At 52.1% G+C, this 264,247-nt stretch overlaps 3 protein-coding genes and 5 long non-coding RNA genes across 21 annotated transcripts; 3 read left to right on the top strand and 5 right to left on the bottom strand.

The window, feature by feature from the left end:
• Positions 1-20,802: 20,802 nt before the first annotated feature.
• On the bottom strand, positions 20,803-96,397 carry PKD1L1 (polycystin 1 like 1, transient receptor potential channel interacting). The gene is given in 55 exon segments (XM_049095261.1): positions 20,803-23,657; positions 27,233-27,403; positions 28,271-28,432; positions 32,184-32,402; positions 32,881-33,117; positions 33,985-34,400; positions 34,565-34,685; positions 34,863-35,132; positions 35,370-35,474; positions 36,034-36,268; positions 36,791-36,939; positions 37,188-37,271; positions 38,515-38,638; positions 39,577-39,687; positions 42,910-43,028; positions 43,910-44,062; positions 44,449-44,533; positions 45,455-45,814; positions 46,071-46,113; positions 47,137-48,015; positions 48,252-48,934; positions 49,164-49,426; positions 50,157-50,379; positions 51,024-51,130; positions 52,049-52,256; positions 54,002-54,085; positions 55,242-55,293; positions 55,296-55,433; positions 56,250-56,350; positions 57,426-57,580; positions 57,691-57,801; positions 59,507-59,746; positions 60,916-61,128; positions 65,600-65,656; positions 66,377-66,572; positions 68,776-68,887; positions 70,682-70,802; positions 71,373-71,515; positions 72,666-72,743; positions 73,628-74,279; positions 74,439-74,557; positions 74,664-74,799; positions 75,436-75,765; positions 76,180-76,388; positions 77,243-77,403; positions 79,813-80,034; positions 81,909-81,970; positions 81,972-82,091; positions 84,950-85,156; positions 89,063-89,195; positions 90,387-90,626; positions 91,088-91,256; positions 91,738-91,857; positions 93,101-93,274; positions 96,118-96,397. Coding segments are annotated over 54 exon segments (10,584 nt in total). The 5' UTR covers positions 96,332-96,397; the 3' UTR covers positions 20,803-23,657; positions 27,233-27,244.
• Positions 96,398-97,962: 1,565 nt separating this feature from the next.
• LOC125752707 (uncharacterized) lies at positions 97,963-102,075 on the bottom strand. Its single transcript, XR_007402831.1, has 6 exons — positions 102,039-102,075; positions 101,885-101,949; positions 101,227-101,285; positions 99,114-101,088; positions 98,174-98,262; positions 97,963-98,003 (listed from the first exon to the last, which is right to left on the bottom strand). It is a non-coding gene; the product is annotated as an uncharacterized LOC125752707 (long non-coding RNA).
• Positions 102,076-102,142: 67 nt separating this feature from the next.
• On the top strand, positions 102,143-116,236 carry LOC112651062 (uncharacterized). 3 transcript variants are annotated; one of them, XR_003130580.3, is made up of 6 exons: positions 102,143-102,474; positions 102,802-102,881; positions 106,493-108,327; positions 108,600-108,738; positions 109,485-112,376; positions 112,899-116,236. It is a non-coding gene; the product is annotated as an uncharacterized LOC112651062 (long non-coding RNA). The 3 variants fall into 3 exon arrangements; XR_003130579.3 differs by having other exon boundaries at positions 112,893-116,236; XR_007402830.1 differs by having other exon boundaries at positions 106,493-108,333.
• HUS1 (HUS1 checkpoint clamp component) lies at positions 114,190-128,050 on the bottom strand. Of its 10 annotated transcripts, none has more exons than XM_025420024.3 (9): positions 127,882-128,048; positions 127,285-127,385; positions 126,999-127,175; positions 125,751-125,858; positions 124,593-124,667; positions 120,020-120,119; positions 118,586-118,705; positions 117,933-118,046; positions 116,708-116,940 (listed from the first exon to the last, which is right to left on the bottom strand). In XM_025420024.3, the coding sequence occupies exons 1-9, from the start codon at positions 127,931-127,933 to the stop codon at positions 116,858-116,860; spliced, it is 930 nt and encodes a 309-aa protein (XP_025275809.2). In that variant the 5' UTR covers positions 127,934-128,048; the 3' UTR covers positions 116,708-116,857. The 10 variants fall into 10 exon arrangements, with proteins under 10 accessions (XP_048951234.1, XP_048951235.1, XP_025275809.2 ...); XM_035705365.2 differs by having other exon boundaries at positions 117,861-118,046; positions 127,258-127,385; positions 127,882-128,047; XM_025420014.3 differs by having other exon boundaries at positions 127,258-127,385; positions 127,882-128,047.
• On the top strand, positions 127,294-129,526 carry LOC112642455 (uncharacterized). Its single transcript, XR_003125265.3, has 2 exons — positions 127,294-127,427; positions 128,791-129,526. It is a non-coding gene; the product is annotated as an uncharacterized LOC112642455 (long non-coding RNA).
• Positions 129,527-141,572: 12,046 nt separating this feature from the next.
• Positions 141,573-145,403, top strand: LOC112651046 (uncharacterized). Its single transcript, XR_003130568.3, has 4 exons — positions 141,573-141,871; positions 142,727-142,863; positions 144,183-144,361; positions 144,830-145,403. It is a non-coding gene; the product is annotated as an uncharacterized LOC112651046 (long non-coding RNA).
• A 5,062-nt stretch (positions 145,404-150,465) lies between these two features.
• Positions 150,466-152,800, bottom strand: LOC125752697 (translation initiation factor IF-2-like). Its single transcript, XM_049095260.1, has 2 exons — positions 152,084-152,800; positions 150,466-151,920 (listed from the first exon to the last, which is right to left on the bottom strand). Exons 1-2 carry the CDS (start codon positions 152,798-152,800, stop codon positions 151,795-151,797), a joined length of 843 nt encoding a protein of 280 aa, XP_048951217.1. The 3' UTR covers positions 150,466-151,794.
• Positions 152,801-174,323: 21,523 nt separating this feature from the next.
• LOC118351392 (uncharacterized) lies at positions 174,324-239,145 on the bottom strand. Of its 3 annotated transcripts, none has more exons than XR_007402691.1 (3): positions 238,823-239,144; positions 238,487-238,626; positions 174,324-174,950 (listed from the first exon to the last, which is right to left on the bottom strand). It is a non-coding gene; the product is annotated as an uncharacterized LOC118351392 (long non-coding RNA). The 3 variants fall into 3 exon arrangements; XR_007402690.1 differs by lacking the exon at positions 174,324-174,950 and adding an exon at positions 182,362-182,989; XR_007402692.1 differs by lacking the exon at positions 174,324-174,950 and adding an exon at positions 184,818-187,249 and having other exon boundaries at positions 238,823-239,145.
• Between the last annotated feature and the right edge of the window lie 25,102 nt (positions 239,146-264,247).

Below are 264,247 nucleotides of genomic sequence, written 5' to 3'. Positions count from 1 at the left end.
GCCACTCGAGTTCTCTCACTAATTAGTGGGGCAGACTTTATGGTGAAATAGTGCTGAATTTTATGGATTATTTTTTCTCCTTTAATCGATGATGTGGCCAATAACATTAATACATTTTCTGATGTTAAGCCATCTTTTCATTGTCACGCTAAGTCCTACTTGTCATAATGCATTGTTTTCACACTGTTGAATTTGATTTTTAAATACTTAATATTTCTGAAATTATGTGTGTTCATAAGACTGATCTGTAATTTTCATCTCCTACATTGATTTTAGTCAGTTTTTCTTTAAAAAAATCCACGCCTGGGGATCCCTGGGTGGCTGAGTGGTTTGCTGCCTGCCTTTGGCCCAGGGCGTGATCCTGGAGTCCCATGTCAGGCTCCTGGTGTGGAGCCTGCTTCTCCTTCTGCCTGTGTCTCTGCCTCTCTCTCTCGCTCTCTCTATGTCTATAATAAATAAATAAATAAATAAATAAATAAATAAATAAATATCTTAAAAAAATCATACTAGTTTCACAGAACAACTTGATTAGGTTTTCCTTTTCAGAAATTCTCTGGTACAATGGGTATGAGACAGAAATATCTATTTTTTGAATGTTTCATAGCACTTGTTTGTGAAAAACCCTCTATAGGTTTTCGGTACTCCTAGATTTTTAATTCTACTTATTTAATATTCATGATTTAGATTTCCCATTTTTCTTTAGTCAATTTGATCATATCTTTCTAGAAAATGTCTAGTTCATTTAAGTTTTCAAATGTGTTGGAATGAAGTTATTCATAGTATTGTCTTACTAAATTTTCAATTTGCATGGTGTCTGAATTCATGTCTTTTTATAATCTTATTATTTATTTGCATTCTTTCCCCATTATTTCTGTATCATTTCTGATGAGATGTATTTACTTGCAACATTCTTTTCAAAAAAAATCTTTTGATTTTGTTGAGTTTACTGTTTTATGTTTTAATAGCATTAACTTCCGTGCTTGCCATTTTTATTTTTGTTTTCTACATGTTTATTTATCTTTCTCTAGGTTCTTGAGTTGAACATTAAGATTATTTTTAAACCTTCCTGCTCTATAATAAATATATTTAAGATATGTTTTCTTCTAATACTGCTTGAGATGAATCATTCAAGGTAATTTGCATTGTGATTTTATATTTAAGTCATGAGTTATTTCAGAGTTATTTTAAGTTTCCAGTCATATGGCTGTTTCCAAATAATCTTTTTATTTTTTGCTCTAAGCAAATGGTTGCATTGTGGTCAAAGAAGGGGTTCTAAGTAACATTAAGTTCTTGAAAATTTGTAGAGACTTCTTTTGTGGCATATTGCACAACAAACTTTTGTAAATAACTCACGTGACTTCAAAAATAATGTATAGTTCCTTTTTGTTGAGTTCATAAAGAGCCATCAGATCAAAATTAATAAGTTTATAAAAAATTGTCTGTTTTTACTACTATTTTGTGTATACTTGATCCTTTTCCAGATGGAGGTCAAGTTGTCATTTTATTGTAACTCTGTCCACCTTTGCTTCAAGACTACGTTGTTAGGTACAAACTATCTTGTGATGATTACATCTTCATCATTGATCATTCCTTTTATATTTACCCCTTTTAAACCTCTTTGCCTCAAATTCTATCTTTTGATATTATTATTGCTGTCCTTTGATTTAATTTGTATGGTTTTAATTCTAAGTGTTTTCAATATTTCTACATTGTTTTGTTTTAGGTATGCCTTTTATAGGGGCGCCTGGCTGGCTCAGTCAGTGGAGCATGTGACTCTTGATGCTGGGTTTAGCTCCTCACTGGGGGTAGAGATTACTTAAAAAATAAATCCCTTTTTAAAAAAAGATAATGCCTTTTTTTAAAAAAGAGACTCATTTATTTATTTTAGAGACAGAGTGTGTGTACATACCCACCATTTGCTTCAACGTGGATGGAACTGGAGGGTATGATGCTGAGTGAAGGAAGTCAATTGGAGAAGGACAAACATTATATGGTCTCATTCATTTGGGGAATATAAATAATAGTGAAAGGGAGTAGAAGGGAAGGGAGAAGAAATGGGTAGGAAATATCAGAAAGGGAGACAGAACATGAAGACTCCTAACTCTGGGAAACGAACTAGGGGTGGTGGAAGGGGAGGAGGGCGGGGGGGGGGGTGACTGGGTGACGGGCACTGAGGGGGGCACTTGACGGGATGAGCACTGGGTGTTATTCTGTATGTTGGCAAATTGAACACCAATAAAAATAAATTTATTATTAAATAAATAAATAAAAATAAAAAAGATAATGCCTTTTTTTAAAAAAGAGACTTATTTATTTATTTTAGAGACAGAGTGTGTGTACATGGGGGAAGGGGCACAGGGGAGAGATAATCTCAAGCAGACTCCCCACTGAGCACGGAGCTTGTCACGCGACTCGTCCTCATGGCCCTGAAATCATGACCTGAGCCGAAATCACAATTTAGACGCTCAACTGACAATGCCACCCAGGCACCCCAAGATATGCTTTATACAACACATAGCTGAATTTTATTTTAAAACCCAGCCTCATCATTTTTGTTAATAACAAGTTTAACTCATCGTATTTCTTGTTATAGGTGACCATGTTTGGGCGTATCTACCTTTCTTCTCTTTTGTTTTTATCATTTTTTTCTCCGCTTTTCCTTTTAAAACTTCCTTTGTAAAAATAAATAAAAAAATTAAATAAAATAAAATAAAATAAAATAATGAAATAAAATAAAACTTCCTTTGTGCCTCCGTTCTATTGTAAATGTTTTGTATACTGTTTATATTCGGTGCCTCATTTTCCTGGTTCTGAAGAACACACAGGGTCTGCTGGGGGTTATCCTCACCTCGGATGCAACATGGTATATATGTGGCATGTAGATCAACACGCATGTATGTATTAACGTATTATATAGCCAGTACGTTACGTTAATACACAGATTCACACGCACACGGAGCTGAACTGTCGTTCATTACCCTCAGTGTTATATCACAACATTGCATTCCCGCCTCTTCGCCTAAGAGAGCAGCACATCTTCTAACTACCTGCTGAACATCATTCACCCCATACAGTTTCTGTCGTTCAGATTTGTAATTTATCATCTTAACGAAAGAATTAATAATCATTTTTTTATTTTATTATAACGTATCAAGTCCTGTCCTGGCCCTTGACCTTGTACACACGACTTCACTCTGGGTGTGCTTGTCTTCTCTCCTCGTGTGCAACTGTCTGCAGGCAGGACATAGCTCTCAAGCCTCTCGACCTCATGCTGGAAGGCGAGTTTACAAGGCATAGGATTCCACGTGATGAACGCTCACCCTCCGTGCTCTGAAAACACCATTCTGGTGCCTCTTGCCTCTGCTTTCCCTGCAGAGGACTCTTCTGTGGTCTAGCTGACCCCTGTTTTGCACCATCTTCCCTGGTAGCGTCAGCGTTGTGACGCCCAGAGTCCCTGTACAGGTGTCTCGCTGTGGACTGGCCGTTGAGCAGGACGCCTTTTGCAGGGGGCACTTCTGGTTTGAGGACTTCTGCATTTCTTCAGAGCCTAAAATGTCTTAGGTACTTTATCTTCAAAATGGGTTTTCTTCCATTCTCTGCATTCCTTTTTTTCTGGAAGTCCGTTGTCTGCTGTGGGGCCCCTCATTGAGGTGTGGTCTCCTCTGCTCTCTGTGGATCCCGGGGAACGGGGCCCTTGATCCACCTTTACCTTCAACTGTCTCTAAAGTCCATCTTTCCTACTGCTTTTCTTTTTTTTTTTTCTACTGCTTTTCTGATTGTAATGTCAGCACTACAGTTCAATTTCTTAGATTAAAACTTTTCATCATTCTCTCTGTTTTACCTTACGACAGTTCTATTTCACACTCTTTGTTTTTTTTTTTTTTTTTTTTAACTTCATCTGGGGGCCCTTGGATGGTTCAGTCAGTGGGGCATCCAACTCTTGGTTTTGGCTGGGGTCGTGATCTTGGGGTCCTAGATCAAGCCCTGCGTTGGGCTTTGTGCTCAGCACAGAGTCTGCTTGTCCCTCTCCCTCTGCCTCTGCCCCTCCACGCTTGTGTGCACGTGTGCACTTTCTCTCTCTAAAATGAATAAATGAATAAAATCTTTAAAAACATGTTCTATCTGCTTTTAAGTTCTTGTATTGATCACTGCTTTTATTGACTTTCCTCCTGAGTTTCGAAAAACTTCAGGGGTTTTGAATTTTTAGTATCATCTCATTTTGAGTGGAAATCATCTCATTTTGCTTGGATATTGTTTCATCTTATTCTTCGTCTCACCTACAGCTCTCTTGCTGCTGACTCTGTGGGTGCCCCACCCAGACCAGGGCAAAACCACCAGTTCCTCTGGTGCTGTTTTGAGGTGCTGACCATGGAGTCAGTGTAGGGAACTCAGACCCAGCCTCACGGCCACGGATCCTGGTGGTGCTGTCCAAGCCCACTTTCTGTCTCCGTGCACGGAGGCGCCGGAGCTTTGAGGAGCCGGGCTACTGGGCAGATGTGGTGTCCCCAGGCCAGCGTCCAGCCCCAGGGCAGGTTGCACTTTGTCCGAGTATCTCCTGGGAGTCACTGCGGGACGCAGAGCCTGGGGGCTCTCATTCCTCCTCTGCTCCCTGGAGCCTGGCTGCTCCTGGCCCATGGGGGTGGTGCATCTGGCCTTCCACTCGTCAGTGCTTTGTGTCGGAGCAGGTGGGTGCATCCGGGAGCCCATGCCTAATGGCACATTGAGTAGAAGAGCAAGAAGGCTTCCTGAGTGTTTCGGGACAAGCCTTGAAGTGAACTGACGGGACAATTCCTGAAAAGTGCCTCCGCGTCCTTCACGAGGAACTGCTCAAAACCAGGGCTGGAGGAGCATCGCTCAATGCCTTTCAACAATGCCTTGCCTTTCAAGGCTGTGGACCGGCCGAGTTTCCTCTTTATCCTGGTCGCCTGTGGCTGGTTTCGGGCCCAAATTTTCATCCTTGCTGTCATTTGCTTTCTTCTTCATGGTTTTTATTCCCCATCTAGTTTATTGACTACCTTGCAGGATTGACATCCTTGTTTATACCTTGTCTCAAGATTTTATTTATGCATTTATTTATTTAGAAAGAGGCAGGTGTGAAAAACAGAAATATGTACAATTCATTGTTTGCAATAAAAATACTTACTAAAAAGAATTTTTTCGTAAAATACGCTTTAATGTTTTTATTGACATAATCTCCGTGTAACATTTTGTTCGTGGCAGGTGGACAGTGTGATGAGTTGATACCTGTGTGCGTTGCAAATGGTCACCATGACATCTTTATGGAAAGGGCTTTTAAGGTCTACACTCTTGGCAGACTTCGAACACACAGCACTGTTTTGTGCACTGCTGTCGCCGTGCCCCCCGTTAGATGCCAGGACTTGCTCATTCACTTTGCACCTGCAAGTTTGTACCTTTGAGCCTGTCACTCACTGGCCCCTTTCTTACCTGCTGCCTCTGGCATCCACCAAACTACTCTGTGCATCTAAGAGTTTGTGGCTTTAGATTCCACACCTAAGGAAGACATACGGTATTTGTCTTTCTCTATTTCACTTAGGAAAGCAATTTTATAAAAACAGAAATTAGCCCTGCATGCGTGTTTCTGGCTTTCTCACCTGCACACAGATTCATAGAAAATGCCCTGTGTTCTTCCCTCCCTTCCAGCCAGCTGCCTGCCCCGCTGTGAGGTCCCCACCCTGTGTGTGACGGGGGCTCTCAGGGCGAGGGCGAGAACCACGGGGGCGGGAACCCGGCCTGGGCAGGCTGCACCGGGAGGGGCCCCAGCACCCGGAGTGCAGCAGGAGGCCAACGCGATGGGCTGCCCCCCCATAGTGGGATGCACGGGCCCCTTGAAGCAGCTCTGTTCTCCATGGAAGTGAGGAGATGCCCCCTCAGAGCCACCTCCAGAGGGTCCCTGGCATCTGGCCACGGGGCCGGGCCACTCGCCTCCGAGCCGCTCTGTCCGACAGCAAGGACAGTCGGGACCTCCGTGGCTCTGGGGAAAACGAAATGGTCCTGTGTGTGCAGCTTTCGGGTAGCGAATCGGCTCTGTGCACACGACAGCATCACGTCCTCCCCCGACAGCCTGGGAGAGCGTTTCCAGTCGTATTTGATGGAGCTGTGCATGACCCCATAGCTTTCTGGGGCCAAGTATGAGCCTGAAGCTCAATAAAAATCATAAGCCAGCTCCCTCTGCTACCATGGGAGGCAGGAGACGCAGCCACATTTTGCAAATGAAGAAGCCGTGTCTCTCGGAAACCGGGAAATGCTCAAAGCGGATAAAGGAGGAGGAGGGCTGTGGCCTTGGCCAGTGACCCCATAGCCTCTGCACGCTCCAGCCCGACTGGAGCAACGCTACCTGCCGACTGTGCAGCGTTCCTGGGGTTCCGGGGCTGCTGCCTGACTGGGGAGTCCCAGCCGCCGGCTGTGGGGCCCACACGGCGCCTCGGCGCTGCACCACCGTCCGTGCTCAAGGTTGGGGGTGAAGGTCCCTTAGCACCTTCCCTAGTGGTTATTTCCCCATTGGTTTTCCCAAACAGAACCTTCTCCCGAGTCCATTTGCCCAGTGGCTGTCAGAGCCCACAGAGGAGTGATGGGGACTGTGGTTTGGAGAGCTGGCCCTGCCACTCACTAGCCCAGGTACTTGACCACCCGAGGGCCCTCGTTTACTCAGCTGTACAGTGGGCGATGGTGATAGCGTCTGCTGCGGAGTCGTGAGACCCCAGGAAGTCAAGCTGTAGCCCCTGGACGATGTGTGACTCCCCTCCCTGCGGGAACCCCGCACCCTCTCCACCCCTGTTTCCTGCAGGGCCTGGTCAGGTGTGTGTGCAGGTGGATGGAGACACCACGGTGGGTACAGAATGGCCCTCCCGGAGGCGTCCCCAGGCCAAACCTGGAGCCTGTGCATGGTAAGGGGCTTCTGGCTGTGGATCGAATTATGGTTGCCAGTCACTGTACCCTAAAATGGGGAGATAATTCAGGATTGGCTGGTGGCCCAGTGGAATCTCAGGCTCCTTAGCGGCAGAGGCAGTGGGGGAGTCAGAGCCGTGGCCCCAAGAAAGACGCCCCGGGCTGCCTGCTGTGAAGATGGAGGAAGGAGCAGCAGCCACCCATCAGGGCCCCTGGAAGCCGGAAGGGCCAGAGACGTAGATTTGGTCCCAGGCCAGGCCTCAGGCCAACTCTAAGACTTTTGCCCAGTGAGACCCATGTCAGTGTTCTGGCCTCCAGAACTGTGAGATAATGAATTTTGTGGTTGTAAGCCACCTAGCTTGCGGACCAAGGTACTCCTGGCAGGTGTCTGGCAGGGGCTGCGCCCAGAGACACTGCCTTGCTTGGTGCCATCACCTGCGTCCTCGTCACGTGGCCTCGGGCCCCCAGAAGCTAAAGCGGCTCATCCTCTAACCCACCCTCACGTAAGACCACCGGGTCCCCACGGAAGTGTCACTCTTGCAAGCTGCAGAGCAACAGAGACGAGCCAGCAGCCCACTCCCGTGCCTACCTGTGCTCACCTGCATCACGCACACCACGGCCCAGGTGGCGGCTGGCCCTGCCACGTCCTGAAGCAGACATTGCGCCCGCCACGCCAGCAGCACGGGGCCACACGGGTCTCCCCGCACCGGCGCCCCTGCAGAGTCCAGAGACACACTGTCCTCTCGGAGGAGCCCTCCCTGTCCCCAAATATATAAACGCACAGAAATTACCACCAATTCTCTTAACACTCTTCGAGGCAGGTTCCAGTTTACTCCCATTTTGCCCACAAGGTGACGACGCTTCGAGATGAGCCTTGCCCGGGGTTCTCCACACCACGAGGCAGCGCTGAAAACCTCCCCTGTCCGCCGGGCGCCAGCCCGCTGCTGGGAGGCCGCGGCGCACATCCGTGCCACCCACCTGCCCCATCTTCTCTTTTTTAATGCACTCTAAACTAGGTACTTGGAAACTATTAGAATCCAAAAATATGAGCATGCCCTCCAAATTCAATAATCTCCTTAAATCTGATCTGAGCAGGTAAGGTTTTTTTGTTTTTTGGTACTCCAAGAAGCGGCAAAAGAGCACGTAGGTTTTTATTTTTATTTTTTTTATTTTTTATTTTTTTTTGCACGTAGGTTTTTAAATGGATCAAAAATAGCAGCCCAGTCAACCGCAAGGCTTCAGTTTGACCATTTAGTACTGAATTAGTAAGGGAAAAAAATGAAAGCCAACTTTACAATCAATTGCTAACTTTATAGAATGAGGACTTTATTTCAAAAACTCTATTTAAAAATCAAAACCCCGGGCAGCCCAGGTGGCTCAGTGGTTTAGCGCCACCTGCAGCCCAGAGCTTGATCCTGGAGTCCCGGGATTGAGTCCCACATTGGCTCACTGCACGGAGCCTGCTTCTCCCTCTGCCTGTGTCTCTGCCTCTCTCTCTCTCTCTCTCTCTCTCTGTCTCATGAATAAATAAATTAAATCTTTAAAAAAAAATCAAAACCCCATCTTGGTCCATTTCTTTTCTTTTGAGAAGGAGCAGGCGGGGAGGGGTAGCGGGAGATGGAGAGACAGAATCCCAAGCAAAGCCCCACTGAGCAGGGGGCTCGATGCTGGGCTCAATCTCATGACCCTGAGGTCATGACCTGAGCTGAAATCAAGAGTCAGATGCTCAACGACTGAGCCACCAAGCAGCCCTGTCCTGGGACAGTTCACTGCATTTATTAGATTTATGTGCTAACTTATAGGAACAGAGACTCAGCAGCTAAACTAGAAATTTCACAACATAAGATTATACTCTTGTTGCTAGGACAGATTCGGTAAAACAAATAAACAAATACAATACAATTCGCAGTCCTGTTCCTAGACTCTTGTTAGTCATTCTGGACACAAAGAAAGTTCATGCAGGAGACTCGCCAGGAGTCACTAGGCAAGTGAGGGACGCAGAAATGTCAGATGGGATGGTGGGTGCAGGGCCATGTCCTTTGGGGGGGGTGAGCAGGGCCATGTCAGACGGGATGGCGGGAGCGGGGCATGGAAGATGGGGTGGTGGAAGAGGGGCAATATCTTTTTTTAAAAATATACATATATTTTTTATTGAAGTTCGTTTTGCCCACACATAGTATAACACCCAGTGTTCATCCCGTCAAGTGCCCCCCTCAGTGCCCGTCACCCAGTCACCCCCACCCCCACCCCCCCTCCCCTTCCACTACCCCTTGTTTGTTTCCTAGAGTTAGGAGTCTCTCATGTTCTGTCTCCCTTTCTGATATTTCCCACTCAGTTCTCCTCCTCTCCCCTATAATCCCTTTCACTATTTCTTCTATTCCCCGTTTGAGTGAGACCATATAATGTTTGTCCTTCTCCAACCAGCTTACTTCCCTCAGCATCATACCCTCCAGGTCCCTCCACGGCGAAGCAAATGGTGGGTATTTGTCATTTCTATTGGCTGAGGAATATCCCATTGTACACATAGACCACATCTTTATCCATCACCTGTCGATGGACACCGAGGCCCCTTCCACAGTGTGGCTATTGTGGACATTGCTGCTAGAAACATCGGGGTGCAGGTGTCCCGGCGTTTCCCTGCATCTGAATCTTTGGGGTAAATCCCCAGCAGTGGAATTGCTGGGTCGTAGGGCAGATCTATTTTTAACTCTTTGAGGAACCTCCACACAGTTTTCCAGAGTGGCTGCACCAGGTCACATTCCCACCAACAGTGTAAGAGGGTTCCCCTTTCTCCACATCCTCTCCAACATTTGTGGTTTCCTGCCTTGTTAATTTTCCCCATTCTCACTGGTGTGAGGTGGGATCTCATTGTGGTTTTCATTTGTATTTCCCTGACGGCAAGTGATGCAGAGCATTTTCTCATGTGCATGTTGGCCATGTCTATGTCTTCCTCTGTGAGATTTCTCTTCATGTCTTTTGCCCATTTCTGGATTGGATGGTTGGTTTCTCTGCTGTGGAGTTGAATAGGTTCTTTAGAGATCTTGGATGCTGACCCTTTATCCGACAGGGTCATTTGCACGTAGCTGCTCCCATTCTGGAGATTGTCCGTCAGTTTTGTTGAGTGTCTCTTTGGCTGTGCGGAAGCTTCTCATCCTGGTGAAGTCCCAATAGTTCATCTCTGCTTTTGTTTCTCTGGCCTTCATGGGTGTATCTTGCAAGAAGTTGCTGTGGCCAAGTTCGGGAAGGGTGTTGCCTGTGTTCTCCCCCAGGGTTTTGACGGAATCTCGTCTCACATTTACATCTTTCATCCATTTTGAGTTTATCTTTGTGTCTGGTGTGAGACAGTAGTCCAGGTTCACTCCTCTGCATGTGGCTGTCTGGAGTTCCCTGAGGCATTTATGGAAGAGACTTGTCTTTGTTCCAGTGGATGGTCTCTCCTGCTTGATCGAATATATGGTCTTGACCGTCGAGTTGAGGGTCTACTTCTGGATTCCTCTTCTGTTCCATTGATGGATGTGTCTGTTTTTGTGCCTGTACCACACTGTCTTGCTGAGCACAGCTTTGCAGCGCAACCTGAAATCTGGCATTGTGCTGCCCCCCGCTGTGGTCTTCTTGGCTACTATTCCCGTGGCCATTTGGGGTCCTTTCTGATTCCACCCAAATTATAAGATGATTTGTTCCAACTCCATGAAGAAAGTCCATGGTATTTTGAGAATGATTGCATTAAACGTGTCAATTGCCCTGGGTCACGTTGACATTTTCCCAATATTAATTCTTCCAACCCATGAGCATGGAATACTTTTTCATCTCTTTATGTCTTCCTCAGTCTCTTTCAGACATGTTCTGTCATCTTTAGGGCAGAGATCCTTTACCTCTTTGGTTAGGTTTATTCCTAGGTAGCGCATGCTTTTGGGTGCAATTGTATGTGGGATTAAGGGGAGGGGCAATATCCTATGGACATGGGGGCATCATCAAAGAAGTACTGTTTTCAGTTGGGCAAAATGAACAAAGTATTCCTCGTACAAATAATGAAGCCACTTCTGCTCTTTGACGTGTCGCAGCCTTTGACCTAAGACTCACCAGTTTCCAGGGTATTTATATTTTATTTTATTTTAATTTATTTGAAGTTTTTCATTTTTTTTAATTTATTTTTTATTGGTGTTCAATTTACTAACATACAGAATAACCCCCAGTGCCCGTCACCCATTCACTCCCACACCCCGCCCTTCTCCCCTTCCACCACCCCTAGTTCGATTCCCAGAGTTAGCAGTCTTTACGTTCTGTCTCCCTTTCTGATATTTCCCACACATTTCTTCTCCCTTCCCTTATATTCCCTTTCACTATTATTTATATTCCCCAAATGAATGAGAACATATAATGTTTGTCCTTCTCCGACTGACTTACTTCACTCAGCATAATACCCTCCAGTTCCATCCACGTTGAAGCAAATGGTGGGTATTTGTCATTTCTAATAGCTGAGGAATATTCCATTGTATACATAAACCACATCTTCTTTATCCATTCATCTTTCGTCGGACACCGAGGCTCCTTCCACAGTTTGGCTATCGTGGCCATTGCTGCTATAAACATCGGGGTGCAGGTGTCCCGGCGTTGCATTGCATTTGTATCTTTGGGGTAAATCCCCAACAGTGCAATTGCTGGGTCGTAGGGCAGGTATATTTTTAACTCTTTGAGGAACCTCCACACAGTTTTCCAGAGCGGCTGCACCAGTTCACATTCCCACCAACAGTGTAAGAGGGTTCCCTTTTCTCCGCATCCTCTCCAACATTTGTTGTTTCCTGCCTTGTTAATTTTCCCCATTCTCACTGGTGTGAGGTGGGATCTCATTGTGGTTTTCATTTGTATTTCCCTGATAGCAAGTGATGCAGAGCATTTTCTCATATGCATGTTGGCCATGTCTATGTCTTCCTCTGTGAGATTTCTCTTCATGTCTTTTGCCCATTTCATGATTGGATTGTTTGTTTCTTTGGTGTTGAGTTTAAGAAGTTCTTTATAGATCTTGGAAACTAGCCCTTTATCTGATAGGTCATTTGCAAATATCTTCCCCCATTCTGTAGGTTGTCTTTTAGTTTTGTTGACTGTATCCTTTGCTGTGCAAAAGCTTCTTATCTTGATGAAGTCCCAATAGTTCATTTTTGCTTTTGTTTCTTTTGCCTTCGTGGATGTATCTTGCAAGAAGTTACTGTGGCCGAGTTCAAAAAGGGTGTTGCCTGTGTCCTCCTCTAGGATTTTGATGGAATCTTGTCTCACATTTAGATCTTTCATCCATTTTGAGTTTATCTCTGTGTATGGTGAAAGAGAGTGGTCTAGTTTCATTCTTCTGCATGTGGATGTCCAATTTTCCCAGCACCATTTATTGAAGAGACTTTCTTCCACTGGATAGTCTTTCCTCCTTTATCGAATATTAGTTGACCATAAAGTTCAGGGTCCACTTCTGGGTTCTCTATTCTGTTCCACTGATCTATGTGTCTGTTTTTGTGCCAGTACCACACTGTCTTGATGACCACAGCTTTGTAGTACAACCTGAAATCTGGCATTGTGATGCCCCCAGATATGGTTTTCTTTTTTAAAATTCCCCTGGCTATTCGGGGTCTTTTCTGATTCCACACAAATCTTAAGATGATTTGTTCCAACTCTCTGAAGAAAGTCCATGGTATTTTGATGCGGATTGTGTTAAACGTGTATATTGCCCTGGGTAACATTGACATTTTCACAATATTAATTCTGCCAATCCATGAGCATGGAATATTTTTCCATCTCTTTGTGTCTTCCTCAATTTCTTTCAGAAGTGTTCTATAGTTTTGAGGGTATAGATCCTTTACCTCTTTGGTTAGGTTTATTCCTAGGTATCTTATGCTTTTGGGTGCAATTGTAAATGGGATTGACTCCTTAATTTCTCTTTCTTCAGTCTCATTGTTAGTGTATAGAAATGCCATTGATTTCTGGGCATTGATTTTGTATCCTGCCACGCTACCGAATTGCTGTATGAGTTCTAGCAATCTTGGGGTGGAGACTTTTGGGTTTTCTATGTAGAGTATCATGTCATCGGCGAAGAGGGAGAGTTTGACTTCTTCTTTGCCAATTTGAATGCCTTTAATGTATATTCGTTGTCTGATTGCTGAGGCTAGGACTTCCAGTACTATGTTGAACAGCAGTGGTGAGAGTGGACATCCCTGTCTTGTTCCTGATCTTAGGGGAAAGGCTCCCAGTGCTTCCCCATTGAGAATGATATTTGCTGTGGGCTTTTCATAGATGGCTTTTAAGATGTCAAGGAATGTTCCCTCTATCCCTACACTCTGAAGAGTTTTGATCAGGAATGGATGCTGTATTTTGTCAAATGCTTTCTCTGCATCCAATGAGAGGATCATATGGTTCTTGGTTTTTCTCTTGCTGATATGATGAATCACATTGATTGCTTTACGGGTGTTGAACCAGCCTTGTGTCCCAGGGATAAATCCTACTTGGTCATGGTGAATAATTTTCTTAATGTACTGTTGGATCCTATTGGCCAGTATCTTGTTGAGAATTTTTGCATCCATGTTCATCAGGGATATTGGTCTGTAATTCTCCTTTTTGGTGGGGTCTTTGTCTGGTTTTGGAATTAAGGTGATGCTGGCCTCATAGAACGAATTTGGAAGTACTCCATCTCTTTCTATCTTTCCAAACAGCTTTAGGAGAATAGGTATGGTTTCTTCTTTAAATGTTTGACAAAATTCCCCAGGGAAGCCATCTGGCCCTGGACTCTTGTGTCTTGGGAGGTTTTTGATGACTGCTTCAATTTCCTCCCTGGTTATTGGCCTGTTCAGGTTTTCTATTTCTTCCTGTTCCAGTTTTGGTAGTTTGTGGCTTTCCAGGAATGCGTCCATTTCTCCTAGATTGACTAATTTATTGGCATATAGCTGTTCATAATATGTTTTTAAAATCGTTTGTATTTCCTTGGTGTTGGTAGTGATCTCTCCTTTCTCATTCATGATTTTATTAATTTGAGTCTCCTCTGTCTTCTTTTTAATAAGGCTGGATAATGGTTTATCTATCTTATTAATTCTTTCAAAGAACTAACTCCTGGTTCTGTTGATCTGTTCCACAGTTCTTCTGGTCTCAATTTCGTTGAGTTCTGCTTGAATCTTTATTAACTCCCTTCTTCTCTTGGGTGTAGGATCTATTTGCTGTTTTTTCTCTAGCTCCTTTATGTGTAAGGTTAGCTTTTGTATTTGAGTTCTTTCCAGTTTTTGAATGGACGCTTGTATTGAGATGTATTTCCCCCTTAGGACTGCTTTTGCTGCATCCCAAAGATTTTGGATGGTTGTATCTTCATTCTCATTAGTTTCCATGAATGTTTTTATTCTTCCTTAATTTCCTGGTTGACCCTTTCATCTTTTAGCAGGATGGTCCTTAACCTCCACGTGTTTGAGGTCCTTCCAAACTTCTTGTTGTGATTTAGTTCTAATTTCAAGGCATTATGGTCTGAGAATATGCAGGGGACGATCCCAATCTTTTGGTATCGGTTCAGACCTGATTTTTGACCCAGTATGTGGTCTATTCTGGAGAAAGTTCCATGTGCACTTGAGAAGAATGTGTATTCAGTTGAGTTTGGATGTAAAGTTCTGTAGATATCTGTGAAATCCATCTGGTCCAGTGTATCATTTAAAGCTCTCGTTTCTTTGGAGATGTTGTGCTTAGAAGACCTATCGAGTATAGAAAGAGCTAGATTGAAGTCACCAAGTATAAGTGTATTATTATCTAAGTATTTCTTCACTTTGGTTAACAATTGATTTATATATTTGGCAGCTCCCACATTCGGGGCATATATATTGAGGATTGTTAAGTCCTCTTGTTGAATAGATCCTTTAAGTATGATATAGTGTCCCTCTTCATCTCTCACTACAGTCTTCGGGGTAAATTTTAGTTTATCTGATATAAGGATGGCTACCCCTGCTTTCTTTTGAGGACCACTCGAATGATAAATGGTTCTCCAACCTTTTATTTTCAGGCTGTAGGTGTCCTTCTGTCTAAAATGAGTCTCTTGTAGACAGCAAATAGATGGGTCCTGCTTTTTTATACAGTCTGAACCCCTGCGCCTTTTGATGGGGTCATTAAGCCCGTTCACGTTCAGAGTTACTATTGAGAGATATGAGTTTAGTGTCATCATGATAACTATTCAGTCCTTGTTTTTGTCGATTGTTCCACTGAACTTCTTCTTAAAGGGGAATTTTAAGAGTCCCCCTTAAAATTTCTTGCAGAGCTGGTTTGGAGGTCACATATTCTTTTAGTTGCTGCCTGTCTTGGAAGCTCTTTATCTCTTCTTCCATTTTGAATGAGAGCCTTGCTGGATAAAGTATTCTTGGTTGCATGTTCTTCTCATTTAGGACCCTGAATATATCCTGCCAGCCCTTTCTGGCCTGCCAGGTCTCTGTGGAGAGGTCTGCTGTTACCCTAATACTCCTCCCCATAAAAGTCAGGGATTTCTTGTCTCTTGCTGCTTTAAGGATCTTCTCTTTATCTTTGGAATTTGCAAGCTTCACTATTAAATGTTGAGGTGTTGAACGGTTTTTATTGATTTTAGGGGGGGATCTCTCTATTTCCTGGATCTGAATGCCTGTTTCCCTTCCCAGATTAGGAATGTTTTCAGCTAGAATTTGTTCAAATACATATTCTGGCCCTCTGTCCCTTTTGGCGCCCTCGGGAACACCAATTAAACTGTAGGTTTTTCTTCTCAGGCTGTTGTTTATTTCCCTTATCTATCCTCATGGTCTTTTAATTGTTTGTCTCTTTTTTCCTCAGTTTCCCTCTTTGCTATCAACTTGTCTTCTATGTCACTCACTCGTTCTTCCACCTCGTTAACCCTCGTCGTTAGGACTTCTAGTTTGGATTGCATCTCATTCAATTGATTTTTAATTTCTGCCTGATTAGCTCTAAATTCTGCAGTCATGAAGTCTCTTGAGTCCTTTATGCTTTTCTCTAGAGCCACTAGTAGCTGTATAATAGTGCTTCTGAATTGGCTTTCTGACATTGAATTGTAATCCAGATTTTGTAACTCTGTGGGAGAGAGGACTGTTTCTGATTCTTTCTTTTGAGGTGAGGTTTTCCTTCTAGTCATTTTGCTCAGTGCAGAGTGGCCAAAAGCAAGTTGTACTTGATAGAAGCGCGAACTCTTCTCACTGTAGCATTCCAGGTGTTCTCTCTTTAATTCTCAGGCCGAATTCATAGATTTTCAGGATAATTTGAAGGTTTTCTAGGTAATTTGGTGGAGACAGGTGATTTGGAGACCCTACTCTTCCGCCATCTTGCCCCTCCCCCCCAGTTTCCAGGGTATTTAAATCCTGAGTAGCAACAACGGCGCTGGAAATGCAACTGTATCACTTGTACCCAGATCAGTGACCTGAAAGTTCCTCTTTCATGGCCTCGAGGCGACTGACGTCTCAAGCCCATGTGTACTGGCCTCTGTCCCATGACTGCCGTCCCCCACACAGGGGCTGTGGGGGCTGCGACCCAGACCTCCTGCTACCTCAGAGGCACCTGGGATCCTGAACCAGACCTATGCGGAATGCAAGGCAAGACCATTTATCTCTGAAGGAGTTTTGCCCATAGAACAAACGGGTGACCATATCTTTTTAGACATGAGCTGAGCTAACAAGCTGTTGTATTAGTGATTCAATCAGGACATTTGTCCAGTAGAGAATCTCAACAGTCTTTGAAAATATACCCTCATACCCTTAACTCAGTGGAACAACGGATCTAGTCTGAGGCCCGCCTGAAGCACACCATCGGCCCTGCCCAGCACCACAAAGATTTCCATTTATTTCTTAGGCGAGGGCAGCAAACATGGGCCCAGAAGTAGAAGAAATTGGACCCTGCTGAAAGGTGTCCCACCAGCCGGTCAGCGACCGCATGGCCAGGGAGGTGGGCCCCCCACCCTAGGGCAGAGGCCAAGCTCTTGAGCAGGACTGTATTGACTACGAACCCTCATGGTCCTGGGCTGGCTCACTTTCCTTGGTCCATTTGGGTCTGGGCTGTGATGCTGTTCAGATGCTGGTGAGCCTTTTGTGGCTGAAACATGCTGAAATGTACTGCTTCTTCCGGAGCAAGCTGTCAGCTCGCTGAGCTGTAATGTCAGGCAGGGTGGTTGCTGTTGTGGGCAGAGCTTCTGTATCTCTCAGGCTTGGCCGATTTTCTGATCTTTCTTCCACCCACATTTCCTGCCAGTGTTCTCTCTGGAGGGGCCTGGTCACTGACACAAACATATTACTCTGATCCCAAATAATCCCAACCTTTTGAGCTTCCAGGAATGACTCTATAGGATCCACCAGGGCACAGGATCTCCCCCATCTGAGTCTCAGTAGGTCAGGAAGTGGAAACACATGGCAGTGGGGCCCAAGGCGGGGCTGGACCTCATTAGGCAGAAATCAGAGCACTCAGGACGGCCACCCCCTGGAGGATCTCAGATGCCTCCGTGCTCTGGAACTTTCACCCTGGAAAGATAATTGAGGGAAAAGATAAACCACAGGCTGGGCTGGAGGAAGTTGGTCTGGGAAGCAGCTCAGGTTGTGATACACATTTCTGAGCCGAGCCACTCTCCTGTCCTGCTAGAAAAAGACACTGCATTTCTTATTAAAGTGTCATTTCCATCATGTTGGCCTTGAATGTTATAATAAGATTATTAATTTTTTTTTTTTTACTTTAAGAGAATTGTAGGGTTAGATGCAGTTGTAAAAACCTGTACAGAGATCCCACGAGCCCTTTATCTGGCTTTCCTCAATGGTAACATCTTGCACAACCAGAGGACAATCCCAACTTGGATGTCACATCTGATAAAGATACAGAACATTCCATCGCCAGGGTCCCTCCTGCTGCCTTATTCTAGCACAGTCTTCTCCCTCCTCCTCCAGACTCAGCTGTCCAGCCCTATAACGTTGCCACTTCAAGAGTGATCCTACAGGACGTACCCTGAGCTTGGCCCTTGCAGGCAGCAGAATTCCTGAGACCCACCCTGGTGCTGCACACACAGAGAGCCTGTTCCTCCTCAGTGCTGCGTAGTATTCCACAGACAAAGGCCCTACGGTTTAGCTGTTCCATCGGTGACGGCTATGGGGAGGTTTCCCTGCTTCGGGGTATCACAATAAAGCTAGGGGCATTCATGCACAGGGCTTTGTGTGAACACTGGTCTCCATTTCTCTGGGATAAATGTATCGTTTCTGGTGCCATTCCCAGATCCTAAGTTTTCATGTTTCATTTTATAAGAAATTGCCTAAGTACTTTGCAGAGGGGCTGTGCCACTTTACATTCCCACCAGCAGTGAATGAGAGACCTGGTCTCTGCATCCGCACCCTGTGTAGAGTCACTGCTCTTCCCTGAGCCACTGTTATGGGTGTGGGGTGATGCCTCACCATGGTCTCACTCTGCATCTCCCTGGCGGCTGCTGAGGCTTCTCCCAAGTTTCTGGGCGTTCTCTTCAGTGAACTGTCCAATCATGTTTTGGTCTTTCTTTCTTTCTTCTTCTTCTTTTTTTTTTTAAAGATTTTATTTGTTCATGAAAGACACAGAGAGAGAGGCAGAGACCTAGGCAGAGGGAGAAGCAGGTTCCATGCAGGGAGCCCAATGTGGGACTCGATCCTGAGACCAAGGATCACACCCTGAGCCAGGGGCAGGTGCTCAACTGCTGAGCCACCCAGGTGTCCCTTGGTCTGTTTTCTAATTGGATTTCTTGTAATTTATTATGGAGTTCTGAGAGTTCTTTATATATGCTAGATACTAGTCCTCTGTTGACTGCGGTTTGCAATCTATGGTCGTTTGCCCTTTAAACAGGGTAGCGTAGAAAGCAAAGCTTCTGGTTTTGATCTTGTGAATTGTGCTGATGTGTTTCTTTGGCTCTTTTTTCAAGAACTGTTATGGCTTTATGTTTTTCATTTAAGACCCTGATCCACTTTGAGTTAATTTTTGTAGAAGATGTGAATTGCAGGTTGAAGCACTATTTTTCTCTTTTTTTTCCTTGCTTCTGACTGTCCAATTGCACCAGCACCGCTGTTGAGAAAGCTGTTCTTCCTCCGCTGAATTATCTTGCACTCCCGTCAAAAACTGGTTGGGCCTGTTTGCGTGGCTCTATTTCTGGATTCTCTGTTCTGTCCCTGTGATCTCTGTGTCTGTCGCTCTGGCCCACCTGCACCGTCCTGACCATTGCCGCTACCTGGCACAGCCATCCCTCTCCGCTGACTCAGCATCCAAGAAACCAGCAACCCGTGAGGATTATGCACTTTGGCACCCACAGCCTTAGGAGCAAAACCTGGGCCTGCTGAGGTCATTCGAAGGTCAGCCCACATTCCTGAAATTCGACAACCAAGTTTCCTTGCTCCTTGCCCGACCTCGGGGCCAGGAAGATGGTGCAAACGACAAGCAGTAAGGTGAAGCTGCCAGAGTCAGCACAGATGTCCAGAAAATGGCCGAGCTCTGCTTGCTGCACAGAAAGCCTCCCTAGGGCCTCTACCTTTCTGAGGCCGAAGGCCAGTATTTTAGTGCCATTCAGCCAGTTTGGCACGTAGACGATCCACAACAGCGGGAGACATCGGGGAGAAGGTGGTCAGCCGGGGACAGGGGTCCCCAGTCTACAAATCTGGTCCAGTAAATCCCCACACTGGGCGGTGAGTGGTGACACGGCTTGGGCCTGGCACAGCCACCACGCCTGCTGTAATTAGGGCCCTTTCTGTTCCACTCAAGAAAGATGTAGGAGATGCCAGGAGGGGAGAGTGGGGTCTGGCAGGGAAGTTCTAGCCTCTGCTCTTCCTCTCCCCTTGGCTCCCCCTTCAAAGTTCCTGCCTCACCCCTTGACTTCATGATGTGAGATGAGCTCCTCAGCACCCATCCCTGAGGCAGCACCCCGAGGGCACCCCGAGGGCAGCCAGTTCACTAGAATCTACCAGGGTAGACACTTACTTCCCAGCCACTGGGGGATGGGGCCAGTCCTTTGCTAAAGGTGTGGCGCACAGACACCCGTGTGGTTTCACGGGGAGGCCCAGTCATGCTCCTGTATTGTTTTAAGATGTATTTATTTTAGAGAGAGAGAGAGTGCGTGGGCCAGGGAAAGGGATGCAGGGGGAGGGAGAAGCAGGCTCCCCCCTGAGCTCAGAGCCCAACTGTTTGGGGCTGGATCCTACAGCCCTGGGATTATGATCTGAGATGAGACCAAGAGTCAGGTGCTTAACCGCCTGAGCCACCTAGGTGCCCCTTAAACTGCCATTTCAAGGGGCAAAAAAGAATTCACTTTTGGTTATTACCTGATCTTTTTCAGAGTGAAAGAACTCAGATGATTCATTTCTTCTGTAGTTTTTGTGATAATCAACGGGTCCTAACATGCAAACGTTCGTTCTATGAAAGCCTCTCTACAGGAGGATCTGTGCAGAGTGAAAAAATAGAAAGTCTGTGAAGTTTTTGTGTTACTTTTGTCACCCAAGTGCAATTCCTCAAAAAGCTGAAATTAATTAAAACGACAGGGCCCTTGTCTGCAAATGGCTGCAGCTATTCAAAGGTATGTGTGATGGGTTCCATACCTGGGGGTGACATCCAGATGCCTGACCCCAGGGCCTACGGATGGGACCTCACTCTGCAGATTATCACATCAAGATGAGATCCCGTGGGTGGGCTCCAACCCCGGGAAACCGCGTCCTTTTAAGACACATAGAGGTATGTGCTCGGGGTCACGCCAGGGAAACCAGAGCTGCGGGGTCCCTGGTTGAGGCGCTTGGGGCGGGGGGGCGGGGGGCGGCCTGGAGCAGACCCGGCCTCCCCCACCCTTACCCCCACCCCTGCGCCCTCAGAGGCCACGAGGCCAAGCGGCACCGCGTCTCGGATCCGGGCCCCCCCCCCACCGTGACACAGTACATTCATGTTCCGGAGGTTTTGTTGCCGCCGCCCCAGCAGACAAATGCAGCATTTTGCTTATTATTTTGGGAAATAACTGTGGTTTGAAAGACTCTTTAGCTAAAGCAGAAACTTCTCCGGAAGGAAGCCAGCTGACAGCGTAGTTCAGTCTTGAGGAATTCAACTTCCTTGGCTCCCCCTACGAGATAATTTGGTTCGAGTAAATAAATTATGTCTTCATAGTAACGCAGAAGTCCTGGTTTATATCCATCGTGTCTCAAATGCTACTCTAGCGCACATCTAAATAAAAAGGGATTAACAATAATATTTCAACCTTGCCGGAGCTCAGTCTGCCCGGAAGGAATGAATCAAGCCCAACAACAACGCTCCGTCTTGTGAAGTTATCACGGGCAGACTTAAATATAATCCCGAGAGCAGAGGACATTTATCTCTGAAGACTGTCTGCTTGAACATTTCCGTCTGGTTCTTTCCACCTCTAATGTAGTATGTGTTTGCAAATCACATCTGAATAGTTCTCTTGAATTTAATTAGCTTTTCTTGTGGTGTCCATGGAAGGGAAAAATTCCAAAATATACTTGGGCATGGAGAAAAGTTTAGGAAAAAAACAAGAACCATCACAACTAATCACACCCGTAGCTGTGACTCTAGAGTGTTGTCATCTTGCCGTTGAATGAGTCAACAGAGACTTTTTGTTTATTTTCTTATTTTTTTAAGTCAGCTCTGCACTCAGTGTGAGGCTCGAACCCACAACCGTGAGATCAAGAGTCACTCCGTCAATCAAGCCAGGCCGGTGCCCCCGAAGCTTTTCATTTGGAAATCATCTCAGACGTATAAGAAAAATTACAAAAAAAAAAAAAAATTACAAGAATAGTTCACTGGAGCGCTCCTGTACATCTACTTGGAATCATGTATTAACATCCTGCCCTGGTTATTTTGCCTCTTTCTACCCGTATCCACATTCCGGTAGCTTCTTTTTTGCCAGTAATTGATGGCTACATATTTACTGGGCAGTCGGTTCTGTAGAAAACACTGTGAGAAGAGGGGGAGACACAGCTCACGGGCTGCCCAGCAGGAATGCTGAGTCACTTCAGTCAAATCCAGGACAAATCTCCTGCTTCCAGACCGAGTGGATCTTGGGAGTTACAGGGGAGCACGTTCTTCCCAGGACACCTCATTTTATTCATTTATTTATTTAAAAAGATTTTATTTATTTATCTGGGACAGAGAGGGTGGGAGTGGGGACAGAGAGAGAAGCAGACGCCCTGCTGAGCACAGAGCCCACATGGGGCTCAATCCCAGGACCCCGAGATCAGGACCTGAGCTGAAGGCACATGCTTCACCAACTGGGCCTCCCAGGCGCCCCCTAATTTTATTCTTTACTCTCCCTTAAAAAGATTTTATTCTTAAGTGATCTCTACACCTAATGTGGGGCTTGAACTCACAGCCGTGAGATCCAAAGTCACGTGCTCCACCAACCCCGCCAGCCGGGCACCCCAAGACCTCACTGTAATCCAGCATCTGCATCCTGAGTGGCCCCTCACAGCCTCGTCCTGCAGATCCGTTGCTCAGAACTTTGCCCCCAGTTCTGAGATGTGCATTTTCCAAGTTCAGGAACACTGTGTCTTCTTGGTGGACACAGACATCAGTGGACCCCCACCCGCAGCCCCTGGAGCTGTGCCCGCTGCATCTCTTGGTGAACAAATGAAAACCCAGGTTGAGTGATTATATGTGAAGCCCGTGAGGAGCACCACACATTTAGGCACCGGGAGAGCCTCCTTTACCGGGGAGGACACTGAGGCTCAGGAGTGAAGTCACTACCCAAGCCCCCCACCCCCCGCCACTGGCCTCTGACCCTCACTCAGCAGGTGCTCCCCCACCAGTCCTGTCTGCCTCTCTGGGGGGCCCAAACTTTCCGTGTGCTCAGGCTGAGTGGATATTTCCTTAAGCAAACCAAACCCTTCATAACCCGTTTTCTTCTCAAGGATTCAAGTATTGAGTGTTCATGAGCCCAGAAAGCTGGGTTTACAGAACCCAGTTATGACCACAAAAAGTCCTGGGTGGGAGAAGGGAGCTGAGCAAACTTCCCGGACAGGTTTCTGTGACATTTGTAGGCGGTCCGTATTAAGGAAAATCAGGTCTTCTAAGTATCTCCTAAGCTCGCCCGCAAACTGGCAAAGTTAAGGGAAGAAGTAGGAAGAAAATCCACCCTTTTGATGGCTCCCTGTGTCCTAACTGTCACTGACTCGCAGGACGCACACACAAACCTCCCTGAAAGCAGGGGCCACTGGGCGCCGGCGTGCCAGCCTCCTCGGCAGACCCACGTCCACAGTCACGAGGACCTCGATGTGGAAAGTGAGTGTGGATCCTCCGCGGTCACACCAAACGCCCAGTGTCCCTCCTGGCAGGCGAGTGCTAAGGAATTAACACTTCTTTGTAAAAAAGGACCAAACCCGCTGGGGCAGACTATAGCTTGAGGCCAGGGTGTTTCTGACCTTCTGGATGTTCCTGCCTTACGTAACCAAATTCATAAAGGTGAATCCACAGGAAAATATGCAGGAAAAGCTGCTCTGGCATCTCTCACTTGCATCGAAATTTCAGTGGCCTGGCCATCCCTGCAAAGCAGCGTGTCCCCGGGGTGGGGTGGGGTGGGGTGGCAACGGGGCTCGCACATCAGGAAGAATTAAGAATTAAGAATTTGGGGGCAAAGTCCTTCTGCTCAGCGAGAAGCACCGCTGGGGTGCGGCTCTCCCCGTGGGTGGATCAATGCAGCCGAGGCACCCTGCGGTCACCACGCGGGGGGAGGGGGGGCGAGAGGAGTGCAGAGGGGGGCAGCCCCACCGCATGTCGCTGCACTGACTCACCTGGAAAAGACAAAGAACAATGTGATTTGTAGGTGGTTCTGATAGCTCCAGGCATCCAACTCTTCCAGTTTATGATACAAATCTTAATCATTAATGGCTAAGATGAAAAACAGCTGCCCCGAAGTTAGGAAATTCAAATGGGTTGTTTCCTGAGATCACATCATACAAAAGGGGTCTGTCCTGCGAGGTCCGGCCCAGCCTGCTCCAATGCCGACCACCGTCCTGGTTCTCTCCTGTTCTGGGCCAGCTGGTCAGGGTGCAGGAAGCTCCCACACCCAATGTGGGGTTTGAACTTGTGGGGTTCGAACTTGTGACCCTGAGACCAAGAGTCGCTCAGTTGCTGACTGAGTGAGCCAGCATCTTAGCAAGATTACATTCTTAATAAAGAGGATGACCTCCAATCATGATGATATTCTTCTGAGAAAATGCTAAATTCCTAAAGTCCTGTTTTATGATTTCTAGAAACCTGCTTCTAGGGAATCAGGATCAGTATGCACTTGGCACCACATTGGAAGGCAGCCTCACTGCCCTGTTCACTGGACGCCACCAGCTCCAGGAGGAGGGGCAGGAACGTCCTCTCTCCACCGTCTCCACTCACCGTGCAGGATGCTCAGCCTATTGAGCATAAATGTTGGTCGAATACTTGCTTGTTCATCTTATGAAAATGATCTCTTGAGTCAACCCTTAACTTGCTCCATGTATTTTAGAAATAAACTCGATTTATATGCTTTTCAAGATTCTCATGATAAAGAAGTTGGATGTGACTCAGCAACTTTGTGATAGAAAGCCACCTGTTCTATCCAATTCTCTGGCAATCCAGGGTGTGAAATGAGATGTGAAATGTGGTTAAAACCACAGAGCTGCACGCTGCCCACCTTCCTCCGATCGAGAGAAGAGGTTCCGTATTTTGTGCCTGGTTCCCTGGAATCCTTGGTTTCATGAATAGGGCTCGTTCATTTTATGGATTTAGGTATTCTGGTATCAAAATCAATAAGGCCTGGCATGTGGTTGTTTTGTCTTTCTGAATTAGAGATGTTGCTGCCCGGTTTTGACGTCAACACATCACTTAGTCCTGCAGAAGCACACCTGGAAGCTCTCTCTGTCTCTGCAGTCTGGGACCGTTCAAAGGACATTTTGAACTCAAGTGTCTCGGAACAGTTTGATCCTATGTCCCCTGTGGGACCATCTGAGCCAAGATGCCTTGGAAAGGACAGTCTTCACACAGGGCTTGCAGCTTTGGTCCGACGAGTCAGCTCGTCGGAGCATTGAGGGCTGTTTTCATGTTCCAAATATTTTATAGTTCATTTAATTCCCCTAACTTTTGCTTTCTCATTTTTATTCTGTGCATTTCTTGTACTTTCTTCTATCATATTTAGCTATATATTAGCTGAGAATTTATCCACTGTTATAAGGTTCCTCTCAGGTTATTTTTAGCTGATTTAATTAAATTGCATTTCATCCTACAAATTCCTTCCTTCTAGCTTTACTTAGTGTACGCGTGCATGCATGCACGTGTATACATATGTGTGCATGCGTGTGCATGAGTATGTACGAATGTGCGTGTACACGCATGTGTGCATGTGTGTATGTGTGTGCATGTGCATTTGTACACGTCCACATTTTTCTGATGATTTCAGTTGAAGACACATTTACTTCACTTTCATTGGCTGCTACTCCATAACATGCCCTATTTTCCTCTGAGCGCTAAGTTAGTGGTATACATTGTCCTTTGTTTTAACTCTATAATCTAGAAATAATATCATTGACCTCACGGTGTGAATGAATACAAATGCACAGAATCATCTTTCTTCTGAAATTTTGTATTGAGCCTGTTCCATTATTTCATGTTACAAAGATAGTAAGGGGCACCTGTGCTTTTTTTTTTTAATAGATTCTTTCTCTTCAAAGTTCAAATATGGATGCCATATTTCCTATTCTGTAACAATTCTGTTTTTCCTATCATTTGCCCAGTTTTCTACTGGCATATACATTTAAGTAGTTTCTCATAACTTAAATAGTAATTAGTAAATAACCGTTAAAAAATTTTAACTACTTGGAAGTGACTTGATTTTCGGGAGGAGGGAAGGCATTTGGATGTCAGTAAGATATTTCTTTAGTTACTTTATTAGGATTGGTTCTTGTTTTAATAGATTGGAATCCACGGAATCCATTTCTTCCCTGGGATACAATCACTCTTTAAATATATAGATCTATATCTTTAGTTCAGGAAAGTTTTCGTAAATTATATCTTTAAATATTTTTCTTTTCTGCTCAAACTTCCTTCTCTGTGAGGGAGAGGCAGACACTAGTTACACACGCCCTTTCTTTGACTTCTTTTTTGTCTGACTTCTATGTGTATGATTTCCCCTAAAGTCAATTTTAACTTTTTGTTTCTTAGATCCTATTTTGTGGAGTATTCTCAAACTTGCCATCCATATCCTCCACTCTCCGTTTTGTGACTCGGTTATGTTTTCCTTTTGCTCAGCCTGTGTTTCTGGCATCTGTTCCCGTTCTTTCCTCGACTCTGTCAATTCCCCTTTGTGCTCCCAAACACTCTTTAGCTCTGACATCTTGGCTCTGTACTCTTATTTCAGAGAAGTGACTTCTCTGTGCATTTAGTCTTGTGTGTGGAGAACATCATGCCTATGATCTGACCTGTGTGTGGCAATCCTTTTTAGGCCTGGTCCTCCTCACGGTCATCTTTAACGACTACTTCTTGGGTAGCATGACACATCATCCCATGATGATTTGAGTTTGTTATGAGTGCCCACTTCTGCACGAAGGGGTCCATCCCACAGTGGCCAGGGAGCACGCCCATGACACTGGGTTTTGTGACTGTGGCTGGTCTGGGCTCCACAGAGTCTCTCTGGATCTCAGGGAACCCCCTGAGAACACACTGGAGCCCCATGCTCACCTGTCTTTTCACTGTGTGGCTACCCCAGCATGTGTGTCTGTGTGGCTCCAGGTCTGTGGGCCACCAACAGCCTTTCTCTGGCTACCACATCAACAGATGGTTTCTTCAACAGATGGCTTCCCATCAGCCCTGTGTCCTCAACACTTGTGTTCCAAGGGGTTCTTTTAGCTGTTCTGTGTTGTATTCTCTTTTCTTCCAAACCAGGGGCCTTTGTGTGCTGTTGAGATTGGAGAACTCTGTGTGTTCTTGGAAATGGCAGGGTCCTCTCTCCTTTTGGTCTAATTTTCTCTGCAGTGGCCACCACTTGGGGGCTTCTTGGTCATGTTCTGGGGCATGGATATTTCCTGGTGTCTGGGAAGATGGAATTCCCACTTCTGTTTCTCAGTATTTTTGTGGATCCCAGCTGTAATCAGAGGTAAGGGCACAGAGATATTTCTGCCACCATTATAAGCTGGAAGTCATGTGACACCTTTTCCATTATTAAGTAGTTCTTTAGTTCTGGCCAGAGCACACCTGCCTACCAGCTTACCTCCCCAGAGGAAATATTTATGCAAATCAACCTCATGATTTAGAACAGCAACCAGTTCATACCTTCCTTAGAACTTAAAAAAACATTCTTGCTACAAAGAAGAGTGATAAAAATAATTTCTCATTTGTTTACCCCAGTGGCTTGTTAGGCAGAAATACCCGCTGAGGAATGACCTTTTGCCCTGGCCTCTCGCATATCACAGAATTGCTGCTCTGGAAGAGGAAGCTGTAGGCTGTCAGACAAAGCATGAATCTTTGACAGAAGTTCATCCAGCAGATCAGAAACGTCATCCAGGTAGTAATTCTGAAGCAAAGAAAATCAGATTAGTGAATGCCTTCAAGAAACTGTTTTTTTTTTTTTTTCTTTTCCCCTCATTTTCTGAAGTATTTTATGATACTGACTTTAGATGGCATTGTGCTTTGTTAGAAAGCTAACTGGATCCTGGAGTCAGAGGCCTGGGTGCTGGGCCGGAATTCTAAGCTCTCTGTTCCCTGATGCCCCAGGCACATACAGGTGTGCACACTAGTCCCTGACTCCCCAGGTCACACGCAGATGAATGTTGGGGTTCAGAATGCCCATATGAGGACTGTACCGTGGATTTAAAGGCAATGAGGGATGGTAAAATATATGATAAAGAGTGAAGCCCTATAAAAATGCCCAAGATCACAATCGCACATGATTGGCTTTGGACCTGTACTGAGTGATGCCCAAGTATCAGTCACGGAGGAGTAGCCTGGCCTTCAGTGTGCCGCGGTCTGCTTTGATTTGCTTACATTCATGTTGGGGTGACTAGGCTCAGACCCTGTGCTAAGTCCTCATGTTTGGGGAGAAGTTTGGCCCTGGTGGCAGAAACCGAAAGCAAATGGTTGCTCTGCAGGGACAGAGTGTGGGGCGGGGGGGGGTGGGGGTGGGGGTCTGTGTTAGCAGAGGCCAGAGTCCTAAACCCCATTTCTAACCTTACAGGGTCATCCAAGGGTATCATGAGCTAATGGAAGAGACTGTGCTTCTAATCTGCTAAGTGCTTTAGAATTCAACTGGAAAAGCCACGGCTTTGCAACAACACTTAGCAAAGAAGCACAATCACACTTAAATAACCAGAAGCAACGCTGTGCAAGGAAAGCATCATCTGGATGAGCCATCGTGCTTGCCGGCCCAAGACCCACAGCTTACATGACTCTCAACCATCTCGGCCTCTTCCTGCTGTGGCCTTTCCAGTCCCAGCCAGGCCAGGGCCTCTGTCCGCACATAGGCAGTCACGTCTGCCAGTCTCACAACAGACTGGCTTTGAAAAGATTTCCTTCTTTGAGCAAGAGTCGTGAAGGAACCTCTCAGCTGGGGAGAATAAAAAAAAAAAAAAAGAAAAGAAAAAAAAAAACAGACAAATTTCATGTTATCAACCAAAACATGGCTTTCCTAATGTGATAGACTATAAAATGGAGATTATAAGCTGATGATGCTATTCTATCACCTTTTAATAAGACTGGTAACTGCTTAGCAAAAAAGTCAGGAAATATCTCTCATGCGTTGAACTAAATTGCAACAAGATGAATTCAGTAATGAAAATGGATCTTATGGGCACCCGGGGGGCTCAGTCGGTTAGGCTTCTGCCTTCAGCTCAGATCATGATCCGAGGCTTCTGGGATCGAACTGCACGCCAGGCTCCCTGCTCCGTGGGGAGCCTGCTTCTTCCTCTCCCTTTTCCTTGTGATCTCTCTCACTCTCAATCTCTCTCAAATAAATAAATAAAATCTTTAAAAAAAAAGAAAGCAAAAGCATTTTTCTATAAAGGGTGTTTTCAGTGTCTAACAGTTGAGGACAAAGATGGTCAACAGGGTGGACATCTCCACATGCAAACTTGGCTTCAAGGTGCTCTGCAGCCCCTCCAGGCTGGGGGCAGCTACCTCCGCCCCCTACCCCGCAAGGCAGGGAAACGACCTCACGGGGCCTCTGCAAAGCAGCCCAGCTTGTTCCTTTCTCGACTGCAGGCTGAGACCTGTTAGGTCAAAAAGCCTGTGGGCACAAAACTCAAAGTTGTATGCATTCAACTGTTGTAAAAATAGTCCAAACAAGCAAAGTTTGAGCCATTTTGAGCCTGCTTTGCATACTCTGCAGAACCTCAGGGACAGCTGTTTCCCAGGACTCCAAGACGCTGCTGCCCCTGGGCGCTCCGACTCAGCCTTCCCACTTGCTGCCGGGCGCCATCTACCCACGAAAGACGCGCACACGTCCCCTCCACATCCCCCTGGCCTTCTCCCCCTTCTTCTTTTTTTTTTTTTTAATTTATTTATGATAGTCACAGAGAGAGAGAGAGAGAGGCAGAGACATAGGCAGAGGGAGAAGCAGGCTCCATGCACCGGGAGCCCGATGTGGGATTCGATCCCGGGTCCCCAGGATCGTGCCCTGGGCCAAAGGCAGGCGCCAAACCGCTGCCCCACCCAGGGATCCCCCTCCTCCCCCTTCTTGATGGTGGCCCTGAGACACAGCCTCTGGATGGTCTCCTGCCACGACGCCTGTCAAGATGTGGCCACATAGAGCTCGTGTGGGTTACTGTCTCTCGTGGTCATATCTTTTTCCTGCATCAGCCCTAAATCCCTGAGCCCTAGCAACGGGCCAGAACCCCGCAGGGACACCTAGGTGCTGAGCACAGGACACTGTCCGTTCAGATAGCATATGTGGGCAGCAGGCTTCCTGCCCTCCCAGCCACAGGAGCCTGTGGTAATGCGTCCCTGCTCCTGCACTCAGAGACGCCGGGCACCACCGCCCTCCTGCTCCTAATGACAAAGTCCAAGCACCTCATGATATTAGCATGACATTCAGTGCCCGCCACACCTGGCTCCAAGCATCATTACCCAAACCACATCTGCTTGACCCTGAGCTCCATCATGGGCTTCACCACCACCTTTGTTCTTATGCTGCACCCCCAGCCCTCCACCCCAGACTACAGATGCCGCTCCCAGGCGTCTCCATGGGCTGGTCCCTCTCATCCGCTAAAGGCCACCTCAACTATCCCTTCTTCTGTGTGAGGATGTCCTGGTCTCCTCAGGAGGACGAAGTGGTCGCTATTTCCCTTACTCTTTGAGGAAGCTTTAGTTAGGTTCTAAAACCACAGATAATTTGTGGAGCTCCTGAGTGGTTCAGTTGGTTAAGCAGCCAACTCTTGGTTTCAGCTCAGGTCATGATCTTGGGGTCCTGGGATTGAGCCCCATGTGGGGTTCTGTGCTCAGCAGGGAGCCTGCTTGAGATTCTCTCCCCCTCTTTATCCCCTGCATGTACACTCTCTCTCTCAAATAAATATAAATAAATCTTAAATAAAGTAAAATTGCATACAATTTGCTAAAAACTACTGAACACTGAAGAAAAACAACAAAGACCTAAACAAATGGAGATACAGGGATGCCTGGATGGCTCAGTGGTTGAGTGTCTGCCTTTGGCTGGGTCATGATCCCGGGGTCCTGGGATCGAGTCCCACATTGGGCTCCCCACAGGGAGCCTGCTTTTCCCTCTGCCTGTGTCTCTGCCTCTCTCTGTGTCTCTCATGAATAAATAAATAAAATCTTAAAAAAGTAAAGAATGAAACTAAACAACTTCCAAGAGAAACGTAGGAGAAAACGCATGTGACCATGAGGTTGCCATTCATTTTCAGATAGGACACTAGTAGAATTTATAAAGGAAGAAATTGATAAATTGGCCTTTATAAATATTAACAACTTCTACAAAAAAACCTGTTAGGAGAATGACAATGACAAGCCACAGAATGGGAAAAATATTTCCAAATCACATATCCAATAAAGGAAATGTATCAAAAATCTAAAAATTGCTATAATTCTTTGTTTATACACGTGTCTTCCTCTATGGACCGTGTCTTCCTATGTTTGTTTCACCATTGCTGAATAGAATAGGTGTTCTTTAAGTAATTGTTGAATGGGCACATGATTGAACAAATGAGTGGATGGATGGATGGATGGTAGATGGATCATGGATGGATGGATGGATGGATGGATAGGTGGATGGATGGAGGATAGGTGGGTGGGTGGGTGGGTGGATGGGTGGCTGGATGGATGGAAGGAAGGAAGGATGGATGGATGGATGATAGGTGGATGGGTGGATGGATGAATAAGTCTATGGATAGATGGATGGATGGATAGATGATGGATGGATGGATGGATAGATGGATAGGTGGACGGATGGAGGATAGGTGGGTGGGTGGGTGGGTGGGTGGATGACTGGATGGATGGACGGAAGAATGGATGGATGGATGGATGGATGGATGGATGGTAGATGATGGATGGATGGATGGATGGTGGATGGATGGATGGTAGATGGATGGATGGATGGATGGATGGATGGATGGTAGGTGGATGGGTGGATGAATGAATAGGTCTAAGGATGGATGGATGGATGGTAGATGATGGATGGATGGTAGATGGATGGGTGGATGGATCAATAGGTCTATGGATGGATGGATGGATGTATAGATGGATGGATGGATGAATGGTAGGTGGACAGGTGGGTGGATGGATGGATGGAAGACTAGGTAGATGGATGAGCAGTGAGTAGGAAGCTAGGAACACTGAAAGAAACAAAGGGCTCAGGTCTGAGCATTGTCAAAGTCTGAGTTTATGGTGTGTGTGTGTGTGTGTGTGTGTGTGTACATGACTAGATTTGCAAGTGACGGATCAATAGGAGGCTGGGAAACAGGGAGCCCCATTCCTAACGCAGCCCTGAGGCCAGAGAACCTGTCCAGTGAAGGCTAGCCGATAGACTGCAACCCTTATAAGGTGGGAAGATTGAAATAATAAGGCAAGTTAGCAGCAAGTGTGAGAGGAGGTTGGGAAAGAGACAGGGTGTGGCTCGGTGCCTAGAGGGCCGGGGGCTCCCTGGAGGAGGCAGCTCCCTGGAATGCTTGGTCTTGCTGGACCTGTTCAGGTTGCAGCCATGTCCAGCCCCTGCCCAGCATAGGGCAGTGGCCTCAGGGAGCCATGGCCACGTGGGAATGTGCACACGGACCAAGGAGAAGGTCAGCCCGACGGCAGGTGGATCCCAGGCACACCCTGACTTCAGAGTCTGGGCAACAGGCACGTACCATTCCCAACCATGCGGTGCTCATCACCATGAAGAGGGCCCCGCAGCACCAGGCTGGGGCCTGCAGGTCGGACCTGGAAAGACGGGACCGCGGGCCTCGGGAGAAGTCTGTGAGGGTGCCCGGTGGCACCGCACGCAAGTGGCTGTGCGCGGCCAGCGCCAGGACGCCTGCCAGCTGCAGGGAGAGAGACCGTGACCCCGGGCCCTGGGCCCACAGAGCCTAAGACAGGCTTGCAGGCTTCCAGAGCTTTACAGTAACAAGAAGGTTGGAGAAGCAGTTATTGGAGTGTTGGTCATGTCATCCCTCGTGGCCTGGCTCCTCCTGGCGCGTGCCCTCTGAGGCCCTGCTCACGGCCCCTTCCTCCCCGCCCCCTTCCCCCTCCCCTGACCCTCCCCCAGAGCCCCCCACCCTGCTCCTCCTCCATCTTCAGTGGGGAAGGGTGCCTATCCCTCCTGCCTCTCCCTGCCCTGTGCCCTTGCTGCTGGCAGCCGCGCTGTCCCAGGGGCTGGCCCTGTCACCCGCCCCGTGGCCCGGCGCCCAGCAAGGCCCCGGTAAAATAAACCACTTACGGAGCAAAGAGAGTTCAGTTTAGCTCAGGTGACATTTTATGGTCGGTTGTTGGCCTGGGAGCCTGGGGTTGAACCCGGGGCCCAGTGTGTGTGCGCACGTGTGTGTATCTAATGCACCAGCACGAGACGGCCCCGGTGGGCGGACTGGCCATCGCAGCACCCTCCTCGGCTGCACCCCCCAAGCCCCTGCTGCTCCCATTTCCCGGCTCCCTGTCCCAGCCCTGCATCCGGGGCCTCCCTACGAACACGTGGGCACTCCCTTCACTTGCCGTTACTCCCCCAGTGGAATCGCGCACCGCCAGCGTCTGGACCAAGCAGGTGCTCTCCCTGCATGCCCGTAATTTCTGGACGGTTTGGATTCTCTGCTTAATTTGGACATAATTTATTCATGATGTTCTGAGCTTTTTTTCTTAATTTTTTTTGCACTGCTTGTATTGCTAAGGGCTATAATACAGATGAATTTAATAGATAAGCTCCTCACACGTAACCTCTGGGCCTGGGCAGCCGCCAGGCACACACCTTCCATGCGCTTCTGGAGAGAGAGCTTGGGGAACCGGCCCGCAGGTGTGACAGTGGGTTTAGGAGAGGTGCAGCCGGGCTTGAAGCCAGGTCTCCAACTCCTGTGTCGGCTTCTCCTGCCCCGGCCACCGAGCATAAGGCCAGCAGGGTCTGGGGACCTGTGCTTGGTGCCCTGGGAGGCTGACAGCCAGACCACCACATCTGGCCAGCTTGCCTGCACCCTCGTCCACCTGACAACTTGGCTGTGGGGCAGGATCGCCAGGGACCAGGTCGGAACCACCTGCACCCCAGAACGTGGCCAGCATCCCACGCGGGGCCCTGGCCCTCCTGATTCTGGGTATCAGCAGCCTGCCAGTGCGGGGCTGAGCCCTGGACCCCCCGGGCATGGGAGCCAGGCTGTCCAAGCACCCACACCTACAGGTGTGTTTTCTTCAGAGGCCCACTGAGGCACGATTCCGTGGGGAAGGGGGAGTAAGCAGCTTGCAAGTGGGCTTCGGGCAATCGCAGGGGCGTCTCCAGGTGCAGGGCCAGAGTCGGGAGTGTCACTGGCGTTAGTGCCCCACTCCTGCCTCTGAGGAAGGACCTGGCCTGCCATGTGGGGTTGTGATGATTCGGCGGGGGGAATCACGAGAGAGCCCTGCGTAGGCTGCGTCCCCCTCGAGAAGGTGCCGAGAGGGCACGGCCTGTGCCCGCCTCCTGGGGAGACCTCTTACCGCTGCCGCGAAGGCGCTGGCGAGCGAGCGCCGCATCAGGAAGGAGCAGGACGCCGTGGTGCCCCGGATGCTGACAAGGTGGATGCACTTCAGGGTCAGGAGGAAGCAGAGGGTCCCCTGCAGCCACATCACCCTCTGAGACAGAAGGACAGAGCCGGTCAGCGGGTCACCCCGGCCAGCGAGGGTGCATGACGCCCGAGCACCTGCCAGCCCTGCTCCAGGGGCACGTCCCACGGGTGGGTGTCCACTGGGTGTGACGTCTGCGGGACGGGAGGCGACCATCTGCACAGCAGGAGCAGGACGCGGAGTAAGGACAAGTCGCGACGCAGCTGCCAGCCCGGGACCCTGACTGGGCCAGCTTGATGCAGGTCTGCACGGCTCAGACCTGGCCGGCTGCCCTGTCTGGGCCTCAGTTTACCGGGCTGGGAAAAAGCAGCCACAAGAAGGGCCTCACGTCCCCAGGCCACAGTCAGGGAGCACTGTGCACCATGTGGGGGGCCGGCAGGTGGGACCACACTCCTGTCGGTCGGCCCCACGCTGTTCACGCCCCTGCCCACGTTGGGGGGGTTCGCTCACGGACCAGCGCTCCGGTCTTTGTATGGCTCCTTCCTGGGGGCCAGGCCCCCTCTCTGCATGGGGGCGTGAGTGTTGGCCACCAGCCCGTGGTCCCCGGAACTCAGCCTGGCCTCGCAGCTGCGGCTCTGGGGTGGAGCCCAAGAAGGCGGAGGAGCCACAGAGCCCAGACCCGTGGCGGGGGGCGGGGGGGGCGGAGCAGGAGCCTGAGGGAGCCCTCCTGGCAGGTGAGCAGCCGAGGATCCGCCTCCCTGCCCCCTGGAGCCTCCAGCCCTGAGGAGAGAGCCCCCCAAGGCCGGGCTGACGTTCGCGGGACTCGGGAAGGCCGGGAGGGGCCGCACTGCCCCCTGAACTTTCAGGGATGTGCATGAGCTGTCCCCTCGGGCGGCGTCACGGGCACGGCCCACCGAGTGGCCCCGGACGCCCCGCTGTACCTGGCTCCATGACGCCGCGAGGCTGAGGTCCATGGACCCTCGGAAGTGTCCTCTGTGGAGGCGGTCGGTCACTGCGCCCGCCACGGTGGCCAGGTGGCAGGAGGCGGCATAGCGGGCGAGACCGGCCCCGGCGATGGCGAGCTGCGAGGGCGGGAGAAGGTGCCTCAGGGGGTGCCCGGGGGGGCCCACCACGGCCCCCGAGGCTCAGCGGGCAAAGGGAGCCGGGGGCAGCGAGGGGACGGACAGCGATGCCGTGCGGAGGGTCAGCACGCAACCGGGGGACTGCCTGACGGCCGGAAGGAGCCGGCACAGCAGGTGGCATGTCCGGGTGGGGCTTTACTGTCCGGCTTCTCCTGGGGAAGGGGACAGGACCGCTACCTCCAGCCAGCTCCCAGGTTCGCCCCAGTAGCTGTGGACGCCCTCCTGGGCCGCGCGGTGCAGCTGCAGGCACGACTGGGTCAGGCTGAGCACCAGGAAGGCCAGCTGCTGGAGGAGCGGCGACGCGGGGGGAGAAGGAGAGGGCGGCGGGACTCGCGGGGCGCCCACGCTCGGCACTCCCCGCGGCCTCCCCAACCGTCACCCCTGGGCGACCTGCCAGGTGTGAGCGCGTCTGGGCCGGGCGCACACACAAATCCTGAGAGTGTGAGCCGGAGAGGTCCCCAGGGCCTGTCCCCAGCAGCTCCGGAGATCGAGCCGTGGCTTCTCAGCCCTGGGCCAAGTAGGGCCCTCGAGGCTCCCGAAGCCCGGCTATGCTCCCCTCCGCGCCGTTGGGCTATGCCCTCCCTCTCCCGTGTCCGTTCACTGAGCCGGGGGTGGGGCACGGGGTACCCGGGAGCCCGTCCTGTGGGGGCGGGGAGCTCCCCGGGACCCCCAGCTGGGGCTCTGAGGTAAAAACCCCTTCAGGACATCCGTCTGCCTCCTGGGGAGCAGCGGGGCACGGGCTGAGGTCTATGTAAACCAACCCGCTATCTGGGCGCCCACTGTGCCCAGCGCTACAGGGGAGACCTGTGAGCCCCGGTCGGCAAGGGGCGAGAGGACCCACCTCGGGAAGCGCGAGGCGGTGCCACAGGCCCGAGTCACTGTGGAAGGCCGCCACCGACTCCACCAGCGGGGCGAGGGCCAGGCCGCCCCCGGGGAGCAGCTCAGCGTGCAGGGCCACGCTGGACAGCAGCCGTGTAGGACAGTTGTAGAGGACGAAGTGCACGGACACGGCGCTGGTGCCGCCGTCGATCCACCCACTGGTCCTGAGGCCGCTCAGTGCTGCGTGGGCTGCCGGCCTGCAAGGTGGCGCATCAGGGGCCCCGGCTGCGGCTGCGCACGTGCCCCTGCGGGTGCCCGCCTCCCGCCGCGGCCCGAGGCCGGGGCCTCCCCTACACACGCACGTCTGGGGAGGCCTGGCCCTCTGCCTCCCGTCCTGGTTGCACCCACCGTGGCGCCGGACTGAAGCCCCCTGACCTGTCAGCACCCGGCCGCGGACCACGGCTGCAAGGCGGGTGGCTCATCAGAGCCACGTGGGAGAGGCCTGCCCTGCTCACGAGGCCCCTGAGGACCAGGAGGCCCGTGAGCATCCGCGAGGCACGAAGCCAACAGGACGACTCCCATTAGGCTCCCTGAGCGCCGGCCTTGGGCGGATTCGGGAGGAACGTGGCTCGCTGCTTCCGTGCTCAGGGCCGAGGCCCCGTTAGCAGGCAGCACCGTCTCCGCCACCGCCTCCCCACCCTGCCTTGCCCTGCGATGGGCCTGCCACTGCTGCCGCGACGGACGGACGGACGGGGCGGAGCCGACCCGAGCCCACTGACCTTGTGCTGCCCAGGCTGAGCTCCCATGGCTCCCTGGACCCACAGCCTCTGGAATCCCCAGGGGTCGCAGGCTCCGTCACGGGGGCGCCGTCGGGGCCGCCAACTTCGGGGGGAGGGTCTTCGGGGAGCGCCGGGGCCCGGCTGGGCAGCTGCGGGAGAAACCACTGGTTGGAGGGAGAACCAGACGCTCAGCCCTGTGGCCTGGGGTGCCCGAGCCCCGGCGCCAGCTCCCACACAGCCCACCCTCCTGTCCTGGGCTTCTGCTGAGCCCAGTGGGTCAGGGCTCAGACGTCGGGAGGGCCGCGCAGTGCAACACGACACATTGAGTGCACTTCGAGGAAGCCGACGCCTGAGCAAGAAGCGAGCCCGGGAGAAGGGCCCGAGTGGAGCAGCTTACCTGGCCCGCGCTTCCCGAAGGCCACCGCAGCTGTCTGATTACCAGGGAGCCCAGCAGGTAGCACGTGCCACCAAGGGCCCGGGGCTGGAGGGAGAACAGAGGCGGGCCGGTGGGATGTCGCACGGCCCCCACGGCGCTCCCCGCCAGCCGCCGGGTCAGCAGCCACCCCCACCAACAGGACGCCCTGTGGGATCTCAGCTCCCCTACGGCCTTTGCATCACAGCTGAAGGGCCACCTGGCCTGTTCCCCTAGACCGTGCCCAGCGCCGTCCCACGCGACGACATGGGGGCCCGGAAGCCCGCGGGCCCTTGGGCAGCACTGGTCCACTTGCACGTGCATTTTTTTCCGATAAATACAGGACAGGACTGTAGTCGTGTTTCCTCTCCCTTAGAATTCTCTTAATCACACGTCTCGTCTCCAGCTTCCTTCATCGGGACAACACAGCAAATGGCACGTCTAACACAGACGGCCGTCTGGACGCGGCGTGTCCAGTGACGTGTCCTCGCTGAGGCTTTGGGTCCCCCCCGCCCGCCGGCTGCGAAGAGCCCGGTTCTGGGGGGACCGGAAAGTGCCACGGAGGGCGGCACCCGCACCCTGCGCTCCCCAGAGGTTGCTGCATGGTGTTTGGGGGATGCAGGAGAGAATCATTTTATTATTTCTTAAAACAAGGTAGAAAGTGGAAGATAAGCAGGGAATAGGGCTCTATTCTCTGAAATGCGTAACTGGTCACTTTTTCTCAGAATTTAGGGCAAGCCTGGCCTCTTGGTGGAAGCTTCCTGGATGCTCCCCCTCGGTCCTGGGCTGCCCTGCACCCCCGTGCCACAGCACTCTGTGTGCGGATACAGCCCTCTGTCCCCGCGGCCCCAGAGCTCCTGGGGACCCGCTGAGCCCTGCGCCCGGCCCGGCCTGGCCCCCGCAGGTGTGCACCTGACAAGGGTGTGCTAGGACGCAGCAGGGCCGCGCTGGGCCAAGAAGCAGCCAGGTGACCCACGGCAGGCAGCCACTGGCCTACAACCTCGTGGTCACTCGGGAATACACACGGTGGGGGCACCGGGGGTGACGTCGCTCGAGCGTCTACCTTGGTTTCAGCTCGGGTCGCGACTCAGCATCTGCTGGGGAGCCTCTCTCTCTTCCCTTCGCCCCGCCCTGTGCTCTCTCTCTAAAGCAAATAGATAGATCTTTCCAAAAAAACAAGAAAAACAAAAACAAAAAAACAAAACAACCACCCCAAACCAGAGGGCACCCGGTACTGCACGCTAAGCGTCTGGCAGCCTCGGCTGTCTGTGCCGCGCCCTCCTCTACGGCCCCGGCTGCAGGCGGAGCCCACCTGAGTGCCCGGCGGGCGGGCCGGGGGGGCGCCGCCTCCGTGCAGGCCATCCAGCAGCGTGGTCAGAGTCCAGCCCCACCAGTCCGCCACACTTCCCAGGCCGCCCGAGGCGCTGCTGGCACCCCTGAGCACGAGCAGAAACAAAAAGCGATTATTTTTTCTCACATATGGATTTGAAGTCCCTGCAGGAGTGAAAGTGAAGCCACGCGCAGCGTGAGGTCCGGCGTGACTCGGGGAGCCCTTCGCCCCCGGGCCGCGGGCGGGAGCGCCGCCCCATGTGATGCCTCTGTCGCTTGCCCTGCTCGCTCGACCGCCTCCGCCGCGCAGGCACGGGGGTGGCCAGTGCAGGGCGGGCACGGGGACAGGAGCAGAGGGCGGGGGCCGGGACCCTCAGCAGGGACACGGCTCGTCCACCACCGCCTACGGGCACAGCATCGCCCTGCCTCTCCCCGGCCAAGCACCCGGAACAGCCGCCGACCCCGCGGCCAAGACAGCACGAGCGTCGGGCGAGGGGGCGCAGGCCAAGCGGGGGCCGCGTGCGCTGGGAGTCCGTGGGTGCCGGCCGCTTTCTCTCCAGCTCATTTCCGTTGCTCCCGTCAGATACCCGTTTCACCTCCCAACCGGGGGCTGCTTTCGGGAGCACTGAAGCCATTTCAGACTCGTAAAACGGATCATTTTTGCTCGCTGGGATGATAGGCTGGGGCCGCGTGCCCCGGGCTGCGCTGCACGCACACGTCAGGAGTGCCAAGCCGCAGCCAAAGGGAGGACGAGAAGGCAAATCTTTAGAGAGCAGGACCCGTGTCACCTCCTGGCACGCTCCCTCCCACGCGGCCTCTTGGGAAGGACCCGTGGTAGAGCCAAGGATGCTGCGCCCCTAACGTCCCCACAGCAAACAGCAGTGGGTCCCCGTGGCTCTACGCCCGAGTCTCCCTGAGGACGGAGGCGGGGGGGTGTTTGTTCCAGGCCAAGCGGCCCCCGCCCTGGACCTGTCTGCGCCGCCGGCCACGCACAGGCCTCTCCCAGTGCAGTAGCCCTGGCCTGAGCAGCTGCCAAGCGTCCTACCTTGTAAACTCGGTCCGGATGGCGTGATGCAGGGAATGCGCATCCCGGGAGCCCGTCCGGCAGAGGATAAGCAAATGCAGAAGCAGCAGGAGGGTGAACATGCACATGTCTCTGAGAGAAACGAATTTTAAAATCAGCTGTGCGGCCAGACAAAACAGCAGGACCTGTTTCAGACCCGGCCTTTCAACGCCTTCGAAATCCCCGCACGAGTTTTTGTAAAAGGATCATTTTTTTTTTTTCTGCGCATCAATGCCCAGGTTCCCTAGCACCATTTTTATTTATTTATTTTTTAAGATTTTTTAAATTTGGGATCCCTGGGTGGTGCAGCGGTTTGGCGCCTGCCTTTGGCCCAGGGCGCGATCCTGAAGACCCGGGATCGAATCCCACGTGGGGCTCCCGGTGCCTGGAGCCTGCTTCTCCCTCTGCCTGTGTCTCTGCCTCTCTCTCTCTCTCTCTGTGACTATCATAAATAAATAAAAATTTAAAAAATAAAATCTTAAAAAAAAAAGATTTTTTAAATTTATTCATGAGAGATGCAGGCAGAGGGAGAAGCAGGCTCCGTGCGGGGAGCCCGACGCGGGACTCGATCCCGGGACCCCAAAGGCAGATGCTCCACCGCTGAGCCCCCCGGGCGTCCCTCATGCAGGCAAGACCACGCCGCTTGGGGTCGGGTGTGCCCGAGGCATAATATCCGCTTCTTCCTCTCTCTCTCTTTACGTTGGCCTTTGTCTAGGATCAAGGCTTGCACTCGTTAGTTCATCAAAGGCTGCAAAAATGGCCCGGGCCTAATTCCATCAGTTGTCTTCCTCCAGTAACTAAACACGTCCGTAAGGAGAAACGTTCCCTCTCAGTACGTGATTTCACGGGGCTCGGTTCTTCGCCGCCAGCTTTGTAAGAGTCGGTTCCCACGTGTCTGCTGACACCCGCTGACCACATTGCCGGTGTCGCTGCAAACTCAGGGCTTTGGGGACGTCAGATGAGCTCCAACTCGCGGTCACCACGGTCCCCTGATTTCAGGTCGCATCGTCAGTGTTTGGACCGCGAGCCTCTCCAAAGGGGCCTCCGTGTAGCTGGTCATTATTCCCTCGCTCACGATGTGTCCTAGGCTCCCTTTGTCCGTTTCCTGCCACAGACCTGAAGTTGAGAGGCCCAACGGCGCCCGTTTCTTTTTGGTGGAAAATGATATTTGTGGACCAGAATCTAGGTGCCACAGGTAGCCAACTGGCCCCGGGTTTCTTTCTAGGCCTCTTCTTGGGGGATAGATGGAGGAAAATAATGGGTTTCCCTTAAAAACAAAACAACAGGGGCACCTGGGGGGCTCAGATGGTTCAGTGTCTGCCTCTGGCTCAGGTCAGGATCTCAGGGTCCTGGGATCAAGTTCTGCGTCAGGCTCCCTGCTCGGGGGGCGGGGGGGCCTGCTTCTCCCTCTCCCTTCACCCTTCCCCATCCCCCGCTTACACTCTCTCTCTCTCTTAAAATAAAATACTTTTAAAAACCCAACATGATTTCATACCGATCCTTCTGATTCCCACTCAGGACTACAGGTTCTGACTTTCTCGGACTTGAGTCTGCGCCTCCGCCGTCCCGTACCGAGGGCACGAGGATGGCAGGCAAAGACCCTCACTGGCTTCCTCCCATGTCAATGACCAACGCTTCCAACAGGAAACACCAGTTAGTGGAAACAGCTTTATGACTTTTTCTCTGTCCTTAGGGACCGGGCTTGTAAGGTCAAAGCTTTTAATCTTAAAACAATTTTTTTCAGATTAAAAAAAAAATTTTATTTATTCATTTGCAGGGGGCGGGGGCAGAGGCAGAGGGAAGGGGTGTGAAGCTGGCTCCGTGCTGCTGAGCTTGGAGCCCGACGCGGGGCTCGGTCCCATGACCCTGAGGTCATGACCTGAGCCAGGACAGGTCGGACCTCACCCGCCCCAGTAACCGGGGGCCCAGTAGGCTCAGCTGCACCCGCGTGGGGCCGAGCATGGGGCTGGACTCACCACCCTGAGACGGAGACCTGCGCTGATGGCACAGAGCCCCAGGCGCCCCAGTGTTAGGCTGTCTCTATCACAGGAGGCCCGGCGCCCGGGGCCTGTTGCAGGTTTGCGGCTGGCTCCCTGGGACAGGTGCACCTGTGACCGTGCTGGGCCTCCCCAGGTCCCCACAGGAACAGCGGCGCTCACACCCGCTCCACGTATGACACCTCTTCTCCGTGAGCTCCCGCCCCGGCACGGGGCCAAACATCCAGATTCCAGGGCTTTCAATTAGCGATTCCTCATCACGTCCGCATGGACTTTTTCTATGAGCCGTCCACTGGCTTCCTGAGTCCAGTTTCATTCTAAAGACATTGTTGGTCTTTTTCTTTCCAATTTTTTTTTTTGAGCCTCTTTGTACCCGAAGACGAAGCACCGTCGGCTACAATATGTTCCCCGTCCTGCAGCCGTTTCCTTACACTACGTGCAGCCTCCTTTGTGACGCAAGGCGTTTGTTCCCTCCCAGGACTTGTATGGTTTGGTTTTCACGTCTAAACGGCTCTCATTCACAATTAACCTGAGTATTTTGTAACAAAAGCCTGCACTTGTTGGGTTTTCCCCACTCCCCTCATGACCGTCTGCTGATTCCTCGTGGAAAACTCCATGCTTTCCCCAGAAGCCGAGACGGCGCCTCCCTCGCTCATGGCGCTGTGACGTTCGGGTGTGGGTTTGGGTCGGCCTCGGGGCTCGTCTTCTGCTGAGTCCCCCGTGCGTGCAGAGCCGCCCTCCCGGGGACGCCCACAGCCTAGGTCACGCGGGGCCCCTCGCTCCACCTCCCGGCTCTTCCTGGCCGGCCCTCGCACTCGTCCCCTGCCGAGGGGCCTCAGCACCAACCAGACCCCGCCAAGGGCGAGCAGGGGGCGGAAAGGCGAGGGGTCGAGTGTGAGCTTGCACATGGAGTTCAGAGCTTGAGAGGACACGGCATCCTGCCATCCCGCACAGGTGACCCTGGGCCTCCCGGGGCCGCTCATGCTCCCCGCGCAAGCTCTGGGTGACAGCCCCTGGGGAGCCCGCGTGTTCGTGCTGCCGTTCCTCCCCCGCTTGCAAGGGAACCTCTGCTGCCTTCTCCGCGCACTCGAAGCCGCCAAGTCTCGCATTTTAGGGTCGCAACCTGTCACCTTACTAGGTTCCGCGTCGGTCTGCTCTTCTCGTTTCACTTCGGTGGGATGTTCCGAGCGCCAGGGAGTGGCTTCGCCTCCTGCCGGATCTGCTGTCACTGCCAACCCAGCCCTGCTGGTCTGTTGGTGTCCCCTCCCTGTGCCTGGGTCCCCACGTGCGTGCCCAGCTCCCAGGGGCTGCCACCCACCTCAGCGCCCGCCGCGTCTGGGTCTGTCGCCGTAGCTTCTGTCTGACGGCGCTGAGCTGGGCAGCGGACGGTGGCCGTGCCCGGCGCAGGTGGCGCACTCGCTGCCGGGCCGCCAACACCTGCGGACAACAGTGCGGTGAGCGGCGTGGATGTGGGCAGGGCTGCTCCCCTGAACCAGGTCGTGGGGGCATGTACAAACCCCTGCCCTGGGACAGCCCTGCGGCCCGTGTCCCTGCACAGGACAGCCTGTACCAGGCTGGGTCAGGGGCCCACACGCCTAAGGAGTCAGAGGCCCGTGTCCCGGGAATCACGGGTGCGGAGCCTGGGCCAGGACGCTCCTCCCTTGCAGCCCATGCAGCACCCTGAGTCCAATAGGGACAGGACCCTGCTGGGTGACGCTGGGTGTCGCAAGGTGCAAGGTGCCGCAGGGCCACAGGCGTCCCAGGCTTGCTGACCTGAGGATGCGACCTCTGTGAGAGACCTGTCCCCTGAGGCGAGGTCACGGAGGGCAAGGAGCAGACCCCGCCCCCACCCCCTGCACCAGCCACGGGGCAGGAAGGGGAGGAAAGACCCAGAAGGTGTGAGGAAGTCAGAGCAGGGGTGTGACCCAGAAAAGGCCTACACACACAATAGGAAATGCTGATGCCCCACAGCGGGGGGTTGGGGTGGGTGGGGGGGTGGGGGGGGTGAGTTTCTTGTGGGTCCACTGAAATGTAAATGACTTAGAAGTTCTCTAAGATCATGGCCCAGAATTCTATTTCTCATTTATTTGCTTCCATATTTTAAAATAAGCTCATGTTCTTGATACTCTGGTGTCTTGGTGGGGGGGATGGAGGTGAGGAGGTGGGTCTCATGCGGCCCCATCGCGAGGCACATGTGAAGGAGCATCAGAAACTAAATGCACTCAAAGAAGCAATCAAATCTGAGCCCGAAGAGTCAATTCCAAGGGGCTGGGTGAAGCTGGAAAGCGACGCGGACACGACGCGGACGGTGGCCTCACCTCCTCCTTCTGGCTCGCACAGTGGGGCGGGTGGGGCCTCGCACGCGCTTCCAGTTCAGGGCCCAGGTCCTTGGTGGCCGCATGCAGAGCCTCAGTGAAGAAGTGCGGGTCGTGTCTCCTCCTCCAGGCAAAGCCCAAGGCCAGGAGGCTCACCTGGAGGGAGAGACCCCGACAGTGCATCCCATCTCCCTCGACCAGTCGGCCCCCCCGGGATCTTACACGACCCAGTGTCGTCTGCCTGGGAGTCCCCAGCTGGCCACTCCCCAGGCCAGGCTGGGCCAGAGCCTCCGCTCCCTGTGGCCCTGTGTCCCTGGGTGAAAAATGGGTTGGAGAGGCCCCCGCTCCCCGCCCCCCCGCCCAGTCCGCGGATGTGTGCAAGGACCAACGAGCAGGCCCCAGGCAGCAGGGTGCAGGCCCTGCCCCCCAAGCTCCTCCTTATGCTCAGTCACATGTGAAGGGATGTAAGGATGCATCACGTGCAGCCCCCACCCCGGCTGATGCAGCCACTCCGTGGGAGCCCCCCCGGCCCCCCTGCTCACCAGCAGCGGCTGCGTGACCAGCACACAGCACAGCACAGAGGCGGCCAGCAGGTACAGCCAGCGCACACACTGCGTCGGGTTGAACCTGTCCGCGGGAGAGAGCAGCTGTCAGCGCTGCCTGGCTGTGCGTGGGTGGCGTGGGGGGGGGGCGCTGCGGGGGGGGGGGGGCAGCGCGGAGCTGGGCGCCCTGTCCGCTGTCCGTCCCTCTGTGCAACGGACGGAGTTCTATGGGGAGGGGCAGGAGGGCACGTCACCCCGGGAGGCTCTATGGGGAGGGGCGGGAGGGCACATCACCCCGGGGGGGCTGCTGAGCCACACAGGGACCGGGAGAGCAGAGGGGCGGGCACTGGGGGCAGGGGCGGGGGGGGGGGGGGAGGTGTGGGGGAGGCTCCAGGGTAATGAGGCCGATAGGTCTTGCATCTGCGGAGCACTGAGCAGGTGCCAGGCGCCGAGCCCGGGATTTCATCTGCTTCTCCTAAACCCTGTGACCTGTGAATGTCCCCATTTCACAGCTGAGCAAACCGAGTTGCAGAGAAGTAGGATTTCTGTTTGTTTTTTAAGTCCCCTGTCATCACGTGAATGACTTCGTGCATTTGAAGAAAAGAGTCGGGGAGAGCAGGATGTGTCCCGGTTTTACAGCTGCCCTCCCCTCCCGGGGCCCGAGGGCACGCCGAGCTGCCTGGGGACCAGATGGAGAGGCCACCGTGCAGAGGGACCGAAGCAGAACCGTGGTGCCGGCACGCCTGGCCCAAGCCCGGCTCCTTGGGTGTGAGGGTCCTGCGGTCTCTTGTGACAGGGGCTGCATCCGCGAGCCCATGGCCCAGCTGCCCCGTGGGGCCTGTCGACACATTCCCCACCCAGGGCCGCGGGAGGGAAACATGGGAACCGAACTGGCAGCAGCCATCGGGGCCCTCACGTTGCGCCCCAGACATGCTGGGGTTTTTTTACTAAGCGCCAGACTCTCCATCCAAGGACCTGAGGCTACCTGAAGGCCGTGCACGCTCACCTGTATCCTAGGAACGCCGTCCCTAGGCCACAGGCCACGGACACCGTCCCGCAGAGGACCCATGCCGCGGAGCCCGACCAAGGCAGCAGGGCCCACGGCCAGCGGAGCGCAGCGACTCCTCCAAACCTGCTGCTGGCTGCTGCAGGAGAGCAGGGAAGAGGCATCACCTCCAGCCACGCGTGCGGCTGGTGCCCTGTCCACGGGAGAGCCATGGGCGTGGACATGTAACGGTTCCTGAGTGGCTCGGAAAGGTTTCCAGAGATACGGACCCTTAACTGGCCAGACAGAGTGAAGCGGGGTGCCTGCCCGGCGTGGGTGGGCCGTGGCCAGCAGCAGGCAGCCTGCGTGAGCGCGGCCCCACTGCCTCACGTTCTCAGGGCACGGTGCTTCTTACACCCGGATTTCCGCCTCGGATGCCGCCACGGTCTGCGCCCCTTTACAGGTTTCATTGTGCCCTTGAGGGAGGAGGGGAAGAAGGGGGAGGGAAGGGATGGAGGGGAGGATGGGGGGGAGCAAGAGATGGGGAGGAGGAGGTGGACCAGGAGAGGAGCGGAGGATGGGAAGCGAGGAGCAGGGGAGGGGAGGGGAGAGCAGGGCCACGCAGAGCAGGCAGGACCGTGTGGAGGCAGCCGCCTCTTGCAGGGCCCGGGGGGCACGTTCTGGGGAGCGGAGCACGTGGTCACAGGCCCCCCAACATCTCGTGTCTGCAAGAGGAGGCGGCGGGAGCCCCGCCACTCAGGGGAGCAGCCCGGGGCACGTGAGGGGCAGGAGGAGGCCTGCCGGCCTGGAGCGAGGAGCACCCGCGGGGAGGCTCCAGGCAGGAGGCTGCTGTGTGCGCGGTGGGGCCGAGCTCAGCGGTTGTCCTTTCCCCCGACCTCCACGGCCTGCTGGCCTTTGCGCCCACATGCGCCCAGTGCGCCTGCTGGGCTGTCGGTGCCAGTCGCCCTCCCCGCTCCCCGGGACGGGCCGCAGACCCCGGCGCCTCCGCCGCCTGCGCCCCCCGGCTGACCCGTGTTCACACCCGCGCCCGAAGCCGGCGCCGAGGACCTCGGGCACCTGGAGCTGGGGGCTCGCTGCTCCCCCCGCAGGCACCTGCACCCGCCCCCGCCCCAGGCACCCCGTGCCAGCGCTGACCGGCTGCCCCCTCCCCACCCCCGGCTCCCTGCCGCAGCTGTAGCGGGTCACCCTGCGGCACAGCCAAGGTGGCCGAAGAGCCAAGGGCAGCGGAGAGTCCCTCCTGACCCAAAGACGCGACCAACCCACGTAAGTGAGCGCCCGCCGGCCGGGAACGCCCGGGACGCGGGAACCAAAGCTTCGCGTGTGGTCAGAGCGTCCGGCCTCCTGGGCTCCAGCTCCCACTGCGGGGCCCCGCGTCTCCCAGGAGCCCCGGGTGCAGGAGGGCCCGGCCCTGCACCCCAGCCCGACGTCACTGGACCCCCGCCCCGACGTCACCGCGCCCCCGGCCCGACGTCACCACACCCCGGCCCAGACGTCAGGCGCCCCGGGCCCGATGTAACCCCACCCCCGGCCCCGACGTCACCGCACCTGGCCCTGACATCACGCGCCTGCGGCCCCATGTAACCCCACCCCCGGCCCCGACGACACTGGACCCCCGGCCCTGACGTCACTGCATGCCCGGCCCGATGTAACCCCACCCCCGGCCCCGACGTCACCGTCTGCACCTTGAGCCCCGGGGCTCCCCTTCTCCCTCCGAGCGCGCTGGGCGGCGTCAGCTCCCAGGTCCTCCCGCTCAGGGGGCGGACACCCTGCACCGTCACCCCGGGCCGCCCTCCTGCAGGCCCCGCTGCTCCCGGAGACAAGGCTGCCCTGCAAGGGACGGAAGAGGACGAGGCCGGGCTTGCGGGCTCTCTCCGGAGCTGGGCCGGCGTCTCCAGGGGACTCAGCCCGCGGGGCCAAGGTGGGGGTGGGCGAGGCACGGGCAGCCCGGGACCAGCTCCTCCGCGTCTGCCGGGGTGGTCGGCGCCCCAGGCAGTACGGGGTGGCGGCAGCCAACAGGGAGAGACGGAGCGGCCAGAGCGGGTCCGGATGCGGCTGACAGCCCCAGGCGGGGGAGCAGGGCCCAGGGGCCCGACCCGGAGGGAGGGGGCGCTCGGCAGGCAGGCGGGGGCTGCAGAGCACAGGGAGCCACGCGCCCCGCCCGGCCCAGGCAGGCCCCGAAGGACAGCAACGCGACGCTCGCCCGGCCTCAGAGGCGCCCCGGGCCCAGCCGGACCTGCTCGTGGGCACGTGTACCGGGCTGAGCCCCCGCGGCCCTGGCCCTGCCGACCCACGACCCCCAGCCCGACCCCCAAAGTGCCTCTGCCGGTGGGTGCGTGGCCCTCCCGACTCTGGCCCACGGCCCCTCTGGTGCGGCCTCCACGGGGCTCCCCTGCGGTCCGGCCTGCTGGGCCCTGACCCCGGTTCGCGAGCTCCATCCCCGCCCGGGCCTGGCCCGCCATGTCCAGAGAGACCCGTCAGGACGGCGACAGGACCAGGCCGGCCGCCTGTGCTTACCTCGCGCCTCTTCCCTGCCTCTGCCGTTCCTCCACGGGGGTTGGGGCCTGATGATAAAGGGGTCCAATGGCGGTGTTCACCCAGGGACTCCAGGTTCTCTGGGAGAGCCTCCTTCAGGACACAGCCTCCCCACGGCCCCGCCGGGCCGAGCTGGGCCTCCCCGAGACACAGGACACGCGGCCCGTGAGCCCTTCCCCGTGGCTTCCCGGCTGGGGCTTGGCGGGGTCGCAGCCTCTCCCCTTGCCGTTGCCTGATTTCCCGGCTGCTCTCCACATCCACTCACCCGGAGCTGCCCCCACGAGCGGGGAGCGGGACTGGCAGGCATTCACGCGGGAAGGTCCGCCAGCGTCCTGCACAAGGGAGGCGGCCGTCAGGGCGGGCGCCCCACGACACAGGAGGACCGGGGAGCAGGGCACGTGCACAGGCTGCCGTACCTGGCTGAGCCTGAAGAGCAGCGACAAGAGCTGTGCCCCGGGAGAAGCCAGCAGGGTGCCCAGGAGGCCCGTCCACAGGGACCCGGCGGACACAGCATCGGGGGCGCTGAGGGCCCACGCCAGCTGTAGCGAGGTGCTCAGGTCACCAGAGTGCGTTGGTGTCATCGCACGGGCTTTAAGGTGAGCGCACCGAGCTCTCTGCTGGATGCGCTGCCGGACGCCTATCTGAGGATCCCTCACCAGGGTCCCAGCAAAGGGGAGGCCCGCGAATGGCCATGAGGTCAGCATAAGAGGCGAGTGTGAGTATTTCCACCTCCCAAGAGTCGTGCTGCGCTTCTGCAGGAGAGCAGAGCCCCTAGCCCCTCCTCCCCCCGCCTGCCACCAGCCGCCCATGCAGATTCTGAGCAGCGTCTGCGTCACATGCGGCGCAGTCAGGCCACATTGCCAACCGCAGGCGGGCATCCCCTGGGCAAGTGTGGCCTTCGGAACTCCTCCTTGCTGCTTCTGGCCGGAGGATTTGTAAAATCTGAATTAACTGGCAGCCTTATAAACAGCCTAGCAGCACGCTCTGGGAAGCCCAGGCTGCTGCGCCCCTCGGGGGCTCAGGAGGGCGTGCTGTGCGCTGCGGTGGTCGGGGAGGAGGCCCACCGCCCAGAGAGCACCCCGCCTGCACCCAGGCCAGCGGCCGTGCATCCCCTCTGGGCGCTCAAATCACAGCCTCCCCCCGCCCCCCCACCCCGCTTAGGCCCTCCTCCTAGGACTGTGAGCCCGCGGATCCCTGGGCTGAGCAGGAGTCACACCGTGAGTCTGGGAGTCGGAAGCCACTTCCAGAAAACGTGGCGCCCCCCACCTGCTCCTGTCCTGCCGCCGTGACCAGGGCAGTGAGACACGCGTAGGCACACAGCAGGGCAAAGGCCACGGTGAGGCGTGCCGTGGGCAGGAAGCCGCTGGGGGAGGGCCGGCTGTACACGGAGGTCCACACGTGGAAATCCTCCAGATACTCTGTGAACTTGCAGTACAAGAGCTGCAAGAGACCGCGAGAGGGACGTCCGCTGATGCGGGGGGTCGCCCCGACGGCGGGAACTCCGGGGGGCAGCCATCCCGGGGTGATGCTGCTAGCCCACCGGCGGGACGCTGGGCCGTGCTGGGTGCTCGGGCCCCCAGGCCCCCCCGCCCTGCGCCCGGGCCCTGCTGTGGGCTGGCGCCTCCGAGCCCCGGGATGAGCCGTCGCTGGCTCTTGTGCCACCCCTGAGGGTCCACAGTCCATGTGCCCACAGGCCCCCCCGTTCCCAGCATGCTCCCCACGGCCGGGAGCGCGCCGGCCACCCGGGCTTCAGAGGCCTCAGCGAATGTGCAAAATGCGCACGTGCAGTTACACCCGTGTAAAGCACACTGGCGTACAGGGCGGATGGGGCCATGGGCAGAGCAAGTTCCATACGTGGCGTTGCTGTGGCCCCTCGTGCTTCTGCCCCCGGTCCCACCCTTGCTGCTTGCTGGTCATCCGGGGCCCGGGACACACAGGGCACCCATCCTAACAGGCGGCCCCCTGGGCGCCGCAGGCCATGCACTGGCTGTGAGTTCGGTGAAATGTCCTCACGGGCAAGGTCGGCACCGTGCTCAGTGACGGCGGCAAGGACCGTCCCTCGGCGGTGGGCTGCTCGCTGGGCGCGTCACGCTAACCGCAGTGCGGGTCAGAGCGTCGCCGCAGGGGGATGCGGCCCAGCCTCGTGTCGTGCCAGCAGCCCCCCACCTACCTTCCAGAAGCCGAGGCCCCGGCGCAGGCTGCCCAGCTCCCACGCTGTGTGGCCGTCCCGCCCGCTCGCCGCCAGCCAGCACTCAGCGGGGAAGAGCCAGCTGTGCCCGGGCCCGGCTGCCAGCTCCTTCACCATGATGTGGCTCACGTACCAGGCCGGGGCGGGCCCACGGCTGTCGTGCCAGAGGCAGATCCTCCGCAGCGGGCCCAGCAGAGCGGGGACGCTGAGGACACAGTGGCACCAGGTCAGGCCGGGGTGTGGGCGGTGGGGCCTGGAGCATGGTGATTCCCACCCTCGGGGGGCCTCGGGCATGTCAGCCCACGTGCGCCTCGCAAGGGACCTCTGGGGCCCCTCCGGAGCCTGGGGCATGGGCAGGGAACCCCGCAGGCCCCCGGGCCCCTCAAAGCAGGTGCCTGGCTGCGCCGGGCGGGAGCACATGCAGCTCCTGTACCTGCCGGCCCCCCTGAGCCCCGTCGCTTCAGGGCCTTCGTGCACCTGCCCCCGGCGTGGATGAGCCTGCAGGAGACCCCTCTGGGGGACAGGACCCTGGCGCCCGATGCACCTGGGACACAAGCTCTCCAGGAGCAAGGGCGCCGAGGGTGGCTCCTCCACACCTCGGGGCCCAGCGGGGCCGATCTTGGGTCAGTGGCCCCACCTGTCCAGCTGCTCGGGCTCCGCACAGACACGTGTCCACTCTCCCCAAGGCAGGAGAGCGGGGTCAGGGCTGTGAGGAGCTGGGCACCCCCCCTTGCCGTGCGCAGGGGGCTCCCCTCCGCGTCAGCACACAGGAACGACCAACCCACGTGCACACTGGTGCTCCCCCCGGACTCCTGCCTTGGCCACCCCATCCTCACGGGCCTCGCTCACCTCAGGACAAAGGTGTGCCTGGAATTCCTTTCAAACAGGGGCTGCTCCGGACAGTAGAGCTCCCGGGGTCCTGAAAGCCCATGCTCCCCACATAAGACGATGTAAACCTCAGAGCAGAGACACAAGGGTAGGACTTTGAGGTCCTGGACACCCCACACTATGCTGTTCCGGAACCTTCCTGGAAGGCCGAGGACCACAGCACAGCCCTGCCCCTGGCCACTGCCCTGCACTCTCCCGGGACAGACCCCGGAAGCAGCGCCTGCCCGCATCAGCCGGATTCCAACATGTTTGATCTAGAAAAGCCAGAGACGGCCGCTCAGGTTCACGGGGGCACGTGCAGGTCTCAGAGGGAGAGGGCGGGTGCAGGCGCGTCACCCTCCCGGGCTCACGGGGGCCGTGGCTGGGACCAGGGTGGCCGCGGGCCCTGCAGCCTCGCATCCCAGCCCCGGGGCTGCCCATTGCACACCGGGGCAGCTTCTGTGGCCCAGAGACACGATTCTGAGGCCTGCAGCTCATTAATCTTGTCTCCAGGAAAGCTGCTTACTTATTTCCAGTTTTTAAAATCCTCCCCCATCGCAAAGTACAGCTTCCCTTGAGAAGTTTCTAGATCTTGTTTCAATCAACAGTCTCTAGTCTCGTGGAGCTGCTTTGGGGCACGTGAGGTGGAGGTTTAATAGGGCTTTTTGCAAATGGTCCCTGCCCCTCCCATGGGACCTCCCCCGTCATGCTCAGCTCGGGATGCGCCCTGTGCACCGTCCACCTGCCTCACACGGGGCAGGGCGTGCGGGCTGGATGTCCGGGCTGTTCTCCACGGAGAAGATGGAGAGGGACAGGTGTTTGGGGTGGCCCCGCGGGTGCAGAGGGCTCACACAGGCATGAGCGAGGGAGAGTGGGACAGTGGGAGAGGAGGGGGACAATGGAGCAGCCGGTCGGGCCAGTCCACGCTGGGCACGTCTGGGGCCATCCCTCGCGCCATCCGCAGCCTTGTACCCCGTACCGTGCGGCTCCCGGGGCGACCGGCTCACCTTGGCGCTACAGCGGGTGGGAGAGCGGAAGCCTGTGTCCACGACAACCGCGTACAGCTGGTGGCCGGGTGGAGCATCTTCTTGCAGAAAAATGTAACCGGCTTTCTTTCTCTCATGACAATCTACCCGTCTGCTTTTAGTAACCAGAAGCGCATAAAGAATTGTAAAAACTACGATCAAAACACCGGGGAGCAGGTTCTCCGGGTGTCTGTGAACGAAAGGAGAGGAATAAGTAGTGAATCATGAAAATAAACATTCAGGCAAAGACTAAGCAACTCCCCCTACACCGGCTCGCACTCGCACACCCACACACGCGTGCTCAGAGGCCCTGAGTCTTCACCAAAGTGTTTGTAGATTGTTGTCCGTTTTGTAACCGGAGAAGACAGTGGATTCTGGCCTGGGGAGGAGGCCAAGAAGGGGAGGGCGCAGGGCATGGTGTGGCCTCTGCATCCCTGTGTGCTTGGGCGCTTTCTTGATGACACACAGTCAGAGCATGGGTCCCGCTGCCCACACGAAGACTCAGGGGTATGACGTCCATAAAGCGCTTGGACATCGGGTGTGATGAACACCCCCTCCCTCCCGCCAGACCCTGCCCACCCGCCCCGTCCCTCCCACCTTCCACGGTCGGGCTGATTGCCCCCCACACACAGGCCCTCGCCTCCTGCTCCCAGGGCCACAGCTGGCCAGGGGGTCACCGACCCCTCCAGACCCACGGAGCAGGGTCCGCTTCGCGTCCCTGGTGCAGGACCCTAACGTGGAGTCTCACGGGCCTCTGACTGGGCTTCGCAGGGCGGGAGAGGGCTGGTGCTGGGCCGATGCTGTGCTGCCCCTGCCTGACTTGGGATGTTGCCCTTTACGTGGGGGTCCCCGGGGCTGCCCCTCTCCTTGCCCCCCCCCCCCTCGTCATATCCCAAAACACCGTTGAACAGCTGTCCCGAGTCCCATCACCGGATGCCTGGTGACCTCGCAGCCCCCACACCTGTGGTATCAGGGATCCACTCACTGGTCTACAGAGTTATCTACTCTTTGGTGACTGGTTAAATAATATGGTCCAGCGGGATCCCCATTACGTCAGCATAAGGGGGAGGAGCCTGACCCAACGCTCATCAGGAAACGCAGCCTCTGCCATCTGTATTCACTCAGCAAACAGCGCTCAGTGCTGCCCTGAGCCAAGCCCATCCGTGGTCCATGTGGGGGGCGAGCAAGGGCTCCTGCCCCCACAAGCTCACCCTCTACTTACTCATGCTTCAGAATCCAAATATGCTTGTTCTGTATAAAACCATAGCCCAAGAAATGAGCTTGAGTTGCAATCTATTATCTAAAACGGGACACATTTGGGGCACCCAGCTCCTAAGTTGGAAGAGCGTGTGTCTGCTGATCTTGGGGTTGTGAGTTCGAGTCCTGCATGGGGTGTAGCGATTACTCCAGTAAATAAACAGGCGCCTGGGGGGCTCAGTTGGTGAAGCATCTGCCGTCAGCTCAGGTCACGATCCCAGGGTCCTGGGACCGAGCCCCATGTCGGGCTCCCCGCTCAGCTCGTGCTCACTCGCTCTCTCTCTCAAATAAATAAAGTCTTTTAAAATTTTTAAAAATAAATTAACTTTAAAATAATAAAGACAGCTCCCTTCTGTTTGGAAGAGAAAGAGGGAGCTACGGACATGCGTAAACCAGGCTGGGCGCACCACCGTGTCCCCGGCGACAAGAACAGCCCTGTCAGTGTGGACCCACAGGCTAAAAAGGATGCGGACATTCTCATGTTTCTGCGTCTCCTGCCCGTGGATGGAAGGACAGACGCCATATGATATTCATGGAAGATTATCTACTCATGTGGGCCGGCCAGGATGCAAACCAGCGACAGCGACATGGGCTTCGGGCATCTCAGGAGGACACGTGGGCTCCCGCGGGGGCAGCGGCGCAAGTAAAACTTACTGTTCTCCAGAAAACGGAGCTCACCTCTGCAGCTCGGAAATGTCACTCGCTGAGAAAGTGGCATTCGGGCTTCTTCTCGAGATGGACACGGGCGCCAGGCGGTCATGGCTAGGAGGGAGACGTGGGCTGGGGCACCAAGCACGGGCCGAGAGTGGCGTCTACAGCATCATGTACGTGGGTGGAAGGAGGGCCAGAAGGGGTGCCGGGGGCTGGTAATCGCGACTTCATGCAGATGCCTCAGTCTCCACACCCCGCAGGCTCCAGCCCGGCCCCGCTGGGGGCAGATGCATGGCCACCAACCAGACTCCCACCAGCACCCGAACGCCAGTCCCGGGCTACAGGCCCCCGTCCCGCCACTCCTTCCGTGACAACTGCTGGGAGGCCGATTCTTAAGGTTTTAGTAAAACCTACTTGTCTCTCATTATCCTGGGAGCAGGGCCCATACGCTGGTCACTCCTGGGCCTCCGGCCCACAGACCGGTGCCCGCGGACGGCAAGACATAATAGGGAATAAATATGTCAGCGCACTCATGATTACTTTGATATCAAACTGAACTTCTGAGCCACGACCAATAGGGTCGATGTGTCACTAGCCAGGACACCGGATAAATTAAAAAACACAACAGAAGAGCAGCAGCGAGACGTGCCGATGTGGGGTAGGACCTGGACCTATCGGGTGCCGCAGCCCCCGATTCTTTGTAAGAAGGAAGTGACTATTTCCATTCCTAAACGTGCCCAGTCACTGTACCCGCATCTGGGGGAGGGGTCACGGCAGCGCCCCTGACGGAACGGTCAGCTTGGCCGCTGGATGATGAACAGCGTCTGCTCCAGCCGTGCGACCCATGCACCCAACTCGCCGGAGGCTGACATGGTCCACGGGGACCGTGCGCACATGGAGTTTGCCCCGGCAATCACACGTGAGCTGGGCTCTCCGCAGACAAGCGGTGGAGATGGCAGAGGCCGCATGGCTGGAGGGCAGCCACGGCGGGCGCCACCGTCCACCCAGCAGCGCGCTTCGACAGACTCGGGGACGCGGGCCGCAGCCGTCCCCTTGCAGGGGGCACCCAAGAGCACTGGACAGCCAGACCTGGCTCTCCTGGAGGCTCCTGTACCGAGGGCACTAGGCTTGCGGACTGGGCAGGGGCGCACGAACCAGGTTCCCAGGAACCCACGGCCAGGGAGGCTCCAGGGACCCGGCCCCACGCCGAGGAAAACGCGGTCGGCTTCTAAAAACCTCGGGTTTGTCCGCAGCAGCACGTCTGTACCTGCAGTTCACTTTTCCTGGAGACACTCCTGGCTGTGGGGAGAGCTCGCTGGCCTCCACTCTCCGGCTTCCCAGACGACGCACTGCAGCCAGTGGAAGCGCACAGTGTAGTTCACGGCCTTGGCTGAGTATCTGTTCCGAGGGCTTCTGTCATAGTCAGCATCCAATAAGGATAAATAGCCCAAGCTGAGGTCTAAAGGGAGAAAATAAAATGTAATAAATACAACCTGAAGGTTGCAAGGTGTAATGTGTTCCAAAAGCCACTGGAGGAGTGGCCAGCGCCGCGGAGGGCAGTGGAGCAGGGCATGGGAGGCAGGGGGCAGGGGCAGAGGGGCCGTGGGGCAGGGAGCAGGGCATGGGGGTGCTGGGGGCGGGGGCAGCGGGGCGGGGTAAGAGTCATGTGGCCACTTCCTCTCCCAGATTATTTAAACTGTGCAGCAAACTGGTGCAGACAAGCTCCCCCGCCTGCCCTCCCACGGCCAGCAGGGTGTCGGATCCGTGTGCCTCTCTTCCGGGTGCACCCAGGTCCCTCCCCACCCTGATGGGGGAGGGTGAGGCAGGGAGGCCCCACAGGAGAGGCAGCAGCAGCACCTGGAAGGTGGCGGGGGGGGGGGGGGGAGGAGGTGAATGGGCTCGGGCCACACCCAGGTGTGCACCTGCCGCTCGATGCCTCCGCCACGACTGAAGCAAGGCGCTGCCATCCACACGAACCTTAGAACAGCCCTTGTCACCACGAGAGCAACTCAGACTGACAGGACTGGGTCCCTGGACGGCTCAGTGTGCTGGGCGCCCAGCTCCTGGTTGCAGCTCAGGTCCTGATCCCCTGGTCATGGGATCGAGCCCCTTGTCGGGCTCTGTGCTCAGCAGGCAGTCTGCTTAGACTCTCTCCACCCCCTTCCCTCCTAGCTTATGCGCATGCTCACTCGCTCTCTCGAATAAATAAAAAAATCTCTTTAAAGATTTTTAAAGTAAAAATTAAAATTAAAATGAGGAGACCTCGCCCACTGACCTCTCAGAGGCCCAGCAGGTATATGCAGGTGCACGGGCTGCTCATCCCAGACGTAGACCTTTTTCACAAGAAAAGCAGAAGGAGTGGGTTTCTCGGAGAACCTGGAAGGGAAGACAAAGCCCCAGTGTCCAGTCGTGTTTTGCTTTCTCCCCTCAAAGACCTCCACCAGACGCTTTTGTGCAAAGATCCCTTTGACGACGAGGACACAGGTGGGGACGCAGCTGCGCTCACTTCACAGCACCACTGGGCACCACCCCTCGTGGCGCCGCAGAATAAAAACCTCTGAATGAAACACAGACTTGGGAGGAACACGGTAGCTCCGCGGGCTCAGGAAGGTGGCGGCCAGGCAGCCTCCCCTGCTGGGGACAGTGGCCGCGGCCTCCGGGACGGCAGACGGCAGACGGCGGACGGTGAGCCCCACAGGGCCGCTGGGAACCTGGCTGCAGTCCGTCTACCTGTGTCTGTGTGACTTAAAGAATTAAGTGAAAATGCAAACGGAGAGAAGCGGCCTGCCCCAGGTAGCGGCCCCGCTCACGTGGCAGGATGAGGGTGGAGCCACAACACACACCGAGCCCAGGCGGCAGGCGGTGTGGACGGCGCCCCGTGGGAGGCGCAGCTGGCGGAGGGGCCCGCTCGGGCAGGGGGGCGCTGGAGGGAAGCTTTGTCGGAGGCCCGGGGACCCGGCCCTGTGACTGCGGGATCCCAGGACACCCTCCCCACTGGCCAGCTGCTCAGCATCCCCTCTCGATCCACTCACGAACTGGGCCTACCTGAGCCTCGCAAGCTCAGTATCGTGGGGAAGGGGATTCATTAGCAAACCTCCTTCTCAGATACATCGGTTTGAACACATTTTTTTTCCATTAAAAAAAATAAATAAAAAGTAGAATTCTGACCCAGGTCTACACTGGAGAGAGAACCGGATTCCGCATGGGGCCGCCTGTGCGGTAACAGACGCTCAGGTATTTCTTCTTCTAAGCTTAGCAGGCAGGAGCCACATCTCAGAGGAGACAGCGTGCGGCTCCTTCCGTGAGCCAGTGACCACGTCACGTAGGGCCATTGGACGACAGCGTCTTGACTGCGTGCAGAGTGGGTTTCCCTCCCTGCTCTCGGAGACGCTCTTGCTGCGGCCTGGCTCCGGGGTGGCGGGGTCCCCCCACCCCAGCCCGGGCAACGCACCTCACCAGCACCATGACCGGGAAAGCTCCTGACGGGGGCCTAAAAAACTCAATCCTTATGTGCAGGGACTCCCGGGGGGTCGCAGCGCCCGTGAACTCATGAACGTTCACTCTGTCCCGAAGCAGCACAAACGCCGTCCTGGTTCTTCCGTTGTCCTGTCACCAAATGGAAAGCTCGGTCAGCAAAATCGGCCTCTGCAAAAGTAGAGGCAGGGGAAGCGGGTCAGCGCGGCCGGCGCGACCCCGGGGGCTTGCAGGGCCCTCACCAGGCCGCCTTCCTCCCCAAACTCCACGGCCACGGGCGCCCTCAGCCGCCAGCCGCCGACGGGCCTCCTGCTGGAGCAGCCGAACAGGGATGCGGAGACCACCTGGCCAATCTGCGGAGACAAGAGCCCCGAGGTCCGGGGTCGTGCTGTGCACCCGCCGGGAACCGGCCAAGACGGCAGGGCTGCGGCGCCGCTGCTTCGCTCGGGCGAGGACCCTCACAACACTGATCATTTCCAAAGCCCTTAAAGCAGTTTTTTGCCCCGACAGGAGAGAGAGGCAGAGGGGGAGAGACTCCCAGGCGGACTCCCCGCCGCGTGCGGAGCGCCCTGCGAAGCTCAGTCCCACGATCCCGAAATCAGGACTTGAGCCAAAATCAAGGGTCGGACGCTTCCCGAGCTGAGCCACCCACGCACCGCGGCGCTTCTGCTCCTTCCCTGAGGAGCAGCAGGAAGGCAGATTGCGGGCGGCCAGGAAGGTACAGAAGGATGCACAGACGGAGTGGAGCGGCTGGCCCGGAACGGCGGCGCTCGGAGGCCCCGCCGGCCCCACCGGGGGAGCCACGTCGGAGGCCGTGTCTGTGCGCCAGCCATGTACACCCAGGCTCCTGGGGTCTTGTGCAACATCTTCCAAAATCGCCAAAGTTCCCCAGCTGACGTCACTTTATTTGGCTACACAGGGATCATCGGAATTCACTTAAATCGTCGGTGAGCTGTAGCTCCCCGTTGAACGTTTAGGAACGACTCTACCGGGGTTATCACTAATAATGTTTTGAATAAAAAAAAAATCGTGCTTTGAATGACTCTTCCCTCGCTTCCTCTGGATTCCTGCAAGCACAGCAGCAGGTCCGGCATCTGAAGCTCCGCGTGAGCTCTGCTCGGGGACCATGCACCACGGACACCTGCTTGCCGCAGCTCCTTGGAGGGGAGTCCCTTTGGAGCGTTACACTGCTGCACCTTAAAAAAAATTATTTTGGGATCCCTGGGGAGGCTCGGGGGTTTAGCGCCGCCTTGGGCCTAGGGCGTGACCCTGGGGTCCTGGGATCGAGTCCCGCGTCGGGCTCCCTGCGTGGAGCCTGCTTCTCTTTCTGCCTGGGTCTCTGCCTCTCTCTGTGTCTCTCATGAATAAATAAATAAAAAATCATTTTAATGTCTATTTCCTTACTGCTTGTTAATGTGAATGGCTTTCATATGCTGATTAAGCATTTCTATTTCCCTAAAGCAATAATAAAACGTCAATGTTTTGTAAGATGAGCATTTTTCACCCAAAGAAGGAATCGCCAGTAAGTGGTGGATTCATTCATCAGGCATTATCGGGCACTTGAGCCAGGCTGGGGTCCTTCACGTGGGTCCTGGGTGTGGAGGCACCACGTCCCCAACATCCCCGGTCTGACACCCGCTCTGACCCTGCTGCCCTCCTCTGACAGCCTCCTGGGGACCCAGCGGCCACCCTCGCTGGTCCAGCCCGGGCGTGCTCGTGAGTGAGCATGGAAGAAGAGAGGTACGCTCTGGGCGGTCCGAGGTAGCCCCTTCTTAAGTTTCACGGGGCTAAAGTCTTTATTTGGTCACAGAAACGAGTAAACCAGGTTAAAATGGCCTCACGGGCACTACTGAGGGGACCCAGACATCTGGATCCTGGGAGACCTAGTTCTGCTAAAAGTTTCTTCCAAAAACAATAGAGCCAAGGGCACATTCCACATGGGCCCTCTCTTGGCCCTGAGCAACACATGCCACCTGCACCCTCTCCTCGTCACCAAAGCTTCCTTACCGCGGGTTGGAGGTGGTCGTGGGAAGGGACCGGTCACCTGCCATTTCGTACCTGCCCAGGACCTCGTCCCCACGGATACAGGTTCTTCTTGAAGAGCATGAGCTGGCTAATGTAGCACGGGCCCTGCACAGCCCCCACAGGACTCTGCGCGGCCAGGTCTGCAGGCAGGTGCACCTGGACAGAGCCCAGGCTCTGCACGGAGCTCTGCAGGTCGTGGTGAAGACGCGTGCGGAACTCCATCTGCCCAGCGCTGACGTGGAGCTGGTGCTCCGTGCTTGCAGAGAGGCCGTCCTGAAACAAAGCCCAGGGTCAGCGCCTGCCGTGCCTGTGGGTCAGGTATCTCGGGCCAGAAGCAGGTGAGGGGCGGCGAACAAGGGGAAAGGTGGCCCATCTCAGGGTGCTTGAGATTCGGTGGCCCAAGCAAGCGCTGTGACATGAAGACCTAAGCACCGAAGGACAATACTAACACACAAACTGTTTTCTTTGCTTCTGACGCGTCCTCCCGTGATTTTATGCATTTTGCAACAAGTGTTATACTTTCATTATTCCTCTGGGGGTCTTGTAGCTCACCCAGAAGCAGCCTGAACATTGCGTGGACCTGGCAGTTGACCTCAGCACGGTGCCACAGGGCTCAGCGAGGGGAGAGTTAGGTGTACAGCAGCACAAATGCGTGACCGCTAATCGCGGTTCCTCTTACGAGATTCAAGCGGGAGCGTGTTTATTTTCGGATTTCCCAAATGTATGCTAAACCAGTAAGTCTGGGCAGGAAAGAGGATAAATGGGTAGGAGAGGAGAAAAAGAAGCCTGTCTATGAACTCCTTACAACCTGGGGCCATTTCCTACGGGGGAAAAATCCGGTCAACCCTGCAGTTACTACAGCAGAAACAAACGTCAGTGGATTTTTTTGTAGTTGAATAACAGAATAACATGCTTTTTGCATGAATGCACATTAGGAATCCTTTGCATTACTTCAGTTTGCTCCTCAAGAAGAACGTGTGCTCAGAAATGCTGTCTCTGAGGCTGGTAGCACCGCAGACATCCCAGAAGGAAAGCTACCAAAACGTGGACGGATGGAGCAGAAGCAGCTTTTCATGGGAATATTACAATATTCCCATGAAATACTGATTTTTTAAAAGATTTTATTTATTTATTTATTCATGAGAGACACACAGAGAGAGGCAGAGACACAGGCACAGGGAGAAGCAGGCTCCATGCAGGGAGCCCGACGCCGGACTCAATCTTGGGACCCCGGGGTCACTCCCTGGGCCGAAGGCAGACGCTCAACCTCTGAGCCCCCCAGGCGTCCCAGCACTTGGAATTCAAACCAAAAATTTCCAAGGGCCCCACGACCACCCAGAACAATCAACACAGTACTTGAAGAGCCAATTCTACTTTTTGGTTTCTAGAAGCAGCTACACGAGGGGATGGCTGTTACCCGTGGAGAGAAAAGTCTGATGTACCAACAAGAGATCCGAGATGATCTTGGTCCCCTCTTCTTGCAGGAAGCCCGAATTCCTGGGTTTCTCCCAGTCCGAGGCCTCCAAGACTTCGGATACGAGTAGGATGAGCTCAAGCATCAGCCCCTTGTCCACCGCCAGCCTCCCCGACAGCGGGCTCTGAGCGAGGGGTGCCCGGGCAGACTTCAGGATGAGAGCCGCGCTCCTGAAGCTCAGCTGCGGGAAAAGAGAAGGTGTAAAGGGAGGTCTCCCCATCTCCCCATCCCCGCTTCTTCCATCACTATGGGAAATAAAGCCACTCCAGGGCTCCAGGAACTGGGGATCGAGCCTGGGTTTGGTGCCCAGCGCATTATTGGCCAACTTCATTGGCGCCAACGTCCTCTCTCATCTTCAGTCTCCTGACCCATGAAACAACCACAGAAAATAAAGGTCCCATGGCCGTTTATGCTAAGACACTACTTGGTTTGAACCCAACAGCTGCTTTACAAACCCTTCTGAAATGGCCCCCACCACCTGCTGCAGGCATCTCGAGCCCACGGAACTCTTAGGGCTCCCAAAGGACCGAGGCCTCTTCCTGCAACTGCCCTTGCCCTGTGTCTACCGACAAAATCCTACTCCTGTCCTTCCCAAGCACTTAAGAGGGACCATTTTCTTTTCTTTTCTTTTTTTTTTTTATTGGTGTTCAATTTACTAACATACAGAATAACCCCCAGTGCCCGTCACCCATTCACTCCCACCCCCCGCCCTCCTCCCCTTCCACCACCCCTAGTTCGTTTCCCAGAGTTAGCAGTCTTTACGTTCTGTCTCCCTTTCTGATATTTCCCACACATTTCTTCTCCCTTCCCTTATATTCCCTTTCGCTATTATTTATATTCCCCAAATGAATGAGAACATATAATGTTTGTCCTTCTCCGACCGACTTACTTCACTCAGCATAATACAAGAGGGACCATTTTCGAACACGTGTGAAAGTAGAGAGAATAATACAGTGTTCCAACACGCCCCCCTCCCAGCTGTGGCCCTTACTCATTGGCAACAGATTTTCTATCCCTCCTTGGATTTCTTTTTTTTTTTTTTAAATGATTTATCCATTTATATGAGAGAGAGGTGGAGGAGGGGCAGAGGGAGAGGGAAAACCTTCGGCAGACTCCTTGCTGAACACAGAGCCAACGCAGGGCTGGATCTCACAACCCTGAGATCATGACTTGAGCCGAATCCAAGAGTCACGGGCTCAACCATGAGCCACCCAGGCGCCCTTCCCCCCTCGGATTTCTAGGACAATGTTTTAAAGGAAATCTCAAGCATCATTTCTATCCACCACACATCAGTGTGCATTGCTGACAGATGAGAAGTCTTTCTAAAGACCTGTCCATGACGCTCTGGTCGCACCGAACAAGATGAATCATGGTTCTTTCCCACGTAGCTTTTAGAGCCAATTTCAAATGCCCACCGGGCAGAGTGCTCTCCACACTGCCTTTCTGGGACACTTGGGCACCCTCCTCCTTAAAGGACCCCACATGTTTACTGAAGCAAGTCTGGTCCCACATTTAGCTTCGGTCATCCGGCCTAAAAGACAAAACCAAATGTCCTCCTGCCTTGTGCCTTAGCAGCTCCCGGGAATTGCTAATAAATGCATATTGATGGAATGGAATTAAGATTCTCCTTTCTGACAGCATGCTTGGTTAACCAAAATGTTAATGTTTCAGAAATACTTCCTGAAATCAAACTCTTTCACCAGCAGTAAAATTAGCTAGTCTGGAAATACCCAGAAACCACTATGAACAGCACCATACAGGAAGGAACTCATCATCCATGTTTTCAGTGTTTTAAAGAACACACTACGACCATTTGTCATACTGGATGTTTTTCAACCAAAACTATCGGAAGCAGTTTCTGGAAATGAGAGCCACGGTCAGGTTTGTCGGGGCACAGTCAGGGGCAGGGAGCACAGTCGGGGAAAAGGAGGACAGTCGGGAGGCAGGGAGCACAGTCGGGAGGCAGGGAGCACAGTCGGGGGCAGAGAGCACAGTTGGGGGCAGAGAGCACATTTGGGGGATAGGGAGCACAATTGGGGCAGAGAGGACAGTTGGGGGCAGAGAGGACAGTCAGGAGGCAGGGAGCACAGTCAGGGGTCAGGCAGACAGTCGGGAGGCAGGGAGACAGAGGGCAGGGAGACAGTCAGGGGACAGGGAGCATAGTCAGGGAGAAGGGAGCACAATCGGGGGCAGAGAGGACAGTTGAGGGCAGAGAGGACAGTTGGGGGGCAGGGAGCTCAGTTGGGGTCAGAGAGGACAGTAGGGGTCAAGGAGCACAGTAGAGGGCAGGGAGGACAGTCGCGGGTAAAGGAGGACAGTCAGGGGCAGGGAGTACAGTCAGGGGCAGGGAGCACAGTCAGGGGCAGGGAGCATAGTCGCAGGGCAGGGACGACAGGCAGGAAGTGGATGCGAGGGCGGGGGAGGAGGTGCGGGTGTGGGAACCAGTGGGCGGCTGCAGTGACGCGCCTGAGCCCTGAGGAGGCCCGAGTGGAGGCCCCAGGTCAGTGTCACCGTCATGCAGACATAACGGAGAAGGTGGTGGTGAGACCCCCGTCCCCCTCCCGGGGAGGAGGTGCAGAGAGCATAGGGCCAGGGACGCTGCCCTGGGGCATGGGGCACCGAGCAAAGAAGGGAGGAGCCCACAGCGGTCACAGCCAGGAGACTGTCCCGGCGGGGGGGAGGGGGGGGGGTTCCCGACAGGACGGGAGTTGGCTGGCGCTGGGACAGGACAGGCTCCCTGCTAAGGCGGGACAGCAGCCAGATCCCCTCAGCTAAAGTGTGCAGGTGCCACAGGCAAGAGCCAGCTTCCTGCAGGCCCGGCTCTGAAGAGGAGCCAGAAATGGGGTGACGTCCAGAGGGATTGTAAATAAGTGACATTCTGAGCAAGCAGGGGATCATCCCGCAGAGAGGGAGAAATGGGAAAGGCAGCCAAGAGCTCCGACCTGGAGCTGGGAGGGTTGACAAGAAAGAAGGGTGGGGGCAGGGGGTCAGTGTGGGCTCAGATCGACATCTCGGGGTTGTGGAATCAAGCCCCATGTTGGGGTCTGAGCTTGGCAGGGAGTCTGCTGGAGATGCTCTCCCCCCTTCCCACTGTGGGCTCTGTCTTTCAAATAAATAAATAAAATCTTGGAAGGAAGGAAGGAAGGAAGGAAGGAAGGAAGGAAGGAAGGAAGGAAGGAAGGAAGGAAGGAAGGAAGGAAGAAGGAGGGAAGGAGGAAGGAGGAAGGAGGGAAGGTGGGAGGGAGGAAGAGAGGAAGGAGAAATCTATAAACAACTTATAAAACTGAACACCCATAAAACAAATAATCAAGTTAAAAATGGGCAGAAGAGGGGCGCCTGGGTGGCCTCAGCTCAGTCGATTGAGCCTCAAACTCTTGATTTCAGCTCAGGTCATGATCTCGAGGTTGTGAGATCGAGCCCATTGTGCTCAGTGGGGAGTCTGCCTGACATTCTCTCTCTCCCTCCAGCGCTCCCCTATGTCCGCTCTCTCTCTCTCTCTCTCTCACTCACCTCACACACAAAGACATTTCTCAAAAAAAAAAAAAAAAACCCACTCAAACAGCAGAGACATGGAGAGATACTCGACATCACTGGTCATCAGGGAAATGCAGAGCAGACCCCGATGAGGTCCCACCTGACACCTGTCAAAATGGCTAAAATTAACACGGGAACAACAGGTGTTGGCGAGGATGAGAAAGGGGCGCCCCACTGCTGGCAGGGACGCAAGCTGGCGCAGCCGCTCTGGAGAACAGCGTGGACGGCCCTCGGAAAGTTCCATTGGAGCTACCCTAGGACCCAGCAGTAGCACTGCCAGGTGCTTACCCAGGGTATACAGGACACTGATTCCAAGGCCTGTGCACGGCAGTGCTCACAGCAGCAAGGTCCTCCACAGCCCCACCGTGGAAGGAGCCCAGGTGTCCACCGGCCAAGGAATGGGTCGGGGAGCGGTGCTGTGCACGCGGTGGAAGGTTACTCAGCCATAAAAAGGAATGAAATCCTGCCACGGGCAGCGGTGCGGATGCTCCTAGAGCTTATTACGTGAAGCGAAGTAAGTCAGTGAGAGGAAGACTAGCACCGTGTGGTTGTGCCCCCGTGTGGAATTTAAGGACCAGAGCAAGCAAGCGAAGGGGAAGGAACCAAGGAACAGGACTCTGCACTCTAGAGAACAGGCTGCTGGTGAGCAGGGGGCAGGGCGCAGGTGACAGGGACGAAGGGCGCCTGTCGTGAGGATCACCTGGCCGTATGGAAGGCGGAGCCGCTGCACCGAGCACCTGAGGCTAACAGTACCCTGCAGGCTGGTTACACTGGAATTCAAATAAAAACTTGAAAGAAAGAAGAGGAGGCTGGAAACCCTGTACCCAGGTTCGTAACAGAGAGCCACCCCCTTACCCGGAGCATGTGTCTCACGGGTGATACCGCCGGAACCTCTCTACTTGGGGTTTCCTGGCCTCTGTATTGGGGAACGAGCTCATCCCCGGTGATCTGGGATGGGTGGCCCTATTCACGCGAATTCTCAGGGCAAGTCCCGCATCTAGTTTAAGTGTCAAACCATAGCCTGCACTGTGGGTCCTTTAACAACTGACCGAGGGCCTCCCAATTATGCAAAAACAAACAACAACATAGGAAAGCACACTTGGGAGGAGACGACTCACCTTACGAGGGAAGCGTAGGAGGCCCCTCAGCATGAGGACGGAGTGGGTCATGTCTTCCTGACCGGGACAAACAAGCAAACACACGGGGACGGAGAGAGAAGGAAAGTTCGTCACGGTCCCAAGTGGCGTCGCTCCCAGCATCCTCCCGCACGCAGAGCACATCCTGGTCTCTGAGCCGAGACGGTGGAGGCACCGTCCCCTGGACCCACCTGGCCGGCTAGGGCCCTGTGTCCTCCGGGCGTCCCCTGGCCTCTGGCCTCCCCCAGCCCAGCGGGGTGTGACCAGAAGGGCCAGAGAGAAGGCCGGAGCTTGGGGAAGTTCGGGAAAAGGGTGAGAGGCGCCAAGGGGGGAGAAACAGAACTGTGCAGGTTCTTGGGTTGGGGCTTCAGCGTCACAGGGCCCTGGGCATGTTCTGAGACGCAAGCACCCTCGGGTGGCTGCCGGCGGCGGGAGACGCAGACGTGTGCTCATCGGGCCCAGAGGCATTTGCACATGCGCCCATTTCCTTCCAAGCCCAGATCATCATACACTTGACTCGGTCATTTCGTGGTTGACAAGTCAAGTCAGGCGGGATTCACCCCCCTTGGCTTAGAGAAACACGAGCAGAGAGATCTGCAGTGATACTGGGGCGCACACCCGGGCCAGGCGGGCTGGCCTCCCGACCTCCCTCCTTGACCATGTTTCACAAGCTAGACGGTGTGCTGGTGAGCCCGCCGGCCACGGGCCTGCCACAGGGATGCCACTGGGGACACGGAGCCCACCCTGCTCCCACCGCACCTGATCTGCCACAGGCAGTCCACACGCAGAAGAAATCAGCGCATCCTGTATCCGCGACCACTGGCCACACGAGGGACTTCGGTCCTCCGCGGCCCAGCGACTCAGGACCCTGGTGATCGTGGTGATATAGTTCCTGATCTCGGTGTAACTGCCCATCAGCTGAAGGGTGGACAGGTGCTTCAGGCTGGAGTTATATCTGAAGGAAACGGAAGACTTGTCGGGATTGCTCCAGCCTGCTGCAAGCCTGCCCCGCCTGCGGCCCGGAGGACTTCTACCTGGTATAGAAAACTCCTTGGGGGGTCAGGGCAGACGGGGAATGGCTCGGAGGACAGGCAGTCGGTGCAAGAGAAACTCAGAAAAGGCTGTGAGGCCTAACATCAGAACTCCGAAAGACCCCTGAGCAGAGCTGAAACGGGCCCAGTGCCAAGCACAATGGCAGAGCTGCATTGCGGCGCACAACGCAGGACGGCCTGAACTAGACGGAGACAGCAACGTGGCCACAGCTGGCTGGAGGTCCCCAAGCATCTGAACCCCGCACCCTGGTTATGTGGGGTTTGTGCCAGGAACGCAAGAGCAGCCCAAGTATGATAATCAGTCAGGATGATAGCCCATGGTAACGGACCGAGGGACACAACCCACATCATCCTCTCCATGGAGCCAGCGAACCGCTGACAAAATCCAACACCCTTTCATGATAAAAAAATACCATAAATCTAGGAATGCAAGGGAACTTCTTCAACCTCAAAACAAACACACCTATGGAGAACCTACAGCGAACACGACACTAAGTGGTGAACGATGAAAGGCTTCCCGGCTTAGACTGGAAGAGAGCGCCCACATCTCCATACTGGCCACTTCTATTCACCTTTGACTGGAAGAGTCCAGCCCAGGTGAGTCAGCTAGGGGGAAAAGAAAAAGTTATCCAGGTTGGAAAGGAAGGAGTAAAGCTCTGTTTGCAGAATGGAAAAGCGACGTGAAAAATCCCCAAGAACGCACTAAGAAGCTATGAGAACAAATAAATGAGTGTGCAAGGCCGCAGGAAACAGGATCGATAACATAAACACCGATTGTATAGCTACACAGTAGCAATAAGAATCCAAAAGCAGAATTTAGGAAAAACAACTCCATTTACAATAGCATTAAAAATAATAGGATGCTTATAATTACACTCCACCAAAAAAATTCGATACCTGTACCCTGGAAACTATGAAACATTGCTGAAAGAAATTAAAATCTAATAAAGGGAAAACCGCAGATGGGTGGACTTCATGTTCTCAAGATGACGATCTTCGCAGAGCGATCTACAGACTCCAGGCAGTGCCTGTCGAGATCCCCGGGGGGCTTTGTGCTGACGTTGCCAAAATAACCCCCAGGAGACCCAGAATAACCAGAACGGGCTTGAACAAGAAGAACAAGGCTGGTGGGTTCGTGTTTCCCAATTCCAAAATACGCTAGGAAGTTGCAGGAGGGAAGACGGCGTGGCTCGGGGTGAGGGGGACGCGGCAGACGGAGCTGCACTGAGGCTCCGCGGCATTCCTGGCCAATTGATTTTGACCAAGGGCCTGGGACAGGTTAATGGGGAGAGATTGGCCTTTCTGACTGCACGATGCTGAAAGAACTAAATATACCTGCAGAAAAATGAACTTGGAGCCTTACCTCACGCCACACGCACACTGGCCCAGAGGGGATCACCGGGCGGCCCTGCGGCCCAGCAGCTCCCCCTCAGGCATCCGCCACACCCCGCATCTCTGTTCCTAACAGCATTATTCCTAACAGTCAGAAGCAGAAACACATCACACGTCCACCAACTGATGAACAGATGAACAGGTGGCGGGCCCACAGCCGAGTGCCACCTGGCCTCACAGAGGCGGGGTCGCGACAGCCCCGCAACGTGGATGGACCTCAAAGACGCCGCTCAAGCAAAGGGCCAGACACAAAGGAGCACACGGGGCGTGAGCCTGCTTGCAGCCACGTCCAGGACCGGGCAAATCTGTGGGAGGACGTACGTAGGGGAGCTGTCGGGGCTGCAGGAGGGAGCCGCGTGGTCGGGAAAGGAGGGGGACGGCGAGCAAGCCCGAGGGTGTAGGGGACAATGGCAAAGCCCCAAAGCTAGGGGTTGTGATGCTGGCGCTCGGCTGTGTTGTGCACCGAACCCAAGGGGCCAAGCGCACGCAGGTGGGATCCCGGCACGGCGGGCGCCCTGCAGGCCGCGGCCACCTGGGCGCATCGCACACACCTGAGTCAGGGCCGCAGAGGCAGAGCCCTGGCTGTTTCTGTTCTCATCCCCAGAGGACGGGTCCCCGGGAGCCACCACAGACCCTGCCTGTGGCTATCGGGGGACACCCTGCTCCCGAGGAGGTGCGGGCCGGCCCGAGGGTGTCCCCGCACAGCACACTCACGTGTCCTCGTCCAGGCAGAGGCTCCCGTGGAAGTGGGGCAGCACGGTCACTGCCACCACGCATGGGAGCGTCCGGGAGCCCACGCCGTCCGTGATCTCCGTGGACACCATGACTGGAAGGGAACGTGGGAGGAGGGTCACTGTGGAGACCAAATGCCCAGCATCCAGAGTCTCTGGGCAGATCCATGCGCCCAGGAGGTGACATCACAACACAGCAGGCCTGGGCCTAAGCGGGGGGCCACCCCGCAGGGGTTCCAACAGTGCCACGCGGCAGTATGGGGCCCTGGGCACTGGAGAGCATCCGGCAGGATTGGCCGTGGGCCCGGAGCCACAGACGTGGCCGCCACGGGCCTCAGGAGCCCGGCAGCGTCACTCACGCACCCAGGCACTCCCTCGTCCGGCCTGCAAGCCCGGCACGCCAGCAGCAGCACGACACAGCGGTGACGGGCCCGGCCCCCCGGGAGACAGGGGCCACCCGACCTCGAGGATCAAGGGCACAGTGATCGTTCGAAGCAGCTCCTGAGCAATGCACGGAGAGGGCAGGTCTGGGGGCAAAGCCGGGACTTCCTTACGCAGCCCTGGGAGCGGCCCGGCCAACGGCTGAGCAGGCCCGGCTACAGGCCCGTGACCAGGGCTTTGCGGGCGGACCCGAGCGGGCGCTGCTGCCATGGAGGCCACAGGGCCAGCCCGGAGCTTCACCGAGGCACAGACCAGACGCAGGTGGCCGCGTAAAAGGCTTCGCAACCGGAAACACAAAGCCAAGGGTCTGGCACTTGATTTTGACCATCGGCGTTTCTCCAGACGTGGCCCCTGGACCCTGGGCCACCCAAACAGTCCAGGCACATGCCCAGCAGGACACTGAGCCCGCAGGCAAGGGGGCCAGTCCCGCGGCGAGAGGGCTGGTGCCACAGGGACGTGGGGCTTCCAGGGCAGAGCACGGGGCCCCCCGGGAGGTGGAGAAGGTGAGAGCACCAGCGGGCAGGATGGGCAGGCTGTACCCAACCCGCAGCCTGGGGAAGCCACCCGCAAGAGACTGCGCTGCACCTGTTCCGCTCATGTGCCCCTGCCCCCATGACCCTGGAAGTCAGCTCTTCACAGGCATCCATCACCCTGGTGTGCACAAGCCTCCTGTGCTCCTCAGGGTGGGGGGGAGGGCTGAGTGACATCACCACCCCCCCCCCGACCCGCTCAGTGGCTGTGGCCTGAAGTCTAGGTCTGCAGATTCACATCAAGAAGCCCTTTCGTCCGACACGGAGCCGAGGCCCTGCCCCGACATCCTGCGGGCGTCTCCCCGGCCCTGGGGTCTGTCGGCCTTCAGATGGGGTCCCATGTGGCCACAGGGGGGCGTGGGTGAGGGGCCTGTGGGCTGCGGACCAGCGAGGGCTGCAGGGCCAACTCCAGCGGGTGGGGGAGGCGGGGGAGCATCCGCATGCAGGACTGTTTCAAGGAGACACGGGGCGTGCACAGCTTCACTGTGGAGGAATTCATGACCCAGGCCACGCACAGAGGCCCCTGCGGTCGGAACGCCCTTGCCCAGCGTCACTGACCTGGGTCCCACGCAGGGCCACCTCATGCCCTGTGCTACGTGAGTACAGGCGGCTGGTCTCAAAGGCTGAATTCATGAATGCAAGTGTTCTTGGGCATTGTGGCCCTTGCATATAGTTCAGTTACAACCTCCAGGTACAAGAAATGAATCGACTTACAGTTAATATTGCTAATGCTCTGTTTCGAGCTAAAAAAAAATAGGGGATCCTGATAATCTAAGAAGCACAAGATGTTTAAGATGAATACATAACAATGGTAATTTCTAGACACATAGTTTGAAGACTTCCTAGGTTAGGGAGGCAGGGGAAGGTCTAGGGCCGTCAACGAGCACCGCCAGCCGTCCAGGCCCACGCCCGACTCACCTTTGTAATTGTCCGAGGGCTCGCCCGCCGGCAGCACGAAGTAATACTGGGTGTCTCTCCCGTGGTACAAAGTGTGTTCGGAGGCATTTCCTATCCGGTAACTAAATTTGTAACGAAAGTCCTAGGATCCGTTCCATACGGGGGCAAAACACAATGTTGAACAAACCGAATTAGATCCCCAGTAAACATACAGCCCTGCGTCCCTCACTCCACCCAGGACCCTTGTTGGTAGACGGTCTGGGGCCGGGCAGGGGCTGCTTGCACGGGGGTGACCACCAACCTCCGGGGCCCCTTGCCTGGCGCCAAGAGGGCCCCATGCTGTGCTGTCACTCAGGGTGGCGCGCTCCCCGAGCCTGGGAACCCCAAAAGCCACAGAGACACAGATATCTGGGCCTCCTGGGGGTAAGTTCTGTCTCTTTCAAATGAATAAATAAAATCTTAAAAATAAATAGGACTTAATAAGGAAAAAAAAGAAGAGCAGGGCACTTGGGACCTGCAGGAGGCCAGGATCTGAGCCCTGGGGCCGCGCGTGGTGGGTTTGTGGGAGGAGCAGGCCTGGCACCCGAGAGGCTGGAGGGCATCCCCACAGCACCCCTGCGCCAACCCCGGCGCCGAGCTTCACACCCACAGCACTTCCCCGAGCGCCTCCTCTACCCCGGCCTCTGGGACGGACCCGCGTGGCCACGCGTACCGGTCTCATCGCCATGCAGAAGATGCTGAAGACGGTGTGAGCCTCGAGGCCGCGGTGTGGCTGCACCTGGCAGGCCACGTCCCGCGGGGCTGGATGCAGGGTCAGGTACAGCTGCGCCCTCCCCAGCAGGCCGCGCGTGGAGGCTACAGCAGGAGGATGAGGCAGTGAGGGCCACACCCCCCATGGTGCCGTGTGTGAGGGGCAGAGACACAGCCTCGCAGCCCATCCCAAGGCCGAGGCCGGCCGGGCGAGCGTGGGAGCGGGGGGGGGGGCTGGGGGAGGGCTGCTGGGGTGCACAGGGACACGAGCGGGACAGCAGGGACGACCCAGGCCTCAGCGCTCAGGCTCTGAGTCTCCCCACCCCGAGGCAGTGACCAGCCAAAGCCAGCAGCCCCCGTGTCCGCACTTGGACAAATGGCAGTGGCAGTGGGAGTGAGGTGTGGCCACAGGTTTGCTTGGCGCCTTCGTGGCCGCAAAAGCAAAGGTCTCCCACGTGCTTGACGCAGGCACCCGGGGGTGCATTTCTGGACGCACCGAGTGAGGGGCTGCAGGACAGTTTGCAAAGTCGTCAGGCAGAGACGGGGCATGGGAGTGATGGCTGGGGACCCCTCGGGCCTTCGGGAAGGGAGGCCCATCGGGCTACGGGGCTGGGGACTCGGCCCAAGCGGCGGACTGTGACTCTAACCCGTGCACACGCATAAGCATCAGGTCATATGGAACCAAAAGCCTCGGGAAATGTGGCAGAAAATGTAAAACTGCCCCCGAAGGGAGATGTGAGAGCGGGTTATGGAGCAGCCAGAAGGGTGCGGAGCAGGCGCCGTGCGAACAGGCGGCTCACAACCCAGGCTGCGCAGAACCACCGTCACCTCCTCGGGGCTCAACAGGCGTACAAGTCATCAGTCAATTTGCGGGGAGAGAACCAATTTACACAGTTGTCTTGGGGGAAAAAAACCTAATGCACACGTCATTTTCTGTCTTCCTAGAGGCAAACATCTCCACCTTTACCGTGACCTAAACACGCTGCTGACCCCATACGGCCCAGAAGCACGGGGGAGAGGTTCAAGGGGCGGAGGGAGCTCAGCGCGCTCCGGAGCGAGGGGATGGACGGGGCTGCAGCTTCCAGAAGCGCCATGAATCATGACAACCCGCTTCCCCGGGCGCCTGGGGGCTCAGGTCTCCCTGACCTGCCTCTCCCCGCTCCTGCTCGCTTTCTCTCGCTCTAATAAGAAAATCTTTAAGAAAAAGCAAACCCTGATGGTCCCCGCAGCAGGGCCGGCGGGCAGCGGGACGTACCCACGGAGGCTTGCACGACGTATGTCTCCCCGGGGCTCAGCGAGAACGGCTTTATTGTCACTGCGTGTCCCGTGATGCCTGCGGACAAGGGGGCGTCAGCAGGCTGCGGACACACAGACCCCGGCCCCGGAGCCTCCTGCGGAGCGTGATCGCTGCCTCCGCCACCGCCCTCAGGGTGCGACCCGCCTGGCTGTGGGCCTGGGAGCCCCCTGCAGCCCCCCCTGCCCGAGCACCCTGAGCGGGGGCCTGGGGTCACGTCTGGATCGCACTCGGCTCTGGCAGCGAGCGGACCCTGGCGGGAGCCCACATCACACTTGTGCCAGCTGGGGCATCCACGGGGTCCCACGGGACACATGGGGTCTGCCCACGGCGCATGATTAAGGCGTTTCAAAGCGATGTTCTCGTCTCCAAGGGCACCGACTGGGAAGCATTTCTTAAATCTGGGTATGACTACTGCCCACTGGTGACGGGTCCCCTCCTTAGCGGCCAGAGGCTGACCCCAAGCACGGGCTGGTGGTCTCAGCAGGGAAACCCTGGTTTCCCGAAATGTGGCAGGGGATGGGGAGGAGACAGCCATGTGATGTCAGGGGAACCCCGGGGCTCCAGGGCGGGAGTGCAGTCCCACGCGCTAGCACCGCCAGCAGAGCCCCCGTGCCCACGTCACGTGTTGGCCGCCCCCAGGGAGGACATCCGGGTCCCCGGCTTTGGGGGGCTGCCTGGCACAGGCTTGGTGGCCCCTGCACCCCACAGGCCTGCAGACAGGGCTCCCGGTGGGCCACAGAGGAGCCCCCCACCTTGGAGTGGAGCCTCTGCACCCTGTCCACAGAGGGACACGCGAGGAGAAAAGGCACAATGAGCCCTCGGGCTGCTCTCTTGAAAGGAAAACTTGCAGAGGAAACTGAGGTCTGGTCCCCAACCCCTGACCAGCTGCGAATCCCCAGACGTGAAGCGAGTGCTCCTACCAGAGGCCGTGTAGCTGCGGAAGAGGGCGCGGCCCACCGGGGCCTTGGGCCAGTCCACCATGAGGGCCGGCCCGGCCGCGGGGCGCAGGGGGCCCAGCAGGTTGTCCCCATCCCCCTGGCCCCCACCAGGACTCGAACTCGGGTCTGCTCCCGGGAGGCTGGCGCCGGACCCTAGGAAGACAAGCCAAGGCAACGGATGGTCAAGGGACAAGTCCCAGTGACGTCCCAGAAGGCCAGTGCCCCAGCTGAGCCCAGCAGAGCAGACAACGCTGGCCACTGCCGTCCTACAGGCCAAGCCAGGGCGAGTGAGGACAGACACGGCGGGGTGTGGAGGGGACCCAGCAGGTGGGCCATGGCCAGGCCATCGCCTGGGGCAGGTGCAGACACAGGCCGGAGCCAGCTCTGCAGTGAGCACCCGGAGGAGGGGGGGAAATGCGACTTGAGGGGGTGAGGAAGCAGGAAACGAGGTGGGAGAAAGTGCCAGAAAGCCACTGAGGATGGCCTGCGGGGGGCCCGGCTGCACCCTGAAAGCACCCGGGCGCGGGCTGTCCAGGCGGCGGGAAGGGAGGTGGAGACGGAGGAAGAGCTCACGGGTGCCCGGGCACGCGGCGGTGCCAGGATGCCACGGAGGACGGACAGACTGACTGCAGACTCACAGTCGCCGGGAGGAGATGCCAGTGAGAACACGACCCGCGTGGGGCTCGGAACCGACTCACAGGCACGAAGGCGATTCCATCAATACTGTGCTTTCCCTTCATTCAGCCTTATTTACGGGGCACCTGCTGTGAAGCCCGGGTGAGCCCTCACACACCTGCGTGGACACGGGGTGGAGCCGGGACAGGCCTAATGACACCGTGGAGGCAGGGGAGGAGGGCGCCGACGACGCCAGGCTGGACAGATGGACAAATCCGCCATGACCATCTGGCTGTCCTGACACAGAGGGACATGTCACCCCCTGAGCTTCCAGCCATCCTGTCCAGTGATGGATACGTCCTCCACCAAGCACTATCTGTCCCTCGAGCCAGAGTCCAGGCACCGTGATCATCTGGATCGAGGGTCCACGCTGGCCGTGGAAGCGCGCCCGAGGGCAGGAGCAGGGCCACGGGGGGAGAGCTGGCAAGCACCGAGAGCTTCAGCAGCGGCAAGGACACGGGGCTCTCACAGGAGCAGAGCTGGCGGAGACGGAGGCGGGACGGCCCAGCAGGAGGAAAGCACCGGCGGGAAGGAGGCCGGGCTCCTCGGGGACACCTCGGGGCTCCGGCCGCCAACACCCGTGGACCAAGGTGGGGGCCATGGACGGCGCCTCTGGGGGCCTGGGGCTACCTGGGGCTCTGGAGCAAGGGACCCCGAGTACAGAGGAGGCTGAGCCAGAAGATCGGGGTGGACAGTGCCCTGCAAAGGAGTCTCAGCTTTTCCCTGTGCCTCTGGGAGCTCTCAGTGCTCGTGATGCCGGGGCAGAAGGGGAGCTCTCGACTTCAGAGACTTCAGAGCCTGGGCTGGAGTGGGGACACGGGGAGCCCCAGAGAGAGAAGACACCTTGGTGCCTGGGCTGGCGTGGGGACAGCGACACGGGGAACCCCAGAGAGAGGGGACACCTTGCAGCCTGGGCTGGAGTGGGGACACGGGGAGCCCCAGAGAGAGAAGACACCTTGGTGCCTGGGCTGGCGTGGGGACAGCGACACGGGGAACCCCAGAGAGAGGGGACACCTTGCAGCCTGGGCTGGCGTGGGGACAGGGGGACACGGAGAGCCCCAGCACGGTGACGGTGACGACTCACAGTGGGCCGGCTGTCTCCCTGTGGGTGGCACCGCCTCCTGGATGTCCCCGTAGTCGGCTTCGAAGTCTATGGGGAGGAGCACAGCACTGCCCGTGACGTGCACAGGCCTCCCGAGGCGCCCACGGCCGCCCAGGACCTCGTGCAGGGTCCACCCACGGCTCGGCAGCGTCACCCCATTGCTGGGGCCGTGGAGGGGCAGGCGGCTGGGTGCCTGGCTCCCCGGGATGAGCCGCCGTGGGTACAGGGCCGAAGCCAAGCTCTCGCTCCCCCCAGGCTCCCCTGTCCCTTCAGAGAGCCTCGTGCCCCTTCCCCTCAGCAGGACAGAGGTAGATACATCCCCGCGGCTGTCCTGTCCCGGGGGCTGGGGGTGCAGAGGCCCCCCACCCGCTGGCCTGAGGCCCGGGGCCCCTGGGGCGGGGACATCTGCCAGGCTGCTGCCCAAGGAAGGTGCACGTCGGTGACATCACGAGGGGACGGTGCTCCCCGACAAAGGGTCCCCTCTCCACTTGGGAGGCACAGAAATGGTTCGGGTGCAGCCTGGAAACTGGGGGGAAAGGGAAGGGCCGGGGCACCGGGACGGAGTGGGGGACAGGACGGCCCTGAGCCCGACACGGCCTCGCTGGGGAGAAGGGACCTGAGCACGAGCGTCCTGCAAGCTCAGCACTTACCAGAGGGGGACGGCGACGGGCTCCAGGGCGACCAAGTCCCAGGGGACCCCGCGAACCGGCGAGCCAGTCCAGGGAACGCGGCGTCGCCCGCATCAGGAAGCGGGTGCGTGTCGACGGGCCCCAAGGATGGTGTCCCCGGGAGTGACGGTCCTGGCTGCACCCGGGGCTGTGGTGACTGCTTCTGTGAGGACGCCGCACCCGTCCCACGGGGCTCCGGGCAGCTCGCCGCCGTGGACTGGTGCGCTGGACGGCAGCTGCATGGAATCGGCCCCCAGGCCGGCAGCGCCCAGCAGCCCCACCGCCCTGCAAAAGGGACCTGGACCAGACGGGCACCAGGGTCAGACGTTGGGGTAGGAGCAGTACACGTGTCACCCTGCGGGCACTGGGCCCTGGCCCAGGGGCCTGAGCATCTGACTCTTCATTCTGTCTCGGGTCGCGATCCCAGGTCCTGGGATCGAGTCCCGTGTGGGGCCCCGTGCTCAGCGGGCGTTTGCTTCTCCCTCCCCCTCCCCCTGCTCACGTTTGCTCTCTCTCAAATGATTACATAGAAAATCTTTTTAAACAAACAAATAAAAAGAAACAAAACCGCGTACGGACGTCATCAGCATGCCACCTTCACACACGTGACCCCTACCTGGGAAGGACTCGTGCAGGAAGTGGCGGGGAGCTTGGTTCCCCGGGGGGAAGCAGGGAGGTAGGTGGAGGAGCAGAGCTAGTGTTCGCGTTGGTCCGCCTGCACCTGCCCTCCCCCACACACCTGGCGCAGGTTAGTCCTGCCTCCTCTAGACACGCTCACCTGTGCCCCCCCCCGCCCCCGTGTGGTCAATCTAAGCAGCGCTGCCTTGAGTTACGAGAAAGGATTTCTACGGGGTCGCTCCGGGACTCCTCGCTGCCGTCACAGCGAGACTGTCGGGCGATAGAGGGAGATACTCGCTGCTGTGCTGCAACCCGTGCGCCGGCTGTTTGCTTGTCAGCCCCTCCGCGTCCCCCCGACTTTGGTTCTGAAAAGCCCACAGGGCGTGGGAAGGGCCCTGCAGGAGGGGCGCCCGCGTGGTCACGCCCGCCGGAGGGCACGGCCGGAACATGGGTCTGGGCAAGTCCGCGTCTGCCCCGGGACCTGAGGCCTCTGCCTCCCCGGGTGGGCGAGGCCAAAGCGGCTGGGGCCTGTACCGTCTGTTCGGGTCCCTTCCGTGGCATTGACCAGGAACAGGTCCCAGGAGTAAGACAGGCGGGGCCCCGCGGCACACACGTCGCACTCAGCACGCAGGGAAAGCTCTTCGTTCCAGTTGACAAGCGCGTCCTTGAAGCTGCCCCGGGAGATGTGGACAAACCTGCACCGCGCAGACCCCGGGTGGGGCGTTAGGGGCAGCCGGGGGGCTTCGGCCTCGCTCTCTCGGGGGCGTGTGGCACCGGCAAGGCCGGCACGATGGAGCCTACGGGCTGACCGAGCCTGCACACACTCCCCCAGCACCGACCGCCTCGCGCCTCAGGCCGCGCACCCTGCCCGGGTGGCCGTGCGACCCCCCATGCTGCACAGAGCTCAGGCAGGGCCGGGCCGGCACCCTGACCCCCACCCTGGGCCGTGCACCCTGCCCGGGAGGCCGCGCGACCCCCCCCCACGCTGCACAGAGCTCAGGCAGGGCCGGGCCGGCACCCTGACCCCCACCCTGGGCCGTGCACCCTGCCCGGGAGGCCGCGCGACCCCCCCCCACGCTACACAGAGCTCAGGCAGGGCCGGGCCGGCACCCTGACCCCCACCCAGGGCCATGCACACTGCCAGGGAGGCCGCGCGTCCCCCTCCCCACGCTGCACAGAGCTCAGGCAGGGCCAGGATGACACCCTGACCCCCCTCAGGCCACGCACCCCGCCCTCCCCACCCAGGGAGGCTGCCTTCCCCCACCCCTGCTCCCCTCACCTCGGACCCCCCCTGCCACCCGGAGCCTGACCTGGGTGCCCCCATTGCCAGGTGCATCCTTCATGCCCACGGCCCCGTCCACTCTCGGCCGCCTGCTGCCCCTACCCTACACGTGGTACCCCAGCTCCCTCAGGCCTGCGGGCCGAGCCTCCTCCCCTCCTCCAGGCCCTGCTGCCACCCAGGCTCACTCGCCGTCCTGCGGGACATGATGCAGTGCCCTGGCCCCCAGGCCCGCTCCAGTGGGGTGTTTGCTTGTGGATGCGGGGCCCTCAGCAGGTCAGGGTGGGGGAGGCCCCCGAGTGGGTGCGTGGTGCCAGCATCTCCCACGTGAAGGTGCCGGTCCGCGCGGGTCTCAGACTGCAGCCCGTAGGTGCAGCTCCCGGCGCAGGAGGGGTGGGGGCGTGGGGAGAGCACGGCTGCACAGGCTCCCCGGGGCTCAGGCTGGCCCGTCCCTGTGTGTGCGTCCGCCCCTAAGTGCTCACACGTCTCCCGCAGGGGTGTAGTCGGGCCAGGAGGGGCCCACCCGGCCCAGCCCGGGCCTCACAGCTGGCAGTGTCCACCCTCCTCCCTCACAACACAGTCCAGGAGGGTTTCAGAGTCAGCGCTTTGTCTCAGGGCCCTCAGGTGGCTGCCTCGGCTCAGGTCCAGGTCCCGGGGTCCGGGGATCGAGTCCCGATGGGCTCCCTGCTCAGCGGGGCGACCACTGCTCCCTCCGCCCCTGCCCCTCCCCCCATGCGTTCTCTCTCTCTCTCTCTAATACAAAAATAAAATATTGACAATTAGTACATTTGGTATCTTGCAAGGAGCAGAATTACATAGTGCTTTGTATTTTTTAGAACAAAAGTGTCTTATTTATTACATATGATCTTCCGATTTACGGCCCGAGGCTTGTGACCCTGTACGTCCCTTCACCTTCTGTCTCTAATTTTTTTTTTAAGTAGGTCCCATACCCAACGTGGGGCTTGAACTCAGGACGGTGAGATCAGGAGTCATAGCCTGTACCGACCGCGCCAGTGGGCGCCCTGATTCCCCCAGTTTGACTACACGTCAGGACTCCTGAGAAAGGCAGGTGGCCTGGCCTGTGTGGACCGTGGGCAGGTGCCCCATCTTGTCCACCTTATTTTTCATGGCCTCAGGCCTGAGCTCCTGGGGGGCATCTCCTTCAGAGCGGTCTGAGCTCGGTGCCACAGCTCACGTCCTCTCCCTAGCGTCGGTCCTGCCAGCACAGCTAATTTGCTTCCTCCTCCAGGAAGCCTCCCAGGACCCACCCAGTTCTGCACACTTTTAACCACGGGCTGTCTTCACGTCGAGGTGGTGACTGCCCAGGTCCCTCGCAGGTCTGTGTACGGAAGCGGCCTGCCCGTCTGGGCCCGTCCAGGTGACCTGCGTGCCCCCGGCCCGCTCCCTGATGACCCAGGCCCCCGGGGGTGACGGGAGCAGCTGCGGCTCATGCATCCGGGGTCTGGCCTCCTCGTTGCAGACCCAGCTGCCGATGGAGCGCTTCCCTACCCTTGCGCCCTGTGCTGCCTCGACGTCACACGTGGCCCAGCCCCGTGATGCCCGCAAGGCCCTGAGGCGAGGCCCCGGGTGCCTCAGCCCCGAGCCCCAGCACAGGCCTCTGCCTCGGGGCAGCTGCTGGGCTGGAGGGGCGCCTCCTCCTAGGAGCCCCCCACGTCAGCAGTAGCCTGTACGCGCGTCCCCAGGCCCCAGCCCTCGTCAGTCGGGCCCCTTGGCCCTCAGCACAGGGGTCCTGTGTGGCCCCAGGTCCCGACGACCCCCCATCACCCCCGGGCCCAGCACACAGGGGGCACGGGGCACACAGTACCTGAGTGCCGTGTCGGGGCGCGGGGACAGGAACACCTGCGCCTCTGAAGAGTTCCGGCCGGCGCTGGACACGGTCAGCGTCACGAGAAACTGGTCGTAGCTGTTGCTGAGAGAGCTGGCAGGAAAAGAAAGGGAGGGGGCCCCGGCACGCAGGCTGTGCGGAGAGGAGGCGGTGAAGCAGGGCTCCCCGGGGGCGCCGGCCGCGGTGCACGTCCAGTGGTACCTGTGGGAGAAGCTGCCGTGGGGCGACCGCGCCGGCTCACTAAACGGGCTTCCCTGGGCCCGGGAGCAGGCGGGGGGGGGGGGGGGGGGAGGCCCTCGGGGGGAGCGCTCCTCCTCCTCCAGGCCTGGTGGGCGTGGTCCCCGCACCCAGGGAGCAGACGCACGCTGGACTCCAGCTCGTGGGCACCACGCGGGGCTCACACGGGGGGGCACAGAGTGAACAAGAAGCATGTCTCCTGAGGCCGGGCGCCGGACGTACCCAGAACACAAGCATGTGATTGGGGAGCCCAGTGGCCGCCTCTCGCCTCCACCAAAGCCCACACTTGGGACGCAGCAAACGTCCCCGCTCACGGGGTGAAGAGACAAAGTGACTCTTCTAGCTGTTCAGGAATAGTCGTGGAGGACCCACGCTGTGCCAGCCACAGCCCTGCCCTCCTGGAGTGGATTGCAGCAGGGACAGAGCACTGACGGTGCCTGCAGCGAGTGAGTGAATATGGGATGTCACAGGCAGAAGGAGCTATGGACAAACCGCAGACTCAACACGGGACCGTCATCCCTGTGGATGAGGTCATTGGAAGCCTCCCTGGGCACACGATGTCTGACGGAGGAGATGGGTGGTGACAGTTCAGGGGCAAACTGAGGCAAGATGCAGAAGGCGACCCCACTGCCAAGGCACCAAGGGAGAAGCATAGCTGGGCGTCTGAGGGCAGGCGGGAACCGCAGGGCAGGGTGAGGACTCGGGGCGCAGGTGATGGTGGACGCTGAGGCACGGAGCCTCTGTGCTCTTGCTGAGAGCCACAGGGTTGGAGCAGAGCTTGACAAGACTCCGTCCACCTGCTCTGTGAGGCATGGTCTGATGATGGTCACAGGGAACATGGGGGCTGGGGAGGAGACCCCTGAAAGGAGCCCAAGATGCCACTCGGCCCGGATGGGGCCAGTGAGTTTTCCCAACAGACTGGCCAGGAAGCGGGAGAGAAAAAGAGAACTGCTTAAGGTTTTTGGCCTGAAAGACTGGAAGGATGCCTCCGTCGGCAGAGATGGAAAGGCCGCAGAGGGACCAGGCCAGGAGATGGCAGGACACCCAACCTGAAGGCCAAGAGCCGTCTGGACAAAGGATGCATGCTCCAGGTGACCGGCACATGGATGGTGTCCATGGAGGATGCGTGTTCTAGGTCATGGGCATTGGGTGGCATCCGTGGAGGATGCGTGTTCCAGGTCATGCGAACCCCTTCCGCCCTGTGAGGACCAGCTAGGAACCAGGTCCTCCCCAGACACCAAAGCAAGGAATACCAGAAGAGCCTACTTGCTGAGCACTGAATGCCCTATAAGATGGGGAAACCTAACGCCCAGGATGACGGCAGGGGAAGGGGGCTGTCTCAGGCAGGGACACCTGGTGCTCCTATAGCAGAACCCATCGAGAGCCCCCGAGCCCCTTCCGCCCTGTGAGGACCAGCTGGGAACCAGGTCCTCCCCAGACACCAAAGCGGCCGGCACGTCCATCTGGCCTTCCGGCCTCACGTCCACACAGAGAAGTGTCCACTGTTTACAAGCTCACAGGCTGTGGGGTTTGTTAGGCAGCCTGCACAGACAGGAGACGATACTTAAGCTTCATTTTTCAAAATGTGCCATAAATGCCAACTTCCAATGCTGCTCCGGGTTTCCTCCTGCCCCTCCCCCACGCTCCCCACGCGAGGGTCCTGAGTGAGACGTTAGCTCAACAGATAAAGGCAGAGGTCCCAATAGGGTGCAGATGATGCCAGCGGGATTCTACAGCCACCCGTGCCGGCGTTCTGAGCCCTGGCTGGGAGGGGGCCACGGGCGAGCAGAAAGGCTGCCTCCACCTCACCAGCGGTCCCACGGCCTTCCCGCGCTCACCTGAGGGTGGCCCCGGGGTTGTCTGGGTCGTAGGACTGGGAGCCACTGAGGATGACTGGTGACTGAGGGGGACCTGGAGATGAACAGTTGCGTGCCCTCGGAGATGACGCTGACGGGGGCCCTGGCCCGCACCTCCACCCCGACGCTGTAGTTGCTGTGCACGACGCTGCCATCCACCTGAACCTGCAACGTGACGACAAGGGGGCGTCACTCGGGGCCCGGGCAGCATGCTCGCTGGAGCCAGACCGCCCTCTACCGCTGGAAGGACATTGGGGTGCCCACCGGCTCTGAGTGGAATGTGAGACTCTTGAACTTGGGGCATGAGTTCACGCCCCACCTTGGGTGCAGAGATGACTTAGATAAATCAAGTTTTTAAAAAATAAGACAAAATTGGAAGGAAGCTGGTGAGTGTAAACGTGCCACCGGGTCCCGCAGCAGCTCCAGAGCGGCCCAGGTACCGGGACCCTAGCACGTCACCTGTGTCAGAGGAACAGCCAGCTGTGCCCCGAGTAGAGCCACGGTGGCCGGAGTGCAGGAGGGCAGGGGCGAGTGGGCACAGCTCCCGCCTCCGTGACTCAGCTCCCCATCATCTGCACACGGTCCTGAGCCGAGCCTGCCCTACGACGGGAAGCCTGTCCACAGTCTTGGCTGGCAGAGCTGGCTTGTCCCTAAATTGCATTCCTAGGGTGGCTGCGTGAGCATTCAACTCCCGGTTTCCGCTCAGCTCACGATCTCAGGGTCATGAGATCCAGCCGCGTTTGGGGCTCCGCGCTCAGCGCAAAGTCCGCTGGAGATGCTTCCTACCTCTCCCACCCTCCCACCCTCTCATTCTCTCAAATAAATGTATAAGTAAATAAATAAAATCTTAAAAAATCAACCTACACTTGTGGCCTCCACGTGATGGTCTTGAAGCAACGTAAATGAACTTCAAGACACATACTTGGAACCTCGGGAATCCTGGAACGTTCGATAAACAGGACGTCCCAAAGGGCTCTTTGAGGACTTTGACGCAATTTGGAAACCAAAGCAAATGAGAGCATGACACTTGCTGCTCGCTTCGTGGGCTGCGCCTGGTCCTCAGTCTCCTTCAGAGGCGCTGCGGCTCCCTGCTGGTGGCTCCCCTAGGGCGACCTGGCGGCCATCGAGCCCCCTGGGATCACACTCCCATGTCTGCCGGCTCAGCCAGGCCCGCCCAAGGAGTGTTGCACTGTCCCAGGATGGGGACGTGCAGGTGCGGGAGCTGCCCATCAGCATGGTGGGATGGCGGGACCTCTGACGGTGCGACCCCCGAGCCATGCAACGAGCAGCTCAGATTCGAACGAAAGCACCTCAAAGCACCTCATCGAGGCAGGACCTGGAGGGAGACGTGGCCGGAGCCTGCTCCCCGGCGACGAAGTGGCCCATGAGTAAGTGTGCCAGGCAACGGGGGCCCTTGAGCGTGGTGGCTTCACCCCTCCCTTAAGCCGTCCCTCGTGGGCAGGAGTGGTGCCGTGACCCTGCCGGCCGGAGCCTGGGGAAAGGACGTCTCGCAGCCCCGGACACACCAGCCCACGGTGCTTGGTCCCCTCAGCATTGCAGTGCCCGTCACCGCGCATCTTACACAGCTGTGCACTTGCTCAGAGCCACGGAGGGAGAGGGGACCTCGCGGGCACGCTGTCCTGTCCCCTCCTCTCTTTGCCAGGTTGTCATTGTGTCCTTACACAGTAGGAACCAGGTACCTGCACAATAACCCCCCACTAACCTCCAACAGTATGTGTGGTCTGCATAGTCTCGGGCCGGAGAACCACCATAGACACCTGGCCTCTCAGGAGCGGGACAGCCACCCAGTGTGGGATTATGCCTGCACCTCATTCCTGCCCCCCTAGGGACACCTGGAGTCAGGCTGGGAGGGCGGCCACTGCAGCCACAGGGTCTGCTCTGGGCCCCAGCAGCCCAGCTGCAATCTACCCTCCTCCCCCACTGCCCTGCCCTCCTGCTCAGGGACCCCAGCACAATCCCCTAGCCCCCCACATCCACCTGAACTCCCTCCACCATTTCCAACATGGCCCACTAAGCACTGAAGCCCGACCCCTTCATTTCTGCCTTCCCCTAGTCTTCAGAAGAAACCCACACTCTTGTGCTCAGACCCATATTCCGTTGCCCACCCTCTCAGAGCCCAAGAGCTTCCATGGGGCCATCCACAGCCTGGGCCACCCCGGGTCCTCTCCTGACCTGGCTCACAGCCCACCCCGGGCTCCCTGTCTCATGCTCTCCCTTCCCCAGGAGCTGTCAAGCTCCGGGGGGCTAAGGCTACATAGTCCTCCCTGCATCCTTATCTCCCTGGAGCAGAGCCAGGCGCAGACAGCCTCTTGTCACCAGGAAAACAGGGAGTGGCCTTGCTCCGCTCCACGCGCTCAGCCTCAGAACTTCCTTTGAATTTCCCAGGTCATTTTTTACAAGCAGTCAGCAGGGCAGGTGGCTAAGGCCAAGTCCACCTACGTCCACCCACGCTGCCACTGCAGAGCCCACGTGGCAGGGGGTTCCGGACGCCCCCTCCAGCCTCTGCTCCCTGCCTGCTTTGCCAGCCTGCACCCCGGGCACGAGCCCCAGTGTCTGCCTGCGAACAGACTCTGTTCCATGAAGCCGACTCTCCTAGAAGGGATCATGACACATTTTCACCATTTTTCCAGCCACAATACACCAAGTGCCAACAGCGGCCCTGTCACCAGGGTGCCCTCATGACCTCAGTTCTCTGACAACATCCCCTCCCTTTCCAGGCAGAAGCTCTGTGATGACACAGCTATTCCCCTGACATCCCGGGACTACCTCAGAGACACCGTCAAAGCGGATGCACAGGAGGCTTTTGTTAGAAGAACAAGATTTTCACAATTACTTTGCCCGGGTTCAGACATGAAATTTGCTCTCTCAGGGGAACTGAAGCATTTCTCAGGAGCCCAGCCACACTTGTGTAACCCTCTTTGTCTTGGATAGAGCAGGCTGGGGAGACAGGGGCTGAGCTCTTGCTCTGAGGCTGGCGGGAAGCCTGTGAGCCGGTCACGCACCCTGGCGAGAGCGGTGTAGTTCCCAAGCTCCAGGAAGTAGCCGGGGACAGTGATGGTCTGCCTGCGTGTGCTGACACCAGGGGGCAGGGGCACTGGCCACCCCTCGGAGGTCTGGATGGTCCAGGTGTAGGAGAGGCCTTGGGAGATGTCACAGAGGATCGCAGACTCGAACGTGACGCCCAGAGTCACAGGCTGAGACCTCCACACCTGCGGGTTAAGGAGAAAGAGATCTCGAAACGTCCATTATGTCTAACGCCGCAGAGAAGCACCAACGCTTACTCTCAGCAGGGTACGCAAATTATACACATTTGCACCATCACAGGTGGGATCCTTACAGTTGTAATATAAAGCACGGAAACAAATGTATGTCATTTCTACAGACAAAAGTTAACAAGTTGATATAAAAACAAGAAGAATAAGTGACTATTTATACTTAAATGATCATGAGAAAAAATCCTAAGCATAACGTTAATGGGAAAATACAAAAGGAGAGAGTTAAGAGATTTGATTCCGATAAAAAATAACTTGAACGTCAAAACTCATTTTAGGGGTGCCTGGGTGGCTCACGGGTTGAGGGCTGAGTGACTGAATCAAATTCTTGATTTTGGCTCAGACCATGAGACCGAGCCCCACATCAAGCCCCACTCAGCAGGGGGAGTCTGCCGGAGAGTCTCCCCCTCTGCCCCTCCTCTGCTCGTGTTCTCGTCTCCCTCCCTAAAAAAATAAATCTTTTTTTTTCTTTTTTAAAAAATCATTTTAAAAAGCAATCAACAGAGAAAAAAGAAAAGCATTTGCAAAATACATGACAGTTAATTTTGTTTAAAGTCAGTAAGACATTTTCAACATCTCCAATAGAAAAATGGGCAAAGACATACGTGGGCAAATCACAAAATGAAATTTACACTTACATTTCATTGTAGGCTTTTGGCTATGAAATTACATAAATGTTGTATATATTCAAAAATCAAGTCAAAATGCAAAAACAAAGCAAAAGAAACCAAAAATTTATTTGCTAACCGGGAACCCAAACGAAGGAATGCAACCATATTTCAAGGAAGCAAGAGAGAAAAGAGAAATGTTTCAAGTTACTTCAATGTACAGCGTCTTGAGGATATATTCTAAGGGCCAAAGAACGAACCACAGATAAATCTGAAAACTCACAAAGAGGTTTCACTTCTGATATTGTTACTTTGAAAACATTTCCCATATATATTAGGAAAAGTGCTAATAATTAATGATGTTGATGTTATAGACGCAGAGCTTTTAATAGGAGAGAATTCAAGCATAAAATGTCTCAAAAACATGTAAATTCTGCATACGTAATGTTTCTGGATGGGAAACAGCAGGTGAAATCATGGCCTACTTTATGCTGAATGTGTGACTCCCTGCCATGTGCTCTACGGAGCTGGCACACGATGACGCCCCAGGAACACCGAGCACCCCCTGCACCAGATTTCCGCCCCCCGTCACCCTATGCGAAAGCCTGGGGCTCCGTCGAGAGATGCCACTTCCAGGCGAAGGCAGCTGCCCGTGGGCACGGCAGGAGCTTTCCAAGACCAGTCGGGGAGGCAGAAGGCCCGAGCCCAGAGCGAACCCGACGGGCCCCAGACAGGCCACCCCGAGCCTTTCACAGACCATGTCTGCAATGACGGAAGAGCTAACACGACGTCGATCACGCGGAGAATCAGCGGCCCCTGCCCCCGTCCTCCCACGAAGCCCCCACAGCTCAGCATCAGAAGAGCACCACATCAGAAGAGGCCGGTGCTCACCCTCCCTCTCCGAAGGCTGAGAATTAAGGGAAAGATTCCAGCGCTATTTTCTCGCTTTTTTGAACTAACAATATTTTAGGGAAATTACAGATCTAGCTGATGAAGAAAAGCTTTTTTTTCCCCTATTCTCTCTCTATTTTTTTTAAATAAGAAATCTTTGTGCATCCCACATCAAACAATTGCATTAAGAAATTCTGGAGACAGAGCAGTGGGATAATGAGCTAGGGTTAGGTTACCTTTAGAGATCACTGCCGGAGCACCTGGGGGCTCAACAGTTGAGCATCTGCCTTCCACTCAGCTCAGGGCATGACCCTGGGGTCCTGAGATCGAGTCTCGCATCGGGCTCCCCGCAGGGAGCCTGCTTCTCCCCTGCCTGTGTCTCTGCCTCTTTTTTTTCTCCAGGAACAGGATGGAGGGTGGAGGATGGAGGAGGACTGAGGGCTGCGGGATGGAGGGAGGAGGACTGAGGGCCCAGGGATGAGGGCTGAGGGCGGAGGAGGGCTGAGGGCTGAGGGGTCAGGGTGGAAGGTGGAGGGTGGAGGATGGAGGAGGGAGGAGGGAGGAGGTGCGGAAGGGATGAGTGTGGAGGGTGGAGGGTAGAGGGTGGAGGATGGAGGATGGAGGATGACCGAGGGCCCAGGGGTAAGGGATGAAGGTGGAGGTGGGATGAGGTTGGAGGGGGGGATGAGGAATGACCATGGAGGATGAAGGAGGGCTGAGGGATGAAGGGTGAGGGTGGAAGGTGGAGGGTGGAGGATGGAGGGTGGAGGATGGAGGAGGACTGAGGGCTGCGGGATGGAGGGAGGAGGACTGAGGGCCCAGGGATGAGAGAGGAGGGTGCAGGAGGGATGAGGAACGAGGGTGGAGGGTGGAGGATGGAGGAGGGCAGAGGGATGAGGGAGGAGGGTGCAGAAGGGATGAGGGTGGAGGGTGGAGGGTGGAGGATGGAAGAGGGCTGAGGCCCAGGGGTGAGGGATAAGGGTGGAGGAGGGATGAGGACCAAGGGATGAAGACTTTGCCCCACTGGCAGGACCCCCCTCGGGGTAGACAGTGAGCACACAAGCTCCCCTGCAGGACTTGTTAATGAAAAACTCCCACAAAAGTGGAGAAAAGGGTAAACTTCTAGGAGGAGTTGGGAAGTGGGATTTTAAGAAATACGCGATTCCTTCTAGGTGGGAATCGACCTTTGGCCTTCCTGCCGTGTGAGACACAGGAGTGCGCTCTTGCTGCATTTTAGGTGATTCTCTCTTTTCCTTTATCCTTTTAGAAAATGTGTCCAAGAAAAACAAAATAAAGAAAAAAATGGACTCATCGGTGTTGTTTCCTTTGCTTCAAATGTGAAAAACCCCTAAGTACCTCTTTTTAGACCAGAACCCGGGTCGCACAGCCAGTACCGTGTGGACCTGGGGCTGCGGATGCCTCCCTGGACCAGGCTCATGGGGGAGAAGCCCCGAGCCCTGGGTGCACCCACGGTCAGGATTTAGGCCCAGACCCCTGTCGCCCTGGCTCTGGCCGCTTCCAGTCTCCACACTGGGGTCCCCCTGAACGCTTTGTCCCTCTCCCCGACTCAGCCCACCGCCCATGCAGAATGCCGACCACGTGGGTGCGTGCTGGCCTAGCGGCGCCTGCGTCTCGCCCATGGGTGGCCGTCACGTCCCGCAGGACCCACGTGCCAGGACCACCAGGGCCTTGCCCTAGGGACGCTCTGTGTGTCCCCCCGGTCTCCACGCCCGACCCCACACCCCGGTCAGAGGCCCAGCAGGTGTCTCTGGGGCCGGAGAGCCACAGAACTCACGGGCGAATGCAGCAGCGCCTCGGGCCGTGGGTTGCCTGTGTCACTGGGCACTTCGGCCCCAGGGAGGGAAATCCGCTCCAACCCGGAGGCTCGAAGGAACAGAAGAAGCAGAAAGCTGCCCGGTGCTTCCTAAGCCCTGGTAAGCGCTTGGGAAGGAGCGACCGTGTCCCTGGGTGTTGACATCACGTGAATCCAAACATCCCTTTCTCCTGAAAATGCTCACATTTTCGCGCAGCCATGCCTTAGTGATTGATTGATTTGGGAGACAGAATCCCCACTGCCCAGGGAGCCCCACGTGGAGCTCAAACCCAGGACCCTGAGAAGGCAGGCTCAACTGACTGAGCCCCACAGACACCCCTGCACAAGCAACCTCTCCAAGCCCCTGAGAGCAGGCACACGGGGGCCAGGATGGGCCCTCCCTCGGCCGAGGCACCAGGCCCCAGAAGCCCCGAGACGCGCCCTCCACGTCCGCTACAGCAGCTCCAGGTGCCAGAGCTCCTCTCCGCCCCCGGTTCCCCATGCCGCGATGACCACCAGGCCTGGCCCTACCTGCACCTTCCCCGGCCCCATGTTCTTCACGGGGGGTGGCTGGCACGGCTCCCGCACGACAAACAGCTGCTTTGCCAGGGAGACAGCACTGACGTCGTTGAAGGCTCGGACCTGGACGGTGAACTGTCCTTCCCTGGAAGGGCCACAGCCACGGGAGTGAACACATGCGGCCTGGCAGATGTCTGCCGCTCCCTCTTCCTCCAGAACACCCTCCACCCGCGTGAGGACAGGACTCGACGGACTGACAGCGCATCCGTGAGGACAAATGTCCACGTGGGCCACCTGCCGTGCAGGGCGGGGGGAGCCAGGTGCCCGGCTCCCAGACCGACGTCACCCGCTGACGGAGAAGTAGCCGTTCGCGTGGGGACCCCCGGCAGCCACGGCCTGGCCCCTCTACGTGCCATGGGCTGACCTCCATGCGATGGGCACCGCGGGCCCCCGACCGGGATGTCTGGGCACGGTATTCCTACCCAGCTCCCCGACCCACAGGGCCGGAGCCCCCTGCCTTCGCGGTGTCAGTATGGAACACTGCTCGGGGTCCTGCTCGGGGTGCCGGGGGTCGGGGAGCCTGGGGAGCTAGACAACAGGTAGGGCGCGGGGCAGAAGCACACTGCCAGGAGCCTGGGCCGGGTGCCCATCGGGTGGGCCCACCTGGGCACTGTTGCCCACTCCTTTGCTATCTGAACACCCACCTCCAGAGGAGAAGGCACCGGTACATCGAGAGCTAGCGACGCGGCCCTTCGGGTATGTCCTTGCGCACGGCAAGGCCAGGGGCTCTTGAGGAAGTCCTGCCCGGAGGAAGGACTGCCACCTGTCCCTGCTGCTGCTGGCGCCCCAGCGTCGTGCCAGCCGAGGCTCAGCTCCACCCGGAGGCCTCCCTGGCCTGAGCACCTGGGCACCCGTGCCAGGGCGAGCCCTGCAGCGCACACCCCTGGCCTCCCTTGGGCACGCCTGCCTCCCCCCAGTGGTCCCGCTATGCCGGGGCGTCCATAATGCTCCAGTCCTTCTCCAAACAGGAGGCGCTCACTCATGCTGGACACTCTCGGGAGGATGGTGAGCCCCTGGTGGTCCTACCTCTTGTCTCCCCGCCCTACCCGTGCATCTGGCACTGAGGGGGTCAGTTTTCCTTCCTGCCATGCCCGGGCCCCAGGCCGTGAGCTCCTGGAGAGCAGGGGGTTCATCTGAGTCTTCCCAGTATCCATCAACTGCATGTGCTGCTAGGTGGGCTGTGCAGAGCTGGGGCTCACGTCTCCAGCACCACCCGCAGGGCTGCACCTGCACCTGCGCCTGCACCTGCGCCTGCACCTGCGCCTGCACAGCTCACCTTTGGTAGGTGTGATGGGCAGAGCTGCCCCCCGGGCCCACGGTGCCATCCCCAAAGTCCCACAGGAAAGCCACGTTGGTGCCAAAGTTGAGTCTGCACGTGAAGGTGACGCTGGCATTCAGCAGAGCTGAGAGGGGAGACACCAGCCGGTTGGCGACGATTCTCCTCTGCGTCCTGATGCGGCGGGGCTCCGAGGCCACCCTGCCCAGCCTGCTGGCCGCCTGCACCGTCACGCTGTACCTGCAGTGAGAACCATGGACAGGGCCGGGGGGTGACAAGAGCGGGTCAGAGAGGTCAGAGGTAGGGAGCGGCCCTCTCACCCCAGAGAAGGGCAGGGGGTGCCTTTCGTCCACAGAAAAGGGCCTCCCCGACCCCGTGGTTCCCGCTTACCGGGACAGGTGGCAGGGACGCTGGGCCCGCCCCTGTCATCGTGTCAGTCACTGGCAGAGCAGCAGGGTCAGCACTGTGACCCCTGCTTGGATGGGGATTGATTTAGGTGGAGGGGGTTGGATCTGAACCCAGGACCGCTTGGTTCCAAAGCCCCAGGCCCGCCCCTAGTTCAGGCAGAGGGACCTCCTCGTCCTATAACATTGAATGTGAGTCCCCCCCACTCGCCAAAGCGCTCCAGAGATCATCCTAGGGCAGCCGGGGGACCAACACATGACTAGGCCGCCAGCCCGTCACCACCCTCGTTCACTCACCACTGGGGGATGCTGAGTCTTCTCTTAATGCTCCTGGATGTTGTCCTCAGGGCTGGACCTTCTCCAAAGGACCACACGAACTCCAAGGGGGCCGTTTCCTCCGTGACAGCCAGGAAAGTGATGTCGATGTCAGTGGCAAACATGGTTCCGTTTGTGTAGACAGAGACGGCTGTGAGAGCAGGGGAGGCACAGAGCTTTGGCGCGGAGGGCGGGGGCCGTCCAGGGACGCAGCATCCTCACCTCCCATGCCCTGGGGCCGGGAGCGGGATCCCCAGCCTGCCCACCCGCACGTACGGCTGCGATGACAGCCCAGCTGGGTGGTTCTGGCTGCAGACCAAAGGCCACCAAAGCCACAGCTCATCAAGTGACAGGGCCAATGCACAAGCATCCCCGTGACTTCTCCTTGAAAGGCCATGGGACAGGCCCGGGGGCTTGCAGAGGGGTCCTGCTCCTGGACCCACCCCATGCCTTCAGGTCGGAGGCGCCACGCGTGTGGCTTCTAGAAAGCCCTAGAACGACCTGCAGGTGAACACAGGGCTGCTTCAAGGGCAAATATGAATCTCAGCAGAGCGAGTCACAGATTCCGGGGCGTGCCGGGGCCCCCGTGACCTCGACGGACCCAGCAGTGCAGGGTCAGAGTGGAGACGTACGCTGCATCCGATACTGGACAGTCACGCTGGGCCAAGCCTGGCCACCGGCCACACAGCTCTGACATGTGAAGGACACGTTACACGGGGGACCGGCTGCAAAGTGATGTGTGACAACGGTGCCTGAACAGAAGACAGAACGAAACCTGTGCAAGGGCCCTGCAGTCGCTCCTTCGTCTCTCGCGGCGGGTGACCAGTGTCTCCCATCCGTTGCGTTCCCTCTCTGAACCCCAAGGTCCTGCTGGGTCCCCGAGGGCTGTCGTGCAGGGAAGATTCCCAACAGCTCACCCATCTTTATGGGGAAAGGAGGCGGATCTCCTCTTTTTTTTTTTTTTTTCCCAAGTACTGCTGTTCTGTGCACTTTCTCCATTTATAGCGAGAAAATGCTCATTTATAACAGTGATAAGAGTCAGTGGGTGTTTCGTTCATTGGTGCTTTGGAATTTCTGCAAAATAAGTATCCCATGCCTCAGTGATGTCATCCCACTAAGAGAACCTGAAGCTTCATCGTGGCTGTGACGCGGCAGTGACCGCGGACGGAAGCTTGTGTTTGATTTGCACGGGACTCCCTGCTTTCCTGCCTGTGCCTGAGCTTCCGCCTCCCACTCCCGGCACAGAACCCAAGGCTAAAATACCCTCCCAGCCGTGCTTTCTGACTTCTCGGACAGGAGGCTCCGGGAGACCGACTGCCTGCGAAGTGTGCGTCAGTGCGTGGAACGAGCTGCGTGGGAGCCTCCGGACACGGCCCCCAGCGCCTTCCCCTCTCCCAGTCCTGGGAAGTGAAGCCCGTAACCCTGTCCCTCAGACCAAGCACTCGGGTGCTCCTTCCTTCCACCGCTGCGGATATCCAGCTGGGGTTCTCCGTCAGCCCCGCCGGCCCCCGAGGCGGGTTCCTCTCTACGATGCTGAGCACAAGGGGGGCCCCTCATGGTTGCTGTGGGGCCTGATGCAGTGATGCGTGAGCGGAGCCCCCAGCGCCCCGTGAGTGCTCCTCCATCCCCGGTGCCCGCCAGCTGAGCTGCGCTCTGTGCTTGGTCTGGACCCAGTCCCCAGGGTCCCCCTTAGAACTTCCTCATCCTGCAGCCACACCCCCCGAATCCCCCGGGCCCTGGCCACGCCCAGGAGAGGCCACCCCAGCTCCTGCTCTTCAGATGCACACCCGAGGCCCTTGCTAGGCGGCCAATCCCAGGACCAGGATGTCACACGACTTCACCCTCACATGCCCCTCAGGGCACAGGACCAGGCAATGATCGTGTCCCGGATGAGGCAGGTAGGCGAGCGCGCATCTGAGCTGAGAATCGCTACGGCCTGGACGCTCACCGCCAGCAGGCCGGTGTGGGCCCTCAGACTCCGGATGGGTCGCTTACTTTTCTGATCCGCGTGGGAGCCAGCAAAGACCAGAAGCTCATCCCTGCGGATGCTGCTAGAATTCATGAACACTGACATGGTCGCGGGGCCCATCTCCACGTAATAAGGCCCGAGCTCCCTTCCGGGTCCACAAAGGTCGTTGTAAATAAGTGCCTTGAGCACATAGACTCCTTCTGGAAAAGGAAGCAAGAATGGCCGGGTGGTGAGCCGTTACCAGCGGGAGGACGATGATGGGTGAGGCTGCTGGGAACCGACACGGCGGAGGTGGCCCTGTCTCGCGGGGGGCCACTCTGTGGGCCGGGGCCAGGCACATGACGCTGGCAGGGTGCAGCATCTCTGTGATGCTCCACGGTCCCGAGCGTCTGATAATTCTTGTTCACAAAGGGCGCCGCGTTCTGACATTGCCCTGGGCCCGAGGGGATGCAGTCGTGCACACTCACGAGGCTGGAACACACCCTGGCCGTGCCGCAGCGAGGCGGACTGCCGTGGCTGTGACCATCACAACACGCATGCGACACGCGCACACAACGCCCTTCTATGACGTGGGGGGTGCCACGAGGGGTGGGGTGAGCCGGCTGGCAGGAGCGAGGGAGGCCCCAGCTCGCGAAACACACCACGCTTAGGACGGGAAGTTCAGTACCAAGTCATAACCCACGAAGGACACCACCCACGGGAAAAGATCTCTGGGATTTCATGTGAAAGAATCAGGAGCTTCCATGACACAAGACCACAGGGCAGAAATGCAAGAAAGGAGGACGACATTGCAAAGAGAATCACAGGAAGCAGAAGCGACAGAGCAGGACAGGAGGCGTTTGGAGCCGAAGCGAGGGGCGTGAGCAGATGAAATGAGCGGACTCGAGACACAAAGGCCCCCAGCGCGTGCGTGGCCTGTCTCCCAGAGAGAGAGTGGAAATGCCAGCAAGGACGCGTATTTCAAGACATAATTAAAAAAAAACAAATCTTTGCTGAAATGAAGGAAGACGAACCGTGTCTCCCTACTGGAAAGGCGCACCGCGGGCCGGAGAGAGTGGACTCGGGGCCACCAGCACTGAGGCTCAGGCCCGGAAAGCTACGGGATCCCAAGTATAATCACTTTGAGCCACACAAAAGCATCAAGTCAGCTCTAAGGAGGAAAAGGGAAGCGACCGCAGGGCCCCCCAGCAGGGACGTGTGGAGGATCGCGCGGACGGCTCCCGAAGCACGGAGGACTCCGCCGTGCACCTGCACTCGGTCCACACGTCAGAGGTGGGTGAGAGCCGTGCAAGGTGCACCAGGGCCGCACTAGAGCGGAGCAGCTCCGCTCCTCGAGACGGGAACACGCGACCACGGCCAGAAGCTGTCGTTGAAGGACAGCACCTCTGAGAACCGTGAGAAGTGACGATCTTATTCCCTGCATCTTCCTGATGCATTTGTTACAAAAGACCATCTGGTAACGACTGCCCCAAACACAGGAAGGCTCTTGGCACTCACCCCACACGCTAGCGGGTGGCCTGACTAGTCACGGCACGGACACGCGTCACCCAGGGAAACAGGGACTGGGAGCAGCACACGGCGGGATGCTCAGGTTACGCATCCGGGGAGCGCGTGTGGGAAGCACAGGCACGAGGACGCGGACGGCCAGGATCAGCCCCGACAACAGCGCGGGGAACAGGGAGCAGGGAGCCTGACAAGGGACTTGATCCCGGGACCCCAGGACCCTGACCTGAGCTGAAGGCAGATACTTCACTCACTGAGCCCCCAGGTGCCCCAAACACCGGTTCTTTAACTAAACCAATGAAAAAAGTGGAGAAAGCACATCATTAGTCAGCTCTAAGCCCAATGTGGGGCTTGACTCAGGACCCCATGGTCAAGAACCACGTGCTCCACTGAATAAACCAGCGAGGTGCCCCATGTCTCCGGATATTAAAAAAAAAAAAAAAAATCCTGGGACACGTGGAGTGTGAGTGCCTGGCTCTTGATGTCAGCTCCGGTCGTGGCCTCAGGGTCCTGGAGTCGAGCCTGTCACAGAGTCTCTCCCTCTGTCCCTCCCCCTGCTCATGCTCCCTCTCTGTCTCTTTCAAATCAATTAGGTAAGAAAGTCAGTCCTGATAAAAGGGGAAAGATGAGAAGTTCCTCAACATCCGGCAAGTTCTATCAACCTCAAAGCTGGTACCAACTGCAGTGGGCGCCACTGAAGTGTCTCAAGACGAAGCCGCCGCCGACCATGGTCAGCCGCAGCCCCGCTGAGCAGGGACACAAGGAAAGGACAGTGGCAGGTGGGGGCTTGGTGACGGCGTGTCCCGATCCGTGGCGCTGAGGGCCGCCGTGCACCTGGAGGGCAGGCTCGGCCGCCAGGACCCCGTGTGTGGACGCGGGCGGCGGCGGGGAGCGGGGCCGGGTGCTGCCCTCGGCCGGGATCCTGCTCGTAGGGCGCACGGGGCATCGCGGAGGTAGAAGCGGCGTCGCCCGAGGTAGGAGTCGCACCTTTGAGAACGAACCACGCTCAAAACATGATGTAAAACAATGAACGGAAAGCCGTGAGCTGCGGCTGGAGAGCAGGGAAGGGTCCGGATTCGCCCCCGCCCCCGCCCCCGCCGGCGGCCCTGGGCCCGGGGCCTTGTCCAAGCAAGTGGCTCCAGCACCGAGATGCCCGGACTAAGACGTTTGGCGCCACTTGGCCGGAACGCAAGCGTTGGACATTTCATGCAAGTGACGAAGCGTGCAAGGTGCGTGCGTGCGATTCTCAGCAGAGATCAAGCCCTCCCTGTGGCGGAGTCACGTGGCTCCGCAGGCGCGTGGCCTCAGCACACCCCCTGCCCCCCGGACTGGGGGTGCACCCCAGGGCCCCTGGTGGGAGTGAGCGAGGAAGGGCATATGGGGAGCGGTGCGGCGCAGGCTCCTGAGACATCTCAACCCGGCAGGCGCCGCGGGGTTGCGGGGGGTCTCCTGCCCGCCCCAGGGTGGCCGGCGCTCCCTCTGGGGTCTGCCTCCCTGCGCCCCGCACCCGTGTTCTGATCCTCCCCGCTGAGCCCCCTACCTTTCCTGAACTGGTGGTAGGCGGTGACTGCGATTCCCCGGGACACATTGTAGATCGTCACCTGGACCCCGGAGCTGTCCCCGAAATCCACCCGTAGACACAGAGCTGCCTTGGGAGATGCCCGGACCCGGAAGCCCAGACTCAGAGGGGCCCAAGCGTCCGTGTCGGGGAAGCCATGGTCGGCGGCATCCAGCGCATCAGGAGGACTGTGCATGGACACGGCTCCGGGGTGACAGCGAGTGGGGGGACGAGGCCAGGATGCTGAGCCACCGTGGCCGAGGGAGCTGTGGGGAGAGGCAGGACAGCTTCAGGGAGTACAGGGGTGCGGCCCGCAGGGGCGGAGGCAGGAGGGGGGCCACCCGCCCCAAAAGCAAGCGTGGCAGGACTTGATGGCGGGGCTACTCTCCCTGGTGCCCAACGTGGGGTCCCGGGGCCCGTGGCGCCAGCATCATGTGGGCACTGGCGCCAAGTGCAAGGCAGGCCAGGAGCCCACGGGGACACTGACGGCCGCCAACATCTCAGAGCCACTGCTCTGGCCCTTAGTCCCAGCAGCCGCGGAAGCCCCTGCCTCGTCGCTGAAGTGAGGCCCACACGTGTGTCCCTCGGATGTTTCTGAGGAAACGCTCAACACGGATGGCGCCACTTCCCACAGCTGGGGTGGCGGCTGCCAGCTCGCAGGACGTCTTGGGTGATCATCGTTTGCCTCGGTGGCTGGGCCCGTAAACCAGGGCAGACAGCCCGCCAAGTGCAGAGAGAAAACTCTGACAACGTGGAAATGTCGAGGTGCCAGTGCCCACGTCCTCGCTCCCTGTGGTGTCCCTGCCCTGCCGTGCACCCCGCGCGCCTGCCAGGAACACGCAGTCATCACAGCTCCACGCTGGGCGGCTGGAGGACCGATCCGAGACACAAAGCACCCGCAGTAGCGTGGGCTCCGGTGGGAAGCAGTGGCCGGCTGCGCAGTCGGGCTCCCAGGGGCCTAGGCACTGGCCACACACACAACCACCACGAGTGACGTGGCCAGCTCACCAGCCGTGGCTCCGGGATCGGGGTGCAGGGTGGAAGCCGGCCTCCCCGCCACCCTCACCCTACCTTCTGGGCAAGGTGGGAGGATGTGCAGTCGGAGAGCTGGTCGGGGCGGACACAGCCGGCCTCATCGGGGACCCCCGGGGACGCAGCGGTCGAGGCGACGTCAGTCCCTGGAAGCACGTCTGAGGCCACATCATCTGCAGATGGGCAGGAGGGGATCCGCACCCTCAGGCGGCAGGGCCCTGCCGGGGGACAGCTGCGCTGCAATTCAAGAAGTGGAGGAGGGGTTGCGACAGGGCCGAGGCCAGGGTCGGCACTGGTTTCTGCACCGTCAGGAAGCCCTGGGGCCCAGCGGGGCTGAGGCTCCCTCCTCCGGGGCTGCAGGTGCAGGGGGCCTGTGCGCTGCAGATGGGCTGTGGGGGCGCCAAGGGAGATCAGCAGCCAGCACCAGGAGCTTGGGGGCCGCTGTCGTCCCCCGATCACACTGCTCCCCGGCTCAGCTGCTCTGCATGAGCACGTTTACAGGGTCAGCTACACACCAGAGCGCCCAGCCGGGCTGTGGTGCTCCTGCAGACGTCAACGATGCGGTGTCCTTGGTCCTTTACGGAGGCCCCGAGTCATGGCCTGCTCTCGGGCCGCCCAAGCAGCGTCCTGGGAACGGGCCTCAGCCATGGGCTCCAGGGCCACCTGACCCCAGTGGCGCTCTGGCCACGCTCACCTGTGCCGGGCGGGCACCCACCTGGAGAAGGCCACAGGGCACACTGCTCCCTGGCCCGACCGCACATTTCCGTGGGCGACAGGGGTCCGGGCCACTGCTGTTCCAGAAGCTCGTGATTGTGACGGAAGGTCCCCAGGATTCTCTGAAGATGAAGGGGGAAAGGCGCAGGACAGGGGGGCTGGTGGCACTCGCGGCTCACGTGGCCCGTGGGCCCAGGACTGCCTCCCCAGACGGCACTCCTGAGCGCACCCCGGCCCAAGCGGGTCCCCGGAGGCCCGTATGCAGGGGCTCCGAGGGGGCTCACTGACATACCTGTCGGTGTGGTCGCCCGGGTCCGAAGCGGCCTGCGACCTCCTGCTGGCGGCACTTAGTGGTGCTCTGCTGGTGGCTTTCACAATGTCCTGCGAGTGGGACAAACAGTGCTAGTTTGAGAGCTGCTCACAAAACCCCAGTACATTTGGGAAAGTAAGACTGTTTCATTCACAGGATGGCAGCTGGCCCCGCTGGGCCGCAGAGCTCCGGCACCAGATAAAGCAGGCTAGCCTCCCGTCCCCACGGGGCCACGTCCTTGGGGCCACGGGGGGCAAGCTGGAGGGCAGGGGGTGGGTGGGAGGCAGGGAGGTCAGTCAGGGTCTTCCGACCTGGGCCTTTGCATGTCCCTCTGAAGGGCGCAGGGGTGTGGGCACCAGAGGGCACAGCCTGGCCACTGTTTTGGAAGCACCAGCCTGGCTGCCACACTGGAAGCATCTGCAGGAGACTAGGATCCCAAAGTGGATACTCTGAACTGGCTCTCAATTCAGACACTGGATTGGCTCTACCGACTCGAGCAGCTCTGTTTCCAGCACTGCCGTGGCCACGGAGCAGCCCCGGTACCCCTGAGGGAACCCGCACAGAGGCAGGGCTCCGTAGGACGTTTCTGTCCAGCCGAACACCACACGTCTCCCTTGATTTATGACGGGGCTGTGTCCAGATGGACCCATCGTAAGTCAAAAATACTGTTAAGTGGCAAATGCATTTGACACTCCCAACCTCCCGAACGTCAGAACTCAGCTTGGCCTGCCTCAAATGTGCGCAGGGCACTTCCAGGAGCCTACGCCGGGCAAAACCCTCACATACGAAGCCTATTTTAAACTAAAGTGCTGACTCCCTCCTGTAACGGATTGGATGCTGTGCAGACAGGAGGAAACGGAGTAGCTGTGTGGGCACAGAAGGGCCGTCGGGGCATCGGCTGCGGACACTTGCGACCGCGAACCTGCCTGGGAGCTGCTACCCAGCACCCGCGAGAGGATGAACTGCACGTTGCCAGCAATGGGAAGGGATCTCCATTCAAAGCTCCAAGTACGTTTTCTACTGAACGTGTATTATTTTCATGACATCGTCGAAAAGTTGTAAGATGAGCGATCGTCAAGTCAGGACTGTCTGTGCAAGACCGTGCTGCTCCTAAGTGTGCTGGACAGAGTGGGGAAAGGAAGGATGAGCTCAGGGATTCAAGGGTCTCTGTCGGCCCCACGGAGTGCCCTACCTCCTGGAGCCGCGGGGCAGGGCCTGCGAACCAGGGGACAATGCCAAGGGCCTGGGTGGGTGCAGGCAGGGCGCCTGGAGGGGACCCGACCTTGAGGCCGTCACCCACCTCGGCTGTGCCCTACAGCTGTGGCTTCCGCGACAAAATCCAGCCCCTGAGACAAACAGGAGGGAGCAGCTGGCAGTGGAGGTGGAGGGTGCGTCACAACTCTCCGGGGCGGCCACCGCCTCGTCCCACATGCACAAGCCCCCAGCGCCCCCAACAGTGCTCCCCTATGCGTGTGTGCCTTAAAGGAGCCAGCACCCTCGGGTGGAGGAGGGTCCATGCGTTAGCTGGTGCTCGACATCCGTTTCAGCGTCAGTGGTTTCAGCCAATGATGAACAAGGGCCCATCCCCTCTGGGGGACCCACTCATGGGCACTCGTGGGACTGCCCACGTGCACCCCCCTCCTGCTCTGAGGGCCGGGCTAGGCGCTCACCCCCCAGAGGAAGGCGCCTCGAGGGCCTGAAAAGGCTGCAGAGCAGGCCGACAGACGCCTGGCCCCGCTGCCCTCCACTGCCCCCATCCCCTCTGGAGGATAGGAAACCCGCGCTAAGGCAGCCCCTCTCCTGAGCCCTGGCAGGTGCTGTGAGCCGTGAGCACCCAGAGGCAATGGGACGGGGGCAGGGATGAAGCCCCGGGCCCTGTCCCCAAGGATCCCCCGCAACCACCAGCCCCGGGGCCTCCCTCCCATGAGCACTCCTGTCGCGGAGACCGCTCACCCCGCACACCCCACTGCTCCTTCCTCACCTCTGCCCTCTGCCCACCACCACGCACATTCCATTCCGCCCTCTATCAGCGCCCTGCAGCTTCACGTCTTGCCCATAAAGCCCTGCAGCTTCACGTCTTGCCCATAAAGCCTCCCCCAAGCTCCCCGGCACCTGGGTTGGCACCTGGGTCGGCATCGCTGCTCCCGGGAGGCGGCCTACCCTCCCCGCCAGGCCTCACGGCCCAGGCACCCAGCTGGGGCAGGGAGTGCTCACCTTCAACCAGCAGGACTGAGGACAAGCAGGAGCCCAGGACACGTGTATCCCACGGGCCGGGGGGGCAAGGCCAGGCCCACGGATGCCCAGCGAGCGTCGGCAATGCTAGGGTCACAGGGACGCTAGTGCCGGGCGTCCTAGCATCCAGCCGGGGGGGCAGCTCTCAAGCACCCTCCAGATGGAGAATTCAGGAGAACCCCACCCGCTGTCCTCGGGTCCTCCCACAGCAGCTGATGCCGCTGCCGAAAAGAAACCACAGCCGACCCAGGAAAATGCAGCTGCAGCTAAGGAAATTTGGGAAGCGATATTCTAGAAATGTGGTCAACTTGCTGAAGATACGTCATTCGAGCAAGTACCGACAGACCACAGAGTAATCCAGCAGGTGCAGCTCTGAACGCTGCCCGCCTCTGAGCAGCGTGAGATGCGCAGGAACGTCCGGTGCGTGGCAGGGCGGCCTCCTACCGTGGCTCGCCCGAGAAGGCCCGGCTGCCCGTCTCTCCCCAGAGCGTGGGTCTCGGCGATCATTCACCCGCCACGCTCTCCACCGGACCCGAAGGGTTTTCTGGGGGGGACTAGGGCTGGGGACACAATGACCTGTTCAAACGGCCGTGCTGATGCTGAGCCCGAGACAGCGAAGAACAACAGGGAAGCAGATGGGGAGGCCTCCGGCTGCTGGGGCTGGCCTGCAAGACGGGACCACGTGGGGGGCGATGGCCACCCTCCTCCCGTGACCCCAGGGCCGCCCGCACCTGCGCCCCCAAGGCTGCGGGAGGCAGTGCTGACTACCTGACAGACGTTACTAAAAGCCCCAAATATTTTACCTGGCAGTCACAAAAACTTAATTCCCATCGGGGAACAGTTTTTCAGAGAACGGGGCCTCCTGAGAACAGAAAGCGCCAAGCTAGCTCTTATGTTCTGAGCCGAGACAGTGGGTGCCTTCCCCTCCTCAAAGACCCGGGATTCACCAGGGGTCGGGGCAGGGTGAGGACACGGCTCAGCCCCCCAGCGCGTCCCGTCCTGTCACTCTAAACTCAAGATCTCCAGGTCTGTTTGCCGAAAATCACCCCCAATCTGCCAGCTGAACTATAGGAGTGCGTTTTATGATCTTAACCACCCCTAAGATTCACTTGGGGTAAGGAGCTGTACTTACTCATTTGTGTTTGTTCTAGGAAAACCAATTTGGTTATCAACTTTTTATGTAACATTTAATCTACCAACTGTGATCTTTTATGGCTCCCAGACCCAACTCTGGAATGGGGGGGTGGGATCCTCCCTGCAACATCAAGCAATGCTTTTTTTTTTTTTTTTTTAATTTTTGTTTTAACACCAAGCAATTCTCAGATACCAGCAAGAATTCAACTGACTTCTGGCACCTTCTGCCCAAGGCAGCGTCAGACCCCGCAGGTGACGGCCTTGGGTCCCCCCACACTTCAGGCCCTAGCCGTGAGCCCCAGGCTGTTCCCTCTGCTTCTGACCTACCTACCACTACAGACGGCAGGTTCCAACACTCTCCTCCTTAGGAGGAAGCCCACAGCCACCTTCACCTGGAAGGGATGTGATAAAGGATGCGAGTCTAGGGCCAGACGGGAGGGAGCGGCGCCTGGAGCTCCCACGCCCCACGGGGCCCACCGACCCCAGTCTGCACGTGAGCACCTGCCCCGGGAGCTCTGTGATCCCAGGTCAGTTCCCCTGGCAACCGGCGCCCCCAGCCCTGGGGAGGGTTCCAAAGTCTCCATAACAAAACATAACAAAAGACACCCCCTGGCCCTTTACTGCTGGCAAGTCCTAGGGTCCCCAGAGCTGTGCGCCACTAGCCCTGGACCATGACCGCACCCACGTGGGAAGTTCAGCGTGGGCGTCCCCACAACCAAATGTGCATTTCTTCTAAATCCCAATGTGGCAGGTGACTTTTACCAAATGGGGTGTAGTCGGCTCCACCGGCCTATCCTCCTCAAGTCAGGCCTGCCCTCCTTCCCGGGCAGCAAAAGCATTTTACAAAACGAAGAGTCTGGAGTTTGCCCAACGCGATACTACACAAACGCCTCCTCATCGAAGCCGCCAGGGCCCTGGTTTGTAGCCCCAGGTGGCCATGGGGGGGGCGGGGGGGCTCCAGGGAGCAGGGCCCTGGGGGGCGGCAGGAGGTCCAAGGCCTCGGGGACGCAAGGCTGAATACACACCCTCCGCCTGTGCAGACCGCAGAGCCCCCTGAGGAGGATGGGTCACCGAGCAGGTGCCGATGGGGTGGGCAGCCCACAGCCCCAGGGCAGCAGGGGTCTGGGAATGCAGCCCCATGTGAACCCCTGGCCACCCCTGCTCCCAGATCATCACAAGGGCACCTTGGCTGACAGCCTTTCTCGTTAACCTGGAAACCCCCCCAACTTTGAACTTTCCTAAAGTGGCGCGTGAGCCTCAAAGAGCCGACAGGAGCAGGCTGGACAGGGAGATCCCGTTAATCCTCAGACACAAATGCCCTGAGGTACTGTGTGCACAACTGGGGACGTCTGTGGGGAATATGGGAACACCTGTGAGGAGTACTGGGGACCCCCGTGACAAGTACTATGGACCCCTATGAGGAAGGAGTACTGAGGACCCCATGAGGAGTACTGGGGAGCCCATGAGGAGTACTGAGGACCCCATGAGGAGTCCTGGGGTTCCTATGAGGAGTACTGAGGACCCCATGAGGAGTACTGAGGACCCCCATGAGGAGTACTGGGGACCCCATGAGGAGTACTGGGGATCCCATGAGGAGTACTGAGGACCCCATGAGGAGTCCTGGGGATCCTATGAGTACTGAGGACCCCATGAGGAGTACTGAGGACCCCCATGAGGAGTACTGGGGACCCCATGAGGAGTACTTGGGATCCCATGAGGAGTACTGAGGACCCCATGAGGAGTACTGGGGAGCCCATGAGGAGTACTGAGGACCCCCATGGGGAGTACTGAGGACCCCATGAGGAGTACTGGGGAGCCCATGAGGAGTACTGAGGACCCCCTGAGGAGTACTAGGGAGCCCATGAGGAGTACTGAGGACCCCATGAGGAGTCCTGGGGATCCTATGAGGAGTACTGAGGACCCCATGAGGAGTACTGGGGAGCCCATGAGGAGTACTGAGGACCCCTTGAGGAGTACTGAGGACCCCATGAGGAGTACTGGGGATCCCATGAGGAGTACTGAGGACCCCATGAGGAGTACTGAGAACCCCATGGGGAGTACTGGGGAGTACTGAGGACCCCCACAAGTACTGGAAGTTGAGCTGCAGGATAATTTCTGCCAGGGGTGGAGAGGTTCCAGAAGCCTCCACAGGACTGGCTCCCTCGTATCAGGACCAGGACGCACAATCTGGCCTGACCGCACTTGTGCACGCGGAGTCGGAGCTCTTCCTTCGCAGCAGTGTCACGCGCAGGCAGCTCTGTTCTTGGGACCCTGCCCCCCAATTACCCCCGCAGCTCACTAACACTCTGCCTTGCTCCTCGAGCCACCGAGACACCTGTCCCCACCCTCCATCCCCCCCGCTGTCGGCTGTTCTGATGGCCACACACAGACGCCTTTGCTCCGACGCCCGGCAGTCCAGTCTTATTAACCAAGGCCTTCCAAGAGCTCCTCGATGCCCCAAAATAGGATTTCCGTTCCCTGGGCCGCCGGAAGCCTTGCCGGCGTGGGAGCCCCCGGGGTGCAGGCCGCCCGCACTCATGCCTCTGGTCTGCACCCCGGCTTCCCACAGCAGATTCGGGCTTTGCAAGTGAACCGGGCCTCAGGGACGCAGCACCAGGCTGAAAGCAAGTGTGATCCGCTCCTGCCGGACTAGGCAGGCTTTCCCGGGCTGCACGGGCCATGCCTGCATCTTCTGGAAGCAAAGCTCGAGCTCCCCAGACACGTGGGGGTGGCTGCTCTCAGGACGTACCTGGTCCCAGGACGCCAGTGGGGGCGGGTTCTCCAGAACCTGGGCTTCTTCCCCAAATGTCAATGCACCTGGAGGATGGCTCACCTTCGTGGGGCTCGTAAAAGGCACAGGATTAGCGTGGAGCTCTAGGGAAAAAGGGAAAAATAAGGCCTGAAGACCAGGAGAGAGGGGATCCCAGGAGCCGTGAGCAGAAGTCCACCCAGGTGAACAGCCCTCCCGGGCGGGTCACGGCGCCGGTGCCCGTGGGACCCGCCTCTGAGAGGGCCGTGTCTGCGCCTGGTGTGGCTTCTGACTCACTAGTGAGGTGTCTCGGAGATAAGTCCGCGCTAGGCGATGCCGGGAGCCCCAAGGACGGAGCCCACGCTCCCACCTGGCCCGGAGGGCTGTCCTCCCTCTTCCGGGGCTTCTCCATCAGGAACATGGGACACAAAGCGGGGGAGCCCCAGCCCTAAAGTCTGGGCGAGGATTTGCTGGGCAAACGTGAAGACCAATAAGATGCGCCAAAGTCTCAAAGCCAGGACGTTCCCACACAAAGCCTCCCTCCGGAGGCCCCCGCCCCGCCCCCGGCACGGCCAGGCCAGCTTCCACCTGCCTCGGCTGATGGGGGTTAGACGGAACATGCATCCGAAGGAAAGCCACAGGCCGCAAAGGGGACCCTCCGCCACGTCGGCAAACCAGGGCTCCGCACGTAAACTGCCCATCTTCCAGCCTCGCCCAGAAACCCCCAGTGAGGAATTTCTGGGTGAGCATCAGTGACTGACTCTGTTTCCCCCCGAAAGGGAGGTGGGGAGACCCACTAGTGAGACCTCTGCTCTTCCCCTCAGGGAAGGTGACCTTGCCTGGAACAAGCCTTTCTTTTCTCTTCCTATAATTTCCGTGTCCTGCCTTCCTGTAAAAATCTTCCATTTTGCGCAACTCCCGAGAGCGTAACTCTACCTGCCGAAGCATGAATTGAACTTACTCAGTGGATTTTTTTTTAAGTGATCTCTACGCCCAACATAGGGCTCGAACTCACAACCCCGATACCAAGAGTCGCCGCTCCACTGACCGAGCCAGCCAGGCGCCCTGGAAGTTTGATTTTTTTTTTTTTTTAAGATTTTATTTATTTATTCCTGAGAGGCAGAAACACAGGCAGAGGGAGAAGCAGGCTCCCTGCAGGGAGCCCGACGCGGGACTCGATTCCGGGACCCCGGGGTCACGCCCTGCGCCGAAGGCAGCCTCTCAACAACCAAGCCACCCAGGCATCCCTGGAAGTTTGATTTTTAAGAATTGCACACGGTTTAAAGCCGTAGAAGCTGGTGCCGGTTTGAGGGTGTTTGTGATGCCCTTTTCTCTAGTCCTGGAGATGCTGGCAAAGGTGCGGCCCCCGGGCAGGTCCCCAGGGCGGTGCCCAGATGCACAGGTAGGAAGAGGCGGTGCTCTAGTTGGATTCCCTCGGGCTCCTCCCACACCCAGCTCTGCTCCAGGGGCTGCCGCAGCCTCTCCTGGAGGCCAGAAGCCAGGATCCCCAGGACCAGCCCTCCCCAGCACCGCCCAGCCCGTGACACTGGCCTCCGCCTCCCCCAACCCAGGACAACGTCCAGCCTGATTTAAATATTTTGAGTCAACACCACTGGATTCGAATCATGCCAATAAAAGGTGACCCAAATTAACCCACAACCATGTTCCCGAGGGTCCTTTAAAATAATGCTGTGAGTGTGGCAACCTGCCACCCATGGAGCAATATGCCAACCTGGGTATGAGGTGACTCCCCAACTAATATGTCCCCGGAAATGTCTGCGAATGAGCTAGGGTGATAAAGCGACTTCTGTTCTCTGAAAGCAAGCGAGTCCCAGAGTTGCTGCGCTCAGGCTATGAGAAGGAAACGCAGTGGAAATGTCCCGGGCAGCAAAAATTATATGAAAAAATCTTGAAGACACGTGGTCACAGAATCACATCAACAGAAATCGCTAGGGGAGAAATGGGCTGGATGAGGGACATCATTCCCCATGACCTTCACAGAGGAATGGGAGCGCTGCTTTGGCCTTGGGTTCAGTCCAGATGCAGAACCCACCCCACACGTGCGCCTCCTGGCGTCTGCAGGCCGGGTGCACCGGGTGGGTGGGAGCCGGGTGGGAGCTCAGATACGCCTCCCCTGCAAAGGAACACTGGAAATTAAGCAACCCTGTGGGATTTCTATTTTCTAGGATCAATAATGGACATCCCGTCCTGCGTTGGTGCAAGGAAACCTCAGCCCTGTGGCCGTGAAGCAGCCCCCGTAACCTGGGCACCCTGTCTCCTAGCTCCGGGGTGGCCCCCAGACTCGGGGGTTCTCAAGGTGCAGCCCCTGCACAAGCAGCAGCCCCCAGGGCCCCTGAGGCATAATGGCTGGGGCAGCCCCAGGATCTCAGTGAGCCCCCGGGGGGCCAATACCCTGGAGTGAGGAGACTCCAGGAGGGGTGGTGGGAAGGCTCTGGGCCACACGGGGCTTCCAAAGCCGAAAGCCTCGCTGACGGGCAAGCCTGGGGCCAGCTGCCGAGTGTTTTCATTCCCTGCCCTCACCTGGCCACAGGGTTAGGATGGCCCCTCTGGAGGTGGCGCCACCGGGCCCTCGGGGGCCAGCTGTCTTCCCAGGCCCTCAAGGAGCACCCCGCCCGAGGCCGAAGCCCCTGCGCCCCTGGCTCCTGCAGGGTGGGAGTCGGCCACGGGTGCCGCAGGAAGTCCCATGGTTTTAGTCACAGCCACCCTAGGCCCACTCTTCCCTCCGGGTCTGTGTGCCCCGCATCCAGTAGACAAGCACGTCGGGGCCACACACGGACGTAAGCACGGGGCCAGTTCTCAAATCATGACTTGAAACGGATTCCTCGTCTGACTGTTAAGTAAGCTCTCTGGCTTCATTCAGCTCGGGGAGCAGAGCAGGTCAGGCTCGCGCCCCCCTCCCCGTCATGACCCCGTCCCCCAGCCACGTTCACCTCTCCGGGGACCTGACCCACAGGGAAGGGAAAGGCCGGACCAGCAGCGACGCGGTGCCAGGGGTCTTTCCCGTGTGCCCCCACCACGGAGCAGGGCGGGGGCAGTGCAGCTACGCCCCAGGCCAGGTCAGGGAGACGGGGGAGAACAAGCAGCTTGGCCTGGCTTGACCTTGAAGGTGATGTTTCCAGCGCCAACCGTCCACGGCGCCTTCCCACGTTCCCCGAGGGCGCCCACCGAGCTCAGGACGTGGCTCTGGGGCCCTGCGTACAGCGGTGGTACGTGACCCTCGGGGCTCCCTGGGCCCACCGACTTCTGCTCTGCTGCCCAGTGGGGGCTGGGGGAGGCACTGGTCACCCCCCTACAAGCTCTGGCCTCTCGGGGCCAGGGGCACCCACGCCTGTGTCCAGGGGGCCGCCAGCCACCCAGAAAGATCCATGTGCAGTGACTCAAATAGGCCTGAACCGAGGTGTGGAGTCCGGGTCTTGAGCAGACGAGGGGCACCCTTCAGGGTACCAGGCTGCGGTGTGTCCGGCGGGTGTGAACCCCGCCCCGAGGCTGGGCTCGCCTCCCCGCGAGGATGCACGCACACACACAGGCTCGCCAGCGGGTCTCCTACCTCCGGGTGTGCCTGTGAGGCCGGGCAGCCTCCTGCTGAGAGAGACGCGGTCTTCTCAAAACTGTCTTCTGGAGGCGAGGGCGCAGCCGGGGCCGCCCGGGGCCGCCGAGCACCCTCTGCAGAACGGGGGCTGACGGGGGGACAGTCTGGGCTGGGGCCTCTGCCAGCCGCCCCGTGAGCCATCCCAGCGTCTCCCTCCCAGCCTCAGCCTCACGGGCTCCCACAGGCCAGGGCCATGAGGAGTGAAAGCACGGGCAAGAGACCAGCTGGAATCGCACACATCACAGGGCACAGCTACAGGCATTTCTGCAGGGCCAGGGGCAGGTCACATGGGCAAGGCCCCTGGGACCCCAGGCCTGCCCCCACCCGAGGCCAGAGCCAAGAGCTGCGCCTGGACGACGTGTGACGGCAGCAGCCCTCCTGAGCAGTGCTCTCAGGGTGCAGACCACGCAGGTGCAGGTGCCCGACGAGGCAAAAACCCTTTCTACTGCAAACAATGGGGTGGGGTGTAGAGAGGATGATGTAAACGTGGGAGAGACTCACCCGGCCCGGGGGCCCCCACCTGGCTCTGGCCACGCTCCCAGAAGATGTGTTCCTGAAGCTGCCCCCCACTCCCCGTGGGACGGCACTGCTCACACTCCAGGGAGGGACAGGGTTCCTGTGCACCCGGGGGTGCCGACGGGCACCTCAGTATTTCCAGCACCAAGAACGACTTTCCTCTCCAGGGCCAGGTGGGCCCAGCTGAGCCCAGGAAGGACCCCGATGCTCCCCCACACTTGCCGGCACCTTCTTCTTTCCCTGAGACTGGGGGACGCAGAGCACTGGAGGGACTCAGGATACCCTCCTCAGGGCCACGGCTTCATGGTAGGTGGTATGGGGGGCACTACCTGGGGCTCAGCCCCATCAAGGGAAACCTGCACCTAAGTCGCTAAGACCCCCATGTGAACAGACCCATCAGGGGGAGGGCGGGGACCCCCATGTGAACAGACGCACCAGGGGGAGGGTGGGGACCCCCATGTGAACAGACGCACCAGGGGGAGGGTAGGGACCCCCATGTGAACAGATGCACCAGGGGGAGGGTGGGGACCTGCCATGTGAAGAGACCCACCAGGGGAGGGCAGGAACCGACCCCTCATGTGAACAGATTCATCAGGGGGGGAGGCAGGGACCCCCCATGTGAACAGACCCAGCAGGGGAGGGCGGGGACCCCCATGTGAACATATGCATCAGGGGGAAGCAGGGACCTCCCATGTGAACAGACCCAGCAGGGGAGGGCGGGGACCCCCATGTGAACAGATGCATCAGGGGGAGGGCGGGGACCCCCCATGTGAACAGACCCAGCAGGGGAGGGCGGGGACCCCCATGTGAACATATGCATCAGGGGGAAGCAGGGACCTCCCATGTGAACAGACCCACCAGGGTGAGGGTGGGGACCCCCATGTGAACAGACCCACCAGGGGGAGGGTGGGGACCCCCATGTGAACAGATGCAGGGGAGGGCAGAGGAATCCCCCTGGCAGGCCTGGAGGGGGAGCTGTTCTGCCTTCTCTGTCCTGGGGCTTGTCCTTAGAGGCCACTGCCACCGTGTGCTCTGGGCATGTCCCCACTCAGGTCCTCCGGGGGCAGCAGCTCCCCCTGCGCCACCTCCCAGGTAAGGCTACGCAGCACAGACCCTCCGGGGACGCCTGGGCCTCTGTGGCTGTAAGGGGACCTCAGGTCCAGGGGGCTCAGACGTGTCCACACGCCGCAGGCTCACATAGGCACTTACGGAGCGCACGCGCACACACGCAGACACAGGCACTCCCGCCTCTGCATACTCGCAGACACGCCAGCACACACACTGAGGACAGGCACACAGTGGAAGGCCAGCTCGGTGCTGGGGTGGGCACAACAGCCAGGAGACCTCCCGTGCCTCCACGGACAGCCGCCGCGGCTGTGACTCCACTGCTTCGGACACAGGGCTCGGTACTGTGCCAAGGGGCCCTGCGTCGGTGGAATTTCTCACAAGATCCAGAGGTGTAGGTAAAAAGTGACGGTGACATCCCCAAGCCCTGTTTCCCATCCTTCTGGGGACAAAGAGGTGGTCCTGCAGAGTGACACAGGGACCACCAAGTGCCAACGGCAAGGCTCCGGGAGCTGCTGGGAGCTATTTGGGATCAAAGCAGAGTGAGGTGATAACAGCCAGAAAACCAGGTGATGGCCGCAGCGGGCAGCGTGGGGACACAGCGAGGAACTGGCCCCCCGGAACCAGCTGCTCCCGTAAACAGGCGGTAACAAGACAGGCTCAGGGAGCCGAGGCCCAGCCTGCTCCTGGCGAGCTCCGGCTGAGGACAGGGATCCCGTTCACCCTCAAAGCGCCCTGGGGGGCGGCAGGTGCGACAGTGGGGTCACGTGCACTTTCCGGAGAGGCCAGGTGTGAGGAGGGGCAGGGGCGGCCTGTCCTGCACAGGCCCCTAGGACGCGGGGCACACGCAGGCCCCGGTGGCCACCTCCGCACACCTTGCTGACCCTGGGCCCGGGGCAGGGCGCGTGGACCGTGGAACTCCCAGGGCCACGGGGCCCAGCACGACGCACACGGGTGTGCAGAGGGGCAACTGGAACGAGGCCTGCGCTCCTGCCCCACGCTCCACGGGGACCCTCGGCACCAGCCTGCCCTGTGCCCCCTGCACCCCTGCATGCCTCAGCTGCACACCCCCCTTCCCAGGGCTGGTCCGAGTCCTCCCAGGGCAAGTCTCTTTTTTTTTTTCTTAATCTTTATCAGTTCCCTTAATTATGTCCACGTTCTAACTGAATTGGGATTTTACAAGAGTTAGTTTTACTCTGTTTCACCCAGGAGACTAGACCACTTGGGGTGAGCCCTGGGAGTAGACTGGAGGGGCTGCATGTCCTGGGGGGTGCTGGGTGCCGCACGCTGTGGCAGGAGCTCGTTCCTGGGGTGGGGGGGCTCGGAGGACGACCCAGGAGCCCGCAGGTCCCACTGAGGCAGCGCTCTGAGCCTGTGATTTCCAGGTGCAGGTGAGTAAACAGACCCCGAGGCCCTGGGGGGTCAGGCCTCAGCCGGTGCTCAGCACACACGGGCCGCACTCGGCCTCCCAGCCCGCGGCTTCTCCCAGCAGGAAAGTGTGTACTTTCCACTCCACCAGTCACGGCCTTCACACGGGCTGTGCACACAGGAGGGATCCGCGGCAATCAAACACCCGCCGGGTGGACAAACAAAACCCCTCTCCAGAGCCCTACAGCTGCCTCTGCGACCCCTGGTCACCCTCCTGGCGAATGTGACGGCCCACTTCTGAGCCCCACCCCCACCCCGAGCTGGCGTGGCACCTGCAGTCAGGGCCATCTCCTCCCGTGGGGCCTCGGGGCCCCGGCTGACGCTGCAGGCACAGGACTAACCCAGCACACTGGGACACAGGAGGGGGCCAGCGGGGGCCCCGCACAGCAGCAGTGTCCCTGTGCTGTCCCTCGTGCCAGCTGTGGCCACCTGGGGCCCCTTGAGCCCATTCAGGTACGTGGATCCAGCACCTCCATCCTGTTAGCCACGTTTCCAGGGTCATGTGGGCCTGGGGCCACCACCGTGCCGCTCATGAGGACGCAGAGACGCCACAGAGGTGACAGTGTTGGAGGAGCTTCTCAGGCTGCTTTCCGTGCAGACGCTGTGGACGGAATCGGTTGGTGGTTCCCGTTGGTACTGCCACGGAGGCCCGTGGGGAGCCACCAGGAGTCCCCAGGACGGCTCCGCCCAGTCCTGGAGGCGTTTCCCACAGCTTCCCTGCGCCAGGACTGAGCCCCCAGGAGGGTCTTCTGGGACGCAAGGCACCTGAGGCAGCCGTCCAACCCTCCTTGGTTCTTGCCAAACTTCAATGAACAAAAGCCACCTCTTCAGACTTGTTTTTTAACCACAAACTCCGTGTTTCAGATCTAACACCCGACGCACAGGGCAGCACGGTGCGCACACCTTCCGGCGGCGCGTGCATCAGTCACACGGAGGCAAACAGCCGGACACTGCGGGGTCACCTTCCTGGGCTGTTAGCACAGCCCTTGCTCCCCCGCACCCCACGGAGCTCAGCTGCGTGCACGCGCAGCAGGCCGGCACCCGCGTTCACACCGGACGCTCTACCGCGCCTTTCTGATCCCCAAGGTCCCCACGGCCTGGGCGCAGTGCCCGCCTGTGGGTGCCCCCTGCCGCACGAGCATCACAGCGGCGGGGGGCGGTAATTACACTGCAGCAAAGGTGAGGGAGGTGCGGAGATCCCGGGGGACGTGCACTCACCTTCGTTCCAGGTGTCCCCAGGAAGCGGCTGCAGCAAGCACAGCAGAGGCACTGCTTGCACGAGCACCCTCCAGCCCAGCTCCCCGCAGACGGCGCCCATGGGGCCTCTTGCTCACACCCCAAACCCTGGCACCTCCGATGGGCCTGCAGTGGCGACAGCCGTCCTGTGGCCTGTCCCGTGTCCCAGTGGGGACAGCGAGCCCAGCCCTTAGCACCTTGCCAACCAGCCAATCGTGAGTGTGTTGGGTGGGGGAGCTCAGGTCTCACCCACCCATTCCCCCACCCCTCCCTCTCCATCCCCCCACCTCCTCCCTCCCCCCCCAAGGCCTGGAGCAGCCTCCCCTCAAAGGCGCCTCCTACATGGTGGGAACACACAGGGGCAAGTGTAGCTCCAGCCAGGGAGGTACCCTGGTAACGGGGAGTGACACGGGGCAGGCGCCCTGCACTCCCAGGGGAGGGCCAGCACAGGACACCTGCATGGGACACCTGCATGGCCCTCTGCCAGCTACTCCTGCTGCTGGAGGAGCAACCGTCCCAACACTCACTGTCTCAGCTTCAGGGAAGTTGAGTGTCCACAGATGAGCACTGAAACACCCTCATAGGGGACCATAAGGGATCCCAAACACCTGGGGTGCTCTGGCCACTTGGGCACAGGGCCTCCCTCCTGGTATCCTGATCCTTTCCTTCGCCTCCTCCTCCCCCGCCCCCCTCCATCCCCCCCCCCAATCTTCTCCTCTCCTTCTGCAAAGTTACAGGGAGCAATCCCACCAGCAGGACACAGATCATCACAGAAGTCATCATTCAGCCCTGAAGACTCCAGTGATCACTTTGATTTTTCTCTTAAAAATACATCACAAACAGGAAATCATAAGTACTTTTGCCTAATCCTGTTCCAAGGCAGTCTTGGAAGGGTGGGGTCTATCGGGTCCAGAACACACGCTGGCCCACAGGAGCAGCGCAGGGCCATGGGGGCACCCGCCCGGCTCTCGCCTTCTTCCTTTGTCCTTTTGCCTCAAGTGGTCTCCCCCTTAAATCCACACCAAGCAAAACTCATGACATAGTTAAATGATAAACCATGATCCAGAAATAAGATCTTCGGAAGCTGTTGCCACTTGCGGCCGCCGAGATCAAGTGATGTCAGCCTCACACCACGTGTGCTGGAGGCGGGCCGGGGACAAGGAGAGCCACTGCCGACTCTATGCAGGGAGGTCCCGTGTCCCTAGAGGCAGAGGAGCCACCAAACACCCCAAGTCACCCGGATTGTGACCCTCTGGAGACCCGTCCAGGCCTGGGGGAGCCACTCCCCGGGGGCTCTTCCGCCAGGGGCTGGAGGTCAGCAGGGGGCACGGCCCCCCACCTCCTCACAGGTCTGCCCCCAGGAGGGGACGCCCCAGGCCCCGTCCCGGCCCTCAGTCTCCCCGCCCATCCTGCTCCTCCGACTCACACAGCAAGCAGTCCCTGAGGACAGAGGTGTTCTGGTCACCTGTGCTGGGGCGCAGGGCTGTAGTCACGGCATGCAGGAAGCACGGGCAGGCCCTCCTGGGGGGCCGCTGGCAGGCACCCTAGGACCAGACCCAGGGCTGGTTCCTACCCGGCTGGCCAAGCGCCTGAGGGCTGTGCTCCCTCTGACCCCACAGCAGTGGCCTCCGAGATGCTAAGCCCAGGGCTACACCCAGCACAGGGGTGCAAAGCCGGGGTCTCCCCGGGCCTCCCGGGGTCTCTGCTGGAACCGGGGCTCAGTCAGTGGGGATCAGGGCCCCCCGTCCCCATGCTCCCAGGGGTCATCATCTGCTCATCGGGGACGGGAGGCCCTGCAGCCTGGGCCCCACCACAGGCCCGCCCACCTTCAAGGGCGGGAAGCAATCATTCTGCGCTGTGCCGCTACCTGATGCACAAGTCCGCGTGGCCTCCTGGACCTCAACATGACGAGTCAGAATTTACTTTTCTATCCAGAAAGTACATGCGTGAAGGTAAAAAGTCTAAAGGCCTATGGTGAGCAAACGGCCAGAGATGATGGACTGCATTCCAATAATACATACTACTCAGTCCCTTAAAAAATAATTTATTTTTTCATTACAAAACCGACTAGAAGAGTTTTAGAAAATACTTAAGTTTACAAAGACCAAAATGAAACATTCACAAGTCATCAGGTTTAAGTGCTGCTGCATATTTTTCCAACCTTTTTCTTTTCTTTTAAAGATTTCATCTATTCATGAGAGACACAGAGAGAGAGGCAGAGACACAGGTGAGGGAGAAGCAGGCTCCCTGTGCGGAGCCCGACGTGGGACTCGATCCCTGGACCCCGGGGTCACGGCCTGGGCTGAGGGCAGGCGCTCCACCACGGAGCCCCTGGGCGTCCCCCAACCTTTTTCTGACACCCACACGTACGTGGCTATTCTCAGACCTGGAGTCCGGTCATACCACCTGTAGCTATGATCATAAACACTGCACCATGTCAGTATGTTGTTTCTGTAACGTTACTTTGAGAGCAGAAAACACTGTCGAGCCATAGGTTATTTAACAGATCCCCTATGAATTCATATTTAGGATATTTCAGGGATTTTGGTACAACAATACAGAACACCTTTAATTATCTGTGTAAATCCCTATAATAAAAAGTATTGGGTCAAAGGGCAGACAGCCCTTTCTAAGGCTTTTCCACACGTAAAAACCCAACCAGAGCCCAGCAGTGGCTGCAGGGTTAATGTCTCTCCCGTATCCCATCCTGACCCACATCCTAGCTCAGGGTTCACGTGGAGAAGCCAAAAAACCCAGCAGAGCTCAGGCTTCCTTTCAGATCTCCCATCGGGACCCCCATAAAAGGCCACGATTCCAAGCGCAGCTCTGCCCTTCTGCCATCCACCGAGAACTGGAAGGCCGCTCGGCACCTGGCCAGCCCCACACGACGGAAGCCGCAGAGCGAGTCTCCCGGGTGCAGGACGTGACTGAGGGGCTCAGCACTGGGACAGACGAGTCTCAAAATATGTTAACTGTTCAAGTTATGTTCACGTTTCTAACCTGAGCTAACGGAACTGCAGTGGTTACTGCTCAGCACAGCAGCTTGCTGGTTTCCCTAAGCACCCGTGGGAGAGAAAGCCGTCCTCAGTCAAGGCTCTGAGACCCAGGGAAGCACGAAGCAGGGCGTCCTGCCGAGCGGAAGACAAAGACCCCCTGCGTCCTGACCCCCGGAGACAGCCTGGGTGGCCTTGCCCACACGGAGACTTGGGCCAGCCCCGAAACCATCAACACAACTCTACACGCAGAAAGAAATCACCTGTGGGTTTACAGCACTTTAGAACCTGCGTGCAAAGCTACTTGACCACAGCAGAGTTAAAATGAAGACGCTCTTCCCAGACTCGTGAAGTGACTGGTGGACACGGAGCCTGAAACGTGTAGGATTCGTTACTCTGGACGCACAGCGAAGCCTGGAGAGAGGGCCACCGATCACGCGTCAGAGGCCTGGATTCGAGTGCCATCCCTGCCACCAGCTCGGCGTGCCTGGGTGCACTGCAAGATCCACTCTGACAAAGGATCTCAGGCGTCTGTGCCGCTCCAGCCTGGACAGGCCCTCCAGCAACACCGGATGCCCAAAGGTGGGATGCAAAAATACACACGCCGGACGCCGGAGGAGCTGAGGCGCGGTGGCCACAGGGGGCGGCCAGGAGCCACTGCGCCACCACCTCGTGCTACAAACCAGTACTGTACACTCACTCTGTGCGAAACATCATTTGGATAATCAGCAGTGACCAACTTCCCAGGTCGGTAACTATCACAGCAAAAAAAAGGTTTATGAACTATCTTCAGGCTGCTTCACTGAACATCATGATTTCCAAGTCTTACTGCAGCAAGGAGAGAAGAGAGAAGAGACACTTGAAAACTGGAACGATATGAGCTTTAAAGAGTTGCTTGAGGGCAGGCAGCCCTGGTGGCTCAGCGGTTTGGCGCCACCTGCAGCCCGTGGTGTGATCCTGGAGACCCGGGATCGAGCCCCACGTCAGGTTCCCTGCATGGTCCCTCTGCCTGGGTCTCTGCCTCTCTCTCTCTCTCTCTCTGAATAAATAAATAAATAATCTTTAAAAAAAAAAAAAAAAAAGAGTTGCTTTAACAAATGCTACGTCCCACGCGAACGCTCACTGACAAGCATCAGAAACAGCACTCGCGACCCTGGGTCTTACCACGCGCTCCAACGCGCTCAAGTGGCTGGAAGACAACTGCTCAAGGTTGCAGATTCCTCTTCCGCTTACCCTAACCCCGCACCTCACTTCTCGGCCTTGACATGCCAGTTAAGACGCGTCACAGCGGCCTCCCCACAGCGGGATCGGATGGGGCAGCGTCGGTGGGGGGGGGCGGGAAGCAGGGCCAGGGGGCTCTGCGTGCTGCAGCTGGACACCCGTGTGACTGAGGCGGCCACAGGGCTGCCCCGGCCGGTTATCAGGCTCCGAGGACAGAGCCAGGGGAGGGTGGGGTGTAGAAGCCTAAACCTACCTGAAGTCTGGATAAACACAGTCTCTTTTCCTCATTTTCCACATCTTGACAACAAAACAGACACGAGAACAAGGGAGAATAAAATGTAGTATGTTTATCCAACTGTCTTTCATTAACCCAACTTTTAGCCAGAAAATTTCTGAAGAAGTAAAATGCACAGACTTGCATGGCTCTACACATGGCCCACGGCCAGCACGGCGCAGCCCCGAGCTCCCGGGCAGGGACCGGTCTATGATAGGGCTGGGATGAAGTACTGCAGGGAAACGTCCTCGTGGAGCAAATCAAAGTGGATAATCTTGTTACTGACGAGGTCTGAGGAGAGAAGAAACCCTGTCACTGCCAAGAGCCCCAGCACTGCGGCCCACCTCCCTGGGGACAGGCTGCAGTGGAGGACAGGGCACAGGAGGGGTGCACGTCGCACCGAAGCCCAGGTCAGGTGGCGCACACAGGGCGAGGGGCACATTCCTTGGGAGCCCTGCTCGCTTCAATGGCCATGAGAGGCCCTAGCGAGAGGCAGTGGTGACGGCAGGGCCACAGCCAGCACGGGCAGGAGCGCGGGGGCGGGTGAGGGGACCCCATGGAGCCCATGAGGGTAGGCCAGGCCAAGTGCCAGGCTGCGGAGGGACCAGTCACAGGGGCCGTGGGTGGGGCAGGCGGAGACCCAGGGTGTGGGGCAGAGGAGTGGGACGCTGCAGGACGCCACCCCGGGCCAGAAACCACAGACAGAAAAGCTGGTTTGAAATATCAAGCAAAGGGTAGGAGAAATCCAAGTCGTACTGTGTCACAATCCCTGGCTCATCACTGACCTCTGGGGATCCCAGTCACCTTTCTGAGGGCTCAAGCCACTCAGCTGGCCGCCTGGTGTAGAACCCACAAGGCCCGCTGTCCTGAGCGGGCCACGAGGGGGGGGGACTCAAGGGCAATGCCCCCCTCCCCCCGGGCTTCCACTCTACACAGGGCAGGGCCGGTTTGCACTGGCGCCACCCAGCAGCCTGTGCAGAGCCTGTCAGCAGACGGGAGGGCTGGCTGAAGCCTGGTCCGACCCCACACCAAGACGCAGCTCCCACCCTCAGCCCTAGAACCCACAACAGGCCAGGCCAAGGGTTCTCGGGATGCAGCGCACGCAGACCCTGGTACCCACCCCAGGATCCGGCCATTCCAGCATCTGCGACCATAACCCTGACCCTCGGTCACCGTGCCCCATCGCCCCATCTAGTGGACGTGCTCACTGCCCTCCCGTGATCTGCTTCACTGCGTGTCTCCTTCTATGGGGCTGCTCCTCCTTGGCAGGCACAGCCACCTACAATTTTCTGTTCCCGTCAGGTGCGCTCCTGGGCCATCCTGAGCGCCGCTCCCAGGTGGCCGGGCGCTCAGCCTGCCGGCTCCTCTGTGGAAGGTGTGGCTCCCTTTCAGATGCCCTGATCGGAGTGGCGAGGAGACAGAAAGAGCCATGGAAAGCTCAGGGCGAGCAAGCCCTTCCTCCTGTGTAGCCAATAACTCCTGAGAGCCAGGAGGGAGGTGCAAGCTGAGGAAGATGGGGCCGACCGCGATCCAGGGCCCACAGGCAAAGATCGGGACAGGAGGCAAACGGCCAGGTAGGGGACAACTGTAGGCAGCGCTCAGGGTTCGACCCACGAAGGCAACAGAGGCAGAGCAGGGGAGCTGGGGCCAAGCCCACTTGACGTCAGGGGCTCCTCTCAGCAGGTCAGACTGGACGATCAGCACCCGTTGTCTGGAAGCCTCCCCGGATACAGACCCACACAGCCCCGTGCCTAGCCAGCGATGCTGCAGGCCACCAGGCGCTGCTAAATCCAGGAAACCCCAAACACCCACCTGCCCGAGAACACCGGGTCCCTGTGGCTGAGCTGTGTCTGCACTGAGGAGACCACGTACCGTCACGGGCCTGCCTCTGATTATGGGATCTGAAACGTGGACAACGATACACACACACACTCACTGCACACAGCCCTCGTAGGGTTCACTTGCTGTCCAGCGAGGAACTGCAGGAGCTTCCGGATGTCTATGTGCACTTCAGCCATCTGCTCGGGGGGTCTCTCCTGAGACGCGTCTTCAGAGGCTACAATGACACGGACAGTGTGAGAGGTGACCGGGAAGTGTGGGGACTTAAACGGACGATTCCCGTTGCCACTGGCTGGCACAGCCTGGAAATACAAAGTGTGAACACAGTCGTGGCTCAGCAAGCAGCTACCGAGGCCTTCCCTCTAAAACACTGTGCAAAAAAAAAAAAAAAAAAAAAAAAAAAAAAAAAAAAATAAAACACTGTGCAAACTCCCAGGGACTCTACCTGAAATATGACCCACTCTCCCCATTTTGGTCCAAGGAAATGGTTCCTGCTAGCCCCCTGCCACATGCTGAGGAGCGGGACCACACAGCTCACATGTGACTGCTCCTCCTTGGGAACGAGGGGGAAGAAACGGTCCTTCCCCCTCTGGCCAAGCATCACACACCCTTGTTGTAACACATTAAAATAAAGAAAACGAGTAACACGGAAGGCACTCATTTCACATGGCTGTCAGCAAAGCCTCGCCAGGTGGACCTCCCATGGCTGGATCAGCACATGCTTCGCTATAGAGTGGACCCCCCTAGGATGCACCTCTCTTAACGCAACGTGCACTGACACACCCTAACTGTAGCACCGGGGGTCCTATCACACGGTTGAGAACGTTGGAGGGGGCCCCAGGGGCTCAGTGGTTGAGCACCTGCCTTCGGCTCAGGTCATGACCTCAGGGTCCTGGGATCGAGCCCTGTATCTGGCTCCCTGCTCAGCGGGGAGCGTGCTTCTCCCTCTGCCTCTCCCCGACTCAGCTCTTGCTCAAACAAATAAAATAAAATACTTTTAAAACTTTAGAGAAAGAACAGAACACACCCGGGATCGATCCGTTTTCCACATCATCAATGGACGTCCCAGGGCCCCGTGTGGCGTCCGCTCCAGCACCCGCTCTGTGTGTCCCAGGAGCTCTGCAGGCACCACTGGGCCCCCTCACCCCCGGCGCCCCTGTCACCCTGTCACTTGCCGCAACTGAACTGGTCCCGTGATGTCCCAACACCACAGAGGGGACGAAACATCAGGTCAGGCGAAGAAAGCTGTTATGTGCTAACCTAGTCCATAAATACTAGGGACTGCAGCGGCAGGAGGTGAACCCTGTCTACCCGGTGTCACTATTCCAGGGCAGAAATGGGCAGATACGGGCCCCTGGGGCCCCAGGGACCACAGGTGCAGGCGCTGCTCCTCAGGCCAAGGCGGCTGAGCTTCCCCAAGCCTGAGACCCCGTCAGCCGCATTTCTCCCGTTCTGCAGGCAGAGATCTGAGCAAGCTGTGCCCCCCGAAACCACGTGTTCCACACACAACACGACCCCTGGGAACACGTACCGGGCGGAGGGTTCCCAAGGTCTTTGAAGTGAGTTGTGACACACACTAGTTCTGTTTCTATTTTCAAGTTCAACTCTCCGCTGAGGTTTGCTTCCATGATCTGCAAATGGAGTATTTTACAGTCTTAAAAAAGAAGGAAACAAAAGGGGGAGAAAGAAGATCAGCTCCTGCTAAACCAGGCAACACAGCGGCCGCCAGCTGCAGCCCCCTCGGGGAGGGAGGCCCACCCGACACCCCGCAGCCCCCGCGGCCCCCGCAGGAGGGCCCATCAGAGCAGAGACCGGGGAGAGGCGGCAGCAGCCTGGCCCCAGGATCTTGGCAGGTGCCCGCGCGGACAGGAAGCCATGGGGGCGAAGCACAAGGGGAGTGGAACGGGAGGGGGGTTTCCAGGAGGGGAGGACAAAGAGCGAGAAGGGATAGCGGAGGGGCCGCCGTGGAGGCGGCGTGCTGTGACGTGCCGTGGTCACAGCAGGACAGAGCCCTAAGCCCTGAACCTCAAAACCATCTGGGGTCCCACTCTCATGCCGAAAATGAGAACCCGTGCTCTAGAGGATTCCTCAAAGGACTGTGGTCAAGCCCCAAAGGACTGTGGTCAGAGAAGACAGCCAGCACGGTGGCAAGAGCGCTCGGAGACGCAGGGTCCAAGCAGCCGCGTCCAGCTCCGCGAGGGCAAACCGCCGGGAACAGAAGGGAGACAGCAGAGCCCGAGTTGGGGCCGGGTCGCCGGTAGAGACAGCGGAGGAGGACACGGGATGGCATGGTGCCCAGCAGCAACACGGAGCCCTGGGCAGCACATGAGGGCCCAGCGGTCCCCGGGAGCCCTGGAAATGGGGAGGGGATGCACCTGCATCCGCCTGCGGGGAACGCTGCCCGCACAGAGGAAGGCCGGCCAGAGCGGCTCACGGCAGGCTCCAGAGAAGGCCCCTCGCCACGCCTGTCCCCACCGCGAAAGCCACTCCTCGCAGTGACTCAATCAGAGCGGAAGCCCGCCCGCCCTGGAGAGCACGCGGTACAGGCCAGGGTGGCGGGAACGCCGAGCAACACGACTCCCAGGTCGTCTGTCCCAAGCGACCCTCTGGGAGGCGGCTCGACGGGACCGCAGGCAGTCTGCTGTCCCCGTACGGCGCAAGCAACACCCGCGCCACTTACAGGGGAATGTGGGAGCAGAGTCCCATGGGAGCGTTTCCGTGCTGACAACGGGGACATCCTCAACTGCTACAAACAGGAGGGGCATGTGGAAATCAGGAGAAGCTTGTCCACAGCTGTATTCTCTAAGCTGTCAAACCCATATTCTAACTACAAATGCAACGTAACTACAAAACTTTGAGAATCTCCTGGGAACATAACCCGTTTTTAAAAACCAAGCTCAGGAGTGCCCGGGGGGCTCAGTGGGTGAAGCCTCTGCCATCGGCTCAGGCCATGATCTCGGGGTCCTGGGATCGAGCCCCGTGTCGGGCTCCCTGCGCGGAGGGGGGCTGCTTCTCCCTCCGCCTGCCCGTCCCCCTGCTTGTGCGTGTGTGTGCATGTACTCTCCCTGTCAAATAAATAAGTTCTTTATCACAATTAAAAAAAAAAAAGGGAAAAAACCAGACTCAAGGTTGGGAGGTGAGATTTCCAAATTTCGAAAGGTCTGGAGATGTGGCATTTCCGTCTGCACTGCCAGCAGAGTGGCTTGGTGACCTGCACTGAGGGACAGGCCCCGGCCAATCCCCAGAACCCGCCTCCCAGTCTCCCAGCCTACGCCACTTCCAAGGTCACAGACAGCTCTCCTTTCCAGCTGCAGCCTCCACCACCAACCAGCACGCTTGGGTAACGGGACTAAACCCACCAGTGAGGTTCACAGAAAGATGCGTGTGCCGCCGTATAGCCCACGGCCTCGCGGACCAGCCCATGGCATGCGGTCTCTCTCCCAGGTGTCGGCACCTGCCCCCCTCTAAAGCCGGAGGTCTTCGGGAATCCACAGAGCTGTCTGCAAGTCGGCAGTTTTGGTTACCCACCAAACCCAGAGGCTGGTGGGAAACCTGAGACCTGCGGGGAGTCGGGGGGGGACTCGGCCCGCAAGGCTCTGGGCTCGGGCAGCCGCATCTGTACGCAGCAAGCGCAGTCTGATATTCCTCATTCCTGTCCCTTAATACCTGTGAACTCAAGTATTTCTCATTCTAGAAACAAAATTAAAAACCTCTCTGAACTTGACTGAGCACTTATCTGGAGTTTAAGATTTTTATTTCTAGGTCATCTCTACCCCCGACGTGGGGCTTGAACTCACAAGCCTGAGACCGTGAGCAGGAGAGGCGCAGAAGCCAGGCAAGGACCCACAGGCTCCGAGCGTCCCAGGCGCCTCTGATGACTTGAAATTGAATAGGAAACAGTCCTCCAAAGATCGGACTGTTGCATAATCTTGGAAACATGCCCTCGAACGTTAAGTGCTTGCTGTCAACTCTCCATGTGAACCCAGACACATGCTGTCGCATTTCTGAGCCCATCCTCCTGGAATCCAGCACAGAACCTGAGCAAAATAACATAAAACAACCTGCAGGTTCTCACTGCCTTTGAAGTGGTTTCACATCAAGATTTCATTCAGGAAAGCAGCCTGCCAGGCTCTCCTAAGCTTTCTTCTGATCCTAAAACCGAAGTGATCGCACACGAGCCCACCCACTGGGGCACCAGCAGGGTCTGGAGTGTAATGGCCACCAAAACTCAGGGACAGAGGGACAAAGGCCTAGTCCTCTGAGCGCGGGCCACCGAAGGCTGGCTGTGACCATCCTTGGGAACATCAACCGCTCCAACGTTACTCTATTTCTCACGGGGCTGGGAAAGCCCTTACTTCTCTGTGATTTCGCCAGTGACCGTCCCCTACCACTTCTAAGCGTGACCCAGTGCGCTGGGCAGCCAGCAGGAAGCGTCCAGAGCAGCAAAGCTCCCATGAAGATGTGCCATCCTGCTCACCTCGGGGGATACCTGGCACAAGGCCAATGGGCTGCACGGTGTGGCCAGGAGGGGCCTCAGGCCCACGTGGCCCGAGGACCACCCCTTGCCACAGCGTCACAATACCATCACCCCTGCTTTAACCACAAAGCTGACGAGTGCAGTTTCTGAGCTGAGGGCAGGCGGAGCAGGACGGGGCTCTCACCTCGGCCACTGCAGGCGGTGCCAGGCCAGGCAGCAGGCACACCAGGCTGCGCATCGGGACTTGGTCCCAGACCCCAACCCACACCTCCTGAACCAGAACGTCAGCTGGCTCTCCCTGCAGGCCTCCCCGCTCCTGCCTGGGACCCCAAGTACAGCCGCACGGGCCCCACCCCGTACCCAGGAGGTAGGGAAAGACCGGGGGGCTCAGCCCGGGTGTCAGCACCTCCTGGAGGGGGATCTGCGCAGGCTGAGCCCCCTCCTTTCCCTCTCTCCCCCTTCGGACGCAGACTTCTGGTCAGGCTCACTGAGCTGTGTGCCTGGCCACTCCAGAATACTTCCCAGCAAGAGTTCCAGACTGTAGCAGCCACGGCATGAAATCTGTTTTTAAACATTCCAGAGAGGGCAGCCCCGGTGGCGCAGCGGTTTAGTGCCGCCTGCAGCCCGGGGCGTGGTCCTGGAGACCCGGGATCGAGTCCCACGTCAGGCTCTCTGTGTGGTGCCTGCTTCTCCCTCTGCCTGTGTCTCTGCCTCTCTCTCTCTGTCTCTATGAATAAATAAAATAAAATCTTTAAAAAATTTTAGAAAATAAATAAATAGGGATCCCTGGGTGGCGCAGCGGTTTGGCGCCTGCCTTTGGCCCAGGGCGCGATCCTGGAGACCCTGGATCGAATCCCACGTCAGGCTCCCGGTGCATGGAGCCTGCTTCTCCCTCTGCCTGTGTCTCTGCCTCTCTCTCTCTCTGTGACTATCATAAATAAATTAAAAAAAAAAGAAAAGAAATAAATAAACATTCCAGAGAGAGAAAAACATCTCTGATGGCTCTGGGCCCCTGTGCTGAGTCATTTCCACTGAACCAAAAGAACACTCAGAGCCCTGGATTAACTGCCCTGCCTGTCCCCCCATGTGCCTCACGAAGCCCCTCAGAGCCTCTTGGGGGTGCCCAGAGTTGCCCCAGAGGAAGCTCCCAGCCTGACAGCTGGATTCACGTGAAAGCAGCCACAAGAAAACGCAGACATTTGGGGGTAGCCTCGTCCCGGGCTAAGTGGACAGGACCCTCCATTCACGGCCAGCACCAGTGACTCCTTAAACAAACACGTATTAGCAGATCAAACATGGAACGTCGTGTCCAACATAGGAAAGAAGGCCCAAAACCGCTAAACACATCCTCACGAGGCCACAGATGCAAATACACGGGACGAGGGCCACGGTGGATGCTCTCCCCGAGGGGAGGCAGCAGAGAAGCCCCAGAACAGGATTCTGCTGGCAGCTGTGAAAGTGCTGGCTCTGCACCCAGGCCAGGTCTCCGGGGCGCCCGGACACCACAAGGCGGGGCATGAAGGCATCCATACCTCCAGCAGGCGCGGCCTTCTCCCAGGGCACGCGGCCCAAGCCAAATGCTTGTAAGATACGTGAAATGCCCTTTTCTGAAGAAGTCACCACTTACAAGGTGATTGCTGATGTTCTTCATTTTTTCCACGATGCTCTTCATCGTCTTCAAGGCTGGTAAGTAAATACTAACCTACAAAACCAACGAGGAACATCGAAGGTGTTAGAAACATGATCACGGTCAGGTAGTGACAGGGGCTCACTACCCGTCTGCGATGCGTGTGTGCTTAGCAGCTCTCAAGGCCCGTTCTCTAGTTGTCTGAATAAAGTTCCTTTAAAAACACGAAAAGAAGGACGCCTGGGTGGCTCAGTGGTTGAGCATCTACCGTTGGCACAAGGCGGGACCCCAGGGTCCTGGGATCGAGTCCCGCGTCGGGCTCCCTGCACGGAGGCTGCTTCTCCCTCTGCCTGGGTCTCTGCCTCTCTCTCTGTGTCTCTCAGGAATAAGTAAAATCTTTAAAACACAAAAATATGAAAAGAAAAACAACTTTACCACCCTGCTACCTCCTCCTGCCTCTGGTCACCTGGGCGACGGCGTCCCTGTGGGCATCCGCCTGGGGCCAGGCCGGCAGCCCTTTAGCCAAGATGCCCCTGCACGGCCGGCGGGATGATGCAGCACCATCCTCTGCCCTGCAGGGCCACAGCCACACGCTGGCCCCACCCCACACGGATAAACCCTGCGAGGGAGCCTGGCTCCAGCCCTCAGCCCGGGCTCCGAACAGCGCCTGAGACGGTGCGGTCCCTGTAGGGACCTGCCAGCAGGAGTAAACGGTCTCCCCAGTCTGTGTCAACACTTCCCTTTCCAGAAATTGTGAGCAAGAGGCGGAGGACTCTGTGGCACCGCCCTGACTCTCGGGGGCTCTGGGAGGCCCCCCGGCAGGACCCGCTCTTATACACGTCCTGGACAGCGCTCCCCACAGATCTGTCCCCTCTGTGCCCCGCTAACTCCAGTGCTACGACCCAAGCACTTCTCTCTCCGTGTGTCGCGTGTGGTGTTTCCGCCAAGTGCAGCGCTATCTTTAGGTATTTTACATAATCCACAAAAGGCAATTACTGCAATTCTTTTCCTGAAGTATCCTTTAAAAATGACTAGCATTTCCTCTCAGGTACTGTATGATTTTTAAATAAAATAAACTACAAGACCGTATCTGAAATCAGGGAACTGGAATCACAGCACTGAACACGTCACGAGCGAAAGACAACTGGCATCACTCACATCGGAGTCTGGGATGGTAGGTTCTTGCAAATCCTTCCACAGCTTTCTAGGAATAACCTTGACGGGGATGTCATGGGTCACCACGCGACTGCTGCTCGACACAGATAACTGTCAAGAGAAAAATTAAAACATATTCTCGTAGCGTGAATTAAAAAGACAGAATAACTGAAGGATAAATGGAAACTGGGTACCCAAATCTAAGTGGAACGGCCTCAATTTGTTCATCAAGGCACATTCACCAGATATTTAGTGCAGGCCTGTTTGGCTCTTAATCCTGTAACAGGTTAGATGTGTGGGAAGTAACACAGGGTCCCCAAGTTCCAGGGGCACAGGTGGGTCAATGAGCAAGAAAACCAACACCCACAGGGGCATCCGGGGCTCAGTCGGTGAAGCATCTGCCTCTAGCTCAGGCCATGATCTTGGGGTCCTGGGATCGAGCCCCGAGTGGGGCTCCCTGCTCGGCGGGGGTCTGCCTCTCCCTCCGCCTCTCCTCCTCCCCCACTGCTCAGGTGCACACATGCAAACATGTGTTTTCTCAAATAACTAAATAAGTAATCTTTAAAAAAGGGAGGTGGCTGCATTGAGGGAAGGTGAGGAGGAAGGGCACTGGGCTGCAGGTCTCAGGGAGCCAGAAAGGGAGACATTCCAAATGGAAGCCTGAGGGCCCCCAAAGTCTGGGAGCTGGGAAAGAAGAGGATGCTCCAGGGGACCATGTGGACGGCGGGAGTCGGTGATTTGGCTCCAAGACAGCGGGGGCCAGGCGCGCAGGGTTCTGGACATCATGGTAAGACACGTCAACCCCATCCTGTGGGTCAAGAGAGCCTACAAGGTGTGTGTCCCGAGGACAGCCAGGCAACAGAGGCTTCTGGAAGCAGCACTGACAGGTGTGCATGCTGGGAGAACAGGAGGTCACCCGAAGGTGTCAGAGGGGACGTGGGGAAGTCCTCCCAAGGTGCAAACAGACAGAGAGCATGATTTGTGCACGAGGTGACCACACCTGTAATGGGAACACGCAGTCGGAAGCGGGGTGGGGAGGGCCCTGGCACGGGGAAAGACAGGGTCCCAGCCCGCGGCAGGAGCGCAGCACCATTTACACACGAGGGGGCCTGACTCCCGTGGAAAGCAAGTGTCTGCGCGCACATCCCTCCTGCTGGTAAGCCAACTAGCTTCCCGTGTGCTGCTGCAAAGTCCGGATTCACAGCCACTGGTAACCCGGCCGGGGCCGGCTCGGCGCTGCCCCCCACTCACCAGCTCTATCGAGACCGTGAGGCAGGGAAAGTGCTTATTAGTCAGCTTGATCTTCAAGGCTCTGGCGTTCTGGGCCGTTTTCAAAGCTCGAGATAAATTTTCCGCGGTTAGGTCTAAATAGATGGCGTTGTTCTCCGCAGAGATGCCCTCCATCTGGAACTCGCTGAAGAAGTTCTCCTGAGGGAAGGCGAGGAGGGGACCCTGTGGCCTTTCCCAGGGCTCCCGCGGAGGTGCCCGGGCCGCCCGCGCCTCCTCTCACCTGCTCCAGCTCACACCACATGCTCACCCCTGCGCTGGCCACTCTGTCCGACAGCACGAAGTTCAGCTTCTCCGGGCTGATGCGCAGCGTGCAGGTCTTGGCCAGCTTGGCGATCATGGCACTGACCCCTGCGGGGAGCGAGGGCGCAGGGCAGCTGCTTCAGGAGGCTGGTGCGAAGGGGCCCGGTGCAGCGCCCGGGGAGGGGGGGGGAGGGGGACGGGACGGGACGGAGCGGGGACGGGGAGGGGGAGGGGACGGGGCGGGGACGGGGCGGGGAGGGGGAGGGACGGGGAGGGGGAGGGGACGGGGACGGGACGGCGGCGCGGGGCTCCCTCTCACGCTGGGCCACAGGGCTGCAGGCCGAGCGGAGGAGAGCCCAGGGCCCCCCCCCACGCTCGTCTGGCCCAAGGCAACTTCCCCGACCGTCCTGGGCGCCGGCTCAGCCCGCGGGCCCCACCGGCCTCCAGCCCCCCTTCCCCCCCTTCCCCCCCTTCCCGGGGGCCCATCACCCCCCCGCCCCGCGCCGACGCTCTGCCCCACGCCCTTCTCCCCGTCGCCGCGCGCCCCGGCATCCGCCGGCCCCCGCCCCCGCGCCGCCCCCGCGCCCTCCCCGCCGCCGCTCACGGGTGAAGTGGTTCAGACAGGCCGCGTCCACGATCTTGGCCCGAAACTTCATGGCGGGACCCGCGCCGCCCGGGCCGGCGGGCGCTCCCCACGTGCCTGCAGCCGACCGCCGGACACCGCGCCGCGCGGGGAGGGCGTCAGCGCACGGCGGGGCGGGCGACCGGGGTCACATCCGGGGGAGGCGGGGATGGGGGGGGGCTCACGTCCGGGGGGCGGGGCTCCGGGGCACATCCGGGGCGGGGCTCCGGGGCACATCCGGGGGCGGGGGCGGGGGCGGGGGTGGGGCGGCCGCGCCCCGGAGGCCCCGCGCCGTGAGGTTCCCCCCCGAGGAGCAGGTCCCGGGCTCAGTGCGGGTCTCGCTCCAGGTCACGCCCCGGGACGGGGTCCGGGTCTCGCCCTGGGGTCAGGTCGCTCCGGGTCGCGCTCCCGGGGCCGTGGGGTGGGAGGGCTCCGGGGGCTCCTGCGCCGCCTGGTCGTCACCCGGGAGTGACGGGAGTCTCTGCGGCCTCGGGCTTCGCGGGGACGCCCTGACACCCTCTTTCCGACTGTTGTGAACACACACGTGAGACCGACGGTTTATTCACGAGGGATGAAGCACAAGCACCGCCCGGTGTACGGGTCCGCACCGCGGCGGCGGCCCTCCTGGCCCCGAGGGAGCCGGGTGACGCGCTTCTACTTCTGAGTCTCTCGGGGCTCGAGGCCCCTGAAGATGAAAGGGTCTTCGCCAACCGGAGACGGGCTCGCGCGGCCTGGCGGGAGGAGGCGGGACGCTGCTGCGGGGCGGGGCGGGGCGGGGCGGGGCGGGGCGGGTGCTGCAGCGACGGCCGGCACCGGCAGAGGACGCTCGTGTGCTGATGCGCTCCGATATCCTACAACTTTTTAAAAATGTCTTATTCATTTATTCACGAGGGACACACGCAGGACAGAGGCGGAGACCCAGGCGGAGGCAGAAGCAGGCCGCACGCAGGGAGCCCGCCGGGGACCCGACCCGACCCAGACCCGGACCGGACCGGACCGGACCGCCGCAGCAGCCCCCAGCCCGAGCGCCGGCCGCCCCCCGTGTCGGGCGCTGATGGGCGCGCTCGCCCCGCCTGCACTCAGGGTGTCCGTCGAAACACGCGCACTTAGTCCCCCGGTGTTTCCGGCGCCCTTCTCTGGGCCTTTCTAGTCCTTGTTGGTTTCGCCCTCTTTCCCCCTTAGAATCCCTTGCCGGACGGGCTCAGCGGTCCTGAACTCCTTTATTCGTTGCCTGTCTGGGGAACTCCCGATCTCTCCTTCCGTCCTGGACGACAGCCTCGCCGAAGAAAGGATTCTTGGCTGCGCACTATTCCCATTCAGCAAATTGAACATGTCCTTCCCCTCCTTTCTGGGCTGCCGAGTCTGTGGGCAGATCCGCCGAAACTCGACTCACCTCCTCGTCGGTCGGGGACTCCCGCCCCCGCAGCCCCGCCTCGGCCGTCAGGACCCTTTCCTTGTCTGTGTGTCTCGTGAGTCCAGCTGCCCTGTGCCCCGGCGGCGTCGGCTGCTCGCGAACTTAGTGGGAGTTCTCTGTGCTCTCGGTTTCAGTGTCTGTGTCCTTCCTCGGGTTAGAGAAGTTTACATAATTTGTCCAAGTAAAACTTCTGCCCCTTTTTCTCTCTCTTCATCTTCTGAGTCTCCTGTGATATGAATGTTATTGTTTTAATAAGTGGCTGAGTTCCCTCCGTCTGCCTCTGTCGTCCATGACCTTTCCTGTTTCGAAGGCTTCCACTTGGGACTGCGTCAGTTAGAGCATTTTTAACGTTGGCCTGACTAGATTTTAGTTCTTTTATTTCTACAGGAAGGGATTCTCTAGTTTTCTTCTGTGCTCTTTTTCAGCCCAGCTGCTATCTTTATAATCATTGTTTTAAACTGTAGTTAGACATCATCTATGTGTATTGATGAACTTCCTGGCCGTGAGTACTACCTCATGTTATTTTATGGAGGTGAATTTCTCTATCTCCTTATTTTATCCAGAAAGAAGGAAGAAAAAAAAAAAAAAACAAGAAAAACAACAATAACAACAACAGCAACCACCCCCCCCCCAAAAAAAACACCCCACTAGATCCTGTGTGTGTTTTGGCCTGCTTGTTAAAAGAATCTAAATTCCAAAATAAGAAAGAAAATCAAAGTACAATGAAAGTAAGCAAAAATAAGTCACATATAAGGTATATACATAAAAATTAAAATCAAGCAATGAATAAAAAAGAATCGAAGAAAAGAAATGAAAATAAAGCAAGCACAAAGTACAGACGAAGCTCGACCCCACTCTCCCCGCGGAGCTGGAGCTCTGCGGCCTCGGCCTCTGCGGTCGGTCGGTCCACCTGGCCGCAGCGAGGGGTCGGGGGCTGGGGGCCGGGCCGCGGCGCTGACGTCAGGTGCGCACCTGCCTCGGGGGTGATGCACCTGCCTCGGGGGCGATGCACCTGCGGGTCAGAGGCGGGGTCTGGCCTCCCGCGGGCAGCGCTGTGCTGCCCCTAGCCTGGGCGCTGAGGGCGGGATGCGGCAGGGGCGCCGGGTCCCCTGGGCCTGGGGCTGAGCTTCCCGCCACCCAGTCTGCAGGGGCCTCCGCAGAGGAGCGCCCGGCCCCGGGCCTCCGCCGCTTCTGCAGACCCTGCGTTCACCCTGCCTGAGGCCCAGCTTCTGTTTATTTTTTGATCTCGGACAAGTGACTGAGTTTCACACCTCCAAGTTTTAGGGGCTGCCCTGGAGGAGACCCGTGCTCCTCCCGCCCGGGGGGGTCTCCTCCCACTTCTGGCCTTTGCTGGCCCGGCCCAGGGACGTGGCTCCGTGACTGCACAGGGGTTTGCAGTTTGTGGCCACACAGGGCAGACAGCTGGCCCTAGTCCCGCGGCTCTCGGCCGGGGTCCCCGCTCCTGGGCCTGGGAACCGTTGGTGCCACCGTCCTTGGGACCCCGGGGACCCTGAGCCCACCCTGTCGCTCCAGGGGCCGCCCCCCACTTCGCCTCCCGAGCACCGTCAAGGCCGGCGTGTCCCCCACTCTAGCAGACTTCTGAAAGTTCTGACTTTGTGCTCTGCTGCTTCTAATACTGTGCGTAGACCCGTCAGCCGGCTCCCTGCCCCTGTGGGATCCGGGGCTGTGTCTCCCCCAGACCGACTGATTGATTTTCTTTTTAAGATTTTATTTTTCTGTCATCTCTACCGCCACATGGGGCTTGAACTCTCCGCCCCAAGAACAAGAGTCGCATGTTCTTAGGAACCACACCGAGCGGCCAGGCTCACTTTGATTGATTGATAGGTAGTAATTGAAGCCGACGTGCTGCCTGTGTCAGGGCAGAAACTGAGCCCCCGCGTGGAGGTGCGGTGGAGTCATTGGGACCTTGATCGATGTTAAAGAAAGCCGAGCCTCCCCGGGAGCCCAGGGAGTGGGGCCCACACACGTGACAAGTTGGCCATTTCCTTGACCAGCAGTCATTTGCCTGCCGATTTATTTAAATTGCTATTCAATGGTGAAGGTCGTTCTAGGATGGGGATACAGCGAGAACGTTCTAGGTTCGGAGGTAGCTAAAGCTCCCCCGTCATGGACTCCATGTCCCAGTTGGGTGCAGAGATAGGCGAGCCAGCAAAGAGATGAGAAACATGGCCTTGGGGTGCCTGCCGGCCTGGTCGGGGGACCTTGATCTCAGGACTGTGAGTTTGAACTCCATGTTGGGTGTAGAGAGGACATAAAAATAAAATCTTTAACAAATAATAGATGGATGAACTAATAAAGCATGACATCGAAGGTAAGTGCTCGCTTCAGGACAAACCTCAAAGCGGACTATGTCTAACCTGCGACCTGTTCTTGATCGCCCCGCTTGCACTCCTGGGCCCAGATGATGTCCTCCACGAGGGACGGTCCCACCCGAGTGGGAGTGGGCTTCCTTCCCTGTAAGGCCCGTGCCTCCCCTCGTTCTGCAGGAGAGAAGAGCCGGGAAGGCACGAGCTCGGGGGATCAGCATAAACCTCGGCGATGGTCCTTCCCAATCCCGGGAGCCAGAACTCGGCCTCCTTTTGGGACCCGACGTCGTAAAGAAGCCCGTGTGGTCAGTGGCTCGGATGCAGGGTGGAGGCCGAAGGAGAATCAGGAAGAACAAAATAGGGGGGAAACCAGAAGCTGAAGGAGAGGAGGACAGATGTCAGCATCCGGAGCCTTCGCGGGGACCCGGCGTCCTTTCCCAGGAGGGGCCCCCCTCTGTAGGGTGCTTCCCGCCGCCCCGCGCTCCCCGTTGGCATCCGCAGGCACATCCCTGGGCCTCCAGCGCCTCTGCAGCCGTGGTCTGGAGCGTCCTCCGTGTGTCCTACCGGGGACCCCAGCATCGTGTCTGTAACCATCCGGCTGCTGTCTGACAACAATCGGGGGATTCCGACGTTTGTTGGGTTTGGGGTGTGTGTGTGTCTGTCGCCGTGCCGCAATCTGATCCTCAGGCCGCGTCATCCTGATGCCGAAATGGTTGAAACACCATCATTTCTGGTGCTGGCGCTGGGCGGCTAGCTGGGTTCTCCTGGCCGACCCGGGCTCCCTCGTGCCGTGCCGTCCTGCTGGAGGGTCAGCTGAGCTGGAAGGTCCGGCTCGGCCATATTCCCATGTCCGGCAGTGGGTCCCGCCAAGCGCCGGCTGCTTCTCTTCTCCCCGATGCCTCTCCAGCAGGGAGCCAGACCTCGGGGCCGCCCTGGGGGGGAGCTCCTGAGGAGCCGGCTGCCCATGGCGGGGAGCCCTGGGGCTGCCTGTGTGTGGGAGTCAGGGTGGGGATGGGGCTGGGGTCCTTCGGTCCCCTGTGCTGCCTGGCCTTCAGGCTGAGCCCCATGCTCACCCAGCCCCTACTCTCTAGGGCGTGCAGGGTGCCCTCCACACACTGGTGCGAGAGATCCAGCAGCACCAGGTGTGCATGCTGAGCCCACCCGGTGAGGGTGGCCCAGGTGTGAGAGCTGCAAGGGCCTGCTGTCCTGACATCCCCTCCGGGGCCACGCTGACCGCCCCGCGGGCCCTCTGTGCCCCAGGTGCACAGGCCTGGGGTGGGGAGGGGAGGAAGCGCCCCAGAGCCCAGGCAGCCCAGGCCCCCTGGACAGAGGGGGCACAGACCTCCCAGGGTGCTTAGCACAGACCCTGGTGACCTGAGGCTCCCCGGCTGTCTCTCTGTCCCAGGCCCGTCCTGGCCGCGGGCACAGGCTGAGTCGCAGTAGTCTGTGGGGTCCTGACCCTGGCATCTGGCCGTCCCTGGAAGGCACGTGGGGATGTCAGCTGTGTGTGCCTGGTGGCGCCCCTGCAGGGGCTGGTTGGGGCCTGGGCGGTGCCCCTCCTCCTCTCTGGGGGTGTCTCCGCACCCCGTGCACAGAGCTCTGGGAGACGCAGAAACAAGCCGGCCGTGCATTTTCACACAACACTTTATTGAACTTGCAACAGCAAACAGGGCCTCAGAGCCGAGGGTGCGCGCCTTCCCCTGGGAGACCTTCCTGTCCTTAGAGGAAAGCGGGAAGCCCACAGGGGTGCGGGCGCTGGAGTCCCCCACCTGGGAGCCTATGCAGACTCGACTCCGGGTGGGGGCGCGTGTCCTGAGGTTGGGGCATTGAGAGGCGGTTCTGGGGACAGCAGGGCTGACGTGGACCTGCGGCCCATGGGCTCCTGCGCTGGGTCCCCACAGGGCAGCTGGACCCCAGCCTTGGGCCCCCTGGGGCCGGGTGACTGACTGCTGGAGCCCCAGCACGTGGAGGAGCCTGCCTCCTGGTGTGGGTGTGGGTGGGGCCCACAGGCCTGCCCCTGCTGCCCTGCCCTGGGGTGTCCCGGGATCCCCAGGGCTGCCCTAGGTCAGCGACCTGGATCTGTGGGGCATGCCCAGGGCCCAGGACCGGCCACATCCAGCTGTGAAAGGGCTCGCTCAGCCCGGGGCCAGAACGCAAGCCTGGCCAGGGCCCCGGGGCGCTGGATCCCATAGTGCTGGGCCTGGGGGGGGCTCGAGTCGCCCCTGCCCCCACAGAGCCCGGGGCCAGGCCAGCCCAGGTCCCTTTGGGTCAGGGACTGGAGTCCTGTGCGGGGGGTGCCGCCCTCCGGGAGGGACAGCGAGACAAGGCAGGGCACGATGATAGCGGGCCAGAGCCTCTGGGCCCCCGCCCTCACCGCCATGCTCTGCCCCCGAGGCCCGCGAGCATCGAGTTACCCCATGGATGCGGAGGGCAGAGGGACCCGGGCCTGTGCGGGGCCTCGGGGCAGGGAGCTCAGTGCCGCCCGGGCTCTGCCCTGGCTGTGCCCGTCACTGCCCAGTGAGGGGCACGAGCTGCAGTGGCTGCGGGGCAGGAAGGGTGTCCTGGGCCCGACAGCGTCGTCCCTAGGGGGCTGGGGGGACCCCGTGATGGGAGTCCCGGGGGTGCTCCAGGGCCTGGTCTGTCGCAGGGCCTCTGGGGTGGCCCAGGCAGGTGCCGAAGGGAAGGGGACCCCGTTTTTTGTCTTGAAGCCCACCATGTCCGGGGGCCGCCTGCCTGCACCGTCTTGTTGCACTGGGAGGGTGGGGAGGGAGTTCCATCACTGGGGGGGAAGTTGGACGATGGCCTGGCCGGGAGGGGGTCCGGGCGGCTCAGGCTGGGTGGCTGGGCCCGGGGAGGCCTGCTCCTCCACCCTGGGCGGTGGCTCAGAGGCCGGAGAAGGGAGGAGAGGCCCGGGCGCCGGGGACACTCGCTCTAGGCCCAGGGGCCTCGTGGGGAACTCCTCAGGTCCCACTGGAAAGAGGCCGACGGGGTCAGCGTCTCCAGCAGGCTGTGTGTCCCCTGCTGGGGGCCCTGGGGGTCCTCACGGCTCCCGCGTGGCCCCCCGGCCTGACCCTGTGCTCAGCCCCCCACACTGGTACCCAGGCCCTGCAGTGGGTGCCCACCCGCCCAGCCCTGGCCTGGGGTTCCCGAGGCTGGAGCAGAAGAGGAGAGCCCCAGAGATGAGGACGGGAGCCCCGGGGTCTCTGTCCCTGTGGGCGGCCCCAGCAGGCCGAGTCGGGAGGGGCCGGGGCCCTGAGCCCACTTGGGGGGGACAGGTTGCACCGCATCCTCCAGAGCTAGGTCATGGAGGCCCGAAGGTGTCTGAGCACCGCCTCGTCCTTCAGGGCCCAGGGCTGGGCCAGAGAGTCCTGGAGGAACTCCCGGAGCCCTTCCAGGAGCAGCTTCAGGAGACGCTCTGGGCGGTGGGCGAGAGTCAGACCCAGAGGGCCCCGCCCTGGGGCCCCTGGTGCTCCCAGGCCAGCAGCTGGGGTCCCGCTGTGCCCAGGAGCGCTGTGGGCAATGTGCTGGCCGGGGAGGCCCCTGCCCGCTGCTCTTCTCAGGGACCCCCGCTGCACCTGCCTGCCCCGCCGTCCCCCCGCCCCAGGTCTGGGTGCTGCTCAGAGCACAGGGTCACCGCCCCTGCCCCCCGCCCCCGGCACACCTGGGCTCCCAGGGGCTCACTTACTCCTGTGCACCTTGAGGATGGTGTAGGCCATGGCCGTGAGCACCCTCTGCCCATCCAGCATATAAACATCCCACAGCTTCAGGGTGAGCGAGAAGGGGGTCTAAGGGACAGCGGGGTCGGAGGAGCGGCCTGAGCAGGGCCCCTGGGGGCTCGGCTGGGGCTAGGCTAGGCCTGCCATCTGCCCCCGGCTGCCTCTGACGAGGCCCCACAGCCCCCCCCCGTGCGTGCCCTCCTCCCAGGGAGATCAGGGCTCCCGGCCGCTCCGGGTTCCGACCCCAGCCAGCACCTCCCACACCCCTGGGGGCACAGACTCTGCCCGCACTTGACGACACCACGCCTCGAGAGGACCCCAGGCTGGCCGCCCGATGGGCTGAGGCCCGTCCACACCCCGGGCTGACCCGGCCTCCCCCGGGGGAGCTGAGGCAGAGATGGCCCGACCCCCGGAACCTCGTCCAGGGACCCTCTGGGCTTCTCCAGGATGGGCTGGGCTGCGAGCCTCAGCCTCAGGGGTCGGGCCTGGCTTGTCTGGAGGGTGGGGCTGAGCTGGGCCCTCCCCAGGGGCAGGGGGCAGGTCCGGGAGCGGGGGTCCCGGGGGGGCCTCCCCTGGCCGAGGAAGCACTGCAGGAACCACTTTGGGGTATAGATGCCGGTGGACATCTGCTCCTCGTCCAGGCCCCAGGGGGAAGAATGTGACCCCAATTCTGGGCAGCTTGGAGTGCCGTGCCCCCCACCCCCTGCCCCGGGCCCCGGGGAGGGAGCCTCAGGAGCTCCCACTCGCCATGTGCTTCCTCAGGTCAAGGAGAGCTCTTTGGAAGACGCGCTCATGATGAGCCTGGAACCTGAGGAGCTTCTGGAAGCCTGGGACGAAGAAGCCTGAGAAGGCCCCAGGCCCCCACGATCAGGGCCTCCTGCACCAGGTAGGGTGGGGGGTGCCGGGGCAGGGCCCCCCCCCCACGCCCTGACCCCCGTGTGCCCACCGCCCTCAGAGCCCTGACTGGACCCACTCTTCCCAGAGGGCAGGGCTGCCTCCCAGGCTAGGGGCTTGGGGCCCAGGGACATGCCCGCGGGGCATGAGCTGGGAGCTGAGGACCAGGCCCGGCTGACCCAGCACCCTCTCTCCTGCAGGGGCCGCTGCGGGGACAGGCGGGTCCCCAGCCCTGAGGGGCAGCAGGTGCAGGCCATGGGGAGGGTGATGGGCATGCATGGCCCTCTGTGGGGCTTAGGAGTGAGGCTGGGGGCCCCCAGGAGGGGGAGACGCTGCCCCCTGGGCCCCGTGTGGCCGTGGGCTGGCAGGGGGGCCTGGGGGGCAAGCAGGCAGCCGGGCGGGAGGAGGGGGGGCAACGGGAGTGCGAGCCCGGCCTGCAGACGGTGGGGCGGGTGGCCGTGGCTCCGGGACCCCGAGGCCACCGGGGAGGCGGGGCCCTTGCCCGTGCGGGGGTGCGGGCTGGGGGTCCCCGCCTGCCCCCTGGTGCAGCAGCCTTCAGGGAGGCCCTCCTGACTCCCCTCCGCCCGGCGGCCCGGCGGGCCCCTACCGTGCATGGCGTGCCTGTCGTTGGTCATCATCTGGGCCAGCGCCCAGAAGGCGTCCTCCTCGGGCAGGAACATGAGGATGGCCGCGATCTCGCTCATGCCCTGGCAGTAGCCCACCTCCTGCAAGAGCCAGAGCCCCACGGAGAGCGTGCGCCCCGAGGCCCCCTCTGAGCCCTCCCCGCGGGCGTCAGGCTCCCCAGGCTCCCTCACAGCCCGGGCTCCCGGAGGGGGCTCCCAGAGGGCGGGGCGGGGGGGGCAGGTGAGGGCCACCCGGACCAGCTCGGGTGCCAGCACCCCGGGCCCCACTACCGAGCCCTGCGGCCGCCGTGGCAGGGCCCCCATCCTCAGACCAGCAGGAGGGGCCTCCGTGAGCTGTGCCAGGCTGCAGGGGACCCGCCAGGTCTGGAGACCCCCCGGAGGGCAGGTCGGGGGGCCTGACTGTGGTCCCTGGCAGGTCCCACGAGGAGAGCTGGGCCAGGACACCCCGCGGGGCCGGGGAGTGCGTGAGCTGGGGTCCTCGGGGACCCTTCTGGAATGTGCCGTGGAAGGGGGCGGCCTCCTGGGCGCCTCGGCCTCGTGCCCTTCAGGGGAGTGGGAGCCTTCCCCGCCCGGGTTCTCGTCAGTAGTGCCGTCTGTCAGGGTCCAGACCCGAGCTCTAGGACGGCCGCGGTGCACGCGGGGGCCCCGGGCAGCCCCGGCCCTCGGGCACGCAGGCCCTGCCTCCCCTGGGAGGTCTGCACCCCGCCCCCTGCCCGTCCCGGAGGAGAGAGACCCTCCCCGGCATCTCGGGGCCGTGGAGCTGGGGCCCTGACTGTGAGTCCCGCTGGTCACCAGCACTCAGGACAAGGCTGCCCGCAGGGCAGGAGGGGGGGCAGGGACACTCACGGTGTCGTACACCGAGTAGGCCGCCAGCACGAGGAACAGGGCTCCCTGCCTAGGAGGGGGGACAGCGGGGGGCTCTGCTCAGTCAGCCCCCGGCCAGCAAGACCACCGAGGTGCCGACACCCGCCCCGCAGGCCCCGCGGCCCGCAGGGCCCCTCCGCAGAGGCCGATCTCTGGGGTCAGGTCTGTGCACGGGGACAGGCGGTGACCTCACACGTGCAGCGTGCTGGGGGTTAAGTGCACCCTGGGGTGTCCGACGCCTCCGAGCGGCTCCCGCCATGGGGTGTGCAGCTCTGGATTCCCCGAGCACCGCCAGCGCCCCCTCCAGCCCTGGAGCGGCCCCCCCGCACGTCCCCTGGGAGCCAGCGCTCCCCCTGCCCCGGTCCCCACAGCCCCTGACGCCTCTCCTCCCCTGCCCTGGCCTGGCCTGGCCCCGTGTCCCAGGAACACCACCAGCCCCACGTGGCCCCTGCCCCGAGCCCACGCAGCCGGGGCATCCGTGGCCCTGAGCACACCCCCACGACTTCCCAGGTGTCCCTGGGCTGGACTCTGTGCGGGGGACCCGGGGCCCACACATCCCAGAGCATTTCGGGGCTCCAGGTCTGAGCCACTGTGAGGAGAGCAGGGAACGTCGTGCAGGTGTGACCCGGATACAGGCTGCGAACCCCTGGGGTCACTATCTGAGCACGGGGGGTACGGGGTGCGGCCCCTCAGCGCTGCCAGGAGCCGCCGGATGCCCCCCGCACGGCGGCCTGAGTCTGCACCCCGGCTCCGCGGCCCCCGGGCCGGGGTGCTGGAGGCCGGCTCCCCCTGGGCGGGGGTCACAGGTCAGCCTGACCCCGCCGCGCTCTGAGGGCCACGGGGGCCCCAGGGGGCTGCAGGTTCCCTGCAGGGAGGAGCACCGAGTTCTCGTGGGGAGACGGTCTGAGCGGCCCCCTGGGAAGCCCAGCTACCCTTGCCTGGTAGCCCCCTAGCCCCGCCCCTGGCGCCCCTGCAGGTCACCCCTGGGGTCCCGGGCTCCCACACACCCTGCCTGCTGCGCACAGAGGTAGCTTCACCCTCTGGTCCACCCACCGGCACCCCCCTGTCGGGGGCTCCTTGCCTTCCCCACCTCCCCGCAGCCCCTGGGGACTCTACGGGACACCCGGGCTTCTGACGGGAGCAGGCCATCCAGAGAACCCCAAGGTGGCCGGGGAGGCTGAGCATGTCCCACAGGGGGCAGCTGCACCGCGTCCTTGTTGGGGGGGGGGGGGGGGCGGGACCGATAGTGTAGGGGTGGGGGTCTGGGGGTGTGGGGGATGGTGTGGGGGGTGATGTAGGGGGATGGCCTGGGGGCGTTGGTTGAGGGGGATGGGGTGGGGGGCTGCAGACACAGGGCACCCCCTTCTCTAAGGTGCACACGGAGACGTCTACAGATAAAGGCGACCCCAGTCTGGGGTTTGCTGTGACCCCTGCCCCTGCCCCTGGGGCCCCGTGTGCTCAGCGCAGGGCCTGCCTGGACCGGGGTGGCATCTGGGGGTCGTCATGCTATGTGTCCTCACCAACTGCAAATTGTCTAAAATAAAATGCCCAGAATTCAGAAGTACATAAAGCACCGAGGGTGGGTGTCACCCTGACCTGTCCGACCCTCGTCGGGTCCATATGTCCCAGTCCAGCTGCGGCCATGCACCCTGGCCCCCAGGTCCCCTTCCTGCCCCCCACGCCCCCACCCCGGCCCCCTGCTCTTCATGGGTCTGCCCCTCACCCCCTTGGGGTTCAGTTCAGACGGTGACCCCAGGACGGGGCCTCCCCATCCCCGAGACCCTGGGAGTGGGGGCACGGGGGTCATCCCGAGCACCCTACCATGTGGCAGTGTGTTGTTTGCTGCCGTTGCTCCCCCCGGCCTCGGAGACCCCGTGTCCCTTGCACAGAAGCCCCCGGGCCTCCCCCGGGCCCCCAAACCCCGCAGGCCCAGCAGCCTCACCCGACCCCGTAGCCCTCCCAGAACATGGTGTGACTGCGGAACGTCCCATTGACGTCCAGGTCAATCTGCATGATGTCCCGGGAGGAGACCAGGGCCTCCTCCTTCATTTCCTGCAGGGAGACCCTGGGAGGAGGAGCCGGCGTCAGGGACACAGACCCCGACCTGTCAACAGCTGCCGTCCTGGGCAGGGAGCCCTGGGGCCACCATGGCAGTGTGTCCTGCAGGAAGCTCCACCCTTCCCCTGGGGGGCCGGGGATGGCGGGAGTGCCCACCGTGCCCGCGGGGCCTGCGTGAGGGCCTGTGCCCAGCTGTCGTGGGCAGGGAGGGGACTGAGGGTCAGCCCTGGACAGGGAGGGGACATGGAGGATCAACCCGGGTGGGGAGGAGACATGGGGGGTCAGCCCGGGTGGGGAGGGGACACGGGGGTTCAGCCCGGGTGGGGAGGAGACATGGGGGTTCAGCCTGGAGGGGAGGGGACAGGGGGTCAGCCCTGGACAGGGAGGGGACATGGAGGATCAGCCCAGGTGGGGAGGGGACGCGGGAGTTCAGCCCGGTGGGGAGGGGACATGGAGGGTCAGCCCTGGGCAGGGAGGGGACCGAGGGTCCACGGGGAGTGGACGGGTCCCACCTGGTATTTCCCGGCATTCCTGGCCTTAACCTGGTCGACGTTCAGCAATCGCAGCCACACCTGTCCCCGCACCTGGGGTGGGACCCCCTTGTAGACTCAGCATCGCAGCTGCGGGGAGGAAGGCAGTGCTGGTGAGAGGGGCCCAGGGCGGCCCCTTGGAGCCCAGGGAGCGCGAGGCATCTAGAAGTTTCCAGCTTCGGCTCCAGGGTGTCTGCGGGAGGCTGGGTCTCCCTGGAGCTGGGCCCCATCCCCCACGAGGAGCAGGGACCGTGGCCCCGACCTGACACTCCCCCACCGCCGACCCGGGGCCTGGGGAGGCTCGGGCTCCCAGCAGACTCTCCCCAGGCAGGGGGCTCCCCCGAAGACAGGGCAGGAGGACACTGAGGGCGGCCCCCCAGCCCCGTTAGGACGGAGAGCCCTCGGGGGCACCCAGCGCCCCACCTTCTCGCTGGGGAGGTAGTGGTGCCATCGCTTGAGCATTTTTATCCATTTGTCTGCGCGCCAGGTCTCCTGGCGGAGTTTCTGGAAGAGGACAAGCGGGGGCCGCAGGTGAGGCTCCAGCCTGGGAGGTGGGTGCTCGGGCCACGTCCAGTCCCCCGCGGGACCCGGAGGAGCCAGGAAGGCACAGGGGCCCCCGCGGACCACGGCTCCGGGTCTGGGGTGCATTCCTGGCAGCCCGTGCACCGCTGGGACGGGGGACTGGGGAGACGCCCGGGGATGTCCTGGGGGACGGGGTGCAGACAGCTGGCCCCAGCTCCCCCCACGTCCTGCCCGGGGCCTAGGACGGGCTCTCACCTTGGCCTCGCGAGGGCTGGGGCCGGGCAGCTCCTTGTCCCTGGAAGGCAAGAGACGCAGAGCCCTGAGGCCCTGGCCCCACAGCCACCCACCCGTCTGCACCCAGGGGCAGTGCCGGGCAGTGCAGGTGACGGCGGCAGGACACCCGGCGCAGGGTGAGGGCTGCCCCGATCGGCCCGTGGCCCGTAGTCCTGCCACTTCAGAGCATTTCTTACGGAGCCACCTAGACAGGGCCATGTGTGCACATCTCACCGTCCTCACCCTGCTTGTGCCATGAGACAACCAAGTGTCTACGCGGTGACCCGGCGCTCGGCTCCCATGGACCTCCTGTCCACGTGTCGGGAGGGGGCCGCGGTGACCGGAGCCACGGCGGTGGGGTGGGCCGGGCAGCCTGCGTGGGAAGGGTGTTGGTGTGTTCAGGCCCCACGAGGAGGGCATAGGTGTGCTCGCACACCGTGCATGCTCAGCGGGCCGCCCCAGGGACCCCCCGGCCCTGCCTTGGGGCCCTCGTGCTGCACACGGTGGCGTGGAATTCCTGCTCACGCTGGAGACAAAGCGAGTCTGTGTGTCAGAACCTGAGCTGTTGGTTCACGCCTCTGAGCAACTCCTACTTTTTCCCTAGATCTTTAGTGATTAAGGAGTTTTTTTCGAAGCCCAAGTACAACCACATTTTGAAGCCAGAAGACTGTCTGAACCGTGCACCATCCTGCAGCTGGACACGAGAACCGTGCAGATCGCTGACCTGGAGGTGAGAGCCCCGGAGGCTAAGTGGGCGGCGCACGTACCAGACTCTGTGCGAATAAACAGATTGAGGAAACTTGCCTTTGATTTTCCCCGAGTCTTGTCTTTTTTATGCTCTGATTTTGTATTTTTACATTATTTTTTCACAGACCTCTTTAACATAATCAGTCATTTTTATATTTATGTTTAATATTTTCAGCATCTTGAGATTCTAATAAATTATATCTAGTTTCTTCAAGGATTTCAAGTTAAAAATTTTTTTTCTAAGTTGTGCTACCATGGATGACAAAATTCTTAATTCTCACTCTTACATTCCCCCTGTTGCCACGAGGTGGCGCGTGTGCATTCAGGAGGGTCTCATTTTAAGGGTGTGCTCGGAGGTGCAGAGCTTGGGAGCGGGTCCCTGGAACCCCCTGGAGCTCAGCCGGGAGCTGAGCTGTTGGCTCTGCACTTAGTTTCGCAGTATAGAGAGGCCCGGTTCTTTATGCCAAGAATTGAGAAGAAATAGGATTCCACTCAAATATGGGGCCAGAAAATGAGGCAAGTGAGGCCCACGTTGCTTGAAACCTTTTCTTTCTTTCTTTCTTTCTTTTTTTTTTTTTGAAACCTTTTCTGATTATCTGCAGCATGTGAATTTGTGCTGACAGCTTTAGTAGTTCTTTCCCGAGGAGCAGGTTTGCTGTGTTTGGCGACACTAGCAAGTTGCATCCACAGTTACTGGACTAGACGTGGGGCCGGGCAGTGCAGCGGCATCTGAGCGGGGCTGGCGGGGACAGCTGCTAGTTCCTGCCCCGGAGCCCTCGCCGCCTGCTGTCACGCGCTCACGGGAGCCGCGTCCCTTCCTTATCGTTTGCCTGAACAGACCGTGAAAGGCGAGCTGCACTTTGAGATCAGGAAGGCCGGCACGCTGCATGGATTCACGGCCTGGTTCAGTGTCCGGTTCCAGAGCCTGGAGGAGGACGAGCCGCAGCTGGTGCCGAGCACAGGCCCGTTTCACCCGTGAGTGTGCAGCACCCGCAGGGGCTCCGCTGCCCCGGGAGGAGCGGGTGCAGGTTCCCTGCCGCGCAGCCGTTGGGGAGGCAGTGGCGTGTGTGGGCGGTGGGCGGGGGACCGGGACCGTGCCCCACCCGCCCCTGCCCTGGGCTGCCCTGCTTGTCCTCTGACCCCTGCATGAACGGGCGGAGCACACTTTGCCTGCCTCAGTTGCCCTGGACGCTGCTTCAGCTTCCCATGGTCTAATACAAGCACAACCCACGGAATTGTAGGGGCTTTTAACTCCCCAAGACTTTCTTGAGGAAGGTCAGTGTTTCTTGAGACAAATTTTTTTTAAAGATTTTATTTGAGGGAGAGAGTGGGCGAGAGAGCACATGAGCAGAGGGCAGGGCGGGGAAGGGAGAGGCAGACGCCCCGCTGAGCAGGGAGCCCGATGCGGGACTCGATCCCAGGCCCCGGGGTCATCCCTGAGCCGAAGGCAGACACTCCCCGGACTGAGCCCCCAGCCGCCCCTGGGACACTTCTGTGCAGTAGCATTTTGACGCTGCACGCTGCTCAGGCGCGCTGGGCGCTGCGGTCTGCCTTGGAGCTGGACCCAGCAGCCCGGTGCAGCGCTGCCTTCATGGGGCCTCCGTGGGCCTGCGCGGTAGGTGCCCGGGCCGGGGCGGGCAGCCGCGCTGCTCGGGTCAACACTGGCCGCAGTGGGGGTCCTCAGGGCCTCGCATCCGTCCGCACCACAGGAGCCAGGCTGTTGGCCGGAGCGTCCGTGGAGGTGGCGGGGCCAGGCCTCCTGCTGCCCTTCCCGGTCCCGGCGCACAGATGCGAGCTGTCGCCCGTCAAGGGTGGGAACTCAGGCCCCGGGCAGTCGAGTGCCCGCACACGGTGGGGTGGGGCAGGCAGGTGCCGAGCCCGGGCAGCGCTCTGGGACGCGGGGACAGGGGCCCTCACAGCGGCTGGGGTCGGAGGGACGTGAAGCCGTGGAGCCGTGTCCTCAGGGCCTGCAGAACCCAGAGAGCGCGGAACGTGACAGTTTGTCCCAGATGTCACACTTGCCACACCCCCTCCAGCCCGACTCCCAGGGGCAGTGGCCTTCCTGCACTGCGGAAACTAGAACTCGGCGTTGGCAGCCTAAGGACCGGGCAGGGATGCGGTAGATGCCCGTGCCAGGGTGCGGGGGCCTGGGAGCACCTAGAGCCGTGTGCTCACTGGGCTGCGGCCCAGTCCCTGGCGCCCACAGAGGCCTCGCCATGGGCCTGGTGCATCTGCCCCACGGGGGAGCCTGGGGGTCCACCCCACAGAGGTGATGCGTGCCCCGTGTCTTGCAGAACCACCCACTGGAAGCAGGTGCTGTTTATGATGGACGAACCCATGTCCGTGGTCTCGGGAGATGTGGTCACAGGCTTGGTTGTGCTGCAGAGAAACCCCGTGTGGAGGAGGCACATGTCCGTGGCGCTCAGCTTCCACACAAGACCCCACATCCACACAAGACCCCACATCGCAGAAAGTAAGGCTTGTGCTGCAGGGCGGGTGCTGGGCGCTGGTGCTGGGAGACGGGTGTGGCGGTCGCGGTGCCACGGCCTCGGCCTTGCGCGCCTGCGCTGCTTTCTCACCCTCCTCACGGGAATTGGGTGCTGTTATTGGTAGAACAGGAAACGGGGGCAGGAAGGTGAGTCTGAGGGCAGGGGCCCAGCCCAAGGCCACCCTTCCCGTGTCCAGGAGGCCCCGGTGGAGAGCGGGCCGGGCCGCCGTTCCCACACCTGGTGCAGGATGGCAGAGGGGACGCGACGGTTCTCCTCTGGTCTCCTACCTGCTTTGTGCTAATTTTATGTCAAAGTCTTAATCTTGGTCATTAAGAAAACTTCTCCGCCTGGAAGTCGCTCTTGGGTGCCATCCTGAGTCGTCATCAGGAGGTGCTGCGTGTGAGTCACACTCAAGCGGTTTATTATGACTGATTTGCTTTGTCTGTTTTCAGGTTGGAGAGAAGGTCTTTCCCATCTGGAGATGACGGTCGAAGTTGTGGGAAGCAGGTGCTGCAGGAATGAGCCCGGGCGGAGACGTGCTTGGATGTGAGCCCCCGTTCCTGTGGCCTGAGAGCTCCCCTGCCCGGCGGCGGGACACCCGTGTGCGTGCACGCTACCTTCCTCGTGGCCTCCAGAGGCGCCGCGTGGGGCTCGGTGGGGACCCCTCACCCCTGTCACTGCCCGTGTCTGTGCTCTAGAAGTAGGCTGTGTCCCCAGGTGTCCACAGTCTGGCTCGTGGCCGAGTCGGTGGCACTGTGTCCCTAAGCTAGGTCTAGATCTCAACTCGTAGGGCACACGTGCATCAACCTCGTACTCCTGTGAAAGTGGCTGTTCACGTATCATGTGTCATGGTGTCCTTGCTGCCCGGGTCCCTCCCTGTCGTGCGAAGGTGGGCGCCCCAAAGCCGTGCAGGGCCTGGAGGCGGTGATGCATGTGACGGGACTCTGCATGGATAGTACAGTCGTAGAGATGTCTTCCACGTAAATTATGTGTTGGCGCATAGCACATACTCAATAAATAATTTTAAAGAAATGAGTGTTGGCGTGTATCCCATTTCCATGTGCGTGTGCTGTGTCGGCAAGCGTGGGATCGTACCGCGTGTGCTGCTTTGTAGCCTTTTTCACCTGGTGTGAAGGAACGTCCCTGCCTGTAGGTCCAGGTCTACGTCTTTTGGTGTGTATTGTTTTGATTTTTAGTTGACTTTACATTGCAATATGAACGGTATATCCCAACCGCGTGAGTGACGGGTGTGCAGGTGTGCATCTCTCTGTAACAAGCACTCGACCGAGACCGTCAGCCGCGAGCGGCTGCCCCAAGTGCCCAGCACGCAGTGCCTCCGAGGGTGGTGCCCCCGGTGACGCGCAGCTTCCTGGGGCCGGTGGGGCACACAGGCTGCTTCCTGGAGCCTGAAGCTTGTGCCGCTCACACTCCTAGGCTGAGGCTCCTGGCGGGGGGGGCCCTTAGGAGCAGGTGTTTGGGAGGTGCTTAGGCCTCGAGGGGGGCCCCCAGGACGGACTCGTGCCCTTCCGGGGGAGAGCCCCTCAGAAGGCGGCTGCCCGGGGACCGGGCCGGGTCTCCAGGTCCCAGGAGGGAGGCGCCGGGCTGGGGGACGTCCAGCCCCCGGGCCGTTGAAGCCGCCGGGCTGGTGCCATCCAGGCCCTGTCCCTCGCTGTGGGCGTCGCTCAGCTCACGGGCACCTGTGAGCCCCGACCCGTGTTGCTGCGGGTTCCCGCCATGTCCTGCCCCGCTGGTGGTCAGCGGGTGGTCAGTGGGTGGCCTCCCAGGCCGGCCCCGGCAGGTGCGGCAGGTGGTGCGTGTGGGCCCGCGCGTTCCCCTTGGGTGCACGGCCGCCGTGGGGCTCCCGGGAGCCAGGGTCCTCAGCGTCGGCGTCCTTGGCGGGCCCGGCTAGAAGCCCTTCATAGGCTTGTTCTGCAAACACCTGCTCCGTGGCTTAGTCTTCTCTCTATTTTGATAAACAGAAGTTCTTAAGTGTTAATTTTGTCCGATTCGACATTATTTTCCTTAAGGATACACTTGCTGCATCCGGTGGAAGGAATCTGCTCTTCGTTTACGGCTCCGTCGGTCGCCCTGGCGCACAGCTCAGCGCCCCCAGCCTCGGTTTCTCTCGGGCGTCAGGGCGGGCTCGGGATTCGCGTCCCCGGGGGTGGCTGCTCCGGCGGTGGAGTTGCAGCTTCTTTCCTCTCCTGCTGCGCGCACCCTTGCTTTCTCCTCTAGAGCTGCTGCGGCGGCAACAGCATATTTTGATTTATTTCCAGTATCTCCCAGTTCCAAGTATTTTCTAATTCCCATTATGAGTTCTTCTGCTGTCCCAGGGCTATTTAGAAATTGTGGCTTAATTTCCAAAGGTGGAATTTTCTAGGTATTTTTTCTTATTAATCTCTAGCTGAATGTCACTGTGCTCAGAAGACGACCTGAGTGATCTCACTCCCCTGAGGTCACAAGGACTTGAATGTGCGTCATGCTGTCGGATGATGCGGAGGCCACCATGTCGCCGGGATCGTGTCGGGCAGCAGTGTTGCTCACTCGGCCCCGATGCTTGGGCCACTTGCGCCTCCTCGTCCCCTCAGGCAGCCGCCAAGGGAGGGAGCGGGGCCTCCGAGGACACAGCTGCACCTCGGCGGCTTCATTTGACCCATGTCCTTAAGGCCCTGATCTGCAATGCAGTCACACTGCGGGGCCCTGCTGTGACCCCCGACATCCCCGTGCTGGGATGGAACCCCCACTGCTGAGCGGGCCTCTGGGGATGTCAGGGGCTCCTCAATGATGGGGAGATGAGGCGGCAGGGGATGTTGGGGACCCCTGAATGATGGGGGGGCCACAGGGGATGTCAGGGGCACCTGTGGGGGCGCCTGGCACTCCTGTGGCACAGCTCCACCCCGCACTGCTCACAGGGCCACCAGCTTGCCAGCCCCCATCCCGGCGCCTCTTGGAGGCCTGGCAGCTGGCCTGTGTTCGGGGTGGGGTGGCTTTAGGGGTATCTGCTCAGCGGGGCTGCCCCCGCTGTGGGGGGGTGGGGGGAGCAGCCCCAGGCCGACCCCCTGGCCTGACCCCGTGCCCTCTGCACCCCGGAGCTGACCCCGTGGTGGACCTGGAGGCTCAGGCAAGGTCATCGTTGCAACAGGAAGACCTTGACTGACCTGCATCTGTCTGCTTTTTTACAAAACGTGTTGTGCCCATGTGCGGCAGTGCCCAGGGCCCAGACTGGGTGGGGGCGACTCTTGGGCGTGCAGCGTGGCCTGCTGCCCCTGCTGTGGCATCGGAGCCCCCGAGGGTAGGCTCCAGCCTCTGGCCTCCAGCCTCCAGCCTCCGGCCTCCGGCCTCCGGCCACCGCAGCCCAGCCAGCCCGGGTTCTGAGCGTTCCCAGGCTTCCCCTCTGAGGCCAGCACGGGGCCTGACACGTGGCAGGCACTGCAGGAGCAGGAGACCGAGGGGGAATGAGGCCGGTGCATCCTGGGGAGCCTGCGGGGGGCCGGGGGAGGGGTGTGGCGTCTGGGCCAGGCCTGCTGCCCTGCAGCCTCCTGGCCCTGTCCCCACTGCTGCGCCCCTAGAGGCCTGCAGGCACCCCTGCCCCGGGCACACACCGGGCCACCGTCCCAGCAGCAGGGAGGGCGGTGAGCAGACGGCGGGAGGAAGCCAAGGCTCGGCCCGGATGCGCCGGGCGCCTGGGTGCTGGGCTGCCCCGGTCCATCTGCTCGCCGCCCCTGGGGAGCCGAAGCTCAGCACCTCAGCCTTGCAATGGCCCCGCATGGAGAGAAGCCCCCTGGGATGGCTGCTGTATCCTGCCCCCAGCTGGTCTCCCTGGCCGCTCTGCTTCCACAGGAAATATGGAAAGTAGCAAGTGGAGCCTGGGGCCTGGCCTGGACTGAGCAAGGGGTGGGGGGCCGCCGGCGGGGCGAGTCCCCCCTGGAGCCCTGCCCCGGGCGCTGGTGGCAGCCGGAGGCACCGGCATAGGGCTCTATAGATAGTCAGTTTATACATTTGCTTGGAGTTTACACTAATCTATATTTAAGGTATATGATAATTTAGGTTGACATAGTGGGATAGAAATTTTTTCTTTAGAAATTGTCCATACATTATTCATGCAGGAAATAGTGACCTGACACAAGACACCTGACCTCAACTTCGCACCATGGTGAGAGGTAACCAGGATAAACTGCACTTTACTGTGAAAACTGACACCCACTTCCATCCTGCCAGGGTCTTGCGTCGTTTGCCTCATTGTCAAGGGGACTTTACTTTCCCTGTTCACATCACAAGGATGTGGCGAGGATCAGGTATATGGAAGTGTGTTGGGATCTGTAAGAGACACACTCCAGCCAGCCAGCCATCTGTCCATCCATCCGTCTGTCTATTTATTGTCTTTACTGAGCTTTCATTCACGCTCACGCATGCAGATGCTCACAGAGCCCCGAAATCAGTGTCCCTCTTTTGTCAGACTAATAAATGGAACTTGAAGAGGTTAAGAGGTTTCCCCAAGGTTATGCAGCTGCCAGGCAGGTGCCGGCATGACCATGTGTTGTGACAGGCACTGGATGGTGACTTCGGGTGTGTTAAAAGAAGGCCCCTTGTGGGTTGGGAAGGGGCAGGGATGGGCAGGCTTCTTCACTGCCCTGCAGCTTTCTCCCTAATGCACGAACCTCATTTGAGCTGTTCTGCTCCACTGCACACAGCCCAGAGGGCCGTGAATAATCCGGGAGGAGCTGGGACCTCTGGGGGAAGCAAAGGGTCGGCTTTTGGGGGAGACGGGCCGTATCAGCTGGGAGTACTGTTAAGTGAGGCCTGGGAAATGAGTCCCATTTTTAAAATGTCATTTCATAAACTCACCCTGGAAGCAAATGCATTCTCTGCTGTGCGAGGAGCTCCACGTGGACTCAGAGCAAAGCAAACGGTGGTGATGCTGGTGATAATGACCATTGACATTTATTGCTATTTTGGGCCAGACTTTATGCAGCATCCCAAAATAGGTATTAGTGCCAATTTTACAAAAAAGAAATGGGCTACATATTAAAAAATACATAAAAGTGGAGGTTGAGTGGGGGCCCTATCAGGAATAAATGTGTTTGTTTTTAATGTGCCAGAACATAATTAATATTAAATGACGTGTAAACTAACTAACTAGGAAAATGTGGCTGTAGCCAGCCACAATCTACTCTTTTCCATCCAAGAGCAACAGCTCACTTCTGAAATTCATCAAAGTTCAGTTTGAACACAGAAGAGAGAAACTGGAGGCAAGCATAACTTCAATATTTTCAGCATTACTTTTTGTTACTTTGACATTTCATGTTGCCCTTTTTATATTTTGGGGAGCTGTATTTCCTAAAATATTCTCCCTTAAGAAGTCTTATCAGGGTTCTCCCAAGAAGAAGAACCAATAGGATTTACGTGCGCTACCCACGTCATCTCTCTCGATCTACAGCATCTCTATGTTTATCCTTCATCACTATCTGTATATGTGGATCATGCCTCTCTCCTGCAGGCTGGAGACCCAGGAGACGTCATGCTGCAGCTTGAGTCCGAAGGTCAAGGTTGTCTGCCATCAGAATCCCCTTTCTCAGGGAGGTCAGTCTCATCTCTACTAAGACCTTCAACTGACTGCATGAAGTCAGTGACTTCATGTGACTGCTCATCACACTGGAAAGCCTTGTCTGCTTTATTCAAAGTCTAATGATCTAAATGTTAATCACATCTAGAACATACCTTCGCAGAGAAATCTAGAACGTTTGACTAAATAGGCCTAGCCAAGTTGGCACAAAATTAACCATCACAAGTGTCACTCATTTAAAAAAATATATATTTGGTTTTTAAAATATTCTTGAACAAAAGGATCCTGCATCTAGTCAAACATTTATTATTTTTTTAATTTATTTATGATAGTCACAGAGAGAGAGAGAGAGAGAGAGAGAGGCAGAGACACAGGCAGAGGGAGAAGCAGGCACCGGGAGCCCGACGTGGGATTCGATAAATAAATAAATAAATAAATAAATAAATAAATAAATAAATATTTAAGAAAAAAAGAAATCATGGTGAATTTTCATAGGTGTGAAAATGCCACAAGTAAGAAAATGTCTTTTCTTCTAAAAGATTTTATTTATTTGAGAGACAGCCAGAGCGAGCGAGCGAGCAAGAGAGAGCATGGGGAAGGGCATGGAGAAGGACAAGCAGACTCCCTGCTGAGGGCAGAGTCTGACCTCAATCCAAGACCCTGAGACCATGACCTGAGCTGAAACCAAGAGTCAGACAATCACCCAGGAGCCCTGGAAAATGCCTTTTTTATTTGAGATGCGACTGATGGTTTTCCAGGTGAAATGACGTGTTTAAGGTTTTCTTTGAAATTACTCCAGCAAAAAGAAAACTGAAGATCAGTAAAACAAGTATGGCAAAATGCTAATGATTGCCAAAGCTGGGTGACATATATGAAGTCCACTGCTCTATTCTGTGTATGTGTAGATGCTTTCATCAATAAAAGTATACAATAAATAAACCTATTAAATATTAAGAATTTGCATGTTTACATATATAAATATAAATAAGCCTTTTAAAACATTATGATTTTCCATATAAAAAAATCTTACATAACAATTTGAATTTGTGTTGGTAAAACTGTATTGCTGAAATTCTTCTCAGCACCCTCCAAGTGCACCTTATACTTTTTCTGTATCCAAGATAAAAGTCGTCTGCTTCCTCAGTTGTTACATTAATAAGCCAGCTGTTCCTTCTGCATTCCCATCTCTGCTCTAGGACCGAAGTCTCTACAGGGCAGAATTTCAGTGACGCACCCTAACACCTCTAACACTAATATTTGTTGAATGAATAATTGTTTTTCTTGCCAGAAAATACTGAGTCGTGAATAGTCATTTCATAAATTTGAACGACGCTTCCATTCAACAATGGAATGATGAGCCAGTGCAACTTTTCAGTAATTAATGCATGAGTACAGCATTAGTTTTGCATCTTTTCAGAATTTCTTTTTTATAGTCCATACATTTTACAAGCCTGATAATACAGTATGGTCGCACATTAAGATTACTGGCAGGTTACAAAAGATTCACATTAAGTCGTCGCAAAAGCATATTCATGAAACTTCGCAGAAAATATTCAAAAATGTCTTGCACTTTTCTCAAGTACAACCTGACACGGGCACAGTTCGGTAGCGCGAGGCCGCCCGGGGGTCCGGCCGGGGGGGGGGCGGGTCCACTCCTTGGGACTCGCGTCCTCCAGAACACGGTGTTTTGTCAGGAAACCCTGGGCGTGGGTTACAGTCTGCAAAGCCCAAATCAACATCTGACGGAAACTGGCTTCTGAGCAACAGAAACGGTTTTTGAAGAACAGAATTCCTTACTGGTCGCTTCCGGGGCCCCGGAGCCCACGAAAATGGCTTTTAGTGACTTAGGGCGGGTCACGGGGTTAACGGCCTCCTCGGGCGAGGGCGCCACGTAGATCCGTGAGAGGAAAGATAGTCTTCGAGCTGGGTTCTCCGCTTCCCAGGCAGGGCTGGAGGATTCGCAGGCCGGAAAGTGTCGACCTTGCAAGATAAAACGGCTATTCTACCGGCGAATCGGGTTTCCCCAGGAGCAGCAGAGGCGCTGCAGCCTGGAAGCGGCGGGCGGGAAACGCTTTTATATGGAGGGGGGTGGGCGGGGCTGTATGGAAGGAAAGCCCATTGGAGGGCGGCGGCGGCTTCTCACTGGCTGAGTGCGGCGGCGGCTTCTCATTGGCTGCCGGTGATGGCGGTGGCTTCTCATTGGCTGCCGGTGATGGCGGCGGCTTCTCATTGGCTGCCGGTGATGGCGGCGGCTTCTCACTGGCTGAGCGTGGCGGCGGCCCGCCCGGAAGTCTTGGCGCTTCCTGCCGCCCTGGGCCGGGTGAGGCCGGTTTCCGCTTGAGGCTGTCCCGACGGCAGTTCCCGCGAGGTCTCCTCGGCTCGGCTCCGGCTCGGCTCCGGCTCCGGCTCCGGCTCCGGGGCAGCAGCAGGGGAGGCGCGGAGGCCCCGTGGAGCCCTGGCTTCCGGCCGGGCGGCGGAGCAGCTCGGGGCCTCGCCGCGGGGCGGGCAGGGGGAGCACGCGGCCTCCGCCTCGAGCTGTGCGGGCGGAGGCACCTGGGCCCCGAGCCCGTGGCGCGCCCGTCCCGCGGCCCCGTCTGCCTCCGGCCGGCCTCCCGGACGCCCCCTGTGCCCGCCCGTGGCCGCCGCGGGAGCCCTCCCCGGCGCAGCGGCCCTCGGGGCCCCACGAGGACGGGGACGGGGACGGCGGCGCGGCTCCGGCACGTCCTGCCCCCGCGTGGCCCCGCGTGCCCGTGTGGCGGTGTCGGCCGCCGCCGCCTGCAGCTGGGACGAAGCCGCCCGTACCTCGACGCTCCTCGGCGGCCGCGGCTCCCCGTGGGTCGGGCCGTGGCTGCTGCGTCATGTTCCGCGTCCCTGTCGGGCGGCCCGTGTCCTCGCCGCGAAGCACGGGCCTGGGCCTGGGCCTGGGGCGAGGGCGAGGGCGGGCGCGTCGCCGGGATCAGCGCCCTCAGGACCCCGAGCGCCCGGCGAGGCCCGCGCCTGCAGCCCCGGGAGTGGGGCCGGAGCCGGGCCCGTCGGGGGAAGCCCTGGCCTCGGCCTCGGGGGCGCAGGGGTGAGGCCCCGCCGTGCAGCCCGCCCCGCCCCGCCCCGCCCCGCCCCGCCCCGCCCCGCGGCTCCCTGCGCCCCACCCGGCCGGGGGCGGCGCTTGTCCCCGTGGCCGCGCCGCCGCCGCCGGAGCCTCCCCCGGGGCTGGAGGCCGCGTGCCCAGCGCCGACCACGCCGGGCCGCCTGCGGGGGGCCGGGGCCAGCCTGAGCCGCCGGAAGGGCCCCGCCCCCGCCTGCGCCTGCCCAGGGCCTGACCGGTCGCCGCAGACCTGGGGCCGAGGCCGGACACGGATCCCTGAGAGGCCCCGTCGGCCGCCCCGGCCCCCGCGGTGTCCCCGAGCTGCCCGGCCTCTCCCAGCGCCCGGGGCGTGCCCGGCCCGTCCTCCCGCCCCGCCCTCGGGACCCTCCCGGGAGCCCGGAGTTCTCCGGAGGACACGCGGCCGCTCGCCCAGACCCGGTGCGCGCTGGTCGCCGCAGGTGCCCCCCCCGTGCCCGGCAGCCCGACCCCACGCGGGCCCCTGGACGTTCCCTCCGCCCCTCGTCCTGCGGGCCGCGGTGTCCCTCGGTCGCTCCGCTCACCGCGGGTGCCTGGGGCCCGTGTGCCGGCGTCGCGGAGCCCCTGCCTGCTGGGAGCGCGGCTCTGGCGCCGGCAGGGGTCGAGAGCGAGGGCAGCCGCGGGGGGCTCGGCGGCTCCTGCGGCGGCTTCGTTCCAGCGACGAGGACGCAGCCCGCAGCGCAGACGCCGCCTTGGGGAGCGACGAGTCGGGGTCCCCCGTGGGTGCCGTGGGGGGCGCGAGCGGCCGCGTCTGGGTCCCGCCGGCTTGCTGCGGAGGCGCCTCCACCCCGGGGCGCCGCGCTCTGGGGCCCTCGTGCCCGCGGCCGCCGAGTGCTCCGCCGCCCCGTCCCGCTGCGGCCCGCGCAGGCCCCGCCCAGTCCTGTGCTCTGCCGGCGGCGGCCCGTGTCCGTCCTGACGCCCGCCCCGCGAGGGCCGCCCTGGGGACCCCGGGCCCGAGGCCGCCCTGGTGGATGAGGCCTCTTGGGATACGAACAAGATTCAGCCTCTGCGGAGGGCGGAAGTGGTTTTTCTGTTGAAACACGGAGCCCCTGCGGTAGCGCGTGCCCCGAGACTCCCCGCCCTTTGCTCCGCGTGCGCGGCGGGCGCTGCTGGGGCCTGCGGTCGCGCCCGCCGCTCCGTGCTGGCTGCGTGTTTCCAGAAGGGTGAGCCTCCGTTCACATTCGATTGCCTTTTCTGGGTCCCACACGGTTCTCCTTGTCCTTACTCCCACCCCGGGATTGTGTTTATTTCCTAGACAAAGTCACTTGTATCTTTGTTTCTCTGGTTCCCGCCGAGGTTAGGAGCCCTGCCTTCCCTGCCCAGAGCACGTGGTCAGGATTTTTTTCCCCTGGCGAAACGCCTTTTGGAGTTGTTTTCTTTTCTTTCTTTCTTTCTTTCTTTCTTTCTTTCTTTCTTTCTTTCTTTCTTTCTTTCTTTTTTTTAGATCTGAAGCATTAAAAATGTAGTTATTTCAGCTTGAGAGTGGGGAGAGATCACAGATTGACTTTTAAGTTACTCTGAGAAAAGTGATGATTTGTCTCAATAGTTAGATAAGCCCTTACCATACAAATAAAGATGCGGTGATCTTTCATGCCACCCCTTCTTTCCTAAAGAAGAGACCCAGCCTCTTCTGTGGCCACTCACCCAGGGGTGATGCATGTTCCTCCTGAACTGTCTGTGGAAGTTTTGTACTTCTGGTTTGGCAGGTAAAGATCTGTTACATTTGAGCCACCCAGAACCTGGATTCCTTGCTAAGGTACCAGCAATATATCTTACTTACTTATTTATTTAAATATTTAATTTATTTATTCATGAGAAAGAGAGAGAGAGGCAGAGACACAGGCAGAGGGAGACACAGGCTCCATGCAGGGAGCTCGATGTGGGACTCGATCCCGGGTCTCCAGGATCAGGCCCTGGGCTGAAGGTGGCGCTAAACCGCTGAGCCCACCCAGGCTGCCCAACATATCATATTTAGATAGAAAATTTCAGAGAAAGAAAATGTTCAAGTGCCCAAAGTTAGTAAAAATGAAATATGGTATGCTAATATTGCTAATATTTCCATATACACAAAAGATATTTTTCCTTTGTACGTTTGTTTCCTTTCTTGTGTTTGATGGCTTATGGTATGATTTACACATACATCCCTCCCCCTGAGTCTCACACTTCCTGAAACAGATAGGACACATGCAGCATCACCCTTGTGGGGAGAGGTGGCTGCTCTTTGACTAGCCGTTGGCTCTCAGGGATGGACATCAAGGGTTTCTGACTCTGCCCTGTGTGACTCTCACCCACATGGCACTTTGGTTATAGAATTGTCTGAAAAATGGAAGGAATAGATATAGAATACTTTATCCAACCAGAAAATTGACTTGATAATTAAAGATAAATTCAACAAGATTTGAAATGAAATGTTTTTTGAAAACCTCTGAGGCCCCAATTCTGCTATTATCATAACCACTGACAGGAGATAGATTTGGAAAATGTCATACAGTACCCGAATAAGCAAGTCTCCTTCAGAAAACAGTTCTAGATTGACCTGTGGAGAGGCATGCTCACTTCCTCCTGGATTCATGGGTCGGTCAGCTGGGCAGTCTGCAATGCTGTCCTTTAGGGTGGCTGAGGAAGAGAAAATGTTTAATGTTCCTGTTTGGCTTAGCTCTTTTTTTGGTATATTTTTTTATTGGAGTTTGATTTGCCAACATATAGCATAACATCCACTGCTCATCCCATCAAGTGCCCCCCCTCAGATCCCATCACTCAGTCACCCCGTCCCCCCCCCCACCTCCCCTTCCACTACCCCTGTTTGCTTCCCAGAGTTAGGAGTCTCTCATGTTCCATCACCCTATCTGATATTTCTCACTCATTTTCTCCCCTTTCCCCTATAATCCCTTTCACTGTTTTTTATATTCCCCGTATGAGTGGAACCATATGATAATTGTCCTCCGATTGACTCACTTCACTCAGCATCATACCCTCCAGTTCCGTCCACATTGAAGCAGATAGTGGGTATTCATCCTTCTAATGGCTGAGGAATATCCCATTGTATACATAGACCACATTTCCTTTGTCCATTCTTCTTTCGATGGACACCGAGGCTCCTTCCACAGTTTGGCTATTGTGGACATTACTGCTAGAAACATTGGGGTGCAGGTGTCCCGGCGTTTCACTGCATCTGTATCTTTGGGGTAAATCCCCAGCAGTGCAATTGCTGGGTCGTAGGGCAGGTCTATTTTTAACTCTTTGAGGAACCTCCACACAGTTTTCCAGAGTGGCTGCACCAGTTCACATTCCCACCAACAGTGCAAGAGGGTACCCCTTTCTCCACATCCTCTCCAACATTTGTGGTTTCCTGTCTTGTTGATTTTCCCCATTCTCACGGGTGTGAAGTGGTATCTCATTGTGGTTTTGATTTGTATTTCCCTGATGGCAAGTGATGTGGAGCATTTTCTCATGTGCTTGTTGGCCATGTGTGTGTCTTTGGTGAAATTTCTGTTCATGTCTCCTGCCCATTTCATGATTGGATTGGTTGTTTCTTGGGTTTTGAGTTTAACAAGTTCTTTATAGATCTTGGATATGAGCCCTTTGTCTGATTATGTCATTTGCAAATATCTTCTCCCATTCTGTAGATTGTCTTTTGGTTTTGTTGACTGTTTCTTTTGCTGTGCAGAAGCTTTTCATATTGATTAAGTTCCAATAATTCATTTTTGCTTTTGTTTCCTTTGCCTTCATAATTGTATCTTGCAAGAAGTTGCTGTGGCCAAGTTCAAAAAGGGTGTTGCCTGTGTTCTCCTCTAGGATTTTGATGGAATCGTGTCTCACATTTAGGTCTTTCATCCATTTTGAGTTTATATTTGTGTCTGGTGCAAGAGAGTGGTCTAGTTTCATTACTCTGCGTGTGGATGTCCAATTTTCCCAGCACCATTTATTGAAGAGACTGTCCTTCTTCCAGTGGATGGTCTTTCCTGTTTTGTCGAATATTAGTTGACCATAGAGTTGAGGGCCCATTTCTGAGTTCTCTATTCTGTTCCATTGATCTGTGTGTCTGTTTTTGTGCCAGTACCACACTGTCTTGATGACCACAGCTTTGTAGTACAACCTGAAATCTGGCATTGTGATGCCCCCAGATATGGTTTTCTTTTTCAATATTCCCCTGGCTATTCGGGGTCTTTTCTGATTCCACACAAATCTTAAGATTACTTGTTCTAATTCTCTGAAGAAAGTCCATGGCATTTTGATAGGGATTGCATTGAATGTGAAAATTTCCCTGGATAGCATAGACATTTTCACCATATTAATTCTTCCAATCCATGAACATGGAATATTTTTCCATCTCTTTGTGTCTTCCTCAATTTCTTTAAGTGTTCTGTAGTTTTTAGGGTATAGATCCTTCACCTCTTTGGTTAGGTTTATTCCTAGGTATCTTACGCTTTTGGGTGCAATTGTAAATGGGGTTGACTCCTTAATTGCTGTTTCTTCAGTCTCATTGTTAGTGTATAGAAATGCCACTGATTTCCGGGCATTGATTTTGTATCCTGCCACTTTGCCAAATTGCTGTATGAGTTCTGGCAACCTTGGGGTGGAGTCTTTTGGGTTTTCTATGTACAGTATCATGTCATCTGCTAAGAGGGAGAGTTTGACGACTTCTTTGCCAATTTGAATGCCTTTTATTTCTTTTTGTTGCCTGATTGCTGAGGCTAGGACTTCTAGTACTATGTCGAATAGCAGTGGTGAGAGTGGACATCCCTGTTGTGTTCCTGATCTTAGGGGAAAGGCTCCCAGTGTTTCCCCATTGAGAATGATATTTGCTGTGGGCTTTTCATAGATGGCTTTTAAGATGCTGAGGAATGTTCCCTCTATCCCTACACTCTGAAGAGTTTTGATCAGGAATGGATGCTGTATTTTGTCAAATGTTTTCTCTGCATCTATTGAGAGGATCATATGGTTCTTGTTTTTTCTCTTGTTGATATGATCTATCACATTGATTGCTTTCCGAGTGTTGAACCAGCCTTGCATCCTGGGGATAAATCCCACTTGGTCATGGTGAATTATCTTCTTAATGTACTGTGAGAGGACTCAGGCCCCCAGCTCTGCCCAGACCAGGGCCGGGACCTGCTGAGGATCAAGGTGTTCCTCACGAAAGCAGTTCACAGCACACGACTGGTAGACAGCTGCTCTCCAGGGCAGCCCAGGTCCCATGTGTGCCCCTTACCTTGGGCCATCCTGGGCAGAGGGTCAGAGCGAGGGCAAGGGTCTGAGGTCTCTAACACTGTCAGTGGCCTGCAGCACAGCCCAGTGGGTGGGGACAGGCCCGAACTAGCGACACGTGGGCAGACTGCCTGGAGACAATGGCAGAGGCAAGCAGAGGACCTATTCAGGGTCTTCGAGGGCTGACAGGCCTGCAAAGGACCCCTGCCTCCCTCCCCGCAAAGGATCCCAGCCCCTGTGGGATTCACGTAGCCTAAAATTAACCATTTTAAACTGAGAAACCACCACCTCTCTCTCCATCCAAGATACTGGATCCACACCCCCAAAAGGAAAGCCGGTGCCCATTTAGCGGCCCTCCCCGATGCCCTGACCCCAGCCCCTGGGGTCACAGTGGACCCCTGCTTGGACAGTCCACAGCACTGCTGTACGAGACTCCACAGGTGCTGCTGCTTTGCAGTTACCCCTGCAGCTGGGTAATTTCATAGTTCTCAGTGTATTTTCAAGGTTGACTAGACCCGTTTCATCTTTGAGTTTCTTTTCGAGCAGCTGTAACCATCTGTCCCGTGTTGTTCAGGCCCAGAGTCTTCCTTGGGCTGTCTTCCTGTGCGGCTGCTTACTAGCTATGGAGGGGATGTGCTCAGCTGCATCACTCAGTTTACTGCGTACAAGTCCCAAGCACAGGAATGGGTTAGGACTAGCTCTCAGCAATGACACAGTGGATTAGCAGGTAGGAAACAGAAGAGTAGACTGTGCCCGTTACATGGTAAGGAAGTTTAGGAGAAAAAGTGCTCTGGGAGATTATAAGAAATAGCCCAGTTCATAGCTTCAGAAAAATGAGCCCTTTGTTCTGAGCCAAAGCTCTGGAAGATGGAGGAACATTTAATTTATCACAAGAAATGATAAAGTAAAGGAAGGAAAGAAGTTAGACCATCTGCTAGGACCTCTCCTCTGCACCTGCCATTCTGTGAGCCTGGTGGGAAGCCCGTGCCCATCTCCTTCCACAGAGAGCAGAGCCCAGGGTCCATATGACAGGCTGGGCAGAGAGACACACCTGCAGTCTGGGTCACCTATTGTACCTGAGCTGAGCGTGAGGCCTTCTTCCTGTGTCCGGGACCCAAACACTGCGGTGCCGCTTCTGCCTCACAGAAGGTCAACGCTTAGAGCTTGTGGGCAAGCTCCTCTCGTAGCTTGATCTGGAGCCACGCGGCCGCTTACCTGCAAAGCAGCTCTTCACCTTCAGGTAGCCCACGACCAGCCTGAGGATGCAGAGCTTGTCAAGCCGGGCTGCACGTCCTCGGGGTAGGGCAGCAAGGTGGTCAGTTTGCTCAGCTCTGGATTCCAACGGTCCGGTGCTGCTTCAAAGGGTTGCATTTGGCTCCCTCTGGAGGCTGTGGCTCAGGACTTGGCAGGGAGAGAGCAGCAATCATTCTCTACCTCCCTCTGTACCTTCACCGGAGTCACCCGCAGGGCCCCCAGGCCATGCCGGACGCCATCTGGCCCCAGGTCCTGGTGCTTGGAGGCAGGGACCCTTGTCCTTCAGGTTCGGGTTCTGTCCTCACTGCCCTCCTGGCCGGCGGGCCCTATTCATACTGTGCACATGCGAGACCTGGTGGCCCTCAAGGCACTAGGGGCCCAGGACTGGTCATCCCCTCCCAACTTTCTGGTAGCCTGACATGTTTGCAACCATTTTTTAAAAAGATTTTATTTACTTATTCATGAGAGACACAGAGGCAGAGACACAGGGAGAGCGAGAAGCAGGCTCCCTGCGGGGAGCCCAACGTGGGACTCGATCCCAGGATCCCGGGGTCACGCCCAGGGCCGAAGAAGGCCAGTGCCCAACTGCTGAGCCACCCAGGGGCCCCAATATCCACACATAAATTTTAAATGAGTAAATCTCCATACTACAATTAACACTGAAAAAGCTGAAGCTCCATTTAAGAAATTATAGTTAAGAATTGAGCCTACACACAGACACAAACACACACACACATTAACATACATCTACATGTATACTCTCTTTCTCTGCATGCACACACCCATGCACACCCCAGACCAATGTACATCATAATTACATTGTTAAAAACCAGGGATGGGGAGAGCCAAAGGAAAAAAGACCCATTTCATACAGACAAATAAAGACAGAATAAATGACTTCTCGTCAGAAAAAATGCAAACCAAAGCACAACAGGGTGATATCTTTAATGTTCCAAAAGAAGGGAGCTGTTAACCCAGAATCTCGTATCTGGAGAAATGATCCTTCAAAATGAGGGCAAATTAAAGAAATTTTCAGACAAAAATTCAAAGATTGTATCTCCAGAAGATTTGAGCTACAAAAATACTAAAGAAATTTCTTCAAGCTGAAGAAAAATGGCATTAGGTAGAAATGTGGATCTCCACGAATGAATGAACAATGTTGTAGACAACAAAAAATTTAATGATTTTATTTAAATGGTAATTGTGTAAATAAAAACAGTATTGCATCATGGGGCTTGCAACATATGTAGAAGTAGAATTTGTGAAAACAATAACACAAAGGATGGGAAGTGGAATTACATTGTTGTGAGGTGCTTATGTCGTCCATGAAGTAGTACAATATTATTTGAAAGTAGACAGTAATAAGTTAAGATGTGCATTTTATGCCTTATGGCAACCACTGAAAAAATAAAACAGAAGTACAGCTAATCTGTACTTATTAGAGGAGAAACATGAGATACTAAAGAAGAATGAAATCCAAAGGTAGTAAGGAAAAGAGGAAAAATAACAAAGATGGAACAAAGAAAAAACAGCGAGATGGCAGACTTAACCCTATTGATAGTGACAAAAATGTAAACAGAGGATATCAGACTGACCTGATATATGGTGTCTGGAAGAAACCCAATTAAAAGGTAAAGACACAGATTAAAGTGAAAAGATTGGAAAAAGACATACTATGTACACACTAGACATAGGAAATCTGGAGGTGCTGACAAAGAAGACTCACCAAAGAGAAAGATATTTTCATAATATTAAAAAGGTCATACCAATCATATATGCATTTAATAACAGAGTTTCAAATATGTGAAGCAAGAACTGACGTAACTGCCAGGAGAGACAGGCGAATCCATTAACTAGAGTTGGGGACTTCTGCGCTATTCTCTCAGTAACTAATAGGACAGATTGCTAGAAAATCAAGGACATACAAGACATGAACGCTATCCTCTAACTTGGTATGATTGACATTTATAAAACAGTGTACCCAACGACTGCAGAATATAGATTCTTTTCATGCACATGCAAAAATTCACCACGGGAGACCATAAAACAAGCCTTAGTACATTTAAATAGATTCAAATCATTTAATCATCATAGAGTATATTCTCAGACCACAATATTTGTGAATCAATAATTAAAACATCTGAAAAGTCCTCAAATATATGAAAATCAATACATTTTAAAATAACTCATGGGCCAAAGAAGAAATCACAGGGAAAATAAAAACATTTCTAAGTGGTAATGAAAGACAACATGCCAAAATTTGTGGGGTACAGTTAAAAGATGATTGTGTAGAAGGAAGATTATAATCTTATATAAGTAAAGGAGGAAAAAAAAATAAGTAAAGGAGGAAGTTTTACAGTCCGTGATCTGGGTTGCCTCCTTAAGAAGCTAGAAACACAAGAATAAACTAAGCCCAAAGCATGTAGAAGGAAAGGAAATAATCAAGTTAAAGCAGAACAATAAAACAGAAAATGGAGGAGCTAAATGAACCAAAAACTGAAAATATCAACAAAATTGTTAATCATCCAGCTAGAGTAATCAGTTCCCGCCAAAAAGAAAATGCAAATTACCAACAGCAAGGAAAAAAGGGAGATAGTTCTAGATCCTACAGACATTGAGAGGAGAAAATCTTTGTGACCCTGCAATATGCAAAGATGCCTTAGATGGGACACCAAAATCACTAACAGTAGCAGAAAAAGATTGATAAACTGGACTTCACCAAAATTAAAAAACCGAAAAGGCAAGCCACAGAATGGGAAACAATACCTGCAGTACATGTAGCTGAGACAGGAATTGTATCCAGAATACATGAAGGACTTTCACTAACCAATTAGAAATGGGCAAATAATTTGAATAGATACCTCATTAAAGAAAATATGCGGGGATCCCTGGGTGGCTCAGCGGTTTAGCGCCTGCCTTTGGCCCAGGGCGCGATCCTGGAGTCCCGGGATCGAGTCCTGCATCGGGCTCTCGGCATGGAGCCTGCTTCTCCCTCCTCCTGTGTCTCTGCCTCTCTCTCTCTTTCTCTCTCTCTCTTCTCTCTATGTCTATCATAAATAAATAAATAAATCTTTAAAAAAAAAGAAAATATGCTAATGACCAAAAAGCATGTAAGATCATAGGCACCATCATAATTCATCAGAAAATGCAAATTAAAGTAAATTACTTGTACACATACATTAAAATGGCCAAAATTCAGAAGATTGACACCCAAGTGTTGGAGGGGATTTAGAGTAACTGGAATTGCCATTAGTGGAAAACTTTGTTTCTTTTTTTTTTTTTAAACTTTCAGTTTCTTAAAATGTTAAACATGACCTAGTAATTCCATTCCTGTCTACCCACTGGAGTGAAATGAAAACATGTGTCTGCTGGGGACTATTTATAGCACTTTATTCATAATGGCCCCAAATGGGACAAGCCAGCCAAGTGGGTGAGGAGAGGCTCAATAGCTCAGCCCCCACCCCCACCCTGTAAGGCTCCTTGGAGCCTGCTAACCGGGGGACCCTGTCCCACGAGGTCTGCCCTGGTCTTCTCCAGCCGGATCCCAGCCCCTTTGAACAAGCCACAGAGAGGGGCTGGGTCTCTGTTGGGCAGCCCCCTCACCACCCAGCTTTGGTGACTTGGCCTCAACCCAGAGGATAACAGAAGTCTCCACCTCTTAGGTTGCCTGGGGATCAATGATAACACAGATGCCATGGTGCAGAACCTGTGCCATCCTTGTGTGGTTTGCTGACAATGTTAGTTTGTGTGTCCCATCACTGTATTATGTGGAAATGTGGACGATTTCATTTTACATTTAAAAAAATTAGGGCACTGGAGGATGTAACTAAGTTCAAAGGACTTTGGGTAGATTCGTTTGTTAAATCTTCACAAACTGCTTTGAAACAGAGCCCTGAGGAGGTTTGTAGGGCCACCAACACCTGGATTTGAATCAGCAGAACAAAATGGGCAAATTGGTATATGCTGATGTTTTTTACTCTTGGAAAAAAAAAAAGAAATACAATTTTCAGTATATATAACACTCTTAGGGACCCCTCACCCCATTTTATTTTATTTTATTTTATTTATTTTTTTATAATAAATTTATTTTTTATTGGTGTTCAATTTACCAGCATACAGAATAACATCCAGTGCTTAAACATCTTTTTCAATTAACCAGTGATGACTGGTTTCCGTACCCTGGAAAAATAACTTCTGATGAGCTGGTTCTGGGATACCTATGCCCCTACCAGGAAGTTTTATGATATATATATATTTGTGGTAAAATACACACACCATAAATGTTACCATTTTAACCATTCAGTGGCATTAAGTACACTCCGGATGCTGTATAACCATCACCGCTATCGGGTTCCAGAACTTTTCCATCAGGCCAGGGAAACCCTTCACCTGGTAACAGTCGCCTCCCCTCTCCCACTCCCTTGCAATTACTCATCTACTTTCTGGATTAGCTATTCTGGACATTTCACACATGGTGTCATGGGCCATTTGCCGTTTTGTACATGGCCTCGATCGCGGCACTTTACGCAGAATTAGGATCGGTACTTCTAGAGGCTTTGGAAATTTCTCACAAACCTGCCTCCAGGTGCTGGGAAGGAACCCTGTGCCCCTGGAGGCTGCTCCGGGTCTCCGCGTCCCTGGGGAAGTGCTCTGAGCCTGTGGATGCCGGCCAGGCTCTGCGGGGTCCCCCGGGGTCTGCCGGGTTCCCGGGCTCTGCGGGTCTCCCAGGCTCTGCGGGTTAGGGACACCTCCCGGCAGGGTGTACCCCGCTCCTCGGTGGTTAGGGACACTCCCGGCAGGGTGTTCCCCGCTCCTCAGTGGTTAGGGACACTCCCGGCAGGGTGTACCCCAGCTCCTCGGTGGTTAGGGACACTCCCGCAGGGTGTACCCCGCTCCTCGGTGGTTAGGGACACCGCCTGGCAGGGTGTACCCCGCTCCTCGGTGGTTAGGGACACTCCCGCAGGGTGTACCTCAGCTCCTCGGTGGTTAGGGACACTCCCGGCAGGGTGTACCCCGCTCCTCGGTGGTTAGGGACACTCCCGGCAGGGTGTACCCCAGCTCCTCGGTGGTTAGGGACACTCCCGCAGGGTGTACCCCGCTCCTCGGTGGTTAGGGACACTCCCGCAGGGTGTACCCCAGCTCCTCGGTGGTTAGGGACACCGCCTGGCAGGGTGTACCCCGCTCCTCGGTGGTTAGGGACACTCCCGCAGGGTGTACCCCGCTCCTCGGTGGTTAGGGACACCGCCTGGCAGGGTGTACCCCAGCTCCTCGGTGGTTAGGGACACCGCCTGGCAGGGTGTACCCCGCTCCTCGGTGGTTAGGGACACTCCCGCAGGGTGTACCCCAGCTCCTTGGTGGTTAGGGACACCGCCTGGCAGGGTGTACCTCGCTCCTCGGTGGTTAGGGACACCGCCCGGCAGGGTGTACCCTAGCCCCTCGGTGGTTAGGAACACCGCCCGGCAGGGTGTATCCCGCTCTTCGGTGGTTAGGGACACTCCCGCAGGGTGTACCCCGCTCCTCGGTGGTTAGGGACACCGCCCGGCAGGGTGTACCCCAGCCCCTCGGTGGTTAGGGACACTCCCGCAGGGTGTACCCCAGCCCCTCGGTGGTTAGGGACACCGCCCGGCAGGGTGTATCCCGCTCTTCGGTGGCTGCTGGTGGAGCTGGGAGCGCCCAAGCGGGGGCCTGTGCGAGTGCGTGTTCGTGTTTGTGTGCCCAAGAGCCGCTCTGCCATTGTGCCCACTGCGTGTGTGATGCTCCAGGTGCTTCAGGCTCCTGAAGAGTAGGCTTCGCACCCCTCAGGTATGGGGATGACGTAGGAGTGCTTTTATTTTAACTGATCATAGAATGAAAATAATCAAGGGCACTTAAAGAACACCAGTAATACGATACATTAGTGACCGACTGTATATGCTCCAGGAGGCATGATAGGCATCTCGGTGTTTTCCTTTGCACATCAGACCCCTTCCTTGAGTTTAATGAAGTTGATTCGAGGAGTGGAGGCAGAAACACGGGGCCCAGTCCTGAGAGCAGCTTACTCCCAAGTGTTTGCAGACGTCAGAAGAGCACCCGGCCAACTGTGAGCTGCAGTCGGAGGGGTCTAGGGCCCGGGCTGAACGTGGAGGAAGGGAAGCGTTTCCTGCCCATCCCCCCAGCAGCGCCTTTGCAGTCCCTCCACAGCCATAGGTGGAGACCCCCCTGACAAGTAAGAGAGCCATGGTGGTGCCACAGAGACCACGCTCCTTCCTGGGTTCCTCTCCCTCTTCCTTCTCTTCCCGGGTGATGCAGAGGCCAGGCCGTTTCCAACAAAATCTGGGAATGCATTTCATAGCCTGGGACTTAAGGGCCAGTGCTGCAGGTTCAGGGATCCATGCGCTACAGCCTCTTTATCTTTAATGTAATGGGGGCTGAAAAAGTGGTCTCTGAGTCTTTTACAATCTTTTCTCAAAAAAAGACTTTTAAGACTTCTGCTAATTCAGTGGCATCTTTATTCCTAGAATCACTTGAGTTTCAATGGTATTGCCTAATTTCCCTGTCCATGGTGTCCTCTAGTGTTTTTTCTCTGCATATTTTTAAAAAACAGATGATGTGGATAATGTGAGTATTAAACTGGACCCTTTGGACTTTACAACAAGGAAAACTTGGTAATAATTAATTGGATAAAGGGTATAGGCTTATACCGTATAGGCTTCCTAAAAGAACCAGGGTGTGTGTTTCATTGTATGATTGGACATGCTCTGCTCACTGTTAGCAAGGGCACTGGGTCTCGGTGCCTAGCACCTGTGGGGAGGAGCCAACATTGTTAGCGTGCTGGCTCTTTACTGAGGCCATCAGTGAGGCAGTGCACAACTGACGTATTTCGTTTCAGTCCTGCAGATTGGACAGGAGGAAGTTGCCAGCTGGAAAGTCTCCTGAGATTTAAGAGTGCAGAGGACCAGGGCCACTTACAAGTCAGCAATTGTCTACCTTCTTGAATTGCAAAAGCTGAATTATTTGGCTCATGGCAGCGTTAGGGATGGGATCATCAAACTGTGGTATTCTGGAAGCCAGGATGTGATAGCCTGGAGGATCAGGGGATCCTGCCCCCCAAACCACTCTCGATAGGCCTGCTGCTGCTGAAGGCCTCTGTGCCTCTGGCTCTACCATAAATCTGGGTGGGGTGGTGGCCTGGGGACTGAGAGGTGTTCTTGGACTGTTTGGGGCCACCTGGCCATCCCAGTTCTTTGTTCCCACTGTTTTGGAGGCAGAGAGAAGGCTGGGACAGAAGCCACTGACTAAAGAGATAGGACCAATAGTCATGGCAGGACTCAGGAAATCAATCAATTGGCATCAAAATAGTGTTTGGGACAGTGTCAGCGAAGGGTGCCCTGGCGCAGGAGCCTCTTACTATTCAGTCCCCAAGGCCACCTCCAGGATAGTTACCTCCCCTCTCAGAATGCTGTCCCCAGGCAATAACCCTTTTAGTAGGGCCACAGAGAACAGAAGGGAGCAGAAATCAAGTCTTCCGTGCAGGGGGAACCCAGCCAGCCAAGCTGTCCATTGAGCAGGACGTCACTTTCTCCCTATCCAGAGGGGCGTGATGTGTTATTCAGACCACTGATGACTGGATTTACATTTCCTTTTCTGAAAGAGAGTTTTTATTCTGATTGCTCTGCTTTCCTTCCTTGATTAGGTTAGATATCTGGGTAACTGTTAAATCCATGGTTGCAAGATCATGAAACTGAACATTTTCACCTTCCATGATGCGTGTACAGCACCCCCAGGTTTTCAGCTTGTTGCAGTATGATCTACTTGGATCCAGTCCTGAGCCATCTTCCAAAGGAAGAGGAGTTTTTTGTGATTGAAAGGATTGTTGCATTATGAGAAGTGCAGTCTTTGGAATAATTAGTTAGGGAAAGGGTGTGTGTACATGTGTATGCAAATCTGCATGCATACTCGGGAACCAAGGGGTGGACTGTGGTTGAATATGTAATGTTTTTTGCTTGCTCTGTTGTATTAATTGTAAGTGGCTGTTGTAACAAATTTCTTGGTGGCTTAAAACAACACAAATGTGTTCTCTTAGAGTTCTGTAAGGAGTCGGAGGTTTAATATAGGTTTCACCAGGCTAGACTTAAGGTGGTTAGCAGGGCTGTATTTCTTTCTAGAGGCTCCAGGGGAGAAGCTGTTTCCTGTTCATTCAGCTTGTTGGTAGGATTCAACAAGTTGTCGGACTGAGGTCCCATTTCCTTGCTGGTTATGAGCTGAGGGCCATTCCCTTCTTCTTTTCTTCTTCTTTTTTTTTTCTTCTTCTTCTTCCTTCTTCCTTCTTCTTCTTTCTTCTTCTTTCTTCTTTCTTCTTCTTCTTCCTCCTCCTCCTCCTCCTCCTCCTCCTCCTTCCTCCTCCTCCTCCTCCTTCCTCCTCCTCCTTCTTTCTTCCTCCTCCTTCTTCCTTTCTCCTCCTCCTCCTTCCTTCTTTCTTCCTCCCCTTCTTTCTTCCTCCTCCTTCCTTCTCCTCCTCCTCCCTTCTCCTCCTTCTTTCTTCTTCTTCTTCTTCTTCTTCTTCTTCTTCTTCTTCTTCTTCTTCTTCTTCTTCTTCTTCTTCTTCTTTTCTTCTTCTTCTTCTTCTTCTTCTTCTTCTTCTTCTTCTTCTTCTTCTTCTTTTCTTCTTCTTCTTTTCTTCTCCTTCCTCCTTCCTTCCTCCTCTGCTTTCTTCATCTATTTATTTGTTAGAGAGAGAGAATAAGTAGGAGGGGCAGATGGAGAGGAAGAGAGAATCCAAAGCAGACTCTGTGCTGAGTGTGGAGCCTAATGCGGAGTTTGACCTCATGACCCTGAGATCATGACCTGAGCCAAAGCCAAGAGTCAGATGCTCAACTGACTGCCACCCAGGTGCCCCATTCCCAGCTTCAGAGGCCACTCACATGTCTTGATTTGTGACACCTTCCTCCATCTTCAGTGCCAGCAATGGTGAGTCCAGTGCTTCTCACAGACTCTTCTGCTTTCCTTCTCTATGGACTCATCTCATTAGATTGGAGCCACTTGAGTAATTCCAGATAATTTCCCTATTTCAAGGTCAACTGATAAGGTAACCTTAATTCTATCTGTAACCTTAATTATTTGTTGCATGTAGCAGAATATATATACAGATGCTGGGGATTAGGTGGCCATCTTTGAGGTGCCATCATTCCACCTGCCACAGTTACATGCTCAGGAGAGGGGGGACTTGTGGAGTGTAGAATCTGCATATGATCAGTTTTACCTGATTCTGCTAAATAATTTTCCAAAGTGGTTGTACTCACCAAACACTATTCTGTTTTGTTGATCTATTTGTTTAATCATATGCTCATATCATACTGTCTGAGTTTCTGTAGCTTTTAATTAGTAAGTCTTAATATCTGGTAATGTAAATCTTCTTTCTTATTCTTCTTTGGTATTGTATTTGCTATTTTAGTCTTGCATTTCCATATAAATTTTTTAATTAACTTGACTTCCACAATACCTGCTGGAATTTTGAATGGGATTGTTAGATTCTATAGATAATTTGGGGGAAGAATTCACATTTTATAATAGAGTATTTTGTTTTTAAAAGATTTTATTTATTTATTCATGAGAGACACACAGAGAGGAAGAGGCATAGACACAGGCAGAGGGAGAAGCAGGCTCCATGCAGGGAGCCTGATGTGGGACTCGATCCTGGGTCTCCAGGATCACACCCTGGGCTGACAGTGGCATTAAACCACTGAGCCACCCAGGCTACCCTTATAATAGAGTCTTCTAATCCATGGATAAGGCATATCTGTCTTTATTTTGGTCTTCATTATGTCTCTCAATAATGTTTTACAATCATCTATCCATTTATTTATTTGTTTTTGAGAGAGGGTGCGGATGGAGGGAGGGGCAGAGGGAGAGTGAGAGTGAGAATCTTAAGCAGACTCTGTGCTGAGCAGGGAACCTGACATGGGGCTTCATCTCACGACCCTGAGATCAATGACCTGAGTCAAAATCAAGAGTTGGACACTTAACTGACTGAGCCACCTAGGTACTCCAAACATATATATTTTTACATATACTTTATTAAATGTTTTCCTAAGTGTTTTATTTTTGAAGCAATTATAAATGGTGTCATTTAATAATTAATTTTCCAATTGTTGCTGTTGTTTAGAAATATAAAATTATGTCCAGTAACTCTGATTATTAATCATAGTAGTTTCTCATAGACTTCTTTGGATTTTTTTAGTGTTCATATTGATGTAATCAATAACAAATGACATCTTTATCTACTCCTTTCCAGTCTCATTACTTTTCTCTTTCTTGTCTTATTGAGTCTGGGTGGCATCTCCAGCCCATCATTGAATGGGGATGGTGTGAGCAGCCATTTGTACTTTGCTCCAAAACTCAAGGAGAAGGATTTTTTAGATTTCACCATCAAGCATGATGTTTGAGTGTTTTGAAGACACATCAAGAGGTTAAGTAAATTTACTTCTATTCATAGTTTTTTCTTTTTATCATGAATGGATTTTTAATTTTATACAATAATGTTTCTCCCTCCACTGACATGATCATATGTTCTATAGATATGGTTAATTACTTAAGTAGATTTTTGAATGCTAAATCAATCTTGCTTTTCTAGAATAAGTCTGTTTGATCACACTGTACTACCCTTTAATACTGTCTGGTACTTTGATAGCATTTTATATCATATAGTTTTGTAATGTTTTCTTTAGTGATTATAGATTTGACTTTCATTACCCTTGTATTTAATGCCTCTGTGAAGCTTTTGTATCAAGGTTTGCTAGCCTCAGATATTGAATTGGAAATGTTCTCTCCTTCCCTTTCTCTGGATAAATGGATATAAGTTTGTGTTATTTTGACATGAAACACGTGGCAAAGTTACCCAGCCTGGAGTTTTTGGTTAGAAAGTGACCCAGGAGGGGTGCTTTCAGCCTGGTTCAATGTCCAGCAATCGATTCAGTGTCCAACTGGTGATTTTGGCTCAGGTCATGATCTTGGGGTCCTGAGATCGAGTCCCGAGTCTAGCCCCACACTCATTAGGGAGTCTGCTTGAAAATTCTCTCCCTCTGCCTCTGCCTACCCCCTATTTGTGGATACAATCTCTGTTTCTCAAATAAATAAATAAATCTTAAAAAAAAAAAGAAAGACTAACCCAGGCGGGAGGGATGCAGGACCTGCTTGTCATGGAGCCAAGGAATATGATACGAAGAGGCATCTGAAGGAAACAAAGACGGAACATACAGCACTTTAGCTATGTGGCTCCGGTGGACATGAAAAGGACATAGTGTCTGAGTCTCAAGGTCTGAAGAATTTTCAAAACCTGTGCCCACAGTTGGCTGACTTTCCTCTGATATGAACCAGCATCAACTCCCAAACTATAAACTCCCTCATTTGCTCTTTTGTTGTCCTTGTTATATTAAGAGTTTAAATAAAAATGCTTTACACACAAAAACAAATTAACGAGGGGCCTGAATCCCAAGACATTAGTGAGTCTGACTTCCCGCTGCTTCCCCTCAAAGCGCCTGCTGTTTCAGGGCTGAGGAATTGGGCAGAATGGGGCTGATCGGAAGCAAATGATAAGCAGTGAGTTCCAGCACCTGGGGAGACAGAAACTGGAGTTCTGCAGAGAAGTGAGCCCCATACTTTCTGTTTTCTGCCCACAACAACATTAATCTAGAAATTGGTACTGAGGTATACTGATACAATAAGGTAAAATAAGGTATATAATAAGTAATACATGATGATGAAGATAGATGATAGATAGATAGAAGATAGATAATAGATAGATAGTCTCTATCTATAACATCCAATAACAATGATCCCAGGTCTTAGCTTCTACAAATGAACCAGAGCTCCATGATTCCAGGGCCATGTTAGGAAAATTACAAGGTGAAGCCTGGAGCATCTTGTGCCAAAACAGCAAGGAGGGGCTCACAGACTGGAGGCATGTTACAGGGATACAGGAGCCAGCCTGGAGGGCCTCCTGTTGGTCAAGTCTGAGATGGTTTGAATGTCAAGAGAAACAGTGAGAGAACGGACTAACTCAGTAAAATAGGAAATCATATTACAGATATAAATACATCAGTGATTACATCGAAAATTCTATGATGAAGGGGGTATTTATATAGTTGGAAAGTATTTCCCTACAAAATGCTTAGTAATTTCAAAGGAGAAAGAGTATCATCATGGTGGAGACTGTGGGAGATCCCAGCTTCAGTGCGTGATTGTCAGTAGTACAAGGAGAACTTGTGGGCCTCCTACAAGGACATAGGCACAACATTACCTCAAGATGTTTTGCCAAAGATACACGACTTTAATCTATGCATGAGGACATGTCAGATGATCCAGATGAGGGGCCTTCCATGTTCTACAAACAGCTGGCTGTGGTGTTGGAAAGTACCCAGGGACTGGAGAGGAGACATGGAGTACCTTTTACTCTGCAGGGCATTATTATAGATGAGACTTGAGTACAGGCCAGAGGACCAGGTGTCAGCTCTACATCCATGACAGCTCCCTCATTTTCAAGGATGCACTGCAGTTGTGTGTGGGGAAAAGTCCTTGTTTGTAGGAAATACATGCCAAAATCTTCAGGGGTGATATGGTGTCAGTTTTGCAACTTTCTCACAAATGTATGTCTAGGTTTTCTCTAAGTTTGTAATTATTTCAAAATTATAAGAAACAAATTGAATTTATGACTTTCCCACTAAGAAAACTCCAGGCCTGGCTGGCTTCATTTGGTAAATTCTATCAAAAACCTAAGGAATAATTAAAGTCAGTATTATAGAAAATCTTTTAGAAAATGGAGGCAGGAATACTTCTGAGATCATCTCATGGACCCAGGATACCAGTGATGCCAAACCAGACAAGGATATTATAAGAAAAGAAAATTGCAAACCAGCATCTCCCCATGAACAGAAAAGTCCTCAACAAAATATTGGCAAATTGATGGAGCAATCCATAGAAAGAATAATACATCACCATTTCCTTGTTGTGTGACCTTGGGCATTTTACTTGGCTGCTCTGAACCTCATGGCCCTCACACACCCTTCCTGAGGATAGTGCCTCGAACATTCATTCTAATGATTTCCCCATCTTTTTCACCGCAGTAGGCCAGGGCCAGTATGAGGACCCCAGCCTCAGGGCACAGTCACTGGGTCAAGGAGCAGACCCGCTGCCTCTGTGGGTCCCATCAGTTTCTCTCCTCCTGGAACTCAGGTCTTGAGCGGTGACCAAAGGCAGCCACAAGAGGACATGGAGGTGGCACCCACCGTTCCCACAGCAGCCGGGACTCCGTCTTCCCAGGTGTCTGTCTCTCCCTTTGGCACAATGAGGAATGACCCTCACCTCTCAGTATATCCCCATTGCTTTGGTGGTTAGAGTGAATTTCTCTTGCTTGTAAGCAGCACTTCTCACTGTGGGAGAGGAGAGGATGTGCCTGCACATGGGTGAGGGGGTGGAACTTGAGGGAAGGGCAAGGAGGGCTGAGTCCCCAACAGCAGGTCAGATGGTCAGCCCTGAAGGGAGTGACCTCAGGGTGGGTAGTGAAGAGAGCAATATTTACATGAACATAGCAGAAACTTGCCTGCTAGATGAAAGATTAAGAGTTGGACTCATTTTTAAAAAAGATTTTATTTATGCATGAGAGACACAGAGAGTGGCAGAAACACAAGCAGAGGGAGAAGCAGGCTCCCTGTGGGGAGCCCAATGTGGGACTCGATCCCAGGATCCCAGGATCACACCATCGGCCAAAGGCAGACGCTCAACCACTGAGCCACCCAGGTGCCCCCAACTCAGTTTTTGACTTTGGAGTGCTGGCAGCCTCCGAGCCTCACCTTCCTCTTTCCTTTTGTCCCATGTCTGGGTGAGATGGTGAGAAAGCTGAGTGCTCCCTCCCTTGGCAAGTGAGAGATTCAGAGAGCCCCTGAGCCAGTGTTACACTGGGGATTTGTGGTGATTTCCTAAATTCCATAATATATGTAATTCATTCTGAATGTCCTAGTCCTCAAATGTCCAGTTCCCAGAGGGAGAAGAGGGAAAAATAAAGGGGGCTGGAATAAAACCCTGTCTCTTAATTTCCCTGGTGGCTTCTTTAGCCAGTAGGTTTGCGACAATGACAGTCTACCTCCCTGCCTGTACCTCCAAGATCAGAAGCAGCAATCACAGTATAAATCCCTGATACTTGTAGGGAAAGATCCATATTGTCTACATTAGCCCCCCAAAATCACATTCATGACATGTCAGGGATGCAGACATGAATGTCTGCCATGTGGCCGAAGATGAGGATTGAGTGGCCACCACATGCTGAGAGTGGAGAGAAACCACAGTGTGCTGCCCAGTAATTCCCCTGAAGGCTGCAAGCCTTTGAAAAGACCCCAGAATTTCAAAATAGTTACATCAGACATATTCTTCAAGTACAATTTTTGTCTAGAATGGGAGATGTTTTCCTGGAGCTTCCTGCTTTGCCACCTTCTCTAACATCATTCTAAGACCATTCACAGTTATTGTAATCCTTGCCTTTCTGAAAATTTGTTCCAGAGATGCCTGGGTAGGCTCCATCAGCTAAGTGTCTGACTCTTGATTTCAGCTCAGGTCATGGCCTCAGGGTCGTGAGAGTGAGCCCCGCATGGAGTTTGCTTGGGATTCTGTCTCTCTCTCTTTTTTTTAAGATTCATTTATTTTTTTTTTTTATAATTAATTTATTTTTTATTGGTGTTCAGTTTGCCAACATACAGAATAACACCCAGTGCTCATCCCATCAAGTGCCCCCCTCAGTGCCCATCACCCATTCATCCCCACCCCCGCCCTCCTCCCCTTCCACCACCCCTAGTTCATTTCCCAGAGTTAGGAGTCTTTATGTTCTGTCTACCTTTCTGACATTTCCCACACATTTCCTCTCACTTCCCTTATATTCCCTTTCACTATTATTTATATTCCCCAAATGAATAAGAATATATAATGTTTGTCCTCCTCTGATTGACTTATTTCACTCAGCATAATACCTTCCAGTTCCATCCATGTTGAAGCAAATGGTGGGTATTTGTCATTTCTAATGGCTGAGTAATATTCCATTGTATACATAAACCACATCTTCTTTATCCATTCATCTTTCGATGGACACCGAGGCTCCTTCCAGTTTGGCTATTGTGGACATTGCTGCTAGAAACATCGGGGTGCAGGTGTCCCAGTGCTTCATTGCATCTGTATCTTTGGGGTAAATCCCCAGCAGTGCAATTGCTGGGTCATAGGGCAGATCTAATTTTAACCCTTTGAGGAACCTCCACACAGTTTTCCAGAGTGGCTGCACGAGTTCACATTCCCACCAACAGTGTAAGAGGGTTCCCTTTTCTCCACATCCTCTCCAGCATTTGTGGTTTCCTGCCTTGTTAATTTTCCCAATTCTCACTGGTGTGAGGTGATACAGTCAACAAAACTAAAAGACAACCTACAGAATGGGAGAAGATATTTGCAAATGACGTATCAGATAAAGGGCTAGTTTCCAAGATCTATAAAGAACTTACTAAACTCAACAGCAAAGAAACAAACAATCCAGTCATGAAACGGGCAAAAGACATGAAGAGAAATCTCACAGAGGAAGACATAGACATGGCCAACATGCACATGAGAAAATGCTCTGCATCACTTGCCATCAGGGAAATGCAAATTAAGATTCATTTATTTATTTATTTGTGATAGACATGGAGAGAGAGAGAGAGGCAGAGACACAGGAGGAGGGAGAAGCAGCCTCCACGCCAGGAGCCCGACGTGGGACTCGATCCCGGGACTCCAGGATCGCGCCCTGGGCCAAAGGCAGGCGCCAAACTACTGAGCCACCCAGGGATCCCCAGGATTCTCTCTCTTGATCTCTGTCTGCCCCTCCCACCCTGCTTGTACTCTCTTTAAAAAAAAAATGTGTTCCATCTGTTCTTTGTTTTCCAACATTTCCAATTTGGAGATTACTGGACACTGGTTCTAAACTGACACTAATTTCAGGAAACCTAAAATGTCACTGTGGTCCACTAGTCAGCACAGGGGCTTAGGGAGAGCAGGTGAGCAAGGCAGTTTGGTGCCAGGGCATCTCCGAGCACGTCTGGTATGTTTCCAGAGCGATCTTGTGTAACGGAATTACATTTATTGAATTCACATACTCAGTAACTGGCTGAACTGTGTTGCTTCCCTGGCTTCTGGAATAGTGCTATACCGGTAGGAAGGAAGAGGGTTAGAATTCACTAGAACTCTTTCTACTTAGGAAAATAGTAAACCAACAGAAATTCCACATTCTGGAAGAGATTAGTGCCACCATGAAGGACTTGAAAAGACTTGGAAAATTGGGGGGTGAGTGGTGAATCTCTCATAGGTTATTCAATTCACATATCTGGCCTGTGCAGAAAACAGAAGGATCTTGTAAAATGATGGTAAATTCTAGTAAGCTTAACTAGATGGTATCTCCAATTGTAAGTGTTGTTCCAGATGTGGTTTTATTGCTGAGTAAATTAACACATCCCCCATACCTGGGTATGCAGCTTTTGATCTGGAAAATGCCTTTACCACACCTTGACATCTATTAGTAAAGACCAACAGAATACTTTTCTTTTAGCTGGCGAGACCAGAAGTACACGTTCCCTGTCCTACCTCAGAGGTATATCTACTCTCTAACTATATATCATAATTTGGTCCACAGGGATCTTGATTGTCTTTCCCTTCCACAGGACACCACATGGGTCCTGATGGCATTATATTGATTGACCTAGTGAGTAAGAAGTAGCAAATACTCCAGAGTTATTGGCAACACATTGGCATGTCAGAGGGTGAGAACTAAATATGATAAATTCAAAGGCCTTTCTCCTTAGTGAAATTTCTAGAGGTCCCTTGGCACCAGGCATGTCAAGATATTCCTTCTAAAGGGCAAAAAAGAGGCAGAATGCCTAGTGGGCCTCCTTGGATTTTGGAGGCAACATATTCCTCATTTGGGTCCATTTACTGAGTGACCTTGAAAAGCTGCTAGTTTTGGGTGGGACTCAAAATGAGAGAGGGCTCTGCAATAAGTCCAGGCTGTCATGCAAGCTGCTCTGCTACTTGGGCTATATGATGCAGCAGATCCAATAGTTCTCAAAGCAGCAGTGGTAGGTAGAGGCTTTCTGGATGTGAGTCATAATGTGGACACCTAGTATTTGTGAGGAAATTCCTATTATCCTCCAAAAACCCTATTATCTCTCTTTGGGGAACAGCTTTTGGCTTGCTACTGGGCCTTGGTAGAGACTGATGCTACCAAGTTACTATGCAGTCTGAGCTTCCGGTATTAAGCTAGACATCGTCTGACCAATAAAGCCATAGGGTCGGGCATGCACAGCAGTATTCCATTGTTGAATGGAAGCGGTCCATACAAGATTAGGCTTGTACATGCCCTGAAGGCACAAGGAAATTACACGAAGACATAACCCAAAAGCCCACGGACCTCACTCCTGCTACATTACCTTCTCTCTCCTAGCCTGCATCTATGGCCTCCTAGGGATGTCTGCACTGTTAGTTGACTAGGAAAGTGAAAGCTGAAGCTTGGTTTACAGATAATATGCACGCACCATTCAAAAGTGGACAAATGTGGCACCACAGTCCCTTTCTGGGACATCCATGAAGGACAGTGGTGAAAGGAAATCTTCTGAGTGGGAACAATCAGGTGCAGCTAATTGTTCATTTTGCTTTGGAAGAAGTAGTCAGAAGTATGGTTTTGGGCTGTGGCCAACGGTTTAGCTGGATGGTTAGCAATTTGGAAGGAATATGATTAGAAAATTGGTGAGAAAGAGGTGTGGGGAGGAGAAATGTGGATAGACCTTTGAGTGTTCAATAAACATGAAGATATTTTTGGGAGGTACTGTACTGTGTGGGATCATTGATCTCAATTAGCAAGGGGAAATTGGGCTGCTACTACACGGTGGAAATAAGGCCAAGGGTGTCTGAAATACAAGTGAGCCTTTAGGATGACTTTTACTACTACCAGTTTCTGTGATTAAAGCTGATGGAAAACTACAATGATCCAATTCAGGCAGGTGTATTAATGATCCCCACACTTCAGAAATGAAGATTTGTGTAATCCGTCTGTCTAAGAAATCCACCTAAGCCCCACACATTATTAAAAAGCTCAAAATGGATATCAAGCATATGTATACTGTAAAACTATAAAACTCTTAGAAGATAAAATAGGAGGAATTCCTTGTGCCCTGGGTCTTGGTAAAGAGTTCTTAAACACGACAAAAAATGGGGCAGCTGGGTGGCTCAGTTAACGAAGCCTTGGACTTTGGCCCAGGTCATGATCTCAGGGTCCTGGGATTGAGCCCTGTGTGAGGCTCTGTGCTGAGCTGGGAGTCTGCTTGAGGATTCTCTCTCTCCCTTTGCAAACCCCCCCCCCATCTCTCTAAAATAAATAAATCTTTAAAAACAAAACAAACGAAAAATCCCAGGGCACCAAAAGCATGATCTGTAATAGGAAAAATTGGACTTCATAAAAATAAATAATTTGTTCTCTGAAAGATTCTGTTAAAAAGATAAAAAGACAAGCTACATCCTGAGAGAATATTTACATGCTATATTATTTGACAAAGGAGTCTTATCTAGATTATGTGAAGAAGCCTGAGAACTCGATGTTTAAAAACCAAACAATCTAATTATAAAATGGACACCCAAAAAGAAAGACACAAAGAGAAATTTCACTGAATAAGATATACAAATGACAGATAAGCACATGAAAAGATGTTCAACGTCACTACCCTTTAGTAAAGTATTGAGACCATGATAAGGTATCACTACAAGCTATCAAAATAACTAAAATATAAGATAATGGGCATATGCATGTTACCTCAAACTGGATTAAAGACCTAAATATAAGATCCCAAACTCCAAAACTCCTAGCAGAAAACACAGGGGAAAGCTTCATAACATTGGATTTGGCAGTGATTTCTGGGACGTGACACCAAAAGCAGAGGCAATAATAGCAAAGACAAATGGGACTACATCAAACTTTAAAACACTCATGCATCAAAGGGCACAATGGACAGAGTGAAAAAAGTCTATAGAATGGGAGAAAAGATTTATAAATCATTAAAGTGATAAGGGATTAATAATATAAGGAGTATGTAGACAACTCCTACAACTCAATAGAAAAAAATCAAGTAAGTTGGTTTAAAAAGGATTCAACAATATGAACTGACCTTTCTCCAAAGAAGATATACAAATGACCAACAAGTTTACAAAAAGATGCTCAACATCACTAATCATTAGAGAAATGCAAATCAAAACCACAGTTAAATATCACTCCACACCCATTAGGAAGAGTACTATCAAAAGATCAGAAAATAACAAGTGTTGACAAGGATGTGGAAAAATTAGAAGCTCTGGAAAACCACTATGGGGAAACCGTGTGGCAGTTCCTCAAAAAAAAGCAAAAGTAGAACTACCGTGTAATTTATCAATTTCATTCTGGGTATAATCCAAAAGAATCGAAAGCAGGTCTTGAGATATTTCCACACCCCTGTTCATAGCAGCATTATTCACAAAAGGGTGAACACAAGGGGATCCCTGGTGACTCAGCGGTTTAGCGCCTGCCTTTGGCCCAGGGTGTGATCCTGGAGTCCCAGAATCAAGTCCCGCGTCGGCTCCTGGGCATGGAGCCTGCTTCTCCCCTCTGCCTGTGGCTCTGCCTCTCTCTCTCTATGTCTATCATGAATAAACAAATAAAATCTTTTTAAAAAAAAGGTAAACACAAGAAATCCATGAATGGATGGAAGAATATACAGAGTGTGGTATATACATTTACTGGCATGTCATTCAACCTTAAAAGGCAATCCTGTCACACACTACAGAATGGACATTAAGCCTAGTATTATGAACCAGTCACAATATGACAAATATTATATGATTCCAGTTAATGAGGTATCTTAAGTAGCCAAATTCATAGCAATAGAAAGAATGGTGGTTACCAGATGTTGGGATTAACAATTTGGAGATTACTGGACACTGGTTCTAAACTGACACTAATTTCAGGAAACCTAAAATGTCACTGTGTCCACTAGTCAGCACAGGGGCTTAGGGAGAGCAGGTGAGCAAGGCAGTTTGGTGCCAGGGCATCTCCGAGCACGTCTGGTATGTTTCCAGAGCGATCTTGTGTAACGGAATTACATTTTGAATTCACCATCTCAGTAACTGGCTGAACTGTGTTGCTTCCCTGGCTTCTGGAATAGCGCTACTACCGGTAGGAAGGAAGAGGGTTAGAATTCACTAGAACTCTTTCTACTTAGGAAAATAGTAACCAACAGAAATTCCACATTCTGGAAGAGATTAGTGCCACCATGAAGGACTTGAAAAGACTTGGAAAATTGGGGGTGTGGTGTCTCTCATAGGTTATTCAATTCACATATCTGGCCTGTGCAGAAAACAGAAGGATCTTGTAAAATGATGGTAAATTCTAGTAAGCTTAACTGATGGTATCTCCAATTGTAAGTGTTGTTCCAGATGTGGTTTTATTGCTGAGTAAATTAACACATCCCCCATACCTGGGCAGCTTTTGATCTGGAAAATGCCTTTACCACACCTTGACATCTATTAGTAAAGACCAACAGAATACTTTTCTTTTAGCTGGCGAGACCAGAAGTACACGTTCCCTGTCCTACCTCAGAGGTATATCTACTCTCTAACTATATATCATAATTTGGTCAGGGATCTTGATTGTCTTTCCTTCCACAGGACACCACATGGGTCCTGATGGCATTATATTGATTGACCTAGTGAGTAAGAAGTAAAAATACTCCAGAGTTTGGCAACACATTGGCATGTCAGAGGGTGAGAACTAAATATGATAAATTCAAAGGCCTTTCTCTAGTGAAATTTCTAGAGGTCCCTTGGCACCAGGCATGTCAAGATATTCCTTCTAAAGGGCAAAAAAGAGGCAGAATGCCTAGTGGGCCTCCTTGGATTTTGGAGGCAACATATTCCTCATTTGGGTCCATTTACTGAGTGACCTTGAAAAGCTGCTAGTTTGGGTGGGACTCAAAGAGAGAGGGCTCTGCAATAAGTCCAGGCTGTCATGCAAGCTGCTCTGCTACTTGGGCTATATGATGCAGCAGATCCAATAGTTCTCAAAGCAGCAGTGGTAGGTAGAGGCTTTCTGGATGTGAGTCAAATGTGGACACCTAGTATTTGTGAGGAAATTCCTATTATCCTCCAAAAACCCTATTATCTCTCTTTGGGGAACAGCTTTTGGCTTGCTACTGGGCCTTGGTAGAGACTGATGCTCAAGTTACTATGCAGTCTGAGCTTCGGTATTAAGCTAGACATCGTCTGACCAATAAAGCCATAGGGTCGGGCATGCACAGCAGTATTCCATTGTTGAATGGAGCGGTCCATACAAGATTAGGCTTGTACATGCCCTGAAGGCACAAGGAAATTACACGAAGACAACCAAAAGCCCACGGACCTCACTCCTGCTACATTACCTTCTCTCTGTGGAACTTGAGGGAAGGGCAAGGAGGGCTGAGTCCCCAACAGCAGGTCAGATGGTCAGCCCTGAAGGGAGTGACCTCAGGGTGGGTAGTGAAGAGAGCAATATTTACATGAACATAGCTGAAACTTGCCTGCTAGATGAAAGATTAAGAGTTGGACTCATTTTTAAAAAAGATTTTATTTATGCATGAGAGACACAGAGAGTGGCAGAAACACAAGCAGAGGGAGAAGCAGGCTCCCTGTGGGGAGCCCAATGTGGGACTCGATCCCAGGATCCCAGGATCACACCATCGGCCAAAGGCAGACGCTCAACCACTGAGCCACCCAGGTGCCCCCAACTCAGTTTTTGACTTTGGAGTGCTGGCAGCCTCCGAGCCTCACCTTCCTCTTTCCTTTTGTCCCATGTCTGGGTGAGATGGTGAGAAAGCTGAGTGCTCCCTCCCTTGGCAAGGTGAGAGATTCAGAGAGCCCCTGAGCCAGTGTTACACTGGGGATTTGTGGTGATTTCCTAAATTCCATAATATATGTAATTCATTCTGAATGTCCTAGTCCTCAAATGTCCAGTTCCCAGAGGGAGAAGAGGGAAAAATAAAGGGGGCTGGAATAAAACCCTGTCTCTTAATTTCCCTGGTGGCTTCTTTAGCCAGTAGGTTTGCGACAATGGCAGTCTACCTCCCTGCCTGTACCTCCAAGATCAGAAGCAGCAATCACAGTATAAATCCCTGATACTTGTAGGGAAAGATCCATATTGTCTACATTAGCCCCCCAAAATCACATTCATGACATGTCAGGGATGCAGACATGAATGTCTGCCATGTGGCCGAAGATGAGGATTGAGTGGCCACCACATGCTGAGAGTGGAGAGAAACCACAGTGTGCTGCCCAGTAATTCCCCTGAAGGCTGCAAGCCTTTGAAAAGACCCCAGAATTTCAAAATAGTTACATCAGACATATTCTTCAAGTACAATTTTTGTCTAGAATGGGAGATGTTTTCCTGGAGCTTCCTGCTTTGCCACCTTCTCTAACATCATTCTAAGACCATTCACAGTTATTGTAATCCTTGCCTTTCTGAAAATTTGTTCCAGAGATGCCTGGGTAGGCTCCATCAGCTAAGTGTCTGACTCTTGATTTCAGCTCAGGTCATGGCCTCAGGGTCGTGAGAGTGAGCCCCGCATGGAGTTTGCTTGGGATTCTGTCTCTCTCTCTCTTTTTTTAAGATTCATTTATTTTTTATTTTTTTATAATTAATTTATTTTTTATTGGTGTTCAGTTTGCCAACATACAGAATAACACCCAGTGCTCATCCCATCAAGTGCCCCCCTCAGTGCCCATCACCCATTCATCCCCACCCCCGCCCTCCTCCCCTTCCACCACCCCTAGTTCATTTCCCAGAGTTAGGAGTCTTTATGTTCTGTCTACCTTTCTGACATTTCCCACACATTTCCTCTCACTTCCCTTATATTCCCTTTCACTATTATTTATATTCCCCAAATGAATAAGAATATATAATGTTTGTCCTCCTCTGATTGACTTATTTCACTCAGCATAATACCTTCCAGTTCCATCCATGTTGAAGCAAATGGTGGGTATTTGTCATTTCTAATGGCTGAGTAATATTCCATTGTATACATAAACCACATCTTCTTTATCCATTCATCTTTCGATGGACACCGAGGCTCCTTCCAGTTTGGCTATTGTGGACATTGCTGCTAGAAACATCGGGGTGCAGGTGTCCCAGTGCTTCATTGCATCTGTATCTTTGGGGTAAATCCCCAGCAGTGCAATTGCTGGGTCATAGGGCAGATCTAATTTTAACCCTTTGAGGAACCTCCACACAGTTTTCCAGAGTGGCTGCACGAGTTCACATTCCCACCAACAGTGTAAGAGGGTTCCCTTTTCTCCACATCCTCTCCAGCATTTGTGGTTTCCTGCCTTGTTAATTTTCCCAATTCTCACTGGTGTGAGGTGATACAGTCAACAAAACTAAAAGACAACCTACAGAATGGGAGAAGATATTTGCAAATGACGTATCAGATAAAGGGCTAGTTTCCAAGATCTATAAAGAACTTACTAAACTCAACAGCAAAGAAACAAACAATCCAGTCATGAAACGGGCAAAAGACATGAAGAGAAATCTCACAGAGGAAGACATAGACATGGCCAACATGCACATGAGAAAATGCTCTGCATCACTTGCCATCAGGGAAATGCAAATTAAGATTCATTTATTTATTTATTTGTGATAGACATGGAGAGAGAGAGAGAGGCAGAGACACAGGAGGAGGGAGAAGCAGCCTCCACGCCAGGAGCCCGACGTGGGACTCGATCCCGGGACTCCAGGATCGCGCCCTGGGCCAAAGGCAGGCGCCAAACTACTGAGCCACCCAGGGATCCCCAGGATTCTCTCTCTTGATCTCTGTCTGCCCCTCCCACCCTGCTTGTACTCTCTTTAAAAAAAAAATGTGTTCCATCTGTTCTTTGTTTTCCAACATTTCCAATTTGGAGATTACTGGACACTGGTTCTAAACTGACACTAATTTCAGGAAACCTAAAATGTCACTGTGGTCCACTAGTCAGCACAGGGGCTTAGGGAGAGCAGGTGAGCAAGGCAGTTTGGTGCCAGGGCATCTCCGAGCACGTCTGGTATGTTTCCAGAGCGATCTTGTGTAACGGAATTACATTTATTGAATTCACATACTCAGTAACTGGCTGAACTGTGTTGCTTCCCTGGCTTCTGGAATAGCGCTATACCGGTAGGAAGGAAGAGGGTTAGAATTCACTAGAACTCTTTCTACTTAGGAAAATAGTAAACCAACAGAAATTCCACATTCTGGAAGAGATTAGTGCCACCATGAAGGACTTGAAAAGACTTGGAAAATTGGGGGGTGAGTGGTGAATCTCTCATAGGTTATTCAATTCACATATCTGGCCTGTGCAGAAAACAGAAGGATCTTGTAAAATGATGGTAAATTCTAGTAAGCTTAACTAGATGGTATCTCCAATTGTAAGTGTTGTTCCAGATGTGGTTTTATTGCTGAGTAAATTAACACATCCCCCATACCTGGGTATGCAGCTTTTGATCTGGAAAATGCCTTTACCACACCTTGACATCTATTAGTAAAGACCAACAGAATACTTTTCTTTTAGCTGGCGAGACCAGAAGTACACGTTCCCTGTCCTACCTCAGAGGTATATCTACTCTCTAACTATATATCATAATTTGGTCCACAGGGATCTTGATTGTCTTTCCCTTCCACAGGACACCACATGGGTCCTGATGGCATTATATTGATTGACCTAGTGAGTAAGAAGTAGCAAATACTCCAGAGTTATTGGCAACACATTGGCATGTCAGAGGGTGAGAACTAAATATGATAAATTCAAAGGCCTTTCTCCTCAGTGAAATTTCTAGAGGTCCCTTGGCACCAGGCATGTCAAGATATTCCTTCTAAAGGGCAAAAAAGAGGCAGAATGCCTAGTGGGCCTCCTTGGATTTTGGAGGCAACATATTCCTCATTTGGGTCCATTTACTGAGTGACCTTGAAAAGCTGCTAGTTTTGGGTGGGACTCAAAATGAGAGAGGGCTCTGCAATAAGTCCAGGCTGTCATGCAAGCTGCTCTGCTACTTGGGCTATATGATGCAGCAGATCCAATAGTTCTCAAAGCAGCAGTGGTAGGTAGAGGCTTTCTGGATGTGAGTCACAATGTGGACACCTAGTATTTGTGAGGAAATTCCTATTATCCTCCAAAAACCCTATTATCTCTCTTTGGGAACAGCTTTTGGCTTGCTACTGGGCCTTGGTAGAGACTGATGCTACCAAGTTACTATGCAGTCTGAGCTTCCGGTATTAAGCTAGACATCGTCTGACCAATAAAGCCATAGGGTCGGGCATGCACAGCAGTATTCCATTGTTGAATGGAAGCGGTCCATACAAGATTAGGCTTGTACATGCCCTGAAGGCACAAGGAAATTACACGAAGACATAACCCAAAAGCCCACGGACCTCACTCCTGCTACATTACCTTCTCTCTCCTAGCCTGCATCTATGGCCTCCTAGGGATGTCTGCACTGTTAGTTGACTAGGAAAGTGAAAGCTGAAGCTTGGTTTACAGATAATATGCACGCACCATTCAAAAGTGGACAAATGTGGCACCACAGTCCCTTTCTGGGACATCCATGAAGGACAGTGGTGAAAGGAAATCTTCTGAGTGGGAACAATCAGGTGCAGCTAATTGTTCATTTTGCTTTGGAAGAAGTAGTCAGAAGTATGGTTTTGGGCTGTGGCCAACGGTTTAGCTGGATGGTTAGCAATTTGGAAGGAATATGATTAGAAAATTGGTGAGAAAGAGGTGTGGGGAGGAGAAATGTGGATAGACCTTTGAGTGTTCAATAAACATGAAGATATTTTTGGGAGGTACTGTACTGTGTGGGATCATTGATCTCAATTAGCAAGGGGAAATTGGGCTGCTACTACACGGTGGAAATAAGGCCAAGGGTGTCTGAAATACAAGTGAGCCTTTAGGATGACTTTTACTACTACCAGTTTCTGTGATTAAAGCTGATGGAAAACTACAATGATCCAATTCAGGCAGGTGTATTAATGATCCCCACACTTCAGAAATGAAGATTTGTGTAATCCGTCTGTCTAAGAAATCCACCTAAGCCCCACACATTATTAAAAAGCTCAAAATGGATATCAAGCATATGTATACTGTAAAACTATAAAACTCTTAGAAGATAAAATAGGAGGAATTCCTTGTGCCCTGGGTCTTGGTAAAGAGTTCTTAAACACGACAAAAAATGGGGCAGCTGGGTGGCTCAGTTAACGAAGCCTTGGACTTTGGCCCAGGTCATGATCTCAGGGTCCTGGGATTGAGCCCTGTGTGAGGCTCTGTGCTGAGCTGGGAGTCTGCTTGAGGATTCTCTCTCTCCCTTTGCAAACCCCCCCCCCATCTCTCTAAAATAAATAAATCTTTAAAAACAAAACAAACGAAAAATCCCAGGGCACCAAAAGCATGATCTGTAATAGGAAAAATTGGACTTCATAAAAATAAAATAATTTGTTCTCTGAAAGATTCTGTTAAAAAGATAAAAAGACAAGCTACATCCTGAGAGAATATTTACATGCTATATTATTTGACAAAGGAGTCTTATCTAGATTATGTGAAGAAGCCTGAGAACTCGATGTTTAAAAACCAAACAATCTAATTATAAAATGGACACCCAAAAAGAAAGACACAAAGAGAAATTTCACTGAATAAGATATACAAATGACAGATAAGCACATGAAAAGATGTTCAACGTCACTACCCTTTAGTAAAGTATTGAGACCATGATAAGGTATCACTACAAGCTATCAAAATAACTAAAATATAAGATAATGGCATATGCATGTTACCTCAAACTGGATTAAAGACCTAAATATAAGATCCCAAACTCCAAAACTCCTAGCAGAAAACACAGGGGAAAGCTTCATAACATTGGATTTGGCAGTGATTTCTGGGACGTGACACCAAAAGCAGAGGCAATAATAGCAAAGACAAATGGGACTACATCAAACTTTAAAACACTCATGCATCAAAGGGCACAATGGACAGAGTGAAAAAAGTCTATAGAATGGGAGAAAAGATTTATAAATCATTAAAGTGATAAGGGATTAATAATATAAGGAGTATGTAGACAACTCCTACAACTCAATAGAAAAAAATCAAGTAAGTTGGTTTAAAAAGGATTCAACAATATGAACTGACCTTTCTCCAAAGAAGATATACAAATGACCAACAAGTTTACAAAAAGATGCTCAACATCACTAATCATTAGAGAAATGCAAATCAAAACCACAGTTAAATATCACTCCACACCCATTAGGAAGAGTACTATCAAAAGATCAGAAAATAACAAGTGTTGACAAGGATGTGGAAAAATTAGAAGCTCTGGAAAACCACTATGGGAAACCGTGTGGCAGTTCCTCAAAAAAAAGCAAAAGTAGAACTACCGTGTAATTTATCAATTTCATTTCTGGGTATAATCCAAAAGAATCGAAAGCAGGTCTTGAGATATTTCCACACCCCTGTTCATAGCAGCATTATTCACAAAAGGTGAACACAAGGGGATCCCTGGGTGACTCAGCGGTTTAGCGCCTGCCTTTGGCCCAGGGTGTGATCCTGGAGTCCCAGAATCAAGTCCCGCGTCGGGCTCCTGGCATGGAGCCTGCTTCTCCCTCTGCCTGTGGCTCTGCCTCTCTCTCTCTATGTCTATCATGAATAAACAAATAAAATCTTTTAAAAAAAAGGTAAACACAAGAAATCCATGAATGGATGGAAGAATATACAGAGTGTGGTATATACATTTACTGGCATGTCATTCAACCTTAAAAGGCAATCCTGTCACACACTACAGAATGGACATTAAGCCTAGTATTATGAACCAGTCACAATATGACAAATATTATATGATTCCAGTTAATGAGGTATCTTAAGTAGCCAAATTCATAGCAATAGAAAGAATGGTGGTTACCAGATGTTGGGATTAAGGGGAGAAGGAGGGCATTGGTTAATAGGCATAGAATTTCAGATTTGAAAGATGGAAAAGTTTTGGAGATCCATTGCACAACAACATGAATATACTTAATACCTCTGAGTTATATGCTTATAAACAGTGAAGATGGTTGATTTTACATTATTTGTAGTGTACCATAATTTTTAAGAAGATAATCACATACTAAATATTGAGGAGGATGTACAGCAACTGGATTGCTCCTACACTGTGGTAGGATTGTAAATGTCCCAGCCACTTTGGAAAACAGTTTTGCAGTTACTTTAAACATTGACTATACCTGTATCACACAGTACATCAGTTGTGCTTCTGGGCATTTGTTTCAGAGAAATGAAAACTTATGTTTACACAAAGATTCGTATACAGTTGTTCAGAGTAATGCAAAACTGTTGTCTGTTTGTGGTAGCCATACTGCAAAACAACTATAGAGTTTGTCAGTAGGCAAACATTAAATGAACTGTGGGCCACTGATATCAGGAATTTTACTCCACAGTGAAAAGAATTTAGCTACTGATGCCTGCACAACGTGGATGGATCCAGAGACTAATGCTCAGTGATAAAAACCAAATCCCAGAAGATTATATGCTGTATAATTATATGATATTTATATAGCAATCTAGAAATAGCAAAAATAAAATGATGATTATTATTTTTATTTATTCATGAGAGGCACAGAGAAAGAGGCAGAGACACAGGCAGGGGGAGAAGCAGGCTCCTGCGGGGAGCCCGATGTGGGACTCGATCCCAGAACCCCAGGGTCACACCCTGAGCTGAAGGCAGACGCTCAACCGCTGAGCCACTCAGGCATCTCTGGGTGGAATAGTTTTGTATCTTGAGGGAGGTAGCAGTTACATGAACCTACACATGAGCCAAATACTGTACATACACATTGCATCGTCATCAAATTGTTCTATTGTGAAAGATATAATCATTAGGGGAAAAACTTGGTGAAGGGTTAATATGACTTTTCTGCCCTGATAACCTCCTGTGAATCTATAATTATTTCAAAAAGAAACATTTAAATAAAAGAGATTTTTTCCTGTATTTAAAGTTGTGTACATTATATCACTGACCCTGTATTGAGAATTAAAATAAAAACTGGATTGATTTGGTCATTGAACAAGACAAAGCAATATGCTTGTTTTATATGGAAATTTCAGAAACCTGAAATTCAACTCTGAATAGTCACCACCCCAGTCTCAGGGATGCTGCACTGTGGCCAGTGTCCGCATAGTTTGGTCAGCTGAGAGAACTGAACTTCTGATTAGCATTCCATCATTACTCTGGAACCCTGAGGAATAATTTACAACTAGGCCAACCTGGGAGCCATCTGTTACATCAGAAGGTAATTGTGCACTTGTGACTGAAGGTCTTAATGACCCTAACAAGAGATACCCGGCACCACCGAGTCCCACTCAGGCTCCTGTGTACATGCTGGGCTGAGTCACTGTACACAAGGCCAATTCCATTTTGGATAACAAAGCAGCTAGTGCCCAGGGGGAGATGAAGTCACACGGCCCCCTTCCCCATAACCCTGACATCCTGCCATTGCTCTTCAGCACGGCCCATGAGCGTTGTCCTCCTGCCCTGGAGCCACAGAGACGGGCTTTGGTAAGGATGCTGCTGTGACTGGGGTCTCAGGGCTGCAAAGGAGATACTAAGTCTTTTCCTGAACTCTGCTACTCATTTTATTCTCTTCTTTTCAAATCTAAACTTGATCTTCTATCTCTTAAAATTTCCCCTTTATTTCAGATTTCTTCTTTGTATTAATTTTTTATGGTACGATAAGCATTTTGGTTTTGCTATACCACTTTATAAAAAAGATTTTATCTATTTACTCATGAGAGACAGAGAGAGAGAGGGAGGCAGAGGGACAGGCAGGCTCCCCACAGAGCAGGGTCCCCAATGCAGGACTCAATCCAGGGACTTGGGGATCACGACCTGAGCTGAAGGCAGATGCTCAAACGCTGAGCCACCCAGGTGCCCCTACTATACCACTTTTTAAAAATTGTTCTATTATCTTCTTTTGCTATTATATTAGTTAATTCCCCATTCATTAAATTCTTTTCTTAAATTTCTCCTTTGGCTTTCCTGGCTATATCCATCTTTCTTCTTTAATTGCATTTATTTAAAAAAATCTACGTTTAATTGAGATAACATTATTAGTGCACATTGTCTTACGTATACTTGATGATAGATTGACATATACCATGTACTGATTGCGTAGCCTAGTCTTTGCCTTTCCTCCTTATTCCTTCTTGGTCCTTCTCACTTTCGAGCTCATCCAACTTACTACTCCTTCTATTCCCATTTCTTGCTTTCTTTTATTGGTTGCACTTTCTCTTCAGCTTTTATGCACTTTTTGTTGTTTTTAAAGATTTATTTATTTATTTGAGAGAGTGTGTGAGCAAGTGTGGGGTGTTGGAGGGGCAGGGGGAGAATGAAAGAGAGTCTTAAGTAGACTCTGCTTTGAGTGTGGAGCAGGACCCGGCTCCAACTCAGGACCCATGAGGTCATGATCTGAGCCAAAACCAAGAGTTGGACACTTAACCAACTGCACCATCCAGGTGCCCTGTATGCACTTGTTTTTAAGCCATTTTTAAAGATACTCTACAGTCTTTTATTTCTTTTAATTATGTACCGAATCGTTTTCCCCCAGGTTAGTGTTTTATGTAATTTTTCTCATTATTCCATTTATCTGTTTCTGCAACCCTGTCACTCTCCCTTTCTGTTAATAATCACGGTATTTCTGCTGTTTCCAAGATCTTCACCACCATACCCTCTTTTCAGAAGTACATTTGTTGTCCTTTTGCATTTCTTCCCCTTTTCCTTTGTTTCTTTTATAGTCAATATTCCTTCTTCTAGCCTGAGTACAATGCACATACCCAAATACATTCTGCATACCAGAATTTGCAGTTATGTTTGTGGCAAAGAACTCCTCCTCCCTAGGGCTTGTTAGCACACTCACTTTATAGTCTTAATTTTGGAGAGATAAAAATCTTTTAATATTTTTATTTACACTTGGGCTTTTAAAAAATTCAAGAAAAATATATCAGGTCTAATCTCTTGAAGATTCTTCTATAAAATATTTAATAGATTTATTTCTACAATTAGGTGTTCAATGCATATGAAAATGATATTTTATGTGACATGATATCAGACATATCTCAGGTCATACTTAGAAAAGAACCTACACTACGGAAACCATTCTTCTTTACTTGATCATATGTATTGGGACTAAAAAACTGTGTTGATTGACTGCTGGGAACTCTAATTTGTTTCATAAGGTGCTCCTGGCACCAAACCCATCATATCTTAATGATGTAGCTTCATACTGATTTACCTTGATACTTCATGGAAAAATTCTTTACATTCTTTTCTTCCTTTAAAATTGCTTTGATTATTTTTGACATTGTGAGTATCATAGACATTTGTACAGGTGAAAAAATCATCTTGAGAATCAGACCTGGATTCTATAATACTTATGCATCATTGTGGAAACATGGACATTATTTGCATATTATATCTTTGAGGCTTTGAACATGAAAAATTATATGCTTTTTCTCTTACTGCTTTCACATGTCTTTTGTTTTTATTTATACTTACTTGATATTTTTATACTGTTTAAGTAGTATCTCAACCTTAAACTTTATTTTATAGAAGGAGTTTGTTTCTGATATATAAATGCAAATGGTTATAGTATAGTGATATTTTTATCATTTACCTTGTAAAATTCTTATTTGTAATTTTTAAACTCTAGATTCTTTGCAGTTTATACTTAGAAAATGATACCGTCTAATGAGAAAATTGTGGGTTTTTTTTCCTTTCCAAAATGTGTGCTAGTCATTTTCTTGCCTTAGCTTGTAGATCATCTCCTCTGGTACAAAAAATGGTGAGTCAACCTGGTATTTTCCCGTTCACAGAAAGGTTGCAGTATTTAGTCATTTTGCAGGATGATCACAGGCCCAGATAATAATTATTTTCCTAAGTTAAGCATGTACCATTTTGTTCTTTGTTTTCTACCATTTGTTTTAATTTTGAATGCACTTTGAATTTTATCAAGGAATTTTGATACAAGTATTGAGGTAGTCATAGTTTTAAGTTGTGAATATAGTTAATTTTATTGACTTATTTATTTATTTGATTTTTTTTACTAATTTATTTTTTTAATTTAAATTCAATTTCCTGACATATAGTACATCATTAGTTTCAGATGGAGTTTTCAATAATTCTTCAATTGTGTATAACACCCAGTGCTCATTCCATCACGGGTATCCTTAATGCCCATCACCCAGTTACCCCTTCACCACCAACCTCCAGCAATCCTCGGTTTGTTTCCCAGACATAAGAGTCTCTCATGGTTTGTCTTCCTCTCTAATTTTTCCCCATTCAATTTCTCCTTCTTCCCATACAGTCCCTTGCACTATTTCTTATATTCGGCATATGAGTGAAACCATATGATAATTTTACTTTTTCCTGCCCATTTGGAGGATTTTTTTTTATTTTTATTTTTTTACTAATTGCTATGATTGAAAATTCCAGGATAATACTGAAGGGAAGCAGTGAAAGCAGGCATCTTTGTCTTGTGCTTGATCTTAGGAGGAGAGCTTTCAGTTTTTCAGGCACCATTTAGTATGGTGCTACTTTTGGGGTTTTCATATATGCCCTTTCTCCTGTTGAGGAAGTTACCCTCTATTCCTAGAATATTGAGTTGTGTTTTTTTTTTTATCATGAAAGGATGCTGTTTTTTCCTCCCAAATGCACTGAAATGATGGTATGGATTTTCCCCTTATTCCATTAATGTGCTGTATTATAGTATTTGATTTTATATGTTGAACCACCGTTGCATTCCTAGGATAAAGTTCACTTGATCATAGTATGTCCTCCTTTTAATATGATACTGGATTTAGTTTGCTAGTATTTTGTTGGGGAATTATGCATTTATGTTCATAAGGGATTTTGTCCCCCCCCCCTTTTATTTTCCTTGTGATGCCTTTGTCTGGCTATGACATCAGTATAATGCTGACTTCATGGAATATGTTAGGCACTGTTCCCTCCTATTCTTTTTTTTATTTATGATAGTCACACACAGAGAGACAGATAGAGAGAGAGGCAGAGACACAGGCAGAGGGAGAAGCAGGCCCCATGCACCAGGAGCCCAACATGGGATTCAATCCCGGGCCTCCAGGATCGCACCCTGGGCAAAAGGCAGGCGCTAAACCGCTGCACCACCCAGGGATCCCCTGTTCCCTCCTATTCTTTTTTTTCTTTTTTCTTTTTTCTTTTCTTTCTTTTTTTTTTTTTTTTTGTTCCCTCCTATTCTTTGGAAGAATTTGAGAGGCATTAGGATAAATTTTTTTTGGAAATTCACTAGTTAAGCCACATGATCCTGAGCTCTTTTGAAGGGAAAGGTTCTTGACTACTAATTTAAGCTCTTTATTTGTTTAGGACTGTTTAGATTTATTTTCTATGTTTTCTTTTTTTAAAGATTTCATTTATTTATGATAGACATAGGGAGAGAGAGAGGCAGAGACACAGGCAGAGGGAGAGGCAGGCTCCATGCCGGAAGCCCGACGTGGGACTCGATCCTGGGACTCCAGGATGGTACCCTGGGCCAAAAGCAGGCGCCAAACTGCTGAGCCACCCAGGGATCCATATTTTCTATATTTTCTTGAGTAGGTTTGGTAAATTTTATGTTTTTAGGAATTTGTCAATTTCATCTAAGTTATCTAGTTTGTTGATATAAAACTTCATAATATTCTTACATAATATTTTTTTTCTGTAACATTGTTAGTCATGTGCCTACTTACTTTTTTATTTTAGTGCTTGGAATCTTCTTTCTTTTTTTCTTAATCAATCCATCTAAGATTAGTCAATTTTGTCAATCTTTGCAAGGAACAAACATTTTGTTTTACGGAATTCATTGTACTCTTACTCTCTGTTTTGTTTCTCTGTCCTAATCTTTATTATCATTTCCTTCTGCTACCTAGGGTAAATTTGCTCCTCTTTTTCTAGTTTCTTTATATATAAAATGATATTATTGTGTTGCGTTCTATCTTCCTTTTAAATGAACATTTACAGTGGTAAATTTCAAATTTTAGGCAAAATAAACAATATATTCTAAACCAATAGGCTAAAGATAAAATTCAGAAAATGCTCAGAATTAGAACTGGTAAATGAATTCAACAACATGACACATGAAAAGATGCTCAATGTCACTGATCATCAGGGAAATTCATATCAAAACTATGAGACATTATCTCACATCTGTCTGAATGTCTAAAATCAAGATCACAAGAAACAATAAGGGAAGGTGAAGATAAGGGGAACCTCTTGTATTTTGGTGAGAATACAAACCTGTGGAGCCAGTTGTGTTCCCTCAAAAAGATAAAAATGAAACTGCCCTACCATCAAGCAATTGCATCGAATCGAATCGAAAAAATCGAATCGAATCGAATCGAATTTGAAAGAAGTGTATCAAATCAAATCGAAAATAGAAAAGAATCAATTCGCATCGAAAAGAATCGAATCGAATATAATCAAATCGAATCGAAAGAATCGAATCGAATCAAATCAAAAAGAATCGAATCGAATTGAATCTAAAAGAATCGAATCGAATCGAAAAGATCGAATCGAAACGAAAAGAATCGAAAAGAATCGAACAGAATCGAATCAAAAAGGATCGTATCGAATTGAATCGAATCAAATCGAAAAGAATCGAATCGAATTGAATCGAATTGAAAATAATCGCAACGTATCGAATCGAAAAGAATCAAATAGAATCGAATCGCATCGAAAAGAATGGAATTGATTCGAAAAGAATCGAATCAAATCGAATCGAAAAGAATTGAATCAAATCGAAAAGAATCTAATCGAATCGAAAAGAATAGAATCTAATCGAATCGAGAAGAATCGAATAAAAAAGAATTGAATCGAATCGAAATGAATCGAGGGGAATAGAATCAAAGCGAAGCAAAAGAATCGAATCGAATCGAATCGAAAAGAATCGAATCAATTTGAATCGAAAAGAATTGAATCGATTGAAATTGAATTGAATCGAAAAGAATCGAATAGAACCGAATTGAATCGAATCGAAAAGAATCGAACGAATCAAATCTAAAAGAATCGAATACAATTGAATAAAAAAGAATCGAAATGAATCAAGTGGAATCGAATCAAAGCAAAGCGAAAAGAATTGAATCGAATCGAGAAAATCAACACGAATCGAATTGAATCGAAAGAATTGAATCGAATCGAATTGAATCGAAAGAATAGAATCAAATTGAATCGAATAGAATCGAAAAGATTTGAACTGAATCGAAACGAGAAGAATCGAATCTAATCGAAAAGAATCGAATTGAATTGAATCTAATCGAAAAGAATCGAATCAATTCGAATCGAATAAATCGAAAAGAATCGAATCAATTCGAGTGGAATTGAATCGAAAAGAATCGAATCGTATCGAATCGAATCGAAAAGAATCAAATCGAATCAAATTGAATTGAAAAGATTCGGATCGAATTGAATCGAAAATAATCAAATCAAATCGAATCGAAAAGAATCAAATCGAATCGAAAAGAATCAAATTGAATGGAAAAGAATCGAATCGAATAGAATAGAATCTAATTAAAAAGAATCGAATCGAATTGAAATGAATCGAGTGAAATCGAATCAAAGCTGAGCGAAAAGAATCGAATCGAATAGAAAAGAATTGAAACGAATCAAATTGAATCGAACACATTTGAATTGAATCGAATCAAAATAAGCAAAATCGAATCGAATCGAAAAGAATTGAATCAAATCGAATCAAAAAGAATCAAATCGATTCGAATCGAATTGAATTAAAAAGAATTGAATCGTATCGAATCGAATCGAAAAGAATCAAATCTCATCGAAGAGAATCGAATCGAATCAAAGTGAATCGAAGAGAATGGAATCAATTCGAATCGAATAGAATCGAAAAGAAATGAATTGAACAAAATCGAATTGAATCAAAAAATAGAATCGAAACGAAAAGAATTGAAATGAATCAAATCGAAATGAATCGAATAGAATCGAATTGAAAAGAATCGTATCAAATCGAATCGAAACAAAAAGAATCAATTCGCATCGAAAAAAATCGCATCGAAAAGAATGGAATCTAATCGAAAAGAATCAAATTGAATCGAAAAGAATCGATAGAATAGAATCAAAGCGAATCGAATTGAATTGAAAAGAATTGAATCGAAAAGAATTGAATCGAATCAAATTGAATCGAAAGAATAGAATCAAATCGAATCGAATTGAATCGAAAAGATTTGAATCAAATCGAATCAAATCAAAAAGAATCGAATCAAATCGAAAAGAATCGATTAGAATCGAATCAAAAAGATACAAATCGTATCGAAATGAATCGAGTGGAATTGAATCAAATCAAAGCGAAAAGAATGGAATCGAATCGAAAAGAATCGAAACGAATCAAATTGAATCGAAAAGAATTGAATCGAATCGAACTGAATTGAAAGAATAGAATCAAATCGAATCGAATTGAATTGAAAAGATTTGAATCGAAACAAATAGAAAAGAATTGAATTGAAAAGAATCGAATTGTATCGAATCGAATCGAAAAGAAACAAATCGAATCGAATCGAATCGAAAAGAATCGAATCGAATCGAATTGAATCGAATCCATTGAAATCGAATTGAATAGAAAAGAATCGAATCAAACAGTATCGAATCGAATCAAAAAGAATCGAATCAAATCAATTTGGAAAAATCGAATCGAAAAGAATCGAATCGAAACGAAAAGAATCAAGTCGAATCCAATCCAATCCAATCAAATCGAAAAGAATCGAATAGAATCAAATTGAAAAGAATCGAATCAAATCAAATCGAAAAGATTCGAATCGAAAAGAATCGAATCGAAACGAAAAGAATCATATCGAATTGAATTGAAAAGAATCGAATCAAATCGTATCAAAAATACTCGAATAGAATTGAATCAAATCGAAAGAAACGAATCGTATCGAATTGAATGGAAAAGAATCAAATCGAATCGAATTGAAAATACTGGAATCGAATCGAAACGAATCGAATTGAATCGAATTGAAAAGAATCGAATCTAATCAAATCGAAAATAATAGAATACAATCGATTCGCTTCAAAAAAATTGAATCGAATATAATCGAATCGAAAAGAAACGAATTGAATCGAATCAAAAAGAATCGAATCGAATCAAATCGAAAAGAATCGAATCGAAAAGAATCAAATCGAAATGAAAAAATCGAATCGAATCGAATCGATTAGAAAAGAATCGAATTGAATCGAAAAGAATCGAATCGAATCAATCGAAAAGAAATGCATCGAATCGAATCGAAAAGAATCGAATGGAATTGAATTGAAAGAATCGAATCGAATCGAAAAGAATCGACTCAAATCAAATTGAATTGAAAGGAATAGAATCAAATCGTATTGAATCGAAAAGAATTGAGTTGATTCAAATCGAATTGGATCGAAAAGAAGAAATCGATTTGAAACGAATCGAAAAGAATCGAAACGAATCGAATTGAAAAGAATCAAATCGAATCTATACGAAAAGAATTGAATCGAATCGAAAATAATCAAATCATATCGAATTGAATCGAAAATAATCAAATAGAATCGAATCAAAAAATAGAATCAATCAGAATAAATCGAGTAGAATCGAATTGATTTGCAGCGAAAAGAATCGAATCAAATGGAAAAGAATCGAAATGAATCTAAAAGAATTGAATTGAATCAAACTGAGCTAATAGAATCAAATCGAATCGAATTGAATTGAAAAGATTTGAATCGAATTGAATTGAAACGACAAGAATCGAATTGAATGGAAAAGAATCGAATCGAATCGAAAAGAATCGAGTCGATTTGAATCGAATCAAATTGAAAAGAATCAAATCGAATTGAAACAAAAAGAATCGAATCGAATTGAATCAAAAAGAATCGAATCAAATCGAATTGAATCGAAAAGAATCAAATCGATTCGAATCGAATTGAATCCAAAAGAAACAAATCGAACAGTATCGACTCAAATCGAAAAGAATCGAATACAAAAAAAAATAGAATCGAATCAAATCTAGAAGAATCGAATAAAAAAATATATATAAAAAAAGAATAAAAAAAAGAAGAATCGAATAGATTCGAATCGAAAAGAATCGTATCGAATTGAATTGAATTGAATCGAAAAGAATCAAATCGGATCGAATCAAATTGTAGAGAATTGCATCGAATCGAAAGGAATCGAAAAGAATCGAATCGCATCGAAAAGAATCTAATCGAAAAGAATCGAATCAAATCGAATCGAATAGAAAAGAATCGAATCCAATTGAAAAAATCGAATCGAATGGAATCGAAAAGAATCGAATCGAATCAAATAGAAAAGAATCAAATCGAAAATAATCGAATCGAAACGAATTGAATGGAAAAGAATCAAATCGAATCGAATTGAAAAGAATCGAATCGAATCGTATTGAATTGAAAAGAATCGAATCGAAAAGAATCCAATCAAACTGAATCGAATCGAAAAGAATCAAATCCAATCAAAAAAATCGAATCGAATCCAATGGAATCCGAAAGAATACAATCGAATCGAAACAAAAAAATCGAATCGAATCGAATCGAATTGAAAAGAATTGAATCGAATCGAATCGAAAATAATCGAACAGAATTGAATCGAATCAAATTGAATTGAAAATATTTGAATCGAATCAAATCGAATCAAAAAGAATCGAATCGAATTGAATTGAATCGAAAAGAATCGAATCGAACCAAAAGAATCGGATCGAATTGAATCGTATCAAATTGAATAAAAAAATCGAACTGAATCGAATCGAAAAGAATTGAGTCGAATCGAATCGAAAAGAAACAATAAGAATCGAATCGAAAAGAATGGAATCAAATCGAATCAAAACGATAAGAATCGAATCAAACCGAAAGAATCGAATCGAATTGAATCAAATTGAATCAAACAGAATCGAATCAAATCGAATGGAATCGAAAATATTTGAAACAAATTGAATCGAATCGAAAAGAATCAAATCGAATTGAATCGAAATGTATCAAATCGAATCGAAAAGAATCGCAATGAATCAAAAAGAATCAAATTGAATGGAATCGAATTGAAAAGAATCTAATCGAAAAGAATTGAATCGAATCGAAAAGAATCGAATCGAATCGAAAAGAATTGAATCGAATTGAATCGAATCGAATTGAATCGAATCAAATCCAATCGAATCGAAAAAAATCGAAAAGGATCAAATCCAATTGAATCGAAAAGAATCGAAAAGGATCGAAGCCAATTGAATCGAAAAGAATCGAATCGAATCGAAACGAATTGAATCGGGATCCCTGGGTGGCGCAGCGGTTTGGCGCCTGCCTTTGGCCCAGGGCGCGATCCTGGAGACCCGGGATCGAATCCCACGTCGGGCTCCCGGTGCATGGAGCCTGCTTCTCCCTCTGCCTATGACTCTGCCTCTCTCTCTCTCTCTCTGTGACTATCATAAATAAATAAATAAATAAATAAATAAATAAATAAATAATAAAAATAAAATAAAAAGTTTAAAAAAAAAAAAGAAACGAATTGAATCAAATAGAATAGAATCGAATCGCATCGAATCGAAAAGAATCGAATAGAATCGAATGCAACCGAATCAAAAAGAATCATCGAATCAAATCGAATCGAAAAAATCGAATCGAATTGAATTGAATTGAATCGAAAAGAACTGAATAGAATCGAATAGAAAAGAAACGAATTGAATCGATAACAAATCGAATCGAATAGAAAAGAATCAAATCCAATCGAAAAAATTGAATCGAATTGAATGGAATCGAAAAGAATCGAATGGAATCGAAAAGAATCGAATCGAATCAAATCAAAAAGAATCGAATCAAAAATAATCGAATCGAAACTAATCGAATCGAAAAGAATCGAATTGAAAAGAATCGAATCGAATCGTATTGAATTGAAAAGAATCGAATCGAAAAGAATCCAATCGAACTGAATCGAATCGAAAAGAATCAAATCCAATCAAAAAAATCTAATCGAATCAAATGGAATCCGAAAGAATACAATCGAATTGAAACAAAAAAATCGAATCGAATCGAATTGAATTGAAAAGAATTGAATCGAATTGAATCGAATCGAATCGAAAACAATTGAACAGAATTGATTCGAATCAAATCAAATCGAAAATATTTGAATCGAATCGAATCGAATCAAAGAATTGAATCGAATTGAATTGAATCGAAAAGAATCGAATTGAATCGAACTGAAAGAATCGGATTGAATTGAATCGTATCAAATCGAATCGAAAAAAATCGAATTGAATCGAATCGAAAAGAATTGAGTCGAATCGAATCAAAAAGTAACGAATCAAATCGAATCGAACAGAATCGAATCAAATCGAATGGAATCGAAAATATTTGAAATGAATCGAATCGAATCGAATCGAAAAGAATCGAATTGAATTGAATCGAATCGAAAAGCATCGAAAACGATCGAATGGAATCGAATCGAAAAGAATTGAATCGAATCGAAAAGAATCGAATCGAATCGAAAAGAATCGAATCGAATTGAATCGAAAAGAATTGAATCGAATCAAATCCAATCGAATCGAAAAAAATCGAAAAGGATCAAATCCAATCGAATCGAAAAGAATCGAAAAGGATCGAATCCAATCGAATCGAGAAGAATCAAATCGAATCAAATCGACAAGAATCAAATCGAATCAAATCGAATCGAAAAAATCTAATTGAACAGATTTAAAAGAATCGAATTGAATCAAACAGAAACGATTCGAATCAAAAGAATCGACTCGAATATAATCTAATAGAAAAGAATCGAATCGAGTTGAATTGAAAAGAATCGAATCAAATTGAATCGAACAGAATTGAATCGAATCCAATCGAAAATATTCGAATCGAATTGAATCAAAAAGAATTGAATCGAATTGAATTGAATCGAAAGAATTGAATCAAATAGAATTGTATCAAATCGAATAAAAAAGAATCGAATCGAATCGAAAAGAATCTAATCGAATTGAATTGAAAAGAATCAAAAAGGATCGAATCAAATAAAAAAAGTCGAATCGAATCGAATGGAAAATAATTGAATCAAATCTAATTGAATCAAATCGAAAAAAATTGAATCGAATCGAAAACAACTGACTCGAATCGAATCGAACTGAATCAAATTGAAAAATATCAAAACGAATTGAATCAAATTGAAAAGAATTGAATCAAATAAAAAGAATCGAATCGAATAGAAAAGAATCAAATCGAATTGAAGAGAATCGAATCGCATCGAATCCAAAAGAATCGAATAGAATTGAATCGATCCGAGTCGAAAAGAATTGAATCAAATCGAATCAAAAAATTGAATTGAATGGAACTGAATTGAATAGAATAGAATCAAATAGAATCGAACAGAAATAATTGAATCGAATTGAATCGTATCAAATAAAATCGAAAAGAACCGAATCGAATCGAAAAGAATCAAATAGAATCGAATCGAAAAGAATCGAAAAGTATCGAATCAAATAGAAAAAAATCGAATTGAATCGAATCAAAAAGAATCGAAACAAATCGAATCTATACAAAAATTATCGAATCAAATCGTAACAGATTGAATCGAATCGAAATGAAAACAATCTAATCAAATCGAAACGAATCGTCTCGAAAAGAATCGAAATGAATCGAAAAGAATCGAATCGAATTGAATCGAATTGAAAAGAATCGAAAGGAATCGAATAGAAAGAATCGAATCGAATCAAATCAAATCAAATCAAATCAAATAGAATCCAATCGAATCCAATCGAATCAAAAATATTCGAATCGAATCGAAAAGAATCGCATCAAATCAAATAGAAAAGAATCGAATTGAAACGAAAAAAATTGAATCGAATTGAAAAGAATCGAATCTAATCGAATCGAGGCGAAAAAAAGGAATCTAATCGAATCGAATGGAAAAGAATTGAATTGAATTGAATCGAATCGAAAAGAATCGAATTGAATCGACTGGAATAGAAAAGAATCGAATAGAATCAAGTAGAATCGAATAGAAAAGAATCAAATCAAACCAAATAGAAAAGAATCAAATCGAATTGAATTGAACCGAATAGAAAAGAATCTAATCGAATGGAATAGATTTGAATTAAATAGAAGAGATTCAAATAGAATTGAATCGAGTCGAAAAGAAAAGAATCGAATCGAAACGAATCGAAAAGAATTGAATAAATCTAATCAAATTCAAAAGAATCGTATTAAATCGAATCAAATCGAATAGAAAAGAATCGAATCGAGTAGAATAGAAAAGATTCGAATCGAACAGAATCAAATAGGAAAGAATCGAATCGATTCGAATCAAATATAAAAAGAATAGAATAGAATAGAATAGAATAGAATAGATTTGAATCAAATCGAGGCGAATAATATCGAATAGAATAGAAAAGAATCGAATTGAATTGAATAGAAAAGAATCGAATTAAATCAAATCGAAATGAATCGAATAGAATAGAATAGAAAAGAATCGGATCGTATAAAAAAAGAATCGAATCAAATCGAAAAGAATAGAATTGAATGAATAGAAAAGAATCGAATCGAATCGAATAGAAAAGTTTTGAATCGATCGATTCAAATAGAAAAGAATCGAATCAAATTGAATAGGAAAGAATCGAATCGAATTGAATCTAATTGAAACGAATAGAAGAGGAAAGAATCTAATTGAATAGAAAAGAATCTAATCTAATCGAATAGAATAGGATAGAGTAGAATAGAAAAGAATTGAAACAAATCGAATTGAATCGAAGAGAAAAAGAATCAAATCGAAATGAATTGAATTGAATCAAATAGAATACAAAGAATAGAATCGAATAGAAATGAATCGAATCGAAACAAATCGAATAGAAAAAATCGAATTGAATCGAATAGAAAGAATAGAATAGAAAAGAATCAAATCAAAAATGAATCGAATCTAATAGAAAAGAATCGAATCGAATTGAATCTAATTGAAACGAATAGAATAGAAAAGAATCGAATCAAATCGATAGGAAAAGATTTGAATCGAATCGAATCGAAAAGAAACGAATTGAATCGAATCGAATAGAAAAGAATTGAATCGAATAGAAAAGAATCGAATCGAATAGAAAAGAATCGAATCGAATCCAATCGAATCGAATAGAAAGACTTGAATCAAATCCAATCGAATCTAATCGAATAGAAAAGAATAAAATCGAATTGAATCTAATCAAAATGAATAAAATAGAAAAGAATCAAATCGAATCGAATCAAATAGAAAAGAATTGAATCGAATCGAATGGAATAGAAAAGATTCGAATCGAATCGAATTGAATCGGATCGAATGGAAAAGAATCGAATTGAATCGAATCGAAATGAATCGAGTAGAATAGAATCGAATAGAAAAGAAACGAATTTAATCGAATAGAAAAGAATCGAATCCAATCGAGTAGAATCGAATAGAAAAGAATCGAATCGAATAGGATAGAGTAGAATAGAAAAGAATTGAATCGAATAGAATAGAAAAGAATCGAATCGAATCAAATCGAATAGAATAGGATAGAGTAGAATAGAAATGAATCAAATTGAATCAAACAGAAAAGAATCGAATCGAATCGAATAAAATAGAAAAGAATCGAATAGAATCGAATAGGATAGAGTAGAATAGAAAAGAATCGAATCAAATCTAGTCAAATCAAATAGAAAAGAATCGAATTTAATTTAATTTAATTTAATAGAATAGAAAATAATCGAATCGAATAGAAAAGAATTGATTCGAATCAAATTGATTAGAAAAGAATCAAATAGAATAGAATAGAAAACAATTGAATCGAATTGAATCTAATTGAAATGAATAGAATAGAAAAGAATCGAATCGAATCGAACCAAATAGAAAAGATTCGAATCGAATCGAATTTAATCGAATCGAATTGATAGGAAAATGTTCGAATCGAATCGAACCGAATCGAATGGAAAATAATCTAACTGAATCGAATGGAATCAAATAGAAAAGAATTGAATCGAATTGAATAGAAAAGAATCGAATGGAAAAGAATCGAATAGAATCGAATAGAATAGAACAGAAAAGAATCAAATCGAATTGAATCAAATAGAGAAGAATGTAGTCGAATCAAATCGAATCAAATAGAAAAGAATTGTATCAAATCAAATTGAATCGAATCGAATAGAATAGAATAAAGTAGAATAGAAACGAATCGAATCGAATCGAATAGAAAAGAATGGAATCGAATAGAAAAAATCGAATCGTATCGAGTCGAATAGAATAGAATAGAGTAGAATAGAAAAGAATCGAATCGAATCAAATCGAATTGAATGAATCGAATCAAATATAAAAGAATGGAATCGAATCGAATAGAAAAGATTCGAATCAAATCGAGTCAAATATCGAACAGAATAGAAAAGAATCAAAATGAATCAAATAGAAAAGAATCGAATTGAATCAAATAAAAAAAAGAATTGAATCGAATCGAATCGAGAAGAATACAAGGAATCGAATAGAAAAGAATTGAATAGAAAAAAATTGAATCGTATCAAGTCAAATAGAGTAGAATAGAAAAGAATCGAATTGAATCAAATCGAATCGAATGAATCGAATTAAATATAAAAGAATGGAATCGAATCGAATTGAATAAAATAGAAAAGATTCGAATCGAATCAAGTCGAATAATATCGAACAGAATAGAAAAGAATCAAATTGAATCGAATAGAAAAGAATCGAATTGAATCGAATCAAAAAAAAGAATCGAATTGAATTGAATAGAAAAGAATCGAAGGAATTGAATAGAAAATAATTGAATCAAATCGAATCGAATGGAATCAAATAGAAAAAACAGGGAGCACAGACCTCCCAGGTAGCTTTGCACAGACCCTGGTGACCTGAGGATCCCTGGCTGTCACTCTGTCCCAGCCCCTCCTTGCCCGCGGGGCACAGGCTGAGTCCCAGTAAAGTCTGTGGGGTCCTGACCCTGGCGTCTGGCCGCCCCTGGAAGGCACGTGGGGACCTCAGCTGTGTGTGCCTGGTGGCGCCAATGCAGGGCCTGGGTGGTGCCCCCTCCTCCTCTCTGGGGGTCTCTCCATGCCCCGTGCACAGACTTCTGGGAGACACAGAAACGGGCTGGCTGTGCATTTTCGCACACTTTATTGACATTCTACAGCAAAGGGGCTCAGAGTGTGTGCCTTCCCCTGGGGAGGGAGACCTTTCTGTCCTTTAGGGGAGGGCAAGAATCACACAGGGTGGGGGGCTGGTGCTGGAGTCCCCCACCTGGGAGCATGTGTGGACTCTGTGTGGGGGGCGTGTGTCCTGAGGTTTCAGCCTGAGTGACGGTTCTGAGGACAGCAGAGCTGACCTGGACCTGCAGCTCATGGGCTCCTGCGCTGGGTCCCCGCAGGGCAGCTGGACCCGGGCCTCAGCACCCCTGGGGCCCCAGCACCTGGAGGAGCCTGCCTCCTGCTGTGGGTGTGGGTGGGGCCCACCGGCCTACCCCTGCTCTCCCCACCCTGCAGTGTCCCAGGATCCCCAGGGCTGCCCTAAGTCAGCGACCTGGATCTGTGGGGCATGCCCAGGGCCCAGGAGGCCACATGCAGCTGTGAGAGGGCTCGCTCAGCCCGGGGCCAGAATGCAGGGCTGGCCAGGGCCATGGAGGGCTGGATCCCATTAGTCATTGTGTTGGGTCTGGAGGGGGGCTAAAATCACCCCAGCCCCACAGAGCCCGGGGCCAGGCCAGCCCAGGTCCCACTGGGTTAGGGGCCGATGTCCTGTGCAGGGTGTGCCGCCCTCCAGGAGGGACAGTGGGTGGAGGCAGGGCACAGTGGGTCCTCTGTACCACTCACTTGCACCCACCCTGTCGGGGGCTCCCTGCCTCCCCTCCTCCCTACAACCCCTGGGTACTCTATTGGACACCCGGGTTTCTGATGGGAGCAGGGTATCCAGAGAACCCCAGGGAGGCTGAGCATGTCCCACAGGGGGCAGCTGCACCGGGTCCTTACTGGGGGCCAATGGTGTGGGGGTGGATGGTTTGGGGGCAGGGATATGATGGTGGTGGAGTGTGGGGGATGCTGTAGGGTGGATGGTGTTGGGGTATAGTGTGGGTGGTGATTGTGTGGGGCTGTGTGGGTGTGAGGGGGATGGTGTAGGTGGGATGCCTTTGGGGATGATGATGTAGGGAGATGTTGTGTGGGTGGGGAATGAGGGGGATGGCATGGGGGCCTCCGGACACAGGGCATCCCCATTCTCTAAGAGGCACACGGAGACGTCTACAGATAAAGGCGACCCCAGTCTGGGGTTTGCTGTGACACCTGCCCCTGGGGCCCCCTGTGGTCAGTGCAGGGCCCTGGCTGAACCGGGGGCATTATCTGGGGGTCATCATACTATGTATGTTTGCAAATTGCAAATTGTCTCAAATAAAATGCATAGAATTTAGAAATATATAAAGCACTGAGAGTGGGTGTCACCCTGACCCGTCCGACCCTCATCAGATCGATGTGTGTCCTGCTCCAGCCACCGCCATGCCACCTGGCACCCAGGTCCTGTTACTGCCCCCCACGGCCCACACCCCAGCCCCCTGCTCCTCAGGGGGCCGTCCCTCACCCCTTTGGTGTTCAGCTCCCATGGCAAACCTGGAGGCCCCATCCTAGTGGCCTCCTCATCCCCGAGTCCCCGGGGGTGGGGCACGGGGTTCATCCCCAGCACCCTACCATGGAGCAGTGTGTTGTTGGCTGCTGTTGCTCCCCCCGCCTCAGAAGCCTGGTGTTCCCTACCCAGAAGCCCCCGGGCCTCCCCCAGGGCCCCAAAGCCCCCTGGCCCAGCAGCCTCACCCGATCCCCTAGCAGTCCCAAAACATGGTGTGGCTGCCGAACGTCCTGTTGACATCCAGGTCTACCTGCGTGATGTCCCTGGAGGAGACCAGGGCCTCCTCCTTCATTTCCTGTGGGAAAACAGGGGAGGAGGAGCAGGCATCAGGGACACAGACCCTGACCTGTCACCAGCTGCCCTCCTGGGCAGGGAGCCCTGGGGCCACCATGGGAGTGTGTCCTGTCGAAACCTGTTCCTTCCCCTGGGAGGCCAGGGATGGCGGGAGTGCCCACCGTGCCCGTGGGACCTGTGTGAGGGCCTGTGCCCAACTGTTGTGGGCGGGGAGGTGACTGAGGGTCAGCCTGGGTGGGAGGGGACAGGGGGTCATCCCAGGTGGGGAGGGGACATGGGGGTGTTGTGCCCAAGATTGCGAATCTGAGAAACCACTAAGGAGCTGACACCGATGCAAACATATGAGGGTTGATTTACAAACTCGAGCTTGCATCCAAGTACACCCAACACAGCGGAGCAGGGACTTGGACCCCGAGGTGTGTTTTAGCTGAGTTTTAAGGGCTGGTCTCAGGGACCTCCAGAAGAGCTGGAGCAATTCCTCAAGTTCTGTTTACATTTTGACATGGGGCCTTCAAGGGCATTGAGCTCTGTTCTCATTCTAATATGGGGCTTTCTGGGACCTTAAGCTCTAAGCTGTTTTTTTCTTTTTTTTCCTGTAACTGAAGTAATGTAAATTTTAGCTCTTATTCACAGGGCCTGGGGTGGCAGTACTTGTGCTAACCGTGAAGTTAATGTGGAACGGCCTCAATTTTCTCAGCCTCCACACAGACAAGTGACTGAAGTTTAAAACTCCAAATTTTAGGGGCTTCCCTGGTGGAGACCTGTGCTCTTCCTGCCCGGGAGGGTGTCCTCCCACTCCTGGCCTTTGCTGGCCTGTCCCAGTAACGCGGCCCCGTCCCTTCACAGGGGTTTGCAGCTTATGGCCACACTGGGCAGACAGCTGGCCTGAGTCCCACTGCTCTCAGCCGGGTTCCCGCTCCTGTGCCTGGGAACTGTTGGCGCCACCGTCCTTGGGACCCCTGGGATCCTGAGCCCACCCTGTCGCTCCAGGGACTGCCCTCCACTTCTCCACCTGAACACCTTAAGGCTGGTGTGTCCCCCACTCTAGCAGACTCTGAAAGTTCACATTTTGTGCTCTGCTGCACAGAATATTGTATAATAATAATATATTGTGCATGGAACCATCAGCTGGCTCCCTGCCCTTGTGGGATTTTGTGCATGGAACCATCAGCTGGCTCCCTGCCCTTGTGGGATCTGGGGCTGTGTCTCCCCAAGATCAACTGATAGATTTTTTTTAAGATTTTATTTTTCTGTAATCTCTACAGCCAACATGGGGTTGAACTTGCTCCCCCAAGAACAAGAGTCTCATGTTCTTAGGAACCACACCGAGCCGGTCAGGCTTCCTTTGATTGATACATGTTAATTGAAGCAGGGGTGTTGCATGTGTCAGGGCAGAAACTGAGCCCACGCTTTGAGGTGTGGTGGAGTCATTTGGACCTGATCAATGTGAAAGAAACCATGGCTTCCCTGGGAGCCCAGGGAGCAGGGCCTACACACGTGAAAAGTTGATAATTTCCTTTACTGTAGTAGTTATTTTACTGACTATTTATTTAAAGTGCTATTCAATGGTAAATGTCAATCTAGGATTCGGATACAGTGAGAACGTTCTAGGATTCCGAGGAAACTAAAGCTCCCCGTCAAGGACTCAATGTTCCAGTTCGATGCAGAGATAGACAAGGAAGCAAAGAGTTATGAAACATGGCACTGGGGTGCCTGTCTGGCCTGGTTGGGGGATCTTGATCTCCAGTTGTGAGTTTGAACTCCATGTTGGGTATAGAGAGGACCTAAAACTAAAATATTTAACAAATAATAAATGGATGAACAAATAAACATGACACCAAAGGTAAGTGCTTGCTTATGTCTCACCTGTCACCTATTCTTGATCGCCCCAGCTTGCACGACTTGGCCCAGATGACGTCCTCCACAAGGGACAGTCCCGCCCGAGTGGAAGTGGGCGTCTTTCATTGTAAGACCTGTGGTTCCCCTCGTTCTGCAGGGAGAGAAGAGCCGTGTAGGCACGAGTTCCGAGGATCAGCATACACCTAGGCAATGACCATTTCCGAACCCGGTAGCCAGAGCTCGGCCTCCTTTTAGGACCTGATGTCATAATGAAGTACATTTTGATATGGGGTCTTCAAGGGCATTGAGCTCTCTTCTCATTCTAATAGGCGCTTCCAACCCTTGGCTTGGGCTCAGTTTTTATCCTATTGTGGGGCTTTCTAGGACATTAAGCTGTAAACTTTTGTTTTTTTCCTGTAACTGAGGTAATGTAAATTTCAGCTCTTCTTCATAGGGGCCTGGGATGGCTGGACATGTGCTAATGCTGAACAAAAGTGGAATGGCCTTAATATTCTCGGCCTCCATGGGTCTCGTCCTGTCCTATCTAGCTTCTTCCCCCTTCCCCGGATCTCCTAAGAGAGCAATTGCAAATGACCTCTGGTGGCAGCCTGTGTTGGGGACAGGCCCAGGGATTTGGGATCAGGAAGCCCTGGAGCGCTGGCGTCCCGGCTGTACAGTGGGATTCGATGCTGCAGACTCTTATTCCCTAAGGCTATTTTGACAACTGACTTTGTACATAGAAAAGCTCTCCTTTGTCTTTAAAAGAGGAAGAGCTACTCAAAGCGTTTTTTCTCTGCCCATCTGATTGCTCAGATTCCAATCTGAGACGTTTCTCTTGTTAATAAGGATAATTTACTATCCGTAGTACTATGGTTAAAAATACTCTGACACAAGTAATTCAGAAGGATGAGGGTTTCTCGTCTCTTTCTTCACAGCTCAGTCACTCATCAGGAAATGCACCTTGATGGATTTGGAAAGAACTGAGAGACATTAGTACCAATGGTCCTATTATTATGTGAAGGATTCGTCCCTGAGATTTTTCCCGTTTCAACTGACACTGAAGCACTGTGAACTCTTTGGAAGACAAATGTCAAGGAAATAAATGCTATGCATTCCTAATTTTAAATGCACTTGCAGTATGGTGTCCATTATAATAGAAATATTTTTATCTGATTATTGCTATTTATTATCCTTTCCTGCTTTTCAGGATGAGGAGGCATTATACGTGTTCATAAGTGTTTTTCTTTCCTTCTGATATAAAATTCTTACTTTGTTCCCATCGCAAGAACTCTTTAAGAATAAGGCAAAAGTTAATTAAACGATTCTTAAAATGTCTTCATACTTGGAGCCTGATTCATTTAAGTCAATTTTCAAAATAAATCTTATTTCTTAGAAAAAAAAACAAAGATTTATAGGGAAATTGAGGAGATAGTACAGAGAATTCTCATGCACTTGCACTCAATTTCTCCAATTATTGATATCTTATATTAGTATGGTACAAATATTAGCTAATGAATCAATATTAAAATATTCACATTCACCAAAGACCATACTTTATTCAGATTTCCTTAGTTTTTGCTAAGTTAGCATCCCTCATATCACATTCCATTTGTCCTCATGTTTTCTTAGGCTCCTCTGGATTGTGACAGTCTTTCAGCCTTTCCTTGTTGTCGTTGAACTGGAACACTTTGAGAAGTAGAGTATTTTGTAACATTTCCCTCAGTTGGGGCATGTCTGTTGTTTATCTCATGATTGAATTGTTTTTGTGGATTATATACAGAGATATACTGCCATTTTTATTATATCATATAAAGGATAGATACTATCAACATGATTTATCAGTCTGGTATCGATCTCTTCATCTTGCTGGGGTAGTGTTTGTCAGCCATCTCCATAGTACAGTGATTCTTTATTATTATTATTATTATTATTATTATTATTATTTTAAGTTTTTCATAATATATTTTGTAGAAGGAAGTTACTATGTGTATTGCACACATAAGAGTGGAAAGCTATGCTCATCAACTTGAGGGTGGAATGTCTGCACAAATTGCTTGAAATTCTTCCACATGGGAGATTTCTCTTCCTTCTGGATTTGTTTCTTTCTTTTTCAAAGATGTTATTTATTTATTTGAGAGGGAGCAGAGAGAAAAAGCATGAGCGAGAGGGTCAGAGGGAGAGGGAGAAGCAGGTTCCATGCTGAACAGGGAGCCTGCCTTGGGACCTGGATCATGATCTGAGCCTAAGGCAGAAGCGTAACTGACTGAGCCACCCAGGTGCCACTCTTCCTTCCTTTCTTTCTTTCTTTCTTTCTTTCTTTCTTTCTTTCTTTCTTTCTTTCTTTCTTTCTTTCTTTCTTTCTTTCTTTCTTCTTCTTTCTTTCTTTCTTTCTTTCTTTCTTTAATAATAAATTTATTTTTTATCGATGTTCAATTTGCCAACATACAGAATAACACCCAGTGCTCATCCCGTCAAGTGCCCCCTTCAGTGCCTGTCATCCATTCACCCCCACCCCCCGCCCTCCTCCCCTTCCATCACCCCTAGTTCGTTTCCCAGAGTTTAGGAGTCTTTATGTTCTGTCTCCCTGCTGATATTTCCCACACATTTCTTCTCCCTTCCCTTATATCCCCTTTCACTCTTATTTATATTCCCCAAGTGAATGAGAACATGCAATGTCCTTCTCCGATTGACTTACTTCAACTGCATAATACTTTCCAGTTCCATCCACGTTGAAGCAAATGGTGGGTATTTGGCGTTTCTAATGGCTGAGTAATATTCCATTGTATATATATACCACATCTTTTTTATCCATTCATCTTTCGATGGACACCGAGGCTCCTTCCACAGTTTGGCTATTGTGGACATTCCTGCTATAAACATCGGGGTGCAGGTGTCCTGGTGTTTCATTGCATCTGAATCTTTGGGGTAAATCTACAACAGTGCTATTGCTGGGTTGTAGGGAAGGTCTATTTTTAACTCTTTGAGGAACCTCCACACAGTTTTCCAGAGTGACTGCACCAGTACACATTCCCACCAACAGTGCAAGAGGGTTCCCCTTTCTCCGCATCCTCTCCAACATTTGTGGTTTCCTGCCTTGTTAATCTTCCCCATGCTCACTGGTGTGAGGTGGTATCTCATTGTGGTTTTGATTTGTATTTCCCTGATGGCAAGTGATGCAGAGCATTTTTTCATGTGCATGTTGGCCATGTCAATGTCTTCCTCTGTGAGATTTCTCTTCATGTCTTTTGCCCACTTCGTGATTGGATTGTTTGTTTCTTTGGTGTTGAGTTTAAGAAGATCTTTATAGATCTTGGATATGAGCCCTTTGTCTGATTATGTCATTTGCAAATATCTTCTCCCATTCTGTAGGTTGTCTTTTAGTTTTGTTGACTGTCTCCTTTGCTGTGCAAAATCTTCTTATCTTGATGAAGTCACAATAGTTCATTTTTGCTTTTCTTTCTTTTGCATTTGTGGATGAATCTTGCAAGAAGTTACTGTGGCCGAGTTCAAAAAGGGTGTTGCCTGTGTTCTCCTCTAGGATTTTGATGGACTCTTGTCTCACATTTAGATCTTTCATCCATTTTGAGTTTATCTCTGTGTATGGTGAAAGAGAGTGGTCTAGTTTCATTCTTCTGCATGTGGATGTCCAATTTTCCCAGCACCATCTATTGAAGAGACTGTCTTCTTCCAATGGATAGTCTTTCCTCCTTTATCGAATATCAGTTGACCATAAAGTTCAGGGTCCACTTCTGGGTTCTCTATTCTGATCCATTGATCTATGTGTCTGTTTTTGTACCAGTACCACACTGTCTTGATGACCACAGCTTCGTAGTACAACCTGAAATCTGGCATTGTGATGCCCCCAGATATGGTTTTCTTTTTTAAAATTCTCCTGGCTATTCGGGGTCTTTTCTGATTCCACACAAATCTTAAAATAATTTGTTCCAACTCTCTGAAGAAAGTCCATGGTATTTTGATAAGGATTGCATTAAACGTGTACATTGCCCTGGGTAACATTGACATTTTCACAATATTAATTCTGCCAGTCCATAAGCATGGAATATTTTTCCATCTCTTTGTGTCTTCCTCAATTTCTTTCAGAAGCGTTCTATAGTTTTTAGGGTATAGATCCTTTACCTCCTTGGTTAGGTGTATTCCTAGGTATCTTATGCTTTTGGGTGCAATTGTAAATGGGATTGACTCCTTAATTTCTCTTTCTTCAGTCTCATTGTTAGTGTATAGAAATGCCATTGATTTCTGGGCATTGATTTTGTATCCTGCAACGCTACCAAATTGCTGTATGAGTTCTAGCAATCTTGGGGTGGAGGCTTTTGGGTTTTCTAGGTAGAGTATCATGTCTTCGGCGAAGAGGGAGAGTTTGACTTCTTCTTTGCCATTTGAATGCCTTTATTTCTTTTTGTTGTCTGATTGCTGAGGCTAGGACTTCCAGTACTATGTTGAATAGCAGTGGTGAGAGTGGACATCCCTGTCTTGTTCCTGATCTTAGGGGAAAAGCTCCCAGTGCTTCCCCATTGAGAATGATATTTGCTGTGGGCTTTTAAGATGTGGAGGAATGTTCCCTGTATCCCTATGCTCTGAAGTGTTTTGATCAGCAATGGATGCTCTATTTTGTCAAATGCTTTCTCTGCATCTAATGAGAGGATCATATGGTTCTTGGTTTTTCTCTTGCTGATATGATGAATCACATTGATTGTTTTACAAGTGTTGAACCAGCCTTGTGTTCCGGGGATAAATCCTACTTGGTCATGGTGAATAATTTTCTTAATGTACTGTTGGATCCTATTGGCTAGTATCTTGTTGAGAATTTTTGAATCCATGTTCATCAGGGATATTGGTCTGTAATTCTCCTTTTTGGTGGGGTCTTTGTCTGGTTTTGGAATTAAGGTGATGCTGGTCTCATAGAACGAATTTGGAAGTACTCCATCTCTTTCTATCTTTCCAAACATCTTTAGTAGGATAAGTATGGTTTCTTCTTTAAACGTTTGATAGAATTCCTCTGGGAAGCCATCTGGCCCTGGACTTTTGTGTCTTGGGTGGTTTTGGATGACTGCTTCAATTTCCTCCCTGGTTATTGGCCTGTTCAGGTTTTCTTTTTGTTCCTGTTCCAGTTTTGGTAGTTTCTGGCTTTCCAGGAATGCGTCCATTTCTTCTAGATTGCCTAATTTATTGGCTTATAGCTGTTCATAATATGTTTTTAAAATCGTTTGTATTTCCTTGGTGTTGGTAGTGATCTCTCCTTTCTCATTCATGATTTTATTAATTTGAGTCTTCTCTCTCTTCTTTTTAATAAGGCTGGCTAATGGTTTATGTATCTTATTAATTCATTCAAAGAGCCAAGTCCTGGTTCTGTTGATCTGTTCCACAGTTTTCTGGTCTCTATTTCCTTGAATTCTGCTCGAATTTTAATGAACTCTCTTCTTCTGTTGGCTGTAGTATCTATCTGTTGTTTATTCTCTAGCTCCTTTATGTGTAAGGTTAGCTTTTGTATTTGAGTTCTTTCCAGTTTTTGAATGGATGCTTGTATTGCGATGTATTTCCCCCATAGGACTGCTTTTGCTGCATCCCAAAGATTTTGAACGGTTGTATGTTCATTCTCATTAGTTTCCATAAATCTTTTTAATTCTTCCTTAATTTCCTGGTTGACCCTTTCGTCTTTTAGCAAGATGATCCTTCCCCTCCATGTGTTTGAGGTCCTTCCAAACTTCTTGTTGTGATTTAGTTCTAGTTTCAAGGCATTATGGTCTGAGAATATGCAGGGGATGATCCCAATCTTTGGTATCGGTTCAGACCCGATTGTGACCCAGTATGTGGTCTATTCTGGAGAAAGTTCCATGTGCACTTGAGAAGAATGTGTTCATTTGAGTTTGGATGTAAAATTCTGCAGATATCTGTGAAATCCATGTGGTCCAGTGTATCATTTAAAGCTCTCATTTCTTTGGAGATGTTGTGCTTAGAAGATCAATCTAGTATAGAAGGAGGTAGATTGAAGTCACCAAGTATAAATGTATTATTATCTAATTATTTCTTCACTTTGGTTATTAATTGACTTAAATATTTGGCAGCTCCCACATTCGGGGCATATATATTGAGGATTGTTAAGTCCTCTTGTTGGATAGATCCTTTAAGTATGATATAGTGTCCCTCTACATCTCTCACTACAGTCTTCGGGGTAAATTTTAGTTTATCTGATATAAGGATGGCTAATCCTGCTTTCGTTTGAGGACCATTTGAATGGTAAATGGTTCTCCAACATTTTATTTTCGGATTGTAGGTGTCCTTCTGTCTAAAATGAGTCTCTTGTAGACAGGAAATAGATGGGTCCTGCTTTTTTATCCAGTCTGAAACTCTGCGCCTTTTGATGGGGTCATTAAGCCCGTTGACATTCGGAGTGACTATCCACAGATATGAGTTTAGTGTCATCATGATATCTATTCAGTCCTTGTTTTTGTGGATTGTTCCACTGAACTTCTTCTTAAAGGGGAATTTTAAGGGTCCCCCTTAAAATTTCTTGCAGAGCTGGTTTGCAGGTCATATATTCCTTCAGTTCCTGCCTGTCTTGGAAGCTCTTTATCTCTCCTTCCATTTTGAATGAGAGCCTTGCTGGATAAAGTATTCTTGGTTGCATGTTCTTCTTATTTAGGACCCTGAATATATCCTGCCAGCCCTTTCTGGCCTGCCAGGTCTCTGTGGAGAGGTCTGCTGTTACCCTAATGCTCCTGCCCATAAAGGTCAGGGATTTCTTGTCTCTTGCTGCTTTAAGGATCTTCTCTTTATCTTTGGAATTTGCAAGCTTAATTATTAGATGTTGAGGTGTTGAACGGTTTTTATTGATCTTAGGGGGGGAATCTCTCTATTTCCTGGATCTGAATGCCTGTTTCCCTTCCCAGATTAGGAAAGTTTTCAGCTAGGATTTGTTCAAATACATATTCTGGCCCTCTGGCCCTTTTGGCACCCTTGGGAACCCCAATTAATCGTAGGTTTTTCTTCCTCATGCTGTCGTTAATTCCCTTAATCTATCCTCATGGTCTTTTAATTGTCTGTCTCTTTTTTCCTCAGTTTCCCTCTTTGCCATCGACTTGTCTTCTATGTCACTCACTTGTTCTTCCACCTCTTTAACCCTCGTCTTTAGGATTTCTAGTTTGGATTGCATCTCATTCAATTGATTTTTAATTTCTGCCTGATTGGATCTAAATTCTGCAGTCATGAAGTCTCTTGAGTCCTTTATGCTTTTTCCTACAGCCACCAGTAGCTGTATAATAGTGCTTCTGAACTGGCTTTCTGAAATTGAATTGTAATCCAGATTTTGTAACTCTGTAGGAGAGAGGACTGATTCCTTCTTTTGAGGTGAGGTTTTCCTTCTAGTCATTTTGCTCAGTGCAGAGTGGCCAAAAACAAGTTGTATTGGGAAAAGGAGAAAAAGAGAGAGAAAGAAGGAAAGAAAAGAGAAAAAGAAAAAAGGAAGAAAAAAAAGAAAAAAGATAAGAAGAGAAAGAAAAGGAAAGAATGGGAAAAAAGGGTGGGGGAAGCAAACAGAAATCAAAAAGAAAAGAAAAAAAGAAAAAGAAAAGAAAAGAAAAGAAAAGAAAAGAAAAGAAAAGAAAAAGAAAAAACCACGGGGGAGTATCTTCTGATTCTGAATACTTTAAGTCCCTTGACTTCTCCTGGAACTTGTCGGTCTAGTTCGTCTTCTGGGGGAGGGGCATGTTGTGCTGATTTTCATGTGTTAGCACTTGGGGTAGCTGCTCTGCCCTCTGTCTGGTGCAGGGCTCAGTGGGGGTTGTTTAACCCGTGAACCCCAGGAGGAACAACCCCAGTGGCAGTGGCAGCTCTGGATTCAGCTCCCACAGTAACTACAGAGCCCTCCTTCTGCAGGGCCTGGTGGCTCCAGTGCGGGGCCACTGATCTGCTCAGCTCGGGGCAGGAGTGTCCTTGCTGTCCTGGGCCCTCCCGGCCTCTGCCTGTCCCGGAGGGAGGCCAGATCCTGGGCTGGTCCCGGCGCCCTGTGCTCCCGGGCCTGTGCTGTTGGATTCACACTCCCGGCTGCGCAGCCACCTCCGCGGAGCCGCCACCCGAGCCCCTCTGAGCTGCTCCTGGAGCTGCCCCTTTCCTTCTCTTTGATAGCTGAGAACCATTCCTAACATCTATCTATCTATCTATCTATCTATCTATCTATCTATCTATCATCTATGACCATCATCTATCTCCCATCCTCTTTATCCATCATCTGCCCGAGGGCACCGAGGCTCCTCCCACAGTGTGGCTACTGTGGACCTGGCTGCTGTGGACATTGGGGTGCAGGTGTCCCGAGACTCACTGCATCTGTATCTTCGGAGTGAGCTCCAGGCCGTACACCTGCTGGTCGCAGGGCGGCTCTATTTGTAACTTCCTGAGGAGCCTCCACGCTGTTTCCAGGGCAGCTGCACCAGCCCGCGGTCCCGCCCACAGTGGAAGAGGGTTGAGTGAGTTTTGCAGGACGTGGTAAAAGTCTGGTCCACATTTCATTTCGCGTCCTGTGGGCTTCATTCATTTTCCTTAAGTATTTCTGGGGAAGCCGGGTGTTGGGCTCCATTTCAGTGAGATGTTTCCCAAGCTCACAGGCATCAGCTGGAGCCTGGAAGGAGGCAGGTGCGGCCCCGTGCGCGGGGTCGCTGCCTCCTGCACGGCTTCCTGAGTGCTTGAGCGTCCTGCAGGGGGCGCCTGTGCCCAGGCCCGGCCCAGGAGCCTCGCTGGCACTGTAGGCCTTGTCCACCTGCACTAACAAGAGCCTGCCTGTGCTGGGGAGGCCTGAGGAGGACATGGGGACACATCCAGGCTGATGAGCCACAGCCTCCTCAGGACCCCCGGTGAGGCTTCAGGTGGATATTGGGCCGCGTTCATGCTGACAGGAGCCCCGGTCTCCTAAGGACCCGCAGTGAGGCTTCAGAAAGATGTGGGCCCGCATCCATGCTGACAGGAGCTCCCGGGCCCCTCAGGACATAAGTTGAGGCTTCTGGAGGCTGGCGGCCACATCCACGGTGACAGGAGCCCCGGCCTCCTCAGAACCCGTGATGACGCTTCGGGAGGACGTGGGGCAACGTCCACACAACAGGACGCTGACCTCCTCAGGACCCCCGGTGTAGACTTCGGGAAATATGGGGATGCGTCCATGCGGACAGAAGACCCCAGGCTTGTCAGGGTCTGTGGTGAGGCCTTAGAAAGATGTGGGTGCCGCATTCACACTGACAGGAGTCTCTGGCTTCCTCAGGACCCGCTGTAAAGGTTCGGGAAGATTTGGGGCCAGGTCCATGCTGAAAGGAGCCCCGAGCCTCCTCAGGTCTTATGGTGAGGCTTGAGGAAAATGTGGGGCCACGTCAACACTAACAGGACCCCCGTCCTCCTCAGGACCTGCACTTTGGTTCAGGACATATGGGGCTGCGTCTATGCTGACAGGTGCCCACAGCCTCCTCAGGACCCGCGGTGAGTTTTCGGGGGGACGTGGGGCCATGTCCAGGCTGACAGGAGCCCTCGGCCTCCTGAGGACCTGCTGTGAGGCTTCCAGAGGATGTGAGGCATAGTCCACAGTGACAGGAGACCCAGCGTCCTCAGGACCCACTGACTATGACTCAGGAACACGTGGGGCCATGTCCGCACTCAGAGAGCCCGGCTTCCTCAGGACCCCCTGGAGGACTCTGGAGGTGCCGTTGGGGGCCACGTCCACATCAGAAGGGACTCCTCAGAACCACAGGGTAAGTGAAAGGGTAGAATGAATCGTAGGGTCAGGGGAGGGGAGGCAGTTGGTGGTTAGGTTTAGGTGAGATGTTAGGGGTTAGTAATTATGCTTATGGTTACGGATTAGAGGTTAGGGTGAGGGATAAGGGTAAGGGTCAGTGGTTAGGAGTTAGGATGGGGGTTAGGGATTAGGGAAAGGGGTTAGCGTTAGGGACAGGATTTAGAGTTAGGGTTAGGGTTTAGGCTTTAGAGGTTAGGGCAGGAGGTTAGGAGTTTGGGTTAGGGTTATCGTTAGAGTTAGGGTTGAGCTTAGGTTTGCAGTTAGGGTTAGGGGTTAGGGTGTGAGTTAGGGTTAGGGGTTAGGGTTAAGGGTTAGGGTTAAATTTAGGGCTAGGTTGAGGGTTAGGGCGAGGGTTAAGGTTAGGATAGGGGTTAGGGCTAGAGTTAAGGTTAGTGTTTGGTTAGGGGTTAGGGTTAGGTTCAGGTCAGGGTCACGGTCGGTACGGCTTTGGAAAAGGGTTAGAGATAGGGTTAGGTAGTGAGTTAGGGGTTAGTTTTAGGGTACAGGTTCGGGTACAATTTGGGGTATGAGATAGGATTAGTATTAGAGGGTTAGGGTTAGGGTACAGGTTAAGGTTAGGAATAGGATTTGAGTACATTAAGTTAAGGTTAGGGTTAGAGGTTAGGTTTAGGGTTAGATTTAAGGTAGGAGTCAGGGTTAAGGGTTTAGAATAGGTTTAGGAGTTAGGGTGAGGTTTGGCAGGAAGGTTCAGTGAATGTGTTTCGGTCTTGGGGTTTGTGTTTGGTTTTCGATTAGTGATAAGTCTTGTTTAAGGGTTAGGTTAACATTATGCTTAAGTTTAGGGTTAGGGTTATGTCTGTGTATGGTTAGAGTTTGGGTCTTGGCATGTGCCTGCACTGGGACTCTAGTATCTTCGGCAGTTTAGTTTTATGCACTCTATTTAGGTTTTGGGTTCAAACATAGCCTGACTCCACCAAGTCAGTGGCCTCCCCAGAGAATCAAAATCCAGGCTTCTGCTGGGGTCAGAATTGACATGGCAGGCTTTTCCTGAGCTGAGCTAGGGAGGGGATTTGTGGCTCTAAATACTCTTTATTTGGATTTTCAGTTGCCTTTCTGGTTTTATGTCTTGTGCGCACATGGTTCATCAATACTAACAATTATTATTTTAAAATTTTACTTGAATTCCTGTTTGTAAACTCAGTATGATATAGTTTCAAGTTTACCACACTAGTGATTCAACCCTTGGATACAACGCCTGGTACTGGTCACAGGTGCCCTCCACTATCCCCATCCCCTGATTCCCCCTCCCCCCACCATCCTCTGGTATTTATTAGTTTATTCTCTGTGGTTAAGAGTGTGTTTCTTGGTTTGCTTCTCTCATCCCCCCTCTCCACCCCTTTGCCAGTTTGTTTGGTTCTTAAAATTCCCCTGTGAATGCAATTGTATGGTATTTGTATCTGTCTTTCTCTGACTGACTGAGTTCATTTAGCATAAGTCCTTTCCACTTCTCCCACGTCATTGTAAATGTCTTCATTTCATCCCTTGTGATGACCGAGTGATGTCGCAGTGTGTGTATTTACCACATCGTCTCTGCCCATTCATCTGTAGATGGACATCTGGGCTGTATCCACAGTTTGGCTGTTGTTGATAATGCTGCTACAAACACTGGGCTGCGTGTCCCTCTTCGAATCTACTAAACTAATTTTGTATCCTCGGGGTAAATACCTACCTGTGCAATTTTGGAATCGTAGGGTAGCTCTACTTTTAACTTCTTGAGGACCCTCCACTCTGTTTTCCACAGTGGCTGCACCTGTTCCAATGCCCACCAGGAGTGTAACGGGGCTCCCCCTTCTCCATAGCCTCACCAACACCTGTTATTTCTTGTGTTGTTAATTTTAGCCATTCTGATGGCTGTCAGGTGACATCTCATTGTCGTTTTGGTTTGCATTTCCCTGATGACGGGTGATGCTGAGTGTCTTTCTGTGTGTCTGGTGGCCATCTGGATGTCTTGTCAGAGACAATTTCCATTCATGCCTTCTGCCCATCTGCAGTTGGATAATTTGAGTTTAGGACGCTGATATTTATATTTGCTTTATGTATTTTGCATACTAACTCTTTATTGGATGTGTTGTTTACAAATATCTCCTCTCATTTTGTATGTTGCCTTTGAGCTTTGGTTGTTTCCTTCACTTTGCGGAAGCTTTTCAATTTGATGAAGTCCCAATAGTATTTTTGCTTTTGTTTCCCTCGCCTCAGAGGCATATCTAGAAAGAAGATCCAATGGCCAGTGTCAAAGACGTTGTTGCCTATACTTTCTTCTTTTTATGGTTCTCACATTTAGGTCTTTCACCCATTTTGAATTTATTTTTTATATATATGGTATAAGAGAGTGGTCTAGTTTCATTCTTCTGCATGTGGCTGCCTGGTTTTCCCAACACCATTTGTTCTTATCCTGGGGTCAGGGTTAGGGTTTTTTGAAGAGACTGCTTTATGCCATTGGATATTCCTTCCTGCCTTGTTGTCGATTAATGGATCATAAAGTTACAGGTTTATATCTTGTTTCGGCTTTCCATTCTGTTCTGTTGATCTAAGCGTCTCCTGTTGGGAGATTATTGATTGCTGATTCAATTTATTTGCTGTTTATCTGTCTGTTCAAGTTTCTTATTTCTTCCTTTTTCATTTTTCCTTTGTTATGTATTTCTAGGAATTGATCTATTTCTTCCAGGTTCTAGGTTGCTGGCATATAATTTTTCATAATGTTCTCTTATAAACGTTTGTATTTCTCTAGTGTTGGTTATTATTTCTCTTTTCTCATTTGTGTTTTTATTTGGGTCCTTTCTCATCTTTTTATCTTTTTTCTTTTTTAAAGATTTTATTTATGTATTCATGAGAGACACAGAGAGGCAGAGGTATAGGCAGAGGGAAAATGAGGCTCCCTGCAAGGAGCCTGATGTAGGACTTGATTCCCCAGGACCCTGAGATCATGACCTGAGCCAAAGCAGATGCTCAACCACTGAGGCACCCAGGTGCCTTGCTGATTCAATTCCTTTGCTACTTATGGGTCTGGTCGCATTTTCTATTTCATCCTATTTCAGTTTTGCTCGTTTGCACATTTTTAGGGATTTGTTCATTTCTTTCAGGTCTCCCAGTTTGTTAGCATATAATCTTTCATAGTATTCCCTTCTAATTGCCTTATTTTTCTGGTGTTGATTGTGATCTCTCTTCTCTCATTTGTGATTTTATTTATTTAGGTCTTTTCTCTTTTCTCGTTGATAAGGCTGCCAAGGGAATGATCCATTTTATTAATTATTTTGAAGAACCAGCTCTTAGTTTCATTATTCCATTCTAATGTTTTGTGGTTTCTGTATTGTTTATTTCTGCTCTCATCTTTATTTTTTCCCTTCTTCTGTAGTCTTTAGGCTTTGTTTGCTATTCCTTTTCCATCTCCTTTAGGTGTAGGGTTAGGTTGTGTATTGGAGACTTCTTGTTTCTTGAGGTAGGCCTGTATTGCTATGTACTTCCCTCTTAGGACTGCCTTTGCTACATCCTAGAGGTTTGGAGAAACATGTTTTCATTTACATTTGTTTTAAATTTCCTCTTTAATTTCCTGATTACTCCATTCATTCTCTATATGATGTTCATAATCTCCACATATTTTTGGTCTGTCCAAATTTTTTTCTTACTGTTGACTTCAAGTTTCATAACGTCGTGGTGCAAAAATGTATAGGGTGTGATATCAACCTTCTTGTACCTGTTGTACCTGTTGAGAGCTGATTTGTGGCCCATGATATGATCTGTTCTGGAGAATGTCCCATGTGCACTTGAAAGGAATGTGTATTCTGCTTTACGATGAAATGTTCTGACTATATCTGTTGAGTCCCTGTGGTCCAGTGTGTCAAGGCTATTGTTCCCCTGTTGGTTTTCTGCAAAGATGATCGGTCCATTGCCATAAGTGGGTGTTAAAATCCCCTGTCATTGTATTATTATCAGTGAGTTCCTGTACATTTGTTGTTAATTGGTTTCTATATTTAGGTACTCCCATGTTGGCAGCATAAATATTTAGTTGTTTGATCTTGATAGAGAGTCTTTTTAATTATGAAATAATGCCCTTCTTCATCTCTTCTTACAGTATTTGTTCTTTCTTTCTTGAAATTTAAATATTTTATTTATTTATTCATGAGAGATACACAGAGAAGCAGAGGCAGAAACATAGGCAGAGGGAGAGGCAGTCTCCCCAAAGGGAGGCCGATGTGGGACTCGATCCTGGGATCCCAAGATCACACCCTGAGCCAAAGGCAGATGCTCAACCACTGAGCCACCAGGTGTCCCCAGGGTTTGGTTTCAAATCTAGTTTGTCTGATATAAGTATGGGTCATCCAGCTTTCTATTGGTATCCATTAGCATGATAGATGATTTTCCATCCCCTGACTTTCAATCTGCTGGTGTCTATAGGTCTAAGGTAAGCATCTTGTAGGCAGCATACAGATGGAACTTGTCTTTTTAATAACGATTTTATTTATGAGAGAGTGAGAGAGAGAGAGAGAGAGAGAGAGAAATAGGCAGAGAGAGAAGCAGGCTCCACACCAGGAGCCCAATATGGGACTTGATCCCAGACTCCAGGATCACACCCTGAGTCAAAGGCAGAGACTCAACCCCTGAGCCACCCAGGCATCCCGGATCATGTTTTTAAAGCCACTCTGATACCCTATATCTTTTGACTGGAGCATTTAGTCTATCAGTATTCAGAGTGATTATTGAAAGATATGAACTAAGTGCCTTTGTGTTACCAGTAGAGTTGGTGTTTCTGGTGATGTTCTCTGGTCCTTTCTAGTCTTTGTTGCTTTTGGTGTCTTTTTTTCCCCCACTAGAAGAGTCCCTCTTAAAATTCCTTACTGGACTGGTTTAGTGGTGATGAACTCCTTTATATTTTGCCGGTCTGGGAAACTCTTTATCTCTCCTTCTATCCTGAATGACACCCTTGCTGAAGAAAGAATTCCTACAAATTGTACTCCAATAAAAAGAAATTTAAAAACGTAAAATAAATTATTGCTATTATGATTGAGGAAAATGGCATTTAGGAGGAAAACCAGATGCTGAAAGAGAGGAGGACAGATTTCACCATCCATCGCCTTCACAGGGACCTGGTGTCCTTTCCTAGGAGGGGCCCCCCCTCCATAGGATGCTTCCTGCCCCTCTGCACTCCTTCTTGGAACCTAGCAGGCACATCTCCGTGCCTCCAGCACCTCTGCAGTCGTGGCTTATAGCGTCATCCATGTATCCTATTGGGGACCACAGTGTCGTGTATGTAACCATCCAGCTGCTGTTTGACAACATTGGGGGGATTCCGACTTTTGTTGGTTTTGGGGTGTGTGTGTGTCTATCACATGCAGCTATCACGTGCAGCTATGTGATCCTCTGGCTGGGTCACACAAACGCCAAAATGGTTGGCACAACATCATTTCTGGTGCTGGAGCTGGGAAGCTAGCTGGGCTCTCCTGGCCGACCTGGGGCTCACTCATGCAGTGACTTTCTGCTGGAGCGTCAGCTGAGCTGGAAGGTCCGGCTCGGCCACATTCCCATGTCCGGCAGTGGGTCCCGCTGAGCGTCGGCTGCTTCTCTTCTACCCGATGCCTCTCCAGCAGGGAACCAGACCTTGGGGCCGCCCTGGGGGGAGCCCCTGAGGAGCCAGCTGCCCATGGCGGGGAGCTCTGGGGCTGAATGTGTGTGGGAGTCGGGGTGGGGACAGGGCTGGGGTTCCTCGGTCCCCTGTGCCTCCTGGCCTTCAGGCCAAGACCCATGCTCACCCAGCCCCTACTCACTAGGGTGAGGAGGGTGCCCTCCACACGCTGGTGAGAGATCCAGCACCACAAGGTGTGAACGCTGAGTCCACCTGGTGAGGGTGGCCCAGGGGTGTGAGCTGCAAGTGTGGGACCCAGGAAATTTAACAAAAATTCCCTACCCCTGGACAAGCAGAGCAGGACTGATTGCATTTTGTGCTAGCCGCTATCTCCCCTATGAACCCCAAATGACCTGGTTATTGCTTAAGGCGCTGCCCCACCCTAGTCTAGCCACGGGCACACCCTAATCAGAAATCGGCTCATAACAATGTAACCCAGCTTTGTGCCCCCCAAAATTGCACGCCGATTCTGACCAAATAGGCCAGCACAAGCGGATACTATACGGTAAGGTTTAATTCAATGGGCCACCTGCATGTGGACCGATATGACTGTGCAACTTTCTGCGTATCCCATGGGCCACTGGCCCCTATAAAGCTGCTATGCCTCTTAGTCTCGGGGTCCAAGTCCCTGCTCCGCTGTGTCGGGTGCACTTGGACCCAAGCCCAAGCTTGTAAATAAGCCCTCGTGTGATTGCATCAGTGTCGGCTCCTCGGTGGCTTCTCAGATTCGCGATCTTGGGCACAACACAAGGGCCTGCTGTCCTGACATCCCTTCCAGGGTCACGCTGACTGCCCCGCAGGCCATCTGTGCCCCAGGCACACAGGCACGGGGATGCGGGGAGGGGAGGAAATGCCGCGGAACCCAGCCAGCCCCGGCCCCTTGGACAGAGGGAGCACAGAACTCCCAGGTCGCTTTGCACAGACCCTGGTGACCTGAGGCTCCCTGGCTGTCACTCTGTCCCAGTCCCTCCTGGCACACGGGGCACAGGTTGAGTCTTAGTAAAGTCTGTGGGGTCCTGACCCTGGCGTCTGGCCGCCCCTGGAAGGCACGTGGGGACGTCATCTGTCTGTGCCTGGCGGCGCCCCTGCCAGGGCTGGTTGTGTCCTGGGTGTTGCCCCCTCCTCCTCTCTGGAGGTCTCTCCACGCTGTGTGCACAGAGTTCTGGGAGACACAGAAACAGGCTGGCTGTGCATTTTCGCACAACACTTTATTGACTTTCTACAGCAAACGGGCTCAGAGCCAAGGGTATGCGCCTTCCCCTGGGGAGGGAGACCTTTCTGTCCTTTAGGGGAGGGCAAGAATCACATGGGGTGGGGGGCAGGGTGCTGGAGTTCCCCACCTGGGAGCATGTGTGGACTCCGGGTTGGGGCGTGTGTCCTGAGGTTTCAGCCTGAGAGACGGTTCTGAGGACAGCAGAGCTGACCTGAACCTGCAGCTCATGGGGTCCTGTGCTGGGTCCCTGCAGGGCAGCTGGACCCCGGCCTTGGGCCCCCTGGGGCCCCAGCACCTGGAGGAGCCTGCCTCCTGCTGTGGGTGCGGCTGTGGCCCACCGGCCTACCCCTGCTCTCCCCACCCTGCGATGTCCTGGGATCCCCAGGGCTGCCCTAAGTCAGCGACCTGGATCTGTGGGGCACGCCCAGGGCCCAGAAGGCCACAGCCAGCTGTGAGAGGGCTCGCTCAACCCCGGGTCAGAATCCAAGCCTGGCCAGGGCCATGGGGGGCTGGATCCCATTAGTCTTTGTGTTGGGCCTGCGGGGGGCTCAAATCTCACGAGCCCCCACAGAGCCTGGGGCCAGGCCAGCCCTGGTTCCTCTGGGTTAGGGGCTGGTGTTCTGTGCATGGTGTGCCGCACTCCAGGAGGGACAGTGGGAGGAGGCAGGGCACAGTGTGTCCTCTGCTCCACCCACATGCATCCACCCTGTCGGGGGCTCCCTGCCTCCCCTTCTCCCTACAACCCCTGGGTACTCTATGGGACACCCGTGCTTCTGATGGGAGCAGGGTATCCAGAGAACCCCGGGGAGGCTGAGCATGTTCCACAGGGTGCAGCTGCACTGGATCCTTGCTGGGGGCTGATGGTGTGGTGGTGGATGGTGTGGGGGCAGGGATATGATGGTGGTGGTGTGTGGGGTATGGTGTAGGGGGGATGGTGTTGGGGTATAGTGTGGGTGGTGATTGTGTGGGGCTGTGTGGGTGTGAGGGGGATGGTGTAGGGGTGATGCCATAGGGGATGGTGATGTAGGGGGATGGTGTGTGGGTGGGGAATGAGGGGGATGGCATGGGGAGCCTGTGGACACCGGGCATCCCCTCTCTCTAAGATGCCCACGGAGACGTCTACAGATAAAGGCGACCCCAGTCTGGGGTTTTCTGTGACACCTGCCCCTGGGGCCCCGTGTGGTCAGTGCAGGGTCCTGGCTGGACCGGGGGCATTATCTCGGGGTCATCATACTATGTATGTTTACAAATTGCAAATTGTCTCATATAAAATGCATGGAATTTAGAAATATATAAAGCACCGAGGGTGGGTGTCACCCTGACCCGTCTGACACTCATCGGATCGATGTGTGTCCTGCTCCAGCCACGGCCATGCCACCTGGCCCCTGGGTCCCCTTACTGCCCCCACCCCAGCCCCCTGCTTCTCAGGGGGCCATCCCTCACCCCTTTTGGGGTTCAGATAACATGGAAACCCCTGGAGGCCTCATCCTAGTGGCCTACACTTCCCCGAGGCCCCCGGGGGTGGGGGCAAGGGAGTCATCCCCAGCACCCTACCATGCAGCGGTTTGTTGTTGGCTGCTGTTGCTCCCCCTGGCCTCAGAAGCCCCGTGTTCCCTACCCAGAAGCCCCCGGGGCCCCAAAACCCCCTGACTCAGCAGCCTCACCCAACCCCGTAGAAGTCCCAAAATATGGTGTGGCTGCCGAACCTCCTGTTGACGTCCAGGTCTATCTGCTTGATGTCCCTGGAGGAGACCAGGGCTTCCTCCTTCATTTCCTGCGGGAAAACCGGGGAGGAGGAGCCAGCGTCAGGGACACAGACCCTGACCTTTCACCAGCTGCCGTCCTGGGCAGGGAGCCCTGGAAACGAAAAGAATCGAATCTAATCAAAATGAATGAAAAGAATAGAAGTGAATCGAAAAGAATTGAATTGATAGAATAGAACCGAAACAAAAAGAATCGAATCGAATCGAAAATAATCGAATTGCATCGAATCGAAAAGAATTGAATCGTATCGAATCTAATCGAAAAAATCTAATCGTATCGAATCGAATCAAAAAGAATCGAATTGAATAGAATAGAAAAGAATCGATCGAATTGAAAACAATTGAATCGAGTCGAATCGAATTGAAAAGAATCCAATCGAATCGAATCGAAAAGAATCGAATCGAATCGAATCAAAAAGAATCGAATTGAATCGAAAAGAATCGAATTGAATCGAAAAGAATCGAATCCAACAGAATCGAATCGAATCGAAAAGAAACGAATCGAATTGAATAGAAAAGAATCGAATCGAAAGGAATCGAATCGAAAAGAATTGAATCGAAACGAAAACAATTGAATCAAATTGAATTGAAAAGAATCGAATTGAATCGAAAAGAATCGAAAAGAATCGAATTGAATCGAAAAGAATCGAATCTAAATGAAAAGAATCGAATCGAATCGAAAAAAATTGAATCGAAAAGAATCGAATCGAAACAAAAGAATCGAACCGAATCGAATCAAATCGAAAAGAATCGAATCGAATCGAAAAGAATTGAATTGAATCAAATCGAAAAAAATCAAATCAAATAGAATACAAAAGAATCCAATCCAATCGAATCGAATTGAATCAAATTGAAAAAATCGAATAGAATCGAATAGAATCGAAAAGAATCAAAACGAATCGAAGAGAATCGATTCGAATCGAACTGAAAACATTGTATCAAATCGAAACGAAAAGAATCAAGTCAAATCGAATTGAAAGAATTGAATCAAATCGAATCGAAAGCAATCGAATCAAATCGAATTGAAAAGAATCGAATTGAACGGAATCGAATCGAAACGAATCTAATAGAATTGAAAAGAATCGAATCAAATGTAATGGAATCGAAAAGAATCGAATCGAATCGAATCGAATTGAATCAAAAGAATCGAATCGAAAAGAATCGAAACAAATCCAATCAGATCGAATCGAAAAGAATCGAATCGAAAAGAATCGAATCGAAATGAAAAGAATCTAATCGAATTGAAAAGAATCGAATTGAAACTTTAAGAATTGAATCGAATCGAATCGAAAAGAATTGAATCGAAACGAATCGATTTGAAATGAAAAGAATCGAATTAATCGAATAGAATTGAATGAAAAGAATCGAATCGAATCAAAAAGTATCGAATAGAAATGAATCGAACAGAAACGAAAAGAATCGATCGAACCAGTCGAATAAATTCTAATCGAATCGAATCAAAAAGAATCCAATCGATTTGAATCGAAACGAAAAGAATCGAATCGTATCGAATCGAAAAGAATCCAATCATATCAAATCGAATTGAAAAGAATCGAATTGAATAGAAAAGAATCGACTCAATTCGAAAATAATCGAATCGAATCAAATAGAAAAGAATCATATCGAAAAGAATCGAATCGATTCGAAAAGAATCGAATCGATCGAAAAGAATCAAATAGAAATGAATCGAATCGAAATGAAAAGAATCAAATTGAATCGATTCGAAAAGAATCGAATCAAAAAGAATCAAATCGAAACAAAAGAATCAAATCGAATCAAAAAGAATCAAATCGAATCGAATCAAATCGAAAAGAATCGAACCTAAAAAAATCGAATAGAATCGAATCGAAGAAAAAAGAATTGAATTGAATTGAATTGAAAAGAATCGAATCGAATCTAAACAAAAAGAATCATATTGAATTGAATAGAAAAGAATCGAATCGAATCGAAAAGAATCTAATCGAATAAAAAATAATCGAATCGAATTGAAAATAATCGAATCGAATTGAATCGATAATCGAATCAAATCTAATCGAATCGATAATAATCGAATCGAAAAAATAGAATCGAATCAAAAATAATTGAATCGATCGAATCAAAAGTAATTGAATCGAATAAAAAAGAATTCATTATAATCAAATCAAATCGAATCGAATTGAATTGAAACGAAAATAATCGAACAGAATCGAATTGAAAATAATCAAATCGAATCGAAAACAATCGAATCGAATCAAATCATATTGAAAAAAATCAAATCTAATCGAATCGAATTGAAAATAATCCAATCGAATCAATCAAATCGAAAACAATCAAATACAATGGAATCGAAAAAAATCGAATCGAATCGAAAATAATTGAATCGAATCTCAAATAATCGAATCTATTCTAAAATAATGGAATCGAAAAGAATTGAGTTGATTTGAGTCGAAAATATTGAATCGATCCAAAAGAATCAAATCGAAAAGAAAAGAATCTATTCGAATCGAAAATAATCGAATCGAATCGAAAGGATTTGAATCGAATCGAAAAGAATCGAATCGAATCGAAAAGAATTGATCGATTTGAATCGAAAATAAGCGAATCGAATCAAAAAGATTCAAATCGAATCAAAAACATCAAATCGAATCGAAAATAAGTGAATCGACTCGACTCGAATCGAAAATAATTGGTTAGCATAGAATCCAATTGAAAATAATAGAATCGAAAATAATCGAATCAAATTGAAAAACATCAAATCGAATCGAAAAAAATCGAACCGAATCGTAAAGAATCTAATTGAATCGAAAAGAATCGAATCGAATCCATTCGAATTGAATCGAAAATAATCAAATCGAATAGAAACAAATCGAATTGAATATAAACGAATCAAAAGGAAATAATTGAATCGAATAGAATCGAATCGAAAATAATTGAAACGAATCAAATCAAATCGAAAATAATCGAATTGAATCAAATCAAATCGAATTGGAAATAAACTAATCGAATCGAAAATAAACGAATCGAATCGAATCGAATCGAATTGAAAATAATCGAATCGAAATGAATCGAATCGAATCAAAAGTAATTGAAACTAATCAAATCAAATAAAAAATAATCGAATCAAATCAAATCGAATAAAAAATAATCAAATCGAATTGAATCGAAAACAATCGAATCTAATCGAATCGAAAATAATCGAATGTAATGGAATGGAAACGAATCGAAAATAATCGAATCGATTGAATAGAAAATAATGGAATAGAATACAATCGAAAATAATCGAATCGAAAAAACTCGAATCGAATCGAAAAGAATGGAGTCAATTTGAAAATAATCGAATCGAATCGAAAAGAATCGAATCGAATCCAATCGAAAAGAATCGAATCGAATCGAATCAAAAATAATCGAATCGAATCGAAAATAATCGAATCGAATTGCATGGAATCGAAAATACTCGATTCGCATCGAATCCAATTGAAAATAATCTAATTGAATTGAATTGAAAATAATCGAATCGAATAGAAAATAATCGAATCGATTCAAATCGAAAATAATCGAATTGAAATGAATATGATCGAATAGAATCAAAAAGAATCGAATTGATTAGAAAATAATCGAATTGAATCGAATCGAATTGAAAATAAACAAATCGAAAGTAAATAATTGAATCGAATCGAATCGAAAATAATCAAATTGAATCGAATTGAATAAAAAATAATTGAAACGAATCAAATCGAATAAAAAATAATCGAATTGAATCAAATCAAATCGAATAGGAAATAAGTGAATCGAATTGAATCAATAATCGAATCTAATCGAATAGAATTGAATAAAAAATAATCGAATCAAATCGAATCAAAAAGAATCGAATCGAATGGAAAATAATGGAATCGAATCGAAAAGAATAGAATACAATAAAAAATAATCGAATCGAAAATAATCATATCAAATTGAAAAGAATTGAATCGTATCGAAAAGAATCGAATCGAATTGAAAATAATCGAATCGAATCGAAAATAATCGAATCTAATCCAATCGAATTGAATCGAATCGAAAATAATCAAATTGAATCGAAATTAATTGAATCAAATCGAATCGAATCGAATCGAAAGTAATCAAATTGAATTGAATCGAATCGAATCAAATTGAAATGAATTGATTTGAAAATAATCGATTCACATCGAATCGAATTGAAAATAATCGAAACGAATTGAATCGAAAATAATCGAATCGAATCGAAAACAATCGAATCGAATTGAAAACAACCGAATCGAATTGAATAGAAAATAATGGAATCGAATCAAATCGAATAGAATAGAATCGAAAATAATCGAATTGAAAATAATCAAATCGAATTGAAAAGAATCGATCGATTTGAATCGAAAATAAGTGAAGCGAATCGAAAAGATTCGAATCGAATCGAATCGAAAACATCGAATCGAACCGAAAATAATCGAATCAAATCGAATCGAATCGAAAATAATCGAATCGACTCTAATCGAATAGAAAATAATAAAATTGAATCGAATCGAATAAAAAATAATCAAATCAAATAGAATCGAATAAATAATAATCGAATCGAATCGAAAATAACTGAATCGAGTCAAATCGAAATGAATCGAATTTTAAAATAATCGAATCGAATTGAAAAAAATCGAATCGAAAATAATCGAATCGAATCAAATCAAATCGAAAAGAATCAAATCAAATCTAATCGAATCGAATTGAAAATAATCCAATCGAATCAATCAAATCGAAAACAATCAAATAGAATGGAATCGACAAAAATTGAATCGAATCGAAAAAATCTAATCGAATCTAAAATAAACGAATCTATTCTAAAATAATCGAATCAAAACAAATTGAGTCGATTCGAATCGAAAATATTGAATTGAATCCAAAAGAATCGAATCGGAAAGAAAATCTATTCGAATCGAAAATAATCAAATTGAATCGAAAGTATTCGAATCTAATCGAAAAGATTCGATCGAATCGAAAAGAATCGAATTGAATAGAAAATAATCGAATCAAAAATAATCGAATAGAATCGAAAAGAATCGAATCAAAAAGAATCAATCGATTTGAATCAAAAATAAGCAAATCGGGGATCCCTGGGTGGTGCAGAGGTTTGGCGCCTGCCTTTGGCCTAGGGTGCGATCCTGGAGACCCGGGATCGAATCCCACGTCGGGCTCCTGGTGCATGGAGCCTGCTTCTCCCTCTGCCTATGTCTCTGCCTCTCTCTCTCTGACTATCATAAATAAATAAAAAAAATAAGCGAATCGAATCAAAAAGATTCGAATCAAATCGAATCAAAAACCAAATCGAATCGATAATAATCGAATCGACTCAAATCGAATCGAAAATAATTGAATCGACTCGAATCAATTCGAAAATAATAAAATCGAATCAAATCGAATCAAAAAAATCGAATCGAATAGAATCAAATAAATAATAATCGAATCGAATCTAATCGAAAATAATTGAATCGAATTGAATCGAATCAAATCGAATTGAAAATAATCAATAGAATCGAATCAAATCCAAAATAATCGACTCGCATCGAATCGAATAAAAAATCATAGAATCGGGGATCCCTGGGTGGCGCAGTGGTTTAGCGCCTGCCTTTGTCCCAGGGCACGATCCTGGAGACCCGGGATCAAATCCCACGTCGGGCTCCCGGTGCATGGAGCCTACTTCTCCCTCTGCCTATGTCTCTGCCTCTCTCTCTGTGACTATCATAAATAAATAAAAATTTAAAAAAAATAAAAATAAAAAAAATAATAAAAAAATAAAAAATCATAGAATCGAATAGAATAGAAAATAATCTAATCAAATCGAATATATTCGAATAGAATCGAAAATAATCGAATCGAACAGAATATAATCGATAAGAAAAGAATCGAATTGAAAAGAATCGAATCCATTCGAATCAAATCGATAATAAACGAATCGAGTCGAAAATAATCGATTGAATCGAAAATAAATCGAATCGAATTGAATCAAAAATAAATGAATCGAATCAATAATAATCGAATAGAATCGAATCGAAAATAATTAAATTGAAACGAATCGAAAATAATCGATTTGCATCGAATCGAATAGAAAATATTTGAATTAAATTGAAAATATTCAAATCGAATCTTAAATAATCGAATCGAATCCAATCGAATGGAATCGAAAACAATCGAATCGAATCAAATTGAATTAAGATAATCGAACCAAATCGAAAATAATCGAATCAAATTGTAACGAAAATAATCGAATCGAATCTTACCGAATTGAATCGATAATAATTGAATCGCATTGAAGCGAAAATAAACAAATCAAATCGAATCGAATACAAAATAATCTAATCTAATCGAATCGAAAATAATCGAATCAAACAATAGAATCGATACGAAAAGAATCGAATCAAAATGAAAAGAATCAAATCGAATCGAATCCATTCGAATCGAATCGAAAATAATCGAATCAAATCGTATCGAATACAATCGAAAATAAATGAATCAAATCGCAAGTAATGGAATAGAAATTAATCGAAAATAATCGAATCAAATCGAATCGAATCGAAAATAATCGAATCGAATCGAATCCAAAATTATTGAATCAAATGGAAAATAATCGAATCGAATCCAAAATAATGGAATCGAAAAGAACCGAACTGATTCGAATCGAAAATAATCGAATCAAAAAGAATTAAATCGAATCGAAAATAATCGAATCGAATCGAATTGAACTGAATTGAAAATAATAGAATCGAATAGAAAATAATCGAATCTGGGATCCCTGGGTGGCGCAGCGGTTTAGCGCCTGCCTTTGGCCCAGGGTGTGATCCTGGAGACCCGGGATCGAATCCCACGTCAGGCTCCCGGTGCATGGAGCCTGCTTCTCCCTCTGCCTGTGTCTCTGCCTCTCTCTCTCTCTCTCTGATTCATCAATAAATAAAAATTAAAAAAAAAGAAAATAATCGAATCTAATCGAAAAGAATCAAATCGAATTGAAAAGAATCGACTCGAAATTAGTCGATTTGCATCGAATGTAATCGAAAATAATCGAATTGAATTGAAACGAAAATAATCAAATCGAATAGAAAATAAAAGAACCGAATCGAAAATAATCGAATCAAAAAGAATCAAAAGGATTCGAATCGAAAATAATCGAATCGAGGGATCCCTGGGTGGCGCAGCGGTTTGGCGCCTGCCTTTGGCCCAGGGCGCGATCCTGGAGACCCAGGATCGAATCCCACGTCGGGCTCCCGGTGCATGGAGCCTGCTTCTCCCTCTGCCTGTGTCTCTGCCTCTCTCTCTCTCTCACTGTGTGCCTATCATAAAAAAAAAAAAAAGAAAATAATCGAATCGAATCAAAGTGAATCGAAAATAATCAAATCAAATTGAATCAAAAATAATCGAATCGAATCAAATTGAAAATAATCAAATCGAATAGAATCGAATCGAATAGAATCGAATTGAATCAAAAACAATCGAATCGAATGGAATCGAATATAATTGAAAAGAATCGAATTGAATTGAAAAGAAAAGAATGGAATCGAATCGAATAGAATAGAAATTAATCGAATCAAATCGAAAAGACTTGATCGAATCGAAAATCATCGAATCGAATCAAAAATAATCTAATTGACACTAATCAAATCGACAATAATCGAATCGAATTGAATCTAAAATGATAGAATTGATTCGAATCGAATCGAATCGAAAATGAATCGAATCGAATCGAATCAAAAATAATTGAATCGAATCGAATCGAATTGAAAATAATCGAATCAAATCAAAAATAATCGATTCGCATCGAATCGAATCGAAAATAATAGAATCGAATTGAATTGAAAATAATCGAATCGAATCAATAATAAGCGAATTGAATCGAAAAGAATCGAATCGAAAATAATCGAATCGAATCCATTCAAATCGAATCGAAAATAATCGAATCGAATCGAAAATATTCGAATCGAATCGAATCGAAAATAATCGAATCAAATCGAATTGAATCGAAAACAAATGAAATGAATCAAATCGAATCGAAAATATCCAATCAAATCGAATCAAATCAAATAAAAAATAATCGAATCGAATCGAATTGAAAATAATCTAATCAAATCAAATTGAATCGAAAATAATCGAATCAAATGGAATCGAATCGAATCGAAAAGAATCAAATAGAATTGAATCGAAAATAATGGATTCGAATAGAATAGAATAGAATAGAATCGAAAATAATCGAAACGAATCGAAAATAATCGAATCGACTCGAACCGAATCGAAAATAATGGAACCGAATCGAATCAAATTGAATCGAAAATAATTAAATCGAATCGAACCGAATTGAATCGAAAATAATCGAATCAAATCGAAGTATCTCGAATCGAATCGAAAATAATTGAATCGAATTGAATCAAAAGTAATAGAATCGAATAGAATCGAAAATAATCGAATTGAATTGAATCAAATCAAAAATAATCTAATCGAATCAAATTGAAAATAATTGAATCAAATCAAATCCAAAATTATCGAATCGAATAGAAAATAATTGAATGAAAATGAATCGAATCGAAAATAATCGAATCGAAAAAATAGAACCGAATCAAAAATAATCGAATCAAATTAAAAGTAATCAAATCGAATTGAAAAGAATTCATTATAATCAAATCGAATCCAATCGAATTGAAACGAATATAATCGAATAGAATTCAATTGAAAATAATCGAATTGAATTGAATTGAAAATAATCGAATTGAATCGAATCAAATAAAAAAATCAAATTGAATCGAATCAGTATCGAATATAATCCACACGAATCAATCGAATCGAAAGCAATCAAATAGAATGGAATCGAAAACAATTGAATCGAATCGAAAAGTATCGAATCGAATCGAAAATATCGAATCAAATCGAATCAAATCAAAAATAATCGAACCGAATCGAATCAAAAATAATTGAATTGAATTGAATCGAATCGAAAATATCCATTCGTATCAAATCGTATCGAATCGAAATAATCAAATTGAATTGAATCCAAATAATCAAATCGAATAAAAAATAATCGAAACGAATCTAAAATAATCGAATCGAAAAGAATGGAATCGATTGGAATGAAAAATAATCGAAACGCGTCGAAAAGAATCGAAACGCATCGAAAAGAATTGAATCAAATCGAAAATAATCGAATTGAATCAAATCGAATAAAAAATAATCGAATCGAATCAAATCAAATTGAAAATAATCGAATCAAATCGAAAATAATCAAATCGAATTGAATCGAATCAAATCGAATCAAATTAAAACGAATCGATTCTAAAATAATCGATTCACATCAAATCGAATCGAAAATAATGGAAACGAATAGAATCGAAAATAACCAAATCAAATCAAATCGAATAAAAATAATCGAATCGAATCTAAAATAATCGAATCAAAAAGAATCGAGTCGATTCGAATCAAAAATATTGAATCGAATTGAAAAGATTGGAATCGAAAAGAATCAATTCGAATTGAAAATAATCAAATCGAATTGAAAGGATTCGAATCGAATTGAAAAGAATTGAATCGAATCAAAAGAATCTAATCGAATCGAATCGAATCAAATCAAAAATAATCGATTCGCATCGAATCCAATCGGAAATAATTGAATTGAATTGAATTGAAATGAAAATAATCGGATCAAATTGAAAAGAATCTAATCTAATCGAAAATAATCTAAACGAATCCAATCGAATCAAATCGAAATTAATCGAATCGAAATGAATAAAATCGAAAATAATAGAACCAAATCGAACTGAATTGAATCTAAAATAATCGAATCTAATCGAACCGATTGAATCGAAAATAATCGAATCGAACCGAATTGATTCGAAAATAATCGAACCGAATCGAATCGAAAATAATCGAATCGAATTGAAAAGAAATGAATCGAATAAAAAATAATCGCATCGAATCGAGATTAATCGAATCGAATCAAATCAAATCGAATTGAAAATAATCGAATTGAATCAAGAATAATCGCATCGAATTGAATTGAATCAAAAATAATCGATTCACATCAAATCGAATCGAAAATAATCCAATCGAATTGAATAAAAAATAATCAAATCGAATAGAAAATAATCCAAACGAAAAGAATTGAATCGATTTGAATCAAAAATAATCGAATCGAATCAAAAATAATCGAATCAAATCGAAAAGAATCGAATCGAATCAAATCCCTAACCCTAACCCCTAACCCCTAACACTAAACCTCTCTTAGCCCTAACCCTTAACCCTAACCGGTAACCCTTACCCTAACCCTAACCCCTAAACCCTAACCCTAACCCTACCCAAACCTTAACCCCTAACACTAACCTTAACCCCTAACCATAACCATAACACTAACACTAACCCTAACCCCTAAACCCTAACCCTAAACCTAACCCTAACCCTAACCCTAAACCTAACCCTAACCCTAACTCCTAACCCTAACTCTAACCCTAAACACTCACTCTAACCCTAACCCTAACCCTAAACCTAACATTAACCCTAACCCTAACTCCTAACCAGCAACCCCAAACCCTAACACTAACCCTTAACCCTAACCCTAACACTAACACTAACCCAAACCCTACCCTAACCTTAACCCCTAACCTTAACCCTAACCCTAACACTAACACTAACCCTAACACCTAACCCCTAACGTTAACCCTAACCCTAACCCCGACCCCCTAACTCTTAACCCTAACCCTAACCCTTAACACTAACCCTTAACCCTAACCCTACCCCTAACCCCTGAACCTAAACCTAACCCTATCCCTAACCCTTAAACCTAACACTTAGGTTAGGGTTCTAACCCTAAACCTAACCCTAACCCCTAACCTTAACCCAAACCCCTCACCCTAACCCTAACCCTAACCCTAACACTAACCCTAACCCCTAACCCTAAACCAAACCCTAACCCGAACCCCTAACCAGACCCTAACCCGTACCCTAACCCCTAACCCGTACCCTAACCCTAACCCGTACCCTAACCCGTACCCTAACCAGTACCCTAACCTGTACCCTAACCCTAACCCTAACCCGTACCCTAACCCCTAACCCGTACCCTAACCCCTAACCTGTACCCTAACACTAAACCTAACCTGTACCCTAACCCTAACCCGTACCCTAATCCTAACCATAATCCTAACCCGTATCCTAACCCATACCCTAACCCTAACCCGTACCCTCCTTAACCCGTACCCTAACCCGTACCCTAACCCTAACCCCTAACCCTAACCCTAACCCTAACCCTAACCACTAACCCGTACCCTAACCCGTACCCTAACCCTAACCCGTATCCTAACCCTAACCCCTAACCCTAACCCTAACCTGTACCCTAACACCTAACCCGTACCCTAAACCTAGCCCTAACCCCTAGCCCAAACCCTAACCCATAACCCTAACCCTGCCTTCACCCCTTACCCTAAACTCTAACCCCATCCCCCACTCTATCTCTAACCGTATTCCCTCCCTCTATTCCCTAACCCTAAACCCTATAACCTATCAGTAACATTACCCTAATCCAGACCCTAAGTCAATTTCCTAGTCCCTAATACCTTACTTTAACTCCTACCTCTTGACCCTTACCCCATCCCTCACCCTCACCAGTAACTCGTATGCATAACCATGATCACTAATCCATATCATCTAAGCTAACCTTAACCACCTATTGCTCACCCTAAACCCTAACCCTATCTCAATTCTCCCCATTCACTTACCTTGTCGTTCTGAGTAGCCCTGCTGAGGTGGATGTGACTCTGAACAGCGCCTCCAGGGTCCTCCAGCGGGTCCTGAGGAAGCCGGACTCCTGTCATGGCGGACGTGGCCCCATGTCTTCCTGAGTCATAGACAGCGGGTCCTGAGGACGAGAGGGGTCCTGTCACTGTGGATTATGCGTCACATCCTCCAGAAGCCTCCCCGCGGGTCCTGAGAAGGCCGGGGCTCCTGTCAGCGTAGACGCTGCCCAACGTCATCCCGAAGACTCACCGCAGGTCCTGAGGAGGCTGGGGTTCCTGTCCCCGTGGACACAGCCCCACGTCATCCCAAAAACTCACCGTGGGTCCTAAGGAGGCCGGGGATCCTGTCAGGGAGGACGCGGCCCCACATCTTCCTGAAGTCTCACCGCGGGTCCTGAGGAGACCAGGCTCCTGTCAGCGAGGACGGGGCTCCACATCCTCTGGAAGCCTCACCGCGAGTCCTGAGGAGGCCAGGGCTCCTGTCACCGTGGAGGCAGCCCCACATGGTCCTGAAGCCTACCCGCGGGTACTGAGGAGGCCGGGGCTCCTGTCAGCGTGGACGCGGCCCCACGTCCTCCTCAGGCCTCCAGAGCGCAGAGGGGCTCCTGTTACTGTTGGCGGACGAGGCCTACTGCGCATGTGCGCCCTTGACCGGGGCCTGGGTTCGGGCGCCCCCTGCGGGATGCTCAGGAGCTGAAGGAGGCCGTGCAGGAGGCGGCGTCCCCGCGCCCAGGGCCGGACCTGCCTCCTTCCAGGCTCCAGCTGAGACCTATGAGCTTCAGAAACGTCGCGCTGAAATGGAGCCCAACACCCGGCTTCCCCAGAAATACTTAAGGACAATGAATTGGAACCCACAGGATGCGAAATGAAATGTGGACCAAACTTTTACCACGTCCGCCAAGACTCACTCAACCCTCTTCCACTGTGGGCTGGACCGCGGGCTGGTGCAGCCGCCCTGGAAACAGTCAGGAGGCTCCTCAGGAAGTTACCGATAGACCTGCCCTGCGACCGGCAGGTGCACGGCCTGGAGCTCACTCCGAAGATACAGATGCAATGAAATGCCGGGACACCTGCGCCCCAATGTCTACAGCAGCCAGGTCCACAGTAGCCACACTGTGGGAGGAGCCTCGGTGCCTTCAGACAGATGATGGATAAAGAGGATGGGAGATAGATGATGGTCATAGAGAGAGGAATGGTACTGAGCTATCAAAGAGAAGGAAATCTTGCCATTTGCAATGACGCGGATAGAACTAGAGGGATCATGTTAAGTGAAATAAGTCAGTCAGGAAAGAGAATGACCGTGTGGTGTCATTCATAGGTGGAATTAAAGAAGCAAAGCAGATGAACTACTGTGAAGGGAAGGAAAGACAAATAAGATGAAAACAGATGCAGGAAATACAGACTCTTAATCATAGGAAACAAACTGAAGGTCGCTGGAGGGGAGGGGGGAGGGGTTAACGGGGGACGGGCACGAAGGAGGGCAGGTGATGTCACGAGCACTGCTGTTCTCTCCAACTGGTGAATCCCTGAATTCTACCTCTGAAAGTAGAATTATACTTTCGCTATAACGAAAACACTATACGTTAATCATTGGGTTTAAATTAAATTAAGTTAAAAAATATCAGTTGTATCAGAGCACATTTCCTTCTGGACTCTCTGTTCTGCTCCTTCAGCTTATGCTGGAACCACCCCCTGTGGGTCTAAGTAGGTGCCACGCCTCGTTCATGGCCCAACCCAGGGCTAGAACTCAGGACCCCGAGATCAGGACCAGAGGTGAGGTCAGGAGTCGGATGCTTAACCGACAGAGCCAGCCGGGGGTCCGAGAACCACACTGCTTTATCCTGTGTCTCTGTGACATCGTTTGAAATAGGAAAGTGCTGCGTCCCACTCTATCCTGCTTTTCCAATACTGATTTGCTGTCCGGGGTCATTTGTGGGGGCTGACGGATGTTAGGTTTTTTTTTTTTTTTTCCTATTTCTAGGATCTACCACCATGATTTTGATAGGAATGACATTGAAACCGAGGGTGGCTTCAGGAACTGCGGACATTTTCACAAGATGAGGCTCCCACCCCACGAGCCCAGGACGACCTCCCAGAGCCTGGTACGGCTCAGTGCACAAGTCTTGTGCTCCTTTGGTTCAGTCTCATTATTTATTCTCTGTGATGCTCCTGAGAAGGGAGTCACGTCCTTCATTTCCTTCCTGAGTGCTCATTGTCGGGACACAGCAAGGCTACTGAGCTCTGTAGGTTCAGTTGGTGTCCCGTGAATTTACTGAATTCAATCATTAGTTCTAACAGGTTTTGGTGTGGGCTCTCGGGTTTCCTGTTTCTAGTACCGAGTCTTCAGCAAGTAGGGACAGTGTGACGTCCCTCTTCCAGGTGTGAAACCTTTGCTGTTTCCTGTCTGTTGACTACATTAGGACTTCCAGTGCTGAGAGGGGACCTCCTTGGCTTGTTCCTACTCTTAGGGGAGATGATTTCAGGTTTTCACCCTTGAAGATGATGTCAGCTTCCTAGCGGCCTTTATTCTGTTGATAGACATTTCCTCAAAACCCACTATGCTTTTGATGCTGTATTTTGTCAAATGTTTTTTCTGCAACTCTTGAGAGGATTGTATGCTTTTTGTCCTTTCTCTCGTTTTTCTTTTTTTTAAGATTTTATTTATATATCCTTGAGAGACACAGAGACACAGAGAGAGAAAGGCAGAGACACTGGCAGAGGGAGAAGGCGGCTCCATGTAGGGAACCCGACGTGGGACACAATCCCGGGACTCCAGGATCACGTCCTGGGCTGAAGGCAGGCGCTAAACCGCTGAACCACCGGGGGCTGCCCCATGTCCTTTCTCTGGTTAATGTGATGGATCCTGCTGACTGATGGACAGAGGGGCCGTGGGTAGGACACGGGCGACATAGATGAACAATAGTAACAGCTATAAGCGTCTGGTTCGTAAATAAAATAAGTCACAGAAATTTAGAAAATACAGCCTAGGGAATAGTCAGTACTGTTGTGACAACTTTGTACGGGGACAGATGGTGACGCCGCTTCTCGTGGGGGGAGCTGAGTAAGGCACAGAATTGTCAAGTCACTAGTTGTAGCCGTGAAACTACTGTCACATTGTGTGTTGACTGTACTTCAGTAAATATCAAGGAAAAGGGGTTTCTGGTAGGACTCCCGGTGGGTCCGTGAAAGGCATTTACACGGTCGTTACACACACGAAGGCACCTCTGCAGAGGGGATAAAGATGCTCACGTGTCTTCAAGTTAATTTTTAGAAGATTTACTTGAGAGAGGGTGTGGTAGGGAGGGGCAGAGGGAGAGGGGGAACCTGGAGCGGACTCCTCACCCAACGGAGCCCGAGTCCCGCGCGAGGCTCCACGCCACAACCTCGAGATCCTGACCTGAGCCAAACTAAAGAGTCGACGTGGAACCGACTGAACCACCCAGGAGCCCCTCAAATGTTAAGTGCAACCCCATGCTGTGAACTCTGGGGGTCGGGGGGGACATCTGTGACCCCCAGTCTGCCTAGAATGGTGGGAGGCCTGCAGGGCCCAAGGATGGGAACTGAGGATGTGGGAGGGTGCCTGCATCCCCTTCCCGCCTGGCGTGGGGACAGGACCCTCCCCCGGGACCCTCGGCCTTCAGGGTGAAGGGCTAAGTGCTGATTGGACCCCGCCTGCGCACAGTGATGATGCGGGACCCCACTGTGGGCAGAACTGTGCCGCCCCCGGGTTCCACCGCTGCCTGGTGCTCACTGTGCTTCTGTAGACCTTCGGAAGCACTGGTGCTTTGGATCTGGCTCACAGCGACCCGACTCTCCCGCTCTCCCAAGTAGCTCAATACTCCCACTCTCCCCAGTACCCCCACTCTCCCCAGTACTCACACTCACCCCAGTACCCCAACTCTCCCACTCTCCCCAGTACCCCAGTACTCCCACTCTCCCCAGTACCCCAACTCTCCCCAGTATCCCCACTCTCCCCAGTACTCACACTCACCCCAGTACCCCAACTCTCCCACTCTCCCCAGTACTCCCACTCTCCCCAGTACCCCAACTCTCCCCAGTACCCCAGAACTCCCACTCTCCCCAGTTCCCCAACTCTCCCACTCTCCCCAGTACACGGTGCATAAAGAGGAGGCGCTCACACAGTGACAGGTCACAGGTGAGTGGCCCCTGATGTCTGCTCCCCGTGGACCACTCTGGGGCCTGTGTGTCTGGGTGGGGGCGTTGGCCTCCTGGGCTGGGGTCCAAAACACCCCGACCCCAATGAGATGACCTTGAGCAGCTCCTGCAGCCCTTCCACAGCCCCACGGGGTGAGGGCGGCCCCCTAAGGCCCTGTCCAGGGAAGGAGGCTGCAGTCGGAGTTCGGCAGCTCCCCCGGGACCCCCGCTCCCCTGTAAGGCCTGTGCTATGCAGGGAGACACAATACGTGACCTTTCCAGCCCGTCCTAGATGCAAGGACCCCGACAGGGATGACACCCCCCCCCCCGCCCCACTCTGTGGTGAGGGGAGGACGGTCAGGGCCTGCTGGGTCCCCCTGACCGGTGAGCAGGCTTGCTCTTCACGCACTGGAGTGCGGGCAGAGTCCCTCGTGCTCCCCCCAGACCCCCCCTCAGGCTATTCACGCACCGTTGCCCTCAGGGTGGGGAGTTTGGTCGCACTCTTGCTGGCATCAGGTTTTAATTTTGATGAAGTCTAGTCCTTTGCTTTCTCCCCTCGGTCGTTGTGCTTGTGGAATCTAAGAGAAACCTTCGATATCCCCTGGGCTGGGAGACATCACCCCGAGCATCAGATCGGCAGTTCGCCAGAGCCTCCTGGGTCCCCCGCCCGTGTGCTCCTGATACCGGGGTGGGAGCGCTCTGTGATCCCAGCGTGACGGCGTGTCCTGGGACAGTGGCTGGGAAGGTGGACTGTAGGTGGGCGAGCGACAGACAGGCAGTGAGGGCCCGTGTGTGATGTTCCAGCCAAGCCTGTGCCCCTCAGGGCTATGGGGTTGTCTCCGGCTCTGGTCAGACGGAGGGGGACCTGCCCACGGGGAGCACCCGGACGCATGTGTCCTCGGAAGGTTTTCATGTGCCGTCATTCTTGGATGTGTTTGGATTGCAGCACCATGCAGGAGGACTCGGAGAACCTACTGGCCTTGCGAAGGGCCAATATCGTGGCCCAGTACCATCAGGTGAGGCCCAGAAGGGACCATAGACAATACACACCCACGACAAGGGAGACCATACCTGCAAGGCAGGGGAGGCCCAGGAGAGGATCAGAGCCAAGGATGAGTCAGGTCAGCCCAGACAAGGACCATAGTCACCAGGAACAAATGAGACCCTGGGGATGGTACTGGTGTCAGTAGCAACTAAGGGTCCGTCCTGGATGTTAGTCATTGGTAGCTGAGGAGCCCAGTCACCAGGTACGGTGAGGCCCAGGTGGGGACCACAGTCACCAGGTCCAGAAGAAGTCCACAGCTACCATGTCCAGGTGAGGCCCAGGTGGGGACCAGAGTCACCAGGTCCAGGTGAGTTGAAGGTGGAGACCACAGTCACCAGGTCCCGGTGAAGCCAAGGTGGGGACTACAGTAGCCAGGTCCACATGAGGCCCAGATGGGGACCAGAGTCACTAGGCTCAGGTGAGGCCCAGTTGGGGACTAGAGTCACCAGGTCTGTGTGAGGCCCAGGTGGGAACCACAGTCACCAGGTCCAAGTGAGGCCCAGGTGGGAACCGCCTTGATAGAAATGCAAACTCTTCTCACTGTAGCGTTCCAGCTATTCTCTCTTTAAATCTCAGGCCGAATTCATAGGTTTTCAGGATGATTTGAAAGTTAGGTAATTTGGTGGGGACAGGTGACTTGGGGACCCTACTCTTCAGCTGTCTTGCCCTTCTCACAGGAATATTTTTAGCAGTGAACAGTAAAGTGTGTTTATTAAAAGTTGTTATTGATTTGTGCAAACAAATTTCTGTAGGCTTAAAGCAACTGTGAATCATACATATCCACACTGGCTAGAAAATTTTTTTAACCTGAGTTTCTAGATCATTTTCATTATGTGAGTGATTTCTTTCCAAAACTAATTACCAAAGGAAGTAGGGCAATGTGACAAGAGAAATAGCCAAACAACATGAGAAAAAAGAAACAAACAAAAAAACGCTAAGCATTTTTCTCGGGATGAGAGAAATCCTGATTGTGTAAGGTTTTATTCACCCTGCCCTGAGAAAAACCAATTCCCTGACTCAGATGCTTCAGGAGACAACTGGGTTTCTGATCCAGTAAATCGTGACTGCCTCTGGCACTTGGTTCCCACAGCTGTGGATGTGGCCTCAGACCAGCTCGGTGGTTTCCAGGCTGCACTTGGAGGAATTGTAAGGGCTCTGAACATGCACCTTAGGGGCAGTCTGGGATCCATACCCTACAGCTTTTAATTGATAGGTACACCAACTCACATAAAACTTTGCTAGAAAGAAGTCGAATTGTGTGTTTTAAGAAGAATTGAAAACGGGCAGCCTGGGTGGCTCAGCCGTTTAGCACTGCCTTCTGCCCAGGGCGTGATCCTGGAGACCCAGGATGGAGTCCCACTTCGGGCTCCCTGCATGGAGCCTGCCTCTCCCTCTACCTGTGTCTCTGCCTCTCTCTCTCTCTCTCTCTCTCTCTCATGAATAAATAAATAAAATATATTTTTAACAAGTATATTGTAGGGCAGCCCCGGTGGCTCAGCGATTTAGCGCCACCTTCATCCCAGTGTGGGATGCTGGAGATGCAGGATGGAGTCCCATGTCAGGCTCCCTGCATGGAACCTGCTTCTCCCTCTATCTGTGTCTCTGCCTCTCTCTCCCTCTCTCTCTCTCAAATAATAAATAAATAAATAAATAAATAAATAAATAAATAAATAAATAAAATGAAAAAGTATATTGCAGCTATATTGGTAGCTATATTAATAAAGTGTGTTGTTTTTACATTTTATGGTGACTGGACCTAGCAAGTCTCTACATCAACAACCATCACTTCTAGTCCTCACAACAGTGTCATGGGACAGGCGATATTATTTCCTTTTTATAGATGAAATTGATGACCTCAAGCACATGCGGTTCCTTCCCTTTCTTTTTTTCTGTTCAGAATATACAAGCTATAAGTGAGTAAATTGCAAGAAACCCACTTGCGTGACAAACACCTCTACTTTCCTCAGATGATTTTAATATTTTTCTCAATTCTGAACTCCTTATCTATCTTACTACTCCTTTTCGAATAACTTAGGATACATTTTCCCAGGACTTGTTCAGAGAACCAGTCGCTGGATTAATGTCTTTCCCTAAGTATGAATCAGTGACCTGAAACAGACCCAGCATACACAGATTCTCCTATTTATTCAACATCCATCCATTCCAAAAAGAAGTCTATTTGGCCTTCTATATGGCAGGTACAGAGACAGGCTCCGTCCCCACTGGGTTTCGATCTATGTCCCAGAGTACTACCTGCAGTCTTTTGAACTTCATATCAGGAGCCTTAATGCTGATTTCTGAGGGCAAAACAAGCAAGTCCACAGTTCTCCTTCATGCTTCCCCAGCAGACTCTTGGGTTCTCTCCACAGAGTTGAACTGTTACTGAGCCATTGGTTGTGTAGGTCAGTCACAGAGCAGCATTGCCATCCAAAACAAAAAGGAGGAAAAAGGAGTTTGGAAGTAGTTGGGTCTCACAAATCGTAGGGAGGGAATATTGAAACTGTGACAATGTTTCTTAGTGCACCTTTTCTCAGAGCCACATCTCTCCTGTTCTTGACTGAGGGACAGGAGAGTCTAGGTAGGGAGAAATAGGTAGGGGGCTACAGATTCAGGCTCACAAAGATCCTAAGGATGCTGAGATGTAAGGAAACCAGAAATAAAGAAACAAACGAGACCACCCTGCCCTAGGTATGGGTAGAGAGGGTCTTTTTTATGACAGTCCTCTGTGCCCAACAAAAGATAACCAGACTCTAAAAAGAAGTAAACCATTAAAGATGTTATCACTAGTCCTTACTCAAACCAAGACATCCCAAGAATGAGAAGGCCACAAGCTCCCTGATCAGTTCTAAATGAAAAACTGTCAGTGGAGGCCCATGTGGGCAACCCAGCCTGGGCCCCTCCCACTCCTGAGAGCTTTCTCAGTATCCTTGCTTAATAAACTCCCGTCGCTTTACTCACTCTTTGTCCACCAGATTCATTCTTCGACTCCATAAGACAAGAACCTGACTTTCTCACTTCATTCCGCCTGCTGCACTTCTCTTACCCAAGCTCCCTGGGAAATTACTTCATTGGCTTAATCCCATCTCACTCTCCTCCTGCCTCATATCCTTTGGATTCTTCACCACCAAAGGCCAACGAACCAAGAGATGCAGGGAGGGATAGAAGACCCAGGTGATAGGGGGAACTAAAGCCAAAGAAATATAGTTTAAAATTACATCTGCTTTTTTAAAAAAAGATTTTATTTACTCATGAGAGACACACAGAGAGAGAGAGAGAAAGAGAGAGAGGCAGAGACAGAGACAAAGGGAGAAGCAGGCTCCCTGTGGGAAGCCCAATGTGGGACCCCATCCTAGGACCCCAGGATCAACCACTGAGCCACCCAGGCATCCCTACAATTACATTTCCTAACAAACTTGCAGTCCATAAACAAATACTTGAAACCGACAGAGTGGGACATTCTTCCAAGAATTCACAGCTGCCTGAATGTTAATGCTTTGCTAGAGGCCAAAAGCAACATTTGTTTGCTGATAGCCAGACCTCCAGGATCCTGTAAATCTTTCATGTGTGAAAATCCTTTTGGAAACTTCTTTTATCTCTAGAGTCCCCACCCCACACAGCAACTTAAAAGTTTATAACCAAGGCTCCTCATAATCCTGGTGAAGCTTTTCAGACCCAGGGGTCCTGTCCCCATACTTTAATAAAAGCACCTTTTTGCATGAAAAATGTCTCAAGGATTCTCTCTTGACCACTGGCTCCTGGCCCACAGTACATCACAGGTACATCTCTGAGTTAATTGCATCAGCACATCAGGAAAGTACAGAAGATTTTTGCCTATCTTCTTGTATGACACATTCCGGAGGGTGATATTCCCATCTGTTCGATCTGGGTTTTTCTCTTCCTGGGATATATAGCTAGCTAGCTAGGTAGATGATAGAGTGATAGATCTACTGATAGATCAATCCCAGGAACATAAATAGATGTTTATATAAACAAACAAATAAACATAAATCTATGTTTCCACTTAATATATTTATTATTAAATGTATTACTCATAATATAATGATTATTATCTATAAACAGAACTATATATTTATATTTAAATATGCAAAATAAACATTTCTATATCTAATCTCTATACGTCCATATATTGATCTCCCTATAGAGATAGAGACAAAATGGTTAGAAATAGGTGTGTGCAGAAAGAGAGAGAAATAGATATAGACCTATAAATATGGAGAGGATCTGCTTTCAAATTCTATCCAACGACCTCTCCTCACAGACACAGGCAAACGCACACACACATACTCAAGAGCCTTCTGGTATGTGGCCATGACAGGAAATAACACCCCTTGAGATGCCATCTCTTCTCCAACTTAAAGGTACCCGCTTTTCTCCAAAGAATACCTACACAGAGTGAGCAAGCACATGAAAAAATGCTCCACGTGACTTTTCATCAGGGAGATAGAAATCAAAACCACAATGAGATACCACCTCACACCAGTGAAAATGGGGGAAATTAACAAGACGGGAAACGACAAATGTTGGAGAGGATGTGGAGAAAGTGGAACACTCTTGCATTGTTGGTAGGAATGTGAACAGATGCAGCCACTCTGGAAAACTGTGTGGAGGTTCCTCAAAAAGCTGGAAATGGAGCTATACTACAACCCATCGATTGCACTACTGGGTATTTACCCCAAAGACACAGATGTACTGAAATGACGGGACACTTGCACCCCAATGTTCACACCGGCAATGTTAATAGCCAAACTGTGGAAGGAGCCTTGATGTCCTTCAACAGATGAATGGATAAAGAAGATGTGGTCTATATATACAATGTATTATTATTTAGCCATCTGCAAGGATGAATACTTACCATTTTCATGGACATGGAACTGGAGGGTATTATGCTGAATAAAATAAGCCACATGGAGAAAGAATTATCATGCGGTTTCACTCTTATGTCGAATGTAAGAAAGAGTGAAGAGGATCATAAGGGAGAGGAGGGAAACTGAGTGGAGAAAATTGAGAGAGGCAGTGTTGTCCCCAAGATTGCGAATCCGAGAAACCACCGAGGAACTGACACTGATACAAACACACGAGGGTTTATTTACAAGCTCGAGCTTGGGTCCAAGTGTACCCGACACAGCGGAGCAAGGACTTGGACCCTGAGACTAAGGGGTGTGGCAGCTTTATAGGGGCCAGTGGCCCATGGGATACGCAGAAAGGTGCACAGTCATGTCGGTCCACACGCAGGTGTCCGATTGAATTACATCTTACCCTATAGTATCCATTTGAGCTGGCCTATTACTTTGGTCAGAATTGGCGCGCAGTTTTGGTGGGCACAAAGCAGGATTACATGGTTATGAGCTGATTTCCGATTAGGTTGTGCCCAGCGGCTTGACTAGGGTGGGGCAGCGCCTTAAGCAATAAGCAGGTTATGTGGGGGTCATACAGGAGGTGGCAGGTGTAACACAAAATGGAATCAGTCCTGCTCTGCTTGTCCAGGGGTAGGGGATTTTTGTTAAATTTCCTGGGTCTCACAGAAGATAAACTATGAGAGACTCCTAACTTGGGGAAACAAAGGATTGCGGAAGGGGAGGTGGGTGGGAGGATAGTGTAACTGGGGGGATGGGCTTTAAGGAGGGCATGTGATGTGATGAGCACTGGGTATTATACTACATGTTGACAAATTGAATTTAAATAAAAAATTTTTTAAATTTAAATTTAAATTAAAAAAAGGTACTGGACAGCTCAGCCATCCTCAGCAATTCATTTATGAAATGGCCTTCAGTAGATCATAAAAAAGTTATGAATGTGAATGGAAAATGACTGAAACTCTTTCCCAGTTCAAATAAATAAGTATTCTGAAAAGCAAATCAAAGCTCCAGAATGGAAAAATGCAAAAAACGAGGGAGAGGGAGAAAGAGAAATGAATTCACTTTTTGTGATATTTATTAGTGATGGTCCAATAATGACAATTCCATGATTGTCATTAAAAACAAAGAGTTAATGAACGGTATGGAAACCGATCCCCTCAACTAACAGATAAGGAAACTTAGAAGACAAGAGAAGTAATGCACACTGCTCAGGGTCACACGGGTGGCAAGGGGCATAGCCAAGACTCGATTCTGGTCCAGAGTTCTTTAAAGGACCACAAAACGCTAACGTCACAGCTTCAGGCTCATCTAGAATTAGTGTCACTTTAGCTCAATAAAACATTCAACCAAAGTAGTCTTTCTTCTGCCAGCTAGTTACATTTCATGAAGCATCCTAAAAGGGATTCGAATTATGTCTCCATGTGCGTCATCAGAATACTGCCTGATAAATTAATTAAACAAAGGTATTCCCCGAAAAAAACCTCAGCTGTGAGACCTTGCCTACCCTTTCACTTTCCAAGTCTTCATGCTTCTATATCTAATTGCCAATATTGTCATAGAAGCCAACCTTACTCAGATTGAGTTTCTCCAAGCCAAGAACTAAGTGCCAGTTTTAATATTTCTAAAACTCAATTTAAAAATAGTTAAACAGAGAATTTCAAATGGCAAACACTGATATTTACATCATCTACTCTTATAACTAACAGAAGGGGTAATCCTGAAACCTAGATGCAGTCGTACCTTTATATGAAAGTATAAAAGCAGTAAGAGTAACCCAAAATTGTCTATTTCACAAAAGCCTATCTAAACTAGTTATGTTCAATGGTGTCTGTCTTGAAGCAACAATCTCTAGGAAGACCTTGTTCAGACCTAGCTCCACCACCAATAAGCATGTGAACTTGGACAATCCAATCCTCTGGAACTCTGTTTCTTTCCTGTGCCTCAGAAGAGAGGACCAGAGCTGATGATCCCTCAGTTCCCTCTCAGACCTAAAATGCTGCTGTGGGGTCCTAAACACTCTATACTGAGCACAAAAAGATGGGGGATCTTATATATACTCAAATGCTAAAATATAAAACTAACTCTGAGCATAGATCCTGAGTATTTTAGGGTTCTCTCCTATGGCGATAGAAAATCCCCAAATCTATACCCCTTTTTATCACAGGCGGTGGGTATATGGGTCCAAGCCACTAGAAATAATAAATATGTGTATCAGAACAGCCATCTACCCTCATGCTCGCTGCTTTTCAAATCAAAGCCCTCTAAGAACTCCATTATTATTTTCTGAGGGAACCGGTTAACATGTAGAATCCTAACCTGCCCCTTCCTTTAACCTAAAAAAAATTAAAATGTTGGCTGGCCATATTAACAAGCTCTCCAGGTTATTCTTTTCCACACTAACATTTGAGAACCACTGGCTAGGCACCAAGGAGAATTGATTTACCTTAAAACAGCAAAATTTGAAATCCTATGTCCTTTCCTATTTTCAGATCATAATAAATAAAGAAATGAAACAGCGAAGAGAGAGGGAAGGAGGCAAACAGAAACAAAGTGCCAATCAAAAATGAGATTTACATAAACTTTGTCTTTCTAAAATTTATGGACAAAAGACTCCATACTGATGGAAATATGTTAAAGGGACACAGGTGTCAACTGAAAGAGCTCCCGTGGCCAGAGCAGAGACAATATAAGCAACAAAATAAGTAGTGTTGGATTATAACCCAAAGCGTAAAATAAATATCCATGAATCTATACTAATATTAAAAATTGTAAAAGAAAGAAAGAGGGGCACCTGGGTGGCTCAGTCAGTTAAGCTTCTGCCTTAGGCTCAGATCATGATCCAGGTCCCAAGGCAGGCTCCCTGTTCAGCAGGGAACCTGCTTCTCCCTCTCCCTCTGCCCCTCTCGCTCATGCTTTTTCTCTCCTCTCTCTCTCAAATAAATAAATAACATCTTTGAAAAACAAACAAACACAGAAGAAAGAGAAATCTCTCATGTAGAAGAATTTCAAACAATTTGTGCAGACATTCCACCCTCAAGTTGATGAGCATAGCTTCCCACTCTTATGTGTGGAATACACATAGTAACTTCCTTCTACAAAATATATTATGAAAAAGTTATAATAATAATAATAATAAAGAATCACTTTACTATGGAGAAAGCTGACAAACACTACCTCAGCAAGATGATCAGATCGATACCAAGACTGAAATATCATGTTGATAGTATCTATCCATTATATGATATAATAAAAATGGCAGTATATCTCTGTATATAATCCGCAATCGCAGTTCAATCATGAGATAAACAACAGACATGTCCCACCTGAGGCAAATTTTACAAAATACTCTAATTCTCAAAGTGTTCCAGTTCAGCAACAACAAGGAAAGGCTGAAAAATTGTCACAATCCAGAGGAGCCTAAGAAAACATGAGGACAAGTGTAATGTGATGTGAGGGATGGTAACTTAGCAAAAACTAAGGAAATCTGAATAAAGTACGGTCTTTGGTTAATGCGAATATTTTAATATTGATTCATTAGCTAATATTTGTACCGTACTAATATAAGATATTGATAATTGGAGAAATTGAGTGCGAGTCCATGAGAATTCTCTGTACTATCTTCTCAATTTCCCTGTAAATCTTTGTGTTTTTTCTAATCAATAAGATTTATTTTGAAAATTGACTTAAATGTATCAGGCTCCAAGTATGAAGACATTTTAAGAATAGTTTAATTAATTTTTGCCTTATTCTTAAAGAGTTCCTTCGATGGGAACAAAGTAAGAATTTTATATCAGAAGGAAAGAAAAACACTTATGAACACCTCCTCAACCTGAAAAGCAGGAAAGGATATTAAATAGCAAAAATCAGATAAAAATACTTCTTTTATATTAGACACCATATTGCAAGTGCATTTAAAATTACCAATGCATAACATTTATTTCCTTGACATTTGTCTTCCAAAGAGTTCACAGTGCTTCAGTGTCAGTTAAGAAATGATTCATGTGAAATTTTTATTAAACCAAATTTACTGGGAAATTACTGCCCAGATAATACTTTATTTTGATTTTATTGAGTTCCTTCCTAATCACTGAGCCTTTTAGTTAGAGCTTCCAACTATAGCAAATGCCTTAAAGGCCAATTTTTAAGTTGCTATTATAATACCCTAATGGAATACGTATCATTTTCCTTCACTCAGATATGGCATACAGTAGGCACCTGATAAAATACTGAATGAGTGAATGGATAAAATTGCTTTTTATCATTTCATTCAGCAATTTCATTCTTATCTTTGTCCATTTCATGTTCTAATGTTTATCAACATCAACTCAAGAAGGTTAGGGATCCATTAATTTATTAGGTATTTGGTGCATAGCTACTATGTGCAAGGTGCTAGGAATACCAAGTTAACCAGACATAGATGCAGTCCCTAGCTCCCTCCAGGCCATGCTGGTGGGAGAGACGGATACTAACCAAAAAGTGACAGAAAGACAACTAAACAAGATTATAGTAGCCAATATAAAGGTAAATATACAGCTTACTACAAGTACATATATAAGAAGGCTTAGTCTAACTGGGGCCTCAAAGATGACCAGAAGAAGCAACATTTATATTAAGACTTAGAGAAAGGAGAAGGTAAGTGGTGGAAGGAGAATATTATGAGGAAAAGGAAGGTTTCTGCCTCTGAATTGTAGGGCTCTGGGCAAGTCCCTTGAGCTTAGGCTCTGAACCTACTTCTTTCTCTGCAAAACTGTGACAGTAATAATGCCTGTGCCATAGAGCTCTAATGAGTAAAGAGTTGGACTTTATTTGTACAATACCTAGGACATTAGTAAGTACTTAATAAATATTTTCTGGTGGCCATAACAGCCTGGAGCCAGGCTTCCTGAGTTCGAATCCACTTAACTAGCTAGGTCAAACGACCTTGGACAAGATGTTTTCTTCCTAGCTATCCTTTAGTTGGCCCATCAAGATAACAGTATCTGCCCATAGGGTTGTTGGAGGATCCCATGAGTTCTTTTATGTGAAACATGACACAATTCTTGGCACATAATATGTGCCATATGAATGTTAACTTGTATTAGCAATAAAGAAATCCTACAACAGTCTAATGAGGTGTTTAGAAATTATTCTATAGATTTTAAGGGAATTGAATTCAAAAAGAACCTAAGTGCCTGTCCGTGTTTACGTAGCTAACCAGTTCATTATCTGAAACCAAAATTCACAATTTCTGATTCTAACCTCACTCCAAGAGGCCTCCGCAAGCCCGAAAAAAAATTGCCTTCTTGGGATCTCAAGGAAGAATCCTTATCATAATAATATGACCATTGGTAATAATGTCTCTTGATTCTTTCCAAATCCATAAAGATGCATTTCTTGATGAGTGACTGAGCTGTCAAGAGATGAGAAACCCTCATCCCTCTGAATTACTTGTGTCAGAATATTTTAACCATAGTACTACGGATAGTAAATTATCCTTATTAACAGGAAATATGTCTCAGATTGGAATCTGAGCAATCAGATGGGCAGAGAAAAACCGCTTTGACTTGTTCTTCATCTTTTAAAGACAAAGGAGAGCTTTTCTATGTACAAAGTCAGTTGTCAAAATAGCCTTAGGGAATAAGAGTCTGCAGCATCGAATCTGGCTTCACAGCCTGGATGCCCGCGCTCCAGGTCTTCCTGATCCCAAATCCCTGGACCTGTCCCCCAACACACGCTGCCACCAGAGGTCATTTGCAATTGCTCTCTTAGGATCACCAGGGAAGGGGGAAGGAGCTAGATAGGAAGACGGGACGCGTGGAGGCCGAGAAAATTAAGGCCATTCCACTTTTAGTCCAGTGTTAGCACACGTCCAGCCATCCCACGCCCCTGCAAAGAAGAGCTGAAATTTCCATTACTTCAGTTACAGGAAAAAAACAAAAGTTTACAGCTTAAAGTCTTTGAAAGCCCCACATTAGCATAAAAACTGAGCCCAGGCCTAGGGCGGGAAGCCCCTATTAGAATGAGAACAGAGCTCAATGCCCTTGAAGGCCCCATATCAAAATGTAAACAGAACTTGAGAAATTGCTCCAGCCCTTCTAGAGGTCCCTGAGACCAGCCTTTAAAACTAAGCTAAAACCCACCTCGGGGTCCAAGTCCCTGCTCCGCTGTGTCCAGTATACTTGGACGCAAGCTCGAGCTTGAAAAAAATCCCTCGTGCGTTTACATCTGTGTCGGCTTCTCGGTGGTTTCTCGGATTTGCAATCTTGGGCACAACAGTCTGAGATAAAAAAACAAAACCAAAAGAAGCTTGGACGCAGGCAGAGTGCACGCAGGGTTCTGAGAGAAGCAGCAGGAGACCCGGGGGCTTGGGGGCTCTTCTGTGGAGGCCATCCCCCTCATTACCCACCTCCACACCATCCCCCTACATCATCATCCCCCATGGCATCGTCCCCATACCATCCCCCCTACACTTTTCCCCTCACACTCCCACACATTCCCCACCCACACTATACCCACACACCATCCCTCTACACCACCCCCCAACACTCCACCACCATCATACCTCTGCCCCCACACCATGGGCCCCCAGCAAGGACCCGGGGCAGCTGTCCCCTGTGGGACATGCTCAGCCTCCCCGGGGTTCTCTGGACAGCCTACTCCCATCAGAAGCCCTGGTGTCCCATAGAGTACCCAGGGGTTGCAGGGAAGAGGGAATGCCTGGAGCCCCCTACAGGGTGGAAGCAGGTGGGTGGAGCACAGGATGCACTGTGCCCTGCCTCCTCCCACTGTCCCTCCTGGAGGGCAGCACACCCTGCACAGGACACCAGCCCCTAACCCAGAGGGACTTGGGCTGGCCTGGTCCCGGGCTCTGTGGGGCTGGGGTGATTTGAGCCCCCCCCAGGCCCAACACAAAGACTAATGGGATCCACCCCCCATGGCCCTGGCCAGGCCTGGATTCTGGCCCCGGGCTGAGCGAGCCCTCTCACAGCTGCATGTGACCTCCTGGGCCCTGGGTGTGCCCCACAGATCCGGGTCGCTGACCTAGGGCAGCCCTGGGGATCCTGGGACACTGCAGGGTGGGGAGAGCAGGGGTAGGCCCGTGGGCCCCACCCACACCCACAGCAGGAGGCAGGCTCCTCCAGGTGCTGGGGCCCCAGGGGGCCCGAGGCCGGGGTCCAGCTGCCCTGCGGGGACCCAGCGCAGGAGCCCATGAGCTGCAGGTCCAGGTCAGCTCTGCTGTCCTCAGAACCGTCTCTCAGGCTGAAACCTCAGGACACACGCCCCCACACGGAGTCCACACATGCTCCCAGGTGGGGGACTCCAGCCCCCGCCCCCCCACCCTGTGTGATTCTTGCCCTCCCCTAAAGGACAGAAAGGTCTCCCTCCCCAGGGGAAGGTGCGCACCCTCCGCTCTGAGCCCGTTTGCTGTAGAAAGTTAATAAAGTGTTGTGGTGCGAAAATGCACAGCCAGCCCATTTCTGTGTCTCCAGGAACTCTGTGCACGGGGCGTGGAGAGACCCCCAGACAGGAGGAGGGGGCACCACCCAGGCCCCAACCATCCCCTGCAGGGGCGCCGCCAGGCACACACACAGCTGACGTCCCCATGTGCCTTCCAGGGGCGGCCAAACACCAGGGTCAGGACCCCACGGACTTTACTGGGACTCAGCCTGTGCCCCGCGGGCCAGGTAGGGCTGGGACAGAGTGACAGTCAGGGAGCCTCAGGTCACCAAGGGTCTAGGAGGTCTGTGCTCCCTCTGTCCTGGGGGCCTGGGCTGGCCGGGGCACTTCGTCCCCTCCCCGCATCCCCGTGCCTGTGTGCCTTGGGCACAGAGGGCCTGTGGGGCGGTCAGTGTGGCCCTGGAAGGGAGGTCAGGGAAGCAGGCCCTGGTCTTGTGCCCAAGATTGCAAATCCGAGAAACCACCAAGGAGCCGACACCGATGCAAACACACGAGGGTTTATTTACAAGCTCGAGCTTGGGTCCAAATATACCCGACACTGCGGAGCAGGGACTTGGACCCCGAGACTAAGAGGCGGCGTAGCAGCTTTATAGGGGCCAGTGGCCCATGGGATACACAGAAAGGTGCACAGTCATGTCGGTCCACACGCAGGTGGCCGATTGAATTACATCTTACCCTATAGTATCCATTTGAGCTGGCCTATTACTTTGGTCAGAATTGGCGCGCAGTTTTGGCGGGCACAAAGCAGGGTTACATTGTTATGAGCCGATTTCCGATTAGGGTGTGCCCAGCGGCTCGACTAGGGTGGGGCAGCGCCTTAAGCAATAAGCAGGTTATGTGGGGGTCATACAGGAGGTGGCAGGTGTAGCTCAAAATGGAATCAGTCCTCCTCTGCTTGTCCAGGGGCAGGGGATTTTTGTTAAATTTCCTGGGTCCCACATTCCCCCCATTTTCAGAGGATCCTATGCAGGATCCAATCAAGGGTCCAGGTTGCTCTTAGAATGAGCCAGGTGGAATGATTAAACCAGGATTTTAACCAACCTTGTTGCTGTTCTCGCTGCCATTTATATTCCAGCGAAGAAGCAGCATTCTACGTTTAAGGCAGCACATAACCCCCCCCCCCCACACACACACACACACTCTTTGTTGTAAGAAGACTAAGTCTAATCCCTTTCTATTTTGAAGGACAACCTCAGACTAGGGAGACTTGGAGGTGCGAAATTAGTGAGAACGGTGCAGTCTTAGCTTTAGGGGATTGTCCTTGTCCGGTTGGCTTTTCCATTCTGGAACAAAGTTCTTGAGAACGGTGTGTGGGTCAGCTGGCTGGACGTGGGTGTAGTGGACTCAGGGAGTAATCCTGTCGACCTTGAGAGCGGTGGGAGTGGTCAGGATCATGGTGTAAGGTCCCTTCCAGCGAGGTTGTAGTGTCCGGTGTTGGTATCTCCACACGTACACACGTACACCCAGTCACCTGGCCGATATCGATGGGGGTCTGAGGGTGGCCCCGTCTCATAGAGGGCCCTCAGCTTAGGCCACACCTGCTCATGGGTTCATGACATTTGGAGGGAGAAAAGAAGTTGGCGATCATCAAATTCAGCAAGCACCTCAAGTTTTAAAATGGGGATAACAGGTGGAGGAAGACCGAACATGATCTCGTAGGGAGTCAGTCCCATTTTATATGGGGAGTTCCTCACCGTATATAGGGCGAAGGGGAGGAGAGTCACCCAGTCCCCCCCAGACTCCAGGGCTAATTTAGTTAAGGTCTCCTTTAATGTTCTGTTCATCCTCTCTACCTGTCCTGAGCTCTGGGGCTTATATGCACAATCTAATTTCCAATCTGCCCCAAGTACTAGTGCCACTCCCTGTGTTACCTTAGAGAAGAATCCTGGGCCGTTGTCTGACCCAATCTTAACAGGAAAACCATACCTCGGTAAGATGTCTTCCAGCAGTTTCTTGGTCACGGTCTGTGCCGTTTCAGGTTTGGTGGGAAATGCCACTCTCCATCCTGAAAAAGTATCTACAAACACTAATAAATACCTGTATCCGTATTTTCCAGGTTTTACCTCAGTGAAGTCCACTTCCCAGTAGGCTCCTGGGCGGTCCCCCCGGAGCCAGGTGCCTGGGTTAGATCCATGGGCGGTGGCATTAGTTAACTGGCATGAGTGGCAGCTTGCCACCATCTGCTCGATCTTTGCTCGAGAGTCTTTAATAGTGATCTTTGCATGTCGTATGAGGTCTTCCATCTTCCTTGTTCCCGTGTGAGTACTCCGATGCGTTTTGGATAGGACTCGCCATCCCAGTTCCTCTGGCAAGATGATGCTGGAGTCTGTGGCCCTCCACCAGCCACACAATCACTGGGTCATAGGCAAGGGTTTGATCCAGTGTAAGTCAGCATCACTATAGTTGGGGGTGTCCGGCAGGTTCCGTTCCCCCGGATCAGGTAGCGTGGTTGCTAAGACCTGGGTCACCAAAAGGGACGCCTCCTTTGCTTTTAAATCGGCTAGCCGGTTTCCCCTGGCTACTGGTGTGTCTGCCTTTTGGTGCCCCGACAGTGGATGATGGCCAGGGCCTTGGGCAGCCAGAGGGTCCTCAGGAGTTCAAGAATCTCCGTTTTGTTTTTAACAGTCTTTGTCTCTGCTGTCAGAAGCTCTCTCTCTCTCTGTAAAGGGCTCTGTGAATGGGAGCGGTGGCAAAGGCGTACCTGCTGTCGGTGTAGATGCTTATTCGTTTACCTTCCTCCATGGTCAGTGCCTTGGCCTGTGGGATCAGTTCTGCCCATTGAGCCAACATTTAGGCTGTCAATGGCTCCGCCCAGACGGTCTCTGTCTCCGTGGTTATGGTATGGCTGCCCCCGCAAATCGGACCCCTTCTCGGACAAAACTGCTGCCGTCCGTGTACCAGGTGGCATCGGCGTTCGGCAGTGGCTGGTCCTGGAGATCAGCTCTGATTCCGTACACCTGTGCCAAAATTTCTTGACAGTCATGCAGAGGGGGGTCCCAGTCTGGGTTAGGGAGTAGCGTTGCCAGATTCAGGGTTGTCGGTGGCTTAAATAAAATTCTGGTGGGGTTTAGCAGTAGGCTCTGATAGTGGGTCAGATGGGCATTGCTGATCCAGCTGTCTGGGGGCTGTTGAGTACCCCTTTAATAGCGTGTGGGGTGGTAACATGCAGTTCTTCCGGACTTTTTCTATAATAGACTCGTTCTGCTATTATCACTAAGTCCTGCAAGCTCTTCTCTCCCAGTCTCTCTACTCTTTGTAATTTCTTTATAATGTTCAGAGCGGCCTGGTTAACAAAAGCCATGATAATTACGGCCTTTGTTTCCGGGGCTTCTGGGTTCATAGGGGTGTACTGCCTAAAAGCCTCTATTGCTCCCTCTAAGAAGGCTGCTGGACTCTCATCCTTACCCTGTCTCACATCATAGACCTTGGCCAGATTGGTAGTCTTGCACGCGGCAGCCTGGAGACCTGCCATTAGAGTCTGGCGGTGGACCCGGAGTCTCTCCTTACCTTCAGGCAGTTGTGTGCTTTGGGGAGTAAAAACGGGTTTTAGCCAAGGAGGGGAATTCTCGATCATGTCCTGCCAGGCCAGGATGTTGGGCATCTGGTCAGGGTGGCCATCTGGTTTGTCCCTGAAGTTCACGGCCTTAACCTGTAAGATAATAGGTAGGTGAAAATTTCCTTCTCGGGGCCATCCCACATCAAAGGTTGGCCATTCTGATATGCAATAAATTTGGAATCTCTCTGTATGTCTATGCTCAGAATAAGAGCTCTTTCCCTAACATCCGAGAAGTGGGAGAGCATAAGAGACAAGGGTATGGTTTGCATCTGCCCCATTATGTCCCCCGTCCACACCAAGGCACAGACAGTTATGACAGTTCACAAATAACACAGTCAAACACACAGTTAACAAGAACACAGTAACACAGACCAGCACACAAACAGGTAACACAGACCAGCACGCAAACAGGTAACAAGAACACAGTAACAGACAAACGTTCTAGTGCGGCTGCGGAGACAAGACAGAAAGTAATCCGAAGGGCTGGCAGCCAGCCCTCCTTACAGATGAGGACCCCCGTCCTCCATACAGATAAGGACCCCTGTCCTCCTTATGGATGAGGACCCCGTCCTCCATACGGATGAGGACCCCCCGTCCTACTTACGGATGAGGACCCCCGTCCTCTTACGGATGAGGACCCTGTCCTCCATACGGATGAGGACCCCCGTCATCCTTACGGATGAGGACCCCCATCCTCCATACAGATGAGGACCCCATCCTCCTTTCATATGAGGACCCCCGTCCACCATACAGATGAGGACCTCCGTCCTCCTTACAGATAGGACCTCCATCCTCCAGGCAGGGGCAAGGGACGTCTCCTCAAGACCCCCGGTTGATGGCCCACCAGCGCATCCGCCTAAGCCAATGCCGACCTAATACAGATTGGAATTCCTACAGGTTAGAGCTCTCAGAGAATACGCGTGCAAAAGGTAGAAAAAGTTGAGTGCACTCACCACGCGTGAAATCCTCCGGATAAGGTCCTGGAGGTCTCTCAGATCCCGGACGAGCCCCCAAATGTTGTGGCCAAGATTAAGAATCCGAGAAACCACTGAGGAGCCGACACCGATGCAAACACACAAGGGTTTATTCACAAGCTGGAGCGTGGCTCTAAGTATACCCGACACAGCAGAGCAGGGACTTGGACCCCGAGACTAAGAGGCATAGCAGCTTTATAGGGGCCAGGGGCCCATGGGATACACAGAAAGTTGCACAGTCATGTCGGTCCACACTCAGGTGGCTGATTGAATTACATCTTACCCTATAGTATCCATTTGAGCTGGCCTATTACTTTGGTCAGAATTGGCGCGCAGTTTTGGCGGGCACAAAGCAGGGTTACATTGTTATGAGCCGATTTCCGATTAGGGTGTGCCCAGCGGCTCGACTAGGGTGGGGCAGCACCTTAAATAATAAGCAGGTTATGTAGGAGTCATACAGGAGGTGGCAGGTGTAGCACAAAACGGAATCAGTCCTGCTCTGCTTGTCCAGGTGTAGGGGATTTTTGTTAAATTTCCTGGGTCCCGAGATCCGTGGGTGGCGCAGCGGTTTAGCGCCTGCCTTTGGCCAGGGGCGTGATGCTGGAGACCCGGAATTGAATCCCACGTCGGGCTCCCGGTGCATGGAGCCTGCTTCTCCCTCTGCCTATGTCTCTGCCTCTCTATCTCTCTCTCGCTGTGTGACTATCATAAACAAATAAAAAGAAATTTCCTGGGTCCCACACTGACTGCTTGTACACTTCGCTTCTAACAGGCCTAGGTTCAATGCGTGACAGAAGTGGTGTGAGAGGCAATTGGAAGGTGCAGGCCAGGAGACAAGTGTCTTCAACCTCAATTCAGCGACTACCGAGGAATTCCTCTCATACATTGGCACTACATACTAACTTCCATACAAGAGAAGCTAGTTGAACGCAGTGTCCAGGGGAACTTGATTCTGAGAGGTGAGACCACACGCAGTCCCTCACAGTTCCACACTGACTGCAGATAGAGTATCGAACATCCTCACTAGAGATGTATGCCAGAAGCTCATGGGACGCAGGGGGCAAGTTGCAGTCTTCAATGGTTGTCTCTAGGTGCAGCAGAGCGGTATTCATTGAACCTCCTGACTTACCGCACCGAGCCATGCGTCCTTTTGAGAGCTGAGCTCAAGACAGGACCCTGCCGCATCCTGCCTGACTGTAGACGTAGCTGCCAACATCCTTATGTTAGGTGCTGGGAGAGGTTGTGAGAAAAGCATGTGGAATCGTTGTGCCTGAACTCACGTGTATCTGAGTTGAATACAGCGATTTCCAATGACCTTCTTCAATCAGAGTGTAGCTAGTTTCCAACTCCCGTGTACGAGTGGGTAGCAGACATCTGCCTCCCATGCATACACAATTCTGAGAGTTGAGCTTAGACCTCTACCCCCACATCCTGCCTGCAGGTACTCTTCGCTTCTAAAAGGCCTAGGCTCGCTGCGTGACGGAAGTGTTGGGAGAGGTAATTGGAATGTCCCGGCACACAAGACTAGTGCCTCCAAGCTCAATCCAGCGATTTCCTAGTAATTCCTGTGGTAGACAGGTGCTACATACTAAGTTCCATACGTGAGAAGGTAGCTGATCGCCTTGTCCAAAAGCATCTTACTTCTGAGAGTTGAGCTCACCCTCAGTCCCTCACAGTTCCACACTGCCTGCAGAGTGAGTTTCGCACGTCTTCACCAGAGACGTTTGCCAGAGGCTTCTGAGACGCAAGTTAACAATGCAGACCTGGACGGTATCTCCAGGTGCAGTAGAGTGGTAATCTTGGAACATCCTGACTCAGAATACTGCTACCTTCTCACTGCCATAAGAACGCAGCTAGTTGAGAGTTGGCTTATAGCCATGCTTCCCTTTGAGAGCTGACGTCAGGGCAGAACCCTCCCGCATCCTGCCTGACTGTAGACGTAGCTGCTAACATCCTTATGTTAGGTTGCTGGGAGAGGTTGGGAGAAAAGCATGTGTAAGCATTGGGCCTGGACTCCCGTGTATCTGAGTTGAATACAGCGATTTCCAACGGCCTTCTTCAATCAGAGTGTAGCTAGGTTCCAACTCCCATGTCCGAGTGGGTAGCAGACATCTGCCTCCCATGCATACACACTTCTGAGAGTTGAGCTTATGGCCTGTACCTCCACATCCTGCCTGCAGGTACCCTTCGCTTCTAAAAGGCCTATGCTCGCTGCGTGACAGAAGTGTTGGGAGAGGTAATTGGAATGTCCCGGCACACAAGACTAGTGCCTCCAAGCTCAATCCAGCGATTTCCTAGTAATTCCTGTGGCAGACTGGTGCTACATACTAAGTTCCATATGTGAGAAGGTAGCTGATCGCCTTGTCCAAAAGCACCTTACTTCTGAGACTTGAGCTCACCCTCAGTCCCTCACAGTTCCACACTGCCTGCAGAGTGAGTTTCACTCGTCTTCACCAGAGACGTTTGCCAGAGGCTTCTGAGACGCAAGTTAACAATGCAGACCTGGACGGTATCTCCAGGTGCAGTAGAGTGGTAATCTTGGAACCTCCTGACTGAGAATACTACCTTCTCACTGCCATAAGAACGCAGCTAGTTGAGAGTTGGCTTCTAGGCATGCTTCCCTGTGAGAGCTGAGGTCAGGGCACAACCCTCCCGCATCCTGCCTCACTGTAGACGTAGCTGCTAACATCCTCATGGTAGTTGCTGGGAGAGGTTGTGAGAAAAGCATGTGGAATCGTTGTGCCTGAACTCACGTGTATCTGAGTTGAATACAGCGATTTCCAAAGACCTTCTTCAATCAGAGTGTAGCTAGGTTCCAACTCCCATGTCCGAGTGCGTAGCATTCATCTGCCTCCCATGCATACACACTTCTGAGAGTTGAGCTTATGGCCTGTACCTCCACATCCTGCCTGCAGGTAACCTCGCTTCTAAAAGGCCTAGGCTCGCTGCGTGACGGAAGTGTTGGGAGAGGTAATTGGAATGTCCCGGCACACAAGACTAGTGCCTCCAAGCTCAACCCAGGCTGCCCAAACAACACATGACTTAGTGAAAAAATTCTCATTAGAAAATATTTTGAAAAAAAATATTTTGAATGTAAGAAAAATGTAAACATATTAAAAACATGAGTGTGATTCAGCAAAAGCAGTGTTTAGAGGGAAATTTACATCATATCAGAAAAAAAGATCCAAAATCAATACCCTAAACTTCTTCCTCAAGAAATGAGAGTAAAAGAACAATTTTAAATCTAAAGCAAACAGAAGAGAAGACATAATAAAAATTACAGAATACTTAAAACTGAAAACAAGAAAATAATGAGGAAAATCAACAAAATCAAAAGGTAGTTCTTTGAGAAGACTAAGAAAATTGAAAAGCCATAGGCAGTCTAACAAAAATGAAGGAGAGAAGACATAAATCACAAATATCAGAAATGAGAAAGTGTCATCACTTCGGATCTCATGGACCTTAAAAGGATTATAATGGAATAATACAGATAGTTCCATGCCCTCAAATTTAATGATATAGATGAAATAGAATAATTGAAAAGCACAAACCAAAACTCAAACAAGGAGAAATCAATCATTGAAATGGACCTATAGCTATTAAATAATTTGATGACCTACTAATAACCAGAGCAGGGAAATGCATTACAAAAAAGGAAAACCATAGTCAATATCCTTCTTTAATACAGATGCAGAAGCT

The sequence above is a fragment of the Canis lupus genome, chromosome 16 (genome assembly GCF_003254725.2).
Source record: "Canis lupus dingo isolate Sandy chromosome 16, ASM325472v2, whole genome shotgun sequence".
Lineage (NCBI taxonomy): Eukaryota > Metazoa > Chordata > Mammalia > Carnivora > Canidae > Canis > Canis lupus.
The sequence above is the reverse complement of the archived record's forward strand: the minus strand, read 5'-3'. Positions and strand labels throughout refer to the sequence as shown.

Excerpts from the sequence above, each read along its gene's own strand:
- HUS1 (XM_025420014.3), bottom strand. The coding sequence starts at position 127,933 with ATGAAGTTTCGGGCCAAGATCGTGGACGCGGCCTGTCTGAACCACTTC. Across the intron at positions 124,668-125,750 it reads CTACCATCCCAGACTCCGAT|GTTAGTATTTACTTACCAGC; the intron begins GTGAGTGATGCC and ends TTGGTTTTGTAG. Across the intron at positions 118,047-118,585 it reads CCCTACGAGGGCTGTGTGCA|GGCATCTGAAAGGGAGCCAC; the intron begins GTGAGTGTGTGT and ends CACTCCGATCAG.
- LOC125752697 (XM_049095260.1), bottom strand. The coding sequence starts at position 152,800 with ATGACGCAGCAGCCACGGCCCGACCCACGGGGAGCCGCGGCCGCCGAG. Across the intron at positions 151,921-152,083 it reads GCCGCCGCCGCACTCAGCCA|GTCGACACTTTCCGGCCTGC; the intron begins GTGAGAAGCCGC and ends TTATCTTGCAAG.